The following is a 268,886-nucleotide window of genomic DNA, read 5'->3' as shown; positions in this document are numbered from 1 at the left end:
TGCAGCACTGGATTCCCAAGGCAGTCTGACCGCCATCTCCGTGCCTCTGTCCCAGCCTCCCAAGATGGCATGGCTCTGCCTTCACAACAGCTCATGGAGTCCTCCCTCTTCTTCCCCAACCTCTACATTTTAAAAGGATGCATTTTTCCTGTGTAACCTCTTCCTCCTACCTTTGCTATTTACCCACAGCTCAGGCAGAGGGTCAATGACTGGCCATTGTCCGTTGATGGCCCTTGTCCCCAGGTGATTTCCTTGTTTAGCATGCATTTAAAATCTAAGGTCTGCCACCCAGGAACTGTAGGCGATCCTTGCCCCCTGCAAACCCATGACAATAATATCAAAGCTCTCATTTGTACAGCTCTAGGACTTTGCCTTCAGTCGTAACCCTGGAATTCTATTGAGTGACTGCCTCTGGCAAACTTTTTGCAACATCTACTTGCTGCGAATTATTCCCTATGATGCCATTATTCCCTATGATGGCAATAACATGATTTTACAGAAGTTGATGGGAGGCCCTGCCACCCATATGCCTTGCTATAATCTTTTACAGAAATGCAAAGTTTTCTTTTTAATCAAATCTGCTTCTCTTTCACCAGACCTCGAGTCCCTTCCTCTCACGCGAAACAATTCTTTCTTTCAGGAATTCACAGCATGGTCCCATATAGTAAAAAGACACAACCATATGTTTCACCATGTTTGCTCGGACTATGAAGACCCCGTTTCTCCTTCTCCTTCTTACATATGTTTATTATCTGTTTAAAAGCTACAAATGCCAATCGTATATCTCATTTTCATCGTACTTATTTCCTCATTACTCAGCTATTTGCAGCAAGAGAACATGAGCACTAAAAGGCCCCCATCTAATGCATGTGTAATAATAATCATATGGTTGCTTGACAGAAAATAGGAAATAGTAGAAGTTTGTAAACAATCCAGCTACATCTCGATCAGAGAGTGTGTCACAAGCCTCATGCAACCAGCTTTTTCTCATATAATGTGAGACCTACATTTTTGACATGTCTGACCAGTGCCTTTTGTTTCCTACTCAGCTCCATTTCTAAGGCCATTTTTCACCCAGCAGGTTCCACCGTCTACCTCACATGTGTTACGATAGTACTAAAATATGTACCCATCTTAGAAATTCATAAGTGGTTCCATTACCCCTGAATCCTGAGATTATAAATCACATAAACCTGTTCGTGTAGGTATTCTTTGGAAATCCTTTCCAGGCTTCTTACAAATAACAACACTGGCAACGAAACAAAACATTCCTGGGCTCCCATCTGAACACAAGTTCTTTTAGGAATCAGAATTTCCACACATTTTTCTCCTGGCTACGTGTTGGTTTTTTTTATGAGTTGACAACTCAGCAGATTTTCCCAAGGCACATCAACAGTAACATTCTGTAGCTAACTGGCTTCTTCCTAGATGTATTTTTGTGTCGAACTGATCACAAATTACCAAAATGAGAATGCAGCTTTACAAACCTCTGCCAGCACAACTGAGAAAGAATCTTTTTTATTGTTGTTAAGTGGCTGCTTAGTAATGCAGCAAAGCATTTTTAGGGAGACAGTTCATAATAGGCTTTAAATGAATTACTAGTCCCTTGGGCTATCAAATTAATTGTGAATGGGCAATTAACTTCATCACAACTGCAGAGGCCCATAACAATCTTTCAACAGTACAGTCGTACCTCTACTTACGAATTTAATGCGTTCCGAATGCACATTTGTAAGTCGAAAAAAATTGTAAGTCGAATCCTGTAGGAATGCATTGGGAGAAAAATTTCGTAAGTAGAAGCAACCCTATCTAAAAATTCATAAGTAGAAAAAATCCTATCTAAACTGCATCCAAGATGGCGGACGGAGCTCCATTCGTAAGTAGAAACATTCGTAAGTAGAGTTATTCGTAAGTAGACGTACCACTGTATATCATATTTTATATTTGTACACTGAGGAATGTTGCCTGTGGTACATTCCAGTCCACCTGGGCCTTGCCACTACTATTAATCTATTTTTCTTTGATTCTGAACACATATTTAACTTCTATAACAGGAATTCCTCTTGAATAATAGAAAAGCAAATAAAAACATGTAAACAGACCTGCAACATTCAGAATATATACTGCAGCTTACTATCTAATGTATACAGTACCTTGTTAACACAATTGACTGATTCTTCAGTGAGGGTTTTGCAGCAGGCAGCTGTTCTGAAGCACTGAATGAGCCAGTGGTCTTCATCCAGGTGTTAACTGCTGTACATACATGTCTATGAATGGAAGAAACAGGAATAGCTAGACTTGGCATCATGAAGACAATGGTTTATAATGGTTTATATTGAAAGCAGCAGACTTAGCAAAATAAAAACCATGAGGTGGGAATCACCTGTTTTGTTGGGGTAGCAGGAAAACAGGCAAGGCTTAAGCAGGTCTTTGAAATGCAGCTCTCTTTTTATTGATACATTTCATGCCTGGCCTAAACTCCACCTAGGAACATGGAAACTACAGGAGTTCAGGAGCTCCAATGGACACTAATACTAAATCACAGTGTCACCATATATACAGTATTCAATGAGACCAACCAAAGTACAGGTAACCTAAAATACTCAAGATGTGTAGGACAATCCTATGCATATTTACTTAAAAGTAAGTTGCAGTGTGTTTACTGTTTGTGGGCCCATGGAATTTACTGCCAGGTAAGTGTGGACAGGAAGAAGCTGATTTAGGCTGTAATATCCTGGGAATGTGTACACAGCTTGTGTGTGTAATGAGCAGTATATTGGGAAGCCCCGGTCCACCAATGGTACGAGGAAAGAAACCTGATCTGTTAGGGCAGGCACATCCAACAGGTAGATTGTGATCTACTGGGAGATCACTGGGTATCTGTGGTAGATCACTGGCTCACCTAAGAAAGCTCAACATTTTTGTCCTGAACCCCCCAAAAGGGGGTAGATCACTGCCAGTCTTTGTGAGTAGATCACAGTCTCTTAGGAGTTGGCCACCCCTGTGTTAGGGGAACCACAAAATTCACCAAATCATTATTTCAGGCAGTGTTTGCAACAGCAAGAGGCATTCTAGTTTGGGATAAATTGTCAGTTTCTGAGCTGTGCTGAAAGAAACACTGTAACTGGCAGAGCAGCTATCTTGAGGGAAGATTTCGGAATTTTTGGGATGATAGTTGTAGATTTATTGTACTGTACTATAAACTGGTGATCTGGAAAAACTCCTGAAATGGGCTATGGGTTGAGCTTTTGAAACGGCACAGATTACGGGAGCATGGGAGCTACAGCAGAGTTCAACATAAGGCTCCAGGTCACCATTGCAGCCCCTTCCACAAACTTATTTATACCATGTATCTCGTTCACTGCTCATACAAATGTCTACACTGTGACAAAATATATTTTGAAACTCAGTAGTGACAATCTTCCAACATATTTGCATGTTGCGGAGCAGCAGAAATCACAGGGTAAAGAGGATTTGCCACCAAATGCAGCTCTTATACGTGAAATGAAAATAACCCCCCACCAAGACAGTCCTCCTGTAGCCTTATTGGCTTAATAAGGGTTCCTTAAGTTGTGCCCAGGCAGGGACAAAGACAGTCAATAACAACACCGAGGGTTGAATTCAGAGAAAGAGTTTAATCTCTATATAGAGAGACTCTTGGTGATCCATACTTCACAACAAGAGTAAAGAAAGACAAATTTGCAAAGATTCTTAATACACTTCTCGGGCTCCTTCCCCCTCCTCAGGAATCCATTCTGTAAGTGTGTGCACGCAAGGGGGTCATAGGTTACAAATACATATAAGGAAGATCCGTATCCTGTGTGCACGCAAGGGGGTCATAGGTTACAAATACATATAAGGAAGATCCGTATCCTGTCCTTCTCATAAACACACGCTGACTCAGCAATGCTACCCCGGTGCCAGCCTCAAGCAGCCTTGAGTGTGCCTGATATTTGCGTCATCTCCTGGTATAGACCTTGAGCATCTCCTGATGCTCCTTGTGCTTTCTGGCAAGGCCATCCTGTCTAGCTGTCAAATGTTTTCATTACACTTTAACACAGAGGCACAGAGGCAAAGATAAAAGCATTTTGAGGAGAAAAGCATCCCAGGAATATGGGGGCTAAGCCACACAGTCAGAATTATACAATGCAAACTATATGATCAGATTTAGCCCAATAATACAATTAGCAAATCTCTCCCTCCACTCCAAATGGGCTTGAGGCAGATAGCATTTGTATTGCTACCTTGGCCTCAGCCACACATGTACACCTATCTTCCTGCACAATACATCCTCATTCAAGAGGGCAGCTTGGCGTTCTCCCAAAAGTCACTTCATATTGGATGTGGCAATAAACATTCAACTGTACACAGCATTTGCTATGTAGCCCTTGCCTAATTTCACACTAGAACATCTCATCAAAATTGGAGCTCTCAAAATTAAAAATAGTAGGGCCTATCCCCTCCTGTCTCTCTTTGAGAATATTGTCAAAAGAAGATTATCCTTGGAGTTTTCAAAGAGAGGCTGCAGGGCATATTTCATTCATCAGCAGGTGATTGAACTACATGGACTTCCAACTCTATGATTACAGGTGTAGGAACCCCAAATGTGGTTCAGACGAGTCCTATGTGCTCTAATCTAGGCCAATTTATCTGTCAATTGAGAAAGGGCATAGGAGAAGTGTGATGTGTCCAATTGATTTTACAAATGCGATGAAGCAAGAGCTGTACATAATGTCCCCCGTGTGGGTCTACCTGCCACACAGCGTTTCATATGCCCTATGCAAGAAGGATTTGTGTGCTAATTAAGCAGGGCTATCACTCAAGTAAAGAGATGTTAATGAGTTTTAATAAATGATTCACTTAAATGTCTTTTTTCCAGTCAAAGGAAGATTTGTTTGTTTCTAGATAAGGTGCACATGTACCACAGCAACCAAACAGAAATTATTAGGTCCACAGCTACATAAATATTAAAATGGAAAAAGTAAATTGCTAGGCATGTTGAGGGACTTTAAAGAAGATTAGGGGCCATTTTTGCCTGTGCGAACCGGAGCTTTTCACATGGTATCTGTGCCATGTGCAACGGTTGCGAAGGCAGAAGATAGCATGGTTGTACACTCCCACCGATATAGGTTTTCCCAATTCCATTACAGAAGGTGGCTGCCCCAAAAGCACATCAGCCACTCATGTGAAAAGGCCCTTTGATTTAATGAGCTGTCTCCCTAATATAATAAGCCCCTGTTACAGATACTGGAACAAGTTCATAAACTCCAGATAGCAACTGGCAGCTGGGAACAGCGACACAAGACTGGCTGTTTGCCACTTTTTACCATGCCAGGACTGACTGCCAAGGCCTGGTACAGACTGGTGAGTTTAGCCCACAGAAACCGTCCCGACTTGTTTCCACCCCCCACCCCCCCACCCCCCGATTTTGCTGGGAAAGGACAAGCTATTGTTTGCCTCAAAGCAATTCCCTGATGCAACTAATAAGCTTTCAAAGGGGATCAGTCACACTTGGCACTTCATTGCTACTTGCTGGGCCACGACAGTTGCGTTTTCCGCTCAAGATGGTTTCCAGTATCCTTTTCCCCAGGGCCTCAAGGTAAGGCATACCAGATATGCTTCTGTGCTGTCTCTCCCACCCTAACCCCACTCTCATTCTGCGCACACTGAGTAAATGATCACAGCAGCTCCTTAATGACCAGGCTTGCCTTACATGAAACTGGCTGGGTTTCTCAGAGGCCCTTCCGCCGCTTCATGTTTGGCTACACTGTGCTGCCTCGGTCTCTATTCCTGCCAGTTTACTTCTTTCTTTAATTGTTTCTGACTAAGAGGAATGTGGGACAACATCCGAGGCCAGCCAGGACAGGATGCCAAGAAAGGGAGGGGGGTATTAAAAGGTTAGGCTACGCACTGCTTCTCTTGGGAGAAAATTCAAGCCTGAGGGATAAGGGGGTTTCCATTTGGCCTCACAGCCAGATTGCTCCAGGAAAGAGTTTGAGTTCACTGGACTGACCAGGCCTGATATGGATTTGTGCAACCAGTGCAGAGTTTTGCCACATTCCAGGACCTCAGAACTGGGTGGCCTGGTCTGCATATTATGCAAAACATTTGTTGTTCATGCAAAACTTTTATTCAGATTCTGTTTGGGAAATGCACTTTATGAGTTTTTAACATTAAAAAATGAAATGCATCTGCGTGCCGTTCAATCGAGTGTGAGGCTTCTGCCTTCAGTTAAATGCTGGACTTGGGCCTGGGGAAATTTAACTTTGCTGTGACCTCAGGTGAATTGGGGCTGGCAGTATTTGGGACTGGAAATTCAAAGCAACCATATAGAGCAAGGCGACAGAAGGGGCACGATGGGGGTGATCAAAGAGAAAAACTGGCTGTCATAAACCAGTAACAAATATTTTGGGAAGAAGTGATCCTGCAGAGACTGTGTGGAGAATACTGTATCCACCCAGGGGGTTTCCATTTCACCCAGTTCTTTTCTCGGCTGCATTGTCCCTTACACAGCACAAATTGATTGTAGCAGCTAATATGATATTAGTCAAATATGGTGCCAGGTTTTGTATTTAATGCTAGTAACCGCGATTCAGTTTGAATCATGCTTAGAAAGGTATTTCCATGACTAGTTGCATTAGACTGTACATGGGACTGTGCATTCTAGATGGTAGTAATGTAAATGGGATAGTGGGTAGATGGCACTTGGACTCAGATGTACCGTGTGATGGTGATGCCCATTTGAGCACACATCAGATTTACAGCATCTGATACACAGCAGATGATAATCCCGCAGAGGCCTGTTTACATGAGCCGATAGCCTGATGCTGGATTAGGGCATTTGTTTTAGCTGGAATCAGATAAGCATTATTTGTGCGTGCCTTAAAAATATGTGTTTCCATTTTTCGTGGCAATAAAGAACAAAAGAAGGCCAGCTGCGACCTGCTAGCTTCTGTTTCTTCCCCATGTTGCCATAACCGAAATCAGCATCCCGAAAACCACAAATACGGTCTGCAAAGAGCAGAAGACGGGACATTGTGCAGAGGAGCTATTAACAAGATAGGTGGTCCAAAGAGTATAAACAAGTACAAATCATGCTAGGTCACGCATAGCGAAGAGCATCTGGAACTTGAAAATGTTAGCTCTTTCTCTTTCCTAACATTTTTAGACAAGTTTCTCCAAAGAGTCTCACGCACCTGCCAGTCATTTGGCCGGACTTTGATTACTGCTAACAGTGAGTAGGAACAGAATAGCCTGTGTTTCATCTCTCACCAGAAAACCACTAGGCTCCAGGGGGAGAGAGGAACATGTGGGGAAGGATCCAGCAAGAGCATATTATAGGTACACAGCTAAAAGGCTTTCATAGATTTCTGTTTTGGCAACAGCCCTTCCTCTCCTACCCTTGAATTTGCAAAGAGAGGAGTCAAAATGAATTTGGAGGTTGGGGAGAATGGCTGTGGAATAAATGATGGGCCACATCCAACTAAGTCACTGCAGGAGCAGAACAGCTTCCACTTATGCAATGGAACTCCTCTCCCCCCATGCCCCCCCCCAAATCTGCTCTGCATTTCTTCCCCGCATCTCTCTGGCGAAGTTTTGTATAAAGGAGGGATGTGCAGGGAGAGGAGATGGAGAGGAAGTTCTGTTGCACCATGACTTTGTTGGATTCAACCCTTTATTTACTATATATTACCTTCCATATAAGGGACGCGGGTGGCGCTGTGGGTTAAACCACAGAGCCTAGGGCTTGCCGATCAGAAGGTCGGTGGTTCGAATCCCTGTGACGGGGTGAGCTCCCATTGCTTGGTCCCAGCTCCTGCCCACCTAGCAGTTCGAAAGCAAGTCAAAGTGCAAGTAGATAAATAGGTACAGTGGGAAGGTAAACGGCATTTCCGTGTGCTGCTCTGGTTCGCCAGAAGCGGCTTTGTCATGCTGGCCACAGGACCTGGAAGCTGTACGCCGGCTCCCTCGGCCAATAATGCGAGATGAGCGTTGCAACCCCAGAGTTGGTCATGACTGGACCTGATGGTCAGGGGTCCCTTTACCTTTACCTTTACCTTTACCTTCCATATAACAACCTGAGGCACAGCACCACAAAAATAAAATAAGAAGTTAACAGAGTTTAGAACATTTAAGCAGTAGCAACACAAGGAATAGTGACAATGCAAATCCCAAGGTGTCCATAGCAGTTCCACCCATGTATGGCAGATATACCGGTACTTAATATGGGTCTTCCATCTGATATTTGATATAAACTGGTATCTATATGCCACGGACAACAATTACTGCAACTAATGGACACTACATCTATTCTCCTCCTACCCTTGATTTTTTTTAAAACTGTTCATCCAGTGTGAAAGAGTAATGGCTGAAATGTAAAATACATCGTTTAATGTTCCAATGGACTTATGTGCGGTCACTGAAACAGAGAGAGGGGGGGGAGGGAGAGAGAGAGAGAGAGAGACTAAGGTTTACTCAACTATTTGAGAGATCTGGAATTGTGGGGTTTTGTGTTGTTGTTGTTTTTAAAAAAATCAGTTTGTGGGGTTTTTTTAATTACGATTTTTTCTGTTACACATTATCAAAGAACAGTAAAACAAACAAAGCTATCCCTCCCTCGCCCTCCCCAGGAAATGAAATTGCTAGATTACTGTGAAGCCAGCAACCATTAGAAAAACACAAATGCAGTCACTTATCCAAACGAATAAACAAATTATAGTTTAGAATTACACTAGCCAGAAAATTTTGTAGCATGAGGAAAGTTCCACTTTATACATAACAAAGGTGTAGCAATCCATTGTAAATGTGTCCTTTTGTATCAAACCCTTTGCAAGATTTAACCGATTAGTAATTTTTCTACCAAAGTTAACTGCCATGCTTTCTCTCACCATGTGGCAACAGATGCTGCTTCCAGAAATTTCCAATACCTTGCTCCCAACAGTAACTGACCAATAAGATGTCTGAAATGCAGGTTTGTATTATTTCCCAAGAAGAGGTTGAGTAAAGCCAGCTCTGAGGTTTTAATTGTGTTTTGTCTTGTTGGGGCACACATTTCCCCAAATACTGACTCCTAGAACGTGGCCACTTTTTGCAGTTCCCTCACAGGTGTCGGTGTGACCCTAAGGATGCACAGCCCCTCCAACAAGGTTGGAACTGATACCGGCTACTCTGGCTGGTGTTAAGTGCCACTTTTGCATAATTTTTAAAGCAATTTCCTTTGTACAGTATATTATTATACTGTATCAACTCATTATAACTATGTAACTTCTCTAAACATTATTTACAAATTCAACCTGGCTATGGGTTTTTTGTACCCACAAGCAGACTTTGAAGAAACTGCCAAAGAAAAATTACCATGGGAACCAGGAACTACTATGATTTTTTTGTAAGCACACAAATGATAGCAAAAAATATTGTAGGTGCACAAAAGGATTATTTTCCCCAAGTTCTCCAATCTCCAAATATCTAAAAGATGCTCTGCTGTGCCTCAAGACTAGCTGATAGTGTGCGCTCTGAAACTTAGAAAATTGAACATTGAGTTTCACATAGTCCTGCAGAGTTCAAATGAGCTACCGTATGGTAGGGGTGGCCCAAGGACCACATTCCTTCTGGACAACCTTCTGAGGGACACATGACAGTGGTGGGTAGGGCCAGAAGCAAAAGTGGGTGGAACAATTCATGTAAATGTCACCTTTGTATAGTAGGCTACTTTCTAGACACACACACACTGCCCTAGAAAAACGGCTCCCTCCGAAAGAGATAGCAGATCTCCAATGCGCACTACAGAGTAAGTTGAAAATAAGCACCAGAAAAGTGGAAACATGCGTGTACTTTCTTTTGCCTACTTCAGGGGTCAGCAAACCTTTTCAGCAGGGGGCCAGTCCACTGTTCCTCAGACCTTGTGGGGGGCCGGACTATATTTTGAAGGGGAAAAAATGACCGAATTCCTATGCCCCACAATTTACCCAGAGATGCATTTTAAATAAAAGGACACATTCTACTCATGTAAAAACATGCTGATTCCCGGACCGTCCGCGGGCTGGATTTAGAAGGCGATTGGGCCGCATCTGGCCCCCGGGCCTTAGTTTGGGGACCCTGGCCTGCCCCATAAGCTCCTGCATTTGTTTTGTGTAGGATCGAGACTCTCACTCAGATTATAGAGCAGCAGCAGTGACATAATCAGCATGCTATCTGCAGATGTTGCTGGCTTTTCTGAAGAATATTTTCCTTTGACCACATCTGTAAAAATCTTTCTCAAAAAGCATGAAGTCACCCTCCTCGTTCAGTCACTGGTGCACATCATATATCCCAAACCAATCTTCTATGATAACATGCTCTAAATTTAAACCTGAAGCTCGGGAATTAAATGGAGGGGCTTTTATTATTGGTCTCCATACTTTGTAATCTGCTGGGTTCCACTGAGAAAATGTACAAAGAAATATGAGCAGATAGCAGAGGCAGATGCACTAGAGGAAAGGGGCTGTTTAAAACTAAGCAGCTTTGTGTTGAGCAGGGCCCTTTTGCTTTCAACTTTAATAAAGAACTTGGGCTTGTAATGATTTCCATCTGGGGACACTTATCTGCTTTAGAAAAGGCAATCAAGGATCTCCATCTCTAACTTAGAGAGCTGTAGGATCAGCAGAGTCCCTCTCATCAACGAAATGCTAGACCAGCTATATAAGTTTATTGATGTCCTATAGATTATGAAGTTTATCCATGTTCTGTCCACCAAAGGGTATCACCCAGAAGAAGAAAAAGGAACCTGGCTGCTGGATCAAGTCAAAGACCCACCTAGTCTAGCATCCTGTTCTCACATGGCCAACCAGATGCCCATGGGATGCCCACAAGCAGTACCTTACTGCCACAGTGCTCTGCTCTCCCCAGTCACAATTTCCAGCAACTGGTTTTCAGAGGCATACTGCCTCCGAGGGAGAACGCAGTCCTCATAGCTGGTAGCCATCAACAGCCTAGTCCAGGCATAGGCAAACTTGGCCCTCCAGATGTTTTTGGGACTACAACTCCCATCATCCCTAGCTAGCAGGACCAGTGGTCAGGGATGATGGGAGTTGTAGTCCCAAAACATCTGGATGGCTGAGTCCTCTGGCCTAGTCCTCTAATGATTTGTCAATTCGTAGCCAGTACTATGAGAGGATGTTTGTACTCACAGCAAGCACCACCTGTCAGGTGTCAGGAGTTAACATGGGCGCTATAACAGCCCTATTCAGGCATTCAGTCTGGTCAGGTGAGTGCTAAAGGTGTGCAGGGGGGCAACTCAGACCATGATGGCCCTGCCCTTGATGCCTTCTGCGTGCTGGGCATACCCTCACCTCCCCCTGATCTTTGTGTGTGTAGCACTAAGATCTGAAAGTGGCTTCTGGACATGTCCAGCTGTTTCTAGATCCAACGGAGCCTTCTAACCACAACCAGCTGGACGTGGCTAGCAGCCCTCTTCAGACCTTTGTGCTAAATTCTCAAATTTTTGGTGGAGGAGATGGAGCCAGCCCTCCCTATGCACACTTAGCCAATCAGCCCATCTCATGACCAGGCTAAGTGCCTGAAGAGGTTATGTATTCTTTGCATATATTTTCTAAATTATTTTGGGTAGGTTACTCTAAAAGTCATCAGAAGATGCACCACCCGTTGGTCTTAATTGCAGCTGGCATCCTTTACCCCAAAGGAAGAGTTTTCCACATGTAATGCCACATGCTATCAACTGGGCTCCAAGCAGATTCAGAATAATTTCAGCTATGTAGACTTCCACGTGACATATTTCTTCCTCTGCCAACAATGCCTTAACAAAACTGACAAGGGATGGAAAGAATTAAGAAAGCAAGAAAAGACATTCATCTGTGCTGGTTGCCTGCTTGCCCATCTCTACCACTTTCATTCTTTTAAGAGTGTTTCATTTTCTGGTCTCCTTATAATTCTCACTTAGTGTGTTTATTTTCATAAGATGTATTAAAGCCTGGGTTGACATTTTTCTAAAAGGACCATTTGCAAATATTTTACATTATTTTAAAATGTTGCTTCCCTTATGCAGGAACCTAGGGTCATCTTCTCTTTAACAAATACAATGTAGTATACAGCATATCCTTTTCTTATCCCTTTCTGTAACTGGAAAGGAAGTCGAACGATATCTAGAGAACCCTGCTGGATCACCCCAGACATCCTTCTCGTTCAGCATTCTGCTCTCACAGTTACCTATAAGAAGCCCATAAGCAGGACATAAGCACAAAAGCCTTCTCCTTGGGATTAGATCTTTCATTTATAGTTAGCTGTAAATATGAAAGGGAATTTTTATAAGGTCGTCTAGCAATGATACCAGCTAGCAAGCAAAGGTCACAACCACTAGCACACTTACTGTATCCATGCAATGTTCTTAGGACCACAACATTTGCATTCATAATGGTGAGAAATGTGTTTTCTTCTTAATTTTATTTATTTATTGAATTTATATACCACAAAGTACATAATCAAAAGAAAAGCAACAACAACCTCCCCTTTTTGTTGAAATGTTTCTTGGTGTGCAGTTTCCTGTGTTATGCAGCCATGTTTTCTGAAAACCCACCTTTTCTGTAAAAACTTTGGCACAATGCCCTAGTTCTCATGCCCTGATGCAACTCAGCCTGACAGGGTCAGTGTCAATATCTGGCAGCGTGAGGCAAATGCCAAGGACCAACACCAGCTTTTTATTTGAGGACAGTGATGTTCTTATGACCTGACACTGTGAAGATCTGCAGTGGGCTAGGTAGCTGTGCAGCCTCCACCACCATTATCCCCAATGATAATTGTCTCCCCTTCCCAAGTACACTAAAACAATTTTGTATTGCTCCCTGTAGAGCAGCATGCATTGCTCCACTGGTTTCAGAACACTGCAGTTCACGGCTTCTTCATAGTAAGAAGCAGTGAACTGCAATGTTCTGAAACCAGTTACTAATTCATAGTAAGTCAGCAGGGAGGTCATCACAGTGCAGGTGCAGCAGCAGGAATCTCAGATTTGATTGGCTCTGCTGCTGCACCCACACTGGCTGAACTCTCTTGTGGTAAGCAGCAGTGGTGCAGGGTGTTCAGAAGCAGGAGAGCAACACGGTCTCTGCCCTCACCCCCAAGCCAGCCATTCCTCCTGTCACGGTCCGGTCGGCGGGCGTCAGGACCAGAGGCAAGATGGAGGTGCAGAAGCAGGAACAGGTGCAGGGCTGAGGGTCCAGTAGCAGGCAGTTGCAGGGTCAAGGAGCAAGGCAGAGGCGAAGGTCCAAGGAGCAAGAAGCAAGGCAAAAGCTCAAGGAACAAGAAGCAAGGCGAAGGTCCAAGGGTCGAGGAGCAAGGCGAAGGCAAAGCAAGGGTCCAAGGGTCGAGGATCCAGGCGTCGGCAAGGCAAGGGTCCAAGGAGCAAGAATCAATGTGTCGGCATGGCAAGGGTCCAAGGAGCAAGGATCAAGACGTCAGCAAGGCAAGGGTCCACGGAGCAAGAATCAAGACGTCAGCAAGGCAAGGGTCCACGGAGCAAGGATCAAGACGTCAGCAAGGCAAGGGTCCACGGAGCAAGGATCAAGAGGCCAGATGCAACCAGGCAGGGAAAGCGTTGCTGTGGCAAAGAGCTGAAGGGAAATGCTGAGCTTTTATCCCTCCCAGCTCCTGCCACCAGGTGCAGTGAGATAACAAGTGGCCTCACCTGAGAGACTGCTCCTTGCCTCTCCAGCACAAGCTGAGGTCTCCACCTGTGTGGCCACGCCTTGCTTCTCCAGCACAAGCTGAGGCATGCCCCAGTCCTGCAAAGCACTACAGTCCCCAGATCCTGACTCCTGCCCATACTCCTGACACCTCCCTTCCTCTCCCGTTTCCCAGATGCCAAATTTTAGCTTGCAAAGTTTTCAGAGCAGGGTCCTGACCTCTTTGTACTTGGCGCTGATGGCCCTGTAAATAAGCAAAATGGAAACCTGCATCTGCTGTTGGATTCAGGAAATATTTAAAAAGCCTGTGGGCTGTATTCACCTAACCAGCCCCTGTGCAATAACCTCCACTTGTGCAACAAGGCTTTTCCCCATCTCTCCTCCCAACACACCCCAAAACTGGCTGGGGAGGGGAGGGGTCAGGAGAACCTCCAGAACAGCATGCAATGAGAGGAGAGTGGGGGGGGGGCAAACTGAAATGTTTGTACAAATGGGATGATTGGAAGAGCACATCATTTAATTCCACCCTATATACGCTGCAAATTTTTCACAAAGGTTAGTTGGATCTGTGCTGTCAGTTCCACCGAGCATGCAGTGAAAAATATGTTGAGCTGTGCTATTTTTTTGAAAAAGAGATGCCAAAACTCATCATAGATACCTCCCTCATTTTCTTAGAATGGCAATGGCACCTGTCTGAGAGGTGCCAGAACTCAGTTCTGGTGAGTTCTGGCTGAAAAAAGCCATGATGTTGAGGCAGTATGAGCTAATCAATGTGGACACACACCAGTGTGATAAAACAAACAGGGACATTATGCAGTATCAAACAGTGACACTTATCAGAAAATTGCATCCTGGCTGGTGCAATCTTAAAACTGCAATCTTACATGCACTTACTTTGGCCATACTAAACTCAGCAGTACTTCCAAGCAAACCTGCATAGGATTAAGAGGCATAGTAAAGTTTCAGTGAAGTGAATAGGACTCTCCCCTGCCTCCGAAGGCATTATATACCCAAGGCATTTGCAGCAGTAAGTCTTTATGAGACTACTACAAGATTTCAAGTCATTAAAATGAAATGTTTCCAAGAGTATCAGGGCAACTGAAAGGCACATTTTGTTTTGAAACACTAATGTTGCAAAACATTACGCCCATCCCAAGTTGTTCCTAGTTATAAATGAGGGTATTACTTAGAAAGGTGGGGCTGGGGACCTGGGGAAACCTGGTTGTGATAAAGAAACCTTTTCTTACACTGATAAATCACCATTTTTGCATTAGCTAATACTTGGAATGTAATTTTAGAGTTCAGCCATCAGTGTGGCTTTAATGTTACTGCAATACATTTAAGAATCAATTACCTGTCACGAGGTCAGAAAAACTTGTACCCCTGCAGCTGGGATGTTTTGGACAGTGAATACAGCTTGTGAGCCAGCTGTGTACATAACATTGTTTAGATGTCCACCTAAGTTTTTTTGGGTGCAGGTAAAAATGTAAATAATAATAATAATAATAATAATAATAATAATAATAATAATTTATTTATACCCCGCCCATCTGGCTGGGTTTCCCCAGCCATTCTGGGCGGCTTCCAACAGAAATATTAAAATACACGAATTTCTTAAAGATTAAAAGCTTCCCTAAACAAGGTTGCCTTCAGATGTCCTCTAAAAGTCTGGTAGTTATTTTTCTTTTTGACATCTGGTGGGAGGGCGTTCCACAGGGCGGGCGCCACTACCGAGAATGCCCTCTGCCTGGTTCCCTGTAACTTGGCTTCTTGCAGCAAGGGAACCGCCAGAAGGCCCTCGGCACTGGACCTCAGTGTCCGGGCAGAGCGATGGAGGTGGAGACGCTCCTTCAGGTATACTGGACCAAGGCTGTAAAATGCAAATGTGATAAAACAAACAGGGACATTATGCAGTATCAAAAAGTGACACTTATCAGAAAATCATGCTGGGCAGCTCCCAACTGAGCGTACTTTGAAATCATAGCAATCCCTGTACTTCAAAAATAAATGGATTATTTCTAATGGTAGCTTTGAAGCAGCAGAAAACACTGACTCTCATAAAAGGGGGATACTCCCTTGCCTACTGCAGCCCTTTGTGCCTCGTCTCGTTCTGGAGGAGCCAACCCATAGAAGCAACTTTGAAGAGGGTGGCATGGTGGGTAAGGGGGAAATCAATGACAGTAGAAAGCTACTGCAAAGCCAGTGTGTGTATTTCAAGAGTAATGCAACCTGCCACCTTTAATTCACAAATACTTTGAACCAAAAGCAAATATATTGGGCTAGTCTTGTAACAGAAGCGTAGTGTAGCCATCTTAGTTGGACTATAGATTGAGGGTGGGGTTTTTTTCTCTTCAAAACGTGGATATCTCTCACATCAATATATTATGACGGAGAAAGTGTTGGATTCCATATGGAACATACATTAAAACATATGCGGCCAGCTCAGAGCTGATAGCTGGGTGCTGTGAGAAACAGCCTTCTGCTCATGTGCTCCTCCTTTCTCTTCTTCTTTCCCTCGTATACTCTGTTTGTCACTTCCTCTGTTGCTGTTATGTCTGAAGCTATGCCAGTCCTACAAACCAGGATGGCTAACTAGCTTTGCATGGTTTGCAATCGTACTTTGGAGGAAAATTACAAGCCTAGGTTGCTGCTATGGAGGGAATGGAAAAACTGTGCTTTGTGCTAAATCAGAAGTAGCTAGAAGTATGCCAAAGGAGGGGGCTGAGAGAATGTGTGATCACAACATTTGCTCCCATAATGCAGCCTTTGCCTGCCAGGTGCCTTCCAGATGTTTTGTACTCCAACTTCCATCAGCCAGCATGGGAGTTGTGGTTCAAAATATCTGTAGAGTGCTAGGTTGGGGAAGGCTGCCATAATGCTGAAGCCTGGCTTCGCAATGCAGCTGAACTGAGCCACAGCCACTTTGAGGTGGCCAATACCAGCTGTAAATCTGGATTAAATGAGAAGACTAGCTGGCATTTTGATTGCAATAACATCATGCGGACACTGCGGGGGGGGGGGGGGACGGACCTGTGTGCATGAGAATAAACACCCATCTGGAAGCATCCTCAATATTGTAAGGTTCAACACTGACTTAAGCTCCTTACCCAAAGTAGTAAAATATTAACAAGCAAGTCTTATTCTATTGTTGCAATCCACTGCCCATCTCTGAGCAGTGAGAGAATCCAAGGGTTCCCGTGTCCTTGGAATGAGCTCAATGGAGACTGTGATGTCCTTAGGATATATGGCTTTATTTACACTTATATACAAACTGTGCATAGGATGGAGGGGCTCACGGCATTAGCACCTCACCAGATCTTGCTTCCTCACTCTGTTGCCAGCAAGCCCCAAATTCCAGCATAAAAGCAGCACAGAGCGAGCCATATCTCTCCATCCTCAGCTTCACAGTGTCCTCCTCCTCTTCTCCACTTCATTTACACAGCAATACTTTCCAGCCCCGCTTGTTGCTTCTTTGTCACCTAGATGCTACAAACTGAAACCCAACCTACCCCCTTTTGAGTGAAGCAGAGCACTAAAAGTGACCATCTGGTCTTCATCTACAAAGGAACCTGCTTGGCTGGTGTCTTAACCTCCCACAAACTCATAATACGATCAAAGAACTTCAAGACATTTTCCACATATGTATGTATCAGGGAAAAAATATAATTAGTTTTGTGGAAAGTTCTTTACTTTCTGATGACATGGAACATCAGGAAGGGTGTGTCCACCATCCCAAAATACACCATACAGACAATTTTGGTGGAGGCTATTGAAGTGTGGTTTTAATTTAGCTGGCTGTTTATACCACTGCTGAGCCCAGCTCACCTGGAGTCAATTGTCACCATTTCAAAACACAACAAAATAGAAGAAATGTATACTAAAACACCCTTCCCCTGTAAAGGCTGTAACCATGGTACGGAATGGCCCAAGTTAAAACTCCAGCTGTGTAAACTGTTTTAATCCTGGACGAAACATAATTATAGCAAGAGTCGAAATCTGATCCTTTGCCCTTCACTATATATATTCCTCCTTTTTAAAGGTTTAGATTCCCTGATTCCGATTTCTTGAACTGGACAGGTCTGCCATATACCTGTAAATAGATTAAAGGCTTTCTAAAAAGATGGGGTGGGTTGAATTTTGCTCTCGTGCAAAGACACACAGAGGCGCACACAGTACATTTTATGTTTTCTATCCTCACTGTGCTTTCCCCGGTCAGTTCTGTAAGCCAGCAAATTACCTGTTCCATCGTGGAAGGTTCTCTCGCCAGGGCTTTTCTAATGCTGAATCTATAAACCCTGAAACATCCCTTTCCAAATCTCTTTCCCAGGAGTAATCATTTGTATATCAGCCCAAGCCCAAGATGACATAATGTGACTGGACGGCTTTCAAGGACTTCCACTTTTAAATTACTGCATGGATCTGCCTGGTCTGCGTGCCTGAAGCACAGTTGCAGAAAGACAGCAATCCATTTCCCCACCTGGAATATGAACAGGCCTTATAACCTTGTAGTATAAGTGCTTTGAATTTCAGAGCTATATTGTATATTGGAAGCCTTTCAAAACCGAGAACGTTCATGTATTGTACTAATTGAGCTGCCAGGGGAGTGGGGATCGACAGAGTAAACATTTCTTAATTGTTTACATTTTTCCATTAATCATCAAAAGCTTCCTACATAACAAAGCCCGGAGCTCAACGTCCATCCCTTTCTGATTTCTTTTCTTAAAAATTGTTTAAACTTTTTCTGTTGTTGGATGCCTGCCACATCGGGGCACTAACAAGACCCTATTCAAATAAACTGCTGGTGCCATCCTTGGTCGACAGATGATAATGAAAGATACCAGTAAGTGGGAGAGTGCATGCTAAAATAATGCAAAATTATCCCTCTTGCTGCTGTTTTATTTTAAAAGAATATCAGGGCTAAAAATAAAAAAGGGACACAATTGTTATGGAAACTGACAAAGCCTTCCTGCATATCTTTTCAGTAGACATAACAGAGATTGTCTTTGCTCATAACCATTTAGAGAACTACATAAAAAGGCTTTCCTGTTCAGGTAGGGATGGGAAGCTAGCTTACCTCTCCCCTGCCCTGTTGTGGGATAATTTTGCTAGGTAGGCATTATTAGGATGTCAGGTGAGCTTTTCAGAGGCCAAGAAGCTGATGGGTGCTGAAAGGGAGCTTGAAGTTTGTTTGCAGTATGGATTCAAACCATACCAGCAAATGGACCGTCTTCCTGTAGCTATCTACAGAAGGATTGCCACTCTTCGGCCTTCTTTGGGTGTTCAAACAAATATGTGTGGGGCTGGCGTAACAAGTGTAGGGTGTGTGCTATGTTCCCACACCAGGTTTTCCTGGATCTGCCATTGAAGCAGGATTTGACTAACTTACATAAGCTTCGGCTCTGGGGGCTCGGCACCTCTGGAAGTCAGCCCAGTATGCTTTTGTCATGTTTTCATAGGCACACAATAATTCAGACATCCCAAAGAGCTCAAAGTCAACGGGCTGGATTTAAAGTGGGAATCTAACCTCTTCTGAAAATGTAAGTCCCCGGTTACAAAAGCGGAGATCTTTTGAAAATAACTGCAAGGTCACTTGGCACTGAGATCAGATCACACACTGTGCCTCTATCCTGATAGGAACTGAGATGAAAGACATTCTGATAAGGATGGAATGAAAATGCTTAACAGCCTTTGTGATTTTGAACTAGACTAGTTCATCCCATTCCATTTTTATTACATCATAACAATTCTTTGGGGTGGGCTATGCAGTGTACCAAAGTAACATGGCTTTGACTGTTCTGTTAAATTAGAAATAATTGCCTCCTCAATGCAGCTGCCCAACAAACATTAAAAATCACACTCTCTCTCTTTTGCAACAACATATTGTTAAATTTACCAATGGCTGAAGCAATGATTCTTCAACATCAACTTTGTTGGACTGGTCGTGTTGTGCAGATGCCTGATGATCGTCTTCCAAAGCAACTACTCTATTCTGAACTTAAAAATGGAAAGCGTAATGCTGGTGGTAAACAAAATAGGTTTAAAGACTGTCTCAAGGCAAATCTTTAAAAATGTAGTATAAACACTGACAACTGGGAAACACTGGCCTGTGAGCGCTCCAGTTGGAGAACAGCCTTTACCAAAGGTGTCATGGGCTTTGAAGAAACTCGGTCTCAGGATGCAAGGGAGAAACGTGCTAAGAGGAAGGCACACTTGGCAAATCCACACCGTGATTAACTCCCGCCTGGAAACCAATGTCCCCACTGTGGAAGGACGTGTGCATCCAGAATTGGCCTCCACAGTCACTTACAGACCCATTGTTAAAACCGTGTTTATGGAAGACAATCTTACTCGTATACGAGTGATCGCCAAAGAAGAAGAAATTTACCAAGAAGTGTGGTCACACGCATAGGCTGTAATTCTACGTGTACTACCTTGGGAGTAAGCCCTGATGAACCTAGCTGGACTTACCGTACTTCTCAGTCAACATGGCTAGGATTGCACTAGCAGCAATCCTGTCATGTTTACTCAGAAGTAAACCCTGCTGTATTCACTGCCTTACTCCCAAACAATTAGTCATAGGACTGTAACCTTGGTGTGTCTTCTGCAGCTAAAGACTTGGGTTTGGGTGGTTTTATGATTTGTAGGTCCCAAACTGCGGGAGGCAGTGGAAGACAGGAGTGCCTGGCATGCTCTGGTCCATGGGGTCACGAAGAGTCGGACACGACTAAACGACTAAACAACAGCAAACTCTTTTTTTAAAAAAGGGCCCACCATCCCCTTACTAGTCAGGGCATGATGACTATGGTAGTTCCTGCTCCAGCAGCATCACATGTCACAATTTTGAAGTTATACCCTTCACTGAAAACTGGATGCATGGCAGGAGATAGGATTGATGAACAACAAAGGCCTTTGCTTCCTTACTTTTTTTTTGGCCTGGATACAAATCAGTTCCATCTCCCCTATGCAGATCCCCTCTCTGCAGGCTCAGCCTCGGTGTTAGGGTCACAACATAGGGCAAGCATTGGGTGATGGGAGGACTGTGGCCTCGGCGATCTCAGGGGGTCATGCCTTTTGTGCAACTATACTCTAGTCAACACTCCAAACGGCTTGCTGAGCAAAGAATTATATTTTCTCAGCAGAAATACATAGCTGTTTGCTGGGGAAATGAGATATTCCCAAAACAAAAATTCTGCCATGAATGGAAGATGTTTTGATCCTGTGCAATAAATGGACTTTTGTTGCTGGGCCAAGTGTTGGGAGCGTCCTGCGTTTCACTTTCAGTCTCACATGAAATAGGTTTCCTGAAATCAGATGTTTGAGGTTTTCAAATTACTCCCTCCAACAGTGAAAGCCTATGCATACGTACTCCGAAGTAAGTCCCACTGTATTCAATAGAGCTTACTCTATTGGGTTTGTGATTGCAGCCGAAAGTGAACATTTCAATGAAGAGAGTCTTAGCCTGGGCAAAAAGTTACAGAGGTATACTTTTTAGGCATGATCCAAGGAACAAACGATGTCCTGTGTTCTATAGTCCTGTGTGTGTGATTTCCTACTGACGTTTTAAAGAAGAGGCTATGATTGAGGGGTGGCATGAAGAGATAGTGGCATACCAAATGGGTTTCATGGCTGTGCAGGAATTTGAACCTGGGTTTCCTCAGGTCTACAGGCCAAACTAGATGTTACACAAGAGATAAGCTGAACAGGCTCCTGATTTTTTGTTTCAAATGTGAAGCAGTCATGGGAGTATATCAGTTTGACTGGAGGAAGGGCTGGAAACTTGCAACACCCCAGATCAGAGCAGCCCAACTTTTCATACCAAGTGGGCTGCAAGAATCCTTCAACATGGAACCTGCAGGCTGCACACTGTGCTATTACATTGGGGAGCGGGGGAGTGAGGCCAAAATTTGACACAGACACACACACACATACACACCAGCTCTCACACTGCCTTCTGAAATCCAGCTAAGTGAGGTGCTGGGCTTTGGGAATGTGGCACAAGGCTCTGGCAGGGTCCTAAAACCCTAAAGCCAGTGTGGTGTAGTGGTTAAGAGCAGTGGACTCCTAATCTGGTGAACCAGGTCCGTGTCTCCACTCCTCCACTTGCAGCTGCTGGGTGACCTTGGGCTAGTCACACTTCTCTGAAGTCTCTCAGCCTCACTCACCTCACAGAGTGTTTGTTGTGGGGGAGGAGGGGAAAGGAGATTGTTAGCCGCTTTGAGACTCCTTAGGGTAGTGATAAAGCAGGATATCAAATCCAAACTCTTCTTCTTCTTCTTCTTCTTCTTCTTCTTCTTCTTCTTCTTCTTCTTCTTCTTCTTCTTCTTCTTCTTCTCCTCCTCCTCCTCCTCCTCCTCCTCCTCCTCCTCCTCCTCCTTCTCCCACCACCTTCCTAAAACTGGGAAAGTGCTAACTAGGAGGATGGAGGACTCTGGGTCCCTGTCAAAACCTTCACACTTCCTCCCAAAGCCCCGCACCTCACTTATCCAGCTTGGAAAGGCAGCACCAACAGCCATCCAAAAAGGTCCTTGAGTGGCCCTCAGGCCATGCACTGGACTACCCTGCTCCACATGGTGCTGGACTACAGTTCCCATCATCCCTCACCACTGAGTATGCTGCTTGTGGCTTATGGGAGATGTAGCCCAGGGCTAGCCCAGGACGTAATAAATATTGTTACAAGAGAACCATTTGATGGTCTGCTTGAGAGTGTATTTGTTATACTGACAAGCTGGCTTTTTTTCTGTAGATCTAGTGGGGACTGGGCGCCCTCTGGTGGCTCTCCATTCCTTGATACCTACATGGCTTTTACTCATCAGCAAGTTGCAACACAAACATATTCTGTGTTGATTGTATTGCAATTTTTTCCCCTGGGTGCAAAAAAGGAATCACTGTAATAAATGAATGCTTTGCTATGTGCATAGCTGCCAAGTTTTCCCTTTTCTCGCGAGGAAGCCTATTCAGCATAAGGGAAAATCCCTGTAAAAAAGGGATAACTTGGCAGCTATGTATGTGTGTGAGGTGGGGAGCGTGCAAATATTCCTTATTGGTTAGAAAGCCAAGTTAGGAGACACACCAATTGTTAGGTAAGCTGCAAGTAGAGAGGCTCCCAGGCCTAGTCAGAGGCATATCTATACTCAACCTGTAGATTTATAAACTAAAATATAACAACACACTATAAGCCTCCAATAACCTCCTTCCACATAAAACCCAATCTGGGTAAGTGTTCTACCTCTGGAACTTCTATGATTCTATCATTCTGTTTCTTCCCAACACATAACAGAACAGCATCCCAAAGTAGGTCGTGCAGAGTTGCGAGGTCTGTTCTGTTTGCACAATCTGCTGTTGTATACGGAGGATATCAGCATAGGCATATGAACATGTACACCAGTGGCATGCGGTGAATTTTTTCATAGGGGAGCAGTTAGGATGAGGGGCGCACAGGGGGCTGTTGATGTAACCCATGCAACGTCCTAACATTGTACATGTGCACCTCCCTCCCTAAGCTGGGCAGGAGCTTCCTGGGCTTTGGGAAGGAGGAACCAGGGGAACATTTAGGGGACTAGCCTAGTCCCCTTAGTTCAGGGATGTCTAAAGTCCGTTTCGGGGCCTAATCCGGCCCGCCGGTTGATTTAATCCGGCCCCTATGGCAGTTTATTTCCTGGGGTAAAATCCTAAACAAAACCTCAACAACTTCAACCCTAAAGAAAGCTCAACAACTTACATCCTAAAAAAAAGGTTAACAACTTTGGTTGGGCCTTTGATCGGCCCTCACGGCAGTTCACATCATCAAATCTGGCCCTCTTTGAAAAAAGTTTGGATACAACTGGCTTTGTCCAATGACCGCACACCCCTGACATACAGTGGAACCTTTGTTTACGAACACCTCGGTTTATGAATTTTCGGTTTACGAACACCGCGGACCCATCTGGAACGGATTAAGTCACTTTCTATTACTTTCAATGGGAAAGTTCGTTTCAGTTTATGAACGCTTCAGTTTATGAACAGACTTCCGGAACCAATTACACCCATGCTTCAGGTTAAGTACGCTTCAGGTTGAGTACTCCACGGACCTGTCTGGAACGGATTAATCCACTTTCCATTACTTTCAATGGGAAAGTTCGCTTCAGTTTATGAACGCTTTAGTTTATGAACAGACTTCCGGAACCAATTGTGTTCATAAACCGAGGTACCACTGTACACACATATTGTGAGTGAACTAACTCCCAGATAAACTCCTTCATGTAACATTCTTAGTATGAGTACAATGTGAAGCACCGCTTTCTGCTTGAGTGTACCATCTGATGTACCTTGCTGAGCTTCTCTGAACAAGTTGTTGTGCTTCTCCAACTTGTGGTTCTCAGGATGAAATAGGGTGGCCAGGAGAATAGTAGGGTAGGGCTTCAGGCTCTTAAACTGTTGTACAAAAGAAGGAATTTCGGCATCTGCTGAAATTTCTTCTTCAATACAACAATTAGAGGCATAGCTGCCAAGTTTTCCCTTTTCTCGCGAGGAAGCCTATTCAGCATAAGGGAAAATCCCTGTAAAAAAGGGATAACTTGGCAGCTATGATTAGAGGTATAGGTGCCCTGCCCTCCTTTTCAATCTGGGCTCCTTGGCATGAAACCAACAGATTTGTGAATTCCAGGACATTCCTATAATTCAACAGGACCATAGTGATAATCACTTTTGCAAGATTTAATATGGATAATCTCTGCCTACATCAATCAGTATTGCACACTAAAACATCAGTTTATGTTGGCTGAAATGGATGGCCCACACTGCAAAAAAAAAAAATATATCATTAAACACAGCTTTTGGTTTACACCAGTGGAGGGGAACCTCCAGATGTGACTGTACCCCAACAACCAGGTAAGGTGGGAGCTGCAGTCTAGCAACATTCCCCACCTCTGAATTACAGATACAATTTTGATTCATATAGCATATCTCCATAAATACACCTAAGCCCCATTGCTGCACTCCCTGACCCTTTCCTTGAAGAAGCCATAAGCAGAACTGAGAAACAAATAAACGAACGTTTATAAAATATTAATCTTCTAGAAACTAATAATGAGTTGAGGGAGTGGGGGACATAATGGATCTGTCCCAGATGATACTGTCTTTGCCCTCCTAAGCTCTCCCCGTTTCAGAGTTTCACTCAGAAGCTCTGCATTCAGGACTATGCACAATTTGTGATTCAACAATCCAGGTTTTTCTGACTTAATTTATTTAAATAGGCAAATGGCAACTCCGTTCCCTAAAGTGAGAGTATATTTAGAAAGGCAAACATTACACTAGCAATTTCCACTCATCCAAGGATCAGATTTTCCACTAGTGAATGAGGAATTTATAAGAGTAGGCCTCCCTTTTAATGTCAATAAAAACTGTAAGCAAGGAAGGCCCCTGGACATTTGTGAAGCTGACGAGAGAACTTGCATTTGGGCTTCCCTCCAGTTTTTCCTGGGTATACAGCTCGCTCTAGCTTGCTCCAAAGATAAAGTGCCCCAGGTGGGATATTTAGAAATCTCTGAGAACTATGTAATCCTATATAAGGTAAAAGGTTAAAAAAAAATCCTATATATGCCTACTCAGACATAACCTCTATTCGTTCCAGGAAGTAGAATCTAAATATTGATGTTGGTATATAGATTTTCTGGGAATAAGAGTATTACTGTGGGTTTGCCTTAAGGTAATTCCTGCCCAGACTTGGGCTTGACAAAGGAAAAATGAATCAAGGAGAAACTGTTTGGAGAAGGGAAGTGGAGGACGCATGATTCCATTCTTAAACTCTTTCATTATTCACACTTTCCTTGATGTAGGCCCCACTGAAACCAGTGGTCCTGGCTTCTACTAGGGTGTTCATAGGACTGAATAGTTAATCGGGGGAGGCTCTGGGGGAAATATACTATATTCAGCAGAGAATTGTGTCCTTTTGTTGCTCACTCCCACCCTTTGCAAACAGAATTTTATTCCCATGAAGGAGAAAAGCATGTTTTCTTTGAAGAATAGCTATGATGATAAACACGATAAGGAAGTCTATGCAGAGGACTGGATAAACTACTTGGAGGTGTTAAAAATACACTGTAAAGTAGAGCTACCAAAGTTCAGTCGATTGACGGTCTTTCCTTATTGGATAAATTGGGGGTGCAAAAACAGCATTCTGATAGTGTAGGATTAAGGCTGTTGGGCAGGCACCCAATCTTAAGATAAGGATTGCCACATTTTAAGAAAGACAAGATTTTAGTTCCTTCAATAGTAGCATGGATAATAAGCATTATGGTAACCCTTCTATCACAGTGATGGAAGGATGGAAATACTATATAGTCTCCTGCTTCAGAACCATTAAATGAACAGAAGTCTTGACCTGCATGGAATATGGTTTCTCTAAGTCTGACACCATCTTTGTGAGGATCAAGAGCAGGCCTTTAGATTCTACAGGAATCAAATTTTAACAGTGTACACTTCTTTTGAAGAGCATGGTCCAGGGGGCTTCTGCCAGTGGCTCTCCTACCCTGTTTCTCATATTTTAAGACATACCCATAAAATAAGCCATAGCAGGATTTTTAAGCATTCAAAGAATATAAGCCATACCCCAAAAATAAGACATAGTGATAGGCGCAGCAGCAATGCCGGCTGCGGCAGGAAGAGGAGGAAAAAAATAAGACATCCCTTGAAAATAAGCCATAGTGTGTTTTTTTGAGGAAAAAATAAATATAAGACGTGTCTTATAATATGAGAAACACGGTACTCAGATGTGGGCCCTCAGCAGATACATGATCATGTGACACCAGCCCTTGAAGTTGTTAATTTATTATTCCTTTTTTGCTATAATAGGACGTTATAAGATAAAACGGGCATCCCCAAACTTCGGCCCTCCAGATGTTTTGGACTACAATCCCCATCATCCCTGATCATTGGTCCTGTTAGCTAGGGATCATGGGAGTTGTAGGCAAAACATCTGGAGGGCCGCAGTTTGGGGATGCCTAAGAGAAAGTAATGATATGTTGTTACAGCTGGAAACAAAATTTCTTTATATTTTCGCTTGTATAAAATGATTAAAAACTTTAACTTCGCTTCAAAATGCGAGTTTTCGGCTTTTTTTTTTTTAGTGTATTTCAAACAGATCTCAATTTACCAAGCTAAACATCAACCAATCATAAAAATAATTGCAGATTTGGATTCCTCATGTGCAATAACATATTTTTAGAACCCCTCATTGAGCAAAATAATAATAATTTGTCCTTAAATGACACGCCCTAATAATCCATAGCACCACCTTAATAAGCCATGTCCCTTCATGCTATTCCCTCCAGCAGAAAACATATTTGCATAGTGTGAGCATATGTTGCAAGTGAAGATTAAAAACCTGCTGCTTGTTCTTTTGGTTACGGCTTTTTCCACACAGTGCTGCAAGCAATAAATACATTCCCAAAAGGCCTTGTAAAGCCTTGGGTGGAGGCAGGGGTTCTACTGTTACAAAACTAGGTTTCCACCATGATTCATCTCTTGTGAAAGTGTCCATTATGTATAGAGCTGCCTTAGGACTTGGCTCTCAAGTTGGAATATTTCCTTGAGAAAATGCCTTAGAGGGAAAAAGACTACTCCGCTGCACATCCTGTAAATACAGCATCATCGCAAAGGGACAGCTACCCAGGCTGTGTCTCTCTATACCCTGACTGATTCAAGGAGGATAGGCTTTCTTAAACTCCTCCAGGATTCTGTATGCAGCTTTGCAAGGAATCTGAGATGCTAGGCTTTACTTCTTAGAAAAGATCCCTGTATTTATTGCACAGGTATGTGTAAGAGTGGTGAATTATGAGATTGCAACATGTTCTTAATTGGGGAGAAAAGCCATCTTTTTGGGCCTCTTCAACAGCTGATTCTTCTTCTGCAAACAAATTACGGTAAGCCCGTGTTTTAGGAGTGACAAAGGCGTGTACAGTAATCCAGAAAGGGAAAGACTAATCCCCTAGATGAACTACACCCCATTTTTCATAAGCACATCATCTTGTTTGCTGGAAGAGGAAAAAACCAGAGGGGAGTTGATATAAACCTTGCTCTGAGCTTTAGCAGGCCCCACCTGCTTTCTGAGGCATTGAATCATGTAGTCAGGCACAAAGTTACAGGTAGGTAGCCGTGTTGGTCTGACGTAGTCAAAACACAATACAAAAAATCCTTCCAGTAGCACCTTAGAGACCAACGCACATGAAAGCTCATACCACTGACAAACTTAGTTGGTCTCTAAGGTGCTACTGGAAGGAAATTTTTTATTTTGTTCAGGCACAAAGGTTTGCCACAATTAACTTGAGTTATGCTTCTCAGTACATTTTAAGATGCATGCATTAATAGGTGCCAACTCCCTGGGGCCCTGGATGCCCGAGCACCCATAAAATTCCCCTGAAGGGGCCAGGCACCCACAAATTTTGGTGCCAGGGCCTGCAGGCTGCATGGCACCCACAGCCCTGGGCACCCACAATCACGGGGCCAAGCTGGCACTCGTGCATGTTTTCATATGGCAAGTAATGGTCATGTGTATGTTCCTTCTCTATAAGAGACCTTTTAATGTACCAAATCGACCTTCTAATGATAAATTCTGTATCCTTTCTTCATAAACTGCCTTTACATTTCTACAGTCTTGTTTCTCAGTGTAATATGAATCCACTGTGATTAATGCCAGTGACAATGAAGGTTTTAGCTTAGATAAGCAACAGGCAATGTTAGCTTCATCACAAAGCTTGGTATGTCAACACTGCCAGACAAAATGGGTCAGGGATGCATGTCAAAGCCTGGAATGCCTAAGCTCTTCAGAAGTACAAGGAACAAAATCCAGCCAGGCCCCTGTGAATGTGACCTCAGTCCAGAAGAACACCCCAAGATCAACACATACCCAATCACTGGTGCCCTAGGACTAACATCTCTCTGACCATGTGCTGCTGACAGCCTGCAGTCAAGATAAGAAAGAATATGAAAGGAGAAGGCTTGAGCAACTGATTGCCAGATGGATGGGGAGAAAATAGTACAAAGCCTAGGCAGAAAACAGCATCCTTGGGGCAAGAATTTTGCATCCACTTGGAGCATGGTGCATCTGGCACTACAGCCCTGCTCCTTACTCCTCCTCATTCTGAACTCCTCGCAGGTAGAGAACCTATTCTTGATATCCCTGCAGTGTGTGAATAAGAGCACTTTTGATTTTCTGAACTGTATTCAGTAAGCATGCTGTTCTTAAGCCCCAGCCCACCCCTCCACAGAAGAAAGGCAGTGTGGCATAATAGTGGTTAGAGTGTCAGACTAGGACCTGGGAAAGACCAGGGTTCAAATCCCCATGAAGCTCACTGGATGACCTTGGGCCTGTCACTGCCTCACAGCCTAACCTAACACAAAGGGTTGTTGTGGGGATTAACTGATGAGAGGGAGAACCATGCCGCCTTGACCTCCTTGGTGAAAAAGGTGGGATGTAAATGCAACAACAACAACATTTTAGCAGTTTGTTTAAGGCTGGGCTTTACACTCACTAGGGGTAGCCTTCCTCCCAGCTCTCAACAGCATCTCTTCTTCTCTCAGTTCATTCCCATCAGGCAGGTAAAGGTTGCTATTCTTCCTTCAACTCTAATATTCATTTACAGTTTTGGTATTTAGTCAGCCTATCTCCATCAAATGCCCCTTTGTGCCCTCCAGCAGCAGGCTTCAGGCAGGTTGTGGAGCAAGGTAAGTGGAAATGTTTAGTCCCGTTGATGCTAGTCTCTCCAACAAGCATCCCTTCATATGATTCGCCCTAACAGGCAACCACAAACAGAGACCTCACATCTTTAACCCAGTCCCATGCCAGCTAAAGTACTTACCTGCAGGGAGGTGAGGGTAGATAACTCAGCAGGTTCTGCAATCCCCAGCTCTTCACCCCCATCACATCCTCAACACAATGTAGGAACCTGAATAGAAGTCTCCACGGGGAAGTGTTTATCTCCTCCCCCATCGTTCTGCCCGGACACTGAGGTCCAGCGCCGAGGGCCTTCTGGCAGTTCCCTCGCTACGAGAAGCCAAGTTACAGGGAACCAGGCAGAGGGCCTTCTTGGTAGTGGCACCCACCCTGTGGAATGCCCACCCACCAGAGGTCAAAGAGAACAACAACTACCAGACCTTTAAAAGGCATCTCAAGACAGCCCTGTTTAGGGAAGCTTTTAATGTTTGATGGATTTCTGTATTTTAATATTTTGTTGGAAGCTGCCCAGAGTGGCTGGGGGAACCCGGCCAGATGGGCAGGGTAGAAATAATAAATTATTATTATTATTATTATTATTATTATTATTATTATTATTATACCAACAAACTGAACCAGGTCCCGTTTCATGATATCAGCTTCATCGTGATATGCTGCTGAATAACAATTATTTTGCTTGTTACAGGTAGGTAGCCATGTTGGTCTGACATAGTCAAAACAAAATTTAAAAAATCCTTCCAGTAGCACCTTAGAGACCAACTAAGTTTGTCATAGGTATGAGCTTTCGTGTGCATGCACACTTCTTCAGATGCACACTTCTTCAGATATTGCTTGTTTATTACATTTATACCCTGCCTAGAACCAGGGAGACCCATTCAGCCATGATGCTCAGTAGGTGACCATTTTGCAGTCACCATCTTTCAGCCTAGTTTACCCAATAGGTTTAATTTTAAGGCAAAACATGGAGAGTTGAAGAACTATGTATGGCACCTTAAACTCCTTGGAGAAAAGGGTGAGATTTTTTAAATAAAAAATACTCAAAACAGAACTCTTTCACGCACTGAGGCCTTTAATTCTTTTACCACAACTCTCAGACTTAGGAATGCTCAGCTAATCCTCCTCCCCTCTGAACCGGCTTATAGGCTCAGAATATTTTAATGCCAAAGAACATGCCTAATTCTACATACATAATTAGCTTTCTCCTGAAAATCCTGATTAAATGATTTGCCCACAAATTCTACAAATTCTGATTTGCACTAATCAGCATTGATGACAGGCTCATTCCTCTTTGAAATGTCAGCAAATGATATGAAATCAATCTGTATTCTGCCTGTTCTTTGAAAATGGCTTAATTGAAAGAACAAAGCCATTGGAAACCATACATAAAAGTATTACAGTATTTCATTATATTCATATTAAAGATTTAAGACATTAAATATTTAAGAGTCAATTATTGTCAATGTTCTTCTAAAGCACTCTGTTTTGATGCACTGCTCACAATAATGGAACATGGGTAATAAATAATTTCAGGAATATATTCCTAATCTAGAGATTAGGTCAGGGGTCCCCAAACTAAGGCCCGGGGGCCGGATGCGGCCCAATCGCCTTCTAAATCTGGCCCGCGGACAGTCCGGGAATCAGCATGTTTTTACATGAGTAGAATGTGTCCTTTTATTTAAAATGCATCTCTGGGTTATTTGTGGGGCCTGCCTGGTCTTTTTACATGAGTAGAATGTGTCCTTTTATTTAAAATGCATCTCTGGGTTATTTGTGGGGCATAGGAATTCGTTCATATTTTTTTCCAAAATATAGTCCGGCCCCCCACAAGGTCTGAGGGACAGTGGACCGGCCCCCTGCTGAAAAAGTTTGCTGACCCCTGGATTAGGTTCACCTGTCCAGTATCCTGTTTCTGACAGTGGCCAGCCAAATGCTTTCAATGACATGAAGAAATAACAAAATCACTTTTCCTCAGATGTGTGCCAACACATGACCAAAAACGAAACATCTGCCATAGGAGAGGATGAGAGTTATATTCACCATGTTTACACAGAGTACTGTAGTCACATTGAAATTAATTGACCTATGTTAGTTATGATAATTTCAATGGGTCCACCCTGAGTAGAAGTTGGTTGAATACAACCCATACATCTTAAGCTTTTGCAATACTGACCTGGAGGCTTCTCAAGTATAGTTTGATCATGATATGCTGTTGGATATCTCAAGGGAGTAGAAAGTTACATTTTCAGCTCTTTGTGATGTGGCCAAACTATTACATGGGGGGGGGGGAGAAAACATCTTTGATGGCTACTACTAGAACTGGCAAAGCTGATTTTAAAAGGCCTTTCTATACCTTCATGAAGGATAAGGCTATCAATGGCTAGTAGCTACGATGACGATGCTCTGCCTTTGCAGTAGGAGGCAATAATGCATCTCAATACTAGCTGATGGAAGCCATAGGAGGGGAGATTGCTAGTGTGCTTGGGTCCTGCTTGCCAGTTTCCCACAGGCAAATGCATGGCCACTGTGAGAACAGGATGCAGAGAAGATGAGCCAGTAGCCTACTCCTGCAAGATCTTCTTGCGGTGTTTTGTTCTTGTTCATTTCATTTTGTACACCAGAAAGATCATTTTTGCACACTCACAAAACAATCAGGCAAGGGGCAAGCCAGGCTCACTCAACGTATGAGTCAATCTCCTCATTGCTCTGTCCTGGTGATGGTATTCTCCGTTATTTTGTCCCATGGTTTTTGTATTTAAAACTGCTTTAATTGTTGATCTGTTAGCAACTGATCAAGTCTTATAATCTATTATCAGTTATGTCCCTTTGTAAAATATGTAATCCTGTTTAGACCTGTTGAGGTGTGGGGCATCGCCTCCTCTTGGCCTTTTCTTTGCTCCTCTTGAGTTGCAGCCAGGAAGGTCTAGCCCATGGGCATAGTCAAGGGGGTACAGGGAGGGGCAGCTTCCCCCCCCCATCAATAAAAATGAATAAAAATACATGGCTAACTGAGGTTCTGGCCCCCCTAACAAAAAGCCTCCCCCCAACAAAAACCCTGGCTACACCCATGGTCTGGCCTTACATTATCTTTTCACCTCCTCCATCCCATCCCTTTTATCTCAAGTCACATTCAACCTGCTGTCAATTCGTCTTTAACAGCAAAGTATTTTATCTTTACAAGTTGTTTACAGGTTATTTAAAAAAGGGCAACAGTGATTTACATTAAAGGAAATCAGTTTAGCTGACTAGAGAGACAGCCTGTGCTGAGGCTAGGATCCGCATCCTACTTGTACATATTTTTCTGTTGCCAACAGTGTTGGCAAAACTTTTACCTTGATTAACCTTTGTTAGTCGCACCAAGGGCAACATAAACATTGCTTTGGTTATGTCAACACCCGGAAACAAGTCATGCCGTTGCTGCATACTCATTGCACTTTTGAAACACATTTGAAACACACACACGTGAAATCTGGGTGCTGTAGTTTGTTAAGGGTTGCTGGGAATTATAATTCTGTGAGGGGTAAAGCGCAGGGCTCTTGGGGGAAAGAATGTGCTTCAATTGCACTTTAAAGGTATAGTGATTAGGCAGCATAAGATGAAAGGCTTTGGTTCCTGCTCTAAATAACTTGGGAGATCTCCCTATTGGTCATGTTTATGTCTGCTTCTACATGGGCTCCTTTTTCCAGGTTTGACCCAGCCCTCCTTCCTGGAAATAGGAATGTCTACATGTTTAGATTTGCTTTTTGTAAAAGGCATTAGTGCTAACACATATTTGTGGATGATATGCAACTAGCTCCTTTACAGTTTTTAAGTGTACACTTAAGATCTTTTATGTGTAAAGTGCCCTTAGGATAAGTTTATTCACATTAAGGGAGTCTCCTTTTGAAAAGTGCTGCTGTTGAAACCTGCACTGATGTAGAAAAAATAGGGGGTGGTTGGCTTTTGCTGCCCAATTCCCCAAGGGGACTGAGTCCCCAAAGTCCATGATCAGTGAGAGATGAATGGATGGGTCCAGGCAGGATAAAGTGAAAGCAAGACAGATCTTTATTTTTCTGTTGCAACAGAGTTCCCTCCACTCCTTGCAAGGAGGCAAGAGAGACCAACCAAGAAGAAACATCTCTTTTAAGGGTTTGCATTTTGTCATGGAGAAGAAGCACATCCCCTCTACAAACATTCAGAAATTATATCACACACAAGGTGAGGTTACTGTGGCTCAGACAGGCCAAGGTGTGATATTTCTGAGGATTTAGAAAGTTTTACATAGTTCCAGACAGAGTTAACACAAAACATTAGCATTTGATAAGACAATCAGGATGCCAGCCAGACATCCCTCAATGCAGAGCATCTGGGCAAATAATGACAATTAATAGAAAGGAGGTTCATAGATATAGGAGAGGATGGCTGTCTGCCTACCTGTTCACAGGCAAGGGGGATTTAGGAGGCAGAGGAAATATTTAGAGTCTTCAGGAGATCCAAGATGGCTTTTGGATTGCTCTCCTGTACAATTTTTGACATGTTCTTTATATACTTATGTATGTGTGTTTACCTTGTACAATTATCAACATCTATTCTGTATCTGAGACCTTAGAATTCCTGTAAAACACCTTATACTCTCTCTCTAGAATCATTCTACTTTCATTGAATAAATATATACAGTATGTATACCGAAAGGCAAGATATCTATTAGAGCTTAAAATCTTTGGGCTTCATTTGTAAGCAGACTGTTGTCCTGAGGATTTTGTCCTCTCTTTGTAATTAAGTGAAGTCACTCATCTAAGAGCACCTGCCAAATCCAGCTGTTCAGAAACAGCAGGATGCATATTAGATCCAAATGCACGTACAAGTATATTTCTTTAAAAAGGCCATAGCCCACTAAGGTACTTATGTAGACCCACTGGCCTCCATTTTCATAATTAAAGCAAGGTCTGGAAAACCTTGCTTAAATTCACTTTTTTGGAAGTGAAAATGGAGGCCAGTGAGTCTACACTAGTACTGTACCTTAGCGTACTATGACCTTTCCCCAAGAAATATATTGTTATGCGTTTAAACAAGTTGTATTCAACTTCTTGTACATTATATGCTACCCATAGAAATTATAGGATATTGTATAGAGTGCATTAACTTGCTTGACATGTTACATGTTACATAACATTTGCACCTCCTCTCCGCTTGCTGGAATCCTGGCTGTCCTTACAAGTGAGGCAGCAAAAGCTTCTGACTGCTTGAACCCTCATCTCTCCTTCTTCCCTTGGCAAGCACACACACAACGTGATTTCCGAAGACCACTGCATACCCACTCATTAACAAGAGCTGTTTCTTGCCAGAGGAAAGAAAGAATTGTTGGTCTGGCCTTTAAAGAAAGAAAAAAAGTTTCTTGTTATCTTTAGTTCAGAGAGCTCCATTCTTTATCTATTGCACAGCATTTCCAGAAAAGGTTACAGGGGCTGGGACAGCAATAACCCTATCTCCCAACGCAAGTCTATAATTGCTTGATGTAACTCAACTGATAGGTGAAAGGTCTGTGAAAGACCCAGGAAAATGCAGACAAACATTAAATGGGAGAAATTCAACATCACCGTCTTCTAATCAATTGACGCAAGCATTTCTGTTTGCCAAGAGGAACAACCTCTCTCCTCCCCTGCGTGCTGTGCTGAGGATTCTCCTGACTCTCCAGAGTGAATTTGGGGAAAGGCGTGGACAGGAGCAGGAGAAGAAAAGCCCTGTTGCATTAGCAGGAGCCCTTAGACTGACTTCTGCTAGAATACAGAGTTAGTTAAATCTAAGCCAAAGTCTTATTTTTATTAAAACAACTCTATTTTAAACAAAGGCGTAGAGTAAGATCTTAAAATTTAATAAATAATAATAAATATATTCAATAGTAACAGAATATTTCATGGCTGCCAGACCCACTTTAGCTGGTATATAGGCAGTGGGATAGCTCAGTTATTAAGAGCATGAGACTCATAATTTCAAGGTCATGGGTTCGAGCCCCACGTTGGGCAAAAAGATTCCAGCATTGCAGGGTGTTGGACTAGATGACCCTCATGGTCCCTTCCAACTCTATGAATCATAGAATCATAGAGTTGGAAGAGACCACAAGGGCCATCCAGTCCAACCCCCTGCCAAGCTGGAAATACCACCAAAGCATTCCTGACATATGCCTGTCAAGCCTCTGCTTAAAGACCTCCAAAGAAGGAGACTCCACCACACTCCTTGGTAGCAAATTCCACTGCCGAACAGCTCTTACTGTCAGGAAGTTCTTCCTAATGGTTAGGTGGAATCTTCTTTCTTTCTATGATTCTATGAAGATACTGAGTCATAATTAAAACCTAAGTTGGAACTGCTTATGATAATATTTATAAGAAATATGGAGTGGACTTGTAAACATTACACCTTTCCTTTTGATATGCTCAAGCATAAATTCACTAATCAAACTATGTAGTAAATAAATTCTATTAGTAAATAAATTATTTACTAATTAGTATTAGTAAATTACTATTAGTAAATAAATTCACTAATCAAACTATGTCATATATTCAACTGTTCTTGTAATCTGGATATTGCCCTAAAAGTAGCGTTTAAACTGTTATTGGCATCTTCATTTTATCAACAGTTGCCTCATTGGTGAAATGGGATTCTGAAGCTATTTATGAAGACCATCAAGCTGTTGTTTCGTGTGCTTTGTTCAGAATGCTCCAAGAGAGGCACAGAAAAGGCCCTGTTATTTATTTTATGTCCATCCACCACACTTTCAACTGTGGGGGGGGGGGACACCGAGCAGGGCTCAGTCCATGAGCAGGACAAAAAACAAGCATACAACCAGTTACAGGTAGGTAGCCGTGTTGGTCTGACGCAGTCAAAATAAAAATAAAAAATCCTTCCAGTAGAGACCTGGTATGAACAGAGACATAGGATTCTTATTTCATTATACATGATCAAGCTTTCTTTAGCACCTCAGCTTTTTCCTGCAAGACCACTCCTATCAGCCCATCACCCATTCCCATCACCCCCCCCACCCTCTGACTATACATAAGGGTCTGGTTACTTCTGTTTCAGTGTATCTGAAGAAGTGTGCATGCACACGAAAGCTCATACCTATGACAAACCAGGGTGGATAAAAATCAATGATTTTTTTAAAAAAATCGGATTTTTTTTATTTAAATTGTTTTTTATTTAAATTGGATTTTTTTAAATAAAATGCTTTTTGAGGAAAATATATTACCATCCAAAGGTTATTCCATCATGAAAAAAATATTAGTTTTTTAATTATGTAGAATAAGGTTGTATATGTGTTTTTTTTAGGTAAATAAATTCCATTAATCCATTCACAATGTCATGTTCTTCCAGATGTTTTTGTAAGATTATTGGGCAGTTTCTCTGCCTACAAGATATTATCACAGATGCTTGGTTTACTTTTGCAGTTCTCAAAACTGAATTTGACTCAACAGAGATCACATGCCTCTTCTTCACAGCAAAAATGTTATAACATGAACAGAGTTGAGAAAAAGACCTTAATCCTATTGTTCTACAAACCTATGAATACAGAAACAACCCCTTCAGTGCTAAGTTTCAAGAAGTTCAGTGAATAGAATAGAAACAATATTTTTCTGATTGTTTGGAGTGGACAGTATTTAAGTTTTTCATGTGTAGGCTGGGCTGACAGTCTAAGTTTCTTAATATATATATATATATATATATATATATATATATATATATATATATATATATATATATATATATTGTTTAGCCAAATTAGTTAACAAACATGGATGTTTGTTTAAGCAAATAACATATGCTGTAATGTTATTGTTAAGGTAATGATTATTTTTCTCCTTCCTAAGTACAACAGTAAAGTTGTCCAAATATGAATGATTAACCTATTAAACTGGGGATATAAAACTAATATGAAAAGTTGTTATTCTAAAAATCTTCATCTACTTGCATATTTAAGTTATACCAGCAAGAATTAGTCTTTATGTAGAAAACGATGATTTAAATCAAGCCTTACTGACTAGTGATTTTAATCGTGATTTAAATCAGTTGGCACAAATCCACCCTGGCACAAGTTCTGCTTTGCTGTTATAAACCTAGCATTTAGATATATTTTTCTAAACTAAAAAGCCCCAAATGCTTTAGCTTTGCCTAACAGATAAGGTGCTCCAGCTCTCTGCTAAATTTTGGTTGTACCTTTTCCAGTTCTACAGTGCCATTTTTGAAAAAGGTTTGACCATACATGTACATAGTATTGCATAAGGGCAGTTATGATATGGACTGTTCTATTTACTGTCCCAAATTGGGCAGATATTCACTAGCTTATATGAGTGTAAATAAAGGATTTTGAAGATGTTCAGACGCTAACCCTGAGATGGGAGGAGAAGCAAGCTTTGGAACAAATTTAGCTAGCTCCTAAGGTATTTCAAAAATTGGGAACTCATCTTCTTCTTTGTTTAGCCAAATTAGTTAACAAAACATGGATGTTTGTTTAAGCAAATAACATATGCTGTAATATTATTGTTTCAGTTGAATAAATCTATTTAAATTGTTATTATTAAGGTAATGATTATTTTTCTCCTTCCTAAGTACAACAGTAAAGTTGTCCAATATGAATGATTAACCTATTAATCTGGGGATAAAAAACTAATATGAAAAGTTGTTATTCTAAAAATCTTCATCTACTTGCATATTAAAGTTATACCAGCAAGAATTAGTCTTTATGTAGAAAACTATTATTTAAATCAAGCCTTACTGACTAGTGATTTAAATCGTGATTTAAATCAAATCCACCCAGTGACAATCTTAGTTGGTCTCTTAGGTGCTACTGGAAGGATTTTTTATTTTTATTTAAACGAACAACCAGTTAGATTAATAATACCAGATATGATTTTGGGAAGGTCTACATACCAGGAGTTGGAAAATATATGACAAACCTAAATCATCACACTGTTTTGTGCTAAATCTACAAACTTTGGCATGAACAACATAAAACTACAAGATTAAGGGAGAACCAACTGGGAATACAAGACCCAGTGTGCTTTTCGGAAATAATCTATTTTGGTGACATGGTTCAAGAGCAATTTTACTTAAAGGAGGCGGCAGTTTAATATGAGCAGAGATTATTCCTGTGCCCTAAAGATTTTAAAAGTACATTAAATTAAGTCTGAAAACCAGACTAGATGTTATAATTCTCTCTCTCTCTCTCTCTCTCTCTCTCTCTCTCTCTCTCTCTCTCTAGGAGAGTTATAATTGTGGCCTTCAGGCTTCACTTAATATTACGGTATGTTGGTGGCAGTCTGAACCCATTTAAGTTTCTTAACTGTCTTCTTAAACATCCCCAGATGTATTGCAAAAATGCAACCTGGAAGTGACTAGAACAGGAGAATGAATGAAGTTAAGCCAGGCTTTTCACAAAAAGGGAACCAACTGGAACCAGCAAAGAGGGCACTCCACTACTGCATGATCACTCAGGAGCATGGCTGGTTCCAGAATCACCTCCAAACGGCAAACCTGATTCTAAGGTTATGCTCTTCTAAACCAAATGTCTTTCTTTGAGATAATTACTTTACCTGTGATGTCTTGCTTTAAGATAATCATCTTGGTGCTTGGGAGAATAATATGTCATACCGTACATTTGTGCCCCAGGCAAACATGGTGTGCAGAAGGACAACACACTTTATAATGCCATAGCCTACCATAACACTTCAGTCTTGGGATCCATTTATCACTGTGAGATTCCAGCATTGTATGGGAATTATGGGCATCAAAAGCAGTCAATGCAAAGAACAGCTATAGTAGTGCTTGCTTGATGATAACTAAAAAGGAAAACATTAATATATTATACTTAGCCTTTACATGAAAGTGCTGGGGAAGGCAGATCTAGCTGTATACTCTTGGAGGGGACTGATTCCAGTGAACTGTTCACAAATTCGCAATGTATTTGCATCTTCGGGCTGTCTTCTGTAACTTGTTTAAATATTTGTGCACTCTTGCTCATTAGTTCACAAGTAGACAGATAAGTTTAAAAATGTTCTCATTCATTTATTCTCCGTTGGTCTATGTCAGGGGGTCCCCAAACTACGGCCCCCGGGCCGGATGCGGCCCAATTGGCCTCCCAATCCGGCCCGCGGCGACACGCGGCGCGGCGGCGATCTTCAAAATCAGCAAAAAATCGCTGAAAATCCTTTGTGCGCATGCGTATGGGCCTCTCCCGACCCAGAAGAGGTCATTTCCGATGCACTTCCGGGTTGGGGGAGGCCCATACGCATGTGCACAAGCGATTTTCGGCGATTTTTTCCCGACCGTGTGCGTGTGCGCATGTGCACGGGCGCGCACTCCCCCGCCCTCCGGCCCGCTGCGCGCGCACTCCCCTCCCCTCCGGCCCGTCGCGCGGTCGGCGCGGCGGGCACCGGCCCGAAGCCCGGTAAGTCTGGGGACCCCTGGTCTATGTGAAAAAGGCTCCTTTATCTTAGACCTCTTTAACCAGGCCTTGGGCTGATTGACATCCAAGGCCCTTTTAAAATGTGTTGTGGGTTGTTTTGGTTTTTGTTTTTAATTATGTATTTTGTGTTTTTTATATTATAATTTTTATGTTGTGAACCACCCTGAGATCTATGGGTATAGGGCAGTATACAAATTTAAATACAGTGGTACCTCGGTTTAAGTACACAATTGGTTCCGGAACTCTGTACTTAACCTGAAGTGTACTTAACCTGAAGCGAACTTTCCCATTGAAAGTAATGGAAAGTGGATTAATCCGTTCCAGACGGTCCACGGAGTACTTAATCTGAAGCGTACTTAACCTGAAGCGAACTTTCCCACTGAAAGTAATGGAAAGTGGATTAATCCGTTCCAGATGGGTCTGCAGAGTACTTAAACTGAAAGTACTCAAACCGAGGCGTACTTAAACCGAGGTATGACTAATAATAATAATAATAATAATAATAATAATAATAATAATATCATCCTAGGCAAGCCAGCCACCGCCAGTGTTTTCAAATTCCATGTTGTGCTCTCCATGAGTCCAAAAATAACTACTGATATAGGATTTGTCATAAACTCAGGGAAACTCCAAGCTAGTGAGCCCCACCCGGGCTGTAGGTCCTTGCCTGCCTTCCGTCAGAACTGACAGCTGTAAATTCTTGAATCCTGAGGTCAGGGGTGCTACATTTCATTTAACCACTTGAGGCAAAACAGGAAGTGCCACCCTGCTCTACCACACCACCACCACCCACAGGACACTCGCCACCACTGTGCCACCTGCTGGTGGCACTGGTAGCTGTACCATACCCTCCAGCATTTCTCTAATGAAAATAGGGAAGTCCCATTCCATCATAATAATTGTACTAAGGATAAGGATACCACATTTCATAGTACAGTGGTACCTACGGTTGCGAACGGGATCTGTTCTGGAGGTCTGGCTGCATTCCGAGGAATTTGCAACCAGAGCTGCCGCTTCTGCGCATGGCGCAGTTTAGTGCTTCTGAACATGTGCGCAGCATGTAGAGCGCTTCTGCGCAAGTGAAACCCAGAAAAATACTTCCAGGTTTGCCGCGTTCACATCCCGAAGTTTACATAACCAGAGGGATACGTAAGCAGAGGTAGGACTGTATGTGAATGTGGTGCAGTGGTTAGAGTGTTGAACTAGGAGCTGGAAGACCAGGGTTCAAATCTCGATTTAACCATGACATTCCCTGGGTGAATTTGAGCTGGCCACTGTTTTTTAGCCTGAGTGTATGCGTTGCGAGTACAAAATGGGAGATACATGCCACTTTGAGATTTTTGGAGGAAAGGTGAACTATAACTGTAATTGTTGTTGTTGTTTAGTCGTTTAGTCGTGTCCGACTCTTCGTGACCCCATGGACCATAGCACGCCAGGCACTCCTGTCTTGCACTGCCTCCTGCAGTTTGGTCAAACTCATGTTCGTAGCTTCGAGAACACTGTCCAAACATCTCGTCCTCTGCCGTCCCCTTCTCCTAGTGCCCTCAATCTTTCCCAACTCTCCACTATGACCTGTCCATCTTGGGTGGCCCTGCATGGCATAGCACATAGCTTCTCTGAGTTATTCAAGCCCCTTCGCCACGACAAGGCATTGATCCATGAAGGGGATAACTGTAATAATAAATAAAAATAAACAAAAGTCCTGCCTGTTCAGTTGGCATCCATCTTTCTTGAGCGACAATGGAGGAATGCGCCTTTGAGGGTGAAGTCAAACTGTTGGAAGGTTGCAGCGCTTGCTGTGGCTGTAGACACATACTGTAGACATACTGTATTTCATTGCAGCTGGGGCACATGAAGGCGTCCAGTTTTGCTATTGCAGATGCACCATGGTGTTTCTTCTCTCTGCGCTCCTCTCTGCGAAGGCATCCCTTCGCTGGGCATATTCAGGACAAAGAAAATAAGGTTCACAAAAGAAATGCACCCTGCAGTTACTCAAAAGTACTTTATTCTTAAAGGTAAAGTGACCCCTGACCGTTAGGTCCAGTCGTGACCGACTCTGGGGTTGCGGCGCTCATCTTGCGTTATTGGCCGAGGGAGCTGGCGTGCAGCTTCCAGGTCATGTGACCAGATATGACAAAGCCACTTATGGCGAACCAGAGCAGCACACGGAAACGTCGTTTACCTTCCCGCATGGAGCAGAACCTATTTATCTACTTGCATTTTGATGTGCTTTAGAACTGCTAGGTTGGCTGCTTGGGTCATTAAAAAAAAACACACACACACACACACACCACCCTGTTATACAAGGTGAGGCACCGTAATTTTTGAAAACTAACATTAGTTAGTATCTGTATAGGGAGACCTCTTTCAAGGAAGTGTTTTAAAGTTCTTTGCACGGTGCTTGGCGACCTTTCTCTTAATAAATTCCTCACAGAAGCTATTTTTGCCTCTGGAAACAGCGCGACCGGCAGTTCACTTCAGCGAAAACCAGGCCCTTAATTCTCGTGCAGCGCTCTCTGCCTCTATCTCCTCAGTCCATACCGCGCGCCCCTGGGTGGCAGCCTCCAGATTGCTTTTCCCGCCTAAGGGCCCGGGCGCCGCGAGGCAGGCGGAACGCCTTGGGGCGGGCTTGCCGCCGGCGCCTCCCTCCAGCGACGGGAACCCACTCGCAGCCCCAGCGAAGGTTATCTCGGTCAGGACCGGTTAGCGCCGGTCGCCCAGGCGAAGGGGGTGTGCGCGGGAAAGGCGGAGTCCGCCGGGGGAAGACCCCACCTCCGGAGAGATGACAGAGCCAGTCAAGAGCGCGCAGCGCGGCTGCCGCTGCCTCATACCCAGTCGGCGGTGTGCGCTCCGCTGCTGCGTCTCGGTCAGCCTCCCGCCGCCGCCGCCGCCGCCATGCGAGATTACGACGACATCATCGCCTTCCTGGGCGAGTGGGGCCCCTTCCAGCGCCTCATCTTCTTCTTGCTCAGCGCCAGCATCATCCCCAACGGCTTCAACGGCATGTCCGCCGTCTTCTTGGCCGGCACCCCCGAGCACCGGTGCCGGGTGCCGGCCAGCGCCAACCTGAGCCGCGAGTGGCTCAACGCCAGCATCCCGCTGGAAGAGCGCGATGGGCGGCTGGTCCCGCAGCGCTGCCGCCGCTACAGCCTGGAGGCCCTGGCCAACTTCTCCGCCCGCAACCTGGTGCCCGGGCGAGACGTCAACCTCAGCCAGGTGGAGCAGGAGAAGTGCCTGGACGGCTGGGAGTACAGCCGAGATCCCTACCTCTCCACCATCGTCAGCGAGGTAGGGAGGGGCGGCGGGCAGGCGCCGCAGCTGCTTCGGGAGTCTTATTATTAGGACTGGGCTGTGGTCCGTGTGTGTTTGTGTGCGGAGAGTGGAGGGGCGCGTGTGTTGCCGGCTTGAGGGAAAGGAGGCGCGCGTGTCTGGAGCCTCGGAGTCAGAAAATGGAGGAGCGGGTCGGGGCTCTGAGGAGGGGCCTTGCCGGCTGCAGCACGCGCAGAAGATGCGCTCCGGGGCAGACGCGACGCCGAGCTCCCCTTCGTAAGAGCGAAGGCCGGCTCCGGCGCCTGGGCTAGGGCACGTGTCGCCCGCGCGGTTGTATTCGTTTCTGCTGCCGCCTGGCTCCCCGGAGGAAGGGTTGCATTTAGGGGGCTTCTTCGCATGCTTTCCTGCTTCTCTGGAGAGGTCGGTTGTTGGCGAGCTGGCGGAGCCATTGTCTCGTGCATCGCGCGGCACCTCGGTCCTTTTGCGTCTCTGAAGTCGTGGCACAAGCCGGCCGCGTCCTCTGCTCCTCGCCTTCTATGCGTAGGGACAATGCTGCTTTGTTCGTGATCTCGGGTGTATGAGGAAGGGACCGAGAAAGGCCTGCAGGCAACGTGCATGCATACATTGGGGCCCACGTAACAAATCGCGTTCAACGCATTTAGCTTCGTATGGCTAAGATCCAGCAGGGACCTGTTTACTCATCCAGCCGAGGAAACATTTAGGGTCCCCACTCTTATAGCCGCTTGATGCCACGTCGCTGTACGTCACCATTAGACCACTGATAGTTGGACGTGTGGACTGGCTCCATTGCAAAGTGTTGTACAGTATGTGCTGTGTGTTGGTGGATGATATGTTGGTTGGTTCACACGTGGAAATAAACTGAATGCACCCATAACATTTTGTGTTAATGGATTTTTCTCTCAAAGGAATCACATTAGGGGGGATCTGAACTGCAAAACACAACATCAGAGTGAGGCTAAGTTATCTGATGGATCAGGCTCTTCTTGGTATTGGAGCCATGATGCTGGGAAGGATTTGTTGTTTTGTACCCTTCTCCCTGTATGTTGTTTTCCATCTGTCACTCCCTTCCCAAGCTGCTTCTTACCCTATGGAGGAAAACATATAGGCACCCTTATGATCAGCAACCAGAATACTGCATATGTACCTCTCCCATTGCCACCTGCATCCTGGACTGGTAGGCTACTGTAAATAAATAAAAAATCACAGCTATTGCTAGCATGCTAATTATGTCAGCTCAGATCAACTTCCTTGAGTTCTGTTGAACTGTGATGAGTGTGGTTACAGGGCACTGGTGTGGAATAACATCAATGTGGTAGCTATGGGTGTGTCATATAAAGGGTGTTGTCATAAAACAAATTTAAAAACATGTTATTTCACCTCCTTAGGGGGAAGAAGAAAGGAGCACAGTCCAAAACAAATTAGATTACCGTAACTGTAATCTAGGATAAATCTGGTAGTAATAATTACCCAGACATGAACTAATCTAGAGATCACATCAGGTTTCTCTTTATTTTTAAAAAATATTTATGTCACAAACAATTGTTCTATTGGAATAGACTGTTTTGTAGATGAGAGTTGAAACTCTGACTCATTTCTGAAACATTCATGCTCAATATTTGGAGGATTATGGATTATTGTATATTCCTGCATATAAGACTACTTTTTAACCTAGGAAAATCTTCTCAAAAGTCGGGGGTCGTCTTATATGCCTGGTCGTATTTCTTATACAGCGAGTATATCTTAAACTCTATATTTTAACTGGAAAAGTTGGGGGTTGTCTTATATGCCCAGTCGTCTTATCTGCCGGAATATACGGTATGTTAACCCGACACATACCTTTTGTATATACTATAGTGGTAACATTAACAGTCCAATCCTATACCTGCTGACTCAAAAGTAAAGCCCCATTGAGCTCAATGGAATTTACTCCCAGTAAACTGGTCAGGCCACTGTTCAGACTTGCTTGTTTGTGAACCGCTACCGGTACATTGCCTCATGTTATGCATGCTATCCAGGAGACTTTATTAATTTTAACTCTATCCTTTCTGTAGTTTAATACTGTTTAGACATTTAAATGAAGACTTGACTATTCTTAACTGACTCTTGATGGTCCTGAAAATGGGGTCAGTGAAATGGAACATATAATTATGAATAAGATGCACAAGCCCATTATTTTTATTGTGATCTTCTGAAACATCTGAAAAAGCACCACATCTTACCAGTAGTCAGTGAACTGCAGTTTTAAGTTGATGTGGGGTCTTTCAACAAGATTGACTGATTGTGCGTTAAGTCACTGGATGCTATAATGTTTCCTAATACCAGTTGCTAGAGGCCACAGAGGAGAGAGTGCTCTTGTGCTCATATCCTGCTTGTGGGTTTCTCACAGGTATCTGGGTGGCCACTGTGAAAACAGAATGTTGGACTAGATGGGTCATTGGCTTGCTCTTGCTCTTAATATGTGTGCAGTTGTTTCCCAGTCTTAAATAATTCCTCAAAGTCTTCACTTTGCATAAAGACAGAGAGAGCATTTCCTAGCCACTCACAAAATACAGTACCGGTAGTTATTCTCCTAGCATTTGTTTCTGTTGTGGTTGCTCTGTTGAATATAGTTGTGCAGGGACACCTATAGTGATAAGCAATAATATTGTCACTTCTTCCTTGCCCTAGCAGCATTTTGGAAACCTTGTGTTGTGATGGATGTTGTTGTTGCTGTTAAAAAAAAGTTTAGATGCTGCTTTTTAGTTTAAAACTCTTGGGGTATCTCACATAAAACAGCAATAGATACAGTATAATAAAACAGTGTTAGCTGACCTTTATCATGAGCAGGAGAGTACAATCCTGTTTCTTGACTGTAGTATCCTCCTAAACTGACTTTGTGCAGTGGGATTGATGGCACTGTAATTCAGTACAGACAAGCCCAAGTTTGCACAGGGCTTCTGTTCCTGGCCCCCACATACATTGGGAGAGTGTGCATAAGTCCACCCCTCCCCACTATGCCCTGTTTTCAGTCATGCATCAATTGGATATGCGTAAAATGGCTGCTGCCTGTTGTTAACTTCTAGCTTTAGGACAGTTCACAGAGTATGGCTTTGTCCAACTGTCCATCAGCCCACTGGCATTTGTGCTATGGGGTCCTTCTACCATAAGAACATAAGAAAAACCTGCTGGATCAGGCCAGAAGTCCATCTAGTGTAGCATCATGTTATCTCAGTGACCAGCCTGTAGGAAGGTCACAAGCAGGACATGAATGCAACAGTGTTCTCACTGCTGTGATTCCCAGCATCTTGTATTGAAATACAGTAGTGAAGCAGAACATGGCCACCTTGACTAGTAGCCATCGATAGCCTTATCTTCTACGATTTTTTTCTAATCCTCTTTAAAGCCATCTAAGTAGATGTCCATGACTACCTCTTGTGTGAGCAAATTCCATAGTTTAACTATGTGCTGCATGAAGAAGTACTTTATTTTGTCTGTCCTGAATCTTCCAAAAAGTCCAGAGTGCTCTGACTTCTAGTGTTAGGAGAGAGGGAGAACACTGTATTCACTTCGTTTCATACTATGCATAATTTTATACACCTCTATTTGTGTCACCTCTCACTTGCCTTTTCTCTAAACTAAAAAGCGCTCAATGTTGTAACCTTTCCTCATAGGTGAGTTGGTCAGTACTCTTGATTCTGAGATGAGCTGACCAGAATTGTACACAGTAATCAAAATGGATTCATGCCTTCGGTTATGATATTGACAGTCTTATTTTCAGTCCTTTTTCTATTGATGCCTACCATCTTGCCCCTAATGCTTTTTAACATAACATTGAAGCCTTTGGGTGCAGTCATTAGGAAATTTGGAACATATTTGGAACATGGTGTCACCAGTATGCTGAAGACACTCAGCTCTACGCTGTCACATCTGAAATCAATTGAGACGATGCAAGTTCTGTACCAATGTGGCTCGAGTCAGTGATGGGCTGGATGAGGGCCAGTAATCTGAAGCTGAATCTTGTTAAAATGGAAGCTCTGTGGGTTAGCGGTTCCTAAGTTTGAGAAATTCGCAGGTTGCCTATTCTTGATAGGTTTGCACTCTTCCTTGGGAGTACTCTTAAATCCATCATTGTCACTGGAATCACAGGTGTCTCAGTGGCCAAGTGCTTTTTCTGGCACATCTACACCTGCTCCTTGACAGGGATAGCTTGGTCTTAGCGATGGAAGCTTTAGTAACTTCTACACTGTACTATTGGAATGCGCTCTATGTGAGGCTACATTTGGGGTGGTTTAGAAATTTCAGCAGTTCAAGATATTAGTGTATAAAACCCTAATGGCCTATAATGCCTTATACACCTACCAGAGCAGGGAGCAGGCAGACTGCATGCAAGCTCCACGTTGTGCGAAACTACTGTAAACTGAAGGTATTCCAGCAGTGGTGGTTTAGACCTTAGCCTGGGGCTTCCGTGCTGTCTCCATCCTTCTTTCATGTACTCTGACCCCCCCCCCCCGACTTCCTGGTTTGCCATAAGCATAGCTTCCCCCACTGCATCCAATCTAGGTGAAGCATGTTTTTTCTGCAAACCATAGTTGGAAACCATAGGCCACATATCTCTGTACTCCTAAAGGACTCTACAGCATTAAAATATATATGTGAACATGTAGAACAAATGCTCTTCCCTCCCTGTTTTCTTCCCTAGGAGCAATTATTTTTGCCACCATTTTAGCTGCGTTTACCCTAGATAATAGCTGTCTAGGATTACCGGTTGGGCCATCTGTTGTCCATTGTCAATTTTGGCAGAAAGCATTAGCATGATACAAATCTTTTCATCTGCATTATTTCAACATTTGATGGTAATTGGGGGCTAGGTTCTTGGAAATGGGGGCAAAACTACCTCATTGTATTGCTTTCCCCACATATACTTTGGCCAGATTCTACTTTGATTTAAAGGTCTTTGTTAATTGTAAAAGATTTGAGTGATTAGAAATGAAGCTAAGGGAGGGCACCCTGTTGAAAGGGCTTTGTACTTAGCCAATGTACATATTTGGGGGTGTTTTAAATCAAACTGGCTTTATTTCTACAATTTCCATAAGTGAGATCTCTGCATATTTTTCTCTGTGTGTTTTGAGTTTCTAGGCCAAATTGAACATAAAATACTTGACTTAGTTGGGAATGAATGGTCCTGTGTGCTTCCCCAATCTTGATCTCCTAGCTTCTTCCCCATGCAAACCAGCTTCAGTACTTTGATTCTGGTCTCTTTAAACTAGGTAAAGGTAAAGGGACCCCTAACCATTAGGTCCAGTCGTGACCAACTCTGGGGTTGCGGCGCTCATCTCCCGTTATTGGCTGAGGAAGCCAGCGTACAGCTTCCAGGTCATGTGGCCAGCTTCCCATTATTATGCCTAAAACAGAAAACTAGTTTAATTTTACTTTTTCTATCAGACAGGATCAGAAGCTACAATCAAACTGTGGTTTCAGATCCTAATGAATCAACCAACACTGAAGTACAATTCAGTTTATGATTTAATGGAATAGCAGACCAGATTCAGTCTGGTGCATGGATACCTGCTGGAAATCCAACTTTTACCATATGTGGTGGTTATGTAAGATCGTGAAAGCTTTTTGGGAAATGATTTATAATGAACTGGGGGAAAATGTTGAAGGTATCTTTTATTTAAAAAAACAGAGGCTTTACTTTTGGGAATAATAGGTCAAGAGATACCCAAATGTCAGGGAAAAAAGTTTATTATGTATGCAACAATGACTGTTATGATGATTTATGCGCAGAAATGGAAAGAAGAAAACGTTCCAACTAAGAAGGAATGCCAGATAAAACTGAAGGAGTATACGGATGGAAGCACATGTTGTTTCATTATTTGTAAGCTTTGTTATAAAACTGGAAAATGATCAATAAATTATATTTTAAAAGGATTAATCTCTAGTGTATGAGGGGTAGAGCAAAGGATAGGTAGCATAGTGGACCTGACACTTGTTCCTGGCATTAAAAAAATCTGGTTTGTTAAGCCAGGAACATTATGTCAGAAACATCTTGTTAACTTTTTCAGTCTGCTTCCATGATTTTATCTCTTTGTTTCATTTTTGCTTTCCAACAGGTTTCCAAAGATTGGTTCCGGCTTTTTATTTTGTCAGGATTTGGCCTGAAGCAACCACTGAAGGCAGGCTTGTTGAGTTTTTGGCTCATGGACATTTGCTTCTTAGGTGCTCTATTGTGCTTGAACTCTATGATGTTTCAGTTCATTGCAAGACTTGGTTTATTATCAATTCACCATGATTTGCAATTTATTTCTATAACTGTTTTTGCCCATATATTGACTGCTCTTTGTGTTCAGTGTTACAAACAACAACAAGGTATTTATGTCAACAATGTTCTGTTCTCGCCCCACTATTTTGATAACTGGCGAAGGCTCAGGAATATTCACAATTATTATTGTGCTAGAAAGTATTAATCTGTTTCAGAATGTTGTTCCTTCTGAACACAAGAAAGTTTGCAGGAATTTGCACCACTTCCTGTTCCCTTTATGGTTATTATTCCTACAGTTGCAGACCCACTGATATTTCTTTGATTTTGGTCCTGCAAACTATATAGTACATTTGCCTCCTCCATTAGCTGGACCAATTTTTTTAATTCACAGGTGGCATTATTGAGCCCGTCAGTCCCCTAGCTAGAATAAAGCTCAGGAGCTACAGCAGGTGTGGGCAACCCTTGTCCATCCAGGTGTCGCTGAACTACAACTCCCATCAGTCTCAGCTAGCATGCCCAATGTCTAGGAATGATGTGAGCTGTAATTCAGCAACTTCCGAAAGGCCAGACGTTCCGCACACTTGGGCTAGGAGATTCAGTAAGCAGGGTGATATTGAAAGGAGATTGGGGCTGTGAGAAAGCCACCTTTCCTCAAGGTGTGTATTGTGAATGTGGCAGGAACAACATGATTGCTTTGCTTTTATGTGATGAAGGGCTGGGTAATTGTGAAGTGAACAGCTGGGAAGAGCAGAACAAATGCTACTTCGGAAGTATCTATTGTGTGGTTTACTGTGAACATTTCCAAACTGGTGTTGGTTATAGGAAAATATGACTTCTCTTTCCTTTGGGGAGTAGTAAAATCTCTTGACGTTTTGAGATTTTAAAAAGTTACATTCTTGGCCCACAGTTACAGAATATTTGTAAACACAGAGACAGGAGCAGAAATGCACCATCACAGGGGTTAGATGGAGAAAATAAAGTTCTCTCCTCTACTTCTGTTTTTTCCTTTGAGATAGAAGAACCGAAAGCATATTACAGGAAATTAACTCATATTGGCCAACACTGCACATTATGAGGTAGAAATAAGAAGAAAGTGTGAAAATCCTGTCTAGACTATGATTTAAAGGTTGTTGCAGGATCATTTGGTTTTCAGGAGCAAACTAGATAGATGCAAATTATATAGATTAAATTCATCAATGCATTTAATGCATAGGCTCTTAAAAATGCAGGTTGCATTAGTTGAGAAGGGTTGATAATGAACTGTATCAGAACAGGCATGGAGAAGAATTCAAACACTTTCCTCCCCTGGTGTGTCCTGAGGAGAACCCCTTTTCTCAAACTGATATCTGCTGTGGGGAGGGATTACCCACTGACGCAATGCATGGCCAGAAGGAACCAGAATGAAAAATTGCAATTTATAATGAGCCCGGAGATATAAAATATCTGGATTTTTATTTTTATTTAAAAAGCTAACTTAAACACAACTTTTATTTATATCCCACTACATCTTATTAAATAATATAGCATTGAAAATACTATCAGCATTATTCATGTTTATTTGCCGGTTAGTGTCTGAAAGATCCATAGCTTCCTATTCAGAACTTTCACTTGGAGTTTCACAGCTTCAAAAAATAAAAGACACTTGAATCAAAATAATCCTTTCAGTTCTTTCATGTCTTAGTTTCTTCCTTAATTATATGTGGGCATCAGTATTCATTTGATGCAGAAATATGAGACAAATGAGAGCTCAAAGTATTCATTGTGCAAGGTCTTGCCACCATGTTACAGGAGCAATATGCTTGGCAGACACCCAGATTATAAACATCTAAACATAGCACTGTATTCTGCAATATGTAAAAGTGCTTCCACTTAGGGCAATGGCCGTATGGAAGCTCCCCACCACCACCACCATATATCTAGGTGAGCGAGCATACATTGCAGTAGCAAGTTTAAGCTGCGCCAATAGATAGCTGCAGAACTGGACCTGTTTCCCATTCATGTCTCTCCCTTCCTTTGAGCTTCAATAGTATTTCTTTTCTCCAGTTTTGTTTCATCTATAAGGCAAGAATTTCATGTTCTGGTCATATTTAGTTTGTACACCAATATGATTTGGGTTTATTGTTGCTGTCTTTTTAAAATGCAGTGGCCAGACATTGCTTCACTAAGTGTTGACGTCTAAAGCCTTCCATGGCTCAGGACCTCAATACCTCTCCACATTAGAACTGACCCTGCACTTCTCATCTCAAGCCCTTCTCTATGTTTCCCCTACCCAAGAAGTTCAGGGGGTGACTACACGAGAACAGGCTTTTTCTGTGGTGGCTCCCCATCTGTCTTTAGGTACTCAGGTCTTTGGCCGTTAAATAATCTATGACAGACATCCCCAACCTTCGGCCCTCCAGATGTTTTGGACTACAGTTCCCATCATTCCTGACCACTGGTCCTGTTAGCCAGGGATCATGGGAGTTGTAGGCCAAAACATCTGGAGGGCCGCAGGTTGGGGATGCCTGATCTATGACCTGTTAAATATGTGCGGGAGCGATGGTTATTACGATTATTTTATATTGTGCTTTCTATTATTATGCTTTGTATTATGCTTTGTAATATATCATTGTTATGCTCCATAAATTATGTTCTTAATAGTGTACACCACCCTTTGATCTTTGAATAAAGCGTGGTTTAGAAATCAAATAAACAAAAATGCCAGACTGCTATGTTGATTTTGCCAAAATAAAATTTTCCATAGAAGGGGACAGGGGGACATTTGCCATTGTTTCAGTATGTTCCAGACTGCAAAATATGTTTTGGAAAAGGGCTGGATGTTATGGGAAGTAGTCCTAATCCACTTTAAATCATGGGATCTGTGACACTAATAGAATTTGGATAACAGCTAATTATCTTTTTGGAAAAACTAAATATGTTTCATAAGACTTTAAACACACAGCTTTCCCATGGGAAAAGAAGTCAGCCTGATATCAATTTAATAATGCAGTCTAAGCGTATAAAACAGTACATTTTTGTTGCCTCTCCCTTTTTAAGCTTGTTCCTGCAGTATTAGAATTACTTGTGTAGCTTTACCAACACCAGCATGCTGTGCCTGATGGAGGCTTGCGCTTCTTTACTACCTAATCTCCATACCAGATGGCAAATACATTTCAAAAGTGAGGGAAATTTTGAAAGCTGAGTGTGATATAACTTTACATAGCATGTCATTTTTAAAAAGTTTTTTTAAAAAAAATATTTATAATTTTAGATTATAACCAAAAAGAAAACATTTCTACAATAATTCTAGCATTTTAAGCCTCGACTTCCCTCCCCCTTCCTATGATTCCTTAAAGTCATCTTTCCCTGCATATCCTAAATTATCTTGTCTTACTCTTTTTATTCCTCTCTTATTATATATGTTTTGAAAACTTCAAGTTTTTACAATAATCGTGCTGTCTTAATCTCTATACAGTTTGCATGTAAATATTCAATAAATCATTCCCTATCCTTAATAAAGAGTTTGTTATCTTGATTTCTAATTCTTTCAGTAAGTTTTGCCATTTCTGCATATTCCATTGATTTCTGGAACCATTCTTCTCTCATTGGAACGTCTTCTTTCCATGTTTGGGCAAATATCGTTCTTGCGGCTGTAGTTCTATACATAAATAAATTTCTATATTGCTTAGCTGGCTCTGATCCCATTACAGTAGTACCTCGGGTTACGAACGCGATCCGTTCTGGGTCGCAGTTCGTAACCCGAAAAGGTCGCAAACCGAGCGCGCGTTTCTGTGCATGCGCAAAGCACGATTTTTGCGATTTTTGTGCTTTGCGCATGCGCAACGCACGCGCACCGAAAACACTTCCGGGTTTGCGGAGTTCGTAACCCGAACTGTTTGCAACCCGAGCGGTTCGTAAACCGAGGTACGACTGCATTCCCAAAAGAAAAGCTTCTGGTTTTGTTTTGTTTTACAAATGTTATCTGAAACATTTTTTTTTCCAATTCATTATACAGTCATACCTGGGAAGTCAAACGGAATCCATTCTGGAAATATTCCAAAACGTTCAAAATCCAAATTGCGGCTTCTGATTGGCTGCAGGAAGCTCCTCCAGCCAATCAGAAGCCCTGGAAGCCCTGGCGGACATCCAGGTTCTAAAGACTATAGAGACCAATATGGGAGAGGCATGTTTTATTTCAGGTACGACAGATGAATGCATTTGGGGTTTTGCTACTACAGGTGCATCATGGCCTTTCTTCTCTGTGATCCTCCGTTATTATTCCTCCATTGTCACTGCTGTGGATACACGACCTGTGTCTCCAGGCCCTACAATAATACAGCGGCGTTAATGTTGCCAGCCTTCATGTCATGGTTGCAGACATCTTTGTAATGCAGAGTTGGTCTGCCATAACAGCAGCCATAACAGATGGCCACCTTCTTTTCATAGACTCAAATAAATACGTTCTAGTTAGATACTTAGAACTGCTTCAGGACCACTGGGTTGAGCAGTTTTAGAAGGTACATGCCAGCTCTCTTAATAAGGCAAAGACCAGCAAGGCATTGGCAGTATCTGAAGCCGGGTGTATTAATTCACTTGACTAAAAAGGGAATAAAATCTGCCATTTGCTAATCGTTAATATTGAACGTAGAAGAAATCACTCAGTGTTTATTGGAAGGCATATTTGGGGAATCCCAATATGTGAACCAAGCTGGAACTCTCATCTGGCAGAAGCAGCCCATGTCATCAAGGATAGTAATGTAGGCTTATTCTGTAATGGACTAGTTGAGCATTTCTCCATGGAAAGTAGTGGTATGTAAACTACTTTCACCATGCTCTTTTAAAAAAGATAATCATTTTTTAAAGTATTGTGCTGATATTTCTGGCTGTTGTGTCCTGCGTATTTACAAGAGATTTACAGTAGGGTGCATTTCAGCTCAGAAGTTCTATTGAGTTCATTGAAACTTCCTTTGCCCGTATGTAGGTGTGTGTGCACATGCAAGAGAGAGAGGGACCATGCCCAGGACAAGGTTGTGTTGTGTATATTCTGTGGCAGTCGAAGATGATTGAATTTATGGAACTGGCTGAATTGACCGGGAGACTCTGTGAACAGAGGGAAGAGTCGGTGGAAGAAGATTGGAAGAAATTTAAAATTTATTTGAAAAATAATTGTAATATTGAGAATGTTTAAAATTTGGAAGCATATAGAGGTTGTAGAAAAGGATTTGTTGATATTTTTGTTTGTTTTTCTCTTTTTTAATATAGTAAATTTTAGATATAAGTGTTAATTAAGTTTTGAATGGATTATGAAATGTGAAATAAAGGTAAAAATAGGTTAAATAAGTTATAACAAGATTTGAACCATGATTTAGAAATTACTAAAGATGATCTACAATGAAACGCAGTTAGGAGGGATATGAGGAAGTCAACAATGTTAGGGATTTAGATAAACAGGATTATATATTTTTTTGTTTCTTTGTAATGTTGTTTTTCATTTTTGTATGTTATTCTTTTTGTATGTTTTTATTTTGTACATTTGTTGTATCCCACATGGGATACATGTTGTTATGTGTTTTTGTTTTTCTGTTATAAAACCCAATAAACATTTTTTTTTATAAAAAAAGGTTGTGTATATTCTGTGTTACCATGCAGTTGCTTGGTTCCTGAAGATGGCCCACCTCAGATGCTCCAGCCAAACCATGGTTTTAGCTATTAGGCATGTGTTGTGGACTTGTATATGTCTGTGGCATTTATCATTTCCCTCCTGTACTTCTTGGTTTGAGATAACTGTAAGTACAGTCTTTGACTGAACTGTCATAGATTGTTGTCTTGAGGTACGTTCTTTTTCCTTCTCGGTAGTGGCACCCGCCCTGTGGAACGCCCTCCCATCAGATGTCAAAGAGAAAAACATCTACCAGACTTTTAGAAGACATCTGAAGGCAGCCCTGTTTAGGGAAGCTTTTAATGTTTAACAGACCATTGTATTTTAATATTTTGTTGGAAACCCAGCCAGATAGGCAGGGTATAAATAATACATTATTACTATTACTATTACTATTACTATTTGTTCTGTCTTTGAACATGTGCTTGTGAAAGGCGGGGGTGTTGTTTGATCCTTAGGTGGGGAATGTATGGTTAGAATTATCACAAGTATGCGCCCTACCCCTGCTGGGTAGAGAACTACATAAAATAACTTTTTTATTTTTGGTTGCCAAGAGATTTCCTAATAATAACTCTGTTTGATTGCCAAATGATTTCCTAATAATAAATATAAATAAAGTTCCAACACAAACTGCTGTTTCTGTGTATAATCCACTCTGCATAATCCACTGATGTGATTTTAATGCCAGCTTTTGTTTTGGTAAACACATGTAGTAATGATGAATAATTTCCTTTTGCCATGACAACCAATAGCTATTTTGAGTTCCACATGCTTGGTATTATGGTTGCTTTCATAATTCTAGAGCCATTCTTTTTGGCAAGGCATTGTCATCTTAGGTTTTATAAAAGCAGTGAATATAAAACTGCTGTGGCCTTTTGATAGGGTTTTGAATGAACAAAAGTTGTTTTTCACTTTTGTTTGTGTATTCAGGGTTTTCCAAGGAATATGTAAATATAGGATCCTATCTTTGTGAAACTATGCAAGGTTGTGGCCTGTGGCACCCTGGAGCAAAGAGGTAGGTTAATTAGTTACTTCAGATTGGGTAATAGACTAAAGTCTTTTCTATGGAGAGCTATGCCACAAGGAAGGTGTATTACTACGTAACACAGAGAAATTTCTCACATTAGAGAGATTATATGTTCTGATTATTCTCAGAACTAGTGCTCATGGCACAACTTTCTCTTGCAGCTTGCAACCACATATAATCTCATATTAATAACTAGGGTATATCCTTTATTCATATAGGCAGTGTTCCTCTGCATGCATAACAGAACTCTCCATCTCAACCCCGCCTTCCTGGACGTGCATAAGGCCCCATATGCATGTATGTCAGAGCACTCTGGAAATGAGGAACTGGTAGGAGAACACTTCAGTCTCCCAGGACATTCTATACAAGATCTCAAAGTAGCTGTCTTATTACAAAAGAATTTCAGAAATAGACTGGAAAGAGAAGTTGCTGAATTGCAACTTATTACCAAACTTAAAACCATGGAGAGACCTGGTCTGAATAGAGACATTGGATTCTTATCTCATTATACATGACTAGTGGTTTTCAGCCCGTTCAATAACGGGCGCTAGAATCCTGGGGTTCGGAGAAGCGCTTGCGCAGCGCTTCTCCGAACCCTGGGACCTGTCCTTGCTGTCGGCGGCAGGGGGACAGGAACGGAGGAGGAGAAAGCGCTGCTTTTTCCTTCTCCGTTCCTCTCCCGCAGCCGCCGACAGGAAGCAGATATCCCAGGGTTCGGAGAAGCGCTTGCGCAGCGCTTCTCCGAACCCTGGGACCCGTCCTTGCTGTCGGCGGCAGGGGGACAGGAACGGAGGAGAAAGCGCTGCTTTCTCCTTCTCCGTTCCTCTCCCGCAGCCGCCGACAGGAAGCAGACATCCCAGGGTTCGGAGAAGCGCTTGCGCAGCGCTTCTCCGAACCCTGGGACCCGTCCTTGCTGTCGGCGGCAGGGGGACAGGAACGGAGGAGGAGAAAGCGGCGCTTTCTCCTCCTTCCTTCCTCTCCCCCAGCCGCCGACAGGAAGGACGCGCGCACTCTCCCCCCCCCGCCTCCTCCAACCGCCGCTCCTCACGGCCAGGGAGGGTTGTGAGGAGGCCTTCGCCGGCCTCCACCCCGGCGGGAGCGGCGGTTGGAGGAGGCAGAGTGGGGGGAGAGTGCGCGCGCGCAGTCTCTGCTGTCCAATCCCTGTATCCCTGGGGCACATGCGCAGTGACCCAGGGACACACGGGACATCTGGACGCAGGGACAACATGGACATTATTATATAGGATAAAGCTTTTTTAGCCATCTCACCCCTTGCTTTTTCCTGTAAGACCAACTGCAGTCGTTAACAGTCAACAACAGGTTTACCACACCTATCAGCCAATCACCCATTCCCACCACCCTTCTGAGTAATACCCCTTGTCAGGGGGACTCCCTACAGGGAGCCTCCCCCCGTCCTCCTGACCAGCACTTCGCCCAGCGACAGCGGTAGCAGCGGGTCAGGCGGGGGGGGAATTAGGCATGGAGCCGGATGGAGGGAGGGGTCAGTGAGGCATCCGAGCCCTTGCACTGCCCCAGCCAACCAGTGGAGGAAGGAGGGCTCAGCAATGTGTCAAAGCCCAAACACAGGTTTAGGGGGTGGCGTTTCGGGGTCCCCAAGCTATTATGCTGGCCCCAAAGCAGAAGGGCACCATTGCCGGATTCTGCGAGTGACTAGGAGGTCATGTTTTCTGCTATCTGCACTGTAAATAATATGCACAATAAAACCTTAAAAGACAGATCGGACTGGAGTGTCTTTCCTCGGGAGTAGCCGCAACAATCCCCTGACACCCCTCCCCACCCTCTCACTATATATAAGGGTCTGGTGACTTCTGTTTCAGTGTATCTGAAGAAGTGTGCATGCCACACGAAAGCTCATACCAATGACAAACTTAGTTGCAGAAAGCCGAGGTCAGTCCTCCAGTATGGGATTCCAGTCCCTACTCGCACACTAGTAAATTGCACTGTTTTATGTCAAATTTCCAGAGACTTTGCCCTGTGATAATGTTGAAACTTGTTGCCTAGTTAATGACTAACATAGTGCTTCCTTTGTTTTCATACTGATGTATATTGGTGCAGCCCTCATACTCAAGTGTTGTTAACCTTGTGTTTGGTAGTAAACCCAAACATAAGAGCTCATAAGAGCTTGCATGATAGAATACATCCCTTCCAAACCAGGATTTCTAGTTTTCTGCGTGCAGGGGGAAAATGTATGGAGCAGTATTCGGATGTCTCTATACTTTTCCTTATAAAAACAAATATCCCTAAGCTGGACCAAACATGTAGGAAAGATGTGTCAATTAAAATCACCCCTAGTGCCCGCAAAAAGCAAGGATGAGGGAGGGGCAAATCAGTGGGGACCATGGCAGTAGCAAGGGATTAAAGACACCCCCCACCTGACAGCTATTTCACACGTGTGGTGACTATGTATTATTTTAAATGGTCAACATAGCAGGATTAACTTAGAGCAGTTGGGACTGTTTTAATTTAGTACAATATTCCACAGTAACACACAATTAGTGAAGTGAGTTTGTCAAGTTATATGGCAGTATGCTTCATGGTCAGTGTGTATCGCCTGTTTATCGGGTGTGTATCACCTGTTTATCTGGGGCATACAGTGTGTATCACCTGTTTATCTGGGGCATACAGCCTTAGTGACACCAACTCTCAAATTGTAGATTCTTATATTTCTGTCAGGTAATTAACTGCAGTCTACGGTGAACTAAGGTCATACTGGCAACAGTTCAATTTAGCCATTAAAATTCTAAACAGATATGACCACAGGTCTCTATACAGTATAACAATAAATAGTAGCAAAGAAAAAGTGTGTGCTGTACACTGCCCTGTGAAATGTTAGAACAGGTCTCTCAGCTCTATCCGTTCTTCATAGAACATGAAGGTTCCCCTATGCAACTATGCAAAATTACGAAGATTACTGTACTGTATTTTTCCGTCTATAAGACGCCCCCATGTATAAGATGCATTTTGAGGGACTCAGATGTAAGAAAATGGGGGGAGATATATCCATGTAGAAGACGCGCGCCCCCCCCAATTTTTGACATTTTTAAGGGGGGGAAACTAGTCTTATACACAGAAAAATACGGTATAGTTTAAAGGTAGGGGGTGTTGGCAGAACACTCTCCTCACCCCTATTCTTCTTCTGTTTCTGTCATCTCCACTGTCTCTCTTCTCACCTTGAGAGATGACAGAGGCTGGTACAATACTGACACTGCTACCGATGCCTCCTTATCATAAATGGGAAATGGCCATGGGGCAAAGGAGATACCTATCCAGGCAGGTAATCAGGCTCTAGGAGGCTGGGGAGGAAATAATTGGCTCTCTTACCTGCTCTGGTCACTGTCTTTGGCCCTCCAGATGTTTTAGACTACAATTCCCATCATGCCTGACCATTGGTCCTGTTAGCTAGGGATCATGGGAATTGTTTAAAAAAATAACAATAGTCATTTGAAAACCATGTGTATAAGTAATTACCATTCCTTTTAATGGGTAGCTCTGTAAGTTGTTCTCTTATTCGGAGACATCTCTTAAAGACCATAGGCAGGAACACACACACACTTGAATTGTTCATGGGGTTTAGACACACAAACAGGCACAGGAATGTTCTTTTAAAAATTAAATATGTTCTCCTTGACTACTGTATTGGCCCAAATATAAGCCGCACCCAAATATAAGCCGCTCCATTCCTCGCTGCTCCTGGCTGCATACTGGGGGGGTGGGAGCCGCGCTGTGTCACCAGCGCCCTTTCCCCTTCCTCGCTTTCTCCCTTCCCGCCCTTGGGGGAGAGGACTGAGTACTACGTGCGGGGTGGGCACTGCTTTGCCGCACTCCTGGCGCTGTTTGCCCCGCGCTCCTGGCTGCATACCGTAAGGTCACGAATATAAGCCACACTTCAACTTTTCATAGTTGGGATTCAGGGGGAAAGCGAGGCTTATATTCAGGCCAATATGGAATTGCTGTTCTCCCCAACACACACACACACACACACACACACACACACACAGTTTTCCTACAAAGTCTGTTGCCTGCTTTGAAACGCTCCTGCATTTCTTAGTGGAGATGATAAACTGTGCTTTCCTTTAATTTTAAGAGGCAGTTGATTGGTTTTCTTCATTTCAAGATCCCAAAAGGAAATATTTTTCATGAGCTAATAAATTATTTATACCAAGGCTCTAGGAGTCACCATGTGAGAATAATAGGGCTGGATTCTCATTCCACCCTTCCTGCTGGCACTAGTGTTTTGCTACTCTTTAATTATGTCAATTTATGTAGCACACTGGGTGTAAGTATTTCCTAGCTTATGCTGCACACCCCGATCCCAATCTTCTAGCCATCTGGTGAGATTAAATGTATTGTGATGCAAGAAGCGCTTGCAAAACCAGGAAATCTTTACCAGATTTTTCCATAATAAATGGCTTCCCAGCTGCACAAATAAATATCCACAGTACAAAAGAGATATGTGTACAAAGTTGCAATGTAAAATTCTGTGGTGTTTCTGCTTCAGCCCCTTATCTTGGCAGCACTGAAGGGATAGTACAGGGGTAGTCAACTTCTTGACTACTTGGGAGACAACTCATTCACCCAGTCTATAAGCCATGGTAGTATCCAAAGGGGATTGAATTATTTGCCTTTAAGTGCCTAGGACATAGAGTGGGAAATACCAGGCTAGCTGTCTGGGGTTTGGAAATAGGATAACTGTGTCTGGTGAAGGAAATGTCTTACCTAACCTGAGGCCGATGCAGTACTTCCCAGAACTCTTGGGCTTTTGGGGACCAGATATGACCCGCATGCAAGGATGCTGCGCAAGAGGCAACTTGGCTTGATTTTAAATGTAAAAATAATGGGGGGAAACAGAGGTGGTGAAGATAGCAAATTTAGCTGCATCTTATCATGGCTATGGGGAACTCTGGGGAGAAATTTATAGAGGCAAACTAGGTCATAGCTCTTGTCACCCTTATTGGACTATTGTTCCACAGCAGAAGTGAACAGATAATACTGGGCTGCCCATTGTTAAAGCTCCATTTAAAGTGGTGTTGGATGTGTGGTTATGTAACAAGAGACAAGCCAAAATCTCAAAATTCAGCAAACTGTAAATTACTCAGGAGTCAGGACTAACTACTGTACTGTACAGTATTGGTTAAATTTCTCAACTGCAAAACAATTCACATTCCATTTTGTCTTTGTTATGTGCTGATGACCTTAATTTTAATTTTAAAATCGACTAGAGGAACAAGGAAAGATGGTTTTGTTTAAAGATGGTGCGCATTTTAGCATGTATGCCTTAAGTTAATTTTTCATACCAGCTTATAGCATCTAAGAAGTATAATGGATTTTTATTTTTATTTAATTGTGATATGTAAAATGCAAGCCTAAGGCAAGCATTTGAAAAGTGGACTGCTCTTTGTGATATATGTACCAGATGTCAGGGACTGGCAGGGTACTGCCTAGTGTGCAGGGGGCTGGAGTCTGACTCAGGAGAGCAGGACAGTGGTTTGTAGGGACCTGTTCCAGCCAGGAGGCAAGAGCCAGAGGCAAGAGAAGCTTCAGAGCTTTAGGAAGAAGCAGGCCAGGCATGTGAAAGACCAGGTGCCTCCCCACCCTCTCCTACACCATTGTCTTCCAGAACCAGGAGAGTCTTTCTTGAAGTGGAGAGCAGAAGCAGCTTCCATGCAGGCATAGTCTCCAGCTGCATGCACGCAGCCTGTCTGGGAAGGTACATAAACTGGTGGAGGGGAAGTGGTTTCCTGTTGCTGCAACTGCTGCATAGAGCACAAACCTGGGAATAGCTGCCTAGAAACTGGATTGGTGTGCATAGTTAACCAGAGCTGTAGAAGCAGCTGTGTTATCTTTGACAGTAAAGAGTTACTGTAACTATCTGCTGTGTGCATTCATTTGGCTGGGAAGCGCCCAGTGACTGACCTCAATCACCTGGTTGCCTTATTATTGTGTCCACAAAGAAGCAAAAACTGTAAAATAAAAAAATTGTATTTTATATTGTGGAAAGCAATGTGTGGCCTTCATTTTCAGAACTACTGTAACATGCAGTTTACGGATTGCTGTGTGGAGTGGGCTTTAACAGGAAACACAGTTATAACACTCCGTTATCACTGTTATGTCAGACTTTATCTACCTTAGTCGTGCCTAGTATTTTCTCATGTGTCTTTCAGTATTGTAACATTTAACTCTTACTGGCTATATTGCTATAGAGCTGCGGTCAAAGCGTTGAGCCAGGAGAACTGTGCCTTACTTGTAATCTGACATTGCCCAACCTGTGTGGGCAGTTAAGTGACCTTTCTTCATGGTTTTAAAGCATGAGCTTGCTTCAGATGCTTCAGTTGATAATCCTTCTGACCTGCCTTCGAAAATATATGCCACCTTCAGTTACTTTGCTAACAGCTGTTTGCTTTAAGCTTTCTCTGCTCTAAATAGAATAGTTAAAATGGCCAAGAAGCATACATTACAAAATATCAAAATAACTAGAGTCATATACAGTGCTTTTAGTGGGGGGGGCACTTAAATATAAACATTGCAGATAAAAACAATACAAAAATACAATAAAATTCCAGTTACAGGTACCAGTAGGTAGTTGTGTTGGTCTGACGTAGTCGAAACAAAATAAAATAATTCCTTCCAGTAGCACCTTAGAGACCAACTAAGTTCATCATTGGTATGAGCTTTCGTGTGCATGCACACTTCTTCAGATATACATCATTTGCAATTAAACAAAATAACTAAAATAGAAGTTGCACCACATTCCCCCTCACACCTGGTATGATAACCTCTCCCAAATACATCCTTTACAATCTTTCATTTACGAGCCTCGTTCTCAAGCATTCCCACCAATCATACTGACATAAAGTGAATGCCTGGTCTGCATAAAATCCCAGACAGCTTTAAGCATGATTAACAACCTGCTCATTCACCCATCACCATCTGGGGCAATAAAGTAACATACAAACAGCAACATAAGCACTCGCTCCTTGTCTCTCATCCAGGTAGCACCTTAATTGGTTCGCTCTCCCACACTGTGGAATTAAACAACTTCAAAAGACACAAACACATTACAACCCAGACTTTCATTCTGCAACACAAAACACAATTCCAATTACCACCAAATAATACCTCCGGATACATATATCTAGATAATAATGTAAATTACATTATGCTTTCTAAATATGAAGGAGAGAAGAAACTTATTTTGAAAAATTCTGAGAAACAGTGCGGCAGGCTCCCCCACACCCAGTTTAGGCAATGGTAGGCATCTCTTCCAGCCACCTGGCTAATTTTCAAAATTCCAATATTGCATGATAAGGGACATTCTCAAAGCCAGGAAATCTTGTGTAGAAAGCTAGTGTTCAGTTAGAAAATTCCTGTTTCTTCACTAGGTTGGGACACACCTATTAAATTACTTAAAAGGGGAGAAACAACACATGGGAATGGCAAGCTCTAGGAAATTCCAAAAGAGCATGGTAAATAAATGCAAACAAGTAACATCTGCCTCTGTGCTGTGACTCAGCGGGAAGGATGGCGGTTCAAGTGCTACTTCAAGGAAATGTCACTGCATAGTTGCAGTTTGTGCCCCACAAAAATCTGAGCAAGGCGTATTGGTGTTGGCCTGCTGGAAAAACTTTTTGCTGAATAAAAATGTTTTTTTTACTAAAGGACTGAGGAAGCAAAGAGAACCTAGGAAGAGTGCTGCTGGATCAGGTCAGAGGCCCGTCTAGTTTAGCATCCTGTTCTTGACCTATGAGAAGCCCACAAGTAGGACCTATGCGCAGCAGCACTGTCCCCACTTGAGATTCCCAGAAACAGTCAAGCACTGGAGCCAGAATCCAACCCTCCTCCTGAGGCCAGCTACCATGTCATCAGAGCAGTGCTGCCTTTTGGTCTGCAAAGGCTTTTATTAGTCTTATGAAAGCACACTTCACACCCACTCCAATTTAGATACGACTTATAATATATATAAAGTTGGAGCTGATCAATTCTAGGGCTCTGCCCAGTCATGGTATAGATGCCATTTTCAGTGTGTTCACCCTGAGGATGTGAACCAAGCTACTTGAGGACGGAGACATGGACATGCAGGATCATGACGCTGGTGGTGGTTCAGTTTCAGGTGTTTTCCCATTAAAAGTACAGTTGTACTTACTTAAAGTGTAGTTTTCTACTTGGAATGCTTTACAGTCTCGCTCAGACCTAGCTTCCACCTTGGGCTCCATATTGGGGAAACATGGGATATAAGACAGACAAACAGGTGGGATTCTATCCAACTAAGTTATATTCAGAGTAAACCCACTGAAATTAATGGACCCAGTATGTGTGGGACTAAAATTGGATAAAATCTATAGTTTTGGTGCAGAAACAACATTGGTTACCCTGGTGCATGACTGTTTCTGGGAGATGGATGAGGGGAGGTACAAACCTTTTGATTCTGATCTATAATTCCAATCTAATCTATAGATTGGAATTACAGGAAAAAACTGGTCTAATGATTGCAAAAAAAATTAAAATATTTGGGCATACAGACAACGGTCAAGGGAATCGACCTGATACAGGAGAATTATGGGGAGGCATGGAAAAAAATTAATGGGGAGAGTATCAATAGTAAAAATGTGTGTGGTATCAAAAATGATATATCTATTTCAAAATCTACCATTATTGGGTAAAAGCAAAATATTTAAGGATTGGAAGAAATCAATTACTAAATTCATATGGAACGGCAAGAAGCCGAGAATAAAATATAAAATTATGATTGATCATAGGGAAAGGGGTGGATACGGACTCCCTGATTTAGAAACTTATCATGACGCAGCCGCTATCATGTGGATGAAAGAATGGATAGAACTTAAAGACATGGATATATTAGATCTAGAGGGGTTGGGGCTGGGTTTCGGATGGCACCACTACCTAATGAGGGGAAAAAATGAAAGGAAAAATGTTTTTATGATGAACATCGTAAGAAGATCTATCTACGTAATATGGCAGAAATATAAAAGGTTTTTTGAACCCAAAACACCTTGGTGGGTTTCACCACTCGAAATAGTGGCTGTAAGAAGAACTAATATGGACAACAATTGGCCTACATATAAAATATTATTAGAGGAGAAAGAGGGAAATTTAAAATTGAAAGAATATCAAGAAATAAAAGCCACCCAAAAACGTGGTTACAATATTTCCAAATAAACCAAAGATTACAATTGGATAAAAAAAATCGGTTTTGAAAAATATATATCAAAATTAGAGGAAATATTATTGGAAAATAAAAATAAATATTTGAGGAACCTTTATCAAATTTTATTAAAATGGAAGACAGAAGAGGAATTAACTAAAGATTGTATGATTAGGTGGAGTCAAGATTTAGGCAAATCAATTGGCATAGAAAAATGGGAGAAATAATGGAAAGTAGATTCAAAATACACGCCAAATTATGATTTAAAAGAAAATCTTCTAAAAATGCAAAACAGATGGCATTTAACACCCATTAAATTGGCAAAAATGTATCCAGGCTTAAATAATTTTTGTTGGAAATGTAATAAGGAAATTGGCACCTTCATACATATGTGGTGGAACTGCAATAAAACCAAGATGTTTTGGGAAATAATATACAAGGAATTAAAGAAAATGTTGAAGTATTCATTTAAAAAATCTCCGGAACTCTTCTTATTAGGGATGATGCCAGAAGACATCAAACCCCAAGACAGATGCTGTGTAAGTTACGCAGTAGCAGCTGCGAGAAACCTGATAGCAATGAATTGGAAGTCTGCAAACACCCCAAATTTGGAAGAATGGCAACAAAAATTATATAATTATTATAAATTGGCAAAGAAATATGAACAAATCAAAGGAGTAAAATTGGAAGAGTCTGAAGAAACCTGGAAACAATTTATGCATTATATAACAGAAATAGTGGAAAATCCTAAACTCATATTAGATATATAAAGGTTCTATGAAAATTTAAGAATTGTATATTATGGGAAGAAAATAATTAAAAATCGATAAGTAATTAAGGGGAAAGCACGTTGGGAGTATGTATAGACCGAGAAGGGAGAAACTCAGTATCGGCTGAGAAGTCATTTTGGGAGGGGAAAGGGGGGGGGAGGGAAGTAAAATAGAAGACCTGTAAAATGAGATATCTGTAACAGCATGGTATTCTCTTTTATAGTTGTATCTTCTTTTTTAATAATAACAATGTAAACTAAAAAAAAAACCTTTTGATTCTGCTGGACCTCTCAGGGTACTGGAAAGCAACAAAGCACCCCTGCACCCCCATGAATAGTCATCCCCAGACTTAAACAGAGAAAGCTTGTGTATGTAGAACCTGAAATACAATACAAAATGTACAGGCACTATTCTCATTTTGGAGGAAAAAACTTTACTGCTTCCCCTTTTAGTGTTTTATTTTCCCTCACCCCAGAAGAAATCCCGTGAATACCCCTGTATCAGTAGCTTTTGATACCATCAGCCTTCCGGGATACCTTGTGAAGTTGGATTTGAGGCCATTGTTTTGCAGCTTTTCTGCCTTTTCCTGGGATGTTGATTTCATAGGATGGTGTTGGTTAGAACTGCTGTTTCCACTCTCTGGCCACTGACTTGTAAAGAACCACAGGTTTTCATTTTTTCCCCAGTCTTGTTTTAATCTTGTTTTGATTATTTTTTGTGACGTACTTTATATTTTGAAGGCTGCTTTAAATACTTTGCAAAGGAAAAAGTGAACTAAAAATAAAAACTTAACTTGCAAATGCACGCTCCTCAGTCTGAGTTTGTTTAAGGAATAGCAGTTGCCTAACACTTGGTACCATATCATTCCCCCCCCCCCGAAATGCCCCCACATGCCTCTTCCTCCTAGCACAAATTGAAACAGAATAGATTATAGTTAACTGTTTTACACTTGTGCAACATCATTATAAAAGCGTGAGATATTTTCTTCTTCTTCTTTTCTTCTTCCTCTTCTTCTTCTTCTTCTTCTTCTTCTTCTTCTTCTTCTTCTTCTTCTTCTTCTTCTTCTTCTTCTTCTTCTTCTTCTTCCTCCTCCTCCTCCTCCTCCTCCTCCTCCTCCTCCTCCTCCTCCTCCTCCTCCTCCTCCTCCTCCTCCTCCTCCTCCTCCTCCTCCTCCTCCTCCTCCTCCTCCTTCTTCTTCTTCTTCTTCTTCTTCTTCTTCTTCTTCTTCTTCTTCTTCTTCTTCTCTCTCTCTCTCTCTCTCTCTCTCTCTCTCTCTCTCTGATTTCCCTCTCGTTCCAAAATCTGGGTTTCTTAGCCCATAATAAATATAAATACATAAAGTCTGATAATGTTTCTGGACTGTATTTTCTTTCAGTCATTCTCTCTCTCTCTCTCTCTCTCCCCCCCTCCCATCTCTTTCTCTTCTGCTTCTCCTCTTCCAGTAATCATAGCTCGATGAGTTGGAAATAGATGAAAGCTCTAAATAGTTCACAGTAGAAAAGAGAGGTCAATTTATGCTCTGTTGAAAGTGATTTGACTTCTGGTTTGTTTGCCAATTGTGTGCATGTTGCAGAACATGAGTTCTGTAATCTAAGCTCTGTGGGAGCAGAGCTGTCTGTCGGCATTTCTCAACTTTCAACTGAAGGATATTTGGCCTACATTTGCAGAGTATTGATTTTATCTTCAGCAAATGCCTGTTATTAACTCTGTTGTTGTTGTTTAGTCGTTTAGTCGTGTCCGACTCTTCATGACCCCATTAACTCTGTACACACAGACAAATGCATTGTAATAAAGAGTTCATTTCTTTCAGATATACAGCTGTACCTTGGAAGTTGAACGGAATCCGTTCCGGAAGTCCATTCGACTTCCAAAACGTTTGGAAACCAAAGCGCAGGTTCTGATTGGCTGCAGGAAGCTCCTGCATCCAATTGGAAATCCCGTTGGATGTTCGGCTTCCAAAAATAGTGCGCAAACTGGAACAGTCACTTCCGGGTTTGCAGCGTTCGTAAGCCAAAACGTTTGACAACTAAGCTGTTTGAAAACCAAGGTACGACTGTATAGGTGTTGGTAATAAAAGTATTTTATATTTGTAAACAAAAAAGATCTGTATTTCCGTGAATTTGCTTATGTGTTGAGAGTTCTTAGGCTAGCATAAGATAACATTGCAAAGCACAACATCAGATGATACCACAATGCTATACATGTTTACTCAAAAGTCAGTCTTGTTAACTTCAGTGGGGCTTACTCCTAGGTGATTATGTCTATATAGGATTGATTTGTTTGCCCCAGGTTGTTGCAGTACACCATATCTAAGAAGAAGATGAGTTTCCAATTTTTGAAATACCTTAGGAGCTAGCTAAATTTGTTCCAAAGCTTGCTTCTCCTCCCATCTCAGGGTTAGCTTCTGAACATCTTCAAAATCCTTTCTTTACAGCCATATAAGCTAGTGAATATCTCCCCAATTTGGGACAGTAAATAGAACAGTCCATATCATAACTGCCCTTATGCAATACTATGTACATGTATGGTCAAACCTTTTTCAAAAATGTCACTGTAGAACTGGAAAAGGTGCAACCAAAATTTAGCAGAGAGCTGGAGCACCTTCTCTGTTAGGCAAAGCTAAAGCATTTGGGGCTTTTTAGTTTAGAAAAATATATCTAAATGCTAGGGGTTTATAACAGCAAAGCAGAACTTGTGGCCTTCCAGATGTTGTTGGACTACAGCTCCCATCACCCCAACCATGAGTTAGGGCTAAAGACGGTGACATCTGGAAAGCCACTTGTTCCCCAACTCTGGTTTATAAAATTATGCATCGTATAAAGAGGATGGATACAGATAAGCGTTATTATAGAACCCCCCCCATTTTATTTTCAGTTCCTTTGCTACGGTAATACAGGTGTTCCCCCACCACAAATGAAGTCACATAAAGTGGTGTACACAGGGAGGAGACTCACCTGGGCTGCAGCCCAGCCGGTCCCAAATCTGCCTGCATACCAAGAGCCAGAAGGGCTAAGAAGGGTGACCAGCAGAACTGGTGTCAGGATGGGTGTGCAAACACAGCAGAGGTGGGGAGAAGGCACCACCCACCCCACACCGCTGGTTGATCAAAGGCTGCCTTCCCTTGTTTGGGCAGCAGCCCCAAGTGAAGGAAGGGTTATTTATTTATTTCATGGTAATTGTGGTTGTGAGTGATGGGGATGCGCATAGTAGTGGTGGTGGTGGGTGGGTGAGAGAGACACACAGAGAGAAAGCTCTTACTGTTCGGCAGTGGAATTTGCTACCAAGGAGTGTGGTGGAGTCTCCTTCTTTGGAGGTCTTTAAGCAGAGGCTTGACAGGCATATGTCAAGAATGCTTTGATGGTGTTTCCTGCTTGGCAGGGGGTTGGACTGGATGGCCCTTGTGGTCTCTTCCAACTCTATGATTCTATGATTCTAAGAGCGCCTGTACACTCTAGCATGGGATTTGGCTTTTTATCAGCAGGAGCACATTCAGCTGATATTTTTACTGAGCGCTTCCCCACTACCCTAAGTTTTCTTTCTTGCTTAGTCACTGCTAATCCATATAGTTAGCAACCAATTTAAGCTAAATTTATGCCTTAATGACATGGGATTTGCTTTGTTGTGTTTCTCTTGCAGTGGAATCTGGTGTGTGATGATGACTGGAAAACCCCCTTAACTACATCTTTGTTCTTTGTGGGTGTGCTGCTTGGATCCTTTGTATCAGGACAACTCTCAGACAGGTAAAGTACACAGTCAGCTGGCTGCCCTAGGATTTTTGCCCTGCACTTTTGAGGGAGCAGGGTCATATTTAGTGTTTTCAAAATTCGACGTACGCAGCAGGCTTCAAATAGTGTGCCATGCTCAATGTGAATTTCCCCTTTACTTTCTAGACTCTTAGGCATGCCTCAGTAAAAAAAGAAAGACACATTCTTCCTTGACTTCTGCTACTTTATTTATTTATTTAATAAAAATTTATACACCACTTGATTGTAAAAACCTCAAAGCGCTTTACAAGTCTTACACATGCATATGAGGGAGAGAGGGAGACTGTGAGTGTACCATGCTGTATATGGGTATTCATTCTTGCCTACAAAAAGTAAACAATAATAATATTATGCAACATGTTTTTGCCAGTACTTTCAGATTAATTTTCACTTCCATAAAAGGACACTGTGAGTATGAGTGTAACACAGGAAAAGGAAATAAAAATACACCTGAGCCAGGATGAAGATAAAAGAAAAAGGATTGTGGTAAACCATTGCTGCAAGGTTTTCACAATCAGTGTTATAATTTGGACAGCAAAATGCTATTGTTATTTCTGTGATTGTTAGTTGTTTTCAACTCTTCTGATATTCTGTTTTAATTGTTGTAACCTGCGCTGTGATCTTAGAATGAAGGGCAAGTAATTAATTATTGTGAAGGCTAGTATTCTGGATATGCTGCCTTAAGAGGCTGTGATTTTGAGATAAGTAAAAGGAAGTGTGAAAATGACATGCTGCCACCATGTGTTCATCTGCTAAGAAAGGCAAATCCAGATTATTTAACTTTATCAATTGTAAAATTATTGTGACATCAGCTGATACTTAAAATACTTGTTATCTGATTATATCTTGCTTCTCTTTACTAAGCATCACTCCGATTAGACAGAATACAGAAAACACCAGGATTTTGTCCAGCAATATTTACATAATTTCAATGGTTTAAAGCAAAGGTACCTGTAGCTGTGCTGCCTCTTGGTGTGATGAGCATAATGAGTTAATTGTCATTTTAATTTGCAATTAGAGAATGCACAGGACAAATTGGTGGTTGTCAAGCTTTATTAATTTGAGTTCACAGAATGGTCTACATCAGGCACCCCCAAACTGTGGCCCTCCAGATGTTTTGGCCTACAACTCCCATGATCCCTAGCTAACAGGACCAGGGCTAACAGGTGGTCAGGGATGATGGGAATTGCAGTCCAAAACATCTGGAGGGCCGACGTTTGGGGATGCCTGGTCTACATCATCATCATCATCATAATTATTATTACAAGCTGACCCCATGGGTACAACCCTGCCTAATGTTTGTACTCCCCTCCCCCAAAAACAGATTCTGCTAACTCCCTGCTTTTTAAAACATCTTGTCTGATGCAGAGTTCTGAAGAACTCAAAAGCTTGCCTCATTTTTGTGAGTTGTTGGTTAATCCTTGGCATCCTTCCAGGGGTGACACACCCATGGTGGGCAGGACCAGAAGCAAAAGTGGGCAGAACAAAACATGTAAATTTTACCTTTGCATAATATGAGAGTTTCTACACACACTCACATGCCCTACTCTATCTTGCATCCATGCAAGCAAAAAGCATTATTGGAGTCCAGGGGCACACTCCAGCCAGGAAAAAGCCCTCAAGTCATGACCAACTCTGGGGTTGCGTGCTCATCTCGCATTATTGGCCGAGGGAGCCGGTGTATAGCTTCCAGGTCATGTGGCCAGCATGACAAAGCAACTTCTGGCGAACCAGAGCAGCACACGGAAACGCCGTTTACCTTCCCGCTGTAGCAGTTCCTATTTATCCTATTTATCTACTTGCATTTTTGATGTGCTTTCGAACTGCTAGGTTGGCAGGAGCTGGGACCGAGCAACGGGAGCTCACCCCGTCACAGGGATTCGAACCACCGACCTTCTGATCAGCAAGCCCTAGGCTTAGTGGTTTAACCCACAGCGCCACCTGGGTCCCTATCTTGCATCCATGCAAGCAAAAAGCATTATTGGAGTCCAGGGGCACACTCCAGCCAGGAAAAAGCACTCAAAAGTTCCGGTAAAGTAGGGTTTCCCAAATTTGGATCTCTAGCTATTTTTGGACTACAAATCCCAACATCTTTGACCACTGGTCTTCCTAGCTAGGGATGATGGGAGTTGAAGTCCAACAGCAGCTGGAGACCCAAGTTTGGGAAACCTTGCTATAAAGCAGAACCATTGAACGGTGTGGCTGCGGAAGGTGTGTGGCCTAGATTGAGTCCCCGTGGCCACACAGAGGGGCCCAGGGAATTCCATTTGACTCTTGGGGCAGTCTGTTCTAGGGTACCATTTTTATTTTTGAAAAGTGGGGCTCATAAAATGTCACAAGTCTGTGTTCTAGTGAAAAATAATGAACAGGTTGTGCAATGTTGGGTGAATGTTGCCAATATCCAAACTTTCAAAACGTAAACTCAATGCTCCAGCCCCTATCTGCAGGAGAAATGTCTGCTCCTTGAGTCTTAAGTTAAATCAACCTGCTAGGTTTCTTTGCTTTCTCTAGAATGAGGCAATAACAATATTGTGGATTCATTTACGGTCTTGCTTGTTTGTTTTTTGTTCTTTTCCTCAAAAGGTTTGGCAGAAAGTCTGTTCTATTTGCAACCATGGGTGTGCAGACAGGTTTCAGCTTCCTGCAGATCTTCTCAACCAGCTGGGAAATGTTCACAGTTCTTTTTGTTCTAGTTGGCATGGGACAGATTTCAAACTACGTTGTGGCCTTCATATTAGGTAAGACTATTTCCACTCCATTGAAATGTCCTCTTAGCATGGTAGTTTGAGTATGCATACTAAATTATTTCACTTAGTAAGAAATGATTCTGTGTAACTGATAGTCCTGTGTCTAAGAGGCTAAACTTCTTTTAGGAACATTTAGCAAAATTGCTATAGATAAATTTGCCATAATCTATTCTGCTCTGTAGGTCTAGAATTGAGGTCTGGTTCTCTGCGCCAAACTAGATGAGATCTTTCTTTATTTGGCCAATTGCAATTTCAGCAATGGCATAGAAATTATTTCTAGATATTTAAGTTTCCCAGTAATTAGGTGAGAAATGAGCAGAGAACAATTCAAAAACTGTTCCATCCCCCAAAATGTGGATGAACAATGAGTTGAATGGGCATTCAAAAATGTTACATTCCTTTGGAGACTAGAGTGATATGCATCTGAAAAATTTGTAAAAAATAGTATTTTAAAAAAAATCAGATAACCTCATCTTGCTTAGGTGTTCCATGCTGTTGGTGTTATTATTATTATTATTACTATTATTATTAGATTTATCTGTGTCATGCCATACACGATGATTCACAGGGTAAAATAAGTAAACAAATATAGCTTATGCTCCAAAATCCTTTATAATCTATCATCTAAATGGTGGTCGGGAGAAAAAGAGGCACAAAGGTAACACTCAAGTTAAATGGTTTACTTGGTAGAGGCAACCTCCATATAGTGCCATTTGAAAGTGGCTACTACACCAGAGCTGTTTACATATAGGTCCTTGTCTTTCCCATTCCAAACATTACTAAGTTTCTGTAAATTTGATTATAGTTTCATTGACACTCATTTAAACTTCTGTATTATTATAGGTTTTTATTGGGATGGGATATTTTAATCTTTCCCCACCCCCCAGAAAATGTTCAACTTTGTTTTGAGGTGCTTGAAGCCTCTTGTGGTGGATATAGGGTCAGAATGTTATTGTATGATGCATTTTAACATGTAGAAAGTGACTCTTTCCATTTTAAAAAATATATGTTTCTATTGTTGAGGCAAAATTGTGTTTCCTTGAACTGCCATGCATTATTTTTCTTGTACTGGACCAAGCTGGGCCGAAGGTAGCCGGGGTTAGCAGGCTTTCTTGGGCAGTACAGTGATGCATTCCTGGTGTCCCCCTGCTGATCATTGCTGCCGCTGACTAAGAGGAGGAAGAGTGTTGTGCAGGATGCTCAGCACCATGTGGGCACTGTGCCACATCTTGTGGAGCTCCCAGCACCTTGCCCCTCCCCCCTCGGTAAGTGGCAATGATGCTTGGTGTTGAGAAGTCAGGTGTGCACCCCTACACACACACACACACCTGCACCATCCTGTCAACCACGGCTGACAGAATGGGAATGGTGAACTGCATTGCCATGCTTAGTTTTTTAAAAAATGGAAAATTTTATACCTGGGGGTTGGGTTTTTAAAAAATTTAAACACACTTTGTCCATGCCTCATGTCTTTGTGCATTTAGGTAAAATATGCTTAAGATGCCTCTCATTTTCATTGTCTCTCCAGCAGCGTAGACTGAATAACAATGCAATTTTGTTAACCAACATATTCCGCGCTTGTACAGATTTTCCTTCCTCATTTGGTACCCTTTGCTGGAGAAATCTCAAAGGCTGTAGCCACAAATGCCAAACACTGAAGCAGGATTGTACAGGGGACAGGAGTGAGGGAAGAGGCAGGGAGTCATGCAGTTGTGGAAAGTTACATCCACTAACTACTGGAATCACTTCATTTGGACATGCTTTGAGTTCACACATGCTCATTTCAATAAACTGGAGCGATGATTTTCTCTTTTGGAGGAACTTTTGAGTGTTTTTTTTTACTATGGGGCACTTTTTTCAATCTAATAATCATACTGCACAGTTTGATTTATTTTCAAAGCCTGTCCTAGGCTCATGCACCCTCTGTGCTTTAACACTGTGTTCATACACAAGCAAGAAACTTCACTCGTATATGTAATTGTTTTTTAAAAGGCACTTCTTTTGTTGCCCTACTAATCCTTTATCAGGCTATTGAGTACCAGCACCTCATCCCCACCCCCAACCATCACTGCCCAGAATTGTTTGAAACACATCATGTTTTTGCCCCAGGTTTCTAATATGTGTTGTTATCTCCATGGGTTTGATCCCCAGCATGAATCCCAAGTTTGTGTGGGTATGTCATTCCTTAGTGTTCAGAGGCAGACAGAGAATTCCACCCTGTTTTACCTTGATCAGACATACCCACATTATCAGGCTGGCTCATAAACTTTACTACTGTACTACAATTTCTTTATCACCCCTCCATGTTAGCAAAACTGTATTGCCACATATTAATTTTCTAAGCATCATCTGACTTCCAAGAATGGTTAGATTTAGAACCTTTAGTGACACTTTAAACAAAATTTCATGAGGAGAATTAATATAAATTTCCTCTTGAAAATAAAAAGAGAGCATTCTTAAGGCAAGATGTTCTCTTTTCCTGCTGCAATAGCAGCACTGAGGGCCAGGAAATAAAGTGTACTGATACTTTTTCCTTCACCTCGGTGTATATAAAAGAATATTGCCACACTATCTTAATTGGGGAGGAGGTCAAAAAGAGTACCCGTAACCCTTGTGTGCACATTCCTTCCACAACAAATGTACTGAGTGCACTGTTGTTTCAAGCAATTTTCAAGAATTATTCAAGTTGCCAGAGTCTACTTGAAAATGACCTGATGCATATTTCTGGTGGCACAGCTCTTGAAAATCTCTTTGAGCACGCTCCAACTAAGACAGAACAAATTCCCGAAAGTATCTTCCTTCCTCTTTTTATTATCTGCAGGGACATGCAACAATGAAGCAATATAATTTATGAAACAATTCCACATGATTCAAGCATTACAAACTTGTGTTTTTTAAATGTGTTTAAGGAGGCCACGAGTGCAGGAAATCAAGGGAAAAGGGATAAGGGAAAAGAATCACGTAATATATTTTATAGAAACTGATTTGTATGCAACTTTGGAACCTCTTTTCTTAATTCATTCCAGAACATACAAAGTTGTTTCATAATGTGTAAGGCACACATAGGGGGTAGGAGTAGGTGGGTGGATGAGAGATAGAGACCTTCCCCACTTCCCAAAAAAATCCATCTGAACCATCCACTTTATTCTGCTGAATTCAGTCTTCTTCATAATAATAAATTGTGGACTGAAATGTAGGATTCAATGACAAAAACTCAGGTACCCATTGTTGAGAATCTTGTCACCAGTGAAACATACTAGATTATTTCATTTTCCATAAACTGCTTCAGAGAACAGTTCTTCACAGAACTGAAGAAAAAAATAAAATTTGCTGCACCAGTTGGTTCATCACTCAAATCTTACAAGATTTCCAACTAGGTTTAGTCATGCGGTGGCCTATTGTGATGAGATACCTATGAAAGGGGAATTTAAAGGTTAAACAATAATTAGATTCCCTAGGTTTGGCAGTCTTGATTTTTGAACTTGCTGGATGCTAAACTGGAAAAGAGCCTAATACAAAAAAGTAATGTGACTTCATCTTAGAGAAGGAAATGCATAATGGTACAGTTTTATGAGTATCAATGGCAATTATACTGTAAGAGATGATGTAGCATAGTGGCTAAGTGTGTGAAGTCCCTAATTCAAATGTTGCCTCAGCTACAAACTCACTAGGGAGTTTTGCATAATAGTATTTTCCCAGTCCCCAATATGGGAATAATAGTAATATGCACTTTCATTGCAATAATAATATGGACCTTCCTTCCTTCGCTTGTTGAGGGAATTGCTGAGATAATCCCTCAGGGCCTTGTGCTTGGTTTCCCTCTTTTGATGCAGCTGCTAGGACTGCACTTAGAAAACCCAGTTTTAAATGTGTGATTGTTCCGATCAACTGTTCAAGAGGAGAGAGAATTGTAGAGAGGGGGCTGCCCTTAGTTACCTACCCTGCTTCCCCTCTCCACAGATTGAGACATCTCTGCCTGCGCTGCGGGCACGAACAACTCCAATTTCATGAATGTATACTTGGAGTGATAATGATGAAGAAGAATTTATTCATATCCCACCTTTTCCCCAGGTTTAGGCCAATGTATGTGAAGGACTTGGGATATTTTAAAGGGCTACCTAAATGATAAGTGTATTTTTAATGACACTGAAGGTTCACTAAAGAAATAATTCATTAGCCCCCATAGTCTTCACAGAATTACTGACACCAGGAAGTTTCCCCCTTCTTCAAAGCTTTCTGTTACAGATGGTTATTGGGGAGTGTGGCAGGTGTTTTTATTATTCTTCAGAGTGAACCAAAGTAGTACTTAAATGTCATTATAAATTTGCCCCAACCCCAGAGTTTGTTCCAGTGAGTGTGGGCTCTTCAGCACTCACAGCAGGGCAATGTCCCTCTGGCCTCCCAGAAGTCTCTGAAATACAGCAGGATGAGTCTGGCCCTGCCCCCAAGGCTAGGTGGAAAGGGCCTTGCAGGGAGCGGTCTTCAGCACTCAAAGCAGGGCAAAAATTCTAATTTTTGTTAGAATTAATACTAGTTGTTGGATTGAGATAGGATCAAATGGGACTCTACTTGTATGACAGGGCTATCCTGACTCCCCGCAAAAAAAAAAAAAAAAGCCATATGGGTCCCTGCAAAATCTTCTCCTGGAGGTCAGCAGCCCCTCTGGAGCCGAATGGGCTGGGCTACAATGCACTGCTGTAGGCTGGGGAAATTGGAGGAATTTGGGAGGGCTGCTTTTCTCAAGCAGACTTGCTTTTCCGCTTGCACAAGACATCTCTGGATCTAAGCTATGGTTACAAACGGAATGACTTACTTTCGTACTCTACTTGTGAGTGTCTAGAGAGATATGATTGGCTGATGTTGGGAACATAATAATGGATTATCTGAACCTTGGTCAAACCTAGCAAAGGCAATTCTGATTTTTTTTATAGATGTTGAAACAGATTTTTAATAATGTTACAGCTGTGTTTGATAATCCCTTCCCATTTCTTCCCCCTCCCCCAGCATTATATCCTATCTTACACATTAAACCATAGTTACAAGCATAGCTTAATTTTGGGCCATACTTCTCTTGAAATGTTCCAGGACAAATGGCTCCATTTTAAAGACTGTATTCATTTTTCAAAATGCAATAGAATATTTTGAGTAACTTTTTTTTAAGGAGGGGGGGAGAGAGTTAAGATGCTAACCCACACTCCTTGTTTTGAACAGGCACAGAAATTCTTGGCAAATCAGTTCGTATTATATTCTCTACATTAGGAGTTTGCATATTTTTTGCAATTGGCTACATGTTGCTGCCACTATTTGCTTACTTCATCAGAGAATGGCGGATGCTGCTACTGGCTCTTACTGTACCTGGGGTTTGCTGCGTTCCACTGTGGTGGTGAGTCTTAATGTTTGACAGGCGTTCAGCTTCAGAAATGTGTCATCTGTAGCTGATAGCCTTCAACTTGCATTGTTATATAACCAGCTGGAGGATTTTAACAGCCTTTGGTTGCTGTGGATATATTCCCCACCCCTGGCATTTTGGTTGCAGAGAACTGAATTGTATTCAATGCCGAACATTTCTTTACAGATAAATTATTTTTCTTTTTAGAGTCTGACTGACTCTGGTAGCTTGGTTGAGTGCATCCTGTGTCGGCTCTTCAATGCAATTTTGAAATTATTTCTCGCTTTTCTTATTCTTTTTCCTCCAGCTTTTTTATTGCCTTTTTGAATCTTACTAGATGAGCACTCTTGTACATCCTTTCCCCTTCTCTAATTTTCTTCCATCCCCATTTTCTTCATAGTTACAACTAAAAATTTTCCTGAAATACCTGTTATAAATTACATAAAATAGACCATTCACCTTGCTCCTTCAATAGTAGTCATAGAAAAGTAGTGGTTAAATCTATGTATACCTCATCGTCCAGATCACATTACCAGTATATAATTTCAGTTGGATACCTTCTGTATGTACAGTGGTACCTCAGTTTTCGACCATCTCGGAAGCCGAACATTTTGGTTTCTGAACGCCAAAAACCCAGAAGTAAATGCTTCTGTTTTCAAACATGCCTCCAAAGTCGAACAGCTTCTGCTGCATTCCCCCCCCCCCCAATTTTCTCCATTGACTTTGCCGACCGCCCTTTGCACCTCAGTTGTTGAATGTTTCAGAAGTGGAACGGTCTTCCAGAATGGATTACATTCGACAACCAAGGTATCACTGTATTTGATATACAGTGGTACCTCTACTTACAAATTTAATGCGTTCCGAACGCACATTCATAAGTAGAAAAAATTGTAAGTCGAATCCCATAGGAATGCATTGGGAGAAAAAATTCGTAAGTAGAAGCAACCCTATCTAAAAATTCGTAAGTAGAAAAAATCCTATCTAAACTGCATCCAAGATGGCGGACGGAGCTCCACTCGTAAGTAGAAACATTCGTAAGTAGAGTTATTCGTGAGTAGAGGTACCACTGTATGTAGCCTATTTACTTGTTTGCAACTCTGACATATCTAGGCATAGTGAGAAATTGGAGAAGGCATTGCAAGTTCATCTTTAGAGGGGGAAATAGCTCCCTAAAAAACATTAAATGACCTAATGATTCTCAACACGGATGCTGAATCTAACTCAAGTGCTAAAACCAGAAAAATATTGAAAACACGTATCATCCTGCCCTGGACTGGGTGTGTATGTTTTGCTTGGTATTCGCTCCTGCATTACTGCTCAGTTTGGGATGTGATGTTAAGTTTATTCCAGCATCACCATTTGTAGCAGCTTAATCCTATAGCTACTTTCAGTAGTAGGATATTCAGATGGTGAAGTAAGAGAAGAGCCACACTACTTCCAACACTTTGCTCCTGGGCTAGTTCTGCCCTCCATCTCCCCCTGTCTGCCCTGGTGCCCATGGATTTCCCCTGACAGAATTTTTTTTCTCCAGTAGCTAGCAATATGTTGGCACTAAATATTTCAGTACTGTAATAATAGTTTTTTATTCATTCTATAGTTGCTGTCTGCTCCAAATAACATGAACAGGAGTATGGGCATTTTTATTCCCCTACCCCACCCACCAGCTAATATTTTTTTCATCTTCATTGAAAAAGCTATTAAGTTGATTCTAAAATGTAGTGTACAGCTCAAATGTTCTTGAGGGACATATCACATTTAATTTAATGTATTTATCCTAACTCATTTATCCCTTGTTCTCTCTGTACCCCATAGTGTGCACACACTTTCTCTCTTCCCTGCTTCCTTCACCACCGCAGGGCTCTCTGAACCCCCCCCCCTTTCTACTCCATAGCTAACACTTCTCACCCCCCCCCACTACCTCAGGCCTTTCTGCACTCCCAGCTCAATTTCTTTTTCTTGCATTAGGCCTTTTTGTTTTGTTTACACACACACTTTTAAATACCATTATCTGCTTTCCTTCTCCTATCCCCCAAGTTCTGGGCAACAGAACATAAGGCATTCACTCTCCTAGAAATTGCACGGTGGTAATTCAAGTGGTGGCTAGTTGCAACAGGCTAGAAAAACTAGTACAGATTCTACCATGTAGACCTATTGATAACGGTATTTGACCATCTCTACATCCACTTTTGATGGACTTGAGTGAGGTGGGAACAGCTGCAAACAAGGGGTATTTTTAATTTTCTGAGAAGGATTAAGTCAACTTTTTAGATTTGTTGACTAGAAATAATGATTTGGCAGTGGGCTTACAATTTCACTATTATGAACACATCAGTTTCAGGTGCTCTTAATATACAGGAGCTGTGCATTTTAAAAAGGGTTTAAAGAATCTGCTACCCTGTTAAGCAATTTTGCTTCATTGCATTTTAGTCTACAGGGAATGTGTATGGTGTCTTTTCTCCACCCATACTCCATTCCTCCCAACCTCAGACTACTTGTTTGAGTTCTACATAGGTGTCCTCCATCTTTAATCTTGTCCACCAAAGCCCTCTCCCTAAGTTTCTGGTAGCTGATGTTTGATGTATGTTTTTGCTAGGGAGAAACTTCTACAATGAATTCCCCACTTTAGCTGCTGAAACAAAAACATGATTCAACCTTGGTCCCAGCTGCTTTCTACTCTGCTAATCAGTTTGCCAGTTTGTTGAAGGATAAAGCTGACTGTTAGAGATTAGAAATGTGCCTTGGGGTTGACCCGACTCCCTGAAATGTCCCTACTTTTTAGCCTTGGTTACACAAAAATAAAGCAGCAGATAGTTTTAATCAAAACCCTGCTAGCTACCATATGTATTGTTTCCTATGGTGGTTGCACTAGAGAGTTTTCCCTTTAGTTAGTTACTTCTTGTATTTTCATATACGGTAGTTCTTCCTTCCTCTCTAATTTTCCTGCTTTTTGTTCCTGTAAATCTTGAAGGAGATGGGTTGCAACAATCTGAGATCCAAGTGGAATCTCTCTTTTCCAGTTTGCCTGATACACTTTAGATGTGAAGCTAGTTTCTTGGAAGATGGGTATTTATTGAAACTGCTTTAGGGGCCCCAGAATGGAAAGTAATCGTGGGAGGTAATTATTAGACAGTATGTACTATGTAGGGTGTAGGAAGCAGACTTTGGCTTGAGTGGCCATGTTATTATGCTCAGGAAACAAAACCCACTCCCTCTCTCCTCCCCCCCCCTGCTTTTGGAGGATGGTTCATTTTGTGTTTTCCATGCAATCTTCCCTCATGTTCACTACAACTCTTGGATTTTCATGCATTTCAGCCTTGGCCATTTCAACACTTGCTAATTCCCCTGTGTGTGTACACAAAACTACCCCTCTCAAGTGCTCTTGGGTATTTCTCATTTGGCTTTCAGTTGCAGTCATTTCCTTTACACCTTTTTTCAAATCAATACAAATTTAAACAAATTCTCACTGAACTCACTTCTGGCTGGTTATGTGGTTTCAGTATGAAAAGAGATTATATATATATATATATATATATATATATATATATATATATATATAGTTATTTTGTCCATGGCTTGGTGAAGTAACATACAAGAGAGTGGGGACCTATTATGCTTAGCTTGTTGCTCAGAGAAGTTCTGTGATGTGAAGTGAGTTATGCCAAACAGACAACTCCTCAACTTATTTGCATGTATAGATCCTAACTTGTGGAATCCTCTCTCAGTGAACAGCCTCTGTTTTAATACTAAGGTGATAAAGAGAATGTGGTTTAATGGATTTTATAGGTTTAAGCAAATTAATTAATTTTGTTACAGAAATGCCTTACAACTGTCTATTTTATTATTTTTCTCTTTTGTATTAAACAAAAACATCCCTGCAGACAAGCACCTGCATGTGGGGGGCTCACTATAGGGTTTTGAGCTCTGTGCACTGGGCGTTATAGGCAATAAGGAGCTTCAGACCTCTTGTGTCTCCATCCAGCCCTTTTGCTCTGAATGTCTGTATGTATTAGTCACCCCATAACATACATTCTGTGGGCAACATTTTAATTTATATTTTATTTTATTGGACAGTATTTTCTTTATTCTTTGTAAACTGTTTTGATACCCAGATGAGGTGCAAAGTGCTGTATAATTCAAAACAAATACATAAATAATAAACATACAATAACTTAAGTTTAAAATAAAGTACAACACTAAATATACTAAAGCTCATGTTCCTCAAAAGTTTGCAAGGAGCTGGATGGGAATATGGGAAATGCACGTAGACCTCCCATTTCCTGTCGCGGCTTGGTGCTCCTGTGCACGTATGCTGGGGTTGGATGGAGGAACCTGTGCATTATAGCATCGGGATTCCTCAACAAGGAAGTATTGGGCTCATGAAATAAAGCTGTTGTGAAATTCTTTCCTCTCCCCCCCTTGGTTGCTTGCAGAAAATCAGTCCTATTTTATATTGGTTAAATTACAGTGCAGACCAATTCATTTGCAGCAGAAATCTAAATACTCGTTTGCTACAGTATGACATATTTGTGTCTGGAAATAAGCTCCATTGAGCTCAGTAGGGCATGCTTCCAGTAAATATGGCCTGGATACTATGCTTAGTATTACTGTGTTTTGAATTTACTATGTTTAGTATTTAACAGTTGTTCTTAATTAAAACTAATGTTTTTATCTTACTTTGGGGACATTTTGGTTGAAAAGTGGCATTTATGCATTTTTAAAAAGTATGTGGGGGGAAATGGTTTTTTCAAATTCCCATTGGAAATGTAGCTATAAGATGATACTGTACAAAAGCCCCTGACATGAGATCAAAGTGCACTTGTGAGAAACTATATTTTTTCTTTTATGGTCATGAGTGCCACCTCATTCTTTATCAAGCCTTCTAGAGATGGCAGACGTGTCCTAACTCAGTGATGGAACACTTGCCATGCATGCAGGAGGTCTGAGGTTCCTAGGCAGGGATAGGAATGTCCTCTAGCTGATATTGTGAAGAGCTGTTGTGAGTCTGCATGGATAATTACTGAGCTGGATGAACCAATGGACTGACTCGGTATAAGGCAGCTTCCCATGTTCCTTTTCACAGAGATTTAGGAAAAGCTTATGCAGTGCCTACCAGTAGTGTTAGTCCTTAGCATTCCAGTCCCAAAAATGCCTAGGGTGTTAACCCTATATAAAGTTCCTATACTTTGCAAGTACTTACAACTGTTACCTGGCCAATTAATGGCCCATGGAATATCATGTAAGGGGAAAGCCTTGCTTTGGTCCATACAGTATATATTCACTGTGTGGCACCACCCTACCACATAAGGAAGGGGGGGAGCAAGAGAACCAGTGGCAGGTCTTTGCTAGCATTAGAAGAATGGGCCATTATTTTGTGCCAGCTTATGATGACTTTTGTGAACAGAGGAATCCTAGTTGGGGTATTATCCATGAACAAATCAGCAAAACAGAAAACAAATCCATAACGATCCACAGGGACAAAAACATCTTTTTGTTGTCAAAATCTTAGAAAGTCCAAATGTGAAATCCTAGTATTTGGTTTGCACATTCTATATATTTCATCTCTGTTATAAAGAAATTGACATTTACATTAATATCTGGGCATTTGGAAGAAAAAAGCAGCAGTTCTTATCATTCAAGACTTTCTACAGATACTAGACTATCTAATTTCTGATGTGTTTTTCTGGAAAGAGGGACCATTTCCCCTGTGAAAGAAAGCAATGCCACAACTTATGAGAATAATATTTCAACTTTAATGAGAAGTAAGCATGTACTTGCCTTAATCACATGCAGAGTTCCTGGCTAACTTCATTTGGATTCTGCTTGAGAAGCAGCCATGCCCACAAGATGGCACTACTAACATTTTCTCATCTTGCTAAGTTCCTGCTGCAATTCAGTTTTGCAGGTTTTCGTGCCACTGCAAAGAATGCCCTCAAAACGTCAAAGCAAGCTCTTCCTCCAAATTGTAAATGAGCATTGATGTGTACACATGCCATGCCCAAAGCATTTTTTGGAACTATGATTCATTTTTTTTACAAATGTATGTAAGCAAGAAAAATTACGGACCTGGACACATGCTCTCATGAAGCCTAACTCTACATTACATCTGTACAGTTACCATATTACTGATGTCAAATCAGGGACAGCATCACACTACAGATATATTTCCAATAATCCCTGCTGTAAGTGGGGTTTGCAGTCAGTACCAATCCCAGCTAGGTTTGCAGTCAGCCCCTTTTGGAAGGTATCGTCAGTTGCAGCTCAGCCTAACTTCGAGCCAAGCTGCAAAAGAAGGAAGGATTTGGAATGCCCTTAAGAGTGCACTCCCAAGTCTTTTCTTTGAAGTTGAGTCACCTGATGTCATGACCTGAACTGTTCAACAAGTGGCCTGCAGGAGATTGGGGAGTTGAAGTTCTGACTGCTGGATGGATCCTGTTCTCCACCATTGGTATACAGCCTTAGTAATGGTTGGTTGTACATTAAAGCTGCTGTTTAAACACGCTTCCAGTTTTACTGAAATTTAGTATTAATATGGAGACAAATGTGCTTTAGACCCAGACTATTTGGCTTTTCCTTTCACATGGGTCACAGGTTTGATTCCCCATATGGGACAGCTGCATATTCCTGTATTGCAGGGGATTGGACTAGATGATCCCCAGGGTCCCTTCCAACTCTACAGTTTGATGATACTCTTCTAAAGCATTGATATGCTCCATACCATTGCTGAAACAGATCTGATTGTTTTTATTTAGCATTACATTAATCAATGAATACCTTGAATATTTACCTTTTAATGATCTGTGACATATAAAACAGCCATCAGGTAAGAAGAGTTTGGCTCACCTCGCCCTCATGCCATAGCTGCCAAGTTTTCCCTTTTCTCGCGAGGAAGCCTATTCAGCATAAGGGAAAATCCCTTAAAATAAGGGATAACTTGGCAGCTATGCCTCATGCACCTTTTTGATATGAAATACAGACCTCATTCCCTGCATAACACACAAACAATAGACACATGCATAAAACACACATAGCCTCCTCAATCATATCTACAGCTGGTCCTCATACTCCAACTAAGGAAGTAATTGGCTGGCAAAGTTCCTTTGAACCAGCAAATTCATAGTTTTAAAAATATCAGCTTGAATATTTGATGCTTGTTTCAGGCTCATTCCTGAGTCTCCCCGGTGGTTGATCTCTCAAGGAAGATTTGAAGAAGCTGAAGTTATTATTCGCAAGGCTGCCAAAATGAATGGTGTTCCAGCCCCAGCAATACTTCTAGACCCTGTGGAGGTAAATATTTCCATGTTCTTTGTAACTGTTTCAAACGGGTTTCGTGGTTACCTCTGTTTAGCTACAATAACCCAGTATAGTAAACAAGCCACAGCTGGAACATTTGTCATACTAATAAGTAGTAAATATGTCCCACTGGCAGTTGATGGCTCATGCGGTCCTTACACTTATTATTACTTTCAGGGCCAGCCCACCCATGAGGCAAGGTGAGGCAATCACTGCCGGACATCAGGATCCCCAGGGGCAGCAGATCTTCCCTGCCTTGTTCCCTCACCCCTTCTTCCCTGGCAGAGAGGGGGGCACTATTTTAGGGTCTTCCTCACCTGTCAGAATGTCTTGGGCCAGCTCTGATTACTTTAGCAGCAAGAACTCTCTTAATTTGCTGAAAGATAGGTGTGTCTCGTTTGCCTGTTCTTTGTGGCAAGATCTTTGAATGCTTTCAACAAAGAGGTAAAAATAAGAATCTCAGTTTGGTGGACAAATCATTAGCTTTGAAAAAAATTCATTGGGATAAAATGGCTTTTAGCTGAGATAAAATGATTTTTAGCATTAGATTATTACTTTTTAATTGGGACGCAGGTGGCGCTGTGGGTTAAACCACAGAGCCTAGGGCTTGCCGATCAGAAGGTCAGCGGTTTGAATCCCTGCAACGGGGTGAGCTCCCGTTGCTCGGTCCCAGCTCCTGCCAACCTAGCAGTTCGAAAGCACGGTAAAGTGCAAGTAGATAAATAAACGGGAAGGTAAACGGCGTTTCCGTGTGCTGCTCTGGTTCGCCAGAAGCGGCTTTGTCATGCTGGCCACATGACCTGGAAGCTGTACGGTGGCTCCCTCAGCCAATAACATGAGATGAGCAGCGCAACCCCAGAGTCAGTCACCACTGGATCTAATGGTCAGGGTTCCCTTTACCTATTATTTTTTAAGTGACAACCTGTGACTTTCTAACCTGTTGCTAATGTGTTAGTAAAATAACTCACTTAAATTCCCTCAATCTCTGAGCAGTGTTGTAGAAACATGTGCAAGGGCCAGCTGGTTGCTCTAGTCTGCTATGGGCAAAGGAAAACAGGTCACCTGATCCCACGTGGCATCAAGTGATTGACAGGTCGGCCGTCCATCCAGCCTATCAGAGTTGGCACATGAAGGGTAGTGATAAGGACCTGACCCACTGGCTGGATCCAGTTCCCCACTCCTAATCGAGTTGAACTCACCTAGCTTTCTACTGTACAGTAGATTTCTAACCTGTAACTCTCATTTGCACCTTATGGTGAATTATGAACTTGGTTCCACCAATGGCTTTACTATTGCTGAAAGAAAAAGGCAGAGTTGGACAGTTTTAGCCTTGTGTTCATTTTACACATAAAATATGTAGCTGACATAATGCAGTGAACAACAGAATACATTTGATAACAGGACCACTACAAAAGGGGAAGAAATCAGACTCAGAAATGTAATGGTGTCTCAGAACTTCCCTTAGACATATGTTGGTGGATTACCTGTATCTAACAACTAATTTCCAGCTAACTTGAATCCTATTTCTTGAATTCAGTTATTTGTTTTTGTTTTTTTGCACCACCACCCCTGATCACAATTGTTTCCCATTTGGGGTATTGAGTGCTTTTAAGCTTGCTTTGTTTTTTGGAATCATTTTCACTTTCTTTTTCCCCACTCCTAAGAAACAAGATATGCAGGCCAAGCAGCAGAAAGGATTGCTTCTGGATTTGTTCAGAACCCGAAATATTGCAACTATCACTGTCTTTTCTCTTCTCTTGTGGTAAGTGTGTGTATGTTTCTAAAGCACATAAGGATCAAGAGAATATCTGATTACAACAGGACACTGCAAACCATGTATGAACTGAGTTGTTCAAATTCCCACCTAAGTTTTTAAAAAGCAGGTTCAAATTCAACATACATTATTTTGCGTGCTGCTCAGCTGTCTACTGTGATTGTGCCTAGGGCTTGCCGATCAGAATGTCAGCGGTTCAAATCCCCATGACTGGGTGAGCTCCCGTTGCTTGGTCCCTGCTCCTGCCCACCTAGCAGTTTGAAAGCACGTCAAAGTGCAAATAGATAAATAGGTACCGCTCCAGCAGGAAGGTAAACGGCGTTTCCATGCGCTGCTCTGGTTTGCCAGAAGCGACTTAGTCATGCTGGCCACATGACCCGGAAGCTGTACTCCGGCTCCCTCGGCCAATAAAGCGAGATGAGCGCTGCAACCCCAGAGTTGTCTGCAACTGGACCTAATGGTCAGGGGTCCCTTTACCTTTACCTGTTTCTAGCCTTTGCGATATTAAATTGATTCCTTATGAAATTGAGGACAGTGATGGGGCTACTCCCTTAATGCATGCAAAAGTGCCCCAGTAACAACAATTAAGTCTGGCAATGTTCAATAAAAGAAAAACAGTCAAGGAAAATAGTCTTTTTAAAAACCAAAACAAACCTAATAATTGCCCACTAAAATTCTTCATCCTGACAGGCCAAATACCTATCAGAATAAAAATGTATTCACTAAAAAGCAAACAGCTGAGACAAATGAAAAAATCAAATGGACCTCCCAGGTCAGGAAATTCCAAAATAGCTGCTTCCTTGTTCTTTGCACTAAAACTACTAACATTCTTGAGTGTTTCTACAAGATGGAAACAAGAGCAAAAAATGCACCTGTTTGAGGTACAGTAAGTCCACAACTTACACAGGGTTTATGTTCTGAGGATCGTTCCTAAAGCCAAAATCACATATAGGTAGGATTATCAAAATAATTTCCCCCAGATCCCTGCCTCCTTTCTGTCCACCCCTTATTTTTGGCATGTGTGTAAAGCTGAATGCAGACAAGTTAAATGCATATATGTTGTGGGCTTCATGTACTTAGCTTACTAAATGACCATTAGGAAATCCAGAACAATTTTGAAGATTCAGATGAAAGCACTTCTTACAAAGAGCCATAACAAATGCTGGCACTGGATAGATGTGGGTAACTGGGAGAGTCAGATAATGGGTATCTAATAGATCACATTTCATCTTCAGAGTAAAGTCCCCTCAGTTACATAGCAACTGCAGAACAGCCACAAAAAATAATAATTCTCCCTGCTTATGAAAATCTCATATAGTGCAACTCAGGCCTAGGGAATCTTTGACCCACCACATGTTATTGGATTACAATTCCCATCATCTCTGACCATTGGCCCTGCTGGTGGGGGCTGAGGCACTTGGAATCCAACAACAGATTCTCCATTCCTGGCTTGAGACCTTGGGTAACAGAAACCTGTCAAGGTTCCTACCTTCCTACATATGTCAGGATTAAAAGCTAGATTATTTTTTTTCCATGGCTGGGCCTAGAATAGAGGCTCTTATTTAAAATCTGGTTTAAAACAAGAAAATAAAACCAAAGCTATCAAATATCCAGTGTCTTAGCTATACCTTTTGGAGGGGCAAAATTCTGTAAATGTTGTTACTACTTGCATCTCACTGACAGTAGTGCTCAGTGACCTTTGGCCTGATTGGTAAGGCAAGTGTTATGCTTATCTTTTGGGATGATTGCATTTTATTTTATTTATTTTTAAAATATGTAGAGCACTCTGTATCTGAAAATGGATCTCAGGGCAGCAAAGAAGTTTAAAACCATAAATACATTCTAAAACAAAGTGTTGCTACATGGAATGGTAGCTTAGAAAATGTTCTGCCAAGGGCAGGGTTCTTTATGGATCTAGGGCCAATAAGCACGCTGGTGGGTGAAGAAAAAGCAATCCTTTGTTTGCGTAAGGTCAACAAATAACAGCAGACATACAAAACACAAATTATAGCATACCAGACACAATCTCCGCTGCCCGGATCCCCAGGTAAAGAGAGACCCCGGCTGACAGTCTCACAGCATCAGGTACCTCGATCTGTGAAGCAGCTCACTGAGCTCCTTCAGCCTACAGCTTTTACAGCCAACTTTGATGTAATTGAGTGCACTTGGTTAGCAGGCATCACTCATGGTCAGCCCAGGACACCGGGTGCGACTAATGCGGAGCAACTGAGTCTCTCCCACTCACTGCAACTGGGTATCATCCCCACTAGCCAATCAGCACTTAGAACACAGGAGACCCAGGAAACTCCTGACACAGGTGTGTGAAAAACAAATTATACTATCATAAATCAGCAAACCTTAAACCGGGGATGTAGAAGGGAAAGAGACATGTCACCTAACTCCTCGAAATTACAATGGTCTTTCGCATTTCCTCTACAGAAAATAACTAGCTATTGTTTTTTTTATAATTATTTTTATTAAAGATTTTCTTAGGTTACAAAGGTAGTGCAATGTCTCATTTTTTTTTAACATCAGGCACATTATTATTATTATTATTATTATTATTATTATTATTATTATTATTATTTCTCCCTTTCTTATTCCAGGATGTTTACATCTATTGGCTACTTTGGCTTGTCACTCAACACCCCCAATCTACATGGAGATGCCTACCTCAATTGTTTCCTGTCAGCAGTAATTGAGGTTCCAGCCTATGTGATTGCTTGGCTTCTGCTCCGAAACTTACCTCGGCGTTATTCAATAGCTGGCACCCTTTTCTTGGGTGGAGGAGTTATTCTGTTCATTCAACTGGTACCTCCAAGTATGAACACCCACCAATGTTATAGATGTGTTGATATTTGACCGTACTGTGCAAGGCAGGGGTGGAGAACATTTTTCATTTCAATGGCCACATTTCTTTCTGGGCAACCTTCTGAGCACCAGATGGCAGTGTTTAGGCTGAGGCAAAAGTATGAAGCAAAAGCTTTATATATTGGGCTACATTCAATGCTCTATCTTCCATCCGGGGAAGCAAGAGGCATTAACAAAGTTCAAGGGCATATTCCAGGCAGACAAAAACACTTGAGGGTGTGCAGCTGGGCCAGTGAGGGCTGTGGTCAGGGAAGTGTCCTGAGAGCCACACATAAAGGCATGGAGGGCCATATTTGGCTCCTGGGACTAGGGTTCCCCACCCTGGTGTAAAGACTCTGTTAGAGGATTGGTATTGGAAAAGACCAACTTGAGCTAAGTATCCTTGAGTTTTGTTTAGCTCCATTATCCTAGTTGCTTATCCATGTTGCAAGTTAGATTATGGATTTGCTTCCTCTGTACTTTCGTACGTATCATCATGTATTTATTGTAACAGGGATTTGACGCATGAAAGCTTCACTTCCTAGTCCTATCTATGTGCATAAATGAAAGCTATGTAGCTCAGAGGTTGACTGGACCACGTCCTTGCCTTCTTAGTACCTTCATTTACTTGCACCCATGCAGAAAAGTCTCTCTAGTTAGTAGCGATGGTGCAGCCTTCAGATGTTTTGAACCACAACTCCCATCATCTTTGTCTAACTCTGGTGAAGGTTAATATCATGGATGAAGACACAGCTCTTAATGGCCCTGCCTATATAACAATTGTGGAATGTTAAATAGTTAAGAAACTTATGTGGTACATTTAATGCTATTATGGTTAATTACTTAAGATTTTCTACATTTAGCTATTGGAACTAGTGTACCTGCAGCTTAGTCTCAGACCTGTTGTGTAAATCAAGTATTTACAGGTACCAACAAGACATATATGCTGACATGCTGCGGTGCTCTTTGCAACATTTAAAACAGTTTGTAGGATAAGCAAAGAATAGTTGGGATAAAAGGAAGATTTCTGGAAAGGTGGTTAATAGAGGTCTTATGACTCTGTTTCTGTTTTTCCACAGACCTCAACATCCTGTCTGTTATCTTGGTGATGTTGGGAAAATTTGGCATCACGTCTGCCTTCTCTATGCTTTATGTTTACACTGCAGAGCTCTATCCAACCATAGTAAGAAACATGGCAGTAGGTGCCACCTCCATGTCATCCCGTGTGGGCAGCATCATTGCTCCTTACTTTGTTTACCTTGGTAAGAAGTGTCCTATCATTTTAATAAAATGCAGTTCACTTTTCTGTCATCTCTAGGTAGCAGTTGCGTAAGTTCAATTCTGATTGCCTTATCCGTGGGTCACTCCTTGCTTCAAAACACTTACTCTCAAACTTCCAACATGCAGTAATGTAATTATTATTTATTATACATTTGAGCTACATTTTTAAAACAACCTTCAATTCCCAGTTCCCATCTAATTTAGGATTATGAAACTGAATATAATAATAATAATAATAATAATAATAATAATAATAATAATAATAATAATTTATTATTTATACCCCGCCCATCTGGCCGGGTTCCCCCAGCCACTCTGGGCGGCTTCCAACAAAACACCAAAATACAGAAATCCATCAAACATTAAAAGCTTCCCTGAATAGGGCTGCCTTAAGATGCCTTCTAAAGGTCTGGTAATTGTTGTTCTCTTTGACCTCTGGTGGGAGGGCATTCCACAGGGTGGGTGCCACTACCAAGAAGGCCCTCTGCCTGGTTCCCTGTAACTTAGCTTCTCGTAGCGAGGGAACTGCCAGAAGGCCGTCGGCACTGGACCTCAGTGTCCGGGCAGAACGATGGGGGAGGAGACGCTCCTTTAGGTATACTGGACCAAGGCCGTTTAGGGCTTTAAAGGTCAGCACCAACCTTAAAGTAGGGATGGATAATCGGACAGCTTTGTTTTCACTTGGTTTTCATTTTTTTATAACCTTAAATTCAATTTGTAACATTTCCACATCAGTTTGCTTTGCTTTTTTTAGTTCTTGTGGAAATTCATCAGCATTTTAGTTCCCATTTCTCCTAATATACATTTACGATAATCTTTATTGTCATTGTCCCATTTTGCAAGCAATTTCCCCCATATAGTGCATTTTTGATTATGCTTTTACCAATATATATATATTTTTATGCAAACTGAATATGTGTATATTTGTGTTCACATTTTTTTTGGTTGGGGAACTGCAAAATTCAGAGAAGTATGAATTTTGAAGGATAACCGCATTTCAGTTTGCATATTGTTTCAGGAAGTCCAAATTGGCTAATTTCATGTTAAAATATGAAATTCTCCCCCCCTCCATATCTTGAAATATTCACTGTATTTTAACCTAGCCTACCGCATAAAAACATTGTTGAGGATAAAATGGATAAACCCACGCATGCTGCCTTGGTGTCCTTAAAGCAGGCATCCCCAAACTGCGGCCCTCCAGATGTTTTGGCTACAACTCCCATGATCCCTAGCTAACAGGACCAGTGGTCGGGGAAGATGGGAATTGTAGTCCAAAACATCTGGAGGGCCGAAGTTTGGGGGTGCCTGCCTTAGAGGAAGGGCAGTATGCAAATATGATAAAGTAATAATTACTTCAGTTCTTCTGTAACTATATTGAAGTATAATCTAAACTTTGGAACTTCTGTCTTTCACCAGGTGCCTATGATAGATTTCTACCTTATATCGTCATGGGCAGTCTGACTGTGCTGATAGGGATTCTCACCCTGTTCCTCCCGGAGAGTTATGGGAATCCTCTTCCAGAGACGTTTGAAGAGATGCTGCGAGTTAAAGGGTAAACACATTTCACTAAAATAAAGCTCCCCCTTGCATTGTATTTTTGCAGTCATGGAGAATAATGAACTTTTGACCTGGAGGCAGAATGTCAAATCTACTTAGATGCTATGCAAGCTTCAACAGGATGCTAGGAGGCAAACCAAACCATAAAAGAAAATAAGTTTGTTTCTTTAAGGTTCTTATATACTACTAGGTATTTTGCCCCTGCTTGCTCTGCTCACCACATGAACACAATAAAATTGCAGAGTTGGAAGTGACCCCAAAGGTCATCTAGTCCAACCCCTGCACTGCAGGAATCTCAGCTAAAGCATCCATGACAGATGGCCACACAAACTCTCCTTAAAAACCTCCAAGGAATTAGGGAGACCATTCCATTATTGAACAGCTTTCAGTGTCATAAAGTTTTTTCTGATGTTTAGAGTATCCACTTCCCACTCCAGTCAACTACTAAGCTTGCTTTTCACCATCCTAATTCTATTTCTGAAGCCACTTCTCTCTTTTATTCTGCATCTCTGCTTTTCACCCCATGACCCTGCTGTATTCTTCCCCTCCTTTTGTAGAATGCCCTCCTGTAACACGACCCCACCCATGGTAACCTCTGGCATCTTCCTCCTCCCAAGCATTTAAACTGCAAAGCACCCATCTCACTTTCTGCCCAATTATGAAGCCACCATCTCCTACTTTCACCCTCCCCTAGCACCCCATACACCCCAATCATGACAATACTACTACTATTAAGATAAACCAGTGTTACTATTAGGGAATACAATGTTCAGATTGTACATAATGCTTTCTCATTGTGGATGCTGAAAAACAAAAGGATGTATCTGGGTGAGGACATAGTCTTAAATGCTCTCCTTCGGCAAGTGTCACTTCTAAAATGACCCAAGTGCTCTTGCAGCTTGAGCCCCTGCATGCTTCCTCAGAAGTAAATCCGACTCAGTTCAATAGATCTTGCTTCCCACTGAGTGTGTTTAGGATTGCCTTAATTGAATTACAGATGCTCTTTGCTAAAATATGGATGCTTGAACAAAATTGTATTGTAGGAGAGTTCCTGTGGGAAAAATATAAACCAGTGCTTTGCTGTTTCTGTTTCTAATGTATGTAATCTCCTGTTTATTTTCAGATTCAGAAACAGAAAACACACCTACAAAATAGGGAGTTCAAAGCAGAGTGAACTGAACTCCAGGAATATGAGAGCATCGTTATGATCATATATCTTTGCCTTTCACTAAAATGAACAACCAGGACAGGACTTGTTAAATTGCAACTATGAAGATAAATGGAAAAATTATTTACCATACTAGGCAGCAGTTGTCCTAATTATCTCATGTTTCAGAACACTGGTGTACCAAATGTGTGGGTTTTTATGCTAAGTCATTGTCAGCATGTATAAAGCTCCTCCATCATTTTTTAATTTTTTTTGTGCCTTGGTTGTGGGGTTTGTTTGTTTTGTGAAGCCTTGAGCACTTTTTTTCATCTCCTTGGGATTTATGTAGTACTGTATGTACATTTTAAGAGCAGGCCATCAATGATTGTTGGAAGAAGTAGAGATAATTACTGTAGAATCTTCAGTTGTAGTTGTTGGCGCATCAAGCTGCCTTGAATCCCATATTTCACTTTCAAAATGCCCTTAAATAGCTGGGTAGATTGTTTTAAGGAATAAATGGTCCTGAAATTAATGAAGCTGTTACCAGAAAGTACTTTGAGAACCAAGCTTCATTTTCTTACACTAATTGGAAAATCTTGAAAAGGAACAAAATTTTAGTAGACAACACTTTATCCTCAATAAATCATAGATGTACAATTTAAAGCCATTTTTGAAAATAGCAGCATTCTCTTTAGAGTCTATGTCATTGTCAGGAGTAAACCTGGACCATATTTCCTTTCATCTACCATCCCAGATGACATATCTGGAATTCCACATCCTTAAAAGCAGCTGTCATTCACCAAGAGGTACCTTGCTCTTCATCCTGATAATTTTTTCTAAACAATGTTCACTAATTGATCATTTGGGTTTCTTTCTCTTTCACTCTCACCAATTCCCCTCTTGCCCCTTAAATCCTACTAATTGTGGCTGAGAAACGTGTGTTCATCAAACTATAAAGGTTTGTACAGAAAGCAGTACTGTATATCAAAGTACTTGCGAGTTTTATTCACTTCAATGATGCCCAGGCTGGGCAGTGTTTCTGGAAACTGGGCCTTGCAAAAAACATTTGACAGTGCAACCATGGCTGCAAACCTATATACATTTGTTTGAGAGCAAGGCCAGTTGAACCCATTGGGACTTATTTCAGGATATATATAGGCTTCAACTGAAAGCTTGCAAGTTGCATTTCCTGTTGTTATGCCAAACACTCTTATTCCTCCTAAGTACCTAGCAAATAAAAGTTAGTTCAAAATAATTGCTAAATTAAATTTTCTGTAGCAGATAAAATTATTGGAACTGGATACAAACAGACATTTACAGAGAGGCTGTGGTTTTCCTGGGACCAATACTACTGCAAACCAGATATTAGGTTGCACTTGTGCCATTCTGCCACAGGAATCCATTGTGAAGCTGGAATCTTCTAACTTTTTATATTATGCACACTGTAAATTTCTATATTTAGGACAAACTAGAAGAAGTATTTAAGTAAGGGAAGACTTCATTACCTAAAACACGTTTTGTTGTTTCCTTGTGAGATTTTGTGTACAATTTCTGCTGAGAAATGAATATTTGTGAGATAGCTAACAAGTCAGGTATTGATTGGCATTGACATTTGTGCCAAGTAAAGTTCATGTATAGATGGCAATTACCCACTTAACAGTGAAATTATCTGCTTGGAATATTAGATAATCTCCTGGTTTGTTGCCTCAGAATGAGAGTTGAATGACAATTTCCTGGTGCAGATTTTGATGACCTAGCTAACAGGACCAGGAACAGGACCAGTGGTCGGGGAAGATGGGAATTGTAGTCCAAAACATCCGGAGGGCTGAAGTTTGGGGGTGCCTGGCCTATACCATTGATACACCATTGTGCCAGAACAAGGTACTCCTTTATTTTCTGTGCATTATGTATGTGTATCATAGATGGTATTTTAAAAAATTGTTAAGGGGTGTGGTTTTTTTGTTGGTTGGTTTTTTTTTTGTTGTTGTTGTTTTTTGCCACAAAACATAACCCTAGCCCAATGTGTAGCATGGCTTGGTTGTCTTGGTTGCTGGTAAGGTTGCCAGTTTCTGAGCCAGAGACTGCAGTTGTTGCTTCTTTATGTAAATATTTGGCAACATGGTTTCATGCTCTTGCTCTTCAGCAGAACTACTCTTCTGCTTTATTGAAAGGAAGACCCTTCACTTTTTTGCTCCACAACAAACAGGCAAATTAATCTCGTGCTCTGGCCACCAATTCCAAACACAGTCTTTCTGATTAGGGTTTTTTATATGGAACTCTTGATCCTAATAGATTTCTCAGCACACTCTTAACATCTGCAAAGGATAAAATTGTTTACATAATCTATTGCAGTTTAGCAATATGTACCATGGCATCTGTTTATGTATATATTTTATACAAAAATAATGGATTCTTATCCTGTTTTACACTGTTGTAACTGTCACTATTTCTAATATATACACTTTAATATCTCTATATATATTGTGGTATTTTTGTGGAAGACTTTGTTTTGCCAGTTAACAATTTAAAGTTCTCTCAATTTTTAATTGGGCAAATTCCAATGTAGCTCCTTAGGCAGTGCTTTAAAAAAATCTTTTGGAATCTTAAAACATGAAGCTGCACAATCTAGAGGATTGTGATGTGATGTAAAATAAAGGCCTTTTAAAGGGGACCAGTTCTGTAAAGATTCATCCAATATTGCTTGATTTGACTAAAAGTTCTTGGGGTTGTTGTTGTTGTTTAGTCGTTTAGTCATGTCCGACTCTTCGTGACCCCATGGACCATTGGGACCATGGTCTTGGGGTATATTTGCCTTTTAAAGTATGGGTGATGGTTTCATAGATAATGAGATCAGTTATGTTACTAAAAGCTGTGACTGTAAGGCTCTGGTTGCTGCCATGCAACACGGCTTCTGGTCTGAAGAGATCTTATTTAGTAACTACATACAGTATATGGTTAAAGAAACCCACCATAATATTTCTATGTGCTTTGCTATAAAAACTAGGGGCTTGGGGACTGGAATGGATTTTTATACTCTTTACAGTATTGATCCTAGAAAGAGTTGCTTGATTCTTGTGGAGCATTTACAAGGAAAATGTACATTCTCTGCCAAATGATTCCTCTCAGGGATTTGCCAGGTGGTGTCTGCAGTAGTCCAAAGATTGTGAAAGAAAGAAGGATCAAGATGGAGAGATTTCTGTTGTTGGCACCTTAATTTTTTTTCTTATTTTTTTCTTTCTTACTGTAAATTTTCCAGGTGGTGCTGGCAAAAGCTTTAATTTACTTTTGTGGGACTATTCTTTTTATTATAGGGCTGTACAACTTCGACCCACTTAGCAAAACACAGCCAACCAGCAGCTTAATCTGCCTGTTTTTGCTGCCTGCCTGGGATGGCACAAACTATAAAGATACCAGGCTCCTAGTAGGCTGTGTATGGCTCTGCGGTCAGATTTAAGCTGTGCAGGCCTGTTCAGATGCAATCTTTGTAAAGTGCCTGCTGGTCAGGTTGGGCCCAAGATAGTTCTTTATTAGAAGGGAGAAATGTTTGCTCAGTCTTTCTACTAACCTGAATTGAAGTCTCCCTTTCCTTAGACCTCACCTAGCTGCTACCTATCTGAGATGCCCCTCTCCTTTCCATGTTATATCTGAATAATGTACACTTTGTTTAAATCTACAAATGTTTTGTGTGTGGTTTTTAAAATATGCTATGCATCACCATGTAGCAGTTGCCTCTTTCTTTTTCCATATTGGCAGGAAAAAAAGAAATACAATTGCACTGACCAGTTTTCTCTAGGTATAAAAATACATTTCTCTTTCCAAGATATGGTTGCAGGACCAAAACAAAACAAAACAGAAACACTGTGTAAATACTCAGATATTGTGTTGAGTAAGTTGAGTAAATGAGAGAGACAAACAAACCAGTACAAATGTCCTCACCTGAAAATGGAAGAACTGTTATGAATTTGCACTGAATAATATAGATACACCTGTCAGTATGAAGCATTACTCTAATTGGTTCTAGTAAAGGCACTGCAGTTACTGTTCCACCATGTTCTCAACCTTTGTTGCATGTTCTTTGGTAAAATAAATAAATAAATAAATAAAGCCAGAAAATAAAGCTGCTGTGATTACCAGAGAATTTGCTTTTTGGGTCTGAAGGTGGGGGAGAGTAGTAATGAGCATCATGGAAGTCTCTAGTCACTTTTTCCACCATTAGAATTTTTGATTCCCACAATTAACTTGCAGAATTGAAAGACTTCGTGCATGTGTCTATTAGTACATCAGATAGGTATTCTAGAATCCAGCAGCAGCCATTGCATCCACAAATTCCAGAGGATTAGCCATGTTGTTCTGTTGCATGATATGATGAAACAGAGAATCACAGCACAATAAAATTGGAAGTAGCTTAAAGACCATCTAGTCAACAAGTGCCTGTCATGTCTCTACTTAAATACTTCCAACGAGAGCCAGCCTACTCCAGAGGCCATCTGCTCCACTGTCAAACAGCTCTTAATTAGGAATGTTTCTCCTAATGTTTAGCCAAAATTTGTCGCTCTGCAATTTTTAATCTTCAGAGCTATGTTTACATGGTCTCACTAAGCCAAGGTTTAGCTTAGACTGTCATGTGAACCAGGCCACCCACACCATGCAACCCAAAACAAAATAAAAAAAATCCTTCCAGTAGCACCTTAGAGACCAACTAAGTTTGTCATAGGTATGAGCTTTCATGTGCATGCACACTTCTTCAGATACCATGCAACCCAGTTTGTTTCTGGCATTTGACACTTTTTTATATATAGGAAAACAATTCTTACATTTGTTTTGTCAGGCCTCTTCACCAGTGACTGAAACCCTGTTCTTCTTGTTCTACAACAACAGAGACAGTAATTCTTATTTCCAGACTGAAATAGGGATTACAGCCTTAAAATAGTTTTATTTATAAATTTAATATTGCAAATCTCTGTACTCTTCTATCTGAATATCACTACAATATGTACTCCAATATGCAGCAAATGTGATTGGTTTTTGCCAGGTACAACCAAACAATTGCATCTATTTCCACAGTGAATCTTAGTAAAAACCTGTCCATTTCCACACACTTCAAAACTTCAATTAGCCACTTCTTGAACCTTGGTTGTTAAAGCTGCAAGCCTTTACTAACACTATGCAATACAGTCTTGCCTGCTAACAAAAAATTAATTTGATAAGCCTAAAAACATCCATACTGTTCTCATCTTAAATCCAGTTATTGGTTACAAACTTGGTGCTACTCATCTATGTTACACTTGAGTGTAATAACCCATGCCTAATGTTATTGGGAGTGCCATTGTACTCCCCCTGATGTCAATGAGAGCATTCCAAATTGGGAGTAATTTCTATTCTGTTGTTAATTGCCAAATCCAATTCTAAATTGAGCAGAGGGCCGTTCACCCATCACTGCTTAAAAGTTTGTATTGTGGTAACTCATGTTTTCTGTAGCTGCCTGCCACAAAACTTAAGTTTTTTTTAAGTGGTATTAAATTTTTATGAAAATAAATACTTATAGTCAGTTTGCACCAATTTCCAGCCACTCAGAAATCCAGGTTAACAGGATTAACATATACCCTAGCTTAATTAATCAGCTTCACCATATGGTTGGAGGCTACAGTTGCTGTCCTAACTTGTCGTAAGCAAGCAGCTGCCTTTCCCGTAGCTCTGGGTGGTTGGTGAGCAACTTGGGTTTATACACTAGAAAAAATGTTTTTATTAGATGACTAATATATTAAATAGACACACAAATAACACTATATAAAATATTCCTTCATTGTTTATCCAAAGCAAAATGGGCTTTTTTCTAGTACTCCTCTCATCAGTGCTGTTGAGCAATTTTTATTGTGAGCTTGGATGTGACAAGATAAAAACAATGTGTGCTGACTTCATTGTCCACGCACAGAAAAGAATAGAGAAGATAAACTATTGCTGTCTAATGAAATCAATCTAATCAGTCTTCGAAGATATTCCTGACCTTGTTTAGTTGTGCAGCCTTCACTAGTAAAGGCCTACGTAATGTTGTATAGTCTGAGTTTCTGTTTTGAAAAGCTGTGGAATTTTTCCCAGTTGGATTAAAGCATATCTATATCAGAGCTATCTTGTGCTTTGTGAAATATGTATACAAAGAGGAGCTTTTCATGGGACCCAATAAAGAGGTATGTCTTCCTCGTGATTGTTTTTGCATCATTTCAGCCTCCATCAGCAGTCACAGCATTTATTATGGCTGAGTCTGAAATTCTAAATAATTTTTTAACCCGTATGTGGGCATCTTGTCCTGTCCATTTTTGCAGGAACTGGAAATCAAAACCACTCCAGTTGGGGGCGAGAGAGGTTTTCTAATTCATGTTGCATTTTCTGAACAACTTCAGACCATGCCCCAGTTTAGATAACACATTATGTGGCTTAGTTCAGCACAGCAGCAAAATGACCAGGAAGGAATAAAGCAGGCACAGTCTTCTGGAATCCACATATGTGCAGAGTGTCAAATACAGCATCAGTGCTCAAAAAGTAAGGCCCAAACTGCATGATTCTCACACAGCAGTCCTATGCATTTCTTCTCAGAAGTAAACCCCACTAAGTTCAATAGGGTTTACTTCCAAGTAAGTGTACATAGAATTGCAACTTAGTTTAACCCCTTTCCCCATTTCATCCCCCTTCTATTTTTTGTTATTATTTTTAACTAATACCATGATAATTGTTTTAGCAGAGGACTAATAGGATTCTCCTTAATCCCTGTTCCTGTTAGAATATCCACTGGCTTCGGTTCGCACTGTTTTTTCCCCCTCACTCAGAATTGCCTCCCAGTTGCTTTTTGCCTCACAAGGAAAAATAGGTGGGTACCACTATTTCCCCCCTGAATGTGGCCATGCAACATAGGGGAGATATCTTCTGCAGAAAAACAAGGGGAAGTGAAAGTGGGCTGTGGGTTGTCCACTTTTGGTTTAAGCTACCCTTTCACCTGGCATTCCTCTGCTCCAATTCACTGGAAAAGTGGAGTGCGAGGCAGTGAGCATTAGGTGTAGCTTGGACCAAAGTCCAAGAAGCCAGCATATATATTTTTTTCAACTGTACCCTCAATACATTATCTTTCACCTGCTATTTTAAAGGCCAAACAACAGCAAAAAAATCCTAGTAAAATCAATGATACAGATTTTTTAAAGAAATCGTTCTTTTTTTCTGTTGAAATGGGTGGTGCATACTTTATACATAAATGTCAATGTAACAGGTTTTTCTGCCCTGAGGACTGTACTACATGCTGATGATTATGTATTCAAGCGCTAAGCTGTGTTGCTTTACCTTTCACCCAGTAACTAAGAGAAACAGGTTGGAATTTTTACAGCCAGACATGCAAAAGGTATTTTTTGGACAAATGTTTTGTGGGAGCATCACTCTATTCTAATAAACTCAAGTATTACCGGTATTTTGAGAACTAAACTATTATTTTAGGTAGCCGTTTGTACCTTGGCCCCAAACACATTTATATTCTCTGCCAACAAATTGGACAGGACTCACATGGTCTTAAATGTGATGCAATGCACTCTTAGATGGGGGTGATGAGTGCAGGCAGCAACACTCATAGCTCCATTGTCTCCAGAGGTCTTGCAACATTGCCTTTAGGGTCATATCATACTTTTTGGCTATTAAAGCAATCAAAACAAAATGTTAGCAATGCACTGCTGAAGCAATTATCTGCAAAATAATTTTATCCTTGTTTGACTTAGATATAGGTGGAACCAATAACAGACCAGGAGAAAGCATCCTGCACTTTCGGCTTGATCATTCAAAGCTTTTTCAAGGTCCTTGACCACAAGAAATCTCTGAAATAAATTATTCCCAATATGATTATGATTATGAATAACTGTAGAACTAAGGTATCTTTTCTGCTTAGACTTTGGTTTGGTTTTGTGGGAATGGGGACATTGGTGCCCAATCCAAGCTAAATCAAAATCTAGGATTCCTTTGATTTCTGTGGGAAACTCCCACTTCTGCCCCTGAATGCATTTAAAAATAAGTTTGTTGTGAACCAGGAAATACGTCCAGACAATGAGACAGTTCTCTGTACACTTTTTTTATATAGAAACATCTCCCCTCCACACCTTTCCAACTATTCCATTCCCCCTCCTGCCTGATTTTCTGTTGCTCCCTTGCCTCCCCACAGTCACTCAACATTCTATACCTACTAAGCATGCTCAGTCCTCATTGGGCTATTTTTGTCCTCCCCCACTCCCCCCCCAAAAATAAGGTTCCTCCAAATCTGCCAATATACCCCCCCATTTTAGCTGTGTAAGTCATAGCTGCCAAGTTTTCCCTTTTCTCGCAAGGAAGCCTATTCAGCATAAGGGAAAATCCCTTAAAAAAAGGGATAACTTGGCAGCTATGGTGTAAGTACAAGGACCTGAAGGCTGGAAACAGAATATATCATGAAGACAGCCTAGCAAAGAGTCGTCAATGAAAGGGCACATTTGCATTCTGCAAATACATGGTAGAGGAGGATGGCAGAGGCAGGAGAAATAATCAGGCACCACCCAGAGGAAGTGGACAGAGACATTTTTCTCCCTTACAAAAAAGAGAACCAACTCCCTCACACAAAAAACAACCAACCTTAATGGCAATAGATTCGGGATGCTCAGGATATAATAAAACGTATGGAACTGGCTACCACAAGCTGTGATGGGGATCACTTGGTTAGATTGCTTTGAAGGGGACTGAGAAATCTTACAGCTCATTACAGCTGTATGGGAACCCCTAGCTATAAAGGCAGTATACTCCTGAATAGCAGCTGCTGAGGAGCAGCAGTGACTTGCCTTCATGCCCTACTTCTGGCCTTCTTAGAGGCAATTAGCTGCTATGGAAAGCCAGATGGATAGAGTTGATGGACCTTTTGGGTCTGATCCAGCAGGCCTGCTCTTAGGCTCAGCTAAAGAAGAATGTAGTACGTATAAGCATATGGATGCTACTCATCAGCAAATTCACAATTAAGGCTAACAAGATGTTTCCATTTTCCATAATATACATCTGCACAGAAAAGTATACTTATACCAGGGGCATCAGTGTAACTGAAACTGTTCTTGGGAGCAGATTACCACAACCCACTGAGCTTTCACCTAGATTTATATGTTTAGGATTACTAACTCCCCCTACTTTTAACTTTCTCATAAAATCTTGTCCTTGTGCATTTTTTTTTATCTAAATAGTTTTATCCAAATGCTTGATTATCATAGCCACACGCACTGCCTTTGAATTTGAAGCAATGTTCAGCCAGAACCAAAACACCCGCAGATTTGGCTGCATCATGGAAAAAAGAGGTCACATGTCTCACGATGTGAGAGCACTTCAAAAAGAAAGGAAAATGTGAATATTAGTCATGGATTTGTTTCAAAAACAAATGCTGGAACCTAGAGAGATGTGAACATTGGGGGGGGGGGAGACACAGTAAGAGCTCAGAACATCTGTAGCAACAGGCACCACAGTGTATATTATGTGGAAATCTCATAACATTTTGATAGTTTGAAAGAATGTCCTAATGTTGAAACATGGCCATATTAAAAAAAAATCCCTATATTGCTAAAATCCCAGCACAGTGGTTTTTAAGAAATGAAAATCTGAAGCTGACAATGACAAGTGCATATACAGAGCTACAGGCTGCTTATATCATGAGTGGGGAGTTGCAGACCCAATGGCCGAATGAAGCCCTCAGGACTCTCCTAAGGTCACCGTCACCCTGTCCTGTTCCAAACCCTCCTTATGTGCTTTAGTCTAGCTGGAATGTGTAATTGAAACATGATAATGCCTCTTGCTTGCCTGGATAGTAGATAGCAAAGTGTGTATGTGCGTAGAAACTTTTGTGTAGCTGGCATACAGCCTACTGTACAAAGGCAAGTCACATATACTGTATTGCTCCACCCACTTTTTTAGCCTTTGCAGGATTTGCTCATGAAACCCTTTTTTGTTTATGAAAATGAATCCATAGACCCAGGAAACTGGGGGGGGGGGCACATGTCCAGCGTCCGTGTGAGAGCGAAAGCCCATTCAAAGGTCTAGTCCCTGCTGACAGTCAGGCTCCAGGGCGACCTTCTAAATTATTATTATTAGCCAGCCATCTTGCGGCTTCCAACCCTTATAAAAGCACGGCAAAACATCAAACATTAAAAACTTGTGTCGCTAATTATTTGCTGCAGCTGCTCTAGTCTAGTGTGTTTGAGGAGTTGCACTGGCATTACGTACATTCCGGGCCTGTGTGGCCGACGTAGAGATCGACCTAAGAGTTTCTCCGGGCCGGCTGCGAGGCAATGCACCTATTGCTCCGACTACGGTGCGGCCGCCGAACCCGGGAGCCAGCTTATTCGCCGAGGAGGCCGCCTGTGACGGGAAATGCCGAAAGCAGAGACCCCGTAGCGACGCTGGCCGCCGCCTCACGCGCGGGGACGCCGCGGCCTCCACCTTGGCTCTGGGCCCAGCGCGAATCTAGGCCTTTGTGTACAAACCACACCCACCCGCTCCCCGTGCAAAGAAGCACTTGCTGCTGCCGCCAGTCACGGCCGCACTTTACCTCATAGCGGCGGCGGCTCGCCTGTTCCCTGCCCAAGCCGAGAGAGGCTGCCTGCGGCCACATGTCGTAGCAGAGGGCGGCTCTTCGGCCCCCCACTTATTCGTTGCCGGCCGGCCAGGGCGCGCTCGCTTTGCCCCCCCCCCCGCCCGCGATGTACGACTACGACCAGAGCACCGCCTTCCTGGGCGAGTGGGGCCCCTTCCAGCAACTCATCTTCTTCCTGCTCAGCGCCAGCATTATCCCCAATGGCTTCAACGGGCTCTCGGCCGTCTTCCTCATCGATACCCCCGAGCACCGGTGCCGGGTGCCGGCCAGCGCCAACCTGAGCCTCGAGTGGCTCAACGCCAGCATCCCGCTGGAGAAGCGCGGCGGGCGGCTGGTCCCGCAGCGCTGCCGCCGCTACAGCCTGGAGGCCCTGGCCAACTTCTCCGCCCGCAACCTGGTGCCTGGGCGAGACGTCAACCTCAGCCAGGTGGAGCAGGAGAAGTGCCTGGACGGCTGGGAGTACAGCCGAGAGCCCTACCTCTCCACCATCGTCAGCGAGGTAGGGAGGGAAGGAGGGGAGGCTGCCCTCGAGGTGGCCTCTTCTGGACAGGGCATGGAGAGGAGACCGCGTGGTTGGGACTGTAGCAGCGGAGACGGGGGTTCAGCTCCTCCTCGATCAGCCCTGAAGTTCACGGGGTGACCTTGGGCTGATGGCCGGATCAGCCCGTGAACTTTCCTAGCCCCACCTCGCAAGGTCGCTTTAGAAACCTTGGACGCCTCTCGGGGCTCCTCAGAGAAAGGGATCGGAGGGCAGAAACCCAAGAGACCTAAGCAGAGCGATGCTTTGAGAGAGAAGCGTCAGTTCGTTGTACGGTAGTACAACGCGCGTCATTCCACGCCTGCTCTGTTGCCAACTTGACATGTCTTTGGCATTTTCTCTGCTGTGGTCGTTTCTTTAAAAAATTCACCTGCCAGGCACTTCTTTGTGCGCTTGCAAGATCTCTCTTCTTATTCTAAAACTCAGGTATCCATAAAATTCTGAAATCGCCGTGATGGGGCGTGATGGGGGGGTGTCCTTTCTTCAGCACCCCTCTCTCTTCTCTAGGTCACCCCCCTTTTTAAAGTGAGCAAATAAGTCCAAACTTGCTATCTATTCCTATGGTGCCTAACATGGCCAGTGGCTCCTTAGCTTCTCATGTTCACGACAGATGCTTCTTGGATTTTCCCCCGGGGATGCAAGAGGAAGTAGGAATAGCCTGAGTGACTTCTACCACACAGGAAACGGAATGAGAAGTTGGAAATGTCCAGGCTCGTTGCTACAGAAAGCTTTAACACAATAACATAAATAGAGCCCTGCTAGACCAAAGGCCCATCTATTTCGGTCTTCTCTTCTTACATTGGCCAACTAGATGCACTTCTGGGAAGCCTACAGGCAGGACATGAACACAACAGCACAGGGCCGGCTCTAGGGGTAGCTGGGTGGCGCGGGGCGCCAGGCCGGTAGGGGGGCGCCGCGCTGCGCGTGGTGCCGGAGCGATCTCCGCACCATGGCACCCGACATGCTTGAGATGGCCCTGCAACAGCACTCGCCTCAGTTTCCCTTTCATTCCTATGTTGACTCTCCCTGTCTTAGGGTCCTGTGAGTTTTATGGAGATGTAACTTTTAGAGGAAGAAAGCAGAGCCATTGGAACAAAATTGGAATAATGGCAATATTATATCCCTGTAAACACATTATTCTTAGTTGACGGTGATTGTAACTAGCTTACTTTAAAGTTACTTTAAAGTAAGCTAGATCATATATTTGCATTTAGAATGCTTTCTTCTCTCTCTCTAAAGAAATAACTTAATAACTTAATAGCAGAATAACTTCGTAGTAGTATGATTTATGAAGTCACATAACAAAGGTCAATGTTCCAAACATTCCCTGGCATGTGATGGGAATTGAATGGCCACTCAGTTTGGGGTTCATTTGGGTGCTGCAGTTGGGTTTAGAGATACAGTATTAATAGATTATCAGGGGTTGGACTGTGACACTCTTGGCCCCTACCAACTTTACCATTCTGTGATTTTACCTGCTCATTTATTTGTATATCCAAGAAAAGCATGGAAAATATAGTGCAGTATTGTGCAATAACAATAAACACGTCCACACACAATTTTTCTATTACTGTACTTGCTAAATTACTGCAGGTAACAGCTTCCTTCAATACAATAGAGAGAAAATTTGCATGCTCCCTTACTTCTTTTTGGAAAATTTGCAGAAGGAGCAGAGACAGTGGAACTGGCATGCTACTTTCCCATACTTAGAAACATGGGAAGCTGCCTTATGCCAAGTTAAACCATTGTTCCGTCTAGCTTCCTGTGGTCAATACTCACTGGCAGGCTTGCAGGAGCTCTGTTGGATTTCAGACTGGGGAGATTCGCTGCTCTACCTGGAGATGCTGGGGATTAAATCTGGAACCTTCTACATGCAAAGCAGTTGCTCTACTACTGAGCTACATCATGTGCATTTCATATATCTATCTTGTTTTTATTCTTACAAAATTATTTAGCTCTTTAATTATATAATAGTTGTAGTCAACCTTAAATTATAATTGTAATTCACCTTTCAATGGGTTCAAATGGTTAAAAGAAAATTGAGGATCATGCCTTTCCCATAGCTTTGAAGTAGTTTAAGTTCTTTTTTTAATATATATTTTATTGATTTTATATTATAAAAAGAACAAACATATAAATACATAACATATTTTCCACTGACTTCTGTCCACCCTCCCAGAACCCTCTCCTCCCACCAGAGGATCCCCCGAAAGGCAGGCATTCGGCAGTGTTTCATTTTATGATTGAAATTCTCCCCACCCCTCCCCTCCACCCCCGACACCCCAGTAGTTTAAGTTCTTATGTGCTTTGGGTTTAATTATCTCAGATTAAAACAAATGTGTTCTGGCACATCACTCTTATGTCTATTTACTTGAAAGTAAGCATCACTAGTTACAGTGGAACGTACTTCAAAGTATTATGTTAAGGTTGGATAGCGTTGCAAGTTCCTGTAAACAAACTTTGCCATGTGTAGATGTGTAGCATTTTCTGAGTCAGTACTTTTACATACATACCGTAGTAACTTAGTAAAATATTTTACTAACACATGCCAAAAGTTTGCATAGTCCACAGCATTGCTTGAGAGTATCAGATCTACGCACTCTAGAAACTGCTCTTAATTGACCCTGTATGCAAAACTTGTTTTGCACAATCACAGGAGTTGGAATGGACCAAAGGTCTGTTTTGTTCAAAACCCTGCTTCAAGGCAACATCATTCCCTCTTCCTCCCACCTCCATCCTACCTACGTAATTCTGACTGCAGTGTGCCACAACCAAGGAACAAGTGCTCTTCAGGAAGGAGAAACATGTTTCAGTTCAGATCATTAATACTAGCTTTAGCTGATTGAGGTTCAGGGCCTATGGGCGTAGCTGGGGGGGGGCAGGGGGCAACCCCCCCCCCAATCAAGTAAATCAGTGCAAATACTTAATTACTTAACTAACTGAGGTTCTGCCTCCCCTAACATAAATCCTGACTATGCCCATGTCAGGACCCCTTGTTTGGTGGTGACTACTAGTCATTACAAAGTGCAAGTAGATAAATAGGTACTGCTCTGGCAGGAAGGTAAACGGCGTTTCCATGCGCTGCTCTGGTTCGCCAGAAGTGACTTAGTCATGATAGCCACATGACCTGGAAGCTGTCTGCGGACAAACGCCAGCTCCCTCGGCCTATAGAGGGAGATGTGCACGCAACCCCAGAGTCATCTGCGACTGGACCTAACCATCAGGGGTACCTTTACCTTTACTAGTCATTACTGTATGGCTTACAGTACATTACATTACAGTACATTACAGGGACCCAGGTGGCGCTGTGGTTAAACCACTGAGCCTAGGGCTTGCTGATCAGAAGGTCGGCGGTTCGAATCCCTGTGACGGGGTGAGCTCCCGTTGCTTGGTCCCAGCTCCTGCCAACCTAGCAGTTCGAAAGCACGTCAAAATGCAAGTAGATAAATAGGAACCACTACAGCGGGAAGGTAAACGGCATTTCCATGTGCTGCTCTGGTTTGCCAGAAGCGGCTTTGTCATGCTGGCCACATGACCTGGAAGCTATACGCCGGCTCCCTCAGCCAATAATGCGAGATGAGCGCGCAACCCCAGAGTCGGTCACGACTGGACCTAATGGTCAGGGGTCCCTTTACCCTTTACCTTACTGCATGGCTATGCTCTGCCTCCATAGTCAGAGGCAGTAATGCTTATGAAAGCCAGGTGCTGGATACCCCCAGAAGGGAGAGTGTCCTTGTGCTCAAATCCAGCTTGTGGGTTTCCCACAGGCATCTGGTTCAGCCATGTGAGAACAGGATGCTGAACTGGATGGGCCATTGGCCTGATCAAGCAGCTCTTCTTCTGAGAGGGAAGAGCCGTGGATCAGTGGATGCAGCTGATGCCACCACTGACCTGCCAATCACCACCTCCGACCCAGCCCCTATGATTCTAGGGGTGCTGCTTTCACATTGCTGTTGCAGCATGGTGGCAGCAACACTCCTAAAGGGTTTCATGTCCCTCAGTCTGAAGAAGGGTCCTTTCTAAGAGTGAATCATTGTGGACAAAGTGGCCTGGAGAGCACCTGTTTGCAGTGCCACAGTTTACTACTGGGAAACATCAAAACTGTATTTGTGACTGCAAAGTGACATCAGTCCAGGCACTTTGTGGGACTACTTTGCTCACGGCGTCTCACTCTGGGGAAGGAACCCATGTTCCTTAGAGCAAGACATGGGTGAGATTGTCCTAGAGGGCCTTAAGTAGCATCTGCACAGCAAGAGGAAGAGCATAATGTAGCAGTGGCTGCAAAAGAGTTGGGTGCATGGAGACAGGTTGATGTCAGCTGGTCTGTCTTGTTTAAAGATGCGTAACGTCTTGCATACTGTTAAATTCAGGTTGCACATTTAAAAGTGCATCTGCTGCTCATGCACAACAAACCAGCTTTTATTCAGGGGGAGGGACCTGGACTTTATTCAATAAGGAAAGCGATAGGAAACTGCACTGGCTATTGTAGGACAACAACTGCTTGGCACGACATTGTCCAGGCGAACAAATTGGGTTGTATGCTCAATAAACAGACAACATCATAATAACGTTTCCACAAAGTTTATTGAACATTAGGTCATCTGAATGGAACCTTTGTATTCAGAAAGGATCACATACTCAAAAAGCTTGACAATTGTGGTCTTTCAGGTCCCCTGGTACCAGCAAATGTGTGCAGTGCTCACACTTAACACAGCAAGACCTCAAATTCCATGGCTAGAATCTGGCTCAGAAACTATTATGTTTGCTAGCTAATCCTTCTTGCAGTTCACTGTAGGAGACCATGTCAGTGCAAGAGCCAAGGAGGCAGTTCATACTAGGGAAAGTTCAGTGCAATGAAATACAAACCAGGCAGTTCTGATCCAAAGGCTATTTGTCTATTCACTTATAGAATAATTCAAAGGTTTGGGGGTTTTATATTAAAAAATACCTCTTAACCAAGTATGCAGCTTTCATACTTTTATAATTTTTTTTGTTATTTTCTTAATAATTCCAACATTATATTTGCTATCCTTTCATGATCTGTGGCCTTTTTCAGATCCAGGGCCCCACCGTTAACTGCAATCTGCAACATAAAAGCCCACATTTACCTTTTTAAAAATATACAAAAAATATACATAGCCACCTTCCTGCTTTTCTTTCCTTGGACATGAAGTGCCCTGTGTGCTTGTCCCATATAGTTCATAACATTGTGGATGACGGATGAATGGGTTTTGTGTCCAGGGAAGAGTGAATGCCATCTTACAAGAGGGAGTAGCATCAGAGCCTCAAAAGATACTGTAAGAGTACTCTTGAAGAAACCTTAGGATCTGGATTTTAGCGCCTATTGGCTTGTCACATGTGGAATGCTATTCCCAGGGACTCTTATGTTCCTTTGTATCTGAACACCTAGAGTGACTTAAAGAAATGTTTTAAGTAATATTTACAGGGCTTGTGGTAAAATATAAATAGTACAATTCAATCCAATAATCCCATTTGTATGTCCATGTAAGGTGGAAGATTCTGAAATTACATACATACACACAGACATTAATGCAATATTGGGAGGGTATTTTTGCCCCACCTTCACCACCTGAAATCTACAAAGGTGAGCTGGGCAAAATATATACAGTATATGCCCAGCACTAATTTAAGGGTTTTAGCCTTTCCTTATCAGAATACTTTTAGAGTGCAGTCCTAAACACATTTACTAAGTCCCAATGAACACCGTGGGACTTACCTTCGAATAAATATTCATGGGATTATGCTGTTGCACTGTGTAGTCTCCTATATTACATTCCTTTAGTAATGTTTTGGAAATATGAAGTCTGCTTGTCTCATTTATATTTTACAGTTTGCCATATTCCATAGGATCTTAGTTTGGACCCTGTAGTTTCATCAAATTGGACAAAGCCTAATATGAATGGCACACAATCTTAAGTAATTAGTACAAAGGGACTGGGGAAATGTTGCATTATATGCCCACGCACTGAATTCAGCATAGTGTTTAAAGATAACATAAAAGCATCTAGGGAACACAGTTCCCTTTAACCTACTTACATATCTTCTTTCCTGTAAAGCCATGCCCCACCCTATATACAAGTCTCTACCCATAAGTAATATACTCTTTGCCCTAGTTTTCAGAACTTCCATATACCTACGGTACTCCTATCCTCACCTTAAATTACACTTATAAAAGAAAGAAAAAATTGTATAGCTAGGTAAAAGTACATTGTCAAGACAGTGCAGATGAAAACAATACAGAGAATGAGAGCAGTTTTCAAGAAACTGGGTGGTCCAATACTAAAGCTGGATTTTTTAAAGACCTGGTAGACACACAGAGATTTGCTCTCCTCCTGCCTGACCTTCCAAAGCTTGCTACAGTTGGCAATTCATAGCCAAAGATGTGGAGCAACTAAACACTTTATAAAGGTGTTGTGCTTATGTTGTCTGGAGCAGTTGCGTAAGTGGCCTTTCACCTACTTTCCCACTTTCAATTTTAAATGTGCTTAACTGTTGCCTCAGTCCTATCTTGTCTTATCTTGCCATTTAGTCAGGGTGACCTTTGCCTGAGATTTAGCCTTACAAGAAATTTTTCGGTGGGGTGGGGAGTATTCACGTTTGATGAAGAATGAGTCCCATTATCTGCATCCATCAAAGCCTTCTGTGCTCTACTGTGCTTAAATGTCATTGAGGATACCAGCATTGGATTTCTATGACAGGAAAGGAACCCTCCCTGTGTCAGATCTTAGTCCTTATATGTGCCAAAGTTACACACGTGGACAGTTCAGATGTCATTCATGATAAGCCAGGCCTTCATGGTTCCCTTCCCCTTTCCTCTTCCTGTTTAACCATAAAGAAGAGCTCAGAACTTTGACTTCCATTTTTGATTGAACACAGTTTAGTGTTTCATCTGAACTATAAGCGCTTGTTAATTTTAACTATGTTTTGTTGAAATAGGCCTGCTTCATAAGTGTCAGGGGGTCTCTCTACAGAGAGCCCCCACCAACCATCCTCACCAGCTCCTCACCCAGCGTCAGCACAAGCAGCGAGTCAGGAGAAAGGAATGAGGAAGTTAGCGGAGTGAAGAGAGGGCTGTCTTATATACCAGAGCCCCAGCACCGCTCGGAGAGAGGGATAGGGGAGGAGGAGCACGGAGGGCTTTCGTACACAGGGCAGCCAGGAAGGCGGCCCTTCCCTCTGACGCCCGAATTGAGGCGTGCGCCCACCCGTAGGGCCAGGGGGCGGCGCTTTGGGGTGCCCAGGCTTTTATGCTGGGCGAAAACCCACAGGAAGCCATTGTGGGGTTCTGACACAGACCATAGCTGCCAAGTTTTCCCTTTTCTCGCAAGGAAGCCTATTCAGCATAATGGAATTTCCCTTAAAAAGGGGGAGAACTTGGCAGCTATGACACAGACTGAGCAGTCATGTTTGCTGATGTTCTTGCACTGTAAATAGTATGCACAATAAAACTCTGACAGACAAGACGGAGTGGAGCGTCTTTACTCAAGAGTAGCCGCAACCATCTCTGACAGCAAGCAATGGTTTGAAGTTGACCTGTTTATTATTATTTTCTTTTAAAAAGTTTTCTAAAAAATAGTAAAGGTCTTTCTTAAAAAGGAAAGGAGGAAATCTGTTGTATTTCTGTTATAGCATTTCCTAATGTCCAAACATTCTATAAAGTCAGACTGCTATCCTGTGGACAGTTACATTGGAGTAATTATAGTTGAATTCAGTGTGACCTATTTCTCTTAGTAAGTATAGATGCATAGGATAAGGATTCCAACCCAGTTCCTGATGATTGGTTGTCCTGCTGCTGGGTTAACCGGGCTATTATGACTTTCTCCCTCCTGATCTAACACATGCACAGTCTGCAAAGAATCTCCACTTCTGTCATGCATCCTATACATAATTAGGTATATCTGAGACAATTGGAATCAATGGGTTTAGGCATGCCTGATTCTGATTGGGGATCAGACTATAAAAGTGTCTGCCACTGTCACAGAAAGTGTCATTTGAACCCAGGGGATTCAGGCTCACCAGGCTGAAAAAGCTACTCTTTGTTTAAGGTTTCCACTGAGTAATGTACTGTTTCCCCAGGAACCTGCTATCTCACCTTCTTTTTCAGTGTTTAAACAGCCAAAATAGCATATGATAAACATTGGTAAGAGTGGGTCACATTTTACAATGCAATATTTCCTCCACACACAATGTAAAAATCTAATAACCTGGTAGTTCGATATTGACTACTGCCGTAGGTATGACTCAGTGCTGTATTTACCTTGCGAATATCCACAGTGAATGTTGGCAGTGACCATTTTGACGATTGACCCTAGTTACTTACCTGTACCTAGGACTGTCAGTAAACAGATTTTAAAATTGTGTGTTTGTGTTTGTTTGTTTGTTTGTTTGTGTGTGTGTGTGTGTGTGTGTGTGTGTGTGTGTGTAGAAACATGTTATGATAGCAGGGTGAAATACAAATGAGTATATCAACAGCATGGTCCCAAGGTTATTTACTCAGAAATGAATTCCACTGAGTTTAGTGAGACTTACTTCCTTGGTTGAAAGCTCAGATTTGAAAACATTTCCTATTAGGTTTAGAATGAAATCACTTGTATGTCCCTGAAAATAGACATCACATACTTCAGTGATGATATTCAAGATAACCGTGTTTATGTCATCAGGGTGGAATTGAATATTCTCCTAGAGGGATGCCATTCTTGATACTATGTTTATAAGAGCTGCACTATGGAAACGTTTCTTCAGTAGCACCTTAAAGACCAACTAAGTTTTTATTTTGGTATGAGCTTTCGTGTGCATGCACACTTCTTCAGATACGTATCTGAAGAAGTGTGCATGCACACGAAAGCTCATACCAAAATAAAAACTTAGTTGGTCTTTAAGGTGCTACTGAAGGAATTTTTTTATTTTACTTCGATCCAGACCAACACGGCTACCTACCTGTAACCATGTATGGAAACGTTTGTTAATATCAAGGCCACATTCTGCTATGCTGGGCCTGCAAGTTTTGTAACCTGAGAAATAGGTCTCCTTCAGGAGATGCCCTACACATCAGACCAGTGCTGTGCCACAATGCTTCTGTAACTTTCCAATCCAAGGCAGAAGTGATGCAGTCCATTCTGTTAATTTAACCCTTAATAACTTGGGACCATTTCACCTACAAGATTGCCTTACCCCATATGTGCCCACTTGACCACTTTGATGGGCGGAATTGGCACTACTACAGGTGCCACATAATAACCATTCTGCATTTGTAAGAACTCAGTCATTTTGTATGACAGCACGTACACTTTGGAACTCCCTGCCTATTGATATCAAGCAGGTGTGACTCCGCTGTATTCTTGTTTAGGCAAGCCTACACAGATGCTTAGAAATGCTGATGTGAATTTTAATCTGTTTTCATATTTTAACTTTTTGTATGTTTTAATATATTGTACATTTTCCTTGATTTTATTGTTTTGTAAACCGCCTTGAGGGTGTGTTGTTGTTTTCTTTAACAATTCAGCAGCATACAAATTTTTTGAAATAAATAAAATAAAATAGATAAAAATAACACCCCTGTTGAGGGAACTTCTCTGGCTGCCGGTATGCCACCAGGTGTAGTTCAGTATTTTGTTTTTAGCATTTAAAGCCCTAAACAACTTGGGACTAGGTTACCTAAGTGACCACCTCACTCTATATATCCCTGTCTGCCAAGTGTGTTCCTTAGATGGGCCACTACTGAGTACTGCATACCCAGGAGCTGTGCTTGTTCTAGAAAGAGGTATTTTAGTGTTGCAGCTCCAGCCCCCTGGAATCAATTACCAGCCAATATTTGACTGGCACTCAGTGTCATGAAGTTTAGGCACCTACTAAATGCATTTCTGTTTAAGAAGGCGTTCCCTGAGGTGTGACCCAATCATTTCTTAAATATAAATTGTACACTTGTATTAATGGTTTTGCTGTTTTTAGAGTTTGTAGCCCTGTTTAGGGAAGTTTTTAATGTTTGATTCTATTTTTAATACTCTGTTGGGAGCCGCCCAGAGTGGCTGGGGAAATAATATGGCAGGGTATAAATAATAAATAAATCTTTATTATTATTATTATTATTATTATTATTATTATTATTATTGTGGTTTAATTGATTTTAGAATTTGTATTGTTGTGTTCTGTTTTTATCTCATTGAACCCCACTTTGATGGCCTTCCACTATCCCACATTGTCTGTCTACGTTATGAAATTTGTCTTTCATCTTAAGTGGAGTGCCCTGAGATACGTAATTAAGTGGCCACCACATGGTGAATGACTTTCTGTGCCACACCTTGCAGATAAAGCATTATCATCATGCGCAACACAGACCCTTCTAATCCTCTCTGACAATGTTTTATGCACTATCTAGCCTGATATAAGTAGCAGCTCTTGTGATTGTTAGGATTTAACGTGCCTTTGGCAACTTTGAGTGCATTTCATCATCTGAATGATCTCAGTAGCAGGGAATAGACTAGTACGTGAAGGTCAGGAAAAAGTAGTCAGGTATATATTTTCCTACTGCTAACGTTGTTACATGCTCTGCATGAGAAATGGCATTGCATTTAGCATTATGTGAGACCTGCAGCCTAGCTCTGTGAACTTCAGTAACCTTGCCTAAAAGGTATGGGAGAATGAAAATAGCTCTTGCCTGAGTTGATTTGCTATATTCAGTTCTGAATCTGTCCCAAGTAATGCTACTAGGCTACACTGCAATTCTAACTGCTGTTGAGCTAAATACACGCTAAGCTTACACGGAAACAGCACAGCCTCACCTGTGCAAACACAACTTTGGATGGCATTTAACGCTGATTCCCCTCCAATTTCAGTGCAGATGTCTCACAGATGCAGATTAGAAGGCCTTTGCACATGGCAAAGTCAATATAGATAAGGCATAAAAAAGCAATTTGAAGCTGTAACAAATGTCCAGTGGGCTACAATTCAAGAAGCATTTCTATGTGCCTCGGGGAAAATCCAGTGTTCATTTTCTACCAGAGAGTTGCAACTTGGTGAGCAGGGTGTGAAAACTCAACCATAATTTGCATCCCCTAAAGCGGAGGTGTATATTCTGTGGTTCTCCAGATATTATTGGACTCCAGCTTCCTAAATCTCTGACCATTGACCATGTTAAGCATTGGTCTCAGTCTCTGCTGTTCTGACAGTCTGTTTTCAACTGTTCTTAGGAAAATGTGCACATTACTAAAAAAAAAAAACCCATACTCACTGGCTCGGATCCTAACAGCCCTTACATGAATAGAACAGAGTTTTTGTTCACAGAGCAGGGCTTTCACACCTCTCACCTTCCCTCTGCATCCCCTGACAATCTGCTCCTGGGGATTGGGAAAACCCTTGAAAATAACGTGTGATACGGTGGTGCAGTGTGAGGCAGTAGTTGGCAGCCATTGACCTCCCCCTTTCATGAATGGAGGAACAACTTAGGATCCAAGGCATTGCACTTGCTTGTGTATCTAAGAATATATTGTCAACAATGCAACATTCAAATTTAAACAAGAAATTCCTTTAAATTCCACTCATTTTTATCTGAATCACCCTATGCTAAAAATTCAGCTCTGTTGTTCAGCATCTGTAGAGCCCTTTTGATGGTTTAACCCAGGCACCCCCAAACTTCGGCCCTCCAGATGTTTTGGACTACAATTCCCATCATCCCTGACCACTGGTCCTCTTAGCTAGGGATCATGGGAGTTGTAGGCCAAAACATCTGGAGAGCCGCAGTTTGGGGATGCCTGGTTTAACCCAAGGCATGGGTAGGCAACCTAAGGCCCGGGGGCCGGATCTGGCCCAATCGCTTTCTAAATCCGGCCCGCGGACGATCCGGGAATCAGCATGTTTTTACATGAGTAGAACGCTTTTATTTAAAATGCATCTCTGGGTTATTTGTGGAGCATAGGAATTTGTTAATTCTTTTTTCAAAATATAGTCCGCCCCCCAAATGATCTGAGAGACAGTGGACCGGCCCCCTGCTGAAAAAGTTTGCTGACCCCTGACCTAAGGCCTCAACAGATAGACCAAACAGGCATTTGGTGTAAGAGATTTTAGATCAAAACATTGAATTCTGATTTACACATAAAGGTACTTTTTAAATTTAAAAAGTCCATTCTAGTAGTAATCTAGCAGGTTACTGTTTGGTTATTGTAGAAAATGGGCCATATATATTACATGCATGCCAAAAATATTGAATCTCTCTCTCTCTCTCTTACAGTGGGATCTTGTGTGTGAAAATGACTGGAAAGCACCTCTAACTACCTCTTCGTTCTTTGTGGGCGTACTGATTGGATCCTTTGTATCTGGACAACTCTCAGACAGGTAAAGTGTATATATTAATGGTTTTGTGATTATTATTATTGTTTTTAGACACAACCCTTTAAAATTCAGTTAGAGCTAAGTTTCTGCACTGCAGTGGATTTATTTTTCAACTGTAGTGAATTAGCTGATTTCTAAATAGGTAGCACCAAAATGTCTGGTTCTTCTTTCCATAATTGCATGATCTGTGATGGACTTTGAGAGCACAACATGCTTCCCATAACTTTTTTTCTTTCAGTTAAGCATGAGGTATTTCAACAAATTTTGTATTACAGTAGTATATCAAACAATAATTTGAGTGATGCCATATTTTCACCCTTGAGCAATCTAATCAACATAGCCATCAATTTAAGCTGCCAGCACAACAAAAACTAATATATTTGATATTTTCCTATATCGTTCAAGATATGCTTATCACAACTATGAATGATGCCATTTTGACGTTATGAAATAAGTAAAACAAAATTCCATTGTGATGTGTTTTATGGCCAACCTTTGGCTTAATTTACCTGCTTAGATATCTTTGTGTATGTATGTAATGCAGTAGCCCTGATGAAAATGAAACTGGATGTTATGTACATATTCAGGATACAATTGTATTTTTCATGCCTGAACTTCAGCTTAAATTCTACACCTTTTTTTAAGGGCATCAGGCAGGACATAAAACACAACGTAAAGTGATATTACCCTTGAACATTGAAATGTAATAATACAACTTAGTATCTGCACAGACAACACAATTTTCTGTTTGGAGTACATACAGCACAACTGTCGCTCCCATTTTTCATCCCAATCCAGTTTACTCCCACAACCTGTTAAAAATCACTTGATAACAAGATATATCATAAAAGAACTACTCAAGAACAGCAACAATGAGAGTAAAAACAGCATATCCTTATTCTATTTGAGTTGTCCATCGTATTTAAAAAGCAGGGCAAATTTGGCTAAAAATAAAATGTTTCCCTATTGGAGATAAATGTTTACTGAAAATGTAAGAATTTATCCATAACCTTTAAAGCAGTAATTTGAAACACCTGAGTATGTTTAAATAATCACAGAAAACACATCAAAATAGCCATGCTTTGTTTTAAAAAAAGCAAGAAGTCACAATTCATATCATACCTGAAATACAAAGTAAACATTGAATACATTGGGCGGATGACAATTATTGGATTTTTACTCTAGTGCCAACCTACCTTACAAGTAGCTTTTTTATCGTGGCACAAGCCACAGTGTTTCTCAAACTTGCGTCCCCAGTACAGCAGATTAAAGTAATGGGAACAAAAGTTTGAATCCAGAGAAACTTCCTCTGCTTCCAACCCAAAGAAATGTTTTGGTTCTCTTTACGAACATACGAATAACCCTGCTGGATCACGCCAAAGGCCCATCTAGTCTGGCAATCTCTTCTAACAGTGGTCAACCTGGTGTTTATGTGTAGCCCACTGAGTACAACATCATTCTCGCCACTCCCAGTAACTGGTACTCAAGGGCATACTATCTCCAGTAGGGGAAAGGGTCCCCATCAACCTACAGTTCCCATCGACCCTAGCTAATGTGGCCAGTAGTCCAAGATTATGGGACTTGCAGTCCAGCAACATCTGGAAGGCACTAGATTGGGTACACCTGATGTAGAGAGAAAACAAGCCTAAGGGAGATGTGATCAAGAGGACCCCCATGAAAGTTAATAGATATTAATCCCCACAAATATAAACCCCAGACCCTTGGTTTCTACTATTTTAATGTTTCATAAACTAACATGATTTTTATTTATCTTTGTCCCATGATAGGTTTGGAAGGAAAAATGTGCTGTTTGTCACAATGGGAGTCCAGACTGGCTTTAGCTTCCTCCAGATCTTCTCAACAAGCTGGGAGATGTTTTCCATCCTGTTTCTCATAGGTGGAATAGGGCAGATCTCTAATTATGTGGCAGCGTTTGTACTAGGTATATAACAGTCTTTAAGCAGAGTATGAATTCTCAGTATTGTTGCCGACTTTTCAATGACTGATGTTGTGTTTAGGGGCTCTTCCTCCTCCCTCTCACAGTGCATGCTGAGCCATTATAAAGATTGGGCAAGCTGTACATCAGGGGTAGGCAACCTAAGGCCTGTGGGCCGAATGCGGCCCAATCGCCTTCTCAATTCGGCCCGCGGACAGTCCGGAAATCAGCGTGCTTTAACATGAGTAGAATGTGTCCTTTTATTTAAAATGCATCTCCGGGTTATTTGTGGGGCCTGCCTGGTGTTTTTACATGAGTAGAATGTGTGCTTTCATTTAAAATGCATCTCTGGGTTATTTGTGGGGCATAGGAATTCATTCATTTCCCCCCAAAAAATATAGTCCGGCCCACCAAATGGTCTGAAGGACGGTGGACCGGCCCACGGCTGAAAAAGGTTGCTGACCTCTGCTGTACACGTTTCCCTTAGCCCCATCCAGCTCATTCTCTTCACTCGGTGTAAGACACTCAAGCTCTGAGTTTTAAGTTACCAAACTGAAATGGCAACTGAGTCTGCAGTGGGAGACATTAGGGTGTGCACACCTTTCAGTCTTCGTAATAGCTCAACATACACATTGAACTGATGGAGAAGACAGGGTTTTATTGAACCTATGGCAGTCTTCCCGTAAGCTAATTGTGCGTTTTGTCTTGTGGCTTCAGTCTTTCATACTGTAGAATTGAATGGAATTTAAGCAGCGTAAGGGTCAAATTAGGTATTATCTTATAAAGGTATGACTACATCCCCTGTGTCTTTTTATTTTTCCCCGGAAAGATGTCAATGAGGCATTCACACATCTATTTTTTTCTAACTGAATGAATATACTAGCCTAAAGTATTGGCAAAGATTAGAGTGTGAATTCTTTGCTAACCATTCATTTGGTCTTGCATCCAGTGACCATTAGAGAGTTAATAAAATAATAATAATAATAATAATAATAACAATAATAATAATAATAATAATAATACAATGGTACCTTGGGTTACAGATGCTAACCCAGAAATAGTACCTAGGGTTAAGAACTTTGCTCCAGGATGAGAACAGAAATTGTGCTCCAGCGGCACAGCAGCAGCGGGAGGCCCCATTAGCTAAAGTAGTACCTCAGGTTAAGAACAGTTTCAGGTTAAGACGGTAGACTCCTAATCTGGGGAACCGGGTTCGCGTCTCCGCTCCTCCACATGCAGCTGCTGGGTGACCTTGGGCTAGTCACACTTCTTTGAAGTCTCTCAGCCCCACTCACCTCACAGGGTGTCTGTTGTGGGGGAGGAAGGGAAAGAGGATTGTTAGCCGCTTTGAGACTCCTTTGGGTAGTGATATAGCGGGATATCAAATCCAAACTCTTCTTCTTCTTCTTAAGAACGGACCTCCAGAACGAATTAAGTTCTTAACCTGAGGTACCACTGTAATTTTTATACCCCACCCACTTCAGCCAAAACTCAGAGCGGTTAACATCAAATGTATAATACATTAACGTAAAATGTGAAGGCTAGACTGTCTCTTTGAACTGTATTTCAATATAGTGCATCCTCTTAACCCAAAATATTATGTACTATCATTTACAGCAAAATGCTTAATCATGAGGAACTCACTCTTCACTATCAATCTAAATACTCTTCTTTATGCAAGATCAGGTACTGAAGTAGAGGCATACCTTAAATCCAAGGAAGAGACACTGGGCTTTTTAAAGTGTTTCCCAAATACTTACATTTGGGCAAAATAAGAGGGCTTTTTAAAGTTAAACGGCTAATCAACACTCCCTTGTTTTGAACAGGCACAGAAATTCTCGGCAAATCAATCCGTATTATCTACTGCACGTTTGGTGTTTGCATATTTTATGCATTTGGCTACATGTTGCTGCCTCTGTGCGCTTACTTCATCAGAGACTGGCGGATGCTGCTAGTGGCTCTCACTATACCTGGCTTGCTGTACGTTCCACTGTGGTGGTGAGTGTATCTATATATATATATATATAAATGTAAACATCGTGAAAGTGCGTGTTCCACTTTTCTCCGTAACCGCTTGACCGATTGCCCTGAAATTTTGACACAACGATCCAGGCCACTCCCCGAGCGTTATTAGAAAAAAAAATCCCTCAAATTTCACACCTGGGAGGTATAAACCTGCTTTTCCACAAAGTAAAACAGCGCCCTCAAGCGGAATTCCTCCCACAGTACACCCCCTCCCTTCCTGTGAAATCTACACCACACCCACAAACCAAATGATGACATCATCAACCAAGCAACTGAAACCACCAAAGCGGCCATTATCAGAACCCTAGGCCCCTGCCAGGCTGCTGGGCCCCCACTACGCCGGGGGGGGGGGGAGAGGGTGAGCGCCCGGATCGCAGATCGCAGCACAGCCTTTGTTTTATGTAGGCCCCTGCCAGGCCGCCAGACCCCTACTAGGCCCAGGGGGGGAGAGGGGGAGTGCCTGGATCACAGGCCGCAGCACGGCCTTTGTTTTATGTAGCTCCCTGCCAGGCTGCCAGGCCCCCACTGGGCCCAGGGGGGCGGAAGGGTGACCGCCCGGGTCGCAGGCCACAACACGGCCTTTGTTTTATGTAGGCCCCTGCCAGGCCGCCAGGCCCCCACGAGGCCCGGGGTGGCGGGATCGGGACACGTGGGGGCAGTCACAGGGATTAGCCACAACAATGCGCCACACCCACAAACCCCGTCTCCGCCACGAGATCCTGTAAAACAGGGGGACTCTGTGGCTCAGGGGGATCTGAAGGGGGCCTATTCCCTCCATTTGACAGACTAACGCCCAGCAATGCGTGCAGGGCCAGCTAGTTTTAAATAAAAATGTTCACATTTTGGAAGTTACACCAAAAACTAGTGCTAACTAATGCCTTTAAATAGAAGTGTTCACATTTTGGAAGTTACACCAAAAACTAGTGCTAACTAATGCCTTTACTGGGGGCACCCTCCGTTGACTTAATTTTTTCAGATTACATACATATATCATTTTATTCATATATGGCCTTTCCATAGTTCAAACTGTGCTGAGGCAGCTTGTTGTTGTTGTTGTTTAGTCGTTTAGTCGTGTCCGACTCTTCGTGACCCCATGGACCAGAGCACGCTAGGCACTCCTGTCTTCCACTGCCTCCCGCAGTTTGGTCAGACTCATGTTTGTAGCTTCGAGAACACTGTCCAACCATCTCATCAAATGCACAGTTCCAACATAACAGAAGTAGTGATAAATAATGAGTAAAACAGAAAAAAATACAACCAAACTGAACAATTTCCACAGAAATCATAAGATCTAAAATAAAGATACAAAAAATTAATATCAATAACAGCAACAATCTCCCCAGCAAAACTCCCAGCCCAAGAGTCTGTTCAACAGCCTCAGATTTTGTAGCTGCAATCAGTCTGGGCCCCATGCTCCCAGGAAAGGTGGAAAAGGCCTGCAAGACAGGAAGCAGATCTTTTAGGACTCACAGCCTACACACACATACACACATATATAATCTCAATTTTTGTTATTATATAAAATATATATTTTTATAAATATTGTTATTATATAAAAATAACATTTTTTTGCTACCAGACAACCTAGGTAACACATAATAAGTTACAGAGGGGAAAAGGAGAAACAGGATGCAATGTGAAACCAAAGAGTTAAAACCAAAGGTGCATAATGTCATGCAGTTCAGTCTTTAACTTATTTTAATTCACCACATTTTAATTTCTGTTGCTTCTCCAAGAACCCTAAGAGTTGTTTTTTGTTGAGACTTGCTGAAATGCGTTCTTGCCACTCTTAGAAATGACTTCACTAACATATATAATACACACACACCCTTTTATGTTGCTAGGTTAAAAAGGTAAAGGGACCCCTGACCGTTAGGTCCAGTTGCGGACAACTCTGGGGCTGCGCGCTCATCTTGCTCTATAGGCCAAGGGAGCCGGCGTTTGTCCGCAGACAGCTTCCAGGTCATGTGGCCAGCATGACTAAGCCGCTTCTAGCGAACCAGAGCAGCTCATGGAAACGCCATTTACCTTCCTGCTGGAGCGGTACCTATTTATCTACTTGCACTTTGATGTGCTTTCAAACTGCTAAGTGGGCAGGAGCTGGGACTGAACAACAGGAGCTCACCTCGTCGCGGGGATTCGAACCTTCTGAACGGCAAACCCTAGCCTCAGGGGTTTAGACCACAGCGCCACCCGCTGTTGCTAGGTTATTTAATGTATTAATCACATGTTAGAACTAGCAACATTGTTGCTTCCTGAACCTCTGCCAAAGCCCCTCCATATGCATAGAATAAGTTGCTCCTTTTCATACAGGCCAATGACCCTAATCTTTAGGGTCTGTATATACACTGGCTCTTCAGCATTGTATTTCTATGCAAGGAGGACCGAGGATAGCATTATAGCATTGCAGTTAAAGTCTTTTTGACTGTGGTGGTTTGGGATGTAGGCTTAACAACCCTGGCTGTTCTGTTGAAGTTACGTTGAAACATCACAGGTTCATTCCAGAATCGCCTCGATGGCTGCTGTCTCAAGGCAGGATTAAAGAAGCAGAAGACATCATTCGGAAAGCTGCACGAAAGAACCATGTTGCTGCTCCAGATGTAATATTTGACCTCATTGAGGTAAACTTGCCCATGTGTTGCATCTGTTTACATTTCCTTCCCAATGTCTGGATATGGCAGTGCCCATTAAAACATTCTGCTTCATGAGATGAAATCTAGCTCTCCAATAATGAACCTATTGCCTATACATTCATTTCCAACCCGTTTAATGTTATATGAAGAGCACTCTATACTGTGGGCTGAATCCAACTAAGTTCTACTTAAGAGTGGACCCATTTAAATGAATGAGCCTCCGTTAATAATGTCTTATTAACTTCAATGTGTCTATTCTGGGTAGGATTAATATTGGATGCAATCCTATAACTTGTGATTTGGCAACATCCTGGATTTGTCTCTCAGCTCCTTTAAAATGCAGCACTTTACTTATTCTTTATGTTAGGCTGGCATATATGTCATGCTAGGACCTTTTTAGATTATCTGTTTATAGTACAACAGGTGTTATTTGTATTTATCTTCCCTGTTTCAGGGATATTGCATTTTTTCAACAACACACAAATCACAGTAATTGTTACACATCACAGTGGACTGGTCTCCCCTGTAACCCACCCTGCTTGAGATTCCTCAGAGTGCCAGGACATTCTTGCTTCAGAACAAATCTGGTAGGCCCTTGGTTCTTAGAACTCATGAGCCAGCTTCATCCTTCCTATCAGCTTCTCCTCTCTTCCTGTGCCTAGGTTCTTCCCCCATCCTTCTCCTAGACCAGGCATCCCCAAAGTTGGCCCTCCAGATGTTTTGGGACTACAACTCCCATCATCCCTGACCACTGGTCCTGTTAGCTACGGATTGTGGGAGTTGTAGTCCCAAAACATCTGGAGGGCCGAGTTTGGGGATGCCTGTCCTAGACTTCCCCCTGTGAACAATTAACACAGAAATTACTAGCGCTCCTTCCCTCAATACCGCCCTCCTGGGTCCACTCCACCAACATTCCTTTTGACCCTCCTACTTAGCCAGTCAACATTCTTGGCATCTACAGCATTGAGGTAGAGGGAACCACCCTCTTCCTTGCCTATTAGGCATGAACTGTGGCTCTATAATAAGTACCAAACGCCATGGGACATTTTCTGCAGCCATCTCTTCTTCTGTTCTCTTCCTCTATTTCTGTCGCCTTCAGACTTGTACAGTGGTACCTCGGTTTGCAACCGCAATCCGTTCCGCGGAGGCGTTCGCTCACCGAAGGCACGTTTCTGCACGTGCGTGAAGCGCCAATAGAGCACTTCTGCACACGCACACGCTGTGTAGATCACTTCTGCGCATCCGATGCCGTGGAACCCGGACGTAAACACTTCCGGGTCCACGGCGTTCGCTCGCCGAAGCGTTCGTAAACGGAGGTAGTCGTAAACCGAGGTTCCACTGTACTTCCCTCTCAGTATTTCTGGTTTATTTCTACATGCTGAGAGAGAAGATTTGTTCTTTAACCAGACCTTGTTTATTGCTGCAGAAGCTTCCTGCAAGAACTCACCAGTGCCTCCTCACAATCCTGTTCTACAAAAATGTAAATTCTTCCCAGCGAAGAGTCCATTGTGTTTTGATGTCCTGAGTGAAATGAAACTGTTCTTAGTTACTGCCCATAATATCAGCAATAACAGTGCAGTTCTACCATGTCCATGTTACGCTGAGGCTCAAATACCACGAAACATTTCTTCAGACTCCCTGCTGAGGTGAATCTGATAGGGAGTTCTTCATACTTTATCATGAGACAGTTTGGGATCTTTTGAGTGCCCTCTTTGCTGCTCTCCTGTTCTGGAGCATACAACCTCCAGCCTTTTATTTGCAGGGAGTGGCTCAGAGGAGCTACCCACCACAAGGCAACAAAGCTTTCACATCCGTTACATGTGCACATGATATCATGCTATTAGCTTTTATTAAAATTGCTGAATTGTTTTACACAGTAATTTGCAGTTAGGGTCATGGTTTGAACTGCTCATTAGAGGAATCCCCCAGACAAATAATTGGCAGTTCATCTTCCAACACAAACATGGCAAGTGATGTTTAATAAGGCAGCTGACATGTGCCTGAGAACTCACACTGACCCTCCTGCAAGCTCCTGCCTGTGAATACTCTGGATTTTTGGCATAGTACATGATTGATTGATTGATTGATTGATTGTTGGATCAAAAAGAAATTCAGCAAAAATCTAAAGCTTCAGGATAACAGTACAAGAGAACAAGGCAACAGTGTTCTTTTTTAAAAAAAACACCCATGACTTTACATTAAAATGGAATTAAGTTGAAAATGTAATTGCTATACTGTATTTAGTTTTACTACGATAAATATATATTTACAACTGGAGGCAGCCCTGTTCAGGGAAGTTTTTAGTATGTGGTGCTGTGTTGTGTTTTTACTATTTTTTTGTTGGGAGCTGCCCAGAGTGGTTGGAGCAGCCCTCTCAGATGGGCAGCATATGAATAAAAATATAATTATATTATTATTACTTTACATAGTCCCTTTGCAGTCACATGATTGGGTTTATATATAAGTGCAGTTGAGTATTTTAATTGAAACTATATTATCATCATCATTTGCTAAGTTCATTTTTTTCTCCCATTTCCCTCTAAAATTTGGACTTCTATGATGCAGTATAATAACAGCATATTGATATTAGTTGTATTCGGAAACATTCTTCCCATATGGAGCTGTTTGAGTTCTGCACTTTTTCTGAGGCTTTTCTCGTTGAGCCTTCTCTGGCTTAAGTGCTGCCAGTGAGCATGGGAGGTGGCTATTTCAAATGATGCCTAAACTGTGGAATAGCCTTCCAAGAGAGGTTCATCAGCCCTCTTTGCCTGCTTTTAAATATGTTCCTAAGACTGCTTTTTTCTATCAGGCATCTGGTCAATACCACTTCTCCTATCAAAATCAGAGAGCCACTACCCCTTCATTTGCATTTAAGTAGAAAATAGAATTCTTGGGTGATCCAGTATTTTGTACTTTAGTCCTGAGTCAACTCCTGTACAATTTGCTGGCAGAAGTGGAATGAACTTTAAACTACAAAGCAACCTGCTTAGAATGCCAGTATGTTTTATACATTGATATAAATTAATCACACATGTACAGTTTTATGACACTTCCTACTGATCAATCTGTGGTTTGCAGCCTAAAATCTTGCAAATCTTCCACTATTTTGTTCAAAATCCATATATTAAACTTGCACACAACTTCCACGCAGTGACTACAGTTAAACTTGCTGGATACTTTATTCTGACTACAGTTAAACCTGCTGGATGCTTTATACTGATCCCCAGCAGAAAGCCTGAATTATGGCAAAAAGCCTTTTCAGTGCAGCCATGAAAAATTAATATAGTGTCAGTCACAGAAACCAGAAAATGTAGTTTCACATTTATTCTAAACAAATACCAGATCACGCTACCTAAATACCAACATTTCCAGGAGCTGTCATTCAAATTAGCAATGGCCACTTCTGCACTGAATCATCAACCATATAATTTTTTAAAACAACACTTAGCAGCAAAGATTCCTATTTACCTTGAACATGCAACTGAAATTTCCTGCTGTATGAAAAGCCACTTTATTTTAGAGAAAGAAAACAGGTTTTCATGTGTGCATCTGTAATTTTTGTCTATAGGTACAAGATGTGACTTCCCAGGACCAGCGGTCATACAGCATTCTGGACCTATTAAGGACCCAGAATATCCGATCTATCACTATCATGTGTGTGATTTTATGGTAAGCACTTGATGAACAGACACAAAGCTTTCCTTTCCTTATGAAACAGCTGATTCCGAGCAGCTTCCCCCAAGCTGGTGCCCTCCAAATGTCATGGGGACTGCAACTCCAATCTTCCCTGACCACTGGCCATGCTTCATGGGGCTGATGGGAGTTGTAGTCCAAAACATCTTGAGGAAACCAGTAGCTGAGACAGTGACCGTAATCACACACCTGTAAACACCCAGGAGCCACATTGCATAACATTATTTACGTATAAGTGTGTGTGTGTGTGTGTGTGTGTGTGTGTGTGTGTGTGTGTGGCATTTCACATAGCTTATTGAAATGTCTCTGCTCCAGTCTAAATCCCAAACTCTTATCTATTATTCTAGCTAGCATTTGCTTTGAGAATTTCTACCAAAGATTCACTCACCTTGGTTTTTTTTGTGTTTACTGCAGCAGATAAACCCTGCTGTTTTGGAGTTGGACACTACGCTGTCACAACCAGCATCACATAATTTGTCTGCTGCCGCTTTACTTTCAGTGGCAAGTTTAAATTCACATCCACACATATATATAAAACTAACATGTCAGGGGGACATTTATGGGCTCCACCTCCTTGATTTGCATATTTTGAATGTATAGAGAGATTTGTACATGAGGGAGCATTCAGAGACTGTGTTCCTCACCTGCAATCAAAATTGGTGCAGTCTGGTAACATGCACTGGCGGAGGGAGGTGAGTGCGGGGGGGGGGGGAGCACACCACCCCCGGCAGCGCAATCCTGGTGGGGTGCCATTGCAGGCGGCGTGCCATGCCCCCAGGGTGCATGCCATGCCCCACCCCACCTACTCTCCACTCCCCGGTGCCGGAGCATGAAGCTCCGCCACTGGTAACATGTGAAGCTGCAGATCATGTGTGTGTGAGGTCTAGGAATCCCTTTAGTTCAGCTACCTTATGAGAAATCAGTTAGTTCACACAGCTGTGGAACTGGTATGTTGTATACCCATGCTCTTCACAACACAACTAAAGTAACATTTGAAACAAGCAAGCTGCCCGGAGGTCTAATTAATGCAATGCTTACGCCTCAGAAAAAAGAGAAGTGCTGCCTGATCAGATTGCTACATATCCAGACCTCTGTTGGGTGTCCCCTTCTCATGCCACTTTGAGTGTAGGAGAGGAGGGGAAGGACATGTTCCCGGGCCACACTGTGAATGAGCCATTACCCTGGCAAGGTGTCTGAGCCCCTGGGATTAATACAGTTGGGACTGGACAATAATGTGAACACCAACAAACGGAGGCAGATTGCATTTCTTTCTACTTGGGAACACTTGCTATCATGTGTAAAATGTATGTACGTTTCCTTTTAAAATCTGTTGATTTTATCAATATTTTGATAATTTCATTATGTTTCTAAAGCCAGTTTTATTGTCATTTTTAATGAACATTTATGCAAACCGCTCAGAGATTATTATTATTTAATTTGCCAGTGTATAAATCTTGCTAAATAAAACAAAACATACTTTTAAAAGCCTAGTCCAATGCAGCACTTTTTCTGAGGCCTCCTAATATTTATTACAATATAGCTCTGTCTTTCAGGACGGTCATTGCCATTGGCTACTTTGGCCTCTCTCTGGACACCCCTAACCTGCACGGAGACATCTATGTCAATTGCTTCCTTTCGGCAGTAATCGAAATCCCAGCTTATTCCATCTCTTGGCTGCTCCTCCATTATCTTCCCCGGCGGTATTCAATGGCAGGAGTCTTGTTCTTAGGAGGATGTGTCCTTCTCTTCATTCAGTTCGTACCTCCACGTAAGAACATTTTACTTGATGTGAACTTTCCCCCTACTTTTGTAGATGTAATCCACAAGGACAAGCAGGTTGAACTGTGGGCATAACAGGTAGAATAGTGAGCAGGTGACTGTACTTGTCCATTAGAGCACAGTTTAAAATACTGTAGATGCCTATTCTGCTTGTGTTCATTACATCTGAAGACCAATATAAGACAGAAAGGGAGCTCACAGTGCTGAGAATATGCAGTCAGATTTGCTTCCTTATGTTTATTTTGATTTTGGGGTTTTATGTTTGATTCTGTATTTAAATTGTTTTTACACTTATTTCTTGTCAGTCTCCCAGGGACCATTGTTACATGGTGTGGCACACAAAGTTTGTACATAAATAAACAAATGAGCTCTCTCATTTGTTCCTGTTATACCAGCAACTGAACTCTAATCTGACAATCTTTTTATTTGGGGTGGGGTTGTTCTACCGGTATCAGCCACTTCACATTGTGATTTCAGCTTTTGAAAAGAACAATATATTGGATATTCTTTTTGAAATGCCAAGTGATTCATAGTCTAGGTTTTGATTTTGGCTTTTTGCTGCAACAGGCTAACATGACTAGTCTTTGTGAATCTATTTATTTATTTATTTATTTATTACATTTATGGACCACATTTTCCTCCAAGGAGCTCAAGGTGGTGTACATGGTTCTCCAACACAACGCAACCCAGTTTTGTCTTCACAACAACTCTGTGAAGTAGGTTAGGCTGAGACACAGTGCCTGGCACAAGGTACCGCCCAGTGAGCTTCTCAGCTAAGTGGGGATTCCAACCCTGGTCTCTCAAGTCGTAGTCTGACACTCTATCCATTACAACACGCAAGTTTAAAAGAAGTAGGATAAAGTGAATGGCAGAAGGCAGGTAAACTTACTGACACTTCAGTGACACATAGCTTGATTCTCTTTTGTAGACCTCACTATGCTCTCCGTTACGCTGGTGATGATTGGAAAGTTTGGGATCACAGCCTCGTTCTCAATGGTTTATGTCTACACTGCTGAGCTCTACCCAACGGTTGTGAGGAACATGGGAGTTGGTGCCAGTTCAATGGCCTCCAGATTTGGCAGCATCCTCTCGCCTTACTTTGTATATCTTGGTAAGTTGCCAGCTATCTTATTTTCTGCCAGGCAAAGTACCACTACTCTCCCTTTTAGTGCTACAAGCTACTCGGTTCAGTATTATTGCAGGGTACAATGAATAGTACGGGCAAAGTTGATGTACCATTAACTAAATCTTTGTGTTGAGACTCTCCAGGTAAGCTTCCAAGCAACCTTAGAAGTCCTCAGAACATAGTTTGCAAAGAACTGGTCTGTGCAAAACATTGTGACAATAACTACTTATTACTTCCCTTGCCCCCCCGTGCTTCCTACCAGGTGCATATGATAGATTTCTTCCCTACATTCTAATGGGAAGCTTGACAGTGCTAGCAGGAATTGTCACCCTGTTTCTTCCAGAAAGTCACGGTATGCCTCTCCCAGAAACCATTGAGCAGATGCTAAGAGTTAAAGGGTAAGGAGAAACCATTTCTTCCATAATTTAAATAAAACAGTATTGCAGCCAGTATCATTGTGGGTCATGCTGTAAAAATATTGGGAACCAAATTATAGAAGAGATTAGAGCAGTATATACAGAGCAGTCGGCAGTGTTGCTTAGAGATCTGAAAAAGAGGTTTCCACAAGAAATAATGAAAACAAGGAAAACAGATGGCTTAATTCCTGAGAAACAGTGGGGTGGTATGCCAGCTAGATAAATCTTAATTACTTATCTCTATTGTAGCTTCTTAGATACAAACTAAACACTCTAATTTTAAAAATACGCTCAAGGTGACCAATTCATTATGAAGGAGAAGCAGGCAATTGGATCCTTCTCTGGGTCAGAGCCCTTCTCCAGTTTCCCAATGGAAATTCACCCCCCCACACACACACACACACTGTTTACCTCCAGAGATGCAATTGGCAGTAGCAGTTTAGGGGATAAATATCACCATGGCAGGGCGCCGGACAATGTTCAGAAAGAAGCTGTTGTAAGAATCTAATCTGGACATAGCTGCCAAGTTTTCCCTTTTCTCGTGAGGAAGCCTATTCAGCATAAGGGAAAATCCCTTTAAAAAAGGGATAACTTGGCAGCTATGAATCTGGATTGGTGCTCCATATGAAGTGGCCAGCTGAAGCATACTTTTTACAAATTTAAGGTAATATACTATGTTTTTTGGGCTGTGCGGCTAACCAAAGTCAAAGTTTGGTTTTACCTGTAGATGACAAATCTGCCTATTGAATGAGACATTTCCTTGAATGTAAATGTGAAATGTATGACAGCATTATGCAAGCTTTTGCTTTAACAGTTTCCTGTTTTTCTTTCTATTTATTTACAGAATTAAATACAAAAACGCATCTAAAAGCAAAAGGACATTAACGGCGGAAGAAGAAAATTCAGTGATTATAAAAGGCACAACTTTCTGATCAAGCTACATACCCTATTATGAACTAAAAAGTACCTAGACATATCCTTCAATTTACTTCCAGAAAGGACTAATGGAAACACTTTTTCTATAATCAACTTATTTATTAAAAGCACATTCATTTTTGTGAATGTAGATACTGTATATCCCACTGTGGGATCTCTGCCAGTAATTGTACGGGTTACAAGGAACAATATCCGAAAAGGTAGGGGCAGGGAAAGCCTGTTTGCCATTAGGACTGTTGGCAAATGTCCTTTTTGTAAGATTAAAGCATGCTTGAAGTTCTAGATGGATGGACTGACTTTACTATTCGGTTCATTCGGTGCACAATGGCAAAAAATGAAACATGTTATTGAATTTAAATATTGTTAAGTGTCATCACCCAGCTTGGGGTGCTGCTTCTGTTCAGAAAACCTGAAGCTTGAAATGATGTGGATACTAAATACTACACAAATGATTTTATGCACTGCTTATGCTGATTTTTAAAAATCAACATCTGTTTTAGAAATGGAGAGGTGGTTTTCATGTGCAAAACATTGACAGTCTAGTTTTGTTCGCAAGCCTACTTATTTCAGATGTAGTTTTAAATAATAACCACTAGATGCAGTTGTTTGCATCTGAGAATGATGCCTTATTTAGGCTTATATTTATTTTTTAAGGATTACATTGCATCTGTAATGCATCTCTTTCAATATTCCATTAGTCAATTTTTCTATAAATTGCCTCTAATTCTGAAAGGCATTGGAAACTAATACATATCTGTATTTCCAAATAATTTGGTTTTTTCCCATCTCTGCCTGAAATGCCTTCGGTTACATACTAGGTATGTAATAAAGTTACTTTATAATGCAGTACCAGTCAGGTGCCTTCAGCTTACTTAAAGACATAACGGTTGCCTTTTGCGAACAAAGTGCATTATTTTAAATGAGTATCATGAATGATAACAGCAAGTCTCGTGTGTGAGCAATTGTGTCAAATCTACCAAGAAACACTACCCATTACTGGGGAAGGAGTTACCTTGATTACATTTGTTACTTTACATTATGACACAATTTAAAAACTATGATACAAATATGGTGCATTTTAAATAGTTTGATATAAAGTCACATGATATTGTATTATTGTTTTAATAATTTGTTAGCTGCCTCAGAAGTTTTTAATGACAGAAAGGTGATACATATATATATCTTAATATAAATAAAATGTGATTTTTGTAACCAGAGTTGCTAGACAGCGCTTACTTCTGTTAACACAGCTGTTTGCAGACATTCCATAAATTGTGATAATATGTGAAAGTTATCCTATGAATGTAAAATTCTTCCCCGTTCTTCCCAAATGCTGCTCATGCCAGTTTTGACTGATGCCTACTGTAAGGCTGTCCATGTGATGGTAACATATACAGGGCCAATTTTGGTACCTTTTGAGTATAAGTATTCTAAATAAATGATAAGGAAGACTGTGAATTTCCCAGCACTCAAGTTTCTGAGTTTCTTAAAGCTGGCATTCTTATTCCAGAGAGAGCAGCTACCTACCATACTTATTTTATTGTGGAGATAGGAATAGTGTTAACGTTACCTGCAGAACGGTACCCAGAAGGTCACTGCAAGATGTGTCAGAAGTCCTTCACTTGTGGAGGATGGGGCAATGGCAAGTGATGTAGGATGTTGTTTGTGGAGTTCCTCAGCCTGCAGAAACAATCTGGCCTCCACCTGATACCTTTTGAGGCCCACCTTCAACAAAAACCCAGGATTCCAGACTAGTCAAGCTGGCCAGCATCCTCTGGAGTACTTAACATTTCAAACTTCTTAGAGTCTTAAAACAAAGGTGTGGCCTGCCAGCTCTTATAAGGACAAATAACAGTGCCCACAACTCAGAAAGCCTCAAAAGAAGCACAAATGGAGACTCCTGAATATAGTACTGATGACATGACTCTCAAAAATTAATGGAGCGGATGGCTGAGATATTGGACAAAACACTGGTAGAATTGAGGACCTACACTGAGGCGGAATTGAGGAGCTACATATTTGGCAAGTGTATCATTCATGCCACAAAATGACTTCTTGTAAACTCCTGAGCTGTAGCAGGCAAGTTAAGATTTCTGGGGAAAGTGAACTTGGTGCAGGTAGAGACTTCAGATAGTGGGCATTGGATTCCATTCCTAGACACAAACTGTGTTCTTTGCTGTACAGTGTGGCAGGCAAGCCACAGCTAAGCAACGATGCAAGAGGGAGGCTAGGAACTGTCCTCCGTGACATTGGTAGAGGAAGGGAAGTGGGGATGCCCTCCCAGCAAAGCTCTTCCATTGCCATCACATGAGCCCAAGGCAGTTCTATTCTGTCCATGGTATTTCTTCCTGTCCTTGTAAGATGTTATCTCTCTCCCCCCCCCAATTGTTGCTGTTATCTGTCAGAGATATAGCAGAGCTGATATCGCATTGTTCCAGAAATTTCTCCATCGCTCTGTCCCGTGCTTCATTGTTTTGCACCAAGAACTTTTAACAACAGCTGCAAAAGTCACTCTGTCCCAGTAAATAAACAGTTTCCACAATTTTTCCTCTCAGCCTGGGAAGAAGAGTGGTCCGTCAAACTGCACATGACTCAATAAAGAACCTTATCAGTTCCTTGGCAGCTCACAGACTCCTTTCATCCTTCCTTCCAGCTGAAGATATACAGCCAGTTATCCTTCCAATTAAATTAAATTCCAAGTCCTCTTAGCGTTATTCAGTTCACTTCATAGATAATAAAGGATGGGGAAGAGTCAGCTCTAAGTTTCCATCGTAAACCTTTTGCAAAATTGAGCTCCCCTCCATTTTTTCCTTTATTTTTTACTCTCACAGTTCCATTTGATGTTATATTCCATATTTGTAATCTCTTTTCTTCCATCCTGACTTGTACAAATACCGGTATAATTTGAACTAATGTTCCGAGGAGGGTTGCCGAATCATGAATGTAGAGAAGAAAACATTAAATAAAGAAACCATAGGATCCCATCCTCCGCCCACACACACGTCTTTTGCACCAAATAAGTCCTTGCAGTTTATTCTGCAGTTTGTGATCTCATCTCTTCTAGCACATGCCTGTACTTTAGTCCAATTAAGCTCTAATTATCAGGAGAGGCTTTGCTTCTAAATGGCGGGGTTGGAGGGTTTTCAGCAGGCGAAGTGCTTTGTCATTCAGCGCCTCCCTGCCCCCCACATTCCATGCTGGAGCGAGAACCTAGACTAACTGCGAGTGAAGCCCATTCCTCCCTCCTTCCCTGGGGGTATTTGCATGGATAATTATCCTCAATCATCCTTGTTTTTCCTTCGCCTACAATCTCCCACTGTTGTGGGGGCTTCCTCCATTAAGACAGAGAGGAACCGGAAATGTATCCCTCACCAACTTCCAGCCCTTTTTACCAGAAGATGTTGTTGCACAAGTCTCATCTTCATACCAGGTTTTTTTTAAAAAAAAAAACTTTTTGAATGTCTACTTCAGTTTCTAATGAATTTCTGCAACTATTAAAGGCACAGGACACCTTCAAAGAAAAAGATTGGCAAGCCTACGCATCCAGCGCTGAGCTACAGGGAAGTGTACTCATTCTGTCAACACCAGATCCCATAAAGCCTATTGTGTATTTAATATCAGCCAGGAGGGAGAAGAGCCATTGTATCAAATCAGGCCATTGATCCATGTAGCTTAACATTACTATGATGGCAGTGGTTTTCCAGGATTTCAGACAGGAGCCTTTAGGCCTACTGAACCTTACATGGCCAGAAAGGAACTCTTTATAAGCCTGAGACCCAAATGGCGAAATCAAATTATTACATGCAGTCGGTGGCTTTTGTATCAAACTTTGATATCCATCTGATTTCTGGTCATTGCATTTTTATGTCTATGTTTTGCATCTCAGTCTCTACACATTTCTTAAATATATCTTTTGTTCTAACCCTTTATGGTGCAGTTCTGCGAACACTGTATTTTCTTCCTAATTTTTTTTTTATTCATTTGCTTTCCCCCTGTTTGCCGTTTCGAGGTGGGTTCTGGGTGGAGAACACAAGGACAGGAGAAAAGTGTTGAAATGGGGCTAAGGTTAGCATTTTCTTGCCAACAAAGGTCAGATAGATGTCTCTTGAGAAGCCCACAAGCACAGCTTGGCCTGCCCACATAATTTTCTCCCACGCATTGGGTGTTCAGAGATACTGCCTCTGGATTTGGAGGCTCCACTCAACAGCAATGTCTAATGCCATCACAATGGCTAATGCCACTGTCCTGGAAAGCCTTCTCCTCAACATCAGTTCTGTAGAGCTGGGATTAGTTGCTCTGTTATGAGGAAACGACACTTTGCAGATGCTCAGGAATTATAATCTTTATTATAATTTTCCATCATGCCCCCTCTGAAATGCTAAATGTTGTTTTCTTTATTACATTTTGTATATTGCCTTGAGATATGTATAGGGTTGCCAGACTCAATAGAGGACAGGACTTCTGTGCCTTTAATTGCCCTGCTCTCTTTTGAGTCTGGAAACCTTAAAGAGAAACCAGCAGACCCTTTGTTTAATTTCCAAGCAAAGGGTCTGCTGGTTTCTCTTTAAGGTTTCCAGACTCAAAAGAGAGCAGGGCAATTAAAGGCACAGAAGTCCTGTCCTCTATTGAGTCTGGCAACCCTAGATATGTATGTGGAAGGTGACGGATAATCATCATCTTAAATTCAGTTTCCACATTTCCAAAGCAACTTGCCATTTTAAAAAAACAACCCATGAAAATTAGTCAGCATTTTAAGACAAACGTATCCTAATAAGCAAATTTTTGTATGCAATTTTGGTGAGTGTACAAATTTTTGCAAGCAATTTCCCCTAATGCATTTTTGTACATGTTGAAGAACTGCATTGCAAAATTTGGAGAAGTGCAAAATTCGGAGAAGAGCAGAAAACACAGACATGTGTTTCTGTTCAAGCACTGGTGTGAGAAGCAGGTATTTTCCCATTCAAGTGCAAACAAAAGCAAATTTAATAGATGAAGAACACCAAGAATTATGTTTGTGAACATGGCAACCTTGTTTGCCCATGGCTGAGCATAAGTGATAAAAAGAAGTTTTGAAACTAGCCTTGAATTGAGGTATACACTTTTGCTTTCTCAAACTACTCTTTTCCTCCCTTTTCCCAGCCTCCTTTTTTCTCTCTCTTTCATTTGATGTTAAGGTCTGAAGCAGGGCAGAAAGAAAAGTGAAAGCGATAGTAATATGCTTTATGTTCGAACGGCAGTCTCAGGTTTGACTCCATTTGTTATGGAAGATGGAAGCATAACAGAGAATGAGCCTTTTAATCATCTAGAAATTGCCCAAACCTGTAAGTTCAGCCATGATTGCAGTTGCCAGCTGTCCCTGTTTATTCCCCACCCCTGCCTGACCAGCTAAAGGATATTTGAAGACTGTTGGGGGAAAGAAACAATGCCTTGGCTCATATTGTGATTATTTGTGTGATACTATGGCTGCAAAAGGAAACAAGCATTATTCTAGAGCTGGAAACCATCTTCAAAAGCTCTGAACCAGAAGAAGCTCTAAAAGGTAAGTTTTGTTTTGTTTTGTTTTGTTTTGGTAGATCCAGAAATGGGGAAGGGGGGAAGAGCAGGCAAGCTTGAAAGCCTGACACCCCCTCCCCACTTGCTATAGTTGGAGGCCTATCCTTGAGACAAAATAATTTTGTGATGCTCAGAAGCTAGCTCATTGTTTCCTGATGTTCAGGTGATTCTAACCACAATGTGACGGTCCTTTTCCTCTTTGGATTCTTTCTTCCTGTAATCTAATTGCATAGTGTAACAAGGGTATATAGTGGCCAGAAAGCCTTTGTCACTGTCTTTCTGTTTTTCTTTGAGAGTATGTAAATCATTTTCTGACCTGATGGTTACTTTCTAGCCTTTGAAGCCAAATGGGTTTTTTTCAAAGTGTGTTCATTTGCTCTGTCTGAACACACACACTCACTCTCTCTGTGTGCTTCAAGTGTAAGAGAGAGGAGAGGCTCATCCATACTGTTGTATAATATGGAGAGTAAACTTCCTGTATTTCTATTAATTCCCAGTTGTCCATATTACATTCTCCTCCTGCCGTCCAACACCATTCCCTCCATCAATCTTGATTTTCTCTCTCTCTCTTTTTGGAGTATCCTTAATATGAGAAAATCCAGCTGGAGAGATTTTATCATCTGTTGTTGTTGTTTAGTCGTTTAGTCGTGACCCCATGGACCAGAGCACGCCAGGCACTCCTGTCTTCCACTGCCTCCCGCAGTTTGGTCAGGCTCATGTTCGTAGCTTCGAGAACACTGTCCAACCATTATCATCTGTAGCTTTAATATTTTCCTTAACATTCAAGTATGCAGCATTCTTGGCCTTTGTAAAGTGATTTGAGCAGCTTGTCTGATCAGGCACCTCAGGTTTTTGCTTCTTTGTCTATGTGACTTACAACTGCAGCGAGGCATTTGCTTCAGATTCTGAATCGTGGCTGGAGCGGTGCCTAAAGTGCAAGGACAAATCTCTGTAGGCTGCAGACACATGTGTGCAAGGCTAAGGCCACTGGGACGAAAGCACGAGAACTGTCAAAACTGCACCAAAAATTAAAAGGCTGGTGGGGAAGGGGTTAAGCAGCCTCTTCTCTCCACCCCGCCCTCCACTTTTCTATATACGTAAATATTTAGAACTGTTCCCTCCAGATGCTGCTTTTCTTTTCTCAAACCGGCTGCCAGGGCTATCTGACATTGTATGTTAAAGGTTCTGCTTTGCTCCATGACCTCTCCCTTGAAGCAAATAAATATCGCTTGAGTATAAAAAGAGAAAGCCCAGGCAATCTGCAAACAAGTGAAAGTGGGCGCAGTGGCAAGATTACTGGCTCTTTCTAGGGAAATGTCTGGAGTGTGAAGATTTGCAATGTTTTGCCTGAGGGTGGATTTGGGATTCTTCCTCTCTTCGTGTAATAAGGGTAGCTCTGCTGGCTGGAGTATTGTGTGTGGTGTTAATTTGCCTGTTGTGCTGCACACTAGCACAGTGCAGGGTGTTTTGCATTGTGCAGAAAAATGTCCCAATAAATCACGATGCCGGCATTCTTTTCTAAATGACATTATAGTGCTGAGAACTGTGCTGTGTCTTCTGTAAAATTACTACTGTACTGTGTTCTTTCAACTCAAAACACAAGGTGTCAGACACCACAGAGCCCTTCATCTGTTTCCAACAAGCTTTATGATTAGACATATTTTAGGGGTAGGTCATTTGTTATCAATTTTAGCGATTCCCCCCCCCTTTTTTCATTTGCAAGGAAGCATTCAGTCCAGAGTAGGTTTCTCTCAAGCCCGAGTAATGGCTTCATTCTCCATTGGCAATAACGTTTCCAACAGTCTGCTCATCAGTAAACAGTAGCAAAACATAACAGCTTTAAGTAGTTAGAAAACAATTATTCTCCCTAACATACACCAATTCTCTAACACACATTATCCAGTGTTTTTGTGCAATACGCTGTGAAACATGTAACTCTTTTGAAAATGGAGCATCACATTTGCTTTTTTTATCAGAACTCTTCTGTTTACTAGAACTAGAGAAAAATACTGGGATTATTTATTTTTTTGTTCTGGCATTCCAAGTGGCTTTAGATGAGGGGCAGCCAAGATGAGGCCCTCAAAATAGTACCCATCATTCCTGACCATTTCCCATGCTGGCTGGGGCTGATGGGAGTTGTGGGTCATTTCCAGACAACCTCCTTCTTGAACATGCATCCTGATTTATTTGCACAAAGTTTGCAGGGTGATGGAACATTGGCTGTTTAATGAGCATTCAGTCTGATTTGTTTGCAGGGTGGTTGTATGCTGTTGCACCAAGAAAATCTTATCCCACACTTTCCAGTGCATTTTAGTGGCACTTTCCTTATTGCAAAAAGTCTGCTTTGAATTTGCTGGTATGTGATTTAATTTCTCCCCCCCCCCTGGTCTGAAAGTGCCTATAGTCCAAAACTATGTAGACTGCCCCTGCTTTCAACCCCATTAGCTCAACTCAGTCATCACACTACACCACGGTTTGTGCTAACTATCATGGTTTGAGTTTGAGACCCATTACGGTGTGGTGGTTGGTTAGAGCATCAGACTGGGACCAGGCTTCAAACCCACGCTCAGCAATGAAGCTCACTGGGTGACCTTAGGCCAGCCACTTCTTCTTAGCCTTACCTCCCTCATAGGGTTGCTGTGGGGATTAAATGAGAAGGGGGAGACACGTGTATGCCACCTTGAACTCCTAAACAAAGAAATAAACATACAACAGGCAAACTGTGGTGTGTGAGTAGGTGTAATGATAAACATGCTTGTCTGCTTGCACCGAGTACCTGAAATCTGCAACGGCACTGCAGTCACCCAGTTTTCTGGGCTTTGTGAAGAACTGCCCACTGACTAGCCTCTTTTCATGAAATGATAAGACCTCTGCATTCTGTATACAAAAGTGTACCTATACTGCGCACCAAAGAAACTTCAAGTGAGCATTAAATCGAAGAGTGTGTGGGTTGTACTTAGAACAGGCCCTCCAGCTGTTGTTAAACCATCATTCCCATCCATCTTCCCCAAACACTGGCCGTGTTGGCTGGATCTGATCGGATCCACAGGATTCCTCACCCCTGACTTAGCATGATGCTTATTCTGCGCTCAGCAGATGGGCATTCTTCTGTCAGCATGCTCTGTGAAACAGGGGCACAGTTTTGCCTCACCTAAAAAAATGTTGTTTAGCTGAAGTGGCTAATTGGAGGCAGCTGCTGTTTTCTCCCAAGTGTTTCATAACAGTCCTTGCTTAGTGCAATCTAAAGTAAACAGGAAGGATTCTCTTGTTGCATTGTCACGCTGGCGGAGGTTACAGCCTGGAGAGGCTAAATGCTGCTGCACACAAACACTCATTTCCTCCACAGATACTGTCGCCTCCATGTAGCAGTAAGGCTTTATATATACCATCATGTGTTTGGTTCTGTGGGTGTAGCGAGCACAGCCGGGAGGACGGATGGCTTTTCTGTGATAGTACAGCAAAAGAAGAGAGAGGCACATGGTGGTCTATGGGGCAGTTCTCCCACATGTTGAGGAACTGGGTATCAAAATGCATATGGTGAAAAACAGGCCTAATTGCAAATTGGCAGAAGAACCAGGCAGGAGTTACAGAACCTTTCTGATTAAGAAAACCTGCTTTAGTGGGTTGCATCATTCTGCAGATAACAGGCAGCACATAACAATAGCCCACAAAACATAGATCAGTGTGGGTTCAGAGGAGAAGCCTGGTCTGGATAGGGTGGGCCTAAGGCTGGAGGACTAGCAGGTGGAGAAAAGATGCCTTGAAATGACATGTTCTCCCCTCCCCTATTCTGAAGGTAGAGGGAATGGGGTGGGGTGGGGTTCCTAGATGTTGTGGTTAGAGTTAGAGGTGTCTTTAAAAAAATCTATAAATATATCCATCTGGCATGCCTCCCTGGAGAGAGCATTCCACAGGCATGGGGCCACCAATGCAAAGGCCTGTTCTCTCATTAATGGTTTTGCTTTACTGACCCTGTGAATTTTGTTGCAATAGAACAGTAGACCAACACAGGAAGCTGGCTTTTAGCTATGTGTTTGCAATATATATGAACCAGCAGGTGGCAGCATCCAACCAGAATTTGTTTGTAGTTTGTGCATGTGGGTCAAACGTCTTCTGCGGGTTATTTGAGTGAAACAACCCATAATCCCCTGTTTGGAAACAATGCCAAGGGTCAATGTTTGCTGCATGCAGAGGACCATGATACCTTGTTATTAAACATTGCTTACCTGTTATATGTGAATGAGGCCAGTGTGTGCATGTATGTAACTGAACACAGCACGTCATGCATCTGGACTGCATTCCATGAGAGCTTATGGCCTAGTAAGTCTGTTAGTCTTCAAGGTGCCGCAAGACTCATTTTTAAATTTTCCTTCAATATCTTGTTCTCGGAGTGATCAACCATATGCTTGTGGGGAAACCCACAAACAGGACCTGAGTGCAAGAGTGCTCTCCCCTCTTGGGGTTTCCAGCAATTGGTGTTGAGAAGGATTACTGCCTCCAACCATGGAGACAGAGTGTAGCCATGTCTGGTAGCCACTGATAGCCTTATCCTCCATGAATTTGTCTAATCCAAATTCACTGCCTCCTGTGGAAGCAACTTCTGCAGCTTATGTGCTGTGTGAATAAGTCCTTTATTTTAGAGTTTGTAAAAGACCCCAAGGGACATCTAGTCCAACCCCTGCAATGCAGGAATTCTTTTGCCTGATGTTGGGCTTGAACCTGCAACCCTGAGATCCTCAAGCTCTGCCAACTGAGCTGTCCCAGGTGACTTCCAGTCTCTTAGGTATCCTGGTCCTGAATTGTTTAGAGTTTGAAATGTCAATAACAAACACTTGAATGTTGTTTGATGGCTGATTAGTAGCTGGGGCAGATCTTTCAACCCTGGTGTAATATGTGCAAAGCCGGGTGTTCCACTGAGCACCCTGACAGCTACATTTTATACCAACATCACCTTCTAAACCAACAGGAGCACCCTGAGTGTGGATCACTGTGGAAATACTATACAGTATTGAGTTGTAGCACCAGAACCAAATTCCTAGGATCAGAATGTGCTCAGCCTCAGAGGCCCCTTGTTCCTTCATTCTCACTATGTATCCCCACTGTTCGCAAACACCATGGGAGACGCCAGGGCTGTGTGTCCTCTCGGCCGGCTGCCAGGCGATCTCCACCTCCGGTGCAGCGTGAGATAACGACCCAGCCACTTGGTAGATCTTGCACTTTAAAAAATAACAAGCCTGAAGTCTGCCCACCTTTGCTATGAAGGGAGAGGCCCAGAAGAAAGGAACTTCCTGTGTGATTTGCACCTTCATCTGCTGATTTTGGTGATATAATAAGGAGACAGACGTCTGTGAAGTCAGTTTCTATTTCTTAAAATGTGCCTTAAAAGTATACCTAGTTGTGTGCAATTTCTTTCCTGCACACTCCCCCCGTGCCCCACCTATCTTTTGTGCTGAACACAATACTTGGGGAAGCCTGAATTTCTCAACAACTTGTCGTTTCTTTCCTTCTGCAGAATCTCCCAGAATGATAGCATTTCCTATTTATAGGCTTCTTTGAACTAAATATGTTGAAATATCCAGTAAGTGTTACATTTGAACAGTGAGCTACTTTTGTGGACAGGGACTATAATAAAAACCAAAAACAACAGTGATTCATGGAGGGTCACGAAAGCTCTATAATGTGACCTATATTAGGAATATTCTACAGGCGGTGGCAATCAGCAATAGATAATAAATTGGTCTTAAAGTACTTTATTTTAAAACATTACAGGCTTGGGTTGCAAGAGAGTGGTAGGCTCATGGTGACTCAGTGGGTTTCAGGGCTGAGTGGGGATTTGAACCCAGAACTTGCACATCCAAGTCTGTTGCTGTATTCACTGCAGCTCACTCTCTGTTCCTTTAGTTCTTCTCTGTGGTGTAGTACTTAGTGTTGTGGTACGGAAGCTGTACTTCTCAGGATAGGACAGGGCTGTGCAGAATTATTAAAACAGCAGAGAGCATTATTGGCTGCTCACTCTCCACCTTAGAACAAATCTATACCACCAGGTGCCATAGGAAAGCACTAGTCATATCAAGAGATCCAACGCACCCGGGTCACTGTTTCTTTGAGCTCCTGCCATCAGGACGGAGATATAGAACAATGCAGGCAAGAACGAGCCGTCTCAAGAACAGTTTCTTCTCTAGAGCGATTTTGGCCTTAAATGGAAAGTCTGGACTTTGCTCCATCTGGTACGCAGGCTGAGACCCTATCTGCCCGCAGACTGTCTCACCAGAGTAGTGCATGCTCTAGTTATCTCCCGCTTGGACTACTGCAATGCGCTCTACGTGGGGCTACCTTTGAAGGTGACCCGGAAACTGCAATTAATCCAGAATGCAGCAGCCAGACTGGTGACTGGGAGCGGCCGACGGGACCACATAACACTGGTCCTGAGAGATCTACATTGGCTCCCAATACGTTTCCGAGCACAATTCAAAGTGTTGGTGCTGACGTTTAAAGCCCTAAACGGCCTTGGTCCTGTATACCTGAAGGAGCGTCTCCACCCCATCGTTCAGCCCGGACAGTGAGATCCAGCGCCGAGGGCCTTCTGGCGGTTCCCTCATTGTGAGAAGCAAAGCTACAGGGAACCAGGCAGAGGGCCTTCTTGGTAGTGGCACCCGCCCTGTGGAACGCCCTCCCATCAGAGGTCAGAGAGAAAAACAACTACCTGACATTTAGAAAATACCCAAAGGCAGCCCTGTTTAGGGAAGTTTTTAATCTCTGATATTTTAATGTATTTTAATGTGTGTTGGAAGCCGCCCAGAGTGGTGGTGGTGGGGGGGGACCCAGCCAGATGGGCAGGGTATAAATAATATATTATTATTATTATTATTATTATTATTTTATTTTATTATTATTTATTAAAGAGTGGATTTTTCCTGGTTTAAAATCTTGGCCCTGTTACAGGAGGGCCATTCTCTATATGCCTGGGTGGGCAGGCATGAGCAGGAGTCACCTAGATGTCTTCTATATCACTCCTTTGATGCCCTAAAATCTGTGCTGAGTTTGTCTTTGTTTTATTTATAATACACCAACCTGTCCTTCCCCATCTGCATTGCACACTGGTCCATGATTATTTAAGCAAAGGGGCATTGATAATGGATTCCCCCCCCCAATGAATCTTGTGACAGTGGGTGCTTCCCATCTGACACCAGTCCAGTGGGTGACAGAATTGCCCCAAGGGGAGCCCCTGTTGAGATGTGTTGTGCATACTTGCCCCACCCCCCCAGAAAGTCTATAGTAAATGTTGTACAATGTGCGACACCAGCTGTGTGGAGAAATCACCACTATCAAAGCCAAGGCCAGCTCTTTCTGCCTTCCTTAAACAGCTGCTGTGGTATAGAGAGCCAGCGCGGAGTAGTGGTAAGAGGGTCAGACTGGGACCCGAGAGACCAGGGTTCAAATCCCCACTTGGCCATGTAGCTCATTGGGTGACTTTGGGCCAGTCACTCGCTCTCAGCCTAACCTGCCTCACAGGGTTGTTGTTTTGGAGGGACTTAAATGAGGTGGGGGAGAATCATGTAAGAAGAAAAATGTGGACTGTAAACGCAATAAATCAGGCATGTCCAAATTCTGGCCCGGGGGCCCAATCCGGCCCACCGGTCGGGTTAATTCGGCCCCTGCGACAGTTAATTTCAATCCTAAAAGAAGCTCAACAGCTTTAATCCTTAAAAAAAAAGCTGAACAACTTTGAGGAAAAATCCTTTTAAAAAGCTGAACAACTTTGAGGAAAAATCTCAACAACTTCAAACCCCCCCCCCAAAAGCCCAACAAGTTTGAACAACACATGTTCTCTTCATCAAATCTGGCCCTCTTTGAAAAAAGTTTGGACCCCTGCATGAATAAGTAAGCTATTTCACTCTGCACAAAGCACCATTTCAATGGCTCTGACAGTTCAGTGACTTGAAGCTCTCAGATCCTATGTTAACCAAGTTTGCTGTCCTCAAGAATAACTGCTCCACCCTTTCCTAGAATCTGGAGATTATTTATCAGAAGGGAACTAGAGCTGCCATGGGTGCTATTTATCACTTCATACAGGAGGGTTCCTGGCTACAGATGAGGATTCTCTCATTTTTATTCATTAATATATGGTTAAGTATAGCTATTCTTCAGCATCCTTTATAAATTTATGATTATGTATAATCTTTTTACCTTGCTGGTTCTTAGCATTCTTTTGATGTGCCCAAATAACGGTTGCCAAAGTTACTGTCTATAAGCATGCTTCTGCTGGGAGGTCATGCACTTGGGCCCAGTTACAGAAATGGATACAAAATACCAAGAAGATTGCATTTTAAGACAATGGGAATTTCATGTATTTCAAGGCGATGCAGGGCTATCACATCTTGGGGGTGGGGGGGTGGGCAAGAATGATCCCGCAGCCTTTGCAAACTTTATGCCCTCCCATGTTCAGCTGAGTTCCTGAAGATGGCTAAAAGCCCACTGTGCCTCTCGATAAAAGGTCCCTTTTCTGCCACCTCCTTCACTGACCTCCTACCATCTATTCATGTGCTGTAGCTGTGAAGCCCTCGCTGCTTCTTGATGGCAGAATTTTGATAGCTCTGCCTTCTGGTCCTAAGGTCTGGAGAGTGCAGGCGTCTCCTGGCCTTTGGACCTTAGCCATTGTTGGTGTGAGTAAATTTGCTAATGCCAACGTAGGTCAAATTCCAAATCTCTTGCTGCAAATGGGACCAGGCATTATCTTCTATATGTCTTCATGGGTGGCATAAGGTCAATTAACTGGAAAGGTGCAAAACCTGCCTTGCCACTTGCTACGGGAAGAGGTAATATACTTTCTGCTTTATGTGCCAGCCTTATCAGAGCGGACCTTTTTATTGGCACGAAAGCCTTCGCTCTGCTGCTTTGCGTGTTGTCTAGTTTTCCTTAAGACCGGCAAGCTTTATTATAACCTCATGACGGATTGTGTACACACTTGGAATGCCTGCTTGTTTCTGCATGCAGGTGAGGCTGAAAACAAGGCACTGTTTTCCCCCCTTTGTGAGTGTGCAGATACTCGATTGTGACTAGTTTTGGGCCTTTGCCTAGGAGTCATCCATGCGGAACTGACTAACCCAGGTCAAAAGCAGACATTCTCCTCAGGGCAGTAGTAGAGGTGTACAAATATAGTGTTTGCTCAGCTGGTTGGACACGTAAGAAGCAGGAAGGCAAGCGAATGGGCAGGGACTTGATAGAAGTACAGTATATACTAATTTTGTGTGGTGTGGAGAATTTAGAATTTGGGGCTACCTGGTGAGGCTGAATTGGAAAATTCAGGTCAAAGAAAATAAAACGCTTTTGCCTAGCACATAGGAGAACTGTGAAACTCATTGCCACAGCATGTAGTGATGGGCACCAAATTGGATGGCTTTGAAAGAAAGCTGCTTATGCGAGCTGCACATGTGTAACATGGCTCTGTTTAAAACAGTCAGAAGGTTTAGAGGACAGACATTAAGAGAAAAAGAATATTCTTGCACCTTACATGTGATGCTGGAAAAAGGAGAGGAGGAAAACAGTGCAATTTGTGGCCAGAGTAGTGTGATGAGATGGAATTTGATAATTCAAAGTAGGGTTTTTAGTGTGGTTGCCCCCGTTTTGTGAAACAGGATTTCTGTTGAAATATGGCAGGCACTCACCATTTGCACTTTCTATAAACAATTGAATATTTTTTTTCTTCTGACAAGCTCCCCCAGCTGAATGAATAGGTTACTCGCCCTCACTTTGTACTGCACTGTTTTTATTATGTTTTGAACATCACCCTGAGATACACGTGCGGAAGGTGAATGTGATTGGTACATGAGACAGGATACATGAGACAGGATTTTCTGCCTCTGGTTTTGTGACATCCCACAATTATCGTACTTTTCCATGTATAAGACGGGGGGGGGGGGGGTTACTATAAAATAATAATCAAAATCGGGGGTCGTCTTATACACGGATAGTGCAGATGGGGGATTGGCGATTGGTTGCAGCCGCGAGCAGGAGCTTGTCAGCGGCGATTGTGTGTGTGATTGGTGGCTGCAGCAAGGGCTACTTTGGATTGGCTTCTGCTGTGGCAACTGGGCATGCTATTTCCGGCTGCTGGTGGAGAGTGGGAAAATGCTTGTCTCCCCCACCCCCACCCCCACCACCACCACCAAAAAAAGAAGCTGAACAACTTCGGGCAATCCTTCCCCCCCAACAAAGCTCAACAACTCTGGCCATTTCCCCCCATTTTCTTAAATTGGAGCCCTCCAAAATAGGGGGCATCTTTTACACTGGGGCGTGTTATGCACGGGAAAATACGGTAATCCACACATTTCCAAATGAAACCTAAAAAAAGCATTTATTTAAGTGGCAATTAGTCCATTTGCATGGCACCTTTTAGTTTGCATGGAACTCACAAACACACCAATGGTGTAAGATGTCCCTGATATTTGCAGCTAGCATCATATAAACCTTAGGGTGCTATCATATCCCTTTGATATGCATCCCATCTATATGCATTCCAATCACATGCATGGAAGTTGCTGTACCATTCCCTACCTTCCAGCTAACATTTTCTATCACAATTAGGCTTGTCAGGCCTTGTTTAATTGCACAAAACCTGTTTTTAAGTGTAGAATAAAATGGATGTGTTCCAAGTTAGGAATACTTAAGGAAGAGGGCTTGATTGGTTTAACAATAGCATCCATTTGGTAGCTATTAAGGCTGGCAAATGCATCATTTCCGGAAGTGGGGAACCTGTGTCACCCTCCTGATGTTGCAAAACAACAACTCCCATAATCCTGGATCAAAGGCCATGCCGGGTTGAGCTGATGGGAATTGTAGTCCAACAACATGGGCACAGATTCCCCTACTCTAGTCCATATAACTGCAGAAATGCAGCAGACATTTTGCACCTGAACCTCCTGAAATTTGAACCCTGGCTATTCAGGGATGGCAAGCAAGAAAGTAAAACAATTAGCTCTGTGGTTAAATAATTAAAGAATAGGAAATGTATTTGTTGATTAAACATCTCTGATACTGTGGAATGGACTTTCATTTGCAAGTTAATGATTCCCCATACACAATCAAGATAAAACAAAGACAGTCCCGGGTAAGGTGATAGACTGCCACATTATCCTCTCTTACTACTGAAAAGTATTAAGTTCATTCACCCATGTTGGAAAAAGAATTGAAATAAACAGTGTGAGGAGTTGGGAAGTGGGTGTGATCTGAGAGCATCTCCTCTCTGAGGCAGACATACTTGTAGGTACCGTACAGACATTATAGCACTCGCTTAACATTTCCAGACATCTTTGCTATAGATGTAACTCCTGGGAACACTCATGTCAGTTGAAAGTAGTAGGAAAAGTGGTCTCAGTTGAAGCAGAAACACTTACTACTGTGTTTCCCATATTATAAGACACCGTCTTATATTTATTTTACTCAAGAAAATAAGCCTATGGTTGGGGGGGGGTGTCTTATTTTTTTATTACTGTAAGTACATCCTTACTGTTGGCTCAGGGCTCGGGGCACGCAGCAAACCGCCTCCTCCTCCTGCATTGCTGCTGCTGCATCCCGGAGGCAGCCTGCAGAGGAACCGGTCTGCAGAGTCAGCGCCCAGCAGTGCCGCGCTGGATTGAGGAGGTGGTGCTTCGTGCGGCACTGCTGGGCGCCGACCCTGCAGGCCGCTTCCTTGATCCGGCGCTCTGCACGGCACTGTTCGGCGCCGACCTGGCACGCTGCCTCCTCGATCTGGCATGGCGCTGCTGGGTGCTGACCCTGAAGGCTGCCTCCTCCTCCTGCCGTGGCCGGCGTGCTGGGTCCCGCTGGCTGGCTGGGGCGCTTGGCAGCCTCGCTCCGTGTGACACAGAGGTATGTCTTATTTTTGGGGTATGTCTTATATTTCACAAATCCTTAAAAATCCTGCTATGGCTTATTTTATGACTACGTCTCAAAATAGGGAAAACACGATACATCTAATTGAATAGTCATTGAAAAGGTTTTTTTTTTGCTGCTGAATAACTGCCCAATTTTGCATCTCTGTGAAAATAAATTGTGGGTTGATTTTAAATTTTAAGTTGCTATTATAGTTGTTGAATTTGCTGAATGTCTTTGATATGTATCTTTAGGATAAATATTGTATTGGCTGGGGTTGTAAACTGATCCTTTTGGGGTGGGGAAAGAATTGTGCATAGGGAAGAGTGAAGATGCCACTTTTGATTTTTTAGTTTCTCTCTCTTCCAGTCTCAAGTTCAGTTTTCCAGATCAGTTTGCTTTTTTAAAAAATGTCCTCATGAAAATTAGGTAGCATTTTACTGCAAATTTCTCCTAACATACACATTTTTGCAAAGCAACTATACCTGGCACAATGCATTTTTATGTTATTTCTAGTAATATATGATTTTTTTAATGCACACTTTACCCTAGTATAAGCATTTTGTGGACATTACTTAGAGGGATAATTACAGTGCAAGATTTGGGCAACTGCAAATTTCAAAGGATGACTTAATAAATTTGCATATTATTTCAGAAAGTGGAATTTAGGAGTCTTTGCCTTCCAATGTGAACTGAATTGAATTTTTCTCTAGTCCCTAGTGTGCACCAGACGGGCAGATGTAGCATTCCTGTACTGAATGATGACACCTTTTAGGGCACAGTATTATGCTGAAGATCCATTGGCATTATGGTTGTAGGATTTGGTGTTGAAATACCACCACCACCACCAAAAAAAAAAGTCAGAAAGTACACGTCATGTATCCTGTTAGTATGTCTGGCTGTTATCCAGAAGGTTGGTGGTTCAAGCCCACCAAAGGATAGCTGTGGGCAGGATTCCTGTACTGTAGGGGGTTGGACTAGATGACCCTTAGGATCCCTTCCAACTCTCCAATTCTATAAGTCTATAATTCTATATGCCTGATGGAAGAGCCACTCCATCAACAAGGATATGTTGCCAGAACAGCCAAAATGGGACAGAACTGTGGGCAGGATGTATTTGTTTTTCATTAAATGTACACACACTAACCAGAATTGTATGTCTTTTTCAACAACCTCATTCACCCAAACACAATCCTTACTTTTGATTGAAGCTTTGCTTGCTGTGGTTATTTGGTACTCTCCCCCAGAGCTGGGATTGACCAATCGATTGGTATTTTCCCAGGGTAGACTCATTTCTTGCTGCATGCAAAGTAAATTATATGGTGCAATATTATGGTGGAAAAACCATCTGAACAGAACTCCACTGACTCATGTACTCCATGCCTCATGCTCTTCGCATTCATGCAGGGGGATTTTAACATCTAGCTTTGAATTTTGATTCTAGCCATGTGGAAGAGAGCTCAACATCTTCAGGGACGGTTGCTCCAGACAAACCATGATAGCCGCTGTTTGTCTTCCTAAATGTGTTACAGGCTTCCATAGCCACATGCTGTGTAGTTAATAGAAGTAAAAGGCTTCTTTAATTAAGGAAATATTCCCACATCCTTGCCCAATAGCCAATTCTTGTTTCATAACTACTTAGTCCTGTGCTTACAGCGAAAATAAAGCAGTAACAGCAGTTGCATTTGTTTTGCCACTTAAATTATATTGCTTAAACAAATTGTATTTAAAAAAACAAAACAAAAAAACAACCACCCTTCAGTTAAGGGAAAGATGTCACAAAGACTCCACTTGCATTTCATGGCCTTTCAGCTCCACAGTTTATAACCCCAGTTGCATGTCCATGTATATACCAGCAAACTAAGTATAACCATGCATCCAATAAAATAGGATCTAGACCACAAAAACATTGGCCAGCACAATCCTAGAGTATTTATGTAGAAGAAAGTACCACTGAATTCAGTGAGACTTACTCCCAGTAAAGTGGATACTTATTGGAGCAGAGCTGTCCTGTGAAGGCCAGGGAGTCTCTCGTGGAGGAACTGCTACCGGTACTTCTTAAGAGACCATTTTTTTATCTCTTTACTTTTGGGCTGCATTATTGAAACTTTTGAAAGCTGCTTTGCTTTGCTGTGGAAAACACCACAAACCCCTTTTACTGTGTTTGTGAGAGCTTTGTGAGCTTTAATATGACGAAGAAGAAGAAGAAGAAGAAGAAGAAGAAGAAGAAGAAGAAGAAGAAGAAGAAGAAGAAGAAGAAGAAGAAGAAGAAGAAGAAGAAGAAGAAGAAGAAGAAGAAGAAGAAGAAGAAGAAGAAGAAGAAGAAGAAGAAGAAGAAGAAGAAGAAGAAGAAGAAGAAGAAGAAGAAGAAGAAGAAGAAGAAGAAGAAGAAGAAGAAGAAGAAGAAGAAGAAGAAGAAGATGATTTGCACTGGGCCTAGAGCTGATGGGGTGGCTTCTGCCCACTTTTATATTTAGTCTTCTTTTTGTTACAAATTTCCCTTCCCTTATTTTCCCAGTGTCTTTTATTCAGGGTGACACAGATTCTGCATTTGTGCATCCTGCATCCTGGAGCTAATGTGAGGTGTATTCTGTTACTTAGATGACAACTTAACTGATTTTTAAATGATCTTATTTACAAATAGTAGGGGGCGTGCCAAATGATAAAGGAGAAGGCGGACCTCACCTTAGCTACCTTCCAAGTTAAAAGCAATAGGTTACTATCACAAGCAGATGGATTTGGTAAGATATAAGAAAGAAGAGAAGGCCCAATGCAGAAGAAGAATAAATGAATGAATGTGAGCTTTGCAACTGACTCATTGCTAAGTTTTTGAACCTGTGTTTCTCAGCAGATATTGCTGTCTAACTGTGGCCACAAGGAGTGATGTAAGCCAGCTTGAGTTGTGAGCTGGCAGTTTGCCTCTGAAAGCAAATCACGTGATTTTGAGGAATAGCTCAGCCGCCTGCTGGGTGTGCTTGTTTGTTTTGCACTAAAGCGGGGGAGGGAAACCCGGTTAGTGTACAGTAGATGCAACAATCTTCTATCTTTCATTTGTGTGTGTGTGTGTGTGTGTGTGTGTGTGTTTTCTGGGGCACAGAATGTGTAGGTGAAATGGAAATCATGTCCCACAAAGAGCCTATGATGTTCAATTTGGACAATTAAAGCTTCAAACATGCTTAAAAAGGTAAAGGGCCCCCTGACTATAAAGTCCAGTCGTGTCCGACTCTGGGGTTGCGGCGCTCATCTCACTCTATAGGCCGAGGGAGCCAGCGTTTGTCCGCAGACAGCTTCCGGGTTATGTGGCTAGCATGACAAAGCTGCTTCTGGTGAACCAGAGCAGTGCACGGAAACGCTGTTTACCTTCCCGCCTGAGCGGTCCCTATTTATCTACTTGCACTTTGATGTGCTTTGGAACTGCTAGGTGGGCAGGAGCTGGGACCGAGCAACAGGAGCTCACCCCATCACAGGGATTCAAACCGCCGATCTTCTGATCAGCAAGACCTAGACTCTGTGGTTTAACCCACAGCGCCACCTGGGTCCCTGCAAACATGCTTACTAAGCAGTAAAATATAACTCAGTGGGATTTGCTCCTGGGTAACCTAGTTTACCCAGAGCACAATTCAAAGTGTTGGTGCTGACCTTTAAAGCCCTAAACGGGCTCGGCCCAGTATACCTGAAGGAGCACCTCCACCTCCATCATTCTGCCTGGACACTGAGGTCCAGTGCCGAGGGCCTTCTGACTAGCAACTTGGGAGCCATAATTCCCTGTCAATGGTATCTCATTCACAATGGAAGACTCCTCTGAACAAAAGACAGTGATCAACTCTCACGAAAATGTTAATTTCTCTTTGTGTTTAGGAATTCACACCTGGGAGGGGTGAGAGGAGGACTAGGAGAGGTGTCAAAAGTGCTCAGATTTCTACCTTGAACCCTCCTTTTTGTGAGGTATTGATTACATAGCTGTGATGTAGGAATGATGTACTGGGGGCATTTCTTGGTGATGGGAAAACTGATAAAAGTGGAGGTTCTCTTTTGTTCTGGGTTCCTCCCTTGTTTTCCTGCGTGAGGGGAAGGACCCTGTTGCAACAGCAAATAAAGGCTTTGCTTCTCAACTTCTCTGGTTGGCCTCTGTTATATATTCTCCGACCGATGGAGAACCCAATAAGGCTCTTGTGTACCCCATAAGGGAATAAGAGCAGATTTTTGCTTAGAACAACTACTTTATTGTAAGCTTTACTTTCCTGTGCAAAATATCTCAAACTCCTTTTACTCCCTCTCTTTCTCTCTGTTCCTGTGTTTTGTTTTGTTGTGTGTGTGTGTGTGTGTGTGAGAGAGAGAGAGTTGTGAGCTGTAATTTACTATCTAAAAACAACAACAATAAAAAGAAACAAATTTAAGACCATAAGAACACAAGGTGAGCCTGCTGGATCAGACCAATGGCCCATCTAGTCCAGCATCCTGTTCTCACAGTGGCCAACCCAAATCTCCATCTGCCATTGAAAGCTAATTTTTATTGTATAAAAAGCTAATTGTATAAAAAGCTAATTTTTATTGTATAATCTTAGAAGATTGCATAATCTTAGAAGGGGACATGACTGTGAGGGGGTGTGGTGCAGCTATCACAAAAGGATACCATACTTTTGTACTTCTGAATTTCCCACTAATCTACTGCTTCAAGCAGAGGTGGAAACATCAGCATTATGTAGCTTGTTATCCGGAGCAACAGTAGCTGCAGGTGAAGAATTCACATTTGCATATGGGGAGTATTTGCCACTTCCAGATGAAAACAGCTTCAAAGTGCATTAGGGTTTTGTGTTTTGCTTATTGATATAGCAGAAAAATTGTGTGGAGCTTTTTATACTTAGCATAGAGTATCTTCTTCCAAAACAAAATAAAAAATCCTTGTGATTTATCCAGAGTGTATGCGTGCATGACATAATTTGGAAGTAAAATACTGTATCTGAGTTTTGTTTAGGGGCAAAGACTCAGTGATAGAGCGACCTGTCCTTCATGCATAATGTTCTAGATTCAATCCTTGTCTGAAACTCTGGAGAGCCACTGCCAGTCAGTGTTGACAATATGAAGATAGAATGATGGACCCAAGTGTTTGACTCAATATGAAGCAGCTTCTCATGCCCTTTGTTATATATTTGTTATATATGCCCTTTGTTATATATCGCCCTGACAAAAAAAACCAAAAACAACCGACCTGGCGCTGTGGGTTAAACCACAGAGTCTAGGGCTTGCTGATCAGAAGGTCGGCGGTTCAGATCCCTGCAGATCCCAGCTCCTGCCCACCTAGCAGTTCGAAAGCACATCAAAGTGCAAGTAGATAAATAGGGACCACTCCGGTGGGAAGGTAAACGGTGTTTCCGTGCGCTGCTCTGGTTCGCCAGAAGCAGCTTTGTCATGCTGGCCACATGACCCGGAAGTTGTCTGTGGACAAACACCGGTTCCCTCGCCCTACAGAGCAAGATGAGCACCGCAACCCCAGAGTCGGGCACGACTGGACCTGATGGTCAGGGGCCCCTTTACCTTTACTTAGTTGTGTGGAAGAGGTCACTCAGTGCCCATATGTACAGCTAGGCGAGATAAACTTCCTGGCATCCACGTGTTCCATTAGAGAATCTGAGGTTGTGTTTCGAGAACTGATTTGGCTTCTGTTTCCCTGGAAAATTGTAGAAATTTCTCTCCCGGCTCTAACCTGTTCTCTCTGATGCCAGTGACAATTCCGCACGGTTTTGGAGTAGGCATCGCATCCTCATTTCTTTCGGTCAGGGAAGTTCTGAAGTGTGTTAAAGAGATGGGGCATCATCTGCCCAGGACTTTCCTTCTCAGTCAGTCCCGTCCCCCATATAGAAATTCTGTGGGAAGTTAAAGAAACTCTGTACCAGCACAGAGGCAACATGTTCTTGAGATGACTCAATGAGTTGAAGGAGGATGAGATGTCAAGATGGTGCTTTAAAAGAGAAAGAAGAGGTACCAGGGTGAAGGCTTAAATTGGAGAATTTGGAAGCCTGTCTTTAATTCTGTGGTAATCATGTGGCAAAGGAAAAGAACACTTAGCAAGCACAGAGAATTAGAGAAGGGACACAGTGGCAGGTAAGAGGGGCAGTGTAGTTAAGTGTGTGGCATAGTGGCTTGAGTGTCGGACTAGGGCCTGCGAGAGCAGGGTTCAAATCCCCCCTCAGTTATGAAGCTCACTGCATGACCTTGAGCCCGTCACTCACTCTCAGCCTAACCTACCTCATAGGGCTGTTGTGGGGAGGGGAGGGAGAACCATGGGCATCACCTGGACCTCCTTCGAGGAAAAGATGGGATACAAATGCAAAGAACAATTAAAGGAAGGTGATACACGGCTTGTATTGGAGATGTCAAACTGCAGCCAATGTTTAAGTAGTTCTCATATTCCAAACAAATGGTTTCAGATCTGCCAGCTTCCCCACAGCGTAGGCGAGTGGCTTTAAGGTTCTATTCTCTTATTTGTGACTATGAAATCCACTCAACCTTGTTTGCAATCTGCTTCATTATCTTTTTTCTTTTTTTAACACGAAGAGCTACAGGACATTACATTGTTTCTGCTGAGGTTCCCAAGATTATGCTACTGGTAATGAAAGCGAGCCACGTGCAGGGGACGCCTGCTCAAATCAAAACAAAATATGCTGCTGTCCTAGCAACCGCATGAAAGCAATCCATGCAATTCCATTTTATCTGTTAAGTTAAGGGGAAAACAAAAGGACAACTGACAATGTGAACTGACAAGATCCTGCATGCCAGGGAGAGAAAACCACACACAACTGGGCAAAAATTGGGTATAGCAAGAGAAACTGAGATTCCCTAAACACCATTCAGATCCCTTGAGAAATGTTGGCCTTGAAGAAGAGAATAAGGCTGGTGATCCTCTTAAATGCCCCTCCTGCAAACACAGCCTGGCTGTCAGCCACCCTCATTCATTTACCAGCCTCCCTATTCCTATGACCAGTTGGGAAAATAAGTATAGGAGAGGTGCTTCAACAGCTGCTAATATGGCAAAGTACAAGCCACAACTATCACATTGGATTGCTGTTCCTCCTTCCCTCCCTCCCTCCCTCCCTCCCTCCCTCCCTCCCTCCCTCCCTCCCTCCGTGTGTGTGTGTGTGTGTGTGCTTGCTGCCAGGTTCTCCTGACAGCACTAGAGAAAGTTATAGAAGTAAGGGCGGCTTTTGTCAAATGAGAAGGTTTTAATCGATGAAAAATGCATAAAGGCACCCGGTCCAAGTCCAGATTTGGCTTTATTTTGTATAAAGATGTTCTACAACTGTTAAAAAAAACCCCCTCTGATGAAGGAGAGTCTACTGCCTTCTGAGGGAGAATGTTCCAATGTCAAACATTGTCAAACAAGCTTTATCATCATCATTATTATTAAACAGCTCTTACATTAAGAAAGTTCTTCCTGATGTTTAGTCAGAATCTCCTTTCTTGTAACTTGGAGCCATTGGTTTGAGTCCTAACCTCCCGAGCATGTCGAATGCTCACTTTGCAGACTATGCTAAGGTTAGGCATGTTCACAATAGTTTCAGAATTAAGTCATCTGCTGATTCACTGTAGATCTTTCTTTAAGCCGCTGTGTGGCTTCCTTTGTAAACTTCAAGCCATAATTCATATTCTCTTTCCTAAATTTCTCAAGCCCGTCATATCTAACTGCAATTAAAACAGTTCAGGCATGCCCTGCTGCTTTGTTAGGTAATATTCCTAGGAAATCGAAACAAAGTGTGAGGAATGTTAAGATTATCCCTACAGACATCTCCCACAACATGCTTCAAGCTTTCGGGCTGTGGGGTGCATGTGCTGGTTTTTGTTTTGCCAAAGCCTAATGGTGTGTGGGAAGCTTTCCAATAGGCCCTTCTTTCATTGGGCGTCACGTTTAACTTCTGCAAATACTTCCTCTAGGTAGGCTTCTCCTGAAGTAATTAATTGATTTATCCTAAACATTTATATTCTGCCTTTCTTCCATCATGGAACTGAAGGTGTTCTGAAGTTTAACTTCAGCAAAGTCACTGCATTAGACAAAGACAACGACGATGGTTGTTATTGTCATTATTTATATGCCGCCCATCTGACAGGACTGCCCCATCTTAAGATGCCTTGTGCCTTGGGACCTTTTGCCACTCTGCATCAGGAGGAGGCCTCAGGTTCATTTGAACTTGGACTGAGCCACCTGTGTGATGTCATGGACACTAGGAGCCAAAGCATACAATGCCCCCATTTGCACAGTTAGCAATTGTATGAATGTTTTTAAAAGAGAAAATAGCAGGTGCAAGATCCAGACTGGAACCCTTGGAAGGGGATAGGAGGACGTTAACTCTGGTTTCCCACTGTGCTTGCGATCTACCTTGGTCCTCCCTGTGCTTGCTTTTTGATCCAGGAAGGAAGCTCCCATTAGTTCTAATGACTCCTGCCTTGTTCCAACCCCCTGCAGCACTGCCAAAGGATATTTGGAGAGGTTGTCTCCGTAGATTGGCTAGCCCTTGCTTCAGCTCCGTGTTCCTCACCATTTAAGAAAACGTGCCTTGGTTTTTATTTCTGCCTGCCTATTATTGTGGCATCCAGCTGTCTCAAGAGACATTGGAGTGTGCCTCCAGGGGCAAAGCTGAACCGCTGCGTCAACAGAACTAAAGTGACCTCTCCAGGGCACAAGCCTGGGCAGTGTGTATAGGCAGGTCTTGGGCTGCCCAGATGACAAGACCTGCCTCTAGGCTGTGTTGATGTGGTCCAAAAGAAAGCAGAGAGATACATTGGCTCCAGGTGGGCTGCAGGAGTTAGCAGAAGGAGGTGTACAAGATGCCATCCAACTCTCTTAGGGACTCCACTCTGGATTTGAGTAGGGTTTACTCCTTAGCCTCTTCTTTTCCCAAGATATCCCACAAGGCACTGGAGGTTTAGCACCAGAGTTTTCCATCTCCGAGATGGGCTACCTTCTTAGGTTGATGAGCCCCAATTGCTCCTCACTTCCCTCTACAGCACATGCAGAAACCGCCTTCTTGACCTTTGGACCCACTGCATTATCAGTTCCTTCTGGTAAGAAACTTTACACCAGTTTGTCTGTTGGAATGGACCCTTATGCTACATACCAGTACCTCTCCAGAATTAGAGGCCATCCACTGGTGACCATGGTTAGTCCCCTTAGGGCACTTCCGGACTGTTGCTATTTTTAGGTGGGATTCAATCACATACCAGCAAATTCTGGTTTTACTATCATAGCTGGTTGGGAGGTTTTGCACAACAAACCCACTTCCTTGAAAGATCATGCTTTTTGCTATAAGAAGTGTTGAGAAAAATGCACTGGAAAGTGTTTCATAACACTTGCTTGACACAAACGGATCAGAATGAATACTCATTAAATAGTCATCTTCTACTAATTTCCTCGCAAACGGATCTGAATGAAGGCTCCATAAATAGATCAGTGCCATTAAAAACATTTGTCAGTACTTACATGGTTAATGAAATATTTAAAAAAATGAACCCTTGAATTTGTCAGGATTTAAAGAAATGACTGATTGCCCAAGACACTATAAGATGCTTAGTCACTTGAAGATGACACCAGGCAATTGTAAGCACTTATTTGTCTGCTCTGTTCATTGCAGAAATTGAAGAGCATAGCTCACAGTAAGGAATCCACATGAAAAATGTATTTGTCTTTAAAACACATCTAATAAATCCTTCCTCATTGCTGGTATAATTACTGGCATCTCTGTCTTCTGCCTGTCTTTTCGTTTTTGTGCTACCGTATTTCCTCCTATTACCCATTCATCACTTGTGAGCAAACATGCAACCCCACCCATGTGTTCATTGCAAGCAGGAGAGCCGGTTCAGCAAAAATGCCAACTACTGTATATCACTGAGTCGTCTCTCAGAACAGAAAAACCAGCAGGTCTTCTCTGGGGAAGGTGCAAATTATGGGTTGTGTCTGGCACTGCTGTTCATTTTGTGCAACAGACTTTCATCTGTGCAACAAAACGTCCTCCTTCCTCTCCACTGCGACCTCTGCGCAGCTCCAAAATCTGCTCCAGAGGGTTATTGTAGCTCCAATCACAGTGGTCTGGAGACAGCTCATAGTCTGGGGAATGAACAATATATTGTTAATCAAATTTTCACAGCCTATTGCTAAAACGTTGGTCCCTCTGATTTCAGTAATGGTTCCATGGTTTATTTCAGACAGCATCCCAGTTATTTTACCTATAAAGTGGTACCTCGACCGACTTCCAAATGCCTCGACTTACGAAGTTGGCAAACCTGGAAATATTTTTGCTGTGCGTGCGGCCTGCGCAGAAGCGGCGTGCGTGGTCTGCACAAAGCGCAAAATCGCGCTTTGCGCATGCACTAAATGGACGCTTCGACATCGAAGGTTTCGACTTACAAAGAGCGCCGTGGAACGGATCGCCTTCGTAAGTCGAGGTACCATTGTATAAGTAATAATTGTCTTCTAATATCTGCTTCTTTGCCTGCACAGTGCTTTGACACTTCAATAGCAATGTAATAAGAGACTTCTGTTCAGGCTCAGACAGTTAAAAGGCAAATAGGAAACGGACAACTGTGGGAGATGATGCTTACCACATGAGTGAGTGTAAATATAAGATTGGTCTCCTCCATGGATGGTTGCCAAGTTCAGAGATCTTCCTAAAGTGAGGCTTATTCCATAGAGCAGGCATGGCCAAAGTTGGCCCTCCAGCTGTTTTGGGACTACAACTCCCATCATCCCTAGCTAACAGGACTAGTGGTCAGGGATGATGGGAATTGTAGTCCCAAAACAGCTGGAGGGCCAAGTTTGGCCATGCCTGCCATAGAGCAAGAGCAGATATAGCACTGGAATAGTATTAATGAAAGGATGGAGGGAGTGGGTGGCGCTGTGGTCTAAACCAGGCTTTGGCAACCTTTTCTGCCCGTGGGTTGGAGGATTCCCATGGACTATCGTCTGTGGGCCAGACATGGTCCGCACAGGTGCAGAAGCCATTTCTGGTGGTGCTGCGGACATTTTGGAAATGGGCAGCCAGCACCGGAAATCACTTCTGTGCAGCTGCGGACATGCGCAGAAGCAATTTCTGGCACTGCAGACATTTTGGAAATGGGCAGCGCAGCACCAGAAATTGCTTCAGCGCATGTCTGCAGCTGCACAGAAGCGATTTCCGGTGCTGGCTGCCCATTTCCAAAATGTCCACAGCGCCAGAAGTTGCTTCTGCGGCTGCACAGAAGCGATTTCTGGCACTGCTCGGCAAGTCCCCGGAGGTTGCCGATGCCTGGTCTAAACCACTAAGCCTTTTGGGCTTGCCGATCAGAAGGTTGGCAGTTCAAATCCGCATGATGGAGTGAGCTCCCATTGCTCTGTCCCAGCTTCTGCCAACCTAGCAGTTTGAAAGCATGGCAGTGCAAGTAGATAAATAGATACTGCTGTGGTGGGAAGGTAAATGGCGTTTCCATGCACTCTGGTTTCCGTCACGATGTCCTGTTGTGCCAGAAGCGGTTTAGTCATGTCATGCTGGCCACAAGACCCAGAAATCTTTCTGTGGACAAACGCTGGCTCCCTCAGCCTGAAAGCGAGATGAGCCGTTGGGGGGAACTCTTGTTTCTCATTTCTGGTATTATCAGATCTTTGACTCTGCAAACCACCATTGCAATATTTGTTAGTGGGTACAGAACTCTGTGTATACATTACAGTCGTACCTTGGTTCTCAAACAGAATTGTTTGAAAACCAAGGTGTGGCTTCCAATTGGCTGCAGGAGCCGTGGAAGCCGTGCCAGATGTTCAGCTTCCGAAAATCATTCGAAAACCGGAAAACTCACTTCCGGTTTTCAATCGTTTGGGAGCCGAAATATACGAGTTCCAAGGCGTTTAGCAACCAAGGTACGACTGTATTGGCTTAAATCTCAACTAGGTTGTTCTTTTACTCAGTTTGGACTGCAGCTGACTTGGAGGTAAATGCATAAAAAACACAGCATTTCATAAGAATTGGCAGGGTGGGTGGATGACAGGTGCACTAATATTGTGTGCACACCACTTCCCAAGCCAGCAGTAGGGAGCACACTGGATTCAAAATAAATGGGAATGTGTACACAATAATCAAATCTCTCTTCTTGGCTTCATTATAGAAATCTAGTTTCTAGCACTTCACACAGTAACGATGATACTGCGTGGGCACTGCCTTGGGAAATCAGATAACTCGGGGCTTTGGGGGGGCTGGGAACAATTGGCACTGCTTTGTCTCCTACAAATTATTTGGGTGATTTATGCTTTAATTCTGTGTCTGCTCTGTATAAAGGTTTTCTTTGATAAGCCCTTTGCACCTGGTAACCCTTGTCTCCAATTAAAAGTCAACATAACCCAGCTCCCTTGAAGCATTATCTGGTTGCTGCACTCCCCCCCCCCACTTCTGACTCCCATGGCCATGACTTTGAGATGCCTTTCACACAGACCTTGAGTCTACAAGTCTGCCTAATTAAGTGATGAAAAATCAAAACTGCCTGAATATAGTAACAGTTTTACATGTGGCAGGAAGAGCCGTTTAGATCTTCCCCTTCCTAATAGTATAGTGATTAGTAATACATAGTAATACAGTATACAGTACTAATAAATCATACTGCTCAACGTACCTTGATTCAGATTTGACACATTATTAATATATTTTGTTTCAGGAAGACTTGGATTTGTCAGAAACGACAGGTCATGAGGAAACTAAGACAAAATTAATATTACCGTGTTCTTATAAGAGAGCATTTATCACACAGTGCATACCGGGGTAGTTAAACTTGGGAAGTTGCACCCACAAGAAGTAGCAATAACTAGCAACTTGGAGATAGATGGCTTTAAAAGAGGATTGCTTCTGAATATCAGCTGCTGGAAAGCACAGGAGGGGCGAGTGCTCTTGTGCTTGAATCCTGCTTGCAGGTTTCTGACAGGCATATGGTAGGCCAGTGTGAGAACAGGTTGCTGGAATAGATGGGCCTGTTCCAGCAGGCTGTAGCAGTCTGAGTGACCTTTCAGCTTATGTAGCATCTTCCAGTTGTAGAGAGTTGTTTATATCTAGTGTACCGCATGAAATTAATTTCCAGCTTTTGCCGCTGTAAGGACTACTGTGCATCTCTTTACCTCCACTCTCTGCCTCACCCTTAAGAGTGTTATAAACTGCAGGTCTTGGGGAAACATTTGACACAATGCTCCGCCTCCCATTCACATGTTTTGTCTAATATCCAGGCTGGTGAAGGAATTCTAGGCAACTCAAAACTTCAAAAAATGTTGTGACATTTTGGCTCGGTCCTAATAAAGGCACCACAAGGCTTCTGGCTCGGCAGGAGGAATTAAAATCTGCAATTCCTATGCTCAAACCCAGCATTAAAGCAGCTGCATCTTACCAGCTAGTAAACAGCATTCAGGTGAAGAGTTAAGAAAACTGGCCTTCCAACTACTACCTCATTTCCTGCATGGCTAATGCAGCTTTTTTCTTTTAACGGGAGAAAAACAATATGCCCTCCAGCTTCAATTTGGCTTATATCACAAGCTTACCACCTAAAATTAATATCTACAGTAGATTTACTAATATAAGGACTGGCCACATTTTCTTGACGTTGGTGTGTTCAAACTAATATCGATTCAAATAACTCTTATATTTTCCAATGGAGAGCAACCATTTCTAATTTATTCTAACATGGTTTGTAGCAGCAAGTTGGTGTGTGTGTGTGTGTGTGTGTGTGTGTGTGTGTGTATTTTGCACCCAGCACAATTTAGCTTCAAAACATTAGAAGCTCTTCCACAGTCGAAGGGAGAAACAGTCTTGTATGTGGCATGCTTAACATCCACCCTGAAAAAAACATCCTGATTTGAAATTTATGCCGTTACTCCTAATAAAGGTGTTGTGCTACTTTTAATGCTTAGAATAAAGGCCAATGGGTGTGGCTGCTTTTCTTTTCTTTTTCTTTTTTTGCCCACTTTGTAACTCATGTGTGCTTCAGTATCATCCTCTTGAGCTACCTGGTGATTACAGTGGTTAAAACTGCTCCTCAGAGGAATTGGCAACAAAAAAATGGAGTTGAGTTGAACTTGCCATCACCTTTTGACTGAAAAGCTGTACAGGAGGAAGGTAGTTGTGCTAAAGACAAAATAAATAAACACATGGGTGGGGTTTCTCCCTCCTAAAAAAAACACAGCAGCAGCACCCCACCCCACCCCCCTCAGACTATGTGCTGTAAAGTTTTGTGATGTATGACTGCAGAAACCACAAAAGGCAACCGGTAGAATGCTTAATGCTAGCTCAGACAGGGGACTCTTTTCCTGTCACATTAAGTCATGTTTCCCTGCTGCATCTTGTGGCATTAGTTCCATCTGCTTAAAAACAAACTTTTTGAGCAGCTGCCTTTGGCTCATTCACAGGAACAACTGTGTGAGCAAGTGCAGGGCTTACAGGTGAAAAACTTGGGGGTATCCCAAGTGTGCTAGTTTGATTTTTGTAACATCTAGGTTTACACACACATTAGGTATGCACACATTAGCAGCATAAACACAGTGAGATCATTTCCTACCACCCACTCACCGTGCTGTATACAGCAAATATTGGTGTGTGGGGGAGATCGTCACTGAAGCACATTACCTGTTTGGTTCCCCTGTTCCTGCAACCACCCCAAAAAAACCCTCCTATTCAAGGAAGCTATTGTCTACATGCCTGCTGTCAACTGCACATGTGCAATGGCTGCCTGAAGTGTACACACTTCAGCTGAATTGTGGCTTGCATTTTCTAATTGGATGGAAGCTGGTTTGAAGGAAAACACATCAGGCGGGAGTGTTTCTTAAGAAGCTACAAGATATCTATGGATTGTGGCTAATGTCATGCATATATGGCAGGGCTGTCTTAACCATATGTGGCACCGGGGTGCAAAGATCCGCCCAGTGCCCCCCCAGGTCCCCCAGTCCCAGGTGCACAGGCGGGCGGAGCCAGCTTGCCGCCTCAGCATCTCGCTGGGTTGGTCACCCCTGAACTTGCAGCGCAGAGCCGCCCGCAACAGAAGAGCCCATTGTGGCACTCTGACTGATGGGAGGGCTCTTCCCAGGACTCAACTCTCGGGCCCCAGACTCTCAGCCTGGCACCCCTGATAGCCCAGTGCCTGGGTGTCCCACACCCTAGCGCCTATGGGTAAGACGGCCCTGATACTTGGCTTCAAACACTAGCAATGGGAGCGCACTGAAGCTGGAGTAAATGGTAATGTGTACATAGCCTTAGTTTATTTTGTAATAACTGGTGTGGATACCTTGAGATGATCATCTTGGGAAGCATAGACCCCAGCAGAATACTCAGAAGAGCCTAAGGAAGAACTCCATTGGACCAAACCAAAGGTCTACCTAGACTAGCATACTGTGTGCCCCACAGTGGCCAACTAGATGCCTGTATGACTGGACTGGGGAAGGAAACCTTGAAATATACAAGGAAGACTAGTCAGAGTTTACAAAGAAGACTATCCAGAGTCTTCTTCAAGCCAGTTTACAGCAGGGGTAGGAAACCTCAGGCCCTCCAGGTCTCCCTATTTGGACCTTGGGACTCTCCATAGGTTACATCCCACACTGGCCCTGCCTGCTCCATGCCCTTCTTGAGCACTTTTGCCTAGCTAGCTAGAATGTGTCCTTGAAACGTGTGTGCTTGTATGTAGAAACCTCTCATTTCTCTGTGCCTGGAATGCAGGAAAAAAATGAGCATCCAGATCTGATGCTCCTCCCACTTCTGCTTCTGGCTAATCTAGCACATATTTATTTTGCATAAGTAAGTAGATGGTCATCATTAAGTGGCAGGTTATTTAAACCAGCAGACATTTAAAATTAGTTGTTTAATACCAAGTGGCTGATGCTGTGGTTTTGGCTAATGTCTCTTTGCTATGCACTTTTCATGTAGTTCCTCAGTCTAGTCATTTGCAGAAGTCGATTCTTTATCTACTACTCCTCTAGGGATTTAACAAGCGCCTACAGGGGCCCAAGTCAAGGTCTTATGGGTGTTCTATAAAGGATAATTTCTACAATGGAGGAATGACTACAATCGGCAGCTGTTGCTTTGGCCGAAAGTCAGAGATCTCAATAAGAACACACTTTTTTTTTTGGTCTTGCGGAAGAATCATCCCAACTTTCTTGGATCAAAAGCCATAGGCATATGTTATAAATTGTAGCAGTTTGCATTCCTACCTTCATTCCATTCTGCCCTGTCATTGGTTCACCAACTATCACATCAGGCTATTAATTGTTTTAAAGTTGCAACAGAAGGAGCTTTCCAGGGGACAGGAAAGACGAGAGGCATTGAAGTGTTTCTGATATGGTTGTGTGGCTTTAAAAACAGACACCCACACAAATTGGACTATGAGGAAATAGATATTTATGTTTCGTGTAATTATCCTTACTAAGTAGCACGAAGAAAACAGTTTTACTGCAAAAGGTTGGGAGGGATAGTTTGTTACAAGTGACTGACAGAGTTCAGCTGGACTTAACTGCCCCCTGTACACACACATACGTGTGGGGGGTGCTAACTTGGTAAGTGTATACAGTGGTACCTCAGTTTATGAACACAATTGGTTCCAGAAGTCTGTTCATAAACTGAAGCAAACTTTCCCATTGAAAGTAATGGAAAGTGGATTAATCTGTTCCAGACAGCCCATGGAGTACTCAACCTGAAGCGTACTTAACCCGAAGCATGGGTGTAATTGGTTCCAGAAGTCTGTTCATAAACTGAAGCGAACTTTCCCATTGAAAGTAATGGAAAGTGAATTAATCCGTTCCAGATGGGTCCGCGGGGTTTGTAAACCGAAAATTCGTAAACCGAGGTGTTCATAAACCAAGGTTCCACTGTATACTAAGACTGCAGCCTGAGCTGCAAAGCTCTCTAGATTTTGAGTAGATATCAGTCTGAAGCAACACTCATTTTTTAGCCATAGTTTGGAGGGCTAAACAAATGGTTAAAAATGGGGGGGGGAGAAATGATGGCATTGGTGGAAGGTGTCAGTGCACTAATAGTGGTACCTCAGGTTACAGATGCTTCAAGTTAGACACTTCAGGTTACAGACTCTGCTAACCCAGAAATAGTACCTCAGGTTAAGAACTTTGCTTCAGGATGAGAACAGAAATCGTGCTCTGGCAGCGCGGTGGCAGCGGGAGGCCCCATTAGCTAAAGTGGTACCTCAGGTTAAGAACGATTTCAGGTTAAGAACGGACCTCCAGAAGAAATTAAGTTCTTAACCTGAGGTATCACTGTATAAATATGGTGATGGGTACACCCTTTCTCCGCCCCCCAACCTTAGTAAATATTAGGCTAAACAGGATGCTTACACAGGGCCTCTGTATCAGGCTATTTATAAGTGTGTAGATTATACCACACTTTTCTCCACTGCCCATCTGTCATATTATTATTATTTTCCTTAGGCTAATCCCTTTGCTCATATGTAAAGATCTCTGGAACCAGTAGCTCCCCTGCCCCACAAAGTCGTATAATGCTTGACAGTGAAGGGCCACACTGCTTTTTTTAATTTTAAAAAAATCTCAAGGCCTCTCCAGATGAGGTTTTATTGCAGGCATATTCTGCCACACTCTGTACTCGAAAAAATAACCATGCGTTAGTGGTGCATTTATTCTACTTTCTTTGTTAATAATAATAATAATAATAATATAATTTATTTTTATACCCCGCCCATCTGGCTGGGCTTCCCCTGCCACTCTGGGCAGCTTCCAACAAACATTAAAATACATCAAATGGTCTGTTTAGGGAAGTTTTTAATGACTGAAGTTTTATTCTGTTTTTAATGCTCTTTTGAAAGCTGCCCAGAGTGGCTGGGGAAACCCAGCCAAATGGGTAGCGTAGAAATAATTGCTGTCTGGAAGTCCATCAAAAGTGGGACCAACAACCCCCACCCACCCCAAACATTTGTGGTATGAATAGTTATGGGATTTCAGCAAGATTTGCACGGACTAGAAGTGCAGCAACAGGACTACCCCAAAATGTTTGCAGGTCCAGATAGCATTGAAATCTGGGATTGCATATGGCCATCCTGATAGCACCCAAGCGCAAATCATCATGACTGCAGAATAAAAAGGAGATCTGGAGGGGCCCCACAGTTACTTGAATAGAATCATAGAGTTGGAAGGGACCCATAAGAGCCATCTAGTCCAACCCCCTCGCAATCCAGGAATGTCAACTAAGGCATCCTTGGCAGATGGCCATCCAGCCTCTCCTTAAAAACCTCCAAGGAAGAAGAATCCACCACCTTATGACTTGGGAGTTGCATAATTCACACATGGATTTTGCCTAGAGGGCTCCCAGTCATATCATAGAGATTCCTGGCCTCATGAAGAGCAAGATCAACCTAAGTTCAACCTGACCTTCAATCAGATTGAAGGTCCATCTAGTCCAGGCATCCCCAAACTGCGGCCCTCCAGATGTTTTGGCCTACAACTCCCATGACCCCTAGCTAACAGGACCAGTGGTCGGGGAAGATGGGAATTGTAGTCCAAAACATCTGGAGGGCTGAAGTCTGGGGGTGCCTGATCTAGTCCAAGGATAGGCAAACTCGCCCTCCAGTTGTTTTGGGACTACAATTCCCATCATCCCTGACCACTGGTCCTGTTAGCTAGGGATGATGGGAGGGCCAAGTTTGCCTCTCCCTGATCTAGTCTAGCATCCTGTTCGCACAGTGGCCAGCCAGATGCCTATGGGAAGCCCATGAGCAGGACCAGAGTGCAATAGCACTGTCTCACTCAATTCCCCAAGCATCTGGTATTCAGAGAAACCACGTCTTTTATACTAGCCCCCTCAAAGCACCCACTCGAAGAGTCAGGAGGAGACCGCCGTAGCCCCCTTTGACTGCTTGCCCTGTGACCATTAGAACTGAGCTGTTTTGTTTATTTGAATAAAGAGTTAAGCTCACTGACACCAGCTGCTTTATGGTTTTATTGCTGACCTATGCCTGACTCCAGCTCCTCCATTTAATAAACCTCCGGCTGCTAAAGAAATATTAGGAAACTACTGAAAGATTTACAATGAAAATCAACCAAAGCTTGAATTTCCAAAGCTCAGTGATGTTACATCTGTGCTCGGCATCCTACAGAAGATAACCTCAGTCGTGAATCGAGGTTCCAGGATTCTATATTTAAGGATATAAAGCAGCTTGTTACATTGTTGCAACAGATTCCTCTCTACTACCTTAGCTGAACTTCTGATAATACCCAAACATAGCATGAGATCATGCTGCTTCCTTCCTGAAGCTGTGGGAAAGAGGTACTTAAGGCAGAGTTGCAAGTTGCAACAGACTTCCTAAGGCCCAAACACTTAGCATTTTGAAAGAATTTGGGTTTCTTTTTTAAAATTTATTTTATACTGAGATATCTCAAGTCTTCTGTAAATGTTATAATCAAGGCAGAACTTTGTATGTCCAATTTTCTCTTTACGGTTACATATTCCTCCCAATTATTTTACGCAATCCATTTAGTTGTGTGTGGCAGAAGAGAGTGGGGGCAGTTTTCAGAATTCTCACTGAGGAAATCCCACAGTATTGCTGCCCCTGGTTCTTTTGGGAGGAAGAGTGAGGTATACATTTAATAAATTAATAATTTGTTAATGGATTGATAAATAAATAGCTTGTGTGAGTTTTAAATTGTTTTACCTTTCTGTATGTTTTCATAGAATCAGTGTGTTGAAAGGAACCCTGAGGGCCATCTAGTCCAACCCTCAGCAATGCAAGAATTTCAACATGTGGTTCCCTCATCTATTTTGAAGCCCCACTGGACTCTGCTTAGCTTTGCAAATGTGCTAGCAGGTTATTTTTAGTGATATTTTATTTATTTTTAATTTTGTAAACCGCTTTGAGGTTTTGTTCTACACCCAAGCGGTATATAAGTTTTATTAAACAAACAAACAAATTGCAGGGCCTCACTTAGAGCTCACCTAGTTCAGACCAATGGCCATACTGAAAAGTAAAGTATGGTTTCCCATGATGGGAATGAGCTGGAAACCTCAGGCTTGCATGCCCCGCCTCCTATTCCAGCGTCCCAAAAGTGTAGAGTTCAGAAAGTTTCGTTTCTGTTTTGATTAACCACAACTCATCATTTTGCCTGAACTTGGAAGAACTGTGCTTGGTTTTAATTATGTTTCATGTGAAACAAGCCAGCATCAAACCATGGGTTAAGAAGCCGCCTTGTTTCCAGAAACCATCACTAAGATAAACCACAATTTAGGGCTCAGACATAATACAAAACTGCCATCAATCAAAAACAGAATGGAAAGATCCTGATCTCATAGTGGCTCCATAGGAAAGGGGGGGGTGAACATGCGACCCAGAGACTCTGCAGTTTCTTCCCATTACGATAAACTTAGATTATTACAACACCTGAATGCAGGAAATACATTACACCGTCTCTGACATTTGTTCTCAGCATCTTAATAACCAATAAACAACATGTTTCTTTGAGACTGGCTGAAATGATAAATGTAAACCAGAAGCTAAGGCTTGTCCCCATACTCATCCTACTACTTTCTATTGCTGAGGTTGAAAATGAAAAGATGTTTCTTTGCTTTTTGACACTGTTCTGTTTCTAAGCATTCATTTGTGCATTTGTATAACTTGCTCCAAGCATCTTCTTTGCGGCAGGTCTTTTTTAAAGTGGCCTACTTTGGATTAAGATGCGAGTGTGTGCTTTTCTGTGCTACATGGACTTTCACAGTTCCATCTATTACCTCTGTCTAGCAGTAATAATTGTCTGAGGGCAAGTTCATGCATGCCTGTTTGCCAGTGTGTGAGTCAGCGGAGCACATCAAGCTCTATTGAAAGCCACCGAGAGGCTAAGGTAGTATGAAAGTTCTCTCTACACTATTCGGTCTGCGGTAAGGTACAGCTGTGTACATGTGGCCTCTTGACGTTCTCCACCGTATTTGTGGGCAGAGAAATGGTGGGGAGAACATTAAAATGAAATTATCCAGGGGGAGGAGAAGCAGGGCCGGATTTAGGTTTGATGAGGCCCTAAGCTACTGAAGGTAATGGGGCCCTTTATATGTCCAGCTGCCCTTTGTCAACAACAAATTGCTGTTGTTTTTTTGTGTTGAATATATGCTATATGGTCATTTATGGACCTAATAGGTATCTAAAGCCATTTGCACATGTTTGCCATGCAACCAGTCCATGCAGAATGTAGGCACTCTATATATAGAAACAGGGCCGTCTTAAGTATATCTGGTGCTGTGGTGCAAATATCCCCCTGCCCCCGCCCCCATTCCCCAGAGTTGCCGACCTTTTCACGGCACTGCCGGCAGCTTTGTGGGGCTGGAGGAGGAAGCGGGCAGTGGCTGGAGGGCAGCTCCTCTGGTGGGGAAGAGGTGGAGGCTCCGAGGGCGGCGCTGTTTCAGCGAGGCAGGCGAGGGCGGCGAGCTGATGCCGGGAGGCGCCGCGTCCAGCCACCACCTCTTCCCTGGCGCCTTCCAGAACCTGGCGCCCTGGCACCCTGCGCCACTTGCCTCTATGGGCAAGACACCTATGTATAGAAATGAGCAAACCAGTGACATTTTAGGGAGCAGGCTAGCAGGCGGGGCCCATTACTTACATCATAGGAGCCTATACAACACAAAACACTGTTGCTGTATGTAGGTTTTATTTTATTTGTTTTTTATCTTATATTTTTGAAATGTACGTCTAGGTGTTTTTTTCCTTTAAATTTTTTGGTGGCCCCCCCAAGAGAGTGGGGCCCTAAGATGAAGCTTGTTTAGCTTAAACGTAAATCTGGCGCTGGGTGTGCTCTTTTACGTTGGCACAGAAATATTCTCAGAAGAAATGTTTTCTGGGAAATTTCAGCTCAGCTCAATGTGCCTATTCACACATTCCTGTCATCAAGTGATGTGAACAAGGCAAAACCTATTAGCTATTAATTCAATACAATTTCTTCGCTACCATTCTATGGGAATTGACTAGTATCAGTGCAAACTGATGTATGTCTGTTTGACCTGAATTAGAAATATCACTTAGAAGCGGTAAAAAATATCTCTAGTAATCCATTCTCCTTGGGGCACTAAATTTACTAAATTTTATTAATTAAAGCCTGGTGGTGCTATGTTAGCTATGATCACTGACATTTCCCCACGGGAGAAACAGCAATAAAATCAAATGCAACTTTAATCAAACTTTCAATAATGAATTTGAAGGGATTTTTCCCATCTTGTGGCTTGAAATGTGATAGCAGCATCTTGTGGTACGAATAAAGCATTAACATATCTATCAAAATGCCTTAGTTAAGCATGAAAATGGTTGACAGCCATGCTATCTTATTCTGGAAATGGTTGATGACTCACATTAACTACTGAAATATATCCAGATGTTTTGAAATCAAGTAAACCATACCATTAATCTGAAAGGAATGCAACAAAATTATGGGTCAGAAATACTGGCAGCAAAGTGTCCAAGTTTACTCATAAGTAAAGTACAGTAATAGAACTGTGATCTTTTGACAATCTTAGTTACTGGGACGAAGGAGGGTATATATAAGACTGCAATCAGGAAGAGTAGAAACTATGGATGTTAACAAATCAGGTGCAAGAAATAAAACCCAAGTGAGACCTTCACCCACTATGAGGCTTGGGACCACAATGCACAGAGGACCATATTACTCAATGTGAAATTGCTTGGACCTGAAATGGTCACCAGAGGCTTTCTGCATGTCACCTGAAAGGGAGGTCCAGAGGATGGTGACACAAAAGAACAGGCCTTCTCTGTGGTAGCCCCACATTTGTGGAAGGCTATCCCCAGGGAGGTCTGCCTGGTACCAGCCTTGCCGTCATTTCAGCACCAGTTGAAAATGCTTTTGTTTCCCAATGGGGCACCAATGATGTAATACTATATTATTAAATCTACTTTGGTAATTTTATTATTGTATTTTTATTTGTTTTTAAATCACTTCAGGACTTTTTAGTGGGAAGCAATTTACAAATTGAAATTAAGCTAACCCTGAGCCTAAGCCATAGGCCTAAGCCAGGCATCCCCAAACTTCGGCCCTCCAGATGTTTTGGACTACAATTCCCATCATCCCTGACCACTGGTCCTCTTAGCTAGGGATCATGGGAGTTGTAGGCCAAAACATCTGGAGGGCCGCAGTTTTGGGATGCCTGGCCTAAGCCATAGGCGTATGTACAACAAGAGCCATCCTTGGGAAGGTACTGTTTATCATTCCTAAATGCTTGCCAGCTTGTGGTGTGTGTGGGGGGGTATTTTAACCTCTGGGTCAGTGGACAGAGGCAGTGTTGGTCAGCTATGTGGATACCTGGCAGATGGAGATTACCCAGACTTTTTATTTCTCTCACTTTCTGTGAAAGAAAGGAATGGGAGTTAAGCATCAGTATCACATTTCAGCTGGCTTTGTACTGGCTGTGGCTCTGCTTGCTTTTTTTGTCTCAGGAAATTGTGGTTTCTCAGCAGAGGATGCAAGGGTGTTAATGTCCTACTTTGGTTGAATCTTCAAAAGCAGAGCTGTGCTCAAGAGAATTAAGAGACAAGAGAGCGAACTATATATTCTTCACACCAGCCTTCCCCAATCTGGTGGCCGTCAGGAGTTTTGGAGTGAAAACTCCCATGTTGAGGAAGGCTCTTCTAAACAGAGAACATTTTAAGATTTGAGGATCAATAACATCGTGAAAAGTAAGAGGCATGCGGGCAGCCTAATAGCTGCCTCATGCCCAATTCAGGAATGGTTATGAGGCTCATAATCCTTTATTTGATTAATCATTGATCATAATAAACCAGTGTAATATTACCCTTGGGAGTAGAAACCTTGGCAGGAGCTGCTTGTGATGTGTGAGTCAGCTAGACCACAACAAATTCAATGTGAAACTATTTTGCAAATATAATTTGGTTGCAAGTGTGACTAATATAAAGGGTGGAGCCCAAACAAAGCTCTGAAGATATACAAAACCCAGCTTTCAGAGGTATTTTGTACAATTGTGGGCTCAATTTATAGGAAACAGAGTCATGTCTCAAGGAAATCCCATTGCAGTTGAATTTCTGGATAGTAAAACCTTGTGTCTTTTAGTAGCTTCTACAGTTAAAGGCGGATAAATGACCTACTTTGTATATTTTTAACATACTGTATAAAGAACCTTGCTGATGGCTGAAATGGTTTACAAACTGAATTTGGATAAGCTATTCAGGGTATTCCTTTCCCACCTTAATTTTGATGCTTAGGACATACACAGATTGTTTTAGGTTTCAGATGTATATATTTCAAGAGAGGTATAGTCATGTTGGTTTATTGTAGAGACTTGTGGCACCTTAAAGATTAACTAATGTATTGTGGCATAAGGTTTCATCTGTGTCCACTTCATCAAATACATGAAATGTTATCCTCAGGTGGAGGCCTGTGTGTGTGTGTGTGTGTGTGTGTGTGTGTGCGTGCGCACACACAAACACACGCACACACACACACAACTTGGTGGAAGGGTTGTAAATGTGAGGTTAGAGGGAAATGAATTGCAGAAAGTACAGTGACAGTTGTGTTATCAGCAGTACTTAACAGCTGCCATTGATAAAACAGTTTTGATGGTACAAATATTCAGGCATTCCTAAGACAACTAACACATATAATGTGCTTTTTAAAAAATCCTTTGTCTGGGTTCAGTTCACAACCAATGGCACTGGTACTCTTGATGGATTGTAATTCATGACTCCCTTTAAAGTTCCTTTGCTCCAGGATGCTCACTTCAAGGTCATTGACAGGGTGTCCTGGGAAGTTGAAATGACCCCCTACTTGTGTTTGAATATTGTCATTTCTGATTTATATATGCAATCCTAAAGGGCAGACTATATAGACACACACACACACACACACACACAGCATAAAGGCCAGAAACTCAGTTTATTATGGTAAATCCAAACATCCATTACAATAAAGTCAGAGAAAAATGGATTATATGCTGTTGTTCTGTGTGGGCTGCTGTTGAATTCCTCCCCACTTCCCTCTTTCTAAGGCATCATACATAAAGGTAAAGGTACGCCTGACCGTTAGGTCCAGTCGCAGACGACTCTGGGGTTGCAGCGCTCATCTCGCTCTCTAGGCCGAGGGAGCTGGCGTTTGTCCACAGACAGCTTCCGGGTCATCATACATAGGATTACCAAATTGGTTGATCTATCTATATCTATATCATCTATATCTATATCTATATCTATATCTATCTATCTATCTATCTATCTATCTATCTATCTATCTATCTATCTATCATCTATCATCTAGAGGTGTGTGTGTGTGTGTGTGTGTGTGTGTGTGTGTGTGTGTGTGTGTGTTACAGTTAATCAGAAACATAGGAACATACTGCCTTTACTAATTCAGACCATTGGGGTATCTAGCTCAGTACTGCCCACACTGGCTGGCAGTTGCACTCCAGGATTTCAGACTCAGAGTCCTTCCCAGGCCTTCTTGGAGATGCCAGGGGTTCAACCAGGCAAAGCAGATGCTCCACTACTGCCCTATGACCCCTCCCCAAATCACTTGATAAGGTTTGGGGTTTCTTAAAGTATTATTCTTCATCTTGGTGAAATCTTTAGCAGTGCTGTAAAGGCCAGTTATTATATCACAATAGGGAATGTCTATGGCTGCCAGACATTTTCTATAAAGCTGTGTGTCCTATAATATTAAGTAAAGTCTTAAGCTTTGTTGCTGCTTTCTAAACAAACAAACAAACCTATCTCTGGAGCCTTGTGGTTTATCTTCTCAGATATTGCTATCGGGTGGCGTGAGTTCCTCCCCAGACCTTGGGATCCTTCTGCCTTCAGGGTCTCCTCCTTTCCTCTTTCTCTCAATGAGGTTATCACTTTGCGCCATTCAGAGCTGAGGGAGGAATCCTCACTCACTGAAACATGCCCAGTTGAAATGGAGAAACTTGCCATAAGTCGTCCTCCTCCTGACAGGTCCACTTACTAAGAAGTGGGAATGGGAAGCATCTTAGGGGAAAAATATGCACCCTCCAGAATAAGTAGAGGCAGAACATGCCCCGACCTTGTTCTGAACTATGATTTATTGCAGCATGTGTCAAGTGCTCAGCAGCATTCTGTCGTCTTCTTCTTTTCAATTCTGATGAAATGCTTGGTTAACAGACATAAGCATTTTGGGTCCCATCCAACCAGCACTTTTAAGTCACATTGATTGCAATGGAAGAGTAAACCTGGTCTGTGGGAGAGTATAGGATTGCACTGTTAATCACTCCCACTGAAATCCACGTGCCTTAGAAGGTTTGTTGTTGTTGTTGTTGTTGTACTAAGGATCTGAATTTGCACTGCAGGCCCATCTAGTCTCGTCCCATCCTCACTCCGTGAACATGTAAAATGCCTAAAATGTAAAAAAAGAGGGCTTGGGAAATAAAAAACAGAGCCTTCAGGATAGCATAGTGTTACAAAGGTTACACACACACACACGTCTGCCAAGGTGTCCCGTTGAGAAGCAAGACGTAGTGGCAGAGGCTGTAGTGTCTTTGGGAAATAGTTTAATTACACATATTTGCAGCTGAGTTTAGATGAAGAGAGTGCAGATCTTGTGGCGCTGTCACCTCAAGAGCAGCTTGCTCTTCACAGCAGCCCAGCATTGCAGACAGAGTCATCCTAAGCACCATCCCTTTGCTCCTGCTGAAGGAGTGGAGGCCAGAGGGCTAGCTTGGGACACTGTGAAAGCCAAAGAAATTCCATTTTATATACAGTATCCAGCTTAAAGATTTCTCTTTCTCTGTCTGCAGCAGCAATATTATAGAATAGAGACAGACACAGTATTTTGCAAGCCTAAGCATTTCTAAGAAACTTAGCCCTGTCACTGGTTTGAATTTAGATGCAAGAAGATCGGAAAGCGTGTAAGATATGTAACCCACCACAAAGTGTGAGGTGCAAGACCCATTAGACCGCATGAGCGCATGAGTGAAGGAAATCCATTAACCACATGAATGTATGAGGGAAGCGTCGGGATGCAGGTAATTAGAAGGTCATTTGTCAGTCGATTGTCAGTCAAGTGTCAGGTAATTCTTTACAACTGAACATAAATTAATATGCATTAGAAACAATAGAAGCTTGTTAGTCATAGGCTGAGGGGAGGAACGAGGGGCTGGGCAGGGGTTGAGCTTGGCTGTATGGGAATGTATAATACCCCTCGCACACCATGTGAGGTGTGCATTTTTGCCATTTTCCTAAATGCACCTTGCTTTGTCTGACAAAACAAATAAAAGGTAAAAACTGCTTTTTAAGAACTTTGCTGCTTGACTTTTCATTCTGGTCTGTACTTTGAGAATTCTAAAACCAGTGCTAGTCAGTTTAGATCCGATGGCTGTGGCTGATGGGAGTTGTAGTCCAAAGTGTCTGAAGATCTTTCGTTCTAGTTTTACAACAAAGCTTTACTTAGAGAAAACTTCTTGAAATTAATGGGCCTAACCTAGTCATGCTCGGGACTTTTTTTCACAGGAGCTCAGCTCCAGCACCTCTCACTGCCATTGGTCAGTTTTTCTAGTAAGGCTGTTTCCCATACTATTTGGTACCATTGGTCCATGCTTACTCCTGCCAGGTCTCTCCAGTGTCTGGCTATGATGTTTCTGGCTGCTGAGAGTAGGTGGGTTATGATGCGAGTGGGCATGATTGTATTGGAAGGCAGCTCTCTATTCTGTGCAAACAGCAGCACACTGTCTATATTTTCAAAGTCTCCATTCATCTTGTTTATTAATTAATGAAGTACCTACTAGCAAAATGGCACGGCTTAAACAATGAAAAAACAGAAGCAATGCCCGAGAGATAATTATAGGAAAAAACATTAAACATTTGAACAGAAAGCCTGGCACACTTCTCAAATGAAACCAATGGGTTTGTTTCAGTGCACCAAACTCTGTGCTTGACTGTCATCACATAATTCCATTAATTTTTGCCTTAAGGCATCTCGTAGCAGTGTAAGGAAAATCACCAATCTTCCCTGAATCACTGCCAGTGAGGCAACTCTCTATCTTGGCACCTCTCTTTCAGATGACATCAAAACTCACCAAAATGTCGTGAATTAATCTTGAACCTGATGGCTCCAGCCAGGTTGTGTTTTCTTTCCAGACTGTCAGGGGTCCTATTGAATGTGGTGGGCTGTGTAATAGAGAGCTGCAGGGGAGGAATCCAAAATTGGATAGGGGGACCCTCGAAAAAGAAACAAGTTCTACATTGTCAAAGTGCCATGGACAGATCAGGGATGGGGAACACGTAGCCCCCCCCCCCGATATTCCAACTCCCCTCAACCCCACCCAGTATGGCCATTGAGCAGGGATGATGAGAGCCATAGTCCAGCCACATCTGGAGGACCACAGCTTCCTCACCCCACCCCACCCCGGCACAGATGACATCAGTCAATCAATCAACTTTTAAAAGGGATGATTAATTCTGATTACTCATTATAACATAGTCATTTGATTCATTTAAGTTTGTATTTCTATAGTAATAAAAAATTGATACAAAATAACTGTTGGCCTGTGGATAATGTTTTGGGTTTGTTGTCGTTTAGTCGTGTCCGGCTCTTCGTGACCCCTTGGACCATAGCACACCAGGCACTCCTGTCTTCCACTGCCTCCCGCAGTTTGGTCAAACTCATGTCCGTAGCTTCAAGAACACTGTTTTGGGTTTATTGGCACTTTAAAATTAATTACCACATACTGAAGCAGGGGGAATAACTACCGTACTGTGACACAAACAATAAGGATTACAAAACAGGCTGCCGTTGGCTATTTCTCTACCATCAGTTGCATTTGGTCATTTTAGGAAAACTTCGTGCTGATTGCAAGGCTGGACTTGGTGGTTAAACATTTGACCCACATGCTATTTCATGGGGCTACTGAGAATAAAGAAGAGTGCAACAACCTCAGCAACAGAAAGGGAAAAAATTCCTCTAATAAAAGAGTTATGTAAATACACCTGGAGTTCCCCTACATCATGTTTCATTTACCAAGATCCAGGTGACCTCTACTTATGTCACATATGCCATTAATTGTATGGAGGACCTTATTTATTTGACATGACAGGGGTGGCCTTATATTTTCAAAACAAGGGTTGGCAGGTGTGCAGCATCCCAAACCTGATACTCAAGACTCTAAATCTGAACGCACTGTGCATTTAAAGAATCCCAGGGCTGCCATTTGTTAGGAGTGCTGGGAAATTATAGTTCAGTGAGGAGCAAACTACAGTTCCCAGGAGTGTTGGATGTGCGGGTGCTTTAAATGTATCGTGTACACACAGCCTCTGTGACTTGGTGGTGCCGGAAGCTGAAAGTGTTGATGTCACTCAGCTGTCAACTCTTGAAAGTCAAAAATCCAGTGCATGGGTAAGGCCTTTGAGGGTGGCCCAGTGGTAAAGGGATGGACCTGGAGCTGTGAACATAAAGGAAAACCAGTTGTCCTGGTGGGGAGGAGGGAAGCTAATGAGTAGCACAGTAGTGTTGGTTGGTTGGTTGGTTGGTTCATTCAGCCTTTGTTGACTGAATCAGAGTCTTATCAGAGCTTCTAGGCCTTTAGCCAGTGGCTGACCAAGGTCATTACTGCAGTCAACCAGGTTTGGAGGGCTCCCTGTTCCAGCCTTTTCTCTGGACTTCCACTGCCCTTCTTTCCCCACCTTGAGGGGCATGTTATGGCCTCCCAAGTTTCCCTACCCTTCATTCTGGCTGGGGCCCTGTGGCTGTCCTCCTTCCCTCCCTTCAGGGAGGTGAATGAGGAGGCTCCACCCTGCTCCTTTCAGCAGAAGTGGAGTCTCCAGGCCACATCCAAACATGGTCTCCTCTGGAATGGTCTGGCTGCTGCTTGGTGGTAGGGATGGGGACCTACTGAAAGGGTAAGGTGCCAGCAAAGGAAGGGCAAACACACACAGGGGCATAAGGGTTTGTGCTGAAATCTGGTTTTAACAGGCAATCATAGTGTGAAATAATCTTGGCAAAAGGCGTTTGCACAAAGCAAAAGTGTTTTCACTGATCCTGCTGCGTTAAGGGAAATTGCCCTTCCCTTTGGCAAGATAGTCTCTGAGCCTTTCAACGTCCGGAACTTTCTCCAGATGCAGATTAGTCTGGCATGCAAATCTGAATATTGAAATGGTCCTGACTTGACTGTTGTTGTTGTTAATGTGAGTTAACTGCAGATGGTCCCACATGCCTTGATTAGGCACAATTTAAATAGGAATACTGTGAATCATCATAGCATATACTGTGCCAGTTTGGAGAACCATATCTTGGCTTATGAACAGGCCATCCCCCTTCCTCCACATGAAACCCCTTTGTCCCTTCCTTATTGCAAGCTGCAGTTAAACCAGGAAGCTTTTGGGTAACCCAAGGGCACACTTCCCTTCGCCCCACTGCTTCCCCCCCAATAAAATGGCAGTCAGATTTTCTGTGGATTGCCATTTGTTCTGATTTAGCTCTGAAGAGAGGAGTTTCCTGTGGGAAAGGGGGTAGGGCAAAGGCAAAACCGCTCAGACTCCTTCCTAGAAAACCTACCGGTAGAGACCCACTCAGACTCATTCTTTCTAAGCACGGATAAGCAGAAGCATGGATGAGACCAGTGTCCTCATCTGAACCAGGAAATGATGGTTGCTAGCTTCAGAAGGAGGCAGGGTATTAAAACAAGTTCAATGCTTTAATAGGCTGCCTTGTTATTTTATATTCTTTGCTCTGTGTGTGTGTGTGTTAGGAGTGCCTCCACTCTCATAATATTTGGAAGCACAGAAATGTCAAAAAGCGATAGAAAAGTTTGTCTAAAAGCAAATTCTTATCCTCACGATCTACCCAAGAAGACTTCATAGTGAAATGTGGCTGAAAAAAAGTTAATCACATCAGGGCAATCTGCCTTCTGATGGCAAATCTCTTGTAAAACATGGACGAACATTCAGCCTGGTGCAGCCTTTTTTGCCCGCCAAGTCTAGTAGCTATCCAAATATCATAATCCCTGTGAAGAAATGTCTGTTTGTTACTTTGAGGTCACAAGAATAATCAAAAGTGGGTGGAAAGACAAAGCAGAAAACCACGGTTCCATACTTTTTAAAGAGAGGAAAAACTCCACTCTTGCTAACTCTTCATTTTTCTTAACACTGGTTTTTAAAATTGGACAACTGGACATTCTAAAACAGAAATGACAACTGTAGTTGCCAATACTGTAGTTCACAAAGGAAGCTTGATTCCAATATTAAGAAAAGCAGTTGTAAGCGCTCTGGCTTGCTGCCATCAGTGCAATAGGTCGCAAAACATGTAGATGCTACAGCTGGTTGGAAGAGATAAAGTGATCAGTAGACACTGCATCACATTCAGAAAGAGAGAAATTTATTGGGGAGCCAGATGATCCTATTCTGGGCATACACTCAATCTATGGGGAGAGGAGTGGACATATCCTGCAGATATTCATGCATACAGCCCACATGATCAGGAATGCTCCTCGGGGATATCAGTTAGGTAGGGGGTCTGCTCAGCACAGCTAAGTTGTGCAGTCATACCTCGGTTTAAGTACGCCTTGGTTTGAGTACTTTCCGTTTAATTACTCCGCGGACCCATCTGGAACGGATTAATCCACTTTCCATTACTTTCAATGGGAAAGTTCGCTTCAGTTTAAGTACAGACTTCCGGAACCAATTGTGTACTTAAACCGAGGTACCCCTGTACAGTATGTGAATAGAGTCCCTTTTCAAAAGTCTCACTGACAAATTTGCAAAGGCAAACCTCCTTCTAGCAGCAAGAATAGTCCAAATTTCTCCACCAGCGTGCTTGCCGTATGTGGGAGATTTTCACTTAAATACCCCTTCTGTACTAATTGTTTTTGGCGGTAACTAAATTTTAGGGAACAGTGGGATTCCTCACAAGTTGCACAGGAAATTTACCAGTTTGGAAATTTGTTGAGTCATGGCATATAAAGCCCCCTGAAAAGTAGTAGTTTCTGCATTCACAATCTCCCCCTGCAATGTGGAGCCACAGGAGAATGTGAAGTTGCAGGCACATGAGTAGTTGGCAGGCAATCATACATGCCAAGAGTTCCCTGCATGAAGATATTTCAAAAACCATTGGGTTATATTTCCAAATGAGAGGTAGTGTCATGGACTGGTTGGATGCAGAAGAATGGTGGGGAAGAACCAGCTGGGGAACCCCCAAGGGAAGAAGGCTCAGAGCCCAGGGATTGGTGGTGGGACAATGATGAACAGCCAGAGGGAGAAGACTGGGAAGAGAACATGTTGGAAGCTGAAGAAGTTACAGGGTTTAGTGATCAGGGAGAGTTCATGGCAGAGAGAAGCAAGGGAGGGAGGCCAAGTGGCAGAGATGAGTCCAACTGGTGAAGAAGCCAGGATGTCTCCCCCTCATGTCTCCCAGAACCAGAAGAGGCATGAAGTGGTAAGGTGCAAAGGCTGACACTTAGGCAAAGTCTCAGGCTGCTTGGGGAAAACCTAGGAGGAAGAAACACTGAGAAGGGGGAAAGTGATTATTATAAACAATGACAGGGGTTTGAATAAGCAGGGAGGTAACACTAAGGGGGCAGTGGCAGTTTAAAACAAAATTTGATTACAGCAAGAAGAGATTTTGGAAAGGCTCTGTTAGCTTTTTGCTGTTAAGTGTCTGCATTGTACCCGTCTCTGCTATTTCTCCTGGTTAAAAGTGGCTTGTTAGTTGGGGTTTTTTAAACACTTAATGTCCACCCATTCAAGCTTTACTCGAACCTCTGCTGTTGTTTAAAATGGCCCTTAAAACCACAAGGTGGGGACAGATCTGGGGTAGGGGGTGGAGAATTAAGCTGGATCCTAAACCTGTTCAGTTCAGCCATGTACTTTGGCAATCTGGCATGAATTAAGCTGGCAAAAAGGGTGGTGTAACTCAAACGCTATTTTAAAGGCTTGTTTTCCTTCTGCCAGGCTTACTTGAGCATGTTTAATTGAAAGGAAGTCACAGCGAGATAAAGGAAGCTTACTTTCTTGCAAGACTGCATGCCTCCCTCTCCTCCCTTGCACCCTGACCACCCTGTATTTTAGATAGCCTTGGGTCATTTTTGGGTGGTCCAACCCGACCCAGAACTGTCTCAGCCCATGCAAATTTACCCAATTTAGTTTCACATTCAGTTGAATCTGGTGTACAGCCCTAATCAAGGCAAACCAGAAAATATGTTTGTCTGTGTTGTAATATGTTGTAAGAATTCAATAAAAATAATAAATATATTTTAAAATGTTCCTTATTTGGGCACCTCCAACATGAAATAAAACAAGAAACAAAATATACATTTTTTTAATTAAAATAATTGTAAACCTTTTATATACAAAAACTATGTACAGGGACAAAACTGCTAAGGCTGCAGCTTAGTGATTTGATGATTTGTGGAGACCAACACTTTATCTTGTAGCTCAATAAGTATACACTTTACTAAAACTTCTATTGACTCTCAACAATACCCATTCAGAGGATTCTTGATAATGGCACCATATAAATAAACAGAACATTAGAATTGGAAAAAGAGTGAAACATAGTGCCCATCTGAAAAAACTGATGACAATAAACTGAAATATGTTGTCAGGAAAGCACTAAAATGTCCTATGAGTAAAATTCAGAAATGCCTAGTAAACAGAACTACATGTGTATCTGATTTTCACATATTACTGAGTGAAACGTATTTACAAAACTGCGGTCCAGATCTGAGACTTCAGATCACAAAAAAAGGACATCCCTGTGGAAATGTTTGGTTGAATGCAAAAGCACAAACTTGTACTAAATGTCTTCGGTCGGTAATTGCCTCGCCAGTCTTCCAGATGTATGCACTGGTGACAAGTATAAGCTATGGATGTGATTAAAATATCTGCCATTTTGTTAAAGGTGCAAAGCACCTTTTCATGTATATTGCATGTTTAAATAGTTTGAGCCCTGATCATGTTAAATGCAGGAACAAATTAAGATGGGAAAGCAGCAATAATGACTTAATTGGCTCATGATACAGTCAAGCAACTGAGTGGGACGCAGTTCTACCACAAAGATATCTTTGCTCATCTGCAGATGCTGTAATCTTGAATTTGACTTTTGGGTCTAAACATTGAGAAGAGCATCAGCAATGCTCCCCGTTAGGTTCAGTTTCACATATGACAAAAGAAATAAAACAGCGCAGCCTTGACGGTTAAAAAACAAAAACAAAAAACAGCTTTACATGCTACAAGGTATGGTGGGCAAACTTGGTCTTAGTGACTCCAGTGTGAAATCCAAGTTGGCTTTCATGTCCAATGTAATTTCTGCAGAAACAAGGAAAAAATGTACACAGTTTAATTGGTGATAGGGTGAGTGTAAAGCATTATTATTATTATTATTATTATTATTATTATTATTATTTTATTATATTAATTTTATTCCAATAGCTATAATCTCCCCCACCCCACCCTCACAAACCAAACATAGGTCTATAATTAATCACTGCTCACTAATAAGTGCTCTTTGGATCTAGCATCCTCACTGTTGAGGCATAAGGGCATTCACTGGGTGCACACTTGGTGAGTTGAGCTGTTAATCCTAGTTAGTATTTGGCTGTATTCTGAATGTAAAATGGAAGGCATTTATACCTGCATTTGTTGTATCAATGGCAGCATCTTGGTCCTGGAAGTAGTCAATGAAGAAATTTTGCATGCCCGTCTCATTGATCAGGAAGCCTTTCCCACCAACACTGGTTGGCTGCCAACTGGATGATAGTAGCTCCTAGGAGACAAATGGGGGAAATACTTTAAATCATCTGTCCATATCGGTATTCGGTTAAGTTCAACAGCCACTGTCGTCCGTTTCTCAAATCTTCTAAGTTATACAGTAATAACTAGTAGTTCAGCAAATTTACGTTGGCTTGAACATTTGTGACCTCCATTTGCTCAGGCCAAATGGAAAAGGGCAATGGAAGCAAACACATTTCTTATTCTGCATCTCTAATTCAGTGAACGAAATGATGCACTGACTGCTTGTGCCAAGTTCAAACACATAACATTACAGGGGGGGGGGACACCACCAGGTAGCGGGCTCTCTTTTTACTCATCTGTAATGCCAGCTCATTCCCCGTAACAGAGAAGCAGCTGCAGAGCCTCTCTCGGGATATGGGAGTGTCTCTGCTCATGCAGCCTCTCTCTCATCCCACGAAGGACCTTCAGCTCCCTGGCCTGCAGGAGCAGCACTGGAATGTAGCTGAACTCCCCACAAGCGTGCTTGACTCAGGGCTCACAGAGTAGGTCCAAGCTCAGATTTCTGTGGTCACAGCTTTGTGATGGTTTAGCCCAATCAAGAGTAAAGGCCTTAGCAGCATAGGAAGCTGCCTTATCACACCATTGATCCATCTAGTTCCATATTGTTTGCCCTGACTGACAGCAGCTCTCTGGGATTTCAAGCAGGCCTCTCTTCCAGCCTTACCTGGAGATGCTAGGGATTAAGCCTGAGACCTTCTGCATGCAAAGCTATGTCTTTTCACCTCAGGGCCTTCATATGACCCTCTGAAGGTGCCTTATGTCAACTCAGCTACTCTAACAAGCAGCACCACCTCTGGGGGCTTCAGTAGGAAGGGTTACTGACTGCAAAACACCTTACTCCAGTGTGCACCTTTCAGAAAAGGAAAGATCGCCTTACCTGATACAAGTTACCCGATGCAAATTTATCTTCATCCTCATCGGTTCCTGCATTGTGAAGTCATCGTAGGAAGAAAAGGGAGGGGGGAAAGGCACTCGATGAAACTCAGTAGTTTTTGCAGACTAATTTTTTAATACAAGTGTTTTCCTATCTTCTACTGCCAACCATAACAGTTATAACTTCTAGCCACATGACCAAAACAATATAAAACTGACCATTTATTTACACAAGCAACTTTACTGGCTTCTGCAGGATTTACACTATTGTAGCTAGCACAAGAATCATTCCCTTTCCAGGTTACATAAATCCTGCCATCCTATTATTTTGGGCTCGTTCTCTTAGCACAGTTCTGATCTATCAGCTGCCCAGCAGTTATGAACAATGAAACACCAACCATCAGAGGAGGATGCAATGGGCGACACTTGAAATGTATACAAGTCGTTTGTGCTGTCAGGCAACTGATGCTCCAGTGGGCACCCCCAGTCAGGAGGGTTTAAGTTACACGAGGAGAGATCTGAAAAATAATAATAATAAATATGTCAGAATCGTTATGAAGGAGGTTCTTTCCTAAGATTGCTCCAAATAGTTGAAAACAGTTTCATTCCAAGCAAACGGGGGGGGGGGAGAGAGATGGGATATAAATAAATAATCCTGCTTTATCCATGTATATTCAGAGGGTGGGGGGGAATATACATAAGGGTCTGGTGGATTCTGTTTCAGTGTATCTGACGAAGTGTGCATGCACACGAAAGCTCATACCAAAATAAAAACTTAGTTGGTCTTTAAGGTGCTACTGAAGGAATTTTTTTATTTTGTTTCGACTCAGACCAACACGGCTACCTACTTTTCTTTTGAGACTCTTTGGTAAGTCACAATGAGAACCTCTCTTGGGGATATTAAAGTAGGATATAGGCACTCTAAATAAATAAATAAATAAATAAATAAATAGCAGGCAACTTGACCACCCATCACCCATTTCCCCTGGCAAATAGCAACCATTTGGGAGTATGGGGTGTGTGTTTTAAGGCTTCATCTTGTTTCATTTGGGGTAATAGGAACACCATGTGCAAACCACAGAAACAGATGACTCAAGTTGTAGCTCACCTCCTAATGTGCTCCCCACTTCCATTTTCTCTGGTTGGTAGCTGGGAAGCACATAGCTACTGTGGTCGTCCGGCAGCTGAATGCTGTTTGTTGCACTGACTGTCTCTTCTGTCTTGATATCATCCAGTGACTGCAGAAAACAAAGACCTCTTTTATCAAGATGTATGTATACCTATGATATATATATATATATGGGCTGAAAGCATCACTTAAACCAATCTGAGGTATCCATATCTCAAGTACATATCCATATCTCAAGACCCATGAATCTTTAAAAATCTAATTTTAGCCATAACCACCCCTTTAAAATGGGTCTTCCATGCAGAAGACTTTGGCACAAGCAACCTGCCAGTGCTTCGCTTCTGGGACTGGTTTTGGCTGGTTTCATGGAATTATCCATCTCATTTTGTGGAAGCTTCTAGGTTTTGGTTCGTGGAATTATCTGTTTTATTTTGTGGAAGCTCCTAGGTTGCAATCCTAGATAGCCAAAGCTTGAGTGATGGCAGAAGGAAGGTGTGAGCTCTGTCAGAGGTATTTTGGAAGTTCCCTGAATATGAACTCTGTCCCATTCTAGGTTAGGATCAAGCTATCCCCAGGGCTTGAGTTCCATGTGAATGTTTCACTTGCTTGACGATAAAGGGTAAATACATACCTTTCTTGCACTCTTGATTTTCAGGGACTTTGATTTCTTCTCTGCCAACGAAACATAGAAACAGAAATAGAAATACTTTATTGTCACTGTACCACTTGTTTACAGTGAGATTAAACGAAAAACAAAAGTGTACAAATTTAATACAATGGAATGCATTTATGAGAAAGAAAGAGAAGCTGCAGAGAAAAATGGACAGTACCAACAAATTGAAGTGTCACCAATTTTATGGTACAAAGTAACTTAAAATACTTGCATGATTTATGGTATTCTCATATACTGTATGCTTTATAGGCTCTATCCCGATTCCAGGCATCCCCAGACTGCGGCCCTCCAGATGTTTTGGCCTACAACTCCCATGATCCCTAGCTAACAGGACCAGTGGTCAGGGATGATGGGAACTGTAGTCCAAAACATCTGGAGGGCTGAAGTTTGGGGGTGCCTGCTCTATCCCTACTTTGAAAGATACCCCACTAATTTTTGTAGAAATTGATAGACCATAATAGCAAACATGTGATGACCTTGTCATGGAGGCCACAAGACTTTGCCTGGTAAACACCTTCTGTACGGAGTTCGCATCTTTTGCCAAGAGTGAGTTTTTATGGCATTCAGAAAGCCAACTTTAAGAACATGAGTGCCTTGCTAGATCAGATCAAATTATCTTTTGTCTACAGTGGTCAATCAGCTACCTATTCCCATGGTGGGTATTCAGAGCCAAGCAGTCTGTGATCCTAAAGGCAAGACATAGCCTTATTTTCAGTGAATATGTATTCCGTTTTGGAAATGGTCCCTCAGTGACTTGCAGACATACCTTTCTTTGGTGACTTTGCCGAGGGTTCCAACATCCTGTAGACCCGGACAGCACTGGAACCTTTGCTGATGCTTTTGTCCTTCACCTCTTCAATATCAGGCAATGAATTCATGGCGCAACGGAAATTTGCCTTCCAGGTTTTAGGGTCAGGTTCTTTATCACCTGGTTTGTACCTCCCTATATAATGACAACATAAATCTGCATTGAGCAACAAGTAACCTAATCCAGATATAGCCACTAAGGCCCAAATCCAGGCACTCGCAGCCTAAAAACTGAACCATCATATGCAGTTGCTCAATACTGACCCCTCTAAAAAATAAGTAAATACTGGTACATTTCAGCCTGTGTGACTCAAAGTAACTCAAGCACAAGCAAAGGTTATTGTACATACTTCTTTTTGTTTGTGGGTAGCTGGAGAGTCTGCCCATACCTTTACAACTGTGATTTTTTACTTTGTCCTTTGCCCAAAGAGCTCTTGTTTAATAATAAACAATAATAATATTGTTTGCCGCTTTCTAGCAAAAAAAGCCTCAAGGCCTTTTGCAACTGCGAAATCTACATGAGTGCAGTTGGTAACGATAATCATAACTGCATCCTAAAAAGAAACAAACAAAACAACAATGTCTGCCACACTTGGCTAATGAGTCTGGAGCTTGTGCCTATTTTAGGAGGCTTGTCTAGCCTACCCAGGGGCTGCAAGCATTCATGTGACCTGGGGGGGAAGAGGCAGGGCTTAAAGTACCGTAGTTACCCCTTTTGCCAATGTAAATACACTCTCCCCAGAAATGTAATGGTACTGGAGTCCTCGCTTGTGCCTACGCGAAGGACACTGTAGAAAACAAATTGCCCTGACAATGGCCCATACCAGTGTGAATGGCCCAGTTTCTGAAAAGGCAGGCGTCCTTTTCCAGCTCCCAGCCATGCTTGGCCGCGTGTTTCCATGGGATCTGGAACAACTTTTCTTCCTACGATTCAACAGTACAGATCTTAGTGGGAGTCCTTGAATTACATATGGAAAACAGCATCAAGAACAACCCAAGAAGTCAAAGGAACTGAAAGTATTGCAATTTGCTTGGTATTTCTATGTCTGCCTGTGCAGTTTCTCTACAATACAACATAATAGCAACATGTACAACAGACATATGATTTTGTTCCATTCAGTATTCTGGGGATGCTGACCACAGAGAACCCTATTGGCTTGGTGATCTTACACAGAGGGTTTAGCATTTATTTTCTTTTATTAATGAGTATGAAAGTAAGAATCGGCATTAAATCTCAGCTACAGCAACTCGGTCACTCAGGTGAGGTTTATACAGTATCACTTTTAATCAGGTTTGCATGCCAATTTCCTCCCAACTTTTTAGCCTTGATACCATTACATTGTTAGGGTTGTATCCGACTTAGACTCACTAGAGGTCTGTGGACTTACATTAGCTTTGGGTCTACTCTAAGTATGACTTAGTGGGGTAGAACTCTTAGGATGAAAACTTGTGTCACTTGAGCATTGGATAATTTCATTTTCCTAGATATGGAATCCTCAGCAACATTTGCCTACAGTCAAAGACAAACAGCTGCTGAGATCTCTTTATTTTTCTGAAATTTGCTTCTGGACTTAAAAGTAAAAGAATACAGAAGGCAAATATTTTTCAAGTCAGAGGGAAAATGAAAAAGAAACACGTACCTTATTGATCCATTGGAGTCCAGGAATTTTATTGGAATTAATCTGCAATTCCATCCAAGGCCTCATGCGCATTCTTGTTTGTGGCATATTGGATCTGAAGGAAAAATAATTTGGCTAAGAAGAAGAAGAAGAAGAAGAAGAAGAAGAAGAAGAAGAAGAGGAGGAGGAGGAGGAGGAAGAAGACTCCTCAAAATTCTGAAGGGTCAAATGCCTGCTATTCATAGAATTTTACTAGAATGGATATGTTTTCACAGAATTCAAAACAAACTTATGATCCACCAGTATTTATCCCCATTTTTTCTCTCCTAAGAGATCTGTGTTTTATACAGATCATCATCGGTCTTTTATAGAATGCAAGAAGACATGATATAGACCCCTGCCCCTGGGAACCTCTAAAGAGTTACTTAAGAAATAAGTGTTGCAATCTGAATTCGGTAGCAGCTTTTGAATAAGCTCTGCAAATAAAGATTAAATGGGTTAAATAGATATATACACATAGATGCATATTAATATTTCATCATGATTTTGCTGATAAGTTTAGGTAATAGGTTTATTTGAGTGAAAAGATGTTGAGAAGGATGGGAAGTTAAATTTATGAAGATATATACTTCTTTGTTGGAATTTTTATTTTGATGAGTTTGATCTACAGACAATAAAATGCCTTTTATGTATGGATGTAACTACATTAATAAAGAAGAAGAAGAAGAAGAAGAAGAAGAAGAAGAAGAAGAAGAAGAAGAAGAAGAAGAAGAAGAAGAAGAAGAAGATAGACCCCCCCCCAGCCCCTAGGAATTTACAATTTAAAACACAGGGCTAACAACAGAGGGACAGCAAAGTGGAATCAGGAATAATAATGCTTTAAATGTATTCTTATTTATAGCATAGGAACTAGGAGTTGTATTATTTTATTCCCCTTAATGAATAGGTTCAGTGACTGGTTAAAGGCAACCCAGACATCTTCATGGTTGAGAGTAGGAATTTCAACCTGAATTTTCTCTTTCTAAACCCAACACCCCTGTCATTAAAACCACATGGGCTTTCAGTTCCCCATTGTTCCAGAATCATTCCTCCAACCCCCAACCCCAATCTTGTAAGACACTTACTAAAATGCTCATCTTGACTTTGCAAGCTGAACCCTTGCAGAATGCATGTGGGCACCAGTTGCATGTTGACCGAAGGTGGTATCTAAGGACATACCAGAGTAATTTAGAAATAGGTAGAGAGGCTGCCTTCAGGTAGTGTTGCCATCTCAGGGGCAGTAAAGCTTTCACTTCAGGGTTGGATTTGTCCAAAATGCTGTTGGTAAATGCTTGGAAACTGCTGGAATTAATGGAGCTCTCTTGTTATCTGCAATGGCTCCACTCTGAGCAAAACCCTTGTTGAATACCACCCACTTTGCTGCCTGTGTCGAATTAAGTGAAGGTCATAACGTGCTGCATATTATCTGCTGGCGTCTGGCGACTCTGAAGGAATGGTTTTCAAACTTCTCTCCTATCAACCTCTCTGCTATGGAATTCCCAAGCCGCTGTCTGCAGCATATCCCCAATGCACTGCCAAGGATGTTAGGACATGTCTAGGCTGCACACTTTGTTCACAGAAGGCACCAGTGAGGCCTGTTGTCGGGGTTAGCATTTCTCAGCTAGAACTGAAAGGGTGGGCTCCGTCTCCGTAAGGAAGATCAAAAGCAGTGGACAATCTGCTATCACTGCTCTTCTCACTGTGGGACCCTGGATAAGACCCAGGTTCCTTGGAACCACGGCCCTAATAAATTAGGTATGCTTTTATTCAACACAACTTCTTAAAATCATAAGGGTGTTCTATCCTGTGGTCACAACCACCTCAAATATTCATTCCGGAACTGTAGCCACTATAGCCTTCTAAGAATTGTTTCCCTGTTCAATTGGGCAGGCCATGCTTCAGACAAATTAGCAAGAAATTATTATTTTTCTGCAGTTAAAACTGAATAATGCTGGCAGCTAATGTGTAATGTGACTTAAGATGACCATATTGCTTGCTGTTTCTTGGTCCTTTCAAACTAAGTAATCATTGCATACTCAAGGAATCATTACTCTTATCTGAGCAAACATTTGTTACTGTAAGAAAATCCTTTTGTGCTCTGAAGGACGGAAAAATTATCCACGGCACTGTTAACTGAAAGGACTGGATATGCTCATTAGCACATCTGATCAATAGATTCTACATACATTGGGCAAAGAAGAAAATTTTAAGAACCTGAAGCCTTTTAGTACAGAAAAAGCTGGCTAAGGAAGGTGGAGTACATGTAGAAGACTAACCCGTTCCATGTACAGAAAGAAATTTCCCACTCATTCTTTCCCTGCCTCTCAAAACGCTGGAACCATTGAAACATGTACTTCTTCACTATCTACACAACCAACTTTCACATGTCACCGCCATTGCCGCAGATGGCTTTGTGTGTGTGGTGTGTGTGTAAAAACTAAACAAATTGTGAAGGTTGGCTCTCTTGATATTAATAAGCTACAAAAGCTAGGAATGCAACCTTTGTAGTCACAGGCAACATGCCTCCGATTCCTAGATGCTGTGGACAAACAGCCGAAAACGGCTTTAACCACCATACCCTTCCAACAGTTTTCAAGCTTTCTAACTTCAGAGAATGCTTTTCCACATCACGTTTCCGCCACAAGACTCCTATGCGCAGCAGAGAATTGTTTTTCTTATACATACACATGCACAGTTCAGTCATGAAATACACGGATCGGGCCTCTTGGGCCTCATCGCTGCTCTGCGTAAATACAGCCGTGGCGACACAAGAACCTTACAAAGAGCAGAGGAAGACTAGTAGTTGTGGGTAAACTGAATCACATGATGGCTTCTCCGCCATTATTGGTCTTTTCTTTGAAGAATCCCATGGTAGGTTTCCTAGGAGGATCCTAGTATCCCTTGCAATACAATTTAAAAACACAGTCCTCTGTTCATCGCCACTGGTACACGCTGTACACTCTCTAGTTTGTGAACTGCCCTGTCTATTCCAGTTATAAAAATTGTCAGTGTGGGTTACTTTAACCAAACTGCGTCTATATTGTGTAGACTGCGTGATTGTATGAGTCAGTGTTGTCTTCTAGTTAAAGACCGTTTAGGAAGCGCAGCAGAAACCACCTCCAGAGGCGACAGCCGCCAGTTACCTCAACATAATCCTGACACAGTAGTATTAGAAAGGGCAAGACATATTTGGGAACAACCGAAGGCTAAGGCACTGCACATAATGCGCATCCCACCATAATAAAGTAAAATAAGCTGCAGCAACCTTCCCCGTAGACTTACTGTGGGAAATGGATAAAGAACTGTAAAGCATTTTGCACACAAACAGACTTGGAAGCTAATCCCATTCAATTCAATGGAGCTTACGTTCAAATTAAAGATTCAGGAAAAGGGGATGAGCACAATTAACTGCTTCAGTTCCATTAATGGGACTTAACCACACTTGAATTTATTGGATGGCAGCTATTAAGGAGAAGGAAAGGCTGTTTCACATATTATAAACTCTGGGGAATGTTTATAAGGCAGCAGGGGATACATTGGGGAGAGTTGCCACTTGGCACCAGTCAACACAAGCCTTGCCAATTTCCTACATGTACTCCTCTGGATTGGGGCCAGAGGGACCAACAGACCTTGCAACAATGCAGAGTTTCTAAGGAAGTTCCAGATTTCACTGTTTCTGTCCTTCATCGGAAAGGTCTATAAAGGAAGAGTCCCAGAATGTCTCCTGCTCCCTAGAGATGGCCTGCTGCCCCAATAGCTAGTTTAATTAAGAGGAACCAGCTTCTGCATTCAACATAGCGATTTCAGCCCTTCAGAATTAAGACAAACGGCCAAACAAAGAAGATCTGCCCTGTGCTCCACAAAGCTAAGTGCCAATGCCACATATCCTACAAGCGGATATCTTGCTCTTATCCAGAGGAATTTTGTTCTGGCTGCCTTCCTGATTGCTCGCTGCCAAGAATAATGCATGTGTTACACTAACCTCCATTGCTCCTGTATTCCACCAAGTGAAGTAAGGACACTCATATATATTATATGATGAAGGAAGCAGCAAAAAATGTATCCTCACTGCATTGGGTTCATTTTGCCATTCATTTGTTGTTCTTTTAGATTTACAGGAACACATTTGGGCTGTTAATCTTACATAAGCTTTCTTGTACTGTATACGGAACTCCCCTGAGTTTACCAGCAAACATGCCTAGGAGTGAGCAGTGTGTTTCTTCTTTTAAAGTTTGGGATATGATGTTGCCCTTCCTTTGCTCCAAACCCGATAAATAATTAATATTTAGAGGAGAATATCAAACCTTTTTTAAAAAAAAAATCAGAAAAATTAAGTTCCACTTCCTTCAGCAGATTTTCTTCAGAGACAAGAGAACATTTTATGTACCTGTTGCTTCCTAGTCCTGAAGACCTACAGCCAGTCCCAAAATTCCTTCTAAGGCTCCGGTTATCTTTTCTGCAGATCCCTCTTCACATTGAGGGTGTCCTAGCAGCTAAATACTATTTTGTTCTCTCCCCTCCTTTTTCTCTCTCTTTTTACAAACTTTACTTCCTGGTATAACAACTATAACAACAAAATAACTAACACGCCACCCAGTACTATCCTTCATGTTGCTAGCAAATTTCCCTTTGGAAACACTACATTTTAAAAAGCGGGCCCATTAACTTTTTGCACGCTAGCTAAAGAAACGATTATTGATGCAATTAAAAACAACTTTTCACTACAGCAAGAAGAATCATCCTAGTCAGAAAGGAGCCACGCCCACGTGGCCTGGATCTTGCGGGCACTGGACTAGATTCCGTGCGCGCTCTGCATCCGGATTTTATCTCCTGCCTTCCGTTGGTTGCCTTGTTTTACCATGAGATCTAGCTGACCTCAAGGCGCCTCCAGATGAGTTGGCTGGTTTTGCAGGTAGAAGCCTAGCAGGCGCCCCGCTGTTACCCCACACCCCGCGTTTCTCCCATCAGCCTGCAAAGGCAGCTAAACTACTGGCTCTGAATGAAAGAAGCGACACTTGACTTTTGCAGGATCATTCACAGGATGGTGTTAAAAAAAAAAGTTACTCATTAAACTCCCTGCTTGCACTGCTAAACCTAGCCCGGCTGCAGCCTGCCGCCTTTCGCCTTTGATCTCCAGGAAACTGAGGACACGCTTGTCTGTGAATGTGGCTTGCAGCGATCTCAGCGGTACTAGAGGCGCCCCAACCGCCCGCTTCCTCGATCCCCACGCGGCACGCCCGCTCCCCGATAGAAGACGAGAAAGTTTTTCCCGTGCAGCCGACCGATCTCGTGCGGAGAAGCACGGTCGGTGCATAAGTCCTGCCTCTGGGCTTCCCAAGCTAGTGTGCAGCCGTAGGACTGCAGCCTGGAGCGGCGGTCCTGGGCACCCTTAAGTAAGCGAGCCAGTCCCCTGAGGACTCTCTGATAGGAGCGAGGCGCCGCGCGGGGCAGCTGAGCTGCAACCCACCTTCCTGCTCTTGTCCTGGGAGGATCTGGCGAGCGCTCCTCTGCTGCACGAACGAGCTCCTTCCTTAGCGAGAGAAACGCGGCTTCTGCAGCCGCTGGACCAGGAGCGCCTGTATGTATCCGTCCGGCCCTCGGGAATCCCCGGGCAAGGGACAGGAGCGCGGCGCGCCCAATCAGCGGCGGGGAGCCCTCGCCGCGCCCAATCAGAGCGCGGAAGGGAGTTAGCTGCCGGCGGAGCATCATTTCGGGGAAATCAGCCTCTTGTAGTGCTAGAGCGAGGGGAAGTCCTGCTTCCCTCCCTCCCCCCCACGCCCCGTTCCCAGGCCGGCAGCCGCCTGCTGTTTTGCTCCTTAGCAGGGAGGGACACGCGCACACATCACACACACACACACGCTGCATAAGAATCCTTTGACCACTTTTGGGACTCTGGAAAAGCCCTGCCAGCCCCAAACCCCAGCCTGACACATTGCCCAACAGGTGACAACGGAAGGAACAGGACTCTTACGGATTACATACCGGTATTATATTATTTACAGGTAGGTAGCCGTGTTGGTCTGACGTAGTCGAAACAAAAAGTTACAATTTTTTTTAAAAAAATCCTTCCAGTAGCACCTTAGAGACCAACTAAGTTTGTCATAGGTATGAGCTTTCGTGTGCATGCACACTTCTTCAGATACACTTCTTTTTGTATCTGAAGAAGTGTGCTTGCACATGAAAGCTCATACCTATGACAAAGTTGGTCTCTAAGGTGCTACTGGAAAGAATTTTTAAAAAAATATTATATTATATTATATTAATAATTTTGGAGTCTAATAGCCCACCTAGTCCAGCATCCTGTTCTCACGGTGGCAGAGGACTCAACCTGAATAAAATATTGGGGAGGCATCGGGTAAGCCCTGCCCAGCATAATCAATCACAGTACACAGCACACAGACACCCTTTGAATGGCAATGCCTATCAACTTTGTGGGGACTTGAGCCAGCTTAGCCCAGCAGTTCCATTGACCAATGCATTGCTTGGATCCCTCAATCGCCTCCAGCGGTTTCAGGCCCGCGGGCGCTGCCTCACTTAATAAATAAATAAAATCGTGGGGAACTGACCCCAAAGGGAGTTGGGTCCTATGCATGGGGGCCAAACAGATGCCCATGGAAAACCCACAAGCAGGACCCGAGCACAAGAGCACTCTCCCCCTCCTGGGGTCTCAAGCAACTCGTACTTTAGAAGTGCCACTGGCCTCCAGCTATGGAGATAGCCAGCATGTCTAGTAGCCACTGAAAGCCTTATGGTCGATGGTCGGTGGCTGGCACTGCCTCCTGTGGGAGCGACAAGAACCCTCTTCAGGCATTTTGAGTGGGAGTTAGCTCATGACTACGCTTGAACCCAAAATCCAGAGGTGGTTTTAGGGTGCTGCAACCGGTGTGGTTGCACTGGGTGCTGCAGTACAAGAGCCCCCCAAACAGTGCTGTAGAACGGAGCGAGAGAGGTGGGGGGGACGGACAGAATTTTAGTATTGCACAGGGCGCTGCTGAAATTTGAAAGCCCCAAGTCCACCACTGCTAAAATGCACAAGGCCTCTCCATGAGTGCAAGCGGCTCCCTGCTTCACAAGTTTGGTCTCTCAGCTCCCAGTCCTGTGAGAAAGGTAAAAGGAACTGGGCACATTAGACTAGAGAAGAGAAGAGACAACAAAGATGTGATGTATAGCCATGTTCATGTGTGAAGGTCTGTCACATATGGAAGAATTCAGTGTTGTGCCAAGGTGACTGTGCAAGCATTTTGCCCTGCCAGATGAAATAATCTCTCTTGTTCCCCTGTGCACTGTTCCAAGGGCTCTCCCAACTCCCCCCAGCCAGAACCAAATGGGGAGGGCATGGTGGGGGGAAATTGGGGAAAACCCCATTGCACAAAGGAAAGTGCTGGGCTTCTACTAACACGGCCCAACATTTCTATTATTCTACTTCTGAAAAAACGTGGGGACGTAGCTCAGATATTTATTTCCGAGCCAACCTGAATTCACCTCCCCGTTTGTGTCCCCAAATTACCCCCCTCCAACATTTTCTGGATTTCTCCACTCCTCTTACCCTCCCAAATGTCTAAGTGCAAAATATGGGGGGTAGAGGATAATAGAAGAATTTGGGTTTCACAATAAGTTAATCCATAGTTATAGGAAGCATTACAAGCCATCAGAAACTTGACCCTGAAGTATGAATCTATTGACATAACCAGCCTCTGCATGGGGAGGGACTCCCTGGATCAGAGGATGGTTCACAATGCACAGGTGGCTCAGTGTCGAGTTGCCCAACCCCAGCAGAGGCTGATGGCAAGGATGCAAGGCCAGAGTATGAATCATGCAGAAGAACAGAGCGTACACTTGGGGCTGTTAGGAGCCTTTTGGTATTTGATTTATTAATTTTAATAAATCAAATAGCTGTTCTGCAGTGGCACACATTTTATGATTTGCAGCCATACAAGTGGATATCTTACACTGAATAATCATTTTTGAAGTGTGCTAGCCTGCTAAAAACACTTAGTAGCCATGTTTGTCAGGTCCATGAGATGATCTGAACAGCAGGGAGTGACTAACAGAATGATCTGTGAGATAGGAAATATCATCTCTGTTGTTGTTGTTGTTGTTGTTGTTGTTGTTGTTGTTGCTGCTGCTGCTGCTGCTGCTGCTGCTGCTGCTATTGTTAAATTTATATACTCCTTAAAGCAAAATCAGGATTCGAAACAAAGGTTTGCAAAGTTGCCTCAACTTCAGCCCCATTCCATATGCATCATAAGTAGAGCATTTGTGTTGCACTCAAGAGAGCCAGTGTGGTGTAGTGGTTAAGAGCGGTAGACTCGTAATCTGGGGAACTGGGTTCGCGTCTCCGCTCCTCCACATGCAGCTGCTGGGTGACCTTGGGCTAGTCACACTTCTCTGAAATGTCTCAGCCCCACCCACTTCACAGTGTGTCTGTTGTGGGGGGAGGAAGGGAAAGGAGAATGTTAGCCGCTTTGAGACTCCTTTGGGTAGTGATAAAGCGGGATATCAAATCCAAACTCTTCTTCTTCTTCTTCTTCTTCTTCTTCTTCTTCTTCTTCTTCTTCTTCTTCTTCTTCTTCTTCTTCTTCTTCTTCTTCTCAATCAGAAGACCCCAAGTTCAGTTCTTAGCATCTCCAGAGAGGGCAGAGAAAGAGCCCTGTCTGAAAACCTGGCGAACCATTGCCCATCATTATAGACAGCTCTGAGCTAGATAGGACAAGGGTAGTGCAAGGCAGCGTCCTCTGTTGCTCTGAGAAGAATATTGGGATAATGTATATGACATGCTTTGAACTTTTAAAATGTGCTCTGCATATGGAAGGTTGTGATGTGACAGGGTTAGTGAGACAGAGCGGTTTAAGCATTGTTAATGGTCATTGTTTTGAGGGAAATTGTGAGGGAATATTTGCCTTATTTAGGAGAGTAGAGTAAGTAGGTAAAACCTTTGCATGCACACATGCCTCTTGACCGCCTCTCCCCCATATAAACAGCATCACCTGAGGCCTTCTTTGTGTGCTTCTGCCATGAGAGGTCCGGAGGGTGGCAACTCAAGAACAGGCCTTTTCTGTGGTGGCTCCCCAACTGTGGATTTCTCTCTTGAGGAAGGCTTGCTTGGTGCCTTCATGACCTATCGTTAGATGCTAGGCAAAAATATTTCTCTTCATCCAGGCTTTTGGCTAATTGTTTCTGTTTGTTATTATGGTATGTATTTTGTGTTTTTATATTGTAAACCATGCTGTGACCTTCAAATGAAGGGCAGTATAAAAATTTAATTAATACTGAAAATTATAATAATAATAATAATCCTGAAACCAACTGTTATTTCTCCATTACCATCCTCATACACAGTACTTCTCCACTTCCACCCCCCGCCAGCCACTCCTGCTTTGCTTTGGAGTCATGGAGCAGGTTCTAGACATTGAACAAAAAAATGGCACATTGGATAGCGCATCTCTTAAATGGGGGACTCCAAGCCTAGGCTGGGTCAGGGCCGGGCCATCCATGTTGCAATGTTTCTTCAGATACTCTCTAAATTTCTTCCACCTTCTCCTCCTTCTGGTCGCGGATCCTTCCAGTCATCTCCGCGAGTTCCATGTAGTCACAGCTGCCAAGTTTTCCCTTTTCTCGCGAGGAAGCCTATTCAGCATAAGGGAATTTCCCTTTAAAAAAATGGAGAACTTGGCAGCTATGCATGTAGTCCATCATCTTCATCTGCCAATCATTTATTGTAGGCATCTCTTGCAATTTCCAAAATTTGGCTATTATTAGTCTGGCTGCTGTTGTGGCATACAAAAAGAGTGTGAAATCTTTCTTTGGGATCTCATCTCCTACAATTCCAAGCAAAAAGGCTTCTGGTTTTTTAATGAAGGTATTCTTAAACACCCTTTTCAGTTCATTATAATCCCCCCCCCGAAGTCTTTTTATCTTGGGGCAAGTCCACCACATGTGGTAAAAGGTACCTCTTTTTCTTTACATTTCCAACACTTATTATCAGATGCATGGTGCATTTTTGCCAAATTCACAGATCTTAAATACCATCTATACATCATTTTCAACATATTCTCTTTCAATACATTTACATGCAGTAAACTTCATACCTTTTTTCCACAATCTCTCCCAATATTCAACATAATATTATGCCCCACATCTTTAGCCCATTCAGTCGTCTCTGATTTAACTTGTTCATCTTTTGTATGCTATTCCAACAACAAATTGTACATCTTGGATAGATTTTTTTGATTTTGTATCTAATAACTTTGTTTCCAAATGTGACTTTTCAGATGAGAACCCAGCATTTTTCATATTCATTTTAGACACTCCATTAATCTGATGATATTGTAACCAGTCATTTAACTTATCTTTAAGCTGTTCATATGACTTTAACTTATATTTGTCTTCTACTTATCTCATTATACATGATAAAGCTATCTTTAGCCATCTCACCCATTGCTTTTCCTGTGGGACCAATTTGCAGTCGTAAACAGTTGTAAATTCTTCCTGCAAGACCAAATGCGGTCATAAACAGTCCGGTTTCCCACCACCCTTTTGAGCGGTGCCCCTCCCCACCCTCTCACTATATATAAGGATCTGTGACTTCTGTTTCAGTGTATCTGAAGAAGTGTGCATGCACACAAAAGCTCATATCAATGACAAACTTAGTTGGTCTCTAAGGTGCTCCTGGAAGGAACCCCCCCCCATTATGTCATTCAGTTGAACTCTGAAGAGTAGGAAAAGCCTCTGGTGATGAATGAGGATTGATCCAACCTCCTTTGAATTCGGGGAGAGAGCAAATGCATGCCTCAAGTTTGTATATTATCTCACCCAGGGTGGGAGCATATTTAATGCTACCATGAGTCATTTTTTCAATAGAAAAATAAAAACAAAAGAGGAAGGAAAACACTGGTTTTGAGAGGTTTGGGTATCCTTCAGTAAACACTTCCATTGCTGACTTGTTATGTCCCAGTGCAAAATTCATCCATACAGTTTTCTAGAAGTAGTATGAATATAGCCGCCCCTCCACAGCAAACAGAAAGATAGACATTAATTACAGCTGATTAAGTAATTGATTGATTAGGTGGTTGAGTTTTCAGTGTGTCACCTGCCCTACATAGTAAAGACTGTGTGGATGAACACAAAAAAACCTTTAAATTGCAAATGAATCTATAGATCACTTTTTTAAAAATGATGTGATTTTGTGGGTAAACAGTTGGTTCTCTCTTTCTCTTGGAAAAAACTCCTATGCACACCTCTCTAAAACCAGACCCTCCAAGTGTCCCTATTTTCCAGGGACGTCCCTGATTTAGAGAAGCCGTCCCAGTCTCTGATTTGATCCTGGAATGTTCCACTTTTCGTTAGGATGTGTCCTATTTTCACTGGCAAAATGTTGGAGGGTATGGAGTTATCCAACCCCCAAGTCGTCTGAAGGCAATCCTGTATAGGGAAGCTTCTTTTAAAAATAATGTTTCATTATGTTTTTTTATATACATTGGAAGCTGCCCAGAGTGGCAGGGGCAGCCCAATAAGATATGTGGGGTATAAATAGTAAAATTATCATTATGGAATGGGACACCCCTATTTTAATTGGAGAAATATTGGAGGGCACGTAAAACAGAACTTGAGTAAATTAATTTATATTTTAGATCTATATGGCAATCTGACTGCACAGAAGAGAAGTGTGATTCTAAGGTGCATTTGTTGCCGTACTAACACTGTTTCATTAAATCATTTGGTATTTATGTGCAGAAAGAGGGTAGGGCTACATCCAGTTACAGAAGCTATAACAATATCAGGGTGTGTATTGTGAGCAGAATGACTGCCAGGCGACCTCACCCAACCCCCTCTTCATGAGTGACTTATGAAGGACAGGTCACACACTGATAATTTCAACAAGTTAGCTCAGTTGGGAGCTTGTATCACCTGACATTTCATGTGGGGTGAACAGGAAGGAAGTTGGTTATGTTCCTGCTTTGCTTTTTCGTCTTATTTTCTCTGAGGCATTAGCGATCGTCTGTTGAGTGCAGTGAACTGATGCCAATCTGTTAAGACAGCTTTTTTTTTTTCCTGGAGCGGGGACACCTGATAAAGGGATTTGGTGCACAATTAAAGTCAAGGGTCCCATGTACTTAAATATCAGTAGTCCAATGGAACAATACCAGTGTTTTTGGGTTGTGTGAATGTTGCTATTGTCATACGGTAGTTTTTACTGTTTGTATACCAACGGAAATAGCAGCAACATGGGTATTACTGCGCAAATTACCTATATGCCACCAGGATTTTAGTTTTTCGATTGTGCACATGGTATTGACAAGAATTTGAGTCAGTATGGACAATAATTTGTGAACCACTCTGAAATTTTCTAAATAAAAGAGCAGCCTATATAAATTTACCAAATACTAAAATAAATAAAGGAGGACATTTATTCAGACCCCAGCTTCTAAGGATGTTACACAGCAATTCCTTCATGGTATGGTGCTGGGGAACTTTCAGGACAGGTAAGTATGGTAGAGATGGCTGGAAAATCCAGGCAGATCCAGACTATAGACACTGTGACTGTGTCTGTTATATGTGATGTAGATTATTTGTGCCGTTGGCTCTCCTTTTGTTTCTTCTTCTTATTTTAAATTCCACAACACTTATAACATTTTAATAGTTTTCCTTAAACTGCTTTGAAGAGGGTGAGACAAGTGACTTCATGATGTCACAGGGAGTCAGCCAATCAGCATCACACAGTGCCAGCTACGGCTGCAAATTGGAAGAATGGGTTTCCCCTTAATATACGGTAACTCTTAGAGAAGATTGTGATGTCTGAACAAAACATCCCTCACCCTTCAAATTACGTATGTCTCTAACCACACTGGTACATCTCTAGGGTGCGTAACCAATTTGCCCTATTCTGGGGCTGCTGAAAATGTCAGAGTCACAAAGAAAGAACAGGGAAGGAGTTCCCCGTCTCCTTGGCATGAATAAAGGAAAAAGGGGGGAGGGAAGAAGGGGAGACAGGCGAATACAGGGGAGACAGGGGAACTGCTACATGGATGATTTTTTTATATACGTTGTTTAGTTTGTACCCAGTAGGTATCCTTGGTCTTTATTGGCATTTTAATGTTGAATGAATGATTGCATGGTATTTATGATTTGTTTGAGTTAAATTTGCTTTCGTAGTTTGTATTTATGATTTGCTCGAGCTATTTTTCGTATGTATGATGGATATAAGTTAATATTCAATGTAGCTTTTATTTTCTATTCTCTATTCTTTTTTTCGTCTTTTTTTCTGTAATTTGTTTAATAAGAAATAAAGTATTTTATTAATAAATAAAAAAAAAAGAAAGAAAGAACAGGGAAGGATGGAGAAAGAAAGCACTTGTGCTGATAGGGAAACTTGTGTGTGCTCAGCGGGGATAGAAATGGCATATGGTGTGCAGGTAAAGTGCAAAAGTGCTCAGCCCCTCAAGATCAAAGTCATGATCCCTTGCCAGGTGGTGCCACCATGTTTTGTCTCCTTGACTATCTGATTTGGGGGAGAAAAGTAACTTAAAAACATTGAAAAGGGCATTTGCATGGGCAAAATGACAGGCACAGGGTTAAGCATCTGTTCCTGCCTACCAGTTCTCCCTTGCAGGTGCCCTCTATCCCTGCATTAGAGTTATGAAACTCTAATACCGGTATATATACACGTGCAAAGGAACCCCAACTTCGGTAGTGTACACACTAATATGTTTGTACCACAAAAATATTGTTTTTCTCAATCCAAAATTGCTTGTGTTTATCCACGACATGCTGCTTTTAAGCTAGATTGATTCCAGATTCTACAGTCCACAAGGGTGGCTGTGGTTAACTTCCCCTTGACTGGGTTAGCCACACCTTTTCCTTCCTGCAAATGTCCCAGGGGAATGAAGAAGAAAATGATGCTGGTGATCTTGGTATTTGCCACCAACAGCACCATTGGGCAGATGTGGATACACACTCACCCCATTGCCAGGACTGGCTACATCTGTTTTCAAATGGACACACTGTGGGTTAATGCAGAACCAACCTGTAATGAGCTTTTATTTTCAGAACAGAACCCGTTTCTCAGGAAGTGCTTCCATTTATCAAGTTTGATCACTTGACCTAAGTCTGGTCCCATTTTCTCATCACGTCCTTAATTTCTTCATCTTTCAGTTGCCAATTTATTAATAACCTATATATTTTGGATAGAGTTTTTTGGATTATTATATGAGATATGTTTCTCCAGATCTGATATTTTGTTATCAATGTTTTATCTTTTCAAAGATGGCCTTCAGTTGATGAAATTCTAACCAAGTTAATCCCAGCTTTTTAATTTCTTCAAAATTCTTCAATTCTGGGCAATTGCTTATTCCCTCTACCAAATCCCTATAGGTTGGCCAGTCGTGACTCATGTTTTTCTTGTGGACTGCTATCGATTCCATGGGTGAGAGCCACCAAGGTGTTCTTGTAACCATTAAAGGTTTGTTTCTCTCCCAAACATCATACAATGCTTTTCTTACCATATGATTTAGAAATCCCTCATGTGATTTAATTTATCATGTCCTAAGTACCCGTGCCAACCGGAAACATTGTCCCAACCCTCTAAATCCAATATTTCCGTATTTTTAAATATTATTATCATAGCTGTCAACTTTCAGATTTGAAAATAAGGGATCAGCAGCAGCCTCACCTGTCCCGAGGACAGTCTACGGTATATCTAACAATCCAGGATAGCAGCAGGAAACGGCGCTGAAATAAGGAAATTTCCAGGAAAAAAAGGGAAGGTTGACAGCTGTGGCTTGGAATAAGGGAGTTTCCCGCAAAAAAAAAAAAAGCTTATTGTACTATTTTCCTAGCTTTTCTCTCCATACATACAGAGACTTCCACTGTTCTTGAGGGAGGGGTTTGAGGCAGGGCCATAGCTCAGAGATAGCGCATCTGCCCTGCAAGCTGTACATGCAGAAAGAAAGCAAACTCTAGCAACTCCAGGTGGAACTGCGAAAACGTCCCTGCCTAAAACTCTGGACAACTGCTTCTAGTAGAGACAACACTGAGCTACATGGACCAATGATCTGGCTCAGTATTAGAGAGCTCTCTATGTTCCTATGATGTCGGAGAGCATGGCTTAGAGACAGGGTGTGGCATTCAACTAAGTTTTACTCTGAGGAGACATATTGAAAACAGTGGCCCTAACGTAGTCGTGTTAATTCATTTCAATGGACTTGCTGATCAGAAGGTCGGTGGTTCGAATCCCCGCGACGGGGTGAGCTCCCGTTGCTCGGTCCCAGCTCCTGCCAACCCAGCAGTTCGAAAGCAAATCAAAGTGCAAGTAGATAAATAGGTACCGCTCCAAGCGGGAAGGTAAATGGCGTTTCCGTGTGCTGCTCTGGTTCGCCAGAAGCAGCTTTGTCATGCTGGCCACATGACCTGGAAGCTGTACGCCGGCTCCCTCGGCCAATAACGCGAGATAAGTGCCACAACCCCAGAGTCAGTCATGACTGGACCTAATGGTCAGGGGTCCCTTTACCTTTAAGCTTTAAGTAAAGCTTATTGGAATACCACCACCCACCCACAAAGACAAGCCCTACTAGTCAATTTTTTTTTATCAGTCACAATACTAAAATATAAACCTATGAAACATGAGGCGAAAGAAAGGGTGGGGAGGAACTGAACAACCATCATCAGCTGAGGAGAATGGATGCTGTTCAGCTTCTCTGGCTTATTGATTTGCCTCAGCAAATGCTGGGTCGTGTGAGGTATGCATTTTTGCCTTCCCCTAGAATCTGAATCCCTGCCAGTGGGTGAGTCAGCGCAAAATGCATCCAGCTGCTCCAGCAAGGAGAGAGTCGAAGCACAGGGTTATTTATACTTCCTCCTCCCTCCCTCCCTCAGACGAGTGAGCTCTTGAGCTGTTTCCATTTCTTATAAACGGCCCTGCTGCAAGGAAGCCATGAGGAAGCTAACTGGGCTGCTGCAAGGCTGGGCAAAGAAATTTATGTGAAACACAGATGAAGTTCTGCCCATCTGGCACCAGATAAATACTGTTGACTAAAGCAACCAGGTCACGGGGTGGGCGGGTGAGCTGCTTATTGTTTCCCAGAATCTAAATTCCTTAAACTTGAGGCTGTTGCAGCCCAATCACCTTCTAAATCTGCCCCGGATGGTCCAGGAATCAGCGTGTTTTTACATGAGTAGAATGTGTCCTTTTATTTAAAATGCATCTCTGGGTTATTTGTGGGGCCTGCCTGGTGTTTTTACATGAGTAGAATGTGCGCTTTTATTTAAAATACATCTCTGAGTTATTTGTGGGGCATAGGAATTTGTTCATTATTTTCCCCCAAAATATAGTCCAGCCCTCATAAGGTCTGAGCGATAGTGGACCGGCTCCCTCCTGAAAAAGTTTGCTGACCCCTAAAGTGTCCCTTGGCCAGTGACATTTTGAACTGCAAGTGTTGGGGTTGGGAGAGATTTAATACGTATTCCATTAAAACACACCTGCGTAATTGCAATGCAGAAGGCAGGTGGTTATACAGTATATGAAACTGGCAAACAGGTGGGGTGCTTGCCATGGGGCCTAGTCTTCTGAGATCACAAGGCATGTTCACCTTCTAGCCAGCAACAGGATTCCTTGGATAATAATAATAATAATAATAATAATAATAATAATAATAATAATAATAATTTATTATTTATACCCCGCCCATCTGGCCGGGTTCCCCCAGCCACTCTGGGCGGCTTCCAACAAAACAGAAATTCTAAAATACAGAAATCCATCAAACATTAAAATACAGAAATCCATTAAACATTAAAAGCTTCCCTAAACAGGGCTGCCTTGAGATGTCTTCTAAAGGTCTGGTAATTGTTGTTCTCTTTGACCTTTAGTGGGAGGGCATTCCACAGGGTGGGTGCCACTACCGAGAAGGATGCAATTGGGGATCATTTGGATCTATTCCAATATGGCTTGCAGACTGGGTAAAGGATCCAAACTGCTGTGGTGGATGACCTGGGCTAGGGAATGGATAAGAAGAGCCCAACCCTGTTGATTCTTCTAGACATGATAGCCATGTTCAAATATATGAAAGGATGTCATATGGAGGAGGGGGAAATATTGTTTTCTGCTGCTCCAGAGAAGCGGACACGGAGCAATGGATTCAAACTTCAAGAAAGAAGATTCCACCTAAACATTAGGAAGAACTTCCTGGCAGTAAGAGCTGTTTGGCAGTGGAATTTGCTACCAAGGAGTGTGGTGGAGTCTCCTTCTTTGGAGGTCTTTAAGCAGAGGCTTGACAGGCATATGTCAAGAATGCTTTGATGGTGTTTCCTGCTTGGCAGGGGGTTGGACTGGATGGCCCTTGTGGTCTCTTCCAACTCTATGATTCTATCACTTCTCTCAGGGACCATCAGTAGCATCCCTGTCTTGGATGGGATGGGAGGGTTTCTTTTTCTTTTTCTTTACAATGGCCCTGTTCCTACCTGGAAGGCAAATCCCAAAATGAGACACTGCTGTTCTATCCCATAGCCTTTGGCATGCAGGCTACTCACAAGGTTCCATCTCATCTCCCATATTTTTAACATATACTGTACATGAAATCACTGGGTGAAGCCATCTGGACAATTGTACTGGGGTATTCTGCACACCTAGAGGTACGGTTGATAGTTCGTGGACCCCAGAGGATCCGCAAAACCCACCAGGGGTTCCATGGCACATACCCATCACATCCCCCCTAATTTCTTTCCCTGCACTGAACTCAAGTTCACTGAAGCTGCCATCTGCACCTGTACAGTGGCTGCCTGAAATGTGTGATATGTTTGTGTTTGCCACCTACTTAGTTAACTACAATGAAAAAACTGAGCAGTTAGAAAGCAAGTAACTTGTAATACGTATTTTAATGACAGCATGGACAGCCTGAGTCAGAAATTTGAAAACTTTGAATTCCCAAGATATAGACAAATGGCATAACATAGTTTGCCAAACAGCCTTATTGGAAACATCACACAGATTAAGAGACAGGGGGAAAACAAAGCAAAAAAAAGAAGAGACAATTCCCATGAAATCTGGTGTGATTTTATTGAACAGACAAATAAATAAACACATGGCAGGCTAATCATCATCATCATTTATACCCCACCCTTCTGGCTGGGTTTCCCCAGCTACTCTGGGTGGCTTAGAACACATATAAAAACACAACAAAACATCAAACATTTAAAAACAAAATATCCTATACAAGCAACAAATAAATCAATAGAAAGCAACAACAATAAACAGTTTATAGTTACACCCTAATTAAATTAAGCACCAACCCCAACTAAACATTCAACCAACACCAGCCCAACAAAAACAAAACAAAGGAATCAAAATTTATGGCAGAGTTTGGCTTCTATAGACCAAAGAGGATTTTTTATTTTAATTTCCCACCATCCGTATTCCGTAACATAGAAGGTAAAAAAACTAATGTAATAAGCAAAACACTGCAACATTAATGGCAAAGTGTATTATAACTTGCCTGGTATTAGTGCACTGTTAGTTCCTAATACTGAAACAAATGTGTTTTTGTATGTTTTCCCCTTTTAGTATTTGTTAATATTGTAAAATTCAGTAAAAAAACAAAACAAAATACCACAATTTGAATGAATGAATGAACCACAAGGAATGACCTGGATAGTGTTGACTACTGGTGAGATCTGTCCAAAGGTCCAGATTTGTTTGTTTATTTTGCTGAGCCACTCTGCTTGAAAATCACTTTTTGCCCCCACCTCACTTTGCTACCCTTTATATCTAAGGACACCTAACCAATCAATCAGGGCCGTCTTTAAATCAGAGCGACGGAGAAGGGGGACAGGGACTTTTGCTCCACTGCTTTTCAGTCCTGCCGATCGAGAGGGACCGGTATACAGTAGGTATACATTTGGCGCCCCCCAGAATTTGCCGCTGGGGTACCCCGCACCCCTTGCACCCCCAGGTAAAGATGGCCCTGTAATCAATTAAAAGGAGTTGTGGGTCAGCCTTCTTGTTACAAAGTTATATTTTTTTCTCAAGAAAAATAATTGGGGATTGTATGAGCAGAAATGGAAAACAATGATAAGAGATAAGATTTTTTTCTAAATTTAGGGGATGACCAGCACATCTTTCATAGATTTTTGTGGGGGGGGGCTTCCATTTTGAGGGCTGAGGGAGAAGCAGCTGCATGCCATTCTTCCAACCCACTGCCACCCCCTCCCATTTCAGGGTTAGGACTGCACTCTGTAGATTTTTTTAAAAATGAGATTTGCAAGGATCTGAATTCTGTGCGCCAGATACTACATTTTGTGCTTTTGTATGTGATCCTCTGCAAATGCTGCATGCCACCCTTGGAGATGAATAATCAGATACCAAGTAAAGAGGTTGCAGGCCATGGGCACTAGTATCCTTAAGAAACACCCATATGGGGAATGAACTTTATCCCATTTTCATTATCTACCAGAAAGTAATCTCTCTACCCTGGGCCACAATGAAAGAAACCTCATTAGATATTTCCAGCGTTCTCTGATTCCTCAGATAAAACTTCAGAAAGATACTCCTACACTCTGGAGAGAATCATGGCCACTACCACTGCTGAAACTACGGTGGTGGCTGCTATCTCCCTGGTTGCTCCCTGGCAGGAGGGTTTATTTATGTCTGTGCAATAGCAGTTTGCAGCTTTTAGGGCAGGGCCAGGAAGATTTCCTGCCTAAATCAAACAAAGGTTACCTAAACAAAGGCAGTTTCACACAAACCACGCTTCACAACAGTCTGGAGACTAAAAGCACGTTTTAAGAAAAGGATAAATTATTTCAGAAGTTGCCAAGGTCAAAAAAAAAAAAAAGAGGATGGGGAAGTTGCCTGTTGAAGTCAATTGGTGACTCAGCATATAATGGCCCAGGCTCTGACCCTGCAGCCATGTGTAACATTAGTCCAAGATCTTAAAACACTTTAGAGAGAAGGCAACTCAGAAGGAACAGAAGCCATCCCCTGCCTGATCTCCCTTCAAAACGCACCTTCATACCAGGTTGCCTCCATCTCGTCAGAGTACTTCTGGACCCATGTTTATCACACAGGCCTGGAACCTCATAGGGAGGAGAGCAATTTGGGGAAAGGGATGGTGGTCTGTGAAAAAATGCTTTATTCCTCCACTGCAAAACAAAGCACTCCCTCCTAGAGTTAGGGAGAAGGGAGCCATTGGGATAACATCATACAGCCACAGTCTAATGTTTGATCTTGAGGGAGCAATGACTACTCAGCGGTGTATTTGCGATCTCTTGCTGAAGGATAACAACATCATTCCCTTCCACTCCTGGAGACACCTGTACTACTTAATTAAGCAGCAAGCGACAGAATGCTGCCTGCAATTGCGGAACTTTGCTTTTATCACTGAGCGCCATGCATATACCATCACAACAGTGAATGGGGCAGCCTAATTCAAGGTTGCCAGGGCAACATGGGTGTGATGTCACACAGGGAAAATGTTGCTTATTTTTTAAAATAAATAAATAAATAAATAAATAAATAGAGGTCTGCAGAAGTGGGGCGAGCAGACAGAAGAGGAGGTGTTGCATCTGGCAAGTTGTTCTGGGAGGAAGGAAGGGAACAAAGAAGAAAATTATTATTGGGGCAGAGGATGAAATGCAGATGCCACAAGGGCTGGCTGGAGACAAGCTGGGGCAGAGAGACAGAGGCGGCATGTAGGAAGCCACACACCTCTCTCTTTCTATAGACAGCACTGGGTGGTTACTATAGCAACTGGCTTGGCTGACCTTGCACCTGTTGGCTTATCTCAGATGTGGGGTGATGTGTGCCCTTGAAAGAAATTAACCCCTTCCTTCACGTCCAGTTCCTCCAAAGTAAAATTAGGTTAATGTGGTATATAAAAAAGGTCTTAAGCCTCTGTTGGGGCCAAATTAGGTGTTCAGAAGTGGGCAGGAGATGGGTGTTTAACCCTTCCTGCACAAAGGTGGATCTAGGGAATTTGGTTGCACCAGATGCAGAGCTTCTAGGGTGCTGTAGCAGGAGCCGCAACTATGATATCCAAGGGAAGGCGAGAGGCGGGAGGGCCCTAGTTTTGGCATCGCCTCTGTCCTTGCTTAGGTTCCCCTGCTCTTTGACATCTCTCGCAGCCTTAGGTCATCACATGTGTCTCTCTTATTTCCCACCCCTTACATGTCAGAAAACTTCTCCTGGCATCCCCTCTTATGTAAACATCCACGAGGTCCTTGCCAGGCCAAAGCAAACAATGTGAACTGCAGTCTGGCCCCTTTTGACTGCTAACTGCTTGCCTACATAACGTAAGAGCCCAAAGGCACCCCACCCCCATTCTTTTGGTGGCCAAATAGATGCCTGTGGGAAGCCAGCAAGCAGAACTCGAGCACAAGAGCCCTTTCCCCTCGTGCGATTGCCAGCGACTGGGATTCAGAGGCACGCTGCACAGCAGAAAATAGCCATTGTGAGGAGTAGCCCTTAATACAGGCATCCCCAAACTTCGGCCCTCCAGATGTTTTGGACTACAATTCCCATCTTCCCCAACCACTGGTCCTGCTAGCTAGGGCAGGCATCTCCAACCTTCGGCCCTCCAGATGTTTTGGACTACAGTTCCCACCATCCCTGACCACTGGTCCTGTTAGCTAGGGATCATGGGAGTTGTAGCCCAAAACATCTGAAGGGCCGCAGGTTGGGAATGCCTGAGCTAGGGATCATGGGAGCTGTAGCCCAAAACATCTGGAGGGCCGCAGTTTGGGGATGCCTGCCTTAATATATTCCATGAATTTCTTTTTGAAGCCATCCCAGGTGGTAGCCATCGCTGCCTCTTGTGGGAGTGAGTTCCATAGTTTATGTGTTGTGTGAATAAGTGCTTTCTCTCCTCTGTCTTGTGGGATGCGGGTGGCGCTGTGGGTTAAACCACAGAGCCTAGGGCTTGCTGATCAGAAGGTTGGCAGATCAAATCCCGCGATGGGATGAGCTCCCGTTGCTCGGTCCCAGCTCCTACCAACCTAGCAGTTCGAAAGCACATCAAGGGCAAGTAGATAAATAGGTATCGCTCTGGCGGGAAAATAAACGGCGTTCCCTTGCGCTGCTCTGGTTCGCCAGAAGTGGCTTAGTCATGCTGGCCACATGACCCGGAAGCTGTACGCCGGCTCCCTCGGCCAGTAAAGCGAGATGGGCGCTGCAACCCCAGAGTCATCCGCGACTGGACCTAACGGCCAGGGGTCCCTTTACCTTTACTCCGCTGTCCTGAATTTTCCAACATTCAGCTTTCTTGGATGCCCCCCAGTTCTAGTGCTATGAAAGGAACTTTTCTCTGCCCATTTTCTCTGCGCCATATATCATTCCATACACTGCTGCCTGCTGTGTTGCCTTTTCTCTCAGATAAAAAAGCCCCAAATCATAGAGTTGGAAGAGACCACTACAGTGGAACCTCGGTTTATGAATTTTTGGTTTACGAATGCCGCGGACCCATCTGGAACAGATTAATTCACTTTCCATTACTTTCAATGGGAAAGTTCACTTCAGTTTATGAACGCTTCAGTTTATGAACAGACTTCCGGAACCAATTACACCCATGCTTCGGGTTAAGTATGCTTCAGGTTGAGTACTCCACGGACCGGTCTGGAACGGATTAATCCACTTCCCATTACTTTCAATGGGAAAGTTCGCTTCAGTTTATGAACACACTTCCGGAACCAATTGTGTTCATAAACCAAGGAATCACTGTACAATCATTTAGTCTAACCCCCTGCAATGCAGGAAACGTTTGCCCAATGTGGGGTTCAAACCCATGACCCTGAGATTAAGATTTGGGGGTGGGGCTTCTGCTTGATATACTGTGATCGCCTCCACAGCTGCAAACCTATAAACCCTTCCTTGGGTCTAAGTCCAGTGAAACACACAGTAGAACTTACTTCTGAGTAAACATGCAAAGGGGAACGTGCAGACTCCAGCTCTCTTTCCTCCCTTAATAATAGTAAGTCTGGTGATTTACAGAAATTTCTAAACAAGCAATCACGAGCTGCGGGTTGAAGGCGAATATGTATCTCGCTGCTTGGAAAGGGCTAGTGGAGGAGGCGGCAGAGGCGCAGGCGTCCTCCCAGCTTTGGCAAGGCTCCCACAAGCACGGACGTTAAGTTTCGGTTTCTTGCAAAGGGAGAGCTCTGAATGAAATCGAGGATAATTCCGGGAATTGTCAATAACAGCAGTGGGTCACTAGAGGGCACTAGAGGGGGGCCAACCCTACCCAAATAACTCAGCAAAAGCCAATAGACGGCTAAAAAGAGGGAAATTCCTGCCAGAGAAGGCATTAGGAACATGGGATGATTCGAGGAAAGGGAGAGAAGAGTTCTGTTTCATATTCTACAGTTTCTGAGCGAGCAGATAATTTAATCCAGATTTATCATTTCTATGGGAAATTTGGTTAGTAATTTTTTTATAAAAAAACACTGCAGAAATAGGGAATCCGGATTAAAGGGTGGGGGGAGATTAAGGGATGATATTTTAATGAAGGTGGTGCCATGTGGGTGCTGCAAGGCACACACAGCCAGAGTCCACAGAAAACTTTTGTGTTGGCCCCACTTGTTTCCATTTTCCCCTCTTGTGTTTTTAGTAATATTAAGCATTCACCTATCATTCTCAAGTGTATAACCTCTCAAAGCATTTCACAAAATGAGGGTGCAGGGACTCCCAGAAGGGCCTCCGGCAATGATCTTTGCACCTATGCAGACTAATGTGGAAAAGCCAGTCCTTGAGGTATCCTGGCTCTAAGCCTTTTCAGACTTTGAACATTAACATTGACTGGGACCCAAGAAACAGTCAGTGAGTTCAAGACTGGTGAGATGTCTTCCATCCACCCAGCCCCAATTAGTTAGGGTCGCTATATAAATTGGATTTAAAAAATAACAACAATACAAAATTATCAGATTTCCCCCAACAAGGATGAATCCAGTTTGGGTGGGCAGTGCACTTTGATGCTGATGACATCATGTGGACTCTGGGGCGGGGGGGGGGGAGCCTGCATGCATGAGTAGTGCCCATCCCATAGTATTTTACCTGCCATTGGGGACACATTTCATGCATCTGGTTGGCAGTGGGCTCTAATCCCTGAAAAGTTGGCAGGAGCTGGGACAGAGCAACGGGACCTCACTCTGTTACACGGATTCGAACTGCCAACCTTGCGATTGGCAAGCCCAAGAGGCCCGGTGGTTTAGACCACAGCACCACCTGCATCCCTCAACTGTACAATTTGCAGCCAAGATGGATTTCCTATTCCTTGTTAGATGTGTTTTAATTAGCACTTTTATTATCTTAGGCTGCAACAGTGAAGCGTCTCTCCCAGCCTCGGCCTTTAACCTTCTGCTGCAAAGACATGTGGTTAGTAAGCTTGTATTTTGAAGGGGGTGGAGAGAGAATTATGTGCATGTGTCTTGGCCTTTTTCAGATGCTGGTCTGTCTGTAGCTTGTGCAAACAAAGCAAATGTGTTCTGGTTTTTTCATGAATACACATAGAAGGAGGCTTGGACTCCAGTTGCCACTGCTCCCACCCCACCTGCTAAACCACTGAGCCTCTTGGGCTTGCCGGTCAGAAGGTTGGCGGTTTGAATCCCTGCGATGGGGTGAGCTCCCACTGCTCTGTCCTAGCTCCTGCCAACCTAGCAGTTCGAAAGCATACCAGTGCAAGTAGATAAATAGGTACCACTGTGGCAGGAAGGCATTTCTGTGCACTCTGGTTTCCATCATGGCGTTCCGTTGCACCAGAAGTGGTTTAGTCACATGACCCAGAAAGTTGTCAGTGGACAAATGCCGGCTCTCTCAGCCTGAAAGCGAGATGAGCGCCACAACCCCATTGTCGCCTTTGACTGGACTTAACTGTCCAGGGGTCCTTTACTTTTACCTTTTACAAAAGTGAGAAACACTGTCAGGCACAACTTCCATGCTCTCTTTTACTGTCTCTTCCTAATTCCTTGTGGCATGGATTGATGGAGTGATTGATTTTTGGGGAGAGGGGTTAGGGAACATTGGAATTCTTTTTTTTTACCACACTGCAATCCTTCTGTTGAGGATATTGTCTGTGGACTAACAGTCCTGCTATACCTGGAACTGGGTGCTGAGAGTGCAGCTGAATGGGGCACAGCTGTGGGCAGCCGGAGAAACTACCACTCACATTGAACCTGCCCCTAGAGTGAGAGACTAGGGCGATGTTTGCTGTTTCCAGCAACTCCTTCTCATTGTGAGCTTTGAGTTTGTTTGACTCCTGTTGGAGAACCCAGCAGCTGAGGAGGGTGTGTGTGTCAGAAAGAAAATGAACTGATATTGATTTTTATATACAGTATATATTAGTAACTTTGTATTAGTGTAACGTTTTTTATATGCAACTGTGTATTTTTGTAAAGTTTTGTTTAAGTTGTCAGTTGTTGCTTCAATTTTCTGGATTTGGCTTAGATATATATTTTTATATATTACGTGGTATAGAAATTAAATAATCAATCAATTACTAATATGCTCACTTTCTTAGAAGTAAGCCCCAGGTCAGAGGCAGATTTAGGGGAGTGCAACTGCTTCAGACACACTCAGGCCCCACAACTATTATGTAGAATGGAAGTCAAGAGGTGGGGGGGGGCAGAATTTTGTCATCACACAAGCAAGGCCCTGCTGAAATTTGAGACCCCAAGGTGAGGGAACCCACAGACAGGTGGGTTTGCAGCTTGATGGAATATTCAGCCAATTATTCAAATTTGGAAGAGTTCTGCAGTAAGAAGCAAGACTTTGTTTTTAGATTATACACACCCCCTAGCAGGCATCATCTTAGTAGTGTCCTTTCCTCCTATGCAAGAACCGAAGTCAGAACACCTCTTTTAAGATGCCAACCTCCATTTTATACGTATTTGTATTTCAAATAAACAGATATTTTAAAATCTACCCAATTAATTGGGGACGCTTTTTTACCTCATTAAAATATTTTAAACCGTTTAGCCACCTGCAAAAGGAGCAGGGAAGCTGTGGCCTTCCAGATACTGCCGAACTACAACTCCCATCAGCTCTGGGTGACAATTAACTTAGAACAGGGCTACGTTTGTCATATGTTGTGTATGGACACTGTTCTAGCTTGCTAACCTTTCCTTTTCAGTAATCGGGGGACACAAATGGCAGTTGGGTGCAAAACTCTATCATTTTCAGGGGAGAAAAATGTTTGCCTCCAAGAGGGGAAGCAACATCCTCAATAAGTGAGGGGAGGCTGTGGTTTGACCGCGGTGCGAAAAAGAAGCGACGCTCTGCATATGCTCAGGGGCACGTTGTTCTTCATGCGTTCCAGCGACGGAGCACTCTCCCAGCCAGTCTCCCATAGCAAACACCCACAAGCGCAACGCCGCTCACTTTAAGCTCCAGAGACACCCCCCCCCCGGCCCCTGCAATGGTCCTGTGTCGAAAGGGACCTGCGGTTGCAGCGACTGTTTGCTTGTGGTGAGTCAACCCTGGCGCGGATCCACGCGGGGAAAGCTGCTGGAAGTTCCAGATCGAGGCGAGGGGAAAATCCATCGGGGCTGGAAAAGTCCTTCCTGCGAAAGCACCTGCCTTTCCTGACCAGTCCTTGGCTCGCTTTTCCAAACCGAGCCGGCAACGGAGCCCGGCAGTGAGATCATCTATGAAATATTAACACACACACACACACACACACAAAAAAAAAAAACAGAGAAAAGAATGAATCAGGCCGAGACAAAAACAAGACACGACGAAACGAAACATGCTGGCCAGCGCTTTGCGTGGGAAAGCGTCGAAATCGGACAGTTGAGGCTGAGATGGCGCGCCATCTAGAGAAAGCCAGCGGAGTCGACAGCTTGGCTCTGTTAGTCCCGTGCCTCTTGTGTTCGCTCAGCGTGCCCTTTTCGTTCTGCAAAAGCAACGCCTCCTTCCAGTTTGGTAATTCGCAAGCTCAGGAGAATGCATCACCTCTGATTAGTCAGCAGTATAATATAACGGCGCGTTAATGGACCTAAGGAGGGGCATGGTGTGAGTTTCAATCTCTCACCAGCCTCAGGCTGAGTTTTCAAGGAGATGATGAGCTCTTGGGAAAGCCCCGGAGATTGCAAAACGTGGGAAGGAGAGTGACAGCTGTCATCGCTGAAAGCAACAGCGTCTGTCCTGACAGTGCAGTTTCCTTTTTAAAGCCGATCTCTTTAATGGAAAGGCTCTAGAATTGTTTCTGTTGTTGTTGTTTATTTATTTCCCCAGCCGCTCTGGGCGGCTCCCAACAGAATATTAATAATGATAACAAAGTAATAAAACATCAAACTTCCCTAAAACTTACCTAAACAGGGCTGCCTTCAGATGTCTTCTAAAAGTCAGGTAGTTGTTTATTTCCTTGACATCTGATGGAAGGGTGTTCCACAGGGCAGGTGCCACTACCGAGAAGGCCCTTTGCCTGCTTGCCTGTAACCTCACTTCTCCCAGTGAGGGAACCACCAGAAGACCCTCAGTGCTGGACCGCAGTGTCTGGGCTGAACGATGAGGGTGGAGACGCTCCTTCAGGTATACTGGGCTGAGGCCGTTTGTCAAGCCCTGCCCCCACCCCCCGATGGCTATTTCATTACATACCAAAACCCTGCTGCTTCCCTTGGAAATGTAGGCTGCAGTAGCACAGACTCCAGCCCAGGAGTAAATCCCAGGTTACATTTCGTTAGGTATGTTTAGGATTGCACTGTATGATTATTTTTGAGTGCTAGAAATTAGGGCTGCCGCCCAATTAAATACCCTTGAGTGAATCATGTGGATTTTAATTAGAGAATGAAATCCCCTTAAAGTTGCATGCTGCTAAAATAACAGCGCTGAGGGAAAAGGCAACTTTCTTTCAATACTTTAGATGACATTTGTGGGTTCTGTAGCATGTTAGAAGAGGCAGCTGTGTTTTCTTTGATAGCCCCTCCTTCAGGAAGCTCATGTATGCATGGTTCATTGCACCATCACAACAATCCTGTGGTGTAGGTTAGCTTGAAAGGCAGTGACTTCCCCCGTGTCACTCAGTGGCAGAATGGGACTTAAACCTGGGCCTGGTCATAGAGTAACAATAAGCACTATTTCACACTGCCATTTCCTCTCCTACATTCAGGAAGTGGCTACCCACAGTTTTTGTAAGTACTTGTAAAATCTTTCTACATTAACCTGCCTATCTACTAGGATCTAGAGGAGAGGCTCTTCTCGCTATCTGCTGATGGGCCAAAGCCTTGCACAGTGACTTGGGACAGGGCCTTCTCTGTGGTGTCACCTTGGCTGTAGAACAGCCCTCCCCTTAGGTTTCAGTACCAGCTGAAAATGTGCCTGTCCACCCAGGCTTTTGTGAAGGACTAATTTAAGATGTTGTGTGCAAATGGATATTTCTTCGTCTGCTGTGCTGGCATTTTTAAATTTTGTATTTTGAATTGTCTGACTTAACAGAGCTATCCTTCTGCATGTCTGCTCAGAAGTAATTCACACCATGTTCAATGGAACTTATTCCCAGGTTAAGTGTTTATAGTGATTAAAACCTAACCCTAAATGTAGCAGCCCTATTAAAAGCCCTTCAGGTTTTGTTAATAGGCTACAACATGCACTACAGAAAAAGTTTTTAATCACTTCAAATACAATATTTTTCAGTGGAAGCCATTCCTCCATTCATCTTCATATCATCAAGTGCTGGGAATACATCACATAGATCAGGAGGAGGGAGGGTAGAAATCATAGCTGCCAAGTTATCCCTTTTTAAAGGGATTTTCCCTTATGCTGAATAGGCTTCCTCGTGAGAAAAGGGAAAACTTGGCAGCTATGGTAGAAATGTGTGGTCTTCCAGATATTGGGACTCCAGCTAACATCAGCCACAGCTAGTATGAATGATCAGGGAGTTGTAGTACTGGCATGGAAAGTAGGTCTTTAATTAAGCTCAGAAACCCATTTTCTTCTACTATCTTTACTATCTTGTAGATGGTCTTCTGAGAATGAACACTGTTTCCTGTATAACAGAAATCTGAAGTGTCAGTGAGATGTGAAGTCAGAATGGGCCGTATACGGCTGTCAATAATAGCACGTTTCCTATTTGTGATCTAAGCAAACAGAGCTTCCATTTCCCCCACTGTTGTATCAGTTTATTTCTAAAATGTATATACCAAACCTTCAGTGCCAACTGGTAGTCCATAAATGGCTGAAGAAGGAGGGGGAAAATGAAAGACACATATAATACAACTGTATTGGTAATAATATTATTATTGTTTTACATTCCATGACTCAGATAGTTAAGAGGAAAATAAATACTCTGTGGAGTTTAACATTTAAAACTCAATCATAGTACAGTCATGATTCCAGAATGAAATTGAGTTAGCTTTTACTTGAGAATAAACACAGTTTTCTTGTAGAAAAGGATGTTATATTTTAAGCGTACAATATTTTAAGACTACAGTGCTACCTTGGTTTAAGAACAGTCCCGTTTATGAACAATTCAGTTTACAAACTCTGCAAAACCGGACGTACTGTAGTGTCCCGGTTTGCGAACTTTACCTCGGTCTAAGAACAGAATCCGAACGGTGGAAGGGCACCGGCGGCGGGAGCCCTCATTAGGGAAAGCGCACCTTGGTTTAAGAACAGTTTCGGTTTAAGAACGGACTTCCGGAATGGATTAAGTTTGTAAACTGAGGTACCAGTGTATACTATCTATCTATCTATCTATCTATCTATCTATCTATCTATCTATCTATCTATCTATCTATCTCTCTCAATAGTAACAAAGTACATCCCCAGCCAGTCAGCCCCTGGCTATAAAATATGTTTTTAAAAGAAAAAGAAAAAGGATGCTGTGGTGACCAGCTGCAGTTTGAATGGGCCAGTCCAAGTTCTGATGCAGGGACTGCCTGCCTGCTGCTGCTGCCATCATTTGAGTGGTCATTTCCCTCCTCTCTGCACTACCCCAGCTAAAAAAAAAGAGGTAAAAATGTAAAGGACCCCTGGATGGCTAAGTCCAGTCAAAGGTGACTATGGGGTGCGGCGCTCATCTTGCTTCAGGCCAAGGGAGCCAGTGTTTGTCCACAGACAGCTTTCCAGGTAATGGGGCCAGCATAACTAAACTGCTTCTGGCGCAACAGAACAGAAGCCAGAGCGCTTGGAAATGCTGTTTACCTTCCTGCCACAGCAGTACCTATTTATCTACTTGCACTGGTATGCTTTAGAATTGCTAGGTTGGCAGAAGCTGGGTCAGAGCAGTGGGAGCTCACTCCATCTCAGGGATTCAAACCACCAACCTTCTGATCGGCAAGCCCAAGAGGCTCAGTATGGGGCCCTGTACTACCGGTATGTACATCATTATTTTTCCATAGACAAGGCAAAAGAAAGCCAGGCTTACTCCCAATTCAGGAGAAAAACAAAATTATTGCTTCTCAAATGATAGGCCATTGGTTTTATGCCAATTGCAACTTTCTTAGGAACCTAGCAGGAAATGTATTACCTGGCAGACATGTATGGAACCCCTCCCTTTGAAGGTAATAAATCCGAGAGCAGTGGATTTGTTTATTTTAATATTGAATTATTATGCTTATTATGGGTCACAAAGATCTTGTAGCCTTTTCTTCACTTCTGCACCCTGAAAAAGAAAAGAGTCCAGAGTCACTCATGTATTATGGGAATATGGGAGATGTTTCCTTGCAGGATAGGAATGGGGACCTGAATCCTTTCAGATGTAGCTGTTCTGCAGCTCCTGTTTGACCATATGTATGGTGGGCAGTGGAGGGGGAGAAGGTTAAGGAAGAGTGAAAGAGTGTGTGAGTTGAGAATAGACAGAGTGTTGCCAAAACCAAAACAAATAACCAGTAGCTTTTCCTATGTCTCTCGATTTCTGACAATCCTCTTTTCATTACTGGACTGCCCCCTGCTGGTTTCTTTCTTTCTTTCTTTCTTTCTTTCTTTCTTTCTTTCTTTCTTTCTTTCTTTCTTTCTTTCTTTCTTTCTTTCTTTCGCAATTATTCATAGCCGAGTAAGATTGTCTTCCATGAACACGGTCTTAACAGTGAGTCCGTAAGCGACTGTGGAGGCCAATTCTGGATCTTCAAATCCTTCCACGGCAGGGACATAAGTTTCTGGGCAGGAGTTGATCAAGGTGGGGGTTTGCCAAATGTGCCTTCCTCTTAGCATGTTTCTCCCTTTTGTCCTGAGTTTGAGTGTCTTCAAAGTCCATGGACACCTTTGGTAAAGGCTGTTCTCCAATTGGAGCACTCACGGGCCAGTGTTTCCCAATTGTCGGTGTTTATACTACATTTTTAAAGATTTGCCTTGAGAGAGTCTTTAAACCTCTTTTGTTGACCACCAACATTACGCTTTCCATTTTTAATTTCAGAATAGAGTAGTTGCTTTGGAAGATGATAATCAGGCATCTGAACAACATGACTAGACCAACTAAGTTGGTGTTGAAGAATAATTGCTTCGACACTGTTGATCTTTGCTTCTTCCAGTACACTGGCATTAGTTTGCTTGTCTTCCCAAGTGATGTGTAAATTTTTTGGGCGACACCGTTGATGGAATCTTTTGAGGAGTTGGAGGTGATGTTTATAAGTGGTCCATGCTTCACAAGTGTACAGTGAGGTTCGTAGTACAATAGCTTTGTAAACAAGCATTTTGGTTTCCCTGCAAATGTCCCGGTCCTCAGACACTCTGCACTTCAACTGGGAGAAAGCTGCACTCACAGAGCTCTGGCAATGCTGGATCTCGGCATCAATGTTGGCCCTTGTGGAAAGATAACTGCCCAGGTAGGAGAAGTGATTGACATTTTCCAACACTGGATTTGTGGTGCTGCAGAGGGGTTGTTTTGTGCTAGTTGGTGCAGCATTTTGGCTTTTTTGGATGGTGAGCTATAGGCCAAGCTTTTTATAAGCTTCTGCAAAGATATTTAGGAGGGTTTGGTGGTCATCCTCCGAGTGTGCAGACACTAGGTTGTCATCAGCATACTGAAGCTCTATGACGGAAGTTATGGTAATCTTACTCTTTGCTTTCAGCATTCTCAGATTAAAGAGCTTTGCATCTGTCCGATATATGATTCCTACCCCAGTGGGAAGTTTCCCTTTGACAATGCGTAGGATCATGGCAGTGAAAATAATAAATAGAGTTGGGGCGATAACACATCCCTGTTTAACACCTGATCCCACTGTGAACAGTTCACTTTGAGAGTCATTGTTATCATGATTGTTGCCGTCATATTATTGTGGAACAGCGGAAGGATGTTCAAAAATTTATCTGGGCAACCAATTTTCAGAAGGACAGTCCACAGGGCATTACGATTTACAGTGTTGAAGGCCTTACAATAAACAGGGGTTGGTTCCAATGTACTGTATACAGTGGTACCTCGGTTTATGAACACAATTGGTTCCGGAAGTCTGTTCATAAACTGAAGCGTTCATAAACTGACGCGAACTTTCCCATTGAAAATAATGGAAAGTGGATTAATCTGTTCCAGACAGTCCGCGGAGTACTTAAACTGAAACGTTCATAAACTGAAGCGAACTTTCCCATTGAAAGTAATGGAAAGTGGATTAATCCGTTCCAGACGGGTCCGCGGAGTACTTAAACTGAAGCGTTCATAAACTGAAACATAGGTGTAATTGGTTCCGGAAGTCTGTTCATAAACTGAAGCGTTCATAAACTGAAGCGAACTTTCCCATTGAAAGTAATGGAAAATGAATTAATCCGTTCCAGATGGGTCCACAGCGTTCATAAACCGAAAATTCATAAACCGAGGTGTTCATAAACTGAGGTTCCACTGTACTGTAGTTGGCATCCCTGAATGACTGCCCTCTACTGTTTTATAATATTGTGACAGTTCTGCAGTGGTGCAAAGTAAAGATTAGGAGTGCTGCCAGAATTGTGGGGTGGGTGGTCCTCCTGCATGTAAGGTTTATTTTTTCACATGTCACCCAAATGCTAGTATGTACCCCCCATTTAATCCATATTTACCCTTTCTGTGCAAAATCCAATCTATTAAAAATAACCTGCCCCAAACAACCCATTTGCAATTTCTCAGTGACCTGTTTACAGTATTAAGCCTCCATCCATTTGAAAGCACCTTAGGGCTGTATATTTTTTGAAAAGATTGGAAGGGGGCAGGCTTGCTGATTTTACTATTTATACCCCACCCAGTTGCCCCAATCATTCTTGGCAACTTCTAACATATATAAAAACATAGTAATTCCTTAAACATTAAAAAAACTTCCCTATACAGGGCTGCCTTCAGATGTTTTTTCCAAAGGTTGTATAATTACTTATTTCCTTGGCTCAGGAGTCAGATAACTCCAAACCCTCTGACATTTCTCCAGTGAAAATTGGGACATCCTAAGTAAAAGCGGGACATTCCAGGATCAAATAAAAAACTGGGGTGGTTTCTGTAAATCTGGGACTGTCCCTGGAAAATAGGGACACTTGGAGGGTCTGCATTTTACAATAAATAAACTGGATGCAGTTATGTACAGTATCTGGAAGCCTATTTGTGCATCAATAATATCATTAGCTCAGACACACTATTTGTCTCTTAGTACTGGGCCTCCTGGCAAAGATTTTTTGTCAAACATTGTTGCAAAATCTCAAAAAATAGAGAGGTTTTAGAGCTATACACCAAAGTCTAGACTTCCAACATGGAAATTCTGGATGAATGGCAACCCTAGATAATGCCTCTTTCTTGCCTGCATGGAGGACAGAGGGGAGTTTGTGTAGAAAATAGCCTACTGTACAAAGGTAAGAGTTACATTGGTTGCTCCTCCTACTTTTGCCTTTGGCCCCACCCACCACTGACATGTGGCCCTCGGAAGGTTGCTCAGAAGGCCCTCAGCCTGAAGGTGTTTCCCCACCACTGACATATAGTATACCTGGAAATCCTAATGAATGATGGAACGGATGATAGTAGGGCATCTCCCCACCCCCACAAACAGATAATTAAGAGGTTTTATTAGTGGGACAGACTGGAAATGTCTTTTAAAGGTCAACAATAATTTTCATAGCTATTACTCATGTAATGCCACATGTTATAACTAATGACACTGCTAGAGTATGACGGGGGCAGAGGGAGGAGATATTGATCTAAATGGGGGAGTGGGTTGGAAATGAGCCAGTGATGCAAAACTTCAGACTGATATTGTATTGACATCTACATCCTGGAAAACCGCTAATACGCAAACCATAGATAACCTCGAGTTATCAGATACAGACATAGAGCAAACCCTAGAAACCCATCACCCATGCTTTTATTGCATGGACAAACTTAAACCCTTTCAAAAGTGGGCCATTAAAGGACTATGGTATATATGTTAATAGACTTCTCTACTAGGGCACCACCATCTACCAGGTACTTAAAAAAAATAAAAATGAAAAAATAGGAAGATGATGTTTTGAGTTGGGGGTGGGGCAGTTTCCCCTAAATTCCTGGGTCTAATAAAAGTTAGAAGTAATCAACGATTGGAGGGTTAAATTGAAGTTCAGGCTTTAAGTAGCTGGACTCTGCTTTTCCAGTCCAGGAAATCACCTGGGAGAGGAGCCATTAAGAGCTAGTCACCAGAATGGCTGAGACATTGACCTAACAAAATACGCACACAGAGAAGCCACCAGCAAGACTAAGACTATTTGCCCTGCACTGTGCCAAGCTTATCTGAGTCCCAAGGCGGAAGTCCCCAGTCGGCTGTAAGGCAGGGGTGTTCTTGGCGCATGACATTGTAAGTCCAACAGAACCCTGGCCAGGGCCCCTGGCCCGGTTAGCCCTCAGGCTCAGAGGATTGAGGCAAGTGTACCAGGGTGCCCCCACCTTTGCATGGGCCTGCCCTGCCCTCTGGTAGTTAGCAAAAATCAGTGCCAGAATGGAGGGGAGGAAGTTCCAGGCTTGCAGTTTGGATGATGTATAACATGACATTGTAAACAAAAAAAAGAGGAAAATTTTAGTCGTAAGTAAAGAAGAATGTCTTGTCGTACGACAGAGATTCAACCAATGCTCTTAGCATTGTTAGTTAGATGTTTATGAGCATTGTTAGTTAGATGTTTATGATGTTATACATTGTTTCCCCCCACCACAAAAATTTCCTTTTTAGTAAAACAGAGTTTAGTTTAGTTTTACCGTGTCCATTTCTGTAGATATAAATGTTACTACCCAAAAGTTGAAAAATAATAAGTATACCATAAATGACTTGATAACTAGTCTACTTATTATCAATTTCCCCACAGATGAATGAAATAATTGCTTCTAAGAATATGAGCATTCACTGTTTCAGCGAAAATGGAGTATCAATTCTTCAGGATGTGGTTGGAAAGCAGATTGAGTTATACATTTAGAAAAATGGGGGGGGGAATTATATTAAAGTAAATGAGGAATTTGCTCACTGATATATTGTTGCTTACTCAGCAACTGCCCATTCCCCAATGACTGATCATAATACTTGATTGTGACATAAAAAAGATATTCCCATTTGAATTAATTGACTAATTTCCTTCTCTGTTTGAGTCACTGGATTATTCCCAGGAGCTGGTAAATTTTGACTGGTACATGTCAATCAGAGAAAAGACAAAAGAGTGAACTGAATGTTTCTATGTACGCAATACATGTTGCATTTGGGCTGCTCCATAGAAAGCTTGAAAGCCAAAATGCTGCTCTTTAGGGTATTCTGGATTCCCGTTTGCTTTGCTTTAACCAAATATAATCCAACAAACTGATATGACACTTTTGGTGGCAATAAGAATTCCCCACCATTCGCCTTCCTCATAGCAAAATCATCCAAAACTTTATCAAAATTTGTCTAAGTTTGTCACTTTCAATGTACAGAATGCTCAGTGCGGACAACCTCTCTTGAGATATTGTGGCCCTTAATTCATTTTTAATTCTTTTGAGTCTTGAAAAACTCCTCTCCCTTGAGCAGTTAGTAACCATAAGGCTAAGAAATAGCCGCAAGATTGCTTCCACATTAGGAAGGGCTATCTGAATTTTTCCCTTGTACAGTATATAATTTGATAAAGGTCTGTATGAGACAGAGAGTACTCTGCTGTAAGCCTATAGCTTTGTGTCATGTACAGGTGAAAGTGCAAAAGTTCATCTATAAGTTTCAGGTCAATATCTTCTGGGTATGCTTTCATCAACAGTTCAACACCTTGCTTAATTTCTTGCTTAAAGGTAAAGGTAAAGGTAAGGTACCCCTGGCCATTAGGTCCAGTCGCGGATGACTCTGAGGTTGTGATGCTCATCTTGCTCTATAGGCCGAGGGAGCCGGTGTTTGTCCACAGACAGCTTCCGGGTCATGTGGCCAGCATGACAAAGCCGCTTCTGGGGAACCAGAGCAGCGCACGGAAACGCCGTTTACCTTCCCGCCGGAGCAGTATCTATTTATCTACTTGCACTTCAATGTGCTTTCGAACTGCTAGGTGGGCAGGAGCTGGGACCGAGCAATGGGAGCTCACCCCATCGCAGGGATTTGAACTGCCGACCTTCTGATCGGCAAGCCCTAGCCTCTGTGGTTTTGACCACAGCACCACCCGCGTCCCTAATTTCTTGCTTAGATGCTGTCAAATTAGCAAGAATGGCAAACAATTGTGCAATACACAGTACTTCTTTTTAAATTGGCTCAAGTGCACACACTTAGCAGACTACAGTACAGTTCCAAGGATTCTTTGGGGGAAGCCATAACTGTCAGTGGTGTAAGAGAGCCTTCAGTGTGTGGTGTGAATATGACACCAGGACTAACAAAGGAATAGTTTCAGACATTTAAAAAGTTTCTCTTCCAAAACCCATACAGTCCATTACCCCTGTAGAATTATATGAGTGGAATTATTATATGGAGGGTAAGGGTTCTGCATTCAGCAGGACTAGATCACATGCAGATTTAGCATTGCAAAAGAACAAAAACAATATAGGCTCAAGTACAGAAATGTGAAGCAGAACAGGAGTTGACCAACGATAAAGTTCATTGCACTGGTCTTCCTGCACTCCAAGGAGCGTGGCTTAAAAATACAACTCAGAGGGGTGGGGCAGATGTCATTTTTTGTCTTGACCCACTTTGCAACTGCGCAAAACCTCCCGATTTTATGTCCTCACTTCCTACAGGAGCGGGGCAGACAATCATCTAAAAGAGCCGGAAGTTGAGGCCCGCGTCGTCAGGCTGCAACGTAAGTCTCTTGCCGGCGGCACCGGGAAGTGGGTCTCTCCGCTTGGTTTTACCGTGGGCGGTTTTTTTCTCCTCAGAGCCAGGGCGGGAGAGCGGCAGGGGCGCCTCGTAGCTCCCGGCAGCCCCCTTCTCTATACCTTTCTAGCTCTGTGCGGAAGCCGCTCCTACCGCCGCCCTCTATACCTCCTACCGGTACGTTGCGGGCAAGAAGGTGGGTGTGGGGTGGAGCAGTTCAGCCGTTAAGAGCAGGAAGGAGGAGCCAGCGACGGTGCGCGCCTCTAAGCCTTTCCTATCTCTACGTTGGAGTTGGGGGCGGGGTCTCCCGCGATGCCGATGACGTCGGCGGGGCGGCGCTTTCTGCCTTGTGGCTTCTGGGACGTGAGGTGAGGGCGGCATTTTCAGTCCGCGGATAACCGTTTTCTTGGGTGGAAACCGAGGCTCGTTCGCCTCTCAGGTGCCTCTGTGAGGGGCTGAGAAATATCCCAGCAGCCGCGGCTTCTCCCTCTCCCGTGGCCACGGGGTCCTTCGTTACAGCCCTTTAAAAGCCTGGTCACTCTCGGAGCGCCCTCTCCCCTCCCTGCGCTGCAGGGGGTTGGGCTGGATGACCCTTGGGGGTCCCTCCCGGCTCTATGTTTCCGCCTGCGGCTGCAGTTTCCTGGCGCCCCTGCTCCTCCTGAGTTCCTAGAATGAGATTCCTCGAAGCCGTGGCTTCCTCCCCAACGGGGTTGGAGGCCACGCTGCGGCGGATGAGTCACTGGGGGCGGTGAGGAGGCGGCCTCCTCCTTATCTCTTAATAGTGGGTAGATCAGGGGCTCACTTTCCGTAAATCCTTCCAGAAGAGCATCAGAAGCCATCTTCCACCTCCAGTGTGAAAGATAGGGCCTGCTTTCACTTACGATTTTCCCCTGATCGCTCTTCCTGAATTTACAGTATTTCACATGCCTTCTCCCTTCTATCTCCCTGCTTCTTTTAAAGAACGAACAGCAACAAAGAGATTGGTATCTGAAGAAGTGTGCATGCACACGAAAGCTCATACCAAAATAAAAACTTAGTTGGTCTTTAAGGTGCTACTGAAGGAATTTTTTTATTAGCAACAAAGAGAGAGAGAAATAATCATGTAGTGATGGTGGTGTAACCCAGCTTGGGTTGGGCTGTGAACTGAGAGCAGGCCAGGCCATAACCCACAAATAAAAAAACCCAGTTGTGTTTCAGCATGGGTCAGTGTGTCTGAATGTTACCCAGAATGTTGGTGGTTTGAAGCCCTCTGTGAATTCCTGCATTGCAGGGGGTTGCAATGAAGGCTGCATTCGCTTCTGGGCAACCTTTTGGGGCCACATGCCAATAGTTGGGAGGTCCAGATGTGAAAGTAGGCAAGGTCAGAGGCCAAAGTGGATGGGTCAATGGCAGTGAATGTTATCTACGTACAGCAGACTAGATTCTACACCCCACTCACAAATCCCTCTTCCAGGCAAGCAAGATATATTAGAGTTCAATGACATATTCTATCTAGCCAAGCAAAAACAACAATGGAGGGTGCAGGGCAAGGCTATTGAAGGCCCAATAGAGAGGCACGGAGAGCCAAATTTGCCCTCTAGGCTTGCCTGAGGTTTCCTACTCAAAATCTGATCTGATCCAATAGATCTGATCTAGTCTGTCTTCTGATCTGGGAATGAAAATTAGCCAAAGGATGATATAACAAAAGCATCTGTCAGTATTTTAACTACCTATAAAGATATAGAAAAGGAATTTGCTCTGCTTTGTTTAATCATTCATTACACTTTCTTATTGTCCAGGAAGAAAGTAACAGAGTAAATGATGTACAGTCATACCTTGGGTTACAGATGCTTCGGGTTGCGTGTTTTCGGGTTGCGCACCGTGCTGAACCCGGAAGGGGTTACTTCCGGGTTTTGGTGTGCGTGCATGCGCAAACCCACTAGATCACGCTTTGTGCATGTGCAGAAGCGCCGAATCACAACTCACGCGGGTGCAGACGTGGTGCTGCAAATTGCGAACATGCCACTTGCACGGATCACGTTCGCAACCTGAGCGTCCACAGTATTTGATTTATCGGTTAAACTGTTTGGTTTTTTTGCAGGTTTATGAACAATACAAGATAGTGCTTATAGATAAAGGAATATTCATTAAAAATGTCCAGGATTGATAAAATGAGCATCCTCGGTGTGAGGAGCTTTGGAGTAGAGGACAAAGACAAGCAAGTGATCACTTTCTTTAATCCTTTAACTATCTTGGTGGGACCAAATGGTGCTGGAAAAACGGTAAGACTCAAGTAGGTTTAATTTCATTTTAGATAACCTGCATTTTCGTACCTTCTGGTTATAAAAATGTGATTGTCAGTTAGGATGCAGTTTAATGAATTGTGCCTGACAATGTAGATGCATTTGCCTAGTCCTCAGTAAGGCTGTGCTCCTTCGCTGTCAGATAACTCAGATACCCTGCTGAACTATAACAACTCCTGAAATTGAGCAATATAAATACTTATCTATGAGCTTTAGTGTGTTTAACAATATATGGCACTGCTGTGGAAAATGGCAGTTCTGACAAGCAGGGTATGAGTATATTTTCAAGGAACAAAGTTGATACATTTTTTTACTTGTCTTTCTTGCATGTTTAACAGATTTCCTATTTCTAGTCACTATCTACAAAAAGTCTCAAAGTGACTTCGTAAATCGAAAGTGATGAAATACAACAGTTAAAAACAATTAAAACATTTAAAACAATGAACTATAAAATGCTCATCTAGTAGCATAATAATGACAAGTCCTACCCCCTCCCGCCGACTAAAATATGAGCACCACCATAAAACCCAGCTTAGTCATGCAGATTGCATGAAAGGTCTGTTCATGTCAAAACAATGGCACCTTGAGGAAGGAATTTTCAGAATGGTGCTGTATATAGTGTGTTCTGCATCCCTTTTAATGGAAACTGATATGCAAAGTTCCATGAGACACCCCCCCCCCCCGTCCCCTGACATTAACATTGTTCACATGAGTAAAGCACTTGCATGAGCTGTTAAAACACACAAGACAGCTGGAGAAAGTAAAGTATGAATTGCCTCTAGATTTATGTCTGTTTCTTATTCCTGGAAACAACAAAGCAGCAAGTATTTGTATCCTATTGACACTTGTTTCCATTTTAATTAGACTATCATAGAATGTCTCAAGTATATTTGCACTGGGGACTTTCCACCTGGCACCAAAGGAAACTCATTTGTTCATGACCCAAAAGTAAGTGTTGAGATTGTTAGCTCTATTTCACAACTACCAGTAAGCAGCATAACGTGTACAATAAAAAAGGAAAATTTGTTGTTAGTAATAATTGAGCTAACATTTTCTTACTTGTGGAAAAGTGACAAATGGTATATCTCTATGCATGCCTTGAGATGAAGTATTCGTGTATAACAGGAATGTATTGAAACACAGACATACCAATACAAGACTAAAGAAATTCACATAAAATCACTGGATTATAGAGCCATTTGAGATTATATATCTCCAAGAGTAATTATTCTGTCATCTATTACATATTTTGTTATTTGCAAACTCCTTCATTATGAAATGGTATTCTTGTGGCATACAAATTATTCCCATTAACAGTTCCATTTCACCCTGACAAAACATTATCCTATTAGCCCCTTGTGAAGGAATAACTTCTTATTTGCCCAGGCGGCTGTGATGGTGGGTAACAGATGTGGGTGAATGTCTCTCTTGAATCTCTTGGACCTTTCAGTTCTGGTCACTATAATATTCATTTGAAACATCTTTCAAGGGTAGCTCTAGTTTGCAGGGATTATGTTGCTACTACTAGAAGTTAACATAGAAGTCCTGCCAACCTAGCAGTTTCCTGCCAACCTAGCAGTTCGAAAGCATGTCAAAATGCAAGTAGATAAATAGGAACCGCTACAGCGGGAAGGTAAACGGTGTTTCCATGTGCTGCTCTGGTTTGCCAGAAGCGGCTTTGTCATGCTGGCCACATGACCTGGAAGCTATACGCCGGCTCCCTCGGCCAATAATGCGAGATGAGCGCGCAACCCCAGAGTCGGTCACGACTGGACCTAATGGTCAGGGGTCCCTTTACTAGAAGTTAACATAGGAAACTGCCCTATAGTGAGTCACACAATTGGTCCACCTTGCTCAGTATTGACTAAACTGGCTGGCAGCAACATTTTGCTTTAAACTGCTTAGAGCAGGCATCCCCAAACTTCGGCCCTCCAGATGTTTTGGACTACAATTCCCATCATCCCTGACCACTGGTCCTGTTAGCTAGGGATCATGGGAGTTGTAGGCCAAAACATCTGGAGGGCTGAAGTTTGGGGATGCCTGGCTTAGAGCTTTGCTGTGGAGCAGCATAGACACTTAGCAATTAATTACATACATGTTTAACCAGAATGTTGAATATATGTACAGGAGGGATTTAGCTCTATTGTAATATGCATTCAGTTCAGTGGTTAGTTTTGTTTGGGGATGAATTATGTGTGCTATGGTTTTTCACGGCAAGGGTTACTCTCATTCTTCCAAAGAAGCATCCACATCCCTTTTGTGTTCAGATTCGTTCCCTTCATTGAAATAGCTGGAACAGCTTATGTGTGCACACTAAAGAACAGGGGATGGGGGTCATAGAGTTAGAATTAGGTGAACTTATTTACTAAATTTACTTTCTTGTTGCTGAAGGTCGCCAATGAAACAGATGTCAGAGCTCAAATTCGACTTCAGTTTCGTGATGTTAATGGAGAGCTTGTAGCTGTACAAAGATCCATGTTATGCACACAAAAAGGAAAGAAAACAGAATTTAAAACTCTTGAAGGAGTCATTACTAGAACAAAGTTAGTGGGTAGACATAAATATTTTCTGTTGCATATGTTTGTATGTGTTTGCCTGTTCATCTTTCCTAATACAGTGGTACCTCGGTTTACGAACACCTCGGGTTACGAACTTTCGGTTTACGAACAGTCCTAACCTGGAAGTAAGTAACCCGAGGTTTCTGAGACAGCGAGTGAAAGGAGGCCGCCCCAGCATCCATCCAAGCCGGGCAGGAGAGCCCAGGAAGGCGCGCTGTCTGTGGCGAAGGCGAGGCCCGTCGGCTGCGAGGGGAGCCGGGCCCGGCACTGCCTTATGTGCCGTGGTGCTTCTTCTGCCGGACCGGCTGCAAGGGGATGTCAGACATGGCCGTGGCAGCCGAGGAGGCGCGCCGGCGGGGAGGATCTCACCTCGCACTACTGTAGCAGCCTCGCCAGGCGCGGCCCAGCCTCTCTGCGCTCTGATCGCAGAGGCGGCGCTGCCAAGGACGACCGGGCAGGTTAGGGGCTGGGCGGCGAGGCCGGCAGGGCAAAGGCGCGGCAGCAGCCGGCCTCACCGAGAGAGCCGTGGTGCAAAGACAGCGAGAGAAAGGAGGCTGCCCCGGCGTCCATCCAAGCTGGGCAGGAGAGACCAGGAAGGCACACTGGCTGCGGCGAAGGCGAGGCCCGTCGACTGTGAGGAGCCGAGGCGCTTGCTGGTCCGGCAGAAGAAGCGGATGGACAGGAAGCACCGCAGCGTGCCTTGGCTCCTCGCAGCCGACGGGCCTTGCCTTCGCCGCAGCCAGCGCGCCTTCCTGGGCTCTCCTGCCCGGCTTGGATTGATGCCAGGGTGGCCTCCTTTCTCTCGCTGTCTCTTTGCTCCGCGGCTCTCTCAGTGAGGCCGGCTGCTGCAGCCCAATCGTGGATGCTCTGATGCCTTCACGGAGGCCCGGAGCGACCGTGGAGGCATCGGAGCGTCCTACAGAGGCCCCGCAATTGGCCTCCAGCTGCAGAGGCCCAGAGGCCTCCACAACTGCCCCACAGGATGCCCAGCAGGTAGCTTCCCAGTCCCAAAGTTAGGTAAGGAAAATACAGTACAGTAAATGTTAATTTTTTTCATCTACAATACTGTCTTAATTATTTTATAGTACAGTACATTGATTATTGCCTTCATTTTATGGATCAATGGTCTCATTAGACAGTAAAACTTGTGTTAAATTGCTGTTTTAGGGGGTGTTTTTCATTGTCTGGAACGGACTAATCCAGTTTCCATTACTTTCAATGGGAAAGTTCGCTTGAGTTTATGAACGCTTCGGTTTATGAACAGACCTCCGGAACCAATTGTGTTCATAAACCGAGGTACCACTGTATATCAAAACAAAAATATTGAGTCTTTCAATTATTTATTAAATACATTGGTTGTGATCCTTCATGATTTCTTTGCAATTACGTCACTTAAATGGAGACAATGACAATTTGTAGCTCTGCTTTCCGTTTTTACAAAGCAGTGAAGGAATTGTAATTTGTTATTAAGTTTGTAGTGCAGTTAATTTTAAATGTATCGGAAATCTTTTTTTTTTTACTAATGCATTCAGTTGCTTTTTATCTTTCTGTAATTAAGTAGATTATCCAATTGATTTTATAGTTTTTGTGTTTATGAAATTGTTTTGAAGGAAGAAAACATGAAGACGTGAAAGAAAAATAAACAGGAAAAAATGTTGTATTTTGGATTTTAACCTGCCCTGTGACCTTAGAGTAAAGGGCAAGTAAACAACAACAACAGAATATAGAACCGTACAACTGTAGAGTTGGAAGAGACCCTAAGGGTCATCTAGTCCAACCCCCTGCAATGTAGGAATCACAACATGCATCGGGTCCCTCATCCAGTTTGAAACCGTACTGTTCCCTGCCTAGTTTTGTAAATATGCAAGCAATGTTATTGTTGGACCAATAGGATGTCCCACCCATCCATATTTTAAATATGTAATGGTTGCCTTATCCAGAGAGACTTCCACATCAACTGACTCTTTAATATGGAAAAGAACTTAAGCAGGGAGTGGCAGTCAGATGAATGTAAGGTAGCTTTCCCAATGTTTACCCAGAATGGGGATAAGCTGGAGATAGTAGCCAGGTTTCTGCAACATGCACTGATCATTTTTAAATGTTATACAACAGTATTTTAATTGTTAGATGCAGATTTTGCTGCATGATGTTATGGTACTGAACCTTTTGGAACTTTTCTATATGCCAAAATAAAGGTTTGAGATTGTATTGAATTTAGAAAATGAATATTGAGCTTGTGGATCGATCTTTTATTTTTAGCAGAGTCTTGGGATTGTACTACATATTTAGACTTGTATGTTTTCCTTCTTTGTTCATACAGGCATGGGGAGAAGGTCAGTCTAAGCTCCAAGTGTGCAGAAATTGACCGAGAGATGATTAGTGCCCTGGGCGTTTCTAAGTCTGTAATTAACAATGTCATTTTCTGCCATCAAGAAGAATCCAACTGGCCCCTAAGTGAAGGAAGAGCTCTGAAACAGAAATTTGATGAGATCTTCTCAGCAACCAGGTTAACCTTCATTGATCACTTTTCTGATAGAATTAAAACATTGGATTCCTTTTAATTCTAACATTTAAAGAACTCATTAATTAAAGTTTTCATTAATTAAAATGGCATCATTTGAAGATATGAATGCTATTGGGGTTTTAAAAGTATACATTTCTTTCTTTTTTTAAAGGTACATTAAGGCTTTGGAAACACTCCGCCAGGTACGACTGAAGCAAAGCCAGCGAGTTAAAGAGTGTCAGGTAGAACTGAAGTACTTAAAACAGAATAAAGAAAAGGCACATGAGATTCAGAATCAGCTTTCTGATAGGGAAACTCAGTTGGCTGCGTCCAAGGAAAATGTCAAATCTATTGAGAATCAACTTGAACCTTTGAAGGTAATTAATTGTCTCTGTATAGCTAAGATTTTTATGTAATAGTGTTCCTTTTAGAAATAGAAGTACAATTACCATTATTTCCTGACCTTGGAGTGATAAATGTTTGATCTATCCCCTTGTTCTTACAAATATTCTTCAGCTAGTAGGACAGGGGAAAAGGTCCTCTCCTTACCCCACTATTTCTGAGTAGAAAGTACTGCACAGCTTCATAGCATTATGATATAGTAATTATGTTCAAATATTCCAGCTTTCCTGATCAGTACAATCCTAAATTCTCTATTTTAAATACCCTGCTTTTAATATAATTAGAAATGTGTAACATTTCTAACACTTGGTACATAGTTTGTTTATTTTTAGCATTCTTTCCTTCTTAGAATCGTTTGGCAGACATAGAGCAGAATCTTGTGAAAGTAATGAGACTTGACAATGAAGTTAAAGCTCTGGAGAGTCGGAAAAGACAGATGGAAAAGGATAACCAAGATTTGCAACAAAAGATGGAGAAGGTTTGCTTGATCATTCTGGTCTTTTCTACTTTGAAATGGACTATGGATTGTACAGTAAAATCTAATTTGCCTCAATGGCAAATCATTAATTTTTCTACAGCAGCTTTTATGTTTGTTAATCAGTGAGCCACCTTGTTTTAGTAATAATTTATGTTTCTTACCATGCTTCCCATTCAGTGATCAGATCTGGGTCCACTGTTGTCCTGTTTTAATTATCAGGCCAAATGTAGTGGAGGGGGGATGTCTGAATTATTTCATTTTTTTAAAAAAAACCACTGTGCAAATACTCACGTTTTAAAAACTCTTGTTCACTGTAGTATCGTTTAGTGAATGGGATGATGTCATGACATTAAATTGGCATTTGGACTTTGTTACATGATAGTAAAGGCAAACCAAGCCAGCTGAGAGTGAGGGCAATTTTTCCAGCTCTTTTGCACTAATCACCCCAAAAAAGTTAACAATAAAGAGTCATTTTTCATGCCACTGAAAATACTGACCTCATTAGCTAAGTATGGAGCTACAGGTCACCAAGCTTTATGGGCCTGTAGAAACATTGAATTTTTGAGAGTGCTGTGAGCACAACCCCTTCTGCTCCCCCTCCAAACAGACAGTGGAAGTGTGTACACGCACACACACCCTTTGCTTTTTCATGAGGTCTGGGTAAAAGTCAGATCTAGTAGAATTAAAATGGAATCTCTTGGATGTAAATGATTTTACATCGGCTTCTCCCAAAAAACCATTGTCTTACAGATTGCATAGTAAAAACCACAGATTGTCAGCATCACATTCAAGGCACAGTTCCTCATGGTTCTTCATATTTTTTACATGGGACAACAAAAATATCAACCAATGATAAGACACATCTGTCTACACAGAGGTGACCTGTGATTTGACACTTGTTTTGAAAGGATCTCTTGTAGAATTTGAAAGGATCTATGCCTCGGATCCTTGTTTTTACACAATGGCAGCATTGGAAACCTGATCCATGTTTGTTATGGTTCAGTCAATGGGCAGAGAGATGATCTGGTTTTACTGGATCCAATATGTGTCTTGCATGTTTCATTCTATCTATCTGGCTGTTTCTGTTTCTGCTCTTCTGGCTCCTGCAGCTAGCACCCCACTTTCTCATTTCCTGGTCACTCTGTTGTCCTTTCACAGTCTCTGATATTGTTCCCTTTTCCATCCTACCTACTTTCTCTTCAGCGTTTCGGTTGTAAATCTGAGCCTTGAAATGCACACAGGGCTGACGGAAGTGGGAGAGGGCAACACTTACAGCTTTCCTTTAACTCTGTGTACTTTTCAAGTGGGGAGGTAACTACACTCACCACTTCATGATGAAGAAGGCATTGAGGTGCCAGGAGATCTTAAGGGCCCATGGGTGTTACATTGTCAGATTCCAGAGAAGTGGGGTTTTAATTAAGGCAAGGGTTTAAAATCTTCATTGTCTTAAAAAGCAGCTGTGTAAATTACTACTTTTTCAAAGTATGATCCTAATTACAGATCTGCATCCTATCTAGGTTGGTCCTTGCACTCACACGCCATGATAAAAGTATTTTTAAAAATTACTTTTTCTTTACTGTAATGTTAGGTTTTTCAAGGAACTGATGAGCATCTTAGAGATATGTACCAAAACCACCAAAAAACTGTGAGAGAAAAGGAGAGGAGATTAACAGAATGTCAGAGAGAATTGGAGAGAGCAAACAAAGAATATCAAAGACTCAACAGAGAAAAATCGGAATTGTTGTTTGAACAAGGTACAGTAGTAGCCTGTTTGTTTCAGTGTTTCAAGCATTTAATAGCATTTGCAATGAGCTACATAAGAAATGGGTATACTGTACTTCTTTCTTGATTGGCATATTAAATTCTGTCCATGCACTAGATTTCATTGGTGACTATTTGATCCATTATACCCATTCCAGAATGCTATCATAACACCAACCAACAGTACCTAAAAGTTACAACAAGGATGGCCAACTGTGTCCAGTACCCAGCACTATTTTATCAGACTCCACCAACATTTAATCAAGGCGTAGTAAAACACATTTACACACACTTCCATGTGTTGAAGAAAAGTTATGAAAGCAAACATACAAAGTTAACACATAATCTTGTATCGTTGGATTTTCTGGGTAGCATTGATGGGTTGGTTCTGGGCTCGCTTTTACACAAAAAGAAGGTGAAATGATTTTTGCCAGTTCCCTCCTCTGCTTTGCAGCCCAGCAGTCTGAGACCACCATCCACCCCCTGTTCCGCAGGGTCCCCCAACCCTCTGGGTTTTCAGGGTGGGAAGAGACTTGCAGGTGAAATGGGGACTTGTTGGCAATTGCTTCCCCTCTTCTGCCATCAGAACACAACACAGCTATCTGGCTTCAAACCACATAATTCTCAAATTTGAGAATTCTTGAAGATAAGCAGCAACTAGGTTGCTGATCATGTTCCTCAAAGTCCTTAATCCTAAATTTGAAACAAGGTCGGCCTTTAATACTTTTGAAACAGTTGCCTATCTCACTAAACATTTTTCTGAAGTAAAGTATAATAGTTGGGATTCATCACTGAACACAAACTGAACCATACCTTAATCTGAGGTCTTTGAAAGCAGACTTACCAGATCACAAAAGTACCAGCATGCCTGCAAAACAGTGAATTTTTTTTATTAAAAACCCTTTTATTTTGGTCTTATACATTTTTAAAACACATTTTGAAAGAAGTTGTGGAATTAAAATGCACGTCTGTGGACGTGTACGTGATGTGAGCTTCGTTGAAATCAATACGATACGTAGAATTTGATGGGATGGAAGAACGAACTAAAAGGGAATAGGGAATTATTCAGTATTCCTATCTAGTTGTAATGTCAAAGAAGCAGTTCTTTCTTATTTCCCTGAAAAGACCAAAGAAATAAATCATCTTCCTTTCCCTCTGAAACTGAAAATCAAATTGCATACGAGGCAGGAGACCTGTGAGTGAGAGTCCAGTTGCTTTTTAGTTATAAAATGCATTGGAGAGGCAGGTACTTCAAATTTAATGTCATGCTTAGGGAGGGTACATTTAACCTTTTCCCCATGGGCTGTCTTTTGCTGTCAGATTGAATTCCCCCAGCTGCTTTTCTAGATGTAGAAAAAACTAGGGGGGACCCCTCCATATATAAAGAATAATCAGATGAATGAGCAACCTTCCAAATGATTCCTTATCTGGTCATGTAGGAGAAGGTAAATGGGAGGGAAGATAAACCCACAGTACTAAACTAGCACAAATAATAAAGGTTATGCAGAAAAGTCTTACTAGTTTCTGAACATAATACAAAGGAAGTCATGCTATTGATGAAATAATACAGTAGACATCATACATGACTGCCTTAGTCCTGTTGTTGTTTAGTCGTGTCCGACTCTTCGTGACCCCATGGACCAGAACACGCCAGGCACTCCTGTCTTCCACTGCCTCCCGCAGTTTGGTCAGACCCATGTTGGTAGCTTTGAGAACACTGTCCAACCATCTCGTCCTCTGTCGTCCCCTCCACACTGCAGCCCTCTGACCCCCATATCTCAAGGCTTCCCTAGGGGCCCCTGCTTCTTAAAAGAGGGTTTATTTGAGGAGTATGTGGCTGTGGTGGATAGAGAGGGTGGAGAACTACGCTTGCTATGAGTGCAATATTGGATTCACCCACTGAACATAAGCTACAAAGGGGAGATTCTGAATCAGCCCTTGTTGCCCAGGACCTAAATTTATTCACATCTGCTGACCACACACAGAATAATTTTGAAGTCTCTTTGAAAGCATGAGAACATAGATTTCCAAAGTATTTAATTTTGCATTTAAAACAAACTTAAAAGTTGAGTAAGTGGTTGTATATCCCCCCCCCCCAATAATTAATAAAGTGGAAATTTCTATTTAAGACTTGTTTGAGCTTTTTGGAGCTTCTTGTATATAATTAATAGAGTTGTGAATTCTTATATTTTGAATCTGTGTTTAAATGTCATTGTTTATATATTTGTGAAGGTCGTCTTCAGTTGCAAGCAGATCGTCATCAACAGAATATTAAAACCAGGGACTCATTAATTCAGTCTTTGGCAGCTCAGTTGGAACTGGAAGGATTTGAAAGACCACCTTTTAATGAAAGGCAAAATAATAGTTTTCACAGGCTTGTGAAAGAGAGACAGGACAAAGATATGGAAGCTGCTAATCAGTTAATGGTAAATATTTGTGTTCTTGCATTCCCTAAAAGCTAAGTTAATGTAAAATAGCAACATAAAACCACACTCTAAACCTCTAGAAATAGCAGGGTCCAAAATTGATCACATTTACTTCAAAGTAAGTAACATTGGAATACAGTAGTGGGATTTCCAAATAAATTTTAGAATAGCACAGTACAGTAATATGAACTCCCAAGTAATGTATGCCTTCGTGTAGTTTTTGTGTTGAATGGTTATAACTGATTAAAAGTGAAATTGACCATTTGCCTTATTTTGGAGAGGTATTGAATGGTAGTAATTACTAGAATTACATTCTGTTTTGCTGCCTTTGATATGCTGTAGTTTTGTTTTTACCGTACTAAATATTGTGATTCTGTATGTGTATGAACAGCCTAAAGATGTTGTTGTATCTGTGTAGTATATTTAGGAGAAAGTGGGAAATCCCCAGTAATACTTCAAATTATATAAAAAAATGGAGGGAAATGTTACAGACACCAGTTAGGCCTTCTTGAAACACAGGTGTGTTTCTCTCTCATAGTGGAATGGAAATTGATATTACAACCCATTCTACCTCTGTTATGAATTGAGTTGGTCAACTAGGTCAGTGTTTCTCAACCAGTGTGCCTCCAGATGTTTTGGGACTACAACTCCCATCATTCCTGACCACTGGTCTTGCTAGCTAGGGATGATGGGAGTTGTAGTCCCAAAACATCTGGAGGCACACTGGTTGAGAAACACTGCACTAGGTAAGACATTACAATGTGAGGTGCCAGGTGGGGAATTAAGCATGTTTACTTACACTTGGTTCCTGTTGATTTCACAGGACAAACTCTAATTAAAACATGTTTTTAAGTATCAACAGCCTTTGTAAATGAATGTCATTATTCTTTCAGAGAGAATTTGGTGAGAAGGAAACAATGAAGCAGAAGCAAATAGACGAAATAAGAGATAAAAAAACTGGACTTGAAAGAACCAGCGACCTGAAGTCAGACATTCAAAATAAGAAGCAGCTTGAAGCAAAGAACCTAAAACATGAATTACAGCAACTTGAAGGGTCCTCAGATAGACTCCTAGAACTGAATCAGGAACTTACCAGAGCAGTAAGATGTACATTTTGGTAGCTTTTAATTAATGTGAACATAAGTGACAAGTAGTAGTTGTGTGTGTAATAATTACCACATCTAAAACTGCTTTGATCAATCAACAACATTCCCCTTTTCCTTCCAAATACCTAATCTATATCACCAAAAGTCCTTAGCCCTATGCAAATGTGGCTCTATCTGTGTAGAACTTACACACACTGAGGCACTGGGGTTGTGCCTGCCTGAAATCCACAAATGTCACATAGCAGTGGTGACCTACACGTTTATTACCTTTTCTTGATGTGCGTTACAGTGGCATGATGTGAATGAAGTGCCACCAGGCAGGGTGATGAGTACAGTCATACCTCATGTTGTATCCGCTGTGGGTTGCGTTTTTCCGGGTTACGAACGCGGCAGACCCGGAAGTGTTTACTTCCGGGTTTTGCTGCGCGTGCATGCACAGAAACATCCTGCGCGCTTCACGCATGCACAGAAGCACTCTATCACGCATGCGCAAAAGTGCCACTCAGGTTGCGGACTTTTCGGGGTGCGAATGGCACCCCGGAACGAATGGATCGGGCCCGCAACACGAGGTACCACTGTATCTCATTTGTGGTAGCCCAAAGCTTATGTAGGATGCATACCTCAAATGCCCTATCCACTTCTGCACGTGTTCCTGACTATTTGGGCCTACTATTTGGACTCTTTCACTTCAGACTGTGTATGAAGGCCAACATCAGTTTCCTCATGCAAAAAGTGGAAAACCACAAGGAGAATGGTTCTAACCTAGCCCTCTTCCTGAATGGGTTCCCCCCCCCATGTGTAGGAAACCTTTTTTGTAGGAAGGGGTATTTAACCATGTGAGCCACAACCTGCAGCCCAAAGTAGTATCACTTAGTAGAACATAAAAATAACTTCTGTGTACTATAGCAGTGAAAAAGAAACTTAAAGGTTTGGTAAAGTGCTGTTTAGAGAATCTTGGATCCATTACTTGTACTGCTTTTCTGTGCAGTGAAAAACTATTTTAGTTTTGACTGTCTTTGACATTTGTTAGTGTATGTGTCCCTAATTGGTACAAAAAACTTCCTCCTTTCATTTCTCTGTTTAGAAACATGAACTGGATGAAGCCGAGAAGAATTGCAGTGTTAAAGCCTTAGAAGTGGAAGTACAAGGGCTGCAAAGAGAGAAAGCAAATTTGGACAGTGTTCTTCGAAAACTGGATAAAGAGATGGAACAGCTGAATTTGAATACTACAATAATAACTCAAATGGACATGCTGAAGAAAGATAAAGTAGTGCCTTTTTCTGATATTGCTAATGTGTTAAAAGTATAGCACAAAGTATATGTTGAGTGTTAAATTAAAATTACAGTTGGGTTGGATGGAATACCATAATTTGGCCCTATGAGAATTAGGCTACAATCCTAACCCCTTACTTGGGAGTAAGCCCTGTTGAATTCTGTAGGATTTACTTCTGAAGGCACTTTGTTGTTATTGCGGTTAGTCATAGTTTACCAGATGTGACAAAATTGCATACAGTGGTAACCTGAAGGTAGAGAGGGAATTGTAGTGTCCATCAAGGAGGGAGGAGCATGCAAGCCTGAGGTCTTTAACACCTTGTTTTGACAGCTGTGTCTGAACCAGCCCAATGTTTTCAGAATTGGATTGTTTGCTTATTGAATATTTTGGAATTAACTTTTGGACTTTTACATGAAATCAAAAGTTATTGATAGGTATCATTTTTATTTCTTAAAAGGCTGATAAAGAGGAGCAAATCAGAAAAATAAAATCCAGGCACAACGAAGAGTTAATTTCCTTGCTTGGATATTTCCCTAATAAAAGGCAGCTTGAAGATTGGCTTCACTCTAGAACTAAAGAAATTAATCATACAAGAGACAAACTTGCCAAGCTCAAGTAAGTTTTTCTTAAACTGAAATTTGTATGATCATTGGTAGTTTTTTCTTTGTTTTCTTCTTGTTTTTACATGTAGTATTTATATATTAGATACTGCTATTAAAGCATCTGTGTTCATTTTGTGAACCTCCTTTACATTTTGTATGAATGACTGTATTCACAAATCTGTTTACTTTCAGCATTTTATCCTTCCCTTTTAAATCTGCAAACAAGTACACAAAGACATTTTTATATAAAAATACCTATTTTAAAAAGAAAAGAGGATCACAGTTCACAGTCCCCTATTTTAAATGGCCATACCTGTAAGTTTCTGCTGAAAAGGAGATGCCATAGCTGCCTGCTAAAGGGCAAACAGTGAAAGGGTTAGTGATAGAGATAGGTCTAGGCTAACTTCCTTAGGTAGAGGATTCATTGTCTTGGTGCCACCACAGATAAGATGGTCTGTTGTGTCTGTGTGCTGCGCTTTTGTTTTTTTTTTTTAAATATTTTTATTAATTTTCCAATTAAAACCAATTATATCACATTCAATATTTCAAATTATACACATATATATATCAATCAGACCGAATGTTATGCCAAATCATCTAAAGAATTTTTTATTTGGGTTCCCATGCTTCAAGAAATTGGGAATTCCTCGCAACTGTCCACTGCCGTCTTTTTTCTAAAGTTCAAATCGTCCTTCAAGTTCATAATAATCCAGATCTTCCCCTTACAGTCACATAGATGTTTTCCACTTTCACGATTGTTTCCCAGCTGCTGATATAAATATCAAACAAAGTCTCACAGATGTTCTTTCTCCTGTGTGAGTTAATCAGTCCAGCCTCCCCATAAATCTTCTTAATGGAGCTCCTGTTGCGTTGAAGCAATTCGAAGTAGCGCCATCTTAAAAAGCTCAAATCACTTTCGCTTTTCTCTCATAGCCATGAAGATTTACGATCATTATAGAATTTACAGCTTTTCCAGGCAGGAGACCCAAACATCAAACCATAGACTCTTGGTAAATTAATGGATCTCCTTGCCCTATAGCTGAACTTAGCTTCAGGTCGCTGCTCCAATTTAAAGTGCGTCACAGCTCATAAATCCTCCGAACGCATTCAGAACTCCTTCCGTCCGACTAGGGGGGGGCTTTTCTCATCGGCAACTCCACATCTTTAAAAAAATATGCTCAGTAACAACAGTTATAAGGTTCAACTCACACAGTCTTTTGCTTCTCTTTCACTGCGCTTTTGATAGAGGGTGAAAATATGGAGCAGGTTCTTGATAGATGATCTCAAAGGTCAGGCAAATTAATAGGGATTTTTTTTTTTTAAAAAAACAAACCTCTTCACTCCCTCTTCACAGAAGCCTCCGCTGGAGGAAAGTGCCTTCTGTAGATAGAGGGCCACAACTGAAAATAGCCCATGGGGAAAGACAACATTTCTAAAGAGCCAGAAATTTAGCCAGATTAAAAGGTCAATGAAATTTGAGACTACAAGAGCAATTTTATCTCATTTGTAGTTATAACAATACTTAAATTTCAGCAAAGAACTTGGTTTGGCGGAGCAAAACAAACATAATATCACTGCTGAACTAAAAAGAAAAGAAGAGCAGTTGTCCAGTTATGAAGAAAAGCTTTTTGATGTTTGTGGAAGCCAGGATTTTGAAAGTGATCTATACAAACTTCAAGATGAAATAGAAAAAACATCTAAACAGCGAGGCAAGTTTGTACAACTCCCTCCCCTGCTACCTTATAGTTTTCTGCAAAGCTGTATATTCAATTTGAAGTCGACACCCTTATTGTTGTATTTTTAATACTATTTACAGCATTTATATTCATTCCTTTCTGTAAATACTGTAAGAATAATAGTAGTAACGATGGCTTACATACTTTGATGTCCTTTTTCAAGCAGGAGTCTTTCTACCTGCAGAAGAATCTTTGATCTAGTGCAAGCATCATCTAAGACAGGCATGGCCAAACTTGGCCCTCCAGATATTTCTGGGACTACAATTCCCATCGTCCCTGACCACTGGTCCTGTTAGCTAGGGATTATGGGAGTTGTAGTCCCGAAACATCTGGAGGGCCAAGTTTGGCTATGCCTGATCTAAGAGGACAGAAAAGGAAGACATTATAATTTCCCATTTTTCCTGCAGCATCCCCCCATACACTACTTTCCATGTTGTTCTGGAGAGTCATACACTTGGGTGGATTTTCTGGGTGGAGGAGGCATCAACTGGATCAAAATTTGATTCATGCCTATAATTCAATGATAAGAAAAACCTGCAAAGGCCCTATTAAGGTCATGTTGGCAAAGCTAATGGGTGGAATTCAATGTTGCTCTTAAGGCAATTGTTTAATTAGGACAAGACAAGTTTAATCATGCCATTACATGAATTGGTGAATTTGATAAAATGCTGCCTATGCTCTGTCTTAATGGCTATCATTTTGGTTATATACATTCATTCATTCATTTATTTTTAAATAGCCATGCTTGCTGGAGCCACAGCAGTTTATTCACAGTTCATTACACAATTAACGGATGAAAAAGAATCGTGTTGTCCAGTTTGTCAGAGGGTCTTTGAAACACAGGCAGAACTGCAGGATGTGTTAGATGATCTTCAGTCCAAGTTGCGTCTTGCTCCAGACAAACTGAAGGCAACAGAGTCTGAGCTTAAGAGAAGGGAGAAGAGACGTGATGAAATGATGTCACTTAAACCTGTCAGGTGAGTCAGAAAGTATAATAAAACTTTCTTTTTTGTTACAGGAATTATATGCTATAGGAGAGGTGAGCAAAGTTTTCAGAGAATGCAACCGTTTTTGAATTGCCCTTTATTATTGTTTGGGAAGGCAATTTTACACTTTGGGCAAAATCCAACTAAACAGACCCATTAGTGCAAAGATTTCTGCTCCTGCAACAGAGCTTCTCCCTCTCCTCTTTCCGCATGCCCCCTAAAGCTGTTTCCCCACCTTCTGGAGCAGATGAAGGGTGCAGGGAGAAATGAGAAGTTACAGCAAGCAAGTGGAAATCCTTGTGCTGGCAATTCTATTGTTAGATGCTGCTCTATCTGTGTAAATATTTTGAAGCACTTTTCATTCAGATATATAGCATCCAATGTAGCTTCCAATATAAAATATTACAGTGCTTGCATCCTGTATCCAAACAGTCTGCTTCTGGCAAATGGGAAAAGGGATTTTCGCTGATCTCCTTCCCTGTGGAGTTTCCAGCACCCCCTCCTGTGTTGTTCTAGTGCAGGCATGTCCAACAGGTAGATCGTGGTCTACCAGTAGATCACTGGATGTCTGCGGTAGATCACTGGCTCCCCCCAAAGAAGCTGAACAACTGTGGATCCTCTAAAATTTACCTCCTCTGAAAAAAAGCTCAACAACTTTGACCCGAAACCCCCCCCCCCAAAAAATGGGCCTTCCTCCTTCCTAAAAAAAGCTCAACAACTTGACCTGAACCCAAAAAAGGGGGTAGATCACTGCCAGTTTTTAACTCTGTGAGTAGATCGCAGTCTCTTGGGAGTTGGCCACCCCTGTTCTAGTGCAACCGTCAAGCAGATTTCCAAAGGGCAGGGATAAAGTGGAATGGGAGGGATCAGCTTTCTGCATTCCATCGGTAGGAGTGTTCCATAAGCAACTCCACTCACAGGAAGTTAGGATCCAAGTCAGTAGTACCCAAAAGAAAAAATCATAATAGTGTTTAAAAAGCAAACGAAACAAAACATTAGTTTAAAAGTAAAGACCAGCCAGAATAATATACTGGCAGGAGGGAGATGATAAAAGCTGTGAAACGGATAGCTTTCACTGAAAGTTATTGTGTGAGGTTCAAAGATAAAGTTAAAGTTAAAAAGAAAATAAATGTGTGGTAGCTCCAAAATGTTGAGAGCAGCCCACTTCAGTTCAGCCCATTTCATACAAGAATCGCCTCAGTTGAAAAACAAGTCCAAATACACTTAAAGTGGACCACTTCACCTTTGAGTAAATACATGCAAAGTTAGTTTGTTTGGCCTTCTCTTAATGGCTATTAGGGTAATTTTTCTTCACAGGATGACAGCAATTTATAGCATAATTCCATAATACACATGATTTCTTAAATATGATAAAATGTAATGAGCAAAATCTAATAATAATAATAATAATAATATATTATTATTATTATTATTATTATTATTATTATTATTATTATTTATACCTCACCCATCTGGCTGAATTTCTCCAGCCACTCTGGGCGGCTTCCAACAGAACAGAACATTAAAATGCAATAATCTATTAAACATTAAAAGCTTCCCTAAACAAGGGCTGCCTTCAGATGTCTTCTAAAAGTCTGGTAGTTGTTTTTTCTCTCTGACATCTGGTGGGAGGGCGTTCCACAGGGTGGGTGCCAAACTAATATATGTTTTCTGTAAAATAAGCAATCCATATGTAATTCAAGCATAGCTACTATTTGTATTGTGGTGATTCTTCTGCTGCAGATGGAAAATATTGTGAATTTTATATTTTTTGCTAAGGCAAATGGTATTTGAACTCCAAGAAAAAGACCTGCCCGACTTAAGAAACAAATTACAGACACTCAACAGAGATATTCAACGCCTTAAAGGTGATACAGAAGAACAGGAAACCCTCCTGGGTACTATAATGCCTGAGGAGGAAAGTGGTAAAGCATGTCTGCAAGATATTACACTTATGGAAAGATATCAGGTAAGGCAGAAGTTCCTGCGAGGTTTTTTGGGCTCAGTGCATGGATTTGGCCACCCTCTCCATCCACTGCCTTTTGGCAAGAACTTCTAATGTTTATGTGGATTTTAAAAACCCCAAAAAGTCTAGTCCAATGTGATCCCCCGCCTCTATCTTTCTCTTTCTCATTTCTCCACCACCACTCAGCTAGTGCATGTAATTTCAAATCCACTGCCACTACTTGATACCATCTACACTTGATATCGAGCAATGACAAATCAACCCAATCTAGACTTCAGCTGCCACAAATAGAAAGAAAAAGCCGTATGTACAGAGCAGATAACCACACAAAAGTTAGTCAAGCCATAGTAATGTGCTTTATAGTTTCAAAATATAAGCATATAGAAGACTTTCCAGAACACATCTGCTCATTTTAGAGATGGAAACATAACAGTTAATTGTAAGAGATGAGGAAAAAAATTATTAAAAGCCTGAAGGATTAAAATTTTGATAGATTATAACATAGCCTCTAAATTCCGGCTGGTAAAGACAGACAGGAGGATTCAAACTTGCCAGAGAAATTTGGAGTTCAATACAGTGTGAATGGATAGAGTCTATATTTAGATAGCTAAATACTTATATTAAAAATAATAACAAATGCACTGAAAAGACTCATGTTTCATTCCTGTGCACACTGACATGGGCTGAAAGTAGTGTTAACGTGCATAGGATTGTACTGACATGTAATAAATGTACTCACAAAATACAGTTTTTATTTCCCCATTTTAATCTTGAATATCTCAAAGGGTAGATCTATGGATCCTACTGAAACTTGACTCCCTCCTTGCCTCTCAAACGCTGAAAAAGGTTTATTAAGGCAACATCTCTCTCCTTAGTTCTTTCACATCTTTGGATACTTTCTCCCTCTCAAGCCCTCTTCTCCTGTAAACCAAAACAAATTCAAAGGTAATAGAGAGGTCAGTCTGACCCCCTTCTCAGCATGGCATGTCCTGGTTCACAGAAAGCAGCTTCCTTAGGATCTAGGTGTATATGCCTGTGCTCAATATTATGAGCTGCCACACCACCACTTGTGGGCAGTGGGTGGGTGAACAAACCCCCATGGCCCTGCTGCCGTGGGCTACAAGTCCCTGCTTTGTTAATTGCTTCAAGTAGGTAGTATCTTGCCTCTTCCTCCTCTGCCAGCCTATTGGAAGAAGACGGTGTGGGGAGGGCAGCCTTTAGCGACAAATGGTGCAGGGAAGGCTGCAGTAAGTGGAGCAGTGGTGGTGAGGGGATTGCTAACCTGGGACCTGAGCAGGCAGGTGACAGTAGCAGGTGCCCTGACCTTCATGCCCGGAACATCAGTATTCTGTATCCCTCCTTTGGTAAGGATACTATAAAAGTTTGATTGCATACTGTCAGGGAATGTTCTAGCAGTGAACATCCCCTGACTATCGAACTGGAGAGGCACCAAGGCTCAGACAGCATCCTAGAGCCATTACTGCAATCTGAGACAGACACCCAGGGGGAGGGGGAGGGGGAGGGAGAAGTGTCCAGCAGGGAGATGGCCCGCCCTTTCAGGTTCGCGCCTGAATTGAGACATTCCAGAGCACGCAAACGTAAAGGGAGGAGGTCCGGACTCCCCCGGTTGTTATGCTGGGGGAGGAGCAGGCATGGGGCATTGGGGGAATCTTCGTCAGACTGAGCAGACATGTTTTCTTGAACTGTATTGCACTGTATATATCAGGCACAAATAAGTCTTAAAGACAGAATGGCTGTGGAACTTGTCTCTCAAGAGTAGCCAGAAGCAATCCGTGACACATACCAAGAAATGTAATCTCATGTGCCTCAATCTAGCTCTTCTCCCTCTGTTTAACAGTTAATGTAAAAGCAGCAGAAGAAGAAGATGATAGCTTAGAATTTGGGGTCCTTGCCTGTGGTGACCCTGGTTATAATTCAGTTCAGAAATCTATGGGGCCTTTTTTCACCAAATAAACATGGGTACTTGAAGAAGTGTGTATGCACAAGAAAGCTCATACCAATAACAAACTTAGTTGGTCTCTCTCTAAGGTGCTGCTGGAAGGAATTTTTTTATTTTTTTCGACTACGACAGACCAACACGGCTACCTACCTGTAATGTAAAAGCAGTCTGCAGTGGGGATGTGAGAAGCCTGTGTAGGCTTCACATTCCTCCACAGCATATGCACTAAATGCACCAGGTCATTATAAGGAAGAGACGGCTGTGTTAGTGTCTTAAGGGGATTACTATACCTATAACCACTTACACATACCAGGTTCTTGACTGCACCCCAACAGCGATATCAAGCACTTCAAGAATATCAGTATTCAAGAATATCAATGTTGGCCTATTCATTTTTCAGACTGATCTAAAGGATGTTGAACGAAAAATTGCTCAGCAGGCTGCTAAACTACAAGGAGTGGATTTAGGTCGGACCATGCTACAAGTAAGCCAGGAGAAGCAAGAGAGGAAGCACCAGTGGGATACAGGTGGGGTGCATTGAAAACGTTTTAGATTATTTTTGTAACAAGACACTGAATTCTATTTCTGCATTTTCCACATGGATGTAAAAAGCCCACTGGCGACATACCAGATTGTACCGTTTTCACACTCCTAGAAATATAATCTTTTTAGCATATTCTAGCACTACCAGAAGGGGGTGGAGTGGCAACCAATGGAGTATTATCTTTAATTCTTACAAGCAGAGGGCATTGCTGTGACCCCATCAACTATTTGAAATACTTGTCAAACTTTTATTCACAAACCTAAGCCACTTCATATTCCATGTATTCCTCAATGGCAGGCTTCCTCAAACTCCAGATGTTTTAAGACTACAGTTCCCATCATCCCTGACCACTGGTCCTGCTAGCTAGGGATCATGGGAGTTGTAGGCCAAAAACATCTGGAGGGCCAAGTTTGATGAAGCCTGCTCAATGGTATAGAGTCAGTTGTCATGGTTTTTCATCTTTATAGGAGGACTAGAAACTTCTTTTAAAAAAGAAGATAGCTTAGAGCAGGGGTAGGCAACCTAAGGCCCGTGGGCCAGATGCAGCCCAATTGCATTCTCAATCCAGCCCACGGATGAGTAGAATGTGTCCTTTTATTTAAAATGCATCTCTGCGTTATTTGTGGGGTCTGCCTGGTGTTTTTACATGAGTAGAATGTGTGTTTTTATTTAAAATGCATCTCTGGGTTATTTGTGGGGCATAGGAATTTGTTCATCCCCCCCCCCAAAAAAATAGTCTGGCCCACCACATGGTCTTAGGGATGGTGGACCGCCCACGGCTGAAAAAGGTTGCTGACCCCTGGCTTAGAGTCTGGGGCCCTTGCCTGTGGTGACCCTGGTTATAATTCAGTTCAGAAATCTATGGGGACCTATTTTCACCAAATAAATGTTTGCCACCCTCAATATAGCAAGTAGTAACCATTTTTCCACATATGCAGTCTTTAGTTCTATTGTCCTCTAGGAAAGATTGTCGCAGGGTCATTAGAAACTTTGTATCTCTCAAAGTCTTACCAGATATATTTTTGTCCACCACACAACCTCATGTATCTTCTCTTTTGAATAGGGTACACTTGTGCTCTTCAGTGTTAAAGGTAATGATCAGTTTTCATCTAAGATGTATTCTCTGCTTTATGACATCATGCCTGCCTTTAATTACATTTGCAGTTACTGGTAAAATTGAATTGAAGCAGACTCTTAAACAAGACCAACAAAATCAAGTCCAGAATCTGAAGAGTGCAGTGAATGAGCTGCAAACAGAGAAACTTGAAATTTCCAGCCGGATGCAGCGTCGACAGCAGCTCGAAGAGCAGCTAGTGGAGCTGACCACTGAGTTACATTCCTTGAACAGAGAGATCAAGGTAAGAGGAACAGCTCCTATCCTGGTGTGGGTTGTTTCTTCTCACCTCGACCCAAGTGGTGTTTCAGTTTTGCTGAGCTTCACAAAAAAATCAGCCAAGTCATTAAAAAGTTAAAATTGCATGTACTGTATATAGAAGTAGTGACAAACTTCTAATTTAAAATATACATATTGGTGGTTTGTTTTTCATTTTCAGGAAGCAAAGGAGCAGCTATTTCCTCTTGAAGCAACTTTAGAAAAACTGCAACATGAGAAAGAAGAGTTAATAAGCAAAAAGAACACAAGTTACAAAGTGACACAGGAGAAGGTTAGCCTGTCTTCAGTTGTTTTGTTAAAATAATGCAGTCAAATAATGCAGTTTTGTTAAAATAATACAGTCAAAGATACATACTGTACATTTCCAGGTTAAATTAGTATTTTTAAGTGTACTTGAACAATATGTTGTCATCTTTGAGATGATAGATAGATAGATAGATAGATAGATAGATAGATAGATAGATAGATAGATTAGACAGATATGCATGTCTTGGAAGCAAACACATTTCTTTTGTATGTTTTTTCACAGATAAATGAGGTTAAAGAGAAAATTAAAAACATCCATAACTATATAAAAGAGATTGAGAACTATATTCAAGAAGGGAAAGAAGAATATAAACAGGTAATTGCAGATATGATAATACCTTCTATAGAGTAACCTGTTCCTTCCACTATCAGCACCGAAAGAGAAACCGGAATCCTCAACTTCACTTTTTATAAGGAAGAAAAAGGGTCATCTAGCCCAACCGCCTGCAACACAGGAATCTCAACTAAATCATATATGGCAGATGGCCACCCAACTTTTGCTTAAAAACCTCCAATGAAGCAGAGTCCACCACTTCTTGTGGGAGTCTGTTCCACTGTCAAACAGCTCTTACTGTCAGAAATTTCCTAATGTTTAGTGGGAATCTCCTTTCTTGTAACTTGAAGCTGTTGGTTCATGTCCTAGCCTCTGGAGCAGGAGAAAACAAGCTTGCTCCATCCTGCATGTGACAACCCTTTAGATATTTGAATATGGCTATCCTATCTCCTCTCAGTCTCCTCTTTACCAGGCTAAACATACCCAATTCCCTCAACCTTTCCTCATAAGGTTTGGTTTCCAGACCCTTGATCATTGTGGTTGCCTTGTTCTGCACATGTTCCAGCTTGTCAGTATTCTTCTTAAATTGTGCCCAGAACTGGACACAGTACTCCAGATGTGGCCTGAGCAAGGCAGACTGTGGTTGTACTTCTGGCTTCTTGGTCAGTTACCTGATCTTAAAAACCTGCTTGTGTAGCCTTCCTCTGAAAATACATTTCCATGGCAGTCTCTTAGCTTAACACAGACACTGGCTCTCTCCTCCTGATCTTCACCAGCAAAGTATTGTTAACACAGTGCGGATGAAAAAACTTAATATGCAGGCCTTAACTGTCCACTTTCTTGTTGACTTCCTCTGGATTTTGCCTTATCAACTTCCTCTGCTCCCTTTCCCAACTGTCAGCTAGCTTCCCATTATTCACTTACAAGAACCTCCAGCCAATCAGAGTGTTGTTTCTCAGACAAATCAGAATGAATTTACCTGATGCAGCCCCGATCTATAAATATCAGACATAAATATTAAAAACGATCACCTCCCTCTCATCTTTCAGAACCAGTTGTCAAGTAGCTTCTGCTAAACAGACTGCAACTTGGTAATAATATACATAATAATAGCATATACTGCAACATCAGTGGTCACAGAAACCTATTTTTCAAAACAAGACACAAACAGCATTTCTTCACACCTTCCAAAGTCATGTTAATTTTTTTCATCTGTGTGTTTTCCTTTTTTAGCAAAAGGAATCTGAACTTGATGAAGTCAAGGATCTGCTAGCAGAATGTGAGAAAAAGAAAGAAACGACAAATAAAGAAATTGGAACTATTAGACAAAATATTGATACTCAGAAGGTACATTTGTCTGGTTCAGATATTTTTCTCAAACATTGTTGATATCTATGCATACTAGACAGTAGTCTTTGTTTTCAAAGTAGCCTTCTGTATGATTCTGACGTACTGACAGCAGCATTAAAGGCCTGAGAGAACACTCCTGTGAGTCAAACATCCTGCAAATAAGTTTGAAGAGAAATTATTTTTTATTGAATTCACTCAGTATGTTTTGGCAGCATGAGCATTTTGCACGTAACGTCGAGTTGAATTGGTCATGTGCCTCTGATTGACCAGTTAGCATAACAATTTAGCTTGTGACATTACAAAGTATTTATTTCAAAGCTATATTAAAAATCCCCTAATAGGGAAATCTGGCTTGCTGAGACACTGCTTCAGAACATGTGATTGCTACTTACTAATATTCCCAAGAAGCCCAGTTCAGTACTGCAAATCAAGGAGCTAAGGAGCTTATCCTTCCTCGTGCCAGTTCCACCTGCTCTGTCAAATACTATTACTGGGTCCAATGACATAGGTCATGCTACGTATTCATCTGTAGGTACACTAGCATCATATGTTATCAAGCTACATTATTCTTTGGTTATTTATATATCTTAAGGGGGGGCATGAATAGCGCATTAAATTGAATATGTAGCAATAAATAAAGGAGCATTTCATTCACCCTGAACCAGGAATCTTTTATACTCATTTGACCTTTGAATTAGCCACCACTGTATCTCAAGTTATCATACTACATTTTTTATCTACTCAGTGCTTCTTGTAAAGTACGTTCTTGCTAAGCAAAAGGTTATTTCACATTAATTCGATTAGATTTTGAAGTTCTGCTACCATTTTCCTTTTGAGAACTTAAAAGACCTTCATAGCTGTATATTTTTTAAAAAATGCCCCATCCCAAAGGCTGAGGCAGGTGACAAAACAGTAATATTTTTACACACCTTTCTGGATTGGTATGTGTTGGTATGGATGGTTTTAATTATCATTTATAAGACTTTGTTCTTTTTGCTTGTCAGATGTTAGGGTTCAACTCTGATTTCAGTTAAAATTACTGAAAGACCAAGTCTGTGAAGTAATATCTGTTGTTTTTCATTGGTGATTACTCTCAGTTAAATGTATAAGATTGCAGATAAGAGTGCCAATTAAAATACAAGTACAGTGGTGATTGAAAACAAAACACTGCTACATTTTGTATAGTAAATACATAGCCCATTCTTCACTACAGCTCATGCTTTATTCAGAGATGCTGTAGTACTGGATTTCCTGCACTGGCAGTGGAGTTAACGGGACTGTCTCTGAAATCCCTTCCAACGCTCTTCTCAGATAGTCATGGCACAAAATGATGATGATTAACTCACTAACACATTTTATTTGAATTTAGATTCAGGAGCGGTGGTTAGAAGATAACCTTACTTTAAGAAAAAGAAATGAAGATCTAAAAGAAGTCGAAGATAGTATAAAGCAATATTTGAAGGAGATGGGGGAAATGGAAGCCCCACAACTGAAAAAGTATATTCTGAACTTCCTTTTAAAAGAAAAAAATAATTTCTTAATTGCGAAGCAGTAGGCTTTAATTATTTGCATATTTACCACTTTTCCATACTTGGTCCTAGTTAGTGGTACACAAGTATTTGCATATGCACCATATCTTGATAGATACTTTTCTTGTAGACCAAACTGTTTTTCTCCTTTGCTTAGATAATCTAAGTTTCCAGTTTTGTATACGTGTGGTCAACCTTATAGCAACTACAGCATAAGCAATTTGATTTTACTGAGAAGAGTGGTTTTAAATTCTGTATAGGCTAGCATGCGCCATGTGAACTACTTTTGGCAAGCTTCTGGTGATACTTTCTAAGTCAAATTCACCTGTAAGCACCTACATTTATGCACGATCACAGTAGACCTCTGTAATCTGTCCTCAGTGCTAGGCTTCCTTATTCCCATGGTGTAACTCAACAGGTGAATTGCAAGTTTGATTATGCCCTAATGCATCAAATAGGTTTTTTAAGAGAGGGGCTAAAAGTGCACAAATATCTTAAGAATATAATAGTAGCCTTACTGGTTCTAGAACCCTAATCACAGAAGATTCTGTCTCTTGTGGGGAGCCTAAGCAAATACAGAAGGCTTCCCAGTGGTGTTTGCCCTGACCAAATGGGGACAAGGGACTAACCATGCAACAACAGGTGAAGGTCTAAAGACGCAGTCCCTTTGAAATTGTGTTGCTCCGTCATGTGAATAACAACTGAATAGGGCTTTAATCCAGTGTCTTTTCTTTAGCAGTGGCCAGATAGAACCATGGCTCTCATCAGTTAGGAACCCTAATAAAGCAGAAGCACCTGTGTATTTAATCTTGTAGGCTTGCTAGAGGCATTTATGCTTATCATTTTATAGCAGGCCCCCCCCCCCATTTTCCTCAGCAGCTGATATTAAGAGCCGTGCTGCCTCTGATGTTGGAATTTCCAGTTAAGGTTGATAGCTAAAAGCCATTGATAGACAAATCCTCCATGGGTGTAAACTGGTGGGATGAGGAGCAAGATCATTTTCAGCAATCCCCTCTTCCTGTACGTTATCCCATGCCCCTGTAAAACTAGATGGTACCCAATCTTATAGAGCAAATGTGGAGGGGATGCAGGGCACTGCATGCAAATGGTGGGAAAGATTGCTGGAAATTCCCACCCTCCTTTCCTCCCTGTTCTGCTGACAGAATTCTTCTGTCATTGGATACCACCCTGCAAATCTTGTTTAATCTTTGAAAATAGGCCAAGGCTTGAAAACCTTTTAGGCCCAACTGAGACTCATATTAAATGCACTACCATTCATTTTTATCCTTTTCTCTTTCCCTCTTAGTGGCTCAGTTATTATAAACAACATCAAGCAATTTACTCATGGTTAAGAAATCACTTTCTGTTTACCACTATAATAGATAATAAAGCTGTATATTAACTTCTACTTGACAGGGACCGACAGCATTTAGAGGACAAAATAGAAGAATTGAAAAGAAAAGAAAGCTTGGCGCTTGGTCGACAGCATGGATTTGAGGAAGAAATCCTTAGGTTTAAGAGAGAGCTGAGAGAATCACAGTTTAAAGATGCTGAGAAAAAATACAAAGAAATGATGATTGACATGAGAACAACGGAGTTGGCAAACAAGGATCTGGACATTTACTACAAAGCGCTGGATCAGTGAGTTGTTTAAATAGCATGTTGGTTTTGGTAACAATCAATCAATCAATCATCTCCCCAAGGAGAGCTTTAAAATTTAGCAGGCTGAATTTTCAATCCCCTTATTCCTGAGAGGCAGGACAATAGGTATATTGTATTGTATTGTATATCATCTATATCTATAAACATTTCACCTAGCCTTCAGAATTTGGGGTGAAGGTGACCTATAGAAGTGAATACATTTTTTAAAAAATGTTACATGTAAATTGTTGACATTCAGTTATGTGTCATTTTGCCAAACAGAAATTACACCAGCAAATTTGCAGCCTTAAGATTTCCTTTTGATAATGGAGAGCGTATTTACATATAATCAGAAACCAGTGAGGAAAAGAATCTCTTCAGTTTACGAGAATTTGAATTCTGCTTACGTGTCTAGGAAAATATGTTCACTTTTATGCTATTAGTGTATACAGTGTAGGTAGGCCCAGTCATGGCACTGAAACCACTGGGGTTGCCCTGGTTTATGACATTTGTCAGGAAAGACATGAGGGGGGAGTGTGACCTTTGATACTGTTGACTACAGTATCTTTCTGGAGGGTCTAGGGAGAGTTGGGGGGCACTGTAATTCAGTGGTTCTGCTCCTACCTTCAGGGCCATTTCTAGAAAGTAGTTATGGGAGGCTACAGTTCAGCGCTATGTGAGTTGTCCTGTGGTGTCCCATAGAATTCCATTTAGTCTCCCATGACACTTAACATCTATATGAAGCCACCAGGAGCTGTCATCAGGCACTTTGGAGTGATGTGTCACTAATATCTGGCCGAGTCCCATTCTCTCTCTCTGTTCCATCTGAATTGGGAGATGCAGTTGAAATGTTAGACTGGTGCCTGGGGTACTTGATGGGCTGGATGTGGGCCAGTAAACTGGAGCTGAATCCTGAAAAGACAGAGGTTTTCTGTGTTCCAAGTTTTTGAGTCTTGGAGGTAGGAAGATGGCCTGCCCTGGTTGAGGTTACACTCCCCTAGAATAAGCAGGTTCATGGTGCTGCTGGATTCAACATTGTCACTGGAGGCTTGGGTGGCCTCTGTGGCTAGGAGCTCCTTTTCCAGTTCAGCTGGTTTGCCATTTATGGTCTCTTTTGGGCAGAGATGATGAGGCTATGCCCCAGTAATTTTCATATTTGATCATTGCAATTCGCTCTATATGAGGTTGGCCTTGAAAACTACTTGGAAATTTCAACTGTCCAAAATGCAGCAGCCATTTGACTGATCAGAGCTCCATTTAGAACTAATACAACCCTTGTTTTAAAACAGCTGCACTTTCCCCCAATTCTTTTCCAGTTCAAGGTACTCATGCTAGTGTTTAAAGCCCTTAAATGAGTTAGGTCTCAAATAAATGAAAGGCCCCCTCCTTCTCTACATACCATCTCAGATATTAAGATTAGCATATTGGTACCTCTTGATAGTTCCACCACCCTTAGGTTTTTCTCTTTTTGTGCAGAGGAGTGGCCTGGGAGAGGACATTTTCTTTGGATGCCTCTAAGTCCACCCCACATAAGTTAGTTTGGCACTTCCGTTATGCAGCTTTCACCTGAGAACCTGAAAGGAAGGAAGCTCACCCAAAGAGCCTTTCCTGTCCCCTCTCCCCAAAAAGCCTCTCTGAATGGCCTGTGGATATTTCTGAGCTGTGGGAATTGAGAAAGCCCTCCATGCACAGTGCAGTGGCACTGTGAGAACTGACCAATTTGCAATGCTACAATAGATTAAGCCTGGCTAGTATAGCATGCAAATACTACAAACCATTTTCTTAAGCTGCTTAAAGATGCAGCAAGTGATAATGTTTTCGCACAGCCCAAAAGGAAAGAAGTAACTTAAGAAGGCGGGAAATGTAACATTAGGCCTCCTGCCTTCCCCCCCCCCCTTTTCCTTTTTCGAAAAACAAAGCATTTTTATTGCCATGGGTTGTTTCCTCCCTCCAAACATGATAAGAGGTAACATTTGCTTCTTTTTCTGCATCCTTATCTGATGCACTCAAATGTGCAACTCACTTCACCAGCAAAAAATAACCATGACTCAACATTAAACAAATTTGATGTTATCAAATGGAGAGCTGCTTTGTGAAGCTTTACTATAATGGAAGCTATGACTAAATATAACTAATAAGAATAATGAAAGTAATATTTCTTGGTATAAAGACCAAAGGTGTTCCATGCCAAGCTACCGCTTTCCATTATATGTCTTTCCTCTTGACCTCTAGTGCTCTTGTTACAAAAGATGTAGCATCTAGATTACTTTCTAGTCCTGGCACCTTTTGAAGCATTCAAAGGAAAAAAACAACTTGATGCATAGTTCACCTGATCCAGGTGTTACAAAGCACAATGAAGCTTCTACACATCAGGAATTTGTTGACTGGTGTTGGAGGAAGATCTGTGTGCACAATGCAGACTTGAGTGCATGCAGGATTACTCACCTACCACAGTCAATAACAAAAAGGCCTGTTTGTGTAGGAGCTATATATGTGTAGCTGAGCACATACACATTGATCTGTGGATTAGTATCTAGACTGGAATGAGAATTTGTCAGTGAATAAATCTACATGATTAATATTCTCAGTCTTTTGGCTTAATTAGATATGATGTAAATTCAGAGATTATCTTGCATCCCCATCTTCCTCTTAGGAATGGGGTGCTTAAACTCCATTTTTAAACGGGGTTTGCATGTACATTGTCCATACTTATTTATAGCCTTTTATATTCCATATATAGCCTCAGAAAGGCATAAATATAAAGTTCAGCCACTGTGAACACAGAGTTTTAAAATGCAAGCCAAGTTCACACACAGTAGAAAACCTTGGGGGCTATAAAAGACAAACACACCATACACTATTAAGAAATTTAGGGTCTTTTAATAAACCACTACTAGATCAACAAATTTCATAGCAATTTCTGTTCTGGTGCTTTACTTTATTTTAATTATTAAAAAAACTCCACTATTCTAGCTTTCCTGGTTTAATTCCTTTGTATCTGCCATTTTTCAATGATACAGGTTTCCATATTTTAGCAGTAATTCTAAATTCCACTTAATATGAACTTCTTATTTGTTTCTTCCTGTGATGCTACCTTATAAACATTTACCTACCTAAATATTTCAGCCACAGTTCATTATAGAGAGGAACACTTAGGCCCATTCCACACCTACCTTTGTTTGCAGCAATGATTGGCAAAAGTCTCATGGGATTTGTTATATTTAATTGATCTAATTTTAGATCAGTTACCTCAAAATAAAAAAAGGTGGCATCAATAAGTTTGGGTTCTACGAGCAAAAAAGTTTTTATACCAGAATAGAAGCAAAATGTATGCTAATGTGATTTAAATGAGTTCCCTTGTGAGGAATAGGTAAAGGTAATGGTACCCCTGACGGTTAGGTCCAGTCACAGATGACTCTGGGGTTGCGGCGCTCATCTCGCTCTATAGGCTGAGGGAGCCGGCGTTTGTCCGCAGACAGCTACCGGGTCATGTGGCCAGCATGACTAAGCCACTTCTGGTGAATCAGAGCAGCACACAGAAACGCCGTTTACCTTCCCGCCAGAGCGGTACTTATTTATCTACTTGCACTTGACGTGCTTTTGAACTGCTAGGTGGGCAAGAGCTGGGACCAAGCAATGGGAGCTCACCCTGTCGCAGGGATTCGAACCGCCGACCTGATTGGCAAGCCCTAGGCTCTGTGGTTTAGACCACAGCGCCACCTGTGTCCCCTCTTGTGAGGACTAGTAGGACATAAATTTAATAAATAAATAAAAAGTGTTCATAAGTGAATTCCTAGATTCATCCATGTGACACATACATCATTTATTTTTCAAGAACTGTAGCACAAACTTGAATGCCTATAGTAGAAAGAAAGTGAAGTTTGATGGAAGGAGCATAATGAGCTGTGGCTTTTTCTTTTCTTTTAGAGCAATAATGACATTTCACGGCATGAAGATGGAAGAAATAAACAAGATAATTCGTGACCTTTGGCGAAGCACCTACAGGGGGCAAGGTACCAAAGTATTTCTTCTTAATCCTTTTTGTGTAGATTTATACTATATTATGCATTTTCTTAAAGATTCAGGACAGGAAAACATTTATTAAAAAAAAAATACGTAGAAAATCAGAACAAAAATCAGTACATATTCAGAACATTCCTTATAATCATTATGGACTTTTTTCTGGATAGAGAAAAGAATCCTCTCTTAAGTTAGGAATTCTAATTGGGGCCTGGAAAGGGTTATACGGTGGTACCTCGGGTTACAAATGCTTCAGGTTACAGACTCTGCTAACCCAGAAGTAGTACCTTGGGTTAAGAACTTTACGTCAGAAATCATGCGGTGGCGGCAGCGGGAGGCCCCATTAGCTAAAGTGGTATCTCAGGTTAAGAACAGTTTCAGGTTAAGAACGGACCTCCAGAACAAATTAAGTTCTTAACAAGAGGTACCACTGTATTGTTAATGGTCGCTTTACTGTGACTTGTATTTTAGAGTATATCTTTTCTGTGAATGGCTTCAGGATTACTTTGGTTCTGGGAAGCAATAAATAAACCTAATAAACTAAACTTCCTATAAAAAGTAGCATGGTTAATCCTGTCGTCGTCTTGGTTTATCCTGCTAAATATATCGTGTGGATCTGGGGAAGTGGAAACCATTGTTCACATACTCCTGCGATGCAGCTGCTACTATGAGGCGAACTCATCCACACGACGCTGGCTGAGCATCCTGGACGCTCGGACAACTTCTATATAGAGTGGCTTCTTTCAGATGCTAATTCTAATGTGACAGCAAAGGTAGCCAAGTTCTATGCTAGAGCCATAAAAATCCGAGCTGACCTAGTTAGTAGTGCCCAAAAATTTCAGGACAGAGGCAAAGATGATCCATTGCTACCATTTGCTGTACCCTCCCAAGTAGTGATACCTTCTATTAGCTAATAATTTTTATAATGGTTAAAGTTTATATTTATTGCTTATATTTTAGATTGCATTTTGGATTGTTTTATGTATATATGTGTATGCTGGTCGAGAACCGTAACAATAAATAACACATATTTCTTTCTCATAGAGTCATTGATGTTGTGGTCCATCTTGATCATTCCTTCTTTCTTTTTGTGATCTTTAACTAGGGCTCTGTTCATTCTGCCAGTGTTCCTCCATTTAGTACTAGAGATGTAATTCATCAATCTAACAGGCTTGCCTATACCCCTGCTTATCTGGATTATGAAGCTATCATGCCTCTGTAAAGAAGATTGGACTAAAGAAAGTTTAGCTGCTTCAAGGCCAACAAATCTATCGATTTGGCAACTAACTGTAGTGAAAATGCTTTCTTTTCCATGCAGATATTGAATATATAGAAATTAGATCTGATGCAGATGAGAATGTTTCTGCTGCTGACAAGAGGAGGAGTTACAATTACAGAGTAGTAATGATAAAGGAAGGCACTGCTCTAGATATGAGGGGCAGATGTAGTGCTGGACAAAAGGTAGGTAACAACACTTGTTTGGATGCCAGTGCATAGGGTATGTTGGGTTTCATATTTGGTACATGGACAGTCAAAATATATTTTGCATTTTTGATTGCAAAATATGGAACTGTAAGCTAATAAAGATTATAAAAAAATTATTACGGCATAAATTTCCACAGACTGGTCCACTTTGTCACTTGCATCTGGTGGAGGAGAAGATGAAAGAATAGAACTAGAGGTTAATATCATTGGTCTGGGGGCAGGGGAGAGATGCAGCACATTGGGCAGGGAGACATTTTCCCAGTTTATTCATGGAGAAGATCAATGACATGGGGAGAAGAAGCAGGGTGCTTACAGGCACTTTCAGCATGTGGCTGCTGAAGCGTGTGTTGTTTTTGGCCCCAGAGATAAGGCACACACACTCACTGTAGTTATGTAGTACCTGCCAGAAGGATAAACTGCAGTTTTCTCATGTTTCCACCCACACTTGACCTCAGATATCAGCCAGACTAATGACTCATGATGGCTGAATCCTGGTTTGGTAGATGATGAAAGGGTGCTACTCAAACCTCTTTTAGACCACTCTGTTGTAACCCACAATCACAGCTGCCAAAGAAATGTGAATACATGAAATGCTTGAAATGGAAGGGAATCTTTTTGTAGACCTGTAGGAAATGCAGTAGTTGCATGCGTTCTCACCTGGAAAATGGGCAGGATGTGCTGCTTCCCTTCTCTTTTCCCGGGGGGGGGGGGGGGAAACGGGGAGATAGTCAAAGGATTAACATGCGTTAGGATAAAACTTTTTTAGTACAGTTATACCTTGTTTTGCGGGACCGGGATCTGTTTTGGAGCCCTGACCGCTAGCCGAAAAGGACGCAGGGTAAAGCGCCACATCTGCGCAGAGCGGTTTGCGCTTCTGCACATACGCGATTTAGCGCTTCTAGGCATGCGCGAGCGGCAAACCTGGAAGTCACCCGTTTCAGTACTTCTGGGTTTTCTGCGGATGTTCGCCGGAATGGACGCTAGACGAGGCGGATGTTCGTGGAGGTATTACTGTATTACATCTTCTGAAGCACTATACTCAAGGTGATAAATATAATCTAGGAAGGGAAAGGTAATGGCAGTATGTAAGAACACAGAGCCCTGCCGGATCGTACCAAAGAACTATCCAGTCCAGCATCCTATTCTAACAGCAGGCAACCAGACAGCATCAGTCAGCAGAGCAGTGCAGGAAGGGTAGGTTTGTGCGCCTGTCTTCACAACACAAAGCATCACTTCACCCTACAAAGAGGGAGGGGCAAGGTATGGGAAGTTCGATGTGGTGGCAGGAGCATTGGATTGGCTCCATGCCCCCAACACACTGCTAAGCAACCCATTCCTCCCTCTTTCGTTACGCAGCAGTGACATTTGGTGTTGAGCAGCCAGGTGCATAACCTTGCCCTGCCTGTGCTCCCTCCTCGCAGAGCACTTTGTATGTTTGTTTTCTAAAAAAAGTTTGCCCATTTTTATCAGCCAAGTAAACTCGCATGTCAGGATGAAAGGCTAGAATCCTTCTTCCTGACATACTAGTTTTCTGTGTAAAGGGAAGATTATATTCAGGGCAGCATTCAGTCCTGAATGCTATATCATTATTATGTACTTGTAGAGTCCAGATATGGTGCTGCCATCATAGTGCTTTTAGAAGCGTTTGTGTTTTGGTTAACTTGCTGAATGGTTGCCTTTTACTTTTGGTTGTAGGTTCTTGCTTCCCTCATTATCCGCCTTGCTCTAGCAGAATCCTTTTGTCTCAACTGTGGCATTCTTGCGCTGGATGAGCCCACCACCAATCTTGATCGGGAGAATATTGAATCTCTTGCACATGCCTTAGTAGAGTAAGTATCTGTAGATTTTACCAAGAAGCCTGTGGGAACTTAGATGGGAAAGCACTAGTGAAAAGCAATTCATGTCCATAGATCAGTCTGGCCCAGTCCTGAGGAATGCCCTTGTAATGCGCCTCTGCTGCTTCATTTGCATGGGAATTTTGAGCAGCGATAGAGATGTTGGCTGAGTCTTCCTCTATTATACTCCACTTTATTCACACCAAATTGCATCCTAAAGCAAATTGAAAGTGCTCTATAAATCCCCCATATCTTCCCAAAATAATTATTTTGATTGTCCTAGTTATATCCTTTTATGGACACTTGCACCTCTCACCTGAGAAAAGGTTTGTCTCCCTGCTCAATGCAAAGCTTAATACAGTGTAGTTTTAATTGCCCAAAAGTTAGATTATGGAGGAATCGCGTACAAAGGAGAGGGCACCCAGAATGGACTGCTCTATTGATGAAGCAACTGCTGCTATTGGAAAAAGTGTGGAAGAACCTGGAAGCCTGTATGTGTCTCCCTCCCTAAATATGTAAACCCTCACATGTAAACCCTAATCCAGAAATTTATAAAGATCAAACAATAATTTAGCATACTTGGTCAATTCAGACATTTTCCTCTGCCATCAGATCAACAGGTGCATTCGTCACCTCAAATTGGTTCTGTGTATTTCTTACGCTTTCCTCATCCTTTTTTCTATTCTCCCTTCATTCATTCCATTTCCCTTATTTCTTTTCTCTAGTAGCTGTGTTATTAGAGGGGGTGGGTATTTGTATAAATGAAATTATCATAAACTTTAAAAATGGGTGGAACAATTAACATCTTATATTTGCAGCTTTCTGTGCTGTTGCCACCCAGATTTTGACAGCTATAAGCTAACACATTCTAAATGTTGATTTTCCACAGGATAATCAAAAGTAGATCCCAGCAACGCAACTTCCAACTTCTTGTTATAACTCATGATGAAGACTTTGTGGAACTATTGAGTCGGTCTGAATATGTTGAGAAATTCTACAGAATTAAAAAGAACATTGACCAGTGTTCTGAGATTGTAAAATGTAGTGTTACATCTTTGGAATCATACGTCCATTAGAGTTTGCAAATGCTTCTGTGATATGGGACTTACCCAAAACATAATGGGGTGAAAATAAAACTGCTTTTGGATAGCATCAGATGCTTGCTGATGGAGACTTCTTGCTGCCTGTGTAGCTGGTTGATTTATATTAAACAGTTGTATTATTGCAGAGGGTAAATTGAGATTAAAACTCTGACCACAGAAATGTGGTGTTCTAAAAGCTAAGCCTTCTTTTAATATTTCTCATGTGTATGTCCTCTTAAGTGTGTAGACCAAGGGGCAGGGATGCACCTCTATCTCTGCCCTCCAAATTGCAGCTATAGTGCAAAGTTGCATGAGCAGAAAGCCCAGTGTATGAACTCTGCAGTTGGGATACCCAAATCACACAGAGCCCCACTCATCAGCAGGAAGGAGCTCAAGCTTTGTGCTTTCTGCTCAGACAACTGTACAACATGTAAGTACTGGGGGTGATGGGGCAAAGCTAAAAGTGTAGCCATCTGCTTGCTGTACATGGTTATGCACTACACACAGTAATGTATTGTGTTACAGGGAACCATTTACCATGGCTCACTGGTAGAGAACCTGCCAGTGTTCTCTGCAGTCTCTGGCATCTTGTCAACTAATTCTTAATAGCTTTTTAGATAAGGCTAGGAAAGACTCCTGCCTGAAACCCTAGGGACTCACTGCTCTAACGTAGACAACTTTCTATATTCCATCCTATTATCAAAGGCGGATCTAGGGGAGCACGACTGGTTTGGTCACACTGGGTACAGAGCTTCTGGTGTATGGCAGCAGGCACTGCAACTATGAAATCCAACAGAAAGTGGGAAGCAGTAGGGGGTCTCACACAGGGCAGCCCTGAAATTTGAGACGCCAAGGTCTGCCACTGATACCATTTTATAGCATTATACAATGCAATACTTGTCAACTAATTCTTATTCTATCAAACTTTGACCCATTTGGCATTATAGTGGAACCTTGGTTGCAACTATCTCCGTTTACAAATGCTTTGGCAAGCGAACGCCGCGGACACGGAAGTGTTTACATCCGGGTTCCGCGGTGTCGGATGCACAGAAGTGATCTGCACAGCTCGCACATGCGCAGAAGCACTCTATTGGCGCTTTGCGCACGTGCAGAAGCATGCCTTCGGCGAGCGAATGCCTCCACGGAACGGATTGCAGTCGCAAACCGAGGTACCACTGTAATAATAATAATTTGGATATTTTGTGGTATAGTTTCTTTGCATTTCTCCTTAATGTGTTTCATTGTGTCACAGTGAGGTTATTGAATGCCCACATCATTTGCTTATACTTTAAAACTTCCTGTGGTATATATCCAAAATAAGAATTGAAACACATGGTTTCAAAATTTAACCACTGATAACAAGATACTGTGCAGGCTAACATGAAACGATACTTAGCAACAGGCACTTGGGTGCAATTTTTCATGCAACATTTTCATCCTATGACCTGACACAGACTATTTAAAGAAATGTTCCATTGTTCCAAATTACTCTTCTAAAAAAAACCTGTATATTAACTGTGTAGTTCCTAAAATATACTTCTGAGATCATCATTATAAAACAATAATGGAAGGGGAAAGTTAGAGTGGACTACCCCTGCTTCTGACATTACTTACTCCCACCATCAAACTACTTTCCTAGGCAGTCAAGATTGTTAACCAAACTAAACAGTAAGGCATGCAACTGAATGTTGGTCATGTTTTAGCTTTATATCAGGACAATTCCAGACCTCCCATGTGTCCTTACTTGCAAGTTATCCCATGTATTACACCAGAATTCTGTCAGTTTCCAGCCATATGGAATGCTTTCTTTGGTCTGTAGGAGCAGACCTACTATAGGACCAATCACCCCTCGGGCCAGGGAGGCCTGGTTAGTACCTGCCTGGTCTGATTGTATATATTTTGCCTTCATCTGAGTTGATCTTTCTTGGTGTCATTGCTGCCTGCCCACAGGTAAGAGGGTTCTCTAGCTGATTGGTGCTTGTAACAGTGCCAGATTACCAAATAGGCAGAGTAGGCACCAGCCTATGGGCCCCACACCTTTTAGGGGTGGATCAAACAACGGATCAAAATAATATTTGATCTTGAGATAAAATTACAATTTCTTAGTTCAGCGTTATCCCTGTAGAGCGTGCACACGAGAAACCTCTGATATGAAGCTTTCTGTGAGTTATTGTGTTGTGAGTTCCCACAGACTCCAGATCCTAGTAGAATATTCACAAGTAGCTGAGTAGAAGCTTTGAGTTAATTTGTGGGAGGCCCCCCGAGATTAGACTACCTAGGGGCCTCCACGGGGTTTAGTATGGCACTGGTGTGTAATATTGTTTGGTTGGTGGCCAAGTGCAACTTGTCCCAAAACCTGAAGGGCACCATGTTGGATACTCCTCTACTTTGACCTCCAGTGGGCAGATGTGCCCAAAACTCCATCCAGGATGAGGCTGTACATGTACTTCTGAAATAGTTTTCCCCCTGTGTAGGCCTGACCTAGGAAAGCCAAGCCTCTGTACAATTATATACTCTTTTTCCTCAGTCTACCCCCAATAATAACTCCATTGCCTGTGGAATCATAGGGGACAATTAAACTACCTGCCAGCCCCAGGAAATTCTGGGATCAAAAGGTGTGGACTGGGTGCATACCTTAAGGCCCCCCAAAAACCCAGGCTGCTTATGAGTAAGGGGCCTCCTTTGGATCAGGTGGTTTTAGTTAAAGCATGTAACACACTTAGAAGACTCTGCAGTTCTAACCATCACACTTGAAAAGGATATTGCAGAACTGAGAAAGGTGTGAAAAAGAGCAACCCAAATATCTAGGGTCTGCAACAACTTCCATATTAAGAGAGGTAGCCAGACATTTGACATCTCAAAAATATTATACTTACATGTGTATAGTTGCAGGCCAGGTAACAATTAGGCATCACTCCCATGAAAGACTGCCACTTCCTTCCCCTGCTCCTTTCCTGCCTCTCGTACCTGCAAGAGGAAATTTTATGTTTATTGTTAATGCAGCTGTTTTGTGCAAAAGCAGATGTTTTAAAAATTTAAAAATACCGGGAACATGCCTTCAGCAGCGACAGAAGGAAAGTGCAAACTGCCTCCTTTCCTTTGGACTAATAGCAACAAAGTTGAAGTTGGGTGTGTGATTATAGCACCCAGTGAAATGTCACTATACATGCTTTTATATATATATAAAAAACCAAAGCTCTGCCTACACAATTTACTTCAGTACACCCACAGTCAAGCAACATGGGTGTTAAGTTATCCTTAGCTCGGGAAAATCAAGTTTAGTGGGGAGACGGTGCAGGTGTCCACTTGGATCGAGAGGATGTTGTGTAAATCCCCCCTCTCCATCTTGAAATCCACATTAAAACTCCATTGTGGATGATCACCATTAAGGCTACTTGCTACCAGACCTGACCCGAGACATTTTGGCACCTGAGGTAAATCAGAAAATGCCAGTGAAATGTGGCAGGGGAATCAAATGATTCTTGCCCAACAGCTTACAGCCTTTAAAATTTGCTTTCTAAGGGATCACACATATCCCTTACCCATACAGCTGGTGCTCAGCTTTAGATGGATCTGTGTCTACAAATCTTTCTCTACAGTTAGTGAGTGATATCTGGTGACACATTAGTTTTACCTTTTTTAAAAAAAAATAGTGGTAGTTATATTGCACTGAGCATCAGAAACCCAAGTTGCTAGTAATTAGCACCGCTTGAAGGGACAACAACTAATTCATGCTACAACGTTCCACCCCATGTATTCTGGCTGATAGGCAAGTCCAATTACTAATTCTTAGTTTGATTATACACGTAAAATCCCTGGGGCAACTTCTAAGAATGCCGTTCCGTTAGCTCCTACGAACCTGCCTTCCACTCATGCTACGTGAATTATCATAACCATTTCTTTTGTTTAGTATCATCATTTTTTCTTAAGCATCACTTTGTGATAAAATCTTTTATCTACCTCTTGCTTGTTTGCCCTATGGTGGTTTATTTTAAGAACTGACACTCCAGTTTCCTACCAATATCCACATTAAGTTGCATCTTTTAAAATGACATGCTCCTTTCCTCCACCCCCCTCCCAAATAACAGCTAAAGAAAGAAACAACTTTCTTTTCTCACAGTGTGGTCATTTTAGTTTTGCTAATCTTGGGCAGCATTAAAAATGCTATGCTACAATCATGTCGCAGAAGAGAAATGTGTGGCGATTGCATTATGGTGATTAGCTGAAATCAACAACCGGGTCACAGTATACTGAACACCCAAAATCAGACATACATAAAGCATATTGTAGTCCAACAAAAGGTTTACTATACTGTGAATGACAGTATAGAAGCTCCCTCTCTGATTGCTTGGAGCCCTGACAGCCACATGGTTTTCCTTGGAACTGAGGGCGATGAAACTTTCACTGAGACGGCTAGAGTGCTGGTGGACAGAAATTCGTTCTGAATCAGACCGAACACGGGTTAGAGCTCCACATCGAGCCTACCAAGTGGCGATAGCAACGGTGAAGAGGACCTTCCTTGCCGCCTCTATTGCATCAGCAGAAAACAACAGCAGGAGACTCTTTCAGGTGGTCCACAATCTAACAGAACCACCTTCACCAGATAAAGTTGCTCAGGATCGGAAAGAGGTAGATTCCACTGTGGTAGCGGGGCTGGGCTGGGGGAGTGCTAGAGTCCTGTCTGCTCAAACTGGGTGGGATCAGTTCCAATCTGTTACCTCCAATGATGTGGACAGGCTGCTTGGACGAGTGAAACCGACCATCTGTTTCTTGATCCTTACCTATCCTGGCTCATAAGAGCAAGCTGGGAAGGGCTGGGTGATGGGCTCTGCAGGGTGGTGCATGCCTCCCTCTGTGAGAGAGTCTTCCCAGAGCTCCTTAAAGAAGCTGTTAATAAACCACTTCTTTAAAAAACCCGTTTAATATTATCAGCTATCAAATCTTCTCTTGTAGAATGGTTCCGCTCCTTCCTCCTGGGCCATGTCCAGAAAGTGGTGTTGGGGGATGAGTGTTCAGACCCCTGGACTCTCATTTGTGGGGTGCCTCAGGGTTCCGTCCTCTCCCCCATGGTTTTTAACACCTACATGCAGCCACTGGGAGAGATCATCAGGGGGTTTGGGCTGGGTGTCCATCAGTATGTGGATGATACCCAGATCTACCTCTCCTTT

The 268,886-nt window shown here is 42.3% G+C and overlaps 4 protein-coding genes and 3 long non-coding RNA genes across 28 annotated transcripts; 5 read left to right on the top strand and 2 right to left on the bottom strand.

The window, feature by feature from the left end:
- The first annotated feature begins 5,493 nt into the window (after positions 1-5,493).
- Positions 5,494-18,308, top strand: LOC148686868 (uncharacterized). Its single transcript, XR_015948145.1, has 2 exons — positions 5,494-5,599; positions 17,998-18,308. It is a non-coding gene; the product is annotated as an uncharacterized LOC148686868 (long non-coding RNA).
- Positions 18,309-33,438: 15,130 nt separating this feature from the next.
- LOC148686867 (uncharacterized) lies at positions 33,439-37,068 on the top strand. The gene is made up of 3 exons (XR_015948146.1): positions 33,439-33,573; positions 35,990-36,205; positions 36,798-37,068. It is a non-coding gene; the product is annotated as an uncharacterized LOC148686867 (long non-coding RNA).
- A 4,738-nt stretch (positions 37,069-41,806) lies between these two features.
- LOC118080345 (solute carrier family 22 member 4) lies at positions 41,807-99,960 on the top strand. The gene is made up of 10 exons (XM_035105413.3): positions 41,807-43,099; positions 69,596-69,699; positions 72,307-72,461; positions 77,682-77,853; positions 85,017-85,143; positions 86,814-86,911; positions 89,530-89,744; positions 90,853-91,035; positions 92,471-92,606; positions 93,735-99,960. The coding sequence occupies exons 1-10, from the start codon at positions 42,707-42,709 to the stop codon at positions 93,817-93,819; spliced, it is 1,668 nt and encodes a 555-aa protein (XP_034961304.1). The 5' UTR covers positions 41,807-42,706; the 3' UTR covers positions 93,820-99,960.
- LOC148686866 (uncharacterized) lies at positions 72,453-104,481 on the bottom strand. Of its 14 annotated transcripts, none has more exons than XR_015948132.1 (7): positions 104,338-104,469; positions 101,301-101,425; positions 98,573-98,624; positions 85,467-85,579; positions 84,804-84,842; positions 84,644-84,705; positions 72,453-75,882 (listed from the first exon to the last, which is right to left on the bottom strand). It is a non-coding gene; the product is annotated as an uncharacterized LOC148686866 (long non-coding RNA). The 14 variants fall into 14 exon arrangements; XR_015948137.1 differs by lacking the exon at positions 72,453-75,882 and adding an exon at positions 86,349-92,592 and having other exon boundaries at positions 83,590-84,705; positions 84,804-85,135; positions 104,338-104,481; XR_015948138.1 differs by lacking the exons at positions 72,453-75,882; positions 101,301-101,425 and adding an exon at positions 86,349-92,592 and having other exon boundaries at positions 83,590-84,705; positions 84,804-85,135; positions 104,338-104,473.
- Positions 104,482-104,488: 7 nt separating this feature from the next.
- Positions 104,489-133,026, top strand: LOC118080344 (organic cation/carnitine transporter 2). Its single transcript, XM_035105411.3, has 10 exons — positions 104,489-104,881; positions 117,165-117,268; positions 119,053-119,207; positions 121,028-121,199; positions 123,721-123,847; positions 127,428-127,528; positions 129,106-129,320; positions 130,260-130,442; positions 130,720-130,855; positions 131,718-133,026. The coding sequence occupies exons 1-10, from the start codon at positions 104,489-104,491 to the stop codon at positions 131,803-131,805; spliced, it is 1,674 nt and encodes a 557-aa protein (XP_034961302.1). The 3' UTR covers positions 131,806-133,026.
- A 3,990-nt stretch (positions 133,027-137,016) lies between these two features.
- Positions 137,017-263,788, top strand: RAD50 (RAD50 double strand break repair protein). Of its 8 annotated transcripts, XM_088661883.1 has the most exons (28): positions 137,051-137,348; positions 213,386-213,447; positions 226,145-226,206; positions 228,301-228,481; positions 229,367-229,450; positions 230,894-231,045; positions 233,381-233,566; positions 233,736-233,940; positions 234,315-234,443; positions 236,032-236,197; positions 238,437-238,630; positions 239,524-239,730; positions 240,821-241,003; positions 241,467-241,624; positions 243,145-243,320; positions 244,087-244,324; positions 246,113-246,302; positions 248,660-248,786; positions 249,968-250,161; positions 250,357-250,467; positions 250,726-250,818; positions 252,010-252,123; positions 253,496-253,623; positions 255,072-255,296; positions 259,224-259,309; positions 260,635-260,777; positions 262,497-262,630; positions 263,526-263,788. In XM_088661883.1, exons 4-28 carry the CDS (start codon positions 228,353-228,355, stop codon positions 263,710-263,712), a joined length of 3,939 nt encoding a protein of 1,312 aa, XP_088518009.1. In that variant the 5' UTR covers positions 137,051-137,348; positions 213,386-213,447; positions 226,145-226,206; positions 228,301-228,352; the 3' UTR covers positions 263,713-263,788. The 8 variants fall into 8 exon arrangements, with proteins under 8 accessions (XP_034961294.2, XP_034961299.2, XP_088518009.1 ...); XM_035105403.3 differs by lacking the exon at positions 213,386-213,447 and having other exon boundaries at positions 137,017-137,348; XM_035105408.3 differs by lacking the exons at positions 213,386-213,447; positions 226,145-226,206 and having other exon boundaries at positions 137,044-137,348.
- On the bottom strand, positions 182,470-194,722 carry IRF1 (interferon regulatory factor 1). 2 transcript variants are annotated; one of them, XM_088661884.1, is made up of 11 exons: positions 194,566-194,663; positions 190,184-190,265; positions 189,081-189,174; positions 188,265-188,364; positions 187,400-187,576; positions 186,592-186,632; positions 185,940-186,069; positions 185,230-185,349; positions 184,836-184,882; positions 183,797-183,929; positions 182,470-183,472 (listed from the first exon to the last, which is right to left on the bottom strand). In XM_088661884.1, the coding sequence occupies exons 3-11, from the start codon at positions 189,165-189,167 to the stop codon at positions 183,387-183,389; spliced, it is 921 nt and encodes a 306-aa protein (XP_088518010.1). In that variant the 5' UTR covers positions 189,168-189,174; positions 190,184-190,265; positions 194,566-194,663; the 3' UTR covers positions 182,470-183,386. The 2 variants fall into 2 exon arrangements, with proteins under 2 accessions (XP_088518010.1, XP_034961301.1); XM_035105410.3 differs by lacking the exon at positions 190,184-190,265 and having other exon boundaries at positions 194,566-194,722.
- Positions 263,789-268,886: the final 5,098 nt, after the last annotated feature.

The sequence above is a fragment of the Zootoca vivipara genome, chromosome 2, assembly GCF_965207765.1.
Source record: "Zootoca vivipara chromosome 2, rZooViv2.hap1.1, whole genome shotgun sequence".
Taxonomy (NCBI): Eukaryota; Metazoa; Chordata; class Lepidosauria; order Squamata; family Lacertidae; genus Zootoca; species Zootoca vivipara.
The sequence above is the reverse complement of the archived record's forward strand: the minus strand, read 5'-3'. Positions and strand labels throughout refer to the sequence as shown.

What these genes read in the sequence shown, in the direction of transcription:
- IRF1 (XM_035105410.3), bottom strand. Translation starts at nt 189,167, where the DNA reads ATGCCACAAACAAGAATGCGCATGAGGCCTTGGATGGAATTGCAGATT. An exon ending in AAATCAAGAGTGCAAGAAAG is followed by an intron (nt 186,070 to 186,591) that starts GTATGTATTTAC and finishes TGTTTTCTGCAG; the next exon opens with TCACTGGATGATATCAAGAC. An exon ending in CATTGCATCCTCCTCTGATG is followed by an intron (nt 184,883 to 185,229) that starts GTTGGTGTTTCA and finishes TTCACAATGCAG; the next exon opens with GAACCGATGAGGATGAAGAT.
- LOC118080345 (XM_035105413.3), top strand. Translation starts at nt 42,707, where the DNA reads ATGCGAGATTACGACGACATCATCGCCTTCCTGGGCGAGTGGGGCCCC. An exon ending in TCAGGACAACTCTCAGACAG is followed by an intron (nt 69,700 to 72,306) that starts GTAAAGTACACA and finishes TTTCCTCAAAAG; the next exon opens with GTTTGGCAGAAAGTCTGTTC. An exon ending in CATTCAACTGGTACCTCCAA is followed by an intron (nt 89,745 to 90,852) that starts GTATGAACACCC and finishes GTTTTTCCACAG; the next exon opens with ACCTCAACATCCTGTCTGTT.
- LOC118080344 (XM_035105411.3), top strand. Translation starts at nt 104,489, where the DNA reads ATGTACGACTACGACCAGAGCACCGCCTTCCTGGGCGAGTGGGGCCCC. An exon ending in TCTCCACCATCGTCAGCGAG is followed by an intron (nt 104,882 to 117,164) that starts GTAGGGAGGGAA and finishes TCTCTCTTACAG; the next exon opens with TGGGATCTTGTGTGTGAAAA. An exon ending in TGTGGCAGCGTTTGTACTAG is followed by an intron (nt 119,208 to 121,027) that starts GTATATAACAGT and finishes TGTTTTGAACAG; the next exon opens with GCACAGAAATTCTCGGCAAA.
- RAD50 (XM_035105403.3), top strand. Translation starts at nt 228,353, where the DNA reads ATGTCCAGGATTGATAAAATGAGCATCCTCGGTGTGAGGAGCTTTGGA. An exon ending in CATTTGTTCATGACCCAAAA is followed by an intron (nt 229,451 to 230,893) that starts GTAAGTGTTGAG and finishes TTGTTGCTGAAG; the next exon opens with GTCGCCAATGAAACAGATGT. An exon ending in GAAGCACCAGTGGGATACAG is followed by an intron (nt 248,787 to 249,967) that starts GTGGGGTGCATT and finishes TTACATTTGCAG; the next exon opens with TTACTGGTAAAATTGAATTG.